Source organism: Dreissena polymorpha, chromosome 8 (genome assembly GCF_020536995.1).
Source record: "Dreissena polymorpha isolate Duluth1 chromosome 8, UMN_Dpol_1.0, whole genome shotgun sequence".
Classification (NCBI taxonomy): domain Eukaryota; kingdom Metazoa; phylum Mollusca; class Bivalvia; order Myida; family Dreissenidae; genus Dreissena; species Dreissena polymorpha.
The window spans coordinates 77,367,648-77,630,103 of record NC_068362.1 but is presented as its reverse complement, the minus strand read 5'-3'; the positions used below and the strand labels follow the sequence as shown (position 1 = coordinate 77,630,103).

The window sequence follows — 262,456 nt, the reverse complement described above, 5'->3', positions numbered from 1 at the left end:
GATTACATGTTTTAAACTTAACGAGCTTGCCCTTAAGTAAGAAGGTCAAAGTTTATAGCAAGACTGCAGCAGACGCAGTGCAAACAGGTCTCTATTACGTCTCGGGCGGTCCAGGAAGCATTTACGTAAAGTACCGCGAAGACGCGCCCGTGTACCTCAGACGTTCGTACCACATTGCGATGCTAATTTCTGGGATCGCATCACTTACCATATAACAAGACGGAACCACGGAGTTCACCTTTAAGTACTCATCAGTAAGTGACTAAATGCAATATTATTGCTCCCTTGGCGTATTACTGCATTCTCACCGCGACCCCACGGGCGTACATGGCGTTGCTCCCGGGTAACGAGTCGCCCTACCAGAACCCGAGAGCGTACATGGCATTGCTCCCGTGTAGCGAGTCGCCCTACCAGACCCCGATGGCGTACATGGCATTGCTCCCGAGTAACGAGTCGCCTTACCAGACCACGAGGGCGTACATGGCATTGCTGCCGCGTAACGAGTCGCCTTACCAGACCCCGAGGGCGTACATGGCATTGCTCCCGTGTAACGAGTCGCCCTACCAGACCAGGCGGGCGTACATGGCCTTGCTTCCGTTGAGCGAGTCGCCCTACCAGACACTGAGGGCTTACATGGCATTGCTCCCGTGTAACGAGTCGCCCTACCAGACCCAGAGGGCGTACATGGCATTGCTCCCGTGTAACGAGTCATCCTACCATACCATGAGGGCGTACATGGCATTGCTAACGTGTAACGAGTCGCCCAACCAGACCATGAGGGCTTACCGGTACATGGCATTGATCCCGTGTAGCGAGTCGCCCTACCAGAACCTGACGGCGTACATGGCATTGCTCCCGTGTAACGAGTCGCCCTACCATACCATGATGGCGTACATGGCATTGCTCACGTGTAGCGAGTCGCCCTACCAGACCCTGAGGGCGTACATGGCATTGATCCCGTGTAGCGAGTCGCCCTACCAGACCCTGAGGGCGTACATGGAATTGCTCCCGTGTAACGAGTCGCCCTACCAGACCCTGAGGGCGTACATGGCATTGCTCCCGAGAAGCGAGTCGCCCTACCAGACCATGAGGGCGTACATGGAATTGCTTCCGTGTAGCGAGTCGCCCTACCAGACCATGAGGGTTTACATGGCATTGATCCCGTGTAGTGAGTCGCCTTACCAGGCCATGAGGGCTTACATGGAATTGATCCCGTGTAGCGAGTCGCCCTACCAGACCATGAGGGCGTTCATGGCATTGCTCCCGTGTAGTGAGTCGCCCTACCAGACCCTGATGGCGTATATGCCATTGCTCCCGTGTAGCGAGTCGCCCTACCAGACCCCGATGGCGTACATGGCATTGCTCCCGTGTAACGAGTCGCCCTACCAGACCATGAGGGCGTACATGGCATTGCTCCCGTGTAACGAGTCCCCCTACCAGACCCTGAGGGCGTACATGGCATTGCTCCCGTGTAACGAGTCGCCCTACCAGACCACGAGGGCGTACATGGCATTGCTCCCGTGTAACGAGTTGCCCTACCAGACCATGAGGAGGTACATGGCATTGCTCCCGTGTAACGAGTCGCCCTACCAGACCATGAGGGCTTACCGGTACATGGCATTGATCCCGTGTAGCGAGTCGCCCTACCAGAACCTGACGGCGTGCATGGCATTGCTCCCGTGTAACGAGTCGCCCTACCATACCATGATGGCGTACATGGCATTGCTCACGTGTAGCGAGTCGCCCTACCAGACCATGAGGGCGTACATGGCATTGATCCCGTGTAGCGAGTCGCCCTACCAGACCCTGAGGGCGTACATGGAATTGCTCCCGTGTAACGAGTCGCCCTACCAGACCCTGAGGGCGTACATGGCATTGCTCCCGAGAAGCGAGTCGCCCTACCAGACCATGAGGGCGTACATGGAATTGCTTCCGTGTAGCGAGTCGCCCTACCAGACCATGAGGGTTTACATGGCATTGATCCCGTGTAGTGAGTCGCCTTACCAGACCATGAGGGCTTACATGGAATTGATCCCGTGTAACGAGTCGCCCAACCAGACCATGAGGGCGTTCATGGCATTGCTCCCGTGTAGTGAGTCGCCCTACCAGACCCCGATGGCGTACATGGCATTGCTCCCGTGTAGCGAGACGCCCTACCAGACCCCGATGGCGTACATGGCATTGCTCCCGTGTAACGAGTCGCCCTACCAGACCATGAGGGCGTACATGGCATTGCTCCCGTGTAACGAGTCCCCCTACCAGACCCTGAGGGCGTACATAGCATTGCTCCCGTGTAACGAGTCGCCCTATCAGACCATGATGGCGTACATTGCATTGCTCCCGTGTAGTGAAACGCCCAACCAGACCATGAGGGCGTACATGGCATTGCCCCCGTGTAGTGAGTCGCCCTACCAGACCCCGATGGCATACATGGCATTGCTCCCGTGTAGAGAGTCGCCCTACCAGACCCCGAGGGCGTACATGGCATTGCTCCCGTGTAAAGAGTCGCCCTACCAGACCATGAGGGCGTACATGGAATTGCTCCCGTGTAACGAGTCGCCCTACCAGACCCTGAGGGCGTACATGGCATTGCTCCCGAGAAGCGAGTCGCCCTACCAGACCATGAGGGCGTACATGGAATTGCTTCCGTGTAGCGAGTCGCCCTACCAGACCATGAGGGTTTACATGGCATTGATCCCGTGTAGTGAGTCGCCTTACCAGGCCATGAGGGCTTACATGGAATTGATCCCGTGTAACGAGTCGCCCAACCAGACCATGAGGGCGTTCATGGCATTGCTCCCGTGTAGTGAGTCGCCCTACCAGACCCCGATGGCGTACATGGCATTGCTCCCGTGTAGCGAGACGCCCTACCAGACCCCGATGGCGTACATGGCATTGCTCCCGTGTAACGAGTCGCCCTACCAGACCATGAGGGCGTACATGGCATTGCTCCCGTGTAACGAGTCCCCCTACCAGACCCTGAGGGCGTACATAGCATTGCTCCCGTGTAACGAGTCGCCCTATCAGACCATGATGGCGTACATTGCATTGCTCCCGTGTAGTGAAACGCCCAACCAGACCATGAGGGCGTACATGGCATTGCCCCCGTGTAGTGAGTCGCCCTACCAGACCCCGATGGCATACATGGCATTGCTCCCGTGTAGAGAGTCGCCCTACCAGACCCCGAGGGCGTACATGGCATTGCTCCCGTGTAAAGAGTCGCCCTACCAGACCATGAGGGCGTACATGGCATTGCTCCCGTGTAACGAGTCCCCCTACCAGACCCTGAGGGCGTACATGGCATTGCTCCCGTGTAACGAGTCGCCCTACCAGACCCTGAGGGCGTACATGGCATTGTTCACGTGTAGTGAGTCGCCCTACCAGACCCTGAGAGCGTATATGGCATTGCTTCCGTATAACAAGTCACCCTACCAGACCATGAGGGCGTACATGGCATTGCTCCCGTGTATCGAGTCGCCCTACCAGACCATGAGGGCTTACCGGTACATGGCATTGATCCCGTGTAGCGAGTCGCCCTACCAGAACCTGACGGCGTACATGGCATTGCTCCCGTGTAACGAGTCGCCCTACCATACCATGATGGCGTACATGGCATTGCTCACGTGTAGCGAGTCGCCCTACCAGACCCTGAGGGCGTACATGGCATTGCTCCCGTTAAACGAATCGCCCTACCAGACCCCGATGGCGTACATGGCATTGCTCCCGTGTAACGAGTCGCCCTACCAGACCCTGAGGGCGTACATGGCATTGTTCACGTGTAGTGAGTCGCCCTACCAGACCATGAGGGCGTACATGGCATTGCTTCCGCGTAACGAGTCGCCCTACCAGACCCCGATGGCGTACATGGCATTGCTCCCGTGTAGTGAGTCGCCCTACCAGACCATGAGGGCGTACATGGCATTGCTTCCGCGTAACGAATCGCCCTACCAGACCCCGATGGCGTACGTGGCATTACTCCCGTGTGGTGAGTCGCTCTACCAGACCATGAGGGCGTACATGGCATTGCTTCCGCGTAACGCGTCGCCCTACCAGACCCCGATTGCGTACATGGCATTGCTCCCGTGTAGTGAGTCGCCCTACCATACCCCGAGGGCGTATCTGGCATTGCTCCCGTGTAACGAGTCGCCCTACCAGACCCCGATGGCGTACATGGCATTGCTCCCGTGTAACGAGTCACCCTACCAGACCATGAGGAGGTACATGGCATTGCTCCCGTGTAACGAGTCGCCCTACCAGACCCTGAGGGCGTACATGGCATTGCTCCCGTGTAGCGAGTCGCCCTACCAGACCCTGAGGGCGTACATGGCATTGCTTCCGTGTAGCGAGTCACCCTACCTGACCCTGAGAGCGTACATGGCATTGCTTCCGTATAACAAGTCACCCTACCAGACCACGAGGGCGTACATGGAATTGCTCCCGTGTAACGAGTTGCCCTACCAGACCATGAGGGCGTACATGGCATTGCTCCCGTGTAACGAGTCGCCCTACCAGACCATAAGGGCGTACATGGCATTGCTCCCGTGTAACGAGTCACCCTACCATCCCTGAGGGCGTACATGGCATTGCTCCCGTGTAGCGAGTCGCTCTACCAGACCACGAGGGCGTACATGACCTTGCTCCCGTGTAACGAGTCGCCCTACAGACCATGAGGGTGCACATGGCATTGCTCCCGTGTAACGAGTCTACCTACCAGACACCGAGGGCGTACATGGCATTGCTCCCGTGTAGTGAGTCGCCCTACCAGACCATGCGGGCGTACATGGCATTGCTCCCGTGTAACGAGTCGCCCTACCAGACCATGAGGACGTACATGGCATGGCTCCCGTGTAGCGAGTCGTCCTACCAGACCCTAAGGGCGTACATGGCATTGGTCCCGTGTAGTGAGTCGCCCTACCAGACCATGAGGGTGTACATGGTATTGCTCCCGTGTAGCGAGACGCCCTACCAGACCCTGAGGGCGTACATGGCATTGCTCCCGTGTACCGAGTCGTCCTACCAGACCATGAGGGCGTACATGGCATTGCTCCGGTGTAACGAGTCGCCCTACCAGACCATGAGGACGTACATGGCATTGCTCCCGTGTAACGAGTCGTCCTACCAGACCCTGAGGGCGTACATGGCATTGATCCCGTGTAGTGAGTCGCCCTACCAGACCATGAGGGCGTACATGGTATTGCTCCCGCGTAACGAGTCGCCCTACCAGACCATGACGGCGTACATGGCATTGCTCTCGTGTAACGAGTCGCCCTACCAGACCCCGAGGGCGTACATTGCATTGCTCTCGTGTAGCGAGTCGCCCTACCAGACCATGAGGGCGTACATGGCATTGCTCCAGTGTAACGAGTCGCCCTACCAGACCCCGAGGGCGTACATGGCATTGCTCCCGTGTAGCGAGTCGCCCTACCAGACCCCGAGGGCGTACATGGCACTGCTGCTGTGTAGCAAGTTGCTCTACCAGACCATTAGGGCGTACATGGCATTGCTCCCGTGTAGCGAGTCGCCCTACCAGACCCTGAGAGCGTACATGGCATTGCTCCCGTGTAGCGAGTCGCCCTACCAGACCCTTAGTGCGTACATGGCATTGCTCCCGTGTAACGAGTCGCCCTACCAGACCATGAGGGCGTACATGGCATTGCTCCCGTGTAACGAGTCTCTATAACAGACCCCGAGAGCGTTTATGGCATAGCTCCCGTGTAGCGAGTCACCCTACCAGACCCCGAGGGCGTACATGGCATTGCTCCCGTGTAGCGAGTTGCCCTACCAGATCATTAGGGCGTACTTGGCATTGCTCCCGTGTAGCGAGTCGCCTTACCAGACCCCGAGGGCGTACATGGCATTTATCCGGTGTCGCGTGTTGCCCTACCAGACCCTGAGGGCGTACAAGGCATTGATCTCGTGTAACGAGTCGCTCTACCAGACCCCGGTGGCGTATATGGCATTGATCCCGTGTAGCAAGTCGCCCTACCAGACCCTGAGGGCGTACATGGCATTGCTCCCGAGTAGCGAGTCGCCCTACCAGACCATTAGGGCGTACATGGCATTGCTCCCGTGTAACGAGTCGCCCTACCAGACCATGAGGGTGTACATGGCATTGCTCCCGTGTAACGAGTCGCCCTACCAGACCATGAGGGCGTACATGACATTGCTCCCGTATAACGAGTCGCCTTACCAGACCATGATGGCGTACATGGCATTGCTCCCGTGTAACGAGTCGCCCTACCAGACCCTGAGGGCTTACATGGCATTGCTCCCGTGTAACGAGTCGCCCTACCAGACCATGAGGGCGTACATGGCATTGCTCCCGTGTAGCGAGTCGCCCTACCAGATCCTGAGGGCGAACATGGCATTGCTCTCGTGTAGCGAGTCGCCCTACCAGACCATGATGGCGTACATGGGCTTGCTCCGTTGTAACGAGTCGCCCTACCAGACCCTGAGGGCGTACATGGCATTGCTCTTGTGTAACGAGTCGCCCTACCAGACCATGAGGGCGTACATGGTCTTGCTCCCGTGTAACGAGTCGCCCTACCAGACCCCGAGGGCGTACATGGCATTGCTCCCGTGTAACGAGTCGCCCTACCAGACCCCCATGGGCGTACATGACATTGCTTCCGTGAAGCGAGTCGCCCTACCAGACCCCGATGGCGTACATGGTATTGCTCCCGTGTAGCGAGTCGCCCTACCAGACCATGAGGGCGTACATGGCATGTAACGAGTCGCCCTACCAGACCCCGATGGCGTACATGACATTGCTCCCGTGTAGCGAGTAGCCCTACCAGACCCTGGAGCGTATATTGCATTGCCCCCGTGTAGCGAGTCGCCCTACAAGACCATGAGGGCGTACATGGCATTGCTCCCGTGTAACTAGTCGCCCTACCAGACCATGAGGGCGTACATGGCATTGCTCCCGTGTAGCGAGTCGCCCTACCAGACCCCGCGGGCGTACATGGCATTGCTCCCGTGTAGCGAGTCGCCCTACCAGACCATGAGGGCATACATGGCATAGCTCCAGTGTAGCGAGTCACCCTTCCAGACCCCGAGGGCGTACATGGCATTGCTCCCGTGTAACGAGTCGCCCTACCAGACCCCGAGAGCGTACATGGCATTGCTCTCGTGTAACGAGTCGCCTTACCAGACCCAGAGGGCGTACATGGCATTGCTTCCGTGTAGCGAGTCGCCCTACCAGACCCCGAGGGCGTACATGACATTGCTCCCGTGTAGCGAGTCGCCTTACCAGACCATGAGGGCGTACATGGCATTGCTTCCGTGTAATGAGTCATCCTACCAGACTCTGCGGGCGTACATGGCATTGCTCACGCGTAACGAGTCGCCCTACCAGACCCTACGGGCGTACATGGCATTGATCCCGTGTAACGAGTCGCTCTACCAGACCCCGAGGGCGTACATGGCATTGATCCCGTGTAGCAAGTCGCCCTACCAGACCCTGAGGGCGTACATGGCATTGCTCCCGAGTAGCGAGTCGCCCTACCAGACCATTAGGGCGTACATGGCATTGCTTCCGTGAAGCGAGTCATACTACCAGACCCTGAGGGCGTACATGGCATTGCTCCCGTGTTACGAGTCGCCCTACCAGACCCTGAGGGCGTACATGGCATTGTTCCCGTGTAACGAGTCGCCCTACCAGACCATGAGGGCGTACATGACATTGCTCCCGTGTAACGAGTCGTCTTACCAGACCATGATGGCGTACATGGCATTGCTCCCGTGTAACGAGTCGCCCTACCAGACCCTGAGGGCTTACATGGCATTGCTCCCGTGTAACGAGTCGCCCTACCAGACCATGAGGGCGTACATGGCATTGCTCCCGTGTAGCGAGTCGCCCTACCAGATCCAGAGGGCGAACATGGCAATGCTCTCGTGTAGCGAGTCGCCCTACCAGACCATGAGGGCGTAAATGGGCTTGTTGCCGTGTAACGAGTCGCCCTACCAGACCCTGAGGGCGTACATGGCATTGCTCTTGTGTAACGAGTCGCCCTACCAGACCATGAGGGCGTACATGGTCTTGCTCCCGTGTAACGAGTCGCCCTACCAGACCCCGAGGGCGTACATGGCATTGCTCTCGTGTAACGTGTCGCCCTACCAGACCCCCATGGGCGTACATGGCATTGCTTCCGTGTAGCGAGTCGCCCTACCAGACCCCGATGGCGTACATGGTATTGCTCCCGTGTAGCGAGTCGCCCTACCAGACCATGAGGGCGTACATGGCGTGTAACGAGTCGCCCTACCAGACCCCGATGGCGTACATGACATAGCTCCCGTGTAGCGAGTAGCCCTACCAGACCCTGGAGCGTACATGGCATTGCTCCCGTGTAGCGAGTCGCCCTACAAGACCATGAGGGCGTACATGGCATTGCTTCCGTGTAACGAGTCGCCCTACCAGACCATGAGGGCGTACAAGGCATTGCTCCCGCGTAACGAGTCGCCCTACCAGACCCTGAGGGCGTTTTTGGCATTGCTGCCATGTAACGAGTCGCCCAACCAGACCATGAGGACGTACATGGCATTGCTCCCGTGTAACGAGTCGCCCTACCAGACCCTAATGGCGTACATAGCATTGCTCCCGCGTAACGGGTCGCCCTACCAGACCATGAGGGTTTACATGGCATTGCTTCCGTGTAACGAGTCGCCCTACCAAACCCCGAGGGCGTACATGTCATTGATCCCGTGAAACGAGTCGCCCTACCAGACCCCGAGGGCGTACATGGCATTGCTCCCGTGTAGCGAGTCGCCCTACCAAACCATGAGGGCGTACATGGCATTTCTCCCGTGTAGCGAGTCGCCCTACCAGACCCCGAGGGCGTACATGGCATTGCTCCCGTGTAACGAGTCGCCCTACCAGACCCCGAGGGCGTACATGGCATTGCTCCCGTGTAGCGAGTCGCCCTAATAGACCCCGAGGGCGTACATGGCATTGCTCCCGTGTAGCGAATCGCCCAACAAGACCCCGAGGGCGTACATGGCATTGCTCCCGTGTAGCGAGTCGCCCTACCAGACCATGAGGGCGTACATGGCATTGCTTCCGTGTAGCGAATCGCCCTACCAGACCCCGAGGGAGTACATGGCATTGCTCCCGTGAAACGAGTCGCCCTACCAAACCCCATGGGCGTACATGGCATTGCTCCCGTGTAGCGAGTCGCCCTACCAGACCATTAGGGCGTACATGGCATTGCTCCCGTGTATCGAGTCGCCCTACCAGACCCCCATGGGCGTACATGGCATTGCTGCCGTGTAACGAGTCGCCCTACCAGACCCTGAGGGCGTACGTGGCATTGCTCCCGTGTACTTAGTCGCCCTACCAGACCATGAGGGCGTACATGGCATTGCTCCCCGTGTAGCGAGTCGCCCTACCAGACCCCGCGGGCGTTCATGGCATTGCTCCCGTGTAGCGAGTCGCCCTACCAGACCATGAGGGCGTACATGGCATAGCTCCAGTGTAGCGAGTCACCCTTCCACACCCCGAGGGCGTACATGGCATTGCTCCCGTGTAACGAGTCGCCCTACCAGACCCCGAGAGCGTACATGGCATTGCTCACGCGTAACGAGTCGCCCTACCAGACCCAGAGGGCGTACATGGCATTGCTTCCGTGTAGCGAGTCGCCCTACCAGACCCCGAGGGCGTACATGACATTGCTCCCGTGTAGCGAGTCGCCTTACCAGACCATGAGGGCGTACATGGCATTGTTCCGTGTAATGAGTCATCCTACCAGACTCTGCGGGCGTACATGGCATTGCTCACGCGTAACGAGTCGCCCTACCAGACCATGAGGGCGTACATGGCATTGATCCCGTGTAACGAGTCGCCCTACCAGACCCCGAGGGCGTACAATGCATAGCTCCCGTGTAGCGAGTCGCCCTACCAGACCCCGAAGGCGTACATGGTATTGCTCCTGTGTAACGAGTCGCCCTACCAGACCACGAGGGCGTACATGGCATTGCTCCCGTGTAACGAGTCACTTTACCAGACCCCGAGCGCGTACATGGCATTGCTCACGTGTAACGAGTCGCCCTACCAGACCCCGAGGGCATACATGGCATTGCTCTCGGGTAACTAGTCGCCCTACCAGACCCCGAGGGCATACATGGCATTGCTCCCGTGTAACGAGTCGCCCTACCAGACCCCGAGGGCGTACATGGCATTGCTCCCGTGTAACGAGTCACTTTACCAGACCCCGAGCGCGTACATAACATTGCTCACGTGTAACGAGTCGCCCTACCAGACCCCGAGGGCATACATGGCATTGCTCACGGGTAACGGGTCGCCCTACCAGACCCCGAGGGCATACATGGCATTGCTCCCGTTTAACGAGTCGCCCTACCAGACCATGAGGGCGTACATGGCATTGCTTCCGTGTAACGAGTCGCCCTACCAGACAATGAGGGCGTACATGGCATTGCTCCCGTGTAGCGAGTCGCCCTACCAGACCCAGAGGGTGTACATGGCATTGCTCCCGTGTAACGAGTCGCCCTTCCAGACCCCGAGGGCGTACATGGCATTGCTCCCGTGTAGCGAGTCGTCCTACCAGATCATGAAGGTGTACATTGCATTGCTCCCGTGTAACGAGTCGCCCTACCAGACCCTACGGGCGTACATGGCATTGCCCCTGAGTAGCGAGTCGCCCTACCTGACCCTGAGGGCGTACATGGCATAGCTCCAGTGTAGCGAGTCACCCTTCCAGACCCCGAGGGCGTACATGGAATTGCTCCCGTGTAACGAGTCGCCCTACCAGACCCCGAGGGCGTACATGGCATTGCTCCCATGTAACGAGCCGCCCTACCAGACCATGAGGGCGTTCATGGCATTGCTCCCGTGTAACGAGTCGCCCTACCAGACCCTGAGGGCGTACATGGCATTGATCCCGTGTAGCGAGTCGCCCTACCAGACCACGAGGGCGTACATGGCATTGCTCCCGTGTAACGAGTCGCCCTACCAGACCCTGAGGGCGTACATGGCATTGCTCCCGTGTAACGAGTCGCCCTACCAGACCATGAGGGCGTACATGGCATTGCTCCCGTGTAACGAGTCGCCCTACCAGACCCCGAGGGCGTACATGGCATTGCTCCCGTGTAGCGAGTCGCCCTACCAGACCCCGAGGGCGTACATGGCACTTCTCCCGTGTAGCGAGTCGCCATACAAGACCCCGAGGGCGTACATGGCATTGCCCCCGTGTAGCGAGATGCCCTACCAGACCCCGAGGGCGTACATGGCATTGATCCCGTGTAACGAGTCGCCCTACCACCGCAATATGGACCACCGTCTGGTGTGAAGGGGAATTTGATAAATGTGTGCACATATATACATGTGGTGTAGCTTGCACTGGCCACGCCTACTTTCAGTACACGCCTCTGGCATGAACGCCTCTTTGATAGCACATACAACCACGGTCTGATTCGTATGCTTGACGACTACGGATATAAATACAACCAGTATAACGTTTAATGGTGTTTGTTCCTTAAATTGTGTTTCTTTAATGGTGATAAGTATTGTATTCTGTAGAAGAAACACTACAATACTAATATCCGGCAACGAATACATCGCAATCGTACATTCGAATTGCTCACCGCCGTTATATTGCGCTATATTAACAATTTGCAAAGGATAATTACAAAAACATGTGCACAGTTGAAATATTAAATCTTACAAATATTCGTACTCATAACCATAAGAAAAAAATTACAAAACTTATAAGAATACAATTGCGTTCTTTGTAGTTTAAATGTTTTGTAACTCAATACATTCGATCTGATCTGTGATATCTGTTGATGACATACTAATACTGCAGTGGAATGATCTTCCTCTTTCTGTGCAATATAGTGGAACATAGTTCAATGCCCAGAATTAAAGCTAGCACGATTATAGTATTTTATATGTATAAGATCTAATCCTGAAACGTCATAATTCAGTTACTTGAAATGCCCCCAAGCGACTGTTTCATCCATGTATCTCGTAAGCTTATATGTTTGTAGCATGTTATTTTCCAATACTACGTTCTCATCGAGTCCTGAGAAGTGAGACGAAACCGCGATTCGGATTTACAAGACCTCGTTTACTGCATTCACATCAAATGCATACAAGCAAAGTAACAATAACACATGATAACAAGGGCTGCTTGTAAAACAGACATGACCCCATATGGGCTGACAGTTGTTGTGGCAGCCATTTGTCACTGTAACCTTGACCTTTGATCTAGTGATCTGAAAATCAATAGGGGTCATCTGCCAGTCATGATCAATGTACCTATGAAGTTTCATGATCCTAGGCCTAATTATTCTTGAGTTATCATCAGGAAACCATTTTATTGTTTCGAGTCAATGTGACCTTGACCTTTGACATAGTGACCTGAACATTAATAGGGGTCATCTGCCAGTCATGATCTATGTACCTATGAAGTTTCATGATCCTAGGCGTAAGCATTCTTGAGTTATCATCCGGAAACCATTTTACTATTTCGAGTCACTGTGACGTTGACTTTTGACCTAGTGACCTGAAAGTCAATAGGGGTCATCTGCCAGTCATGATCAATATACCTATGAAGTTTCATGATCATAGGCCTAAGCATTCTTGAGTTATAATCTGGAAACCATTTTACTGTTTCGAGTCACTGTGACCTAGACCTTTGACCTAGTGACCTGAAAATCAATAGGGGCCATCTGCAAGTCATGATCAATGTTCCTATAAAGTTTCATGATCCTATGCGTAACCATTCTTGCGTTATCATCCGGAAACCATTTTACGGTTCGAAGTCACTGTGACCTTGACCTTTGACCTAGTGACCTGAAAATCAAAAGGGGTCATCTGCCAGTCATGATCAATGTACCTATGAAGTTCCATGTTCCTAGGCGTAAGCATTCTTGAGTTATCATCCGGAAACCATTTTACTATTTTGAGTCACTGTGACCTTGACCTTTGACCTAGTGACCTGAACACCAATAGGGGTCATCTGCCAGTCATAATCAATGTACCAATGAAGTTTCATGATCATAGGCCTAGGCATTCTTGCGTTATCATCCGGAAACCATTTTACTATTTCGAGTCACTGTGACCTTTACCTTTGACCTAGTGACCTGAAAATCAATAGGGGTCATCTGCCAGTCATGAGCAATGTACCTATGAAGTTTCATGATCCTAGGACTAAGCGTTCTTGAGTTATCATCCGGAAACCATCTGGTGGACGGGCCGACCGACAGACGGACCGACCGACGTACCGACCGACATGTGCAAAACAATATACCCCCTCTTCTTCGAAGGGGGGCATAATTAATTATTATTATTTTAAGTATTGCATAGGGTCGGGCAATTTAACCTTTACTGTTGCACATATAAACATGTTATATACATGTATTTGTCACTGGGCTTTGACTTTGAGGATTGCTCAGTCTATTCAACATCCGCCTTTATCTATTCATCATTCGTATTTGGACGAAAGAGTAGTTGAATGGACCATTATATAATTTTAAGTACTGTATTGGGACTTTTAAGTGAAATTCAATCAATTTCGATTGTTGTCGTGTCGCCATAATGTGCAATATTTGAAGAATATTCTAACTTTAATTAACGATGACGATTGCTTCGTCGATTAGACGTAATGTATTGACGTAGACTCAACAATGGAAAACCAATGTGTTCATAAGTTAATGGTTCGAGTAATGGTACATATTGCTTTTCGTGTTGTCACCTTAATATGCTTCAAATTCTGCCATTTTGTTCTGGTCTTTAAACAAAGCAAATATATCTATTACATGCATAAATAAAAAAAATACATTTTATAAATCTTTTTTCCTTGAAAATTCAACTAGTGTTTGGCGAATTTTGTTAGTAAATCATATTTTTGCAGAACAATTACTGTAAACGATGATTATGACGTGAATATTTCAGCGCCATCATGATGTGATGAATATGTGCAGTCTGTTAAAGTTCACATATACAAATAAAGTAGATACAATAATTATCAAAGTAAAACACAACATAAGTATTGATGCAAAGCATCAAAGGGCGTCGGGAAGTTCAGTGTAAGACACTCAATGAAGTTACATGGAACAATTTTTTTTCTACTGTAAATATTAATATATTGGCCGATTATTTTAAAAAGAATAGAAAAAGATACTGGTATAACCATTATCTATAATTTTTTGTTATAACCCCCAAAAAACCATTATCTATGATGTTGTGTTATTACCCCCAAATAACCATTATCTATGATTTTGTGTCGTAACCCCCAAATATTTCATAGTTCATTTTATTTACATTGGTTTCCTTTTTTTACTGGCATCCGTGTGCAGTTTTCATTAATGGAACAGACTTCGTAGGTTATAAAAAATCTGTTCATCTTGTAATCGTAATTTCATATTTTTCTCAACTTCAATGGGAGATGATTCTGAACTTATTCTTACGTTGCTCATTTACGATAGGGGTTGATTACTCATTGATATGAAAAAACTGTAAAAGTTTAAACGTGTTTACGACCCCCCCCCCCCCCCCACCCTCTCACATATATATTTCATGGGCATAATAAAAACAAAAAATGGTTACAATAAAACAGCATATTTATTTAAACTAAAATTACTACATCAAAACAAAAAGTTAACATAGAACACAAATAAAATAATTTAATTCTACTTGGATTCGAACCTTGGGTCTCTCACATGTGAAGCGAGCGTGTAACCACTACACTACGGAACCACTTGAAAAATAACCTTCTAACTAAGATATTAATAAGTGACTGTAGTGTAACGGGTATCAAAGCAATAAACCGTGTTAACGCTGTCGTCTTGTAAAATTGAAGAAAATACGCGTTAACCAAAACTCGAACAGCAAAAATCTGCGCTATTGTTAGAAAAACCACAAAATAAATATATTTTGATTATGTTTTGATTTTATACAAAACAAGAAAGTTTCACCGGTTCGCGTATTTACGGTGGCATAGAGGTGACATTCACTTCTCTTTTTAATAAAGGCAGAGTGCATTAAACAAAAGAGGAGAGAATTTTCGCTATCTCGAGAAATAGGAAATATTTGGGGTAGTACGCAAACTTTAACATAAAATTATCAATAATATGCATATTCTAACTATAATTGGGGCAATAATTCTGTCAAAATGCTTGATACAGTTGTCTGCTCTTGATTATAGGCTGGGGTCATGTTGGTAAACAAGTATGCAAAATATGAAAGCAATCTGTCAAGGGAAAACATTTGAGGCAGTACGCAAACTTAATCATTTGCACGCTAACGCCGGGGTGAGTAGGATAGCTCCACTATATATATTTCATATATAATAGTCGAGCAAAAAATGTATTACATACTAGTCGCCGCACTTCAGTGCGATGCCAATTACATACGAGTCGCCGCACTTCAGTGCGACGCCAATAATACCAAGCAATCTTTATCCGAGTGAATAACACCGTTCAGAGCCACGCTTAAATGCATGTTAAACATGTATCCGTATCTCTAATAATCGTTGCATTTCATTGTGTTTTAGTTTGAATAGACCGGTATGCATTATGTGATTGAGAATCGTCGTACTTGGAGAAATGCTGGCAATTAAACTTCATCAGACAAGCATTGATCCGCGCTTACTTGATCATGTTACACTTATTGTAATATGAGTATATGACAACTCGTTTTGTTACAAACAAAACACGTACTCGCGTTAATGTAACCATTTACGAATTAATCATATTCAAGTGCTTCATTTTAATTGCTTTACTCGAGTTGGGTTATATGAGACACGAACATATCGCTTTGTTAATTCACATATTCACCGTGTTTACAGACTGTGTCAACTATTAGTTATGGCTCATTGATAATCCAAACGCGTTTCACTAAGGACAAAGGACGAATATACTTGTATTCAATATTTTTTTTATGCGTCGTCGCATGAACGTTGTCCCGCACAGCAGGGACCCACAATGGCCTTCAAGTGCATCGAATCCATCAAAGGTTAATGTACAAAAACCGTTTGAGTACCTATTTAATTGCAAATTAAATGAACGCCTTACACTTTGTGTCCTTATTTTAAATCCCCCGAAGGATAGAAGATAGTCCCTGGTCAGTAGATGGATTGGTGGGTGGGTTGTTGGTTAGGTGGGTGGATCGGTGTGTGTGTGTCCGTACGTAAAGATTTATTTACTGCTCTGTAATTATAGATGCTTGGGGTATTTTACTACAACTTTGTATTAACTAGAGCTTTGTCACAGACGTGACGTATACCCCTTCATGCTGCATTGACACAGACTATTTTGCATGCTGTCCTCACAAAACAAGAGAAGCTAATGTATAGCGATTTTTAAGAATTATTATGCCATAATAATTTATGACCATTTAGACCTTGACCTTGGAGATATCGACGCAATTCTGTCATGCAACGCACCGTCCAATGATGGTGAACAAATGTGCCAAATGATTTTAAAATCTTACAATGAACGACATAGTTATGGCCCGGACAAGCCCATTTATGGCCATTTTTGACCTTTGAACTCAAAGTGTTACCTTGACCTTGGAGATATTGACGTAATTCTTTTGCGAGACACACCGTCCAATGGTGGTGAACAAATGGGTCAAATGATCGCAAAATCTCACAAAGAACGATATAGTTTTGGCCCGGACAAGCTCATTTATTGCCATTTTTGACCTTTGAACTCAAAGTGTGACCTTGACCTTAGAGATATCGACGTAATTCTTTTGCGCGACACACCGTCCAATGACTGTGAACAAATGTGCCAAATGAATTTAAAATCTCACAATGAACGACATAGTTATAGCGCGGACAAGCTCATTTATAGCCATTTTTGACCTTTTAACTCAAAGAGAGACCTTGACCTTAAAGATGTCGACGTAATTCTTTTGTGCGACACACCGTCCAATTATGGTGAACAAATGTGCCAAATGATTTTAAAATCTCACAATGAACAACATAGTTATGGCCAGGACAAGCTCATTTATGGCCATTTTTGACCTTTGAACTCAAAAGTGTGACCTTGACCTTGGAGATATCGACAAAATTCTTTCGCGTGACACACCGTGCAACGATGATGAACAAATGTGCCAAATGATTTTAAAATCTCATAATGAACCACATAGTTATGGCCCGGACAAGCTCATTTATGGCCATTTTCGACCTTTGAACTCTATGTGTGAACTTGACCTTTGAGATATTGATGTAATTCTTTCGCGCGACACACCATCCCACGATGGTGAACAAATGTGCCAAATGATTTCAAAATCCCACAATGAACAACAAAGTTATGGCCCGAACAAGCATTTTACTTTTGAACTCAAAGTGTGACCTTGACCTTGGAGATATCGACAAAATTCTTTCGTGCGACACACCATCCCATGATTGTGAACCAATGTACCAAGTCATTTTAAAATCTAACGTTAAATGACATAGTTATGGTCCGGACAAACTTTCGGTTTAAAATGCACTGTGACCCTGTGACCTAGTTTTTGACCCGGCATGACCCATATTTAAACTTGACCTTAACATCATCTAGATACAACTTCTGACCAAGTTTGGTGAAGATCGGATGAAATTTTTGGGACAGACAGACCGACAAAGTGACTCCTATATAGCCCCCATTACCAGTAATGGGGGTATAATAACTTGACATGACTAGACGATGTGTTTTGAATAACTATTATTCTTCTGTGAATTGCCAAGCTTGCAGTTTAAGGTAAAAGGCCATGAAGTATAATTTGGGTCTCTATATTATTTCTGCTCATTATTTCCCTCGACAAGAGGATAGTTAGAACAATTTGTTTGCTTCAAATTAAAAGTTTTCTTAGGTATGTAAGTATAATTGAAAGTTAAGTTTTAAGTACAATTACAGGTTCGACGTAAGATTATAACAAGAAATGTAAACATAATACATAATAGTTTGTAATTATAACATTCACATTATATTCTTGGCATCTAAATACACATGGAAGAGATATTTTTAACGTTCACAATTAACCAAATTAAACGAACACTGTTTTGAGATTTAGCATGGTTTATGCATTCAACACACTTATGATACATTCATTGATATTATGTTTTTTATTTGTACACTAATGTAATGGGAAATACAACATGTGCATTACTGGTACACATATCTGTATGGCATGCTATATTACTGGCACACATATCTGTATGGCATGCTACATGTATATTACTGGCACACATATCTGTATGGCATGCTATATTACTGGCACACATATCTGTATGGCATGCTATATTACTGGCACACATATCTGTATGGCATGCTATATTACTGGCACACATATCTGTATGTCATACTATATTACTGGCACACATATCTGTATGGCATGCTGTATTTGTGCCTTCAGTGCATACATTGATTAACATGTTCTTATTTATGGTTCAATTGGTCGGAGATGTTAACCCATTTATGACTAGTGGACTCTCCCATCCTTCTAAATTGGATCAATTTATTTCCTAAATTAGGGATGTCTAGTATATGTATTTCTATATTTAGAATATTTCTTAAAGAAATACCTTTAAGCAAACAGCGCAGACCCAGATGAGACGCCGCATCATGCGGCGTCTCATCTGGGTCTACGCTGTTTGCCAAGGCCTTTTTTCTAGACACTAGGCATAAATAAGTTAAATGTAAATCATCATATCCATGCAAAACAAATCACAAAAAGTATTGTTTACAGACATTAAAAACCAGTACAGCCACATAGAGATTCATCTTGTTTATTTAAAGCTTTTACACATGTGTAGTCACTACAAATTGAAAGTAGAAACAGTATGTCCTTATATACCATTTCACAACATTTGACTTTTCCCATGTTTACTGGTAATACAAACACCTCAAAAATAACCACAATGAATAGCAATCAGGACGTACAATGACTGTCAGTGCAGTCTCACATGGAAACAAAAATACTAACAAAAACAACATTAGTTTATTAGGCTTTAATATTGTCACATTCGATTGGAATATATCTTTTTGTATTAAAAACCAACTCAGTGCACTGTCAAAAATTAAAATGTTCTAACCAATATGTACAAGTACAAGATAGTAATGACTTCTTTTAAATATTTAACAGAATAAAATCACATATGTATGTGATATTAAGTGTAAATGGAATCCAAATAAGTCATGAACTGACATGAAATTGTCTGGACTAAAGAATAATTGAAACGATGACAAAATGAATAATCACCAGAAACAACAAAACAAGCAAACCCAAAATTACGAAATAACCTTAATGTGATGATGTGGCTTTAATTTTGATTTTTCATCACATTTAATCCTTTACCCCTTAGATACGTATTTTGATGCATTTGTGGTCCCTTAGAAAGTCAAATTATTTAAAGACCTTTTTTTACTAGATTCAAGCTTTTAACGCTTCATTTCCAATCCTTAAATACTGATGACCAGCAAACAGCATAAAACCTGAACAGACTGCGAGTTACTCCCAGGCTGATCTGGTTTTATGCTGTTTGCATATAGCTATTTTTACCTTGCTTCTTTGTGGGAAAGGCTTAAAAAACATATCCATGTGTTCTCAAGACTAAATCTCATTTAATGAAAGCCTATTACTCATTCAAATACTAGTCAATGAAGTCAATAAAATGGACATGCGCTTGTATACAATAACACCCAATTAAAAGTTCAACACACTTTCTTATCATTCAACCTCAAGATTTACCATGCATTCTATGACTTCATTTAATAACTGCAGGTAAACTATTTCTCGACCATAGATGCCCATTCATTTTCATGGAGTCCAGTTTCTACAGTCACACTATGCTATGAAGTCCAGTGGTCGATTGAAGCCACCCTTTCTGTTCATGTACTGTCTGAAATTTATTATTAATGATATGTTAATTTTTAAATGCATAATTATTTCAGAGCACTTCATTCCATATTCAAAATGAATCAAACATTGACTGACTTAATTACACACTGAACTTCAATATAAGATTTCAGGCATGATCATGTTTTGCAGACAGGCAGACGGACTGAAGGACAGACAGCAAATCGACTGTCCCCTCCAGGCTAGGGGAGTTAAAAATTTCATTCTATCATAGTCAGACATAAATCAGTCAATTAAATGTTCTTTAGTAATGCCCCTTCGCACGGACTCAATGCCCATGCAAGAATGATCTCTGTAAGTAAGTTAAAAGGTACTATGTTTAACCCTTTACCACATTGATATGTATTTTTACACATTTGCAGTCCCTTAGAAATTTAAATTTAATTAAAGACCTTTCTTGCTAAATTCAAGTTTTGAAGACTTCATTTCCAACCTTAGATACTGATGAGCAGTAAAAAACATGTAACCTGAATAGACTGTGAGTTACTCGAAGGCTGTTCTGGTTTTATGCTGTTTGCATCTAACCATTTTCACTTTTTTTCTGAGTGGGTAATGTTTAAAGCAAATGAACAACACTATTACCAGCTACTTACCTAGAAATGCATACTTTTGAATATGATAATGTTATGATAACAATATTTATAGGATTGAATTTTATCTTTTAAATACCTGTAATCTGAAATACAGTTTTTTCATAAACACGAATTGCACACCTGCAGTGCTTTATCTTTAAATGGCAAATAGGCGGCGAGCATAACTGGAGAAGGAAAAAAATTATTGTGCAATTACACTTCATGTTCATGATATATTTTTAATTTAAATGTAATCGCTTGAGAAATATTACAAGAATTTGTTCTTCAAACTTGTAATGCTGCTTGACCAATCATTTAACAACCTACATATTAACTCCAATATACTCTCCTCCAACTTTGTAAGCAGAGCAATTAAAATTTTGGACCAATATACAAACCTGTATCTTCGTTTCTTGGAAATATTGGCAGAATAATGATCATTTCCAACAACCTGCTTATTCTGAAAGTACAAACATATTGCCATTCATTATCATATCAAGAAGTATAACATGTTTTTAACTGTAAAGAATCAATCAAATGAAATTGTATGAACAATAAATATTATTATAAAATATGTTAGTATAAATATAACTGATGGTCAGCCAATTAATGTGACTCAATGAACTTTAGACACTTCTGTTTAATAGTTATCTTTGTACTCTGATTAATTGGGTACACCATGGAGAACTGATTAAAGTCAGTCTTGCCTAGTCCATCTGCGGCCCTTATACATGTATCTGACCAACAATTGCTTCATGCAGTCTTGCCTATTACATCCGCCACCTACAATCACCCCAACCATCGCTTCATTCAGCCTTGCCTAGTCCATCCCCCACCCTTATATCATCCGAACCATTGCTTAATTTAGCCTTGCCTATTACATCCCCCACCTAATACCACCCCAACCATTGCTTCATTCAGCCTTGCCTAGTCCATTCCACACCTAATATCACCCCTTCATTTAGCCTTGCCTAGTCCATCCCTCGCCCTATCGCTTCATTCAGCCTTGCCTAGTCCACCCCCCCCCACGGCACCCTTATATCATCTCATCCATTTCTTAATTCAGCCTTGCCTATTCCATACCCCACCTAATACCACCCCAACTATTGCTTCATTCAGCCTTGCCTAGTCCATTCCACACCTAATATCACCCCTTCATTCAGTCTTGCCAAGTCAATTCCACACCTAATATCACCCATTCATTCAGCCTTGCCTAGTCCATTCCACACATAATATCACCCCTTCATTCAGTCTTGCCTAGTCCATTCCACACCTTATATCACCCCTTCATTCAGTCTTGCCTAGTCCATTCCACACCTAATATCACCCCTTCATTCAGTCTCTCCAAGTCCATTCCACACATAATATCACCCCTTCATTCAGCCTTGCCTATTACATCCCCCACCTAATACCACCCCAACCATTGCTTCATTCAGCCTTGCCTTGTCCATTCCACACCTAATATCACCCCTTCATTCAGTCTTGCCTAGTCCATTCCACACCTAATATCACCCCTTCATTCAGTCTTGCCTAGTCCATTCCACACCTAATATCACCCCTTCATTCAGTCTTGCCTAGTCCATTCCAAACCTAATATCAACCCTTCATTCAGTCTTGCCTAGTCCATTCCACGCTGCATCACTTCATTCAGCCTGGCCTTATCCATTTCCCGCAATATGGATTCATTCAGCCTTGCCTAGTCCATCCCCGCCCTATCCCTTCCTTCAGCCTCGCCTAGTCCATTCCACTCCCTATTGCTTCATTCAGCCTTGCCTGGTCCATTTCCAGCAATATGGCTCCATAAGCCTTGCCCAGTCCATCCCCCCGCACTATTTCTTCATTCAGCATTGCCTAGTCCATCCTCAGCCCTATCACTTCATTCAGCCTTGCCCATTCCATCCCCCTACAAATTGCTTTATTCAGCTTTGCCTAGCCCATCCCCCGCCCTATATCATCCTAACCATTGCTCCATTCGGCCTTACCTAGCTCATCCCCCATCCTATTGCTTCATTCAGACTTGCCTAGCTCATCACCCATCTTATTGCTTCATTCAGTCTTACCCATTCCATTCCCCACCCAATTGCTTCATTCAGCCTTGCCTAGCCCATCCCCCGCCCTCTATCATCCCAACGATTGCTTCATTCACCCTGCTTAGCTTATTCCCCATCCTATTGCTTCATTCAGCCTTGCCTAGCCCTTCCCCCATTATATTGCTTCCTTCAGCCTTGCCTAGCCCATCTCTCGCCCTATATCATCCCAACCATTGCTTTACTCAGCCTTGCCTAGCCCATACCCTACCCTATCACTTACTTCAGCCTTGCCTAGTCGATCCCCCGCTCTATCGCTTTATTCAACCTTGCCTAGTCCATCCCGGCCCTATCGCTTCATTCAGCCTTGCCTAGTCCATCCCCCACCCTATCGTTTCATACATCCTTGCCTAGTCCATCCCCCGCCCTATCGCTTCATTCAGCATTGCCAAGCCCTTCCCCCACCCTATCGCTTCATTCAGCCTTGCCTAGTCCATCCCCCCCACCCTATTGCTTCATTCAGCCTTGCCTAGTCTACCTCCACCCTATTGCTTCATTCAGCCTTGCCTAGCCAATCCCACGCCCTATCGCTTCATTCAGCCTTGCCTAGTCCATCCCCCCCTATTGCTGCATTCAGCCTTACCTAGTCCATCCCCCGCCCTATCACTTCATACAGCCTTGCCTAGTCCATCCCCCGCCCTATCGCTTCATTCAGCATTGCCAAGCCCTTCCCCCACCCTATCGCTTCATTCAGCCTTGCCTAGTCCATCCCCCACCCTATCAATTCATTCAGCCTTGCCTAGTCCATCCCCCATCCTATTGCTTCATTCAGCCTTGCCTAGCCCATCCCCTGCCCTATTGCTTCATTCAGCCTGGCCTAGTCCATCACCCACCCTATTGCTTCATTCAGACTTGCCTAGTCCATCCTCAGCCCTATCGCTTCATTCAGCCTTGCCTAGTCCATCCTCTGCCCTATTGCTTCATTTAGCCTTGCCTAGCCCATCCCCCACCCTATCGCTTCATTCAGCCTTGCCTAGTCCATCCCCCGCCCTATTGCTTCATTCAGACTTGCCTTGTCCATCCCCCACCCTATCAATTCATTCAGCCTTGCCTAGCCCATCCCCCGCCCTATCGCTTCATTCAGCCTTGCCTAGTCCATCCCCCACCCTATCGCTTCATTCAGCCTTGCCTAGTCCATCCCCCGCCCTATTGCTTCATTCAGACTTGCCTTGTCCATCCTCAGCCCTATCGCTTCATTCAGCCTTGCCTAGTCCATCCTCTGCCCTATTGCTTCATTTAGCCTTGCCTAGCCCATTCCCTGCCCTATTGCTTCATTCAGTCTTGCCTAGTCAAACTCCACCCAATTGCTTCATTCAGCCTTGCCTTGCCCATCCCCAGGGCTTTATCATCTAAACCATTGCTTCATTCAGCCTAACTTAGCCCATCCCCCGCCCTATTGCTTCATTCAACCATTCCTAGTCCATCCTCCGCCCTATTGCTTCATTCAGCCTTGCCTAGCCCATCCTTTGCCTTATATCACCCCAAATATGGCTTCATTCAGCCTTGCCTAGTCAATCCCCAGTCCTTATATCACCCCAACCATTGCTTCATTCAGCCATGCTTAGTCCATCCTACTCCCTTATATCACCCCAGCAACTGCTTTATTCAGCCTTGCCTAGATCATCCCCACCATATCCCTTCATTCAGCTTTGCCTAGTCCATTGTCCACCCTAATTCTTCATTCAGCCTTGCCTACATGTAGTACATCCCAGGCCCTATGGCTTCATTCAGCCTTGCCTAGTCTAGTCTAACCCCCACCCAATTTCTGTATTCAGCCTTGCCTAGTCCAACTGCCGCCCCTACCTTGGTGGTGTCAAAGCCAGCAAAGCCCATGACCTTCATCATCTCCTGCTCATCTTCTGGCATGGCTTGCAGCTCCTCCTCTACAACACACATAATTACCTTGGCAACTGGGCATTCAAAATCTAAGGCAATGGTGGTCTAGTAAAACATCATAGTCAATAATCTTAAAATTTTAAACTTTTTCTATATAAATTTCACGATAATTTTGACACTTGATGTCCAAAAGAAGGCCTATGCAAAGGTAATAATAAGGTCAAAGTGACGTAATTATGTTGATAGCGTTCAACAAGACGACATGTAAGTATCAACGCCTTTAAGGAAGCATTATTGATGTAATACTTAAGTTGTCATATTGTCTTAACCTCATGTGGATGGGCAAACAAACTGCTAATCACTATTTACAAGGAGCATAAAAAAGTTAGAAAAAGATTGATTTGACATATTTTCTACGTAAACATCTTTTATTTTTACTTTGAAAACATAATCTTAATGCCTTTGTGTATCCCAAATACATTTATAAATCAGACTTAATAAAAACGATTTGAAATAATCATTAAATATTTATTTCACCTTGAAAACAAACAAATGTTGATATTAAAGATTTGCACAAAAATAAGGACCCACAAAAATAAAAAATAATCCCCGTGGCGTAGTGGATATGGTCTCCGCCTAGCTATCGGGAGGTCACGGGTTCGATCCCTTATGTGGGAGCTTTCTTAAGATCTCCCCCAAAGACACCCAGTACTGGTTTTATTAACAGGAAACAGACTTGAGTGTTTCAAATAAGCCATAGGCTTTTGATGCAATTGAACTAAAAATAAATAGGTTTGAAGTAACAATAAAAATTCCTTGAATGCAAACTTTGTTACATATTGACTACAGAGGAAATCATAACATCTGATCTTTAATTGACTAAATTTTTCATGTTAGAACTAAGACTGAGTCTAAGACTGTTCATATTAAAGGAAGCAGTACTAAGCACGCTATACCAACCTGTGACAGTTTTATTGACAGGTACAAATGTTAACTCCTCCACCATCTCCTCCTCTTCCTCCTGTCTCCTTCCTCCTCCTCCTCCTCCACCACCTCGAGAGTGATGCTCCCGACTCTGGTCTCGACTGTGACGCCTAAAACAGCCCATGCATTCTAAGAACATGTGACACAGCACTGCTGCAGCTGGGAGCACTTTCCCCACCCCCACCACCATCATCGTTAACAATGGAGTAATGTTTTCCCATTTAACACTTGCTGTATTGCTCATGGAAACAGGGCCTGCTCTGCCATTCGCCAAATTAGCAAATGGCTACAAATAACAAAATTGGCTCAATAAATTTCCATTTGGCTAAAACTTGTTTTTCATAAAACCCCATCAAACTGATAAATGTGAAGAAGTACAATGCAAATTGGGTAAGTAGAAACTAAGTTATGTCTATAGCTGGGCTAGAGGGAATTTCATCTGTTAAATTTGCTAGCATTATGATTGTGAATAAAGAATTTAAACAATGAAGATCTGTTAAATTTGCTAGCATTATTATTGTGAATAAAGAATTTAAACAATGAAGATCTGTTAAATTTGCTAGCATTAATATTGTGAATAAAGAATTTAAACAATGAAGATCTGTTAAATTTGCTAGCAGTATTACTGTGAATACAGAATTTTAACAAAGACGATCTGTAAAATTTGCAAGCATTATGAATTTAAACAATGAATATCTTTTAAATTTGCAAGCATTATGATTGCGAATAAAGAATTTAAACAATGAAGATCTGTTAAATTTGCTAGCATTATTATTGGGAAAAAAGAATTGAAACCATGAAGATCTGTAAAAGCTGGCATTATTATTGTGAATAAAGAATTTAAACAATGAAGATTTGTTAAATTTGCTAGCAGTATTACTGTGAATACAGAATTTTAACAAAGACGATCTGTAAAATTTCCTAGCATTATGAATTTAAACAATGAAGATCTTTTACATTTGCGAGCATTATGATTGCGAATAAAGAATTTAAACCATGAAGGTCTGTTAAATTTGCTAGCATTATGATAGTGATTAAAGAATTTAAACAATGAGGATTTTTTTAATTTGCTAGCGTAATTGTTGTGAAAAAAGAAATTAAACAATGAAGGTGAAGACAAGGGGCATTATTGTCTGCTAATTTTGGTATGTCATTGCCATATTTGTTTAAGTTCCTTTTCATCCCGAAGTAGTCAACAAAACTTCACCCAATTTTTTTGTAACTGAAATAAACTTTATCAACAAGTTGGTGTTAGCTTGGGTTTAAGAAGTTTAAATTTTAGTGTTGCAACTTAAAAGGACTTGGCCACAGATTGTAAAAAAAATAACTTTTTGTAACAGGCTCAACAAAATAAAATAAAAAACACCGTTCCGAACATCAGGGATTCGAATAACACCAATGACACACACACATACTGAAAATACATTATTTAAATGAATAATCATCATTTAAAATTGATAATATTATCAAGGGTTACAAATGCAAAAATTATTGAATTATTTGAATGTGTCAGTTGTTTTTGTTAAAGTTTGGGTTCAACATCTTGATTACTAATATACATTATTAAACATTTCAAATGGCTGATGGTTAATGCTATTGTCTTTCAATCTTTAGAAGACTTGTTCTAGTCCAGCTAGAGTCTTTCTCTTCTTTTTATTTCCTTTCTTTAATTATATTGCTCTTATTGTAATGAAGCCTAACTGTTCTGTTGTTAAAATCTAGCAATTAAAGGACATGTACTTATAACAAAATGCCCCCGAGTTCTTGTGATTCATATAAATAAAGATTTGATTCAATTACCAACAAACGTAAAACAAAGCATAAGCAAATACCATTTATACAATAAAAAAGCAATTAAGGGTGCCTAATCAATATATTTTTGCATTCATAACAGCCAAAAACAGTGTTATTTATAACACTGTACCTTACCTTTCATCTTTTTCATGCTTTCTCTCCCTTGATCTTCTGCGACCTTTGTCTCTGGACCTTGACCTACTTCTTTTATGACCTTCAATAAAAATTGTAATTGAAAAGTGTTTTTTTTTTAATACTTAACCTTACTGCTAAAATTTATACAGCTGATGATTGACCATGTACTTACAGAAGAAAACCTTGGTACTGAAAATTATATATTATATTATATCAACTTACGTCTGTGTCGATCACGTGACCTGGATCTTTCACGATCTCTGGATCGTTTTCTTTCTGAAATGCAATAAATATATTTAAGACCTTGCATAATTGTTGTAATAAATAATTATTAAAAATCCACATAAGCATACATGACTGCAGGTAAGGTATTATGTTAAAAGAGACTGTACCTTCTAACCTATTTTTAATGTTTATGACTATCAGGTTTATAGTCTTAAAGAATCAGAATGGAGCTTCATATAGGATTGGGCTTAAAACTAAGCATTTAGTAGCTCCATAAAAGGTGGGCTGGGTTTTTCAATTCAACTGGTGGACTTCTTATGGTTTAATACTAGTTCAAATTAAAAATACCGCATATTAAAGCATACATGTAGCTGAAAGTTACAGTGTAGGAGGAATCATTGGTATGTATTCTACACGACTTGTTTGACACCCCTATGTTTTGTCGTTTTGGGGTTCAGTTATCTAGTAGTTCCATAAACACCTGCAATAACATCCAATATGCTCCTGTTTACCTTGTATCCAGACGTTACACCGGAAAGGGAGATTGCTCAAATTGCAATAGGCATTTGGCAAACTACACTTAAAAATTATTAAAAAGGGCTTTTTCTAGCCATTTTAGGAAAAGGAGTCTGGTAAAATTCAGATTTTTTAAAGCGATAAAATGGCATTGGGAAATGTACCATATCGGGATTTTTTTCAGAAACAAAAATTGACAAATCAGGCCTTTTCCTGGCCATTTTGAAAAAAATCATATAAATTATAGTTACAATGTATATACTTTGTAAGGAGTTTATATAATAAAATTCAGATGTAATAATCATAAAGCACTTCTTTCTAAAAAAAAATATATATTTTTTTTTAATTGGGAATTTATAATTTTATTTTTAAATTTTGTTTCGGGGATTGGGTCTGTTTGCTTTGGAATCGGGTCTGATAAACAGCCATTTTTACATAGCAGAAAAAACCCTGTTAAATCAATTAATATAATAAACATCTGAGCAGAACAAGGGTATTCCCACAGACGCGATGTAAACGAAAAGATTAATACACAGATACAACTGTACATGAACGCTACAGTACAGGCACTGTGTACTTAAACAAAAACGCTTGTCCTCGGTGTTCATTTTTCCTGATGGGTGACATTTTGCAGGGGAAGGGACACGCTTCTGACCGCGGTGTTTGGCGAACACCCGAAATTGCCGTGATTGCGCGCTATCGGTAATGGGAACACCCGTGATCACCGCGATGACTTTCATCTGAAGTGTCTAGAACCCGTGTTTATTATCCCTAAATGTTAAATAAGCACGTGCACTATTAATTATTATGTTGGTCTATACAAAAGGCCTGTAGAAAACCGCCGACTGCGTCTGTTTTTTATTTCCCAATCAAGCACCCAAAATCCAATATCCTATTTATTACGAACCACAAACTTTAGATAAGCACATGTCGTCTGTCAAAACAATGATTGTACATGTCAGTAAACATATCGAAGTAATTCTCATATTTGATCTCGGAAACGGGACTCGCTTTAAACATTTACAATTACGATATTTATTTTCATAAGATTTGCTGAAAACAAATGAGAACAAAACAAACGTACATGGACAACACAAAATATAAATAATTGACAAATTAAATAAACAAGAGCTGTCAGAGGACAGGGCTTGACTATTCAAGTGCTCGACAGTATAAAGTAAGCCATCATGGGGAAATTGTTCATATTCAATAATTTATAAGTCGATTTTTCAAAAATAAAAAAGTTCGACGATCTTTCAAAAATAAAAAAGGAAAAAAAAAATTGTTGGGGGGTAGTGGGGGTAGGTGGGGTAAGAGGTGGGGTATAATGTGGGGTGTGGTAATTTATTAGATGATGTTTAAAAAAAATGTAGGGGGGAAGGGGGGTAGGGGGGTATAATGTGGGGTGGGGTCATTTATTAGATGATGTTTTAAAAAAAAATTGGGGGGGAGGTTTGGGGGGGGGGGAATTCTGGGTAGGGGCGTGGTGTATTGTTTGGGTGGAATCAATCCATTGTGGTATTCAGGGAAGTGTTGTTTTGTCAAAGTAATAATTTAATGTGATCATAAATAAAGAAGTTATGGCAATTTAATGTTCAATTATCTAAGTGTAAAAGGGGCAATAATTATGTCAAAATGCGTGATACAGTAGTCTGCTCTTGTTTATAGGTTGGGGTCATGTTGGTAAACAAGTATGCAAAATATAAAAGCAATATGTCAAAGGATATAGGAAATATTTGGGGAAGTACGCAAACTTTAACATAGATTTATCAATAATATGCATATTCTAAGTATAAAAGGGGCAATTATTCTGTCAAAATGCTTGATACAGTTGACTGCTCTTCTTTATAGGTTGGGGTCATGATGGTTAACAAGTATGCAAAATATGAAAGCAATATGTCAAGGGACATTGAAAATATTCAGGGTAGTACGCAAACTTTAACATTTGCTGCATATTCTAAGTGGAAAAGGGGCCATAATTATATAAAATGCTTGATAGAGCTGTCTGCTCTTGTTTATAGGTTGGGGTCATGTTGGTAAACAAGTATGCAAAATATGAAAGCAATATGTCAAGGGACAATGAAAATATTTGGGGTAGTATGAAAACTTTAACATTTGCACGCCAACGCTAACGGAAACGCCGACGCCTAGTGATTAGGATAGCTCCACTATATATATTTCATATATAATAGTCGAGCTAAAAAACGTTGGTTTATTTACAAAAAATCGCTTTAACTTTCTCCCGATTTCCAGAAAATGACTTATACATGTTGAATGAAATCTAAATATAGATGACGCTGTTCATTGGTCATTGAAAAAGAATATTCATGAACTGTACACAGCACTTTGTGTGCAATCAGATACAGTACAATATAATTGTTGCATTATTGAACGAACAAAAAGTTGATAATGACACGGCATTTTTGCCTTTTATTTTATTCAGAGGAAATGTCAATTCCAAATCATTTGCGAGATACCCAGATACTTAAATGGAAATTCACTACGAAACTTTTACAATGTTGTCTGCTCTTCGCAGTTTTTGTGTTTATAAATAAATTCACCCACGCCTATTTTCACGCGCTTTTTGTCAAGACAAAAACTGGACACGAAAATATCATGGGCATAATTATACATGTATTTATTTGTGGCTACAATTTGTAACAGAACATGAACTGTACACGATGCGCGCACACCACATTAAGTGATTTACGCATGCTGGAATACCCTTGTCCCGATTGGACGCTTATTTCATCAAATATTAAAATAGAAACATATGCTGAAATTCATTTGATAAATGTACTTTACTTTTGTCGTCAATATTAACACTTTTAAATGAAAGGGCTCAATACAATACGTTTGTGTTCAATTATTTTATTTTTAGCTAACAAGATAAACATCGTGGTAGATTTTATGGGTCCGCGGTGATTCGAGGTGTTTGCTTTATGGCAAACGGCCCCTGCGACATCTGATCTGAACACCCATCCCGGGGTTCATATTGGTAAGCGAACACAGTGAGGTGAACACTGCGGCAAGTGGTGTTTGTTCAAGTACACGGTGCCAGTACTGTACATAACACAAAATGTTTATTTCTGAGTGATTTTCATGCTACATAGTCTGTTGAAATTTTTTAAAAAAGATATTAAACTACTCTATAATGACGGTTTTAGGGCTATTGATGCAAATCTTGAATAAGGAAGAGTCAATCAGAAGCTGTAGCTCAAGAAAAATCATTAAAAAATCATTATTTACAAAAAAAAGTTTTTAACAGCAGTCTGCAAAACTCACTTTTTTGTCTTCATAGCCAATGTGGCTATGAAACTTCAAAAATGACATAGCCAGAGAAAAATTTTCATAGCCAGAAAAAAATGAATTAATTTACAATGACTTTATCATGAAAGGACGAACACAGTCGCTATATATAGATTGCATTTGGGGGGTAACCGTAAGATTGTAAACAAATCAGTATTCCAGGTTTCAAACTTTTATTCTGTCGTAGCTTTTAGTTTCAGTTTAAAAATTATTGGCTTTAGCAGTACAATAAAAGTGTAATTTTGAGCAGCAAGTAGTTACAAATGTACCAGTAAAAATACAAAACCGGGTATCGATCTTAATCATATGAATGATAAACACCAGGGCTCATGAGTTCAAGTGTTTTGATTTAATTGATCACTATATTTTGAAAAATATTTTTTATTTGTATGCATTTACTTACATAATACACTAAGAGGGATATAAAATAAAGTTGTCTACGTATGGATACATTTGCCTTTGCACGGGTGAGTTAGTTTACGTGTGTATGGTTATGAATTCAAAATAAATTGCCCATCGACTGGGGAATTATTTTTTAAGAGTTTTATAACACCCTAGAGTAAATCGTATTCATATTTACTGTTGGGAATGCGTTGCGCGTGTTAACTTTTTGTGCGTAAATACATGTCCATAACGACCTCATTCCATCGCTTAGGTAAACTAATGCATATGTATATACACTGCGCGCGTTCTCATTGGCTACTATCGATGTTAATGTACTGCTTAGGCGGTGTACTAATTGCTCTTCCAGAACAGAAAACTATCAAAACTGTCGGCAAAATGACACTCGCGTGCATCTTTTGATCTAAGCCTTAATTGTTTGAAGTGAATGTCCATGTACACTACGCGACCCTTGATTTTTGCCGCGATTCTCGCATCACTGCAATCGATGCAACATGACAAATCGCGGTGATTTCGAGCGACAAGAAAATTTTGGTGATGTCTCGGCGACCCCCGGTGACTGTCGCGCGATGAATCTTGCTGTTACGCAATCAGCGCGAATCACGGCAAATCACCGAGAACTGACGTGGCTCACCCTTTTAAGCGAGTGATGTTGAGGGTTACACTATCATGTACATGTAACATATATCAGGGATCATATTTTTTTCAGTTTTGTCGGTCCTAGACCGATTGGGGTCATGAAAGACCGATTGAAAATCCCAAACAGTCGGTCCTATTCTGTTTGCTAAAATTCGCATGTCATGAAATCGATTACACAGTGAACATGCTAACACACTCTATTTAAATTCTTATCTCGATTAGGTGTGATATACCATTCGCTGCAGTCTCTAAACCGGTCAGGACCAGTTTATTGCATGTCAGCCGACTAGTATGACCCCAAGCAGCGAAGATTCGCGCGGTTGTGTATTAGTCATGCGTGAATAACCCGTGTCAATATCAATCGATAATTTCAATGGCTTATACATAGCACACTAATTAATCGGTCCGTAATGTGTACTCGTCCACGATAAATTCGTTGACAGTTACCTCGGAGATGGAAATCTTGATGTTATTGTCGTGGAAATTGTGCATTTCATGCATGAAACAGTAAACTTTCATATAAACAAAGAAGAAAATCGGATATTCTGCAATAATTGTGGGCGGACCTTATACACTGAAAGCACGCGCTGTAACTTAACAAAACATGCCGATACATTTTCCACCAGCGTAATAATCCGGCAATAAATGAATGAAAGTCGCGGATCTGATCGACAGAACAGCCGAAAGTTATTTTATGGGCGGAACTTCACACAAGTACTCAAGAAAAATAATATACATTGTATAAAGCTTTAGTAAAAATCGTGTTAGAATCGAAATAATTCGTGTACTTTATTGTTTGTTGTTGAATAACCACGACCAGAAGTTTAGATGCGTGGTATTGAATCACACAGATTAATAATATTGACAACGATGAAAAAGAGTCAGATTAAACAGCACACGAAACACAGAGCGTATATTGACTCATCTAGAGTCCGTGCACGAAACAACAATGAAATAGCAAATGATAAAATCAATTGAGAAAACTCGTATTTACCGTTTAAAAAAATGCCTAAGGGAATTTAACTTGTACTTTTATTATACCACCTTCATGAATGGCAAAATCAATTGTATATATTTTAACGTAATTTGTCATGATTTCGGATATAAATTTTCGGACACATTTTCCCCAGTTAAATCCAGACCGATTGATGTTGCCGGAAAATATGATCCCTGACATATATGTATACACTTAATTATACATTGCAATAATAAAGCTTTTGTTGTTGTTGTATACAATGGGCGTATTAGCATAAATACTCCCGTTCCAACATGAACTTAATGTAATGTCGTAAGCTTTGAAAGCTCCAAATTAATATAACAGCGCAGAATGATCATGCAATAAATTATTGAACATAACATGTAAACATTATTTAACTAATTGCATTAGCAGAATGTTTATTAAAACTTACAAGCAATTATATTCCAGACCTGAATACACTACCACTGTTGAAATTCCATACTGTTGCCATATACATGTAGCACTGTGTAAATTGAAAGTTGCATAGTGTTTCGTCATTGGTCGGTTATGAATACCTTGTTTCTCTATACATGGTATTTGATTTAGACAAAACTAATAATTTGGTAATTTACGAGAAATATGATACGGATACGGCGTGTTTGATTTGAAATGACATAAAAGAAATATCAAATTGTTGGCGATATAATAGTTTTAAAAATACCAAAGAAACATTTAACCGAAATCAACAGAATTCAATGTTCTCTGCGCTACACAGTTTGTATAAAAAAATCAATACTTGCACGCTCGTATACCTTGACCTTGTACATTGCCGCATCATTTTCGCGCTCTTTTGTCGGGAAATATAAATGAGGACTATATTGGAAGCATTTGTAAACGTCGTGATAACATTAAAACATCGGAAGTGTGTTTGGGATTATAAATTATTATTCTCATTTGGGAATTTTACTGAACATTTATACTTATGGTATATTTGTTTTGAATTGAATATTAATTTGTTTCAACGCTTTTACGTGTCGAAAAAATGTTTTGATAATATTATGCATAAATAGAACAATTTCCAGGAGGAAAACGTTTTTTACATGAAGGCGTTTGACGCAATAAAACGTTTTTTTATAAGATCGTATTGCATTCAATCTAAATTTAAATATGCTCTTCCAATGAAAGCTGTGTCCTACATTATGCACTGTACTATTTACACTTCTGAAAAATGGCATAGTCATACATTTGTATGGTTGTGTTAATGAAATTCTCAAACATATTTACCGACATAAATGTTTAAGATTATTTTTTCGTACGTGATGTTGTAATAATGTTGGATTATTTGATAATTGTGAACATTAGAAAAGCGTTATGTATACAGTTATCGACACGATTCGGTTTATATGCATGATTTGGCGAATCATTGATGTCACCGATATCCACTGTGATCACGGCGAATCACCGCAAAATTGAGGGGAATCAGCCGGAAGATTATCTTGCTCTCGCGCGACGGCGGAGTGACGAATCACGTGAAATCGCGGTGATTTTCCACTTAAAAAGCAAAGTGTCTGCCTTGACTCCGCGAATTAGGCAACAATCACAGGTCGCGTAGTGTATGCTAGTTGACTGGAAAAGCTTTTACATCAGTCAATCATGATAATAAACCGATATATTTTAAAAGCGGCATTGGCGACTTTAAGACATGTGTAAATATTGAAGTGTTACACTGTTAAGGTTATTTAATAATTTCAAAGCTATTAATAACACACATTCAACCGTTTTACTTAATTCAAAAACAACAAAGGACAAAATTGTCACAAAACCAGGTTTTCATTGTGAAAAAAAAATCTGATAAAGGGAGAAAACTCAAACTGAACTTTTGAAATGAACAAACAAAATTAACCCCCTTTGTAAGTTTGTTTTAAAAAAAAATCTATTTTAAGTCGTGGCGACCTTGACATTGGAGCAGGGTCTCCCCAGGCCATTTAAGCGCCCCTTGCCGGGGCGCTTGAATATGAAATCAGAGTCCCCGGGGCGCTTGAAATTTTCCGATCAGTGTATTCTTCAGTAAAAGAAAGTGGAGATTGTCCAAAAAAATCAAGGTTTCCCTATCAGTGTATCAATATTCCCTGTTTTAAAAGAAACTCGGTACCTACTTTCACAAGTAATCGCCATAAACACCACATGGGGTAATGGATAATCCACTGATAAGAGAATAGCATGACGCGCGTATTGATTATTCTAGCCACATTACACGGTCATTTAAATGCTGACAAGGATGTATCTGGTAACTTTCCAGTCGTCAAACTGTGAAGTTCATCGTCCAATCGGTTACGTGAATGCTTATGAGGGCGGGGTTAACTATCGACCATTATTTTTGATTGACGTCGGGCATGAAGTAAGAGTTAATCGCAGCTTGATTAGCAAGAAGTTGTACCATTTGAGTAATATAAAACCGGTAATTAGTACAGTACAGAACATTAAAGACGGTTTCGGGCATCATCATCACACCTTTTTACTGTAAACAATTGTTACCTATGACTCATAATTAATACGAGAAATTAATTGCAAGTGGTCAACAATTAATTATTATAGCGAGTAAGTTGTGCGAATGACTCCCGGTTACAATTATGTGACAACAATTTATTTAATTCCAGTACATGTATATTTCAACATGTCCATTTATAGAACTGATTCACCTCGTTTTTCTGACATTTATTCGACACGTAATGCGCTTAAACAAATTTTCGTTGAATTAATTACGCACACTTGTAAATGTTTCGTCCGATTATCGATAGTTACAAGACTGATGATGGCAACCGGCCGTGATCCTCGTGGACAACGTGAATTTCATGCATAATTCCGTTAAAACAGTTATTCGACTCGTAAAGTGTTTAAACAAATTATCGTTGAATTTATAACGCAACGGTTAATATTTGTTGAAATCTCAAATGGAAATAAATAAATTTGTAATCCGAAACCCATTCCCGTAAGTCGATGTTAACGCGTTTTTAATCCGAAACACACTTCCGAATGTAAATGTTACCGCAACATTAAATATTTTTGCTTCAAATTAGCAGTGCAAATTTGTTTTGTGTCGAATCTTTTTCTCAATAAAAAAGAGCGCGAAAATTATGCAGCATGTACAACGTCGCGTCTATTGCATACAAATGGCGTGTATTGAGCGTTTTAACAAGCACACAACAGGTCAGGGGATTGACGCATATTCAGAGGCAATATTTCATCAAATCTATGAATAGTCACTTAAAAATGGCAAGGTTTGTGTTAAAGAAATAACTGAAAGCTTTTATCGTAAATATTTACCAGAAAGAGATTGATAAAAACGGAATAAACGGGATTATCGGGTAAGAAATAGAAACTTGAAAAATAGTAAGTATACAGTAATAGAGTCGGGTTGAAACGGATGTATTGGGGAATCGTTCGAGTCGGGATTTTACTATCTGTGCAGAAAAGTTTTAAAACAATTAAACAATATAAAAAAAATATATTTTTAAATGACTGGGGGATTTTTTTGAAGAGTCATAGCGCACCAAATGACGTCTTTTGACGCTGTTTTTCTTTGAGTTATAACGCACCACACAACGTGAATTGACACGTTAAATTTTTAAAAAATCAACGTCGGGAGGGCACACCCCTCCCGAACCCACCCCTGATCGGCCCCGGGGCGCCTGAAAAAAATCCTGGGAAAGGCACTGTGGAGATATTGACGTGATTCTTTCGTGCGACACACTGTCCCATGATGGAGAACAAATGTGCCAAATGATTTTAAAATCTCACAATGAATGACATAGTTATGGCCAGGACAAGCTCATTTATGGCCATTTTTGACCTTTGAACTCAAAGTGTGACCTTGACCTTGGAGATATCGACGTAATTATTTCGCGCGACACACCGTCCAATGATGGTGAACAAATGTGCCAAATGATTTTAAAATCTGACAATGAACGACATAGTTATGCCCCGGACAAGCTTGTTCCGCCCGCCCGCCAGCCAGCCAGCCCGCCCGCATTCGCCAATCTAATAACCAGTTTTTTCCTTCGGAAAACCTGGTAAAAAAATTTGCACCATTATTTCATTTATCGGCGTAGAATTCAAGTTCAGTTTACCAAAAGTATTACAAAATTTTTAATACCTGAGCCGGACTTTAAACTCTCAATTAAAGGGAGATCACTTATGATAGAAAACTAAGGGAAGTAACCAAGCGAGGGTCTCTGTAAGAATTTACACCTTAAATGCCTAAATTGATTATTTGTTTGTTTATTTTTCTGACTTTTTTTCATTGCAATTCAGGCGATCTGTATTCAATTTTTCTATTGCCAGAGCCGATATTTCATCGCATTGGCGATTAGGCGATAGGGGAATTTTGCAGACTGTAACAGTAACACGATTATTTTGATTGTGTGAGTAACCTGCTTCTCACATTTTTTGCTTGCTTGCTTGTCTTTGCTGTCCTACTTAGATTATTTATTTATCTGTCAGTTAACCCCTTGTTTATTTTCCTTGTAATAGTGTATATGAGTTTCTTGTGTGTTTAAAAAAAAAAAAAAAAAAAAAAAGATAAATAATAAACATGTATATATGTTTACATAGCCATATGTGCTATGTAGTTGTTTTTCATGTGCTTAAATATGCTTTTTTATACTCCCTTGTGTATGTGTATATATGTGCTATTTATTTGTTGTTCTATGTAGTTATTGTGCATGTGCTTGTATATGCTTTTAAACATGAAATGTTTGCTATACTTGTTTTAATATCTTAAATTTTAATATAGGTCTGCAATGCTTTGTTTGTAAAACTTAAAAGTGTATACCATATGTTTTAATTATGAACTATGCAAAAACATCCCTTTGTTGTATTTGTGTGTAACTTACAAAATATTATGCTTTTAATGAACATTTTTACTTAATGTTGTGTTTTATATGCTTAAAATATGTCCTTGTATTATATATGCTTATATAATATGCTTAATCTTTCTTTCTTTCAGCTCAATATACACTTGTTATATATATACAATTGTTTTGTTGGGAAATAGCTCATGAGCTAATGTTTATTGTTATTCACATCCGACGTTTTAAATAAATATTCTTGTATCTTGATGTCTGTAGAAGATTACCATTTGAAAAAAAGCAAAAAACGACCAAATGTTAAATAATTATGTTTATAATGATTCGTGCTTTATGTCATAGTTGCGATGTAAAATCTTTATGAAAATTACCCACGGCTCTTTCTCTAGCGGAAAGCGGAGCCCGAATTCGAAAAGCATATTGATACAAATAGTGCTGTCCGAAAACTATTTCAGTAAATAATAAAATGCAAACAATAAAGTGTTTATTAATATTTACCTCGTTTTGGAGATTTACTTCTGCTTCTGCTTCTTGGCATGATTTAATGAAGTTGAGACTTTGAGAATAACAGTGCTTTGCTCAAAACAAAAATAATATAAATTGTTTAACACCAGAATGTTTCGAAAAAACAAATGTATTGTAAAAGTTGCGATGTTTATGTGTAAAGCAAGGCAGTCTTCTTGATCTTGATCTTGATGTGTTTTGGTGAAACATTGAAAAACATTTACTCACCGCGCGTGCGTCAAGTAGCTGTGAAACATACTTAGTTTTCGAGCCCCCCCCCCCCCCCCTCTAATTTGGTTTATAAACACAGAAACACAATCATTTGTAGCTGTTTGATATTTGCGAATCAAGTCCGGAGGAATAGAGTTCTCCTCAGAATTTGTAATCAGTTGACTAATTTCAAATGATATTAGTGACGACTTCCATATAATATATGATGCTCATACATTAAGATAAATCAGATAGATTTAAATATATTGATAAGGTTTTGCTTCGGAAAGTCAGTTGCAAATTGATAACAAACAGTAAGATATCATCATATGATAAATGATGACGACAGACGACGCGGACAAGTTTTTACAAAACGTATATGTGGTGGCACGGTTGTTATTTTATTTACCGTAAATCGTAACCTCAACGGTGTTACTCGTAACTTAGTAACGCTCGATTGATCATTGTCGGCTCGGGTACTACTTAAATGTACCCTGGGTACTCTTAAGTATACGTAAATGTTCCCCGGGTACGGAAAATATATTAACAAGTACCCGGCTAATTGAGAATGGTAGACCGAGTTCTACTTAAATGTACCCCGAGCACTCTTAAGAATACTTAAATGTACCCAGGGTACGCAAAATATACTAACACGTACCCGATAATTAACGCTAAATTGGTCGTTGTCGGCTATTTATTCAAATTCATAATGTTCATAGTTATGTCAATATTTTGTAAAATGACCTCTATATTATCGAAACTCATACTCCAAAAAGGAAGTTGAGGCAGGTTTTGATAGAAAGGGGAATATTGTTACATATTCCTAAGCGCGTTTAAGACATCGGGCGGTAATAAAACGGTACAGTCTAAATTTACCGGGTACGTTTTAGTATGTTTTCCGTAACCGGGGTACATTCACGTATACTTAAGAGTATCCGGATTGCATTTAAGTAGTAACCGAGCCGACAATGACTAATCGAGCCTGAAGCTCTACTGATAAAGCTGATGGAAAGGCATAACTACAAATAATTTTTACTAAAATCGCATTTTTTTTTCAATTTTCCAATTTATTTTTAAATGGAGCGTTACAGTTAGATCATAGGGCAATAGTTTTAAACAGTATTTGAAAAAAGCACAATTTTCCTTTGTGTTTTCATCGATTAACATTTAATTTGGATCCCTACAAAGTCACGTTATCCTGCACCCTGATATCATATAGTCAATACTGGATGGTTTGATTTAAAGATTTCCGAATCTACACCGAAAGTACCCTTCATGGAAAAATGATTATAATTATAATGTACGTCGAGTAAAAAAAACTATGGAGGATCTGCATATAAAGTAATTCAATAACAGGGCCCACATTAAAACATACTTAATACTGTTCTAAATAGTATCAAAGGGCTTAGTTTTCGATAAAAAATATGTTTACAATTAACATCTAAAACAGTCATACCTTAGTGCTTGCACTCTTTCGGAGACTTAGCTTTAAATATATGTTTATGTATTTAACCCGAATAATGTAAAAAACGGAATTGCTATTGCTGGTTTGAGGTAAAAAGTTTAAGGGTTTTGTTCAATACTGTGATATATTTGTACTAGCACACAGCTGGCATGCCCACATATTGGACTCGTCTGTATGGTTGGTTGGCTGTTTTTTCGTCCAAATATTAGGTAATGTACAGAGTGCTGTAAAATAACCTAATTTTAACTTTGTGTTAAATGCTTATGTTAACAATAATGTACAATTAAATCCGACAATATTAAACATTTATTAGTAGTTAGAAAAAGTATGTATTTATATTCTCAGGTCATAATAGATATCGGGCTACATAGCAGTCCGGAAAATAATGTGCTCCGGCGAATGCACATCGTAACAAGCAAATATTTTCAACTTCCTTTTCCGGTATAAGTCCCAAACATCAGGTGCATTATTGTATAGTCGCTATTAAATTTATTTTAATCTCTTGATTGCAGCAAAGAAAATAACTTATATATTTGATTTATCTTTATCATTAATCAAATTAAGATATTTTGTCCGTTTTGACTACTGCGATTCCTGTTGCGTAAAGATAAAGTATTAATAATGAAGAGTCCTTCTGTTGTCAACAAATAATGTGTCGAATATTGTGTGCTGTAATGATGTATACATTTTAAACAGTAACATACTTGACATTTTCTTCTTGTCTGTCAAATGCATACCGTATATTCCTTATTATTTCATCATGTCCTACTTAATTCAATTGTAATGTGAAATGATCAGTATAAATGACTGGTAGTTGCAATAATACAACTCCCAGCTATTGACCCTCCAGCTCTGATTTGTACGTATGTACTTATAAAAGCTCAGAGCATTCAAGAAGAACTATAATGACTGGTACAAAACAATGACAATCGGCTAGTGCCTTTATAATTGGCTTATTGCTGTTCTTATTAAATGCTTGGATCTTGACATTTTTATCAATAAATACAGCTGCCATGCAAATTCTTATACTTGTTGTGGATATTATTACAACATGTGCATGTATTTTCATAAACATAGACTCCCAACCCTTTGATAACTTTTGCTATGAAGGCTCTGGGAGTCCATATACACCCCTCATAAACACAATCACAGTTCTTTACAGCTGATCAGTGCACATCACTAAACTGAGGTCATTTGTGTCATAAAGAGGAAAGCAATTAATAAACTTCAACATTAAATTTACTTTAATGGCATCTTACAGAAGTTATTCTTTGCATGCATCCTTAAAAAACACAACAATGTTTCGACACGCTATTCTTGTTGACATTTTTATGTTGAAATTTGGAACAGTGTAAATTACAGTGTGTTTTTTTCATTGAAAATCTGGTCCGGTAACCGGACCCATTCCCAATGGCAAAAAGTATATATTCAGGGTTTTTTTTGGCCCGATTTTATAGCCGAAATTCGGCTATGTTCCCAATCCCAAAAAGTATACTTTTTTCCCAAAATGTGGCAAAAAAATCCCAATTTCCAAACAAACAAAAAAAAATTTTTTTTTTTTTTTTTAGAAAGAAGTGTCTTATGCGTATTTTATCTCAAGTTTAATTCAATTACATCTAACAAAGTATTTTATGATTTTGTTATTTTAATTTTAATGATTATAAAGTGTTATATCAAATTTAGTATTTCCCTAATTAGTGGACTTTTCGTGTGGAAAAAAAAGGCTAATGAATTAATTTTCCCTATTTCATGAAAATGCCGATAAAATTCCCAATTCCAAAGCCATGGGCTATCTTCCCAAAAAGTGGAAAAAAACCCTGATATTTTTCCCAAAAGGGAGCTAAAAATACCCAATGGAAGATTTCCCCCCCAAAAAATGTTTCATCTCCATTCATATAAGACCAACCTTAGTAAATACAATACTTGACACACTTGAATCCTCAATTTTAAAGCATTTGTTAGCAAAACAACAACACTAATTTCCCAATTTTACTCAAAATGCCGCGAATTTTCCCAATTCAAAGGGACCCGGCCCCATTCCCAAAATAGTGAAAAAAACATTGAATTAGTGCTTCTGTTAATGGATGTCCAGGCATATAGAGAAGACTATAATTGCAGCTATTGTTTTAATGTGTTCATTATAGGGCTGCCAAAATGAAGTTGAACAAGATGGTGTCGTCTTCTCGGAGGAAGAACAGGAAGCGTCATTTTAATGCACCTTCACACATCCGCCGCAAGTTGATGAGCGCTCCACTTTCAAAGGAACTTAGGCAAAAACACAATGTTCGAAGCATACCCATTCGGAAAGATGATGAAGTTCAGGTTTGACTAAGCTTTAAATAAAATGTGTTCGTACTGTCAATGAGCAGCATAAAAATTACATGCTTGTTTCAAATGAAGTTCATTTGTTAACTTAGTATCTTCATTGATTTGTGTACGAACTATTAATGGCTTCAGACATTATTTTCTTAAGTCTAATTATGTGTACTTATAATATTTTTAGCATGCTCATCCTGGTGCACATAGTCATTGCTTTGTAAATCTGTCCAAATTCTACTTTTACTGTAACTTAGTTTGCTGGGATGTCTGATGAATTGATCTGATGATCATCATTCTCTAATATGCAGGGTATGTCCAGTACTTGGCCTATGCACAAGATCTTAAATAAAATGCAACATTTAGTTTATTTCATAGTCAACTCTAAACGTTGAACCTTAGATAATATTATATTGAATAAAAACATTTTGAAGTATTTGTAAACCAAAAACTTTTCAGAAGTTCCAAAAACTTTTTTAAGTATAGAAAACTTAACATTTTCAGTTGGGCTACGGTTTTGTTACTATTAAGATGTTCTTAAATAGTAACAAAACAGTAGCCCAACTTAAAGTGTTGGTATCCTCTGGACTGAATATTTGTCTGACACCGGCAGCTGTCCTTCTAAAGGATTATTTTCCAGGCCTCTCCTGTCCAATTATCTCAGGGTTTTTTTTTCCCACTTTTTGGGAAGATAGCCCATGGCTTTGGAATTGGGAATTTTATCGGCATTTTCATGAAATAGGGAAAATAAATTCATTAGCCTTTTTTTCCACATGAAAAGTCCACTGATTAGGGAAATACTAAATTTTATATAACTCTTTATAATCATTCAAATTAAAAGAACAAAATCATATAAAACTTTGTTAGATGTAATTGAATTGAAATTGAGATAAAATACGCATTAGACCTCTTTCTAAAAAAAAAATCTGTTTTTTTTTTTTTTTTTTTTTGGAAATTGGGAATTTTTTGTCACATTTTGGAAAAAAAGTATACTATTGGGATTGAAAACATAGCCGAATTTTGGCTATAAAATTGGGCCAAAAAAAACCTGTATCTTTAAAGGTAGTTATTAGTGTTGTTATTTTCATTTAATTTTTGGTCCCTACAGTACGGAAAGAAGTATATATTATCCCTCGCCAGAGGCGGAGGGATATTGTTTTGGCATTTTCCGTCCGTCTGGCACTTTTGTGTCTGGAGCCATATCTTGGAAGTGCTTTGGCGGATTTCATTGAAACTTTGTATAAGTATATATATATATATATGGATAAGAGGATGATGCACGCCAAATCGCATTGTACACCGTCTGTTTATAATGGATTTATGGTCCTTTGTATCTTTAAAAAATGCTTTTTTGTGTCCAGAGCCATTTCTTGGAAGTGCTTTGGCGGATTTCATTAAAACATGGTATGAGTATATATATGGATAAGAGGATGATGCACGCCAAATGGCATTGTACACCATTGGATAATAACGGAGTTATGGCCCTTTGTATCTTGAGAAAATTTTACAGTGCTTTGTTTGTGTGTCCGGAGCCATATCATGGAAGTAAGGCTGTAACGAATACACTAGGTGACGAATACGATACGTATCACGAATAAAGGGTGGCGAATACAAATATTTATTCGCGATTATGAATTTCAATGAACAAAAGTAATACTGACAACTTGACATGACATTATATAGTATGAAACTATGAGTATTTGTCAAAATTTTGATTGAGTATGATTGCATACTGAAAATATGAAATATAACACTTTGAAATCACAAAACACTGACTAGAACTGCTAAAACTTTGAACACAAAAGTGTTGTCAGGGCCATTACTATGTCGTTCATTGTGAGATTTTAAAATCATTTGGTACATTAGTTCACCATCATTGGACGGTGTGTCACGTGTATGAATTACATCGATATCTCCAAGGTCAAACTTTGAGTTCACAAATTAAAATGGCCATACATGATAATTACATAATAATTCTTAAAAATTGATACAAATTAGCTTCTCTTGTTTTGTGAAGACAGCATGCAAAATATTCTGTGTTGATGCAGATGTGGGGGTATACGTCAAGTGTGTGACAAAGCTCTAGTTATAAATATTTTTTATTGAAAACCTGGTTTTGTGACAATTTTGTTCCTTGTTGTTGATAATCTCACTGTGTACATGTAACATAGTGGGTGGGATAAACATGATGAAAAACGCCAAAATAAGAACATTTAAATATAGGGGTTTATTGTATGAACCTTCATTTGTAAGGTAAGATGAGATGATTAAACTTTCAATCTCGAAATCACCTTGTATGTATTCGTCAAATATTCGGTTCGGGAGGTGGCGAATAACGAATACGATTCGTCCACAGCCGTATTCGAGAAATTCGAATATTCGAATGTATCGTTACCGTCCTAAGTGCTTTGACGAATTTCATTGAAACTTTGTATGGGTATATAATAAATGGATAAGAGGATGATGTTGGCATTGTCCATCCGTCCAGAAATATTTGTGTCCAGAAGTATTTTTGCGCGATATCAATTCAATGAATTTGCTTGTTTTATACATAAATCTCTCCCCCCCCCCCCCCCCCCCCATTGAAGGTTTCCACACAAAAATAAGTCTCACATTTAACTTGTCTAAAATCCAGCTCCAAAAATCAAGAACACTTGTCTTATTTTCAAATTTTAGTCATACCAAATGAGATTTTTTTCCCCAATTCAAAGGACACAGGCCCATTCCCAAAATGATGAACAAAAAACTGGTTATTGTCACATTTTCATGTTTTCATGAATATAATTGGGAAGTTTTCAGGGTTTTTTTGGCCCGATTTTATAGCCCAAATTCGGCTATGTTCCCAATCCCAAAAAGTATACTTTTTTCCCAAAATGTGGCAAAAAATTCCCAATTTCCAACAAAATAAAAAAATAAAAATTTTTTTTTTTTTTTTTAGAAAGAAGTCTAATGCGTATTTTATCTCAATTTCAATTCAATTACATCTAACAAAGTATTATATGATTTTGTTCTTTTAATTTGAATGATTATAAAGAGTTATATCAAATTTTGTATTTCCCTAATCAGTGGACTTTTCATGTGGAAAAAAAGGCTAATGAATTTATTTTCCCAATTTCATGAAAATGCCGATAAATTTCCCAATTCCAAAGCCATGGGCTATCTTCCCAAAAAGTGGGAAAAAAACCTGGCTTTCATCAATTGCACTGATACTGTTTTTAAATTAGCTAGTTCTTGATATTTGTTTGGAAATTTTATGTTTTATATAAATTCATTAAATCCAGGTTGTTCGCGGACATTACAAAGGTCAGCAAGTTGGAAAAGTCGTCTCTTGCTACAGAAAGAAATTTGTAGTCTACATAGAGAGAATTCAGAGAGAAAAGGCCAACGGTGCCTCTGTAAATGTTGGCATTCACCCTTCAAAAGTAAGTTTTAACACAAATTTTTAATGGACTAGAATGTCTGTAGGGAATTGATTGATAAGAAAATATCCAGAATTCTGCTTTTAAGGAGAATCTGTGTCTAAAAGTCATTCAATTATTAGTTGAGAAATCTGAAAACTGATAAATTCTGAGGATGTCAAGCTGAGCATTTTGCTTATTATTTTTATTCAAAAGTTCCAAAAGTAGTCTGAGTACTTTGTGTAAAATTGCAATCGCCCAGAAGATGCCACTGACTTGTACGAGAATAGTGAGAATCTTGAGTTGGCCATATTATATGGCTGGAAGCTGGAGGACAGTCTGATCTTTGGCTGTCTTCTTTACCAACCAGTCTACACACAGACAAAACAGCAGTTGTTTGTTAAAATGGGAAATTCTTCATGTGTGAATCATGATATCTCAGTATCAGAATTTACAGTAGCTTCACTAATCAGAACATATGACTGAATGCAGCCATTGCCACTCTTTGACTGTGTATGAAAGCTTCTTTGATGTTTATGCACCCAGTAAATGTCAAGTTTGAGTAATGCACTTGTCCTTGGGTATGTCTTGTGATTTAGTAGAATTCTTACAAGTACGGATGAATTAGTCTACAAAGTTCATAGCTGACAGTAAAGGTCGGTGTGTTATCTTCAGCTTGTTTAAGCAGTCTTTAACAGGCCAGAAATAGACTGATCCTGGAATTCGCTTGAGTTTAGAAAACCCACTTATCCCTAAGTGCAAACAACGCTGGTCAATATATCAACCAATGATGGCTTGATTTAAATAATAATGGTTGGTACATGTATGGTGTGATTTTGAGAGGATTATAGATGGGTCAGCTTTATTTGTACCAGCAGATTTATAGTGTGTTTTTTCCAAAGTGTTGCTTTTCCGGGACACATATATTTACCATTTATATGCCCTAAAGACGCTACTGACTTGTTGAGTCAGTGACATGTCTTGTGTGGGCAATATTAACCAGTCTGGTAGCTGGAGGACTGTCTGATCTAAGGCTCTCTTCTTTACCAACCAGTCAACACAGAGACAAGTTACAGTTTATTCAAATTGTAAATTTAATTTCCCTACATTTAGAGCACCGGCTTGGATTTTAATTCATGATTTATACATGATTTTGAAAGGATTATAAATGGGTCATCTTTATTTGTACCAGCAGATAAGTGTTTTTAATGCTCCCCCAATTTTTTTTTGGGAGGGGAGCAAATAGTCGCCGCTTCATCTGTCCGTGTGTCCTTCCAGGGCCCTCACACTACTTTGGGGGAAGGGGTCCGCAGCCCTTAGGAGGGGAAATTTTCGCGGCGTTTCCCTTTTTGGGGGATTTTTTTACTTACTCTCTCATTATTTCATTTGTACATGTTTGCACTATATTCATTGCATTTTTCATAATTTAGTATGTTTGAAAAGATTAAATTGAAATAGAATTGAGATATAATAATCATGAAACACATCTTTCTATTAAAAAAAAAAAAAAATCTCCCCAAAAGGGAAAAAAGTTTACTTTTCAGGTGGGGGACTGCCGCTGAAATTCGGTGGCAGATTTGACAGATTGAGGGCCCTGCCTTCCGTCCGTGCACAATTTTTGTCCGGGCTATTTCTCAGCAACTAATGACCGAAATTCAATGAAACTTTATGGGAAGCTTCGCTAACAAGAGGAGATGTGCATATTATCAACAGGTTTTGGTCGGATGATTTTTCACAGAGTTATGGCCCTTTGAAATTTTCCATTAACTATACATATAGTGCAATTCTTGTCCCCCCAACTACTGACTGGAATTCAATGAAGCTTTATGGGAAGCTTAACTACCTTGAGGAGATGCGCATGTTATTTGTGGGTTCTGGTTAGATGATTTATTTAGAGAGTTATGGCCGTTTGAAATTTTTAAGTTGCTAAACCATCCCAGGGTTGTCATTATTAACTGATTGCCGATCGAATTCATCGGTTAAAATTGCCAGAAAATCGGTTGTTTTTCCCGAATCTTTAAAATTGTGATCAGAAGTTTTGATCACTCAAACCAACAATAATTGACGAGGAATAACCGTAGTATAGTAGAGTGACGCCCGGTCATTCAGTAAGTCCGTTAACTCCGCCGAAGAGCTACTGTTTTCAATGAATTTCTGAGCAAGTGGCCAATATTGATTTTTCCAGCTGTCAATTAAATTCTTCTTGGTAAGCATGTCAACCAATCAGCGCTCAGGCAGCCGAATACACGCCGACCCCTCGTGAAACTGTATCAAATAGCTGTACATTTCACAGATGACTGACTGATCTCAACTAATTTAGCACTGTAGAGGGTAATTAACTAGTGTTTTTTGTTAGAGAAAAAGTTTCCACATATTAAAATATGCTCTTCGATTTTCTACCAAAATAAAAGATATTAGCGACCTCTGCGCTACGAAGTTGTTATTCAGCATCTAAATATTAAAGTCCACGCTTTCCCCAAGGAAGAATGACGTGATGTTATACATGAAGTCTAATTTTGGCATGATTTTCATCTGTACATGAAAAATACGAGATATATGTGTGTCTGTTGCTAGAATTTTCTTAATTTTTCATGAATAATGAAATCTGAAAATGATTTCTGATAACACATTTAATTATACGCATTTGAAAATACTTCAATTAAATAATTCATTTTGTTATACAAATGGTCATAACACATAATGTAGTAAGTAGGTAAATAATGTGTTTTGGGATTGCCAAACTATGCATACATATAGGTCTACATGCATGAATGACCTGACAAGTTATATCACGATCTGGAATGAAAAGTAGATCTACATGTACTTGGTAAAATTTAAAGAAAGACGCGTTTTTATTCTCAGATGTTCACTTTCACTTCCGCAAACTTTTCTGAAAGGTGGTAGATGTAACAGCTAAGATTGAGTCGTTCATTTGTCGTAATTACTAAATATAAACAGTTCTCAATGCTCTCAAATCGCGTCACGTGACTCGCGCATGTTCAATGGGAATTCCCCAATCCCACAATTCAATTTGTATATGCACTTACGTTAAATGGCGAACGACAGTCATTGTCAATATTGGCTGTAATTTGGTTTAAAAAAAAAGAAATCGTAATCATACTGGATTATCGGGTAATGGATAGAATTGGAACATACAAAGATCTATCAATATAATATGTTTTTACATTGAACAGTATACTAAAAATGTGAAAATCTTAAAATTTTCTATTCTTTTTAGACCTCATTTGAACTTTTTTTGCTCTGAGAATAGCAGTATTTTTTCCCTAAAATGTCTAGAATTCGTTTTGGTCGGGGGACTTTGCACCCCTGAACCCCCTACCAGGGCCTTTCCCTGGACCTACAAGGGGGCCTAGGCGGCCCCCATGACCCCCGGCCGAATCGGTTACTATTCCAAAATGATCCTTTGTTTACAATCATAATGACAACCCTGCATCCATCGTATTATTTTGTACAAAGTTATGCCCCTCAAGACGTTTCCTTTTATCTGAATATATAGTGCAATATTGTGACAAATAAACCTTTGGGGAGCTTCACCCGTCTCCGACGGTTTCTTGTTTTCCAAAGTGTTGCTTTTCTGGGATACATATATTTACCATTTATATGCCCTAAAGACGCTGCTGACTTGTTGAGTCAGTGACATATCTTGTGTGGGCAATATTAACCAGTCTGGTAGCTGGAGGACTGTCTGATCTAAGGCTCTCTTCTTTACCAACCAGTCTACACAGGCACAAGTAGTAGTTTATTTAAATTGTAAATATATCATCCCTACATTTAGTGCACCAGCTTGGATTTAAAAATGGCCATGTGTCAAACAGACACTTAAAAGTGCGTGCAGTCATATTAACCCTGTGGAATAGGTTCAATATATTTTGTTATATTTGGATGATAATGAATATCATATAACTTGTTTTTATATTTATGCCCCCTTCGAAGAAGAGGGGGTATATTGTTTTGCACATGTCGGTTGGTCGGCCAGTCCGTCCACCAGATGGTTTCCCGATGATAGCTCAAGAACGCTTAGGCTGAAACTTCATAGGTACATTGATCATTTGGCAGATGACCCCTATTGATTTTCAGGTCAAAGGTAAAGGTCACAGTGACTCGAAATAGTAAAATGGTTTCCGGATCATAACTCAAGAATGCTTATGCCTAGAATCATGAAACTTGATAGGTACATTGATCATGACTGGCAGATGACCCCTATTGATTTTTAGGTCACTATGTCAAAGGTCAAGTTCACAGTGACTCAAAAAAGTAAAATGGTTTCTGGATGATAACTCAAGAATGCTTACGCCCTAGGATCATGAAACTTCATAGGTACATTGATCATGACTGGCAGGTGACCCCTATTGATTTTCAGGTCACTAGGACAAAGGTCAAGGTCACAGTGACTCGAAACAGTAAAATGGTTTCCTGATGATAACTCAAGAATGCTTATGCCTAGGATCATGAAACTTCATAAGAACATTGATCATAACTGGCAGATGACCCCTATTGATTTTTAGGTCACTAGGTCAAAGGTCGAGGTCACAGTGACTCGAAACATTAAAATGGTTTCCTGATGATAACTCAAGAAAAATTAAGCCTAGGATCATGAAACTTCATAGGTACATTGATCATGACTGGCAGATGACCCCTATTGATTTTCAGGTCAACGGTCAAGGTCACAGTGACAAAAAACATATTCACACAATGGCTGCCACTACAACTGACAGCCCATATGGGGGGCATGCATGTTTTACAAACAGCCCTTGTTGAAATATAGTTTCTATAAATAATATAGCTAGTTTTACTGAGAAAATTCAATAAATTGATTGAAACTTTAAATATAAGTTTCCTGTAAAAAGTCATCAGATAACAAGACTATTGCCAAGCAATATATGTCCCCTACCGGCTCCACCATTGTCAGAATTTTTTTTAAATTATTTTTTATTTGACGCAGGAACAAAATGAAATGACGCATAATGTCCATATTGCCATCTATCCATGTTTCAAGGTTCATGTAAAAATATGAAGAACTTTTAAAGTTATGGCAGGATACAGAAAAGTGTGACGGACTGACCGACAGACAAACAGAGCGCAAAAAATAAGTCCCCTCCGGTGAAACCAGTAGGGGACAAAAAGAGGACATGGTGGGCGAGGGGGTCCAAGTAGCAGGGATGTGACCTTAAGGAGACGGGGTGCTGTGCCCCTCCATCAAGCCTAGCTGGAGCACTGTTACATTGTTTGAGAATCTGTATCTGCATTACAGCACCTTAATCAGATAATGATTTTGATTGCAGCAATTGTCAATCTTTTTGAAAACACCTAAAAGTTTGATGGTATAAAGTTGTGCAATTATCCCTCTGTTCGTCCTGTAATTGTTTTGACTTCTCTTAAACTTTTTGTCTAATCCCAACTCGTCATTGATGATGGCTGATGCTGGGGTTTAATCTTGTATTAATTAAGAGTAGAAAATGTTTGTCACAAGGCAGAAATTTAATTTATATCTGCCCTAAAGAAGCTGCTGACTTGTTGAGTCAGTGACATATCTTGTGTGGGCAATATTAACCAGTCTGGTAGCTGGAGGACTGTCTGATCTAAGGCTCTCTTCTTTACCAACCAGTCAACACAGTAGGAAAACATTATTTCAATTGAAAGCTGCATCATCGGCTTGCTAAACTAGTACAATAATACAGGCCTTCCTACAGTAGTATTCCTACTTTTATTTGACAGGTTCTGTAGTTACTTTCAAAAACACATGCATATTAGATTTGTTTCATAACAAAATCATTATATTATACTTTAGGAGATGTAATTTTGTTGCATGTTCTCAAGCCACCATTTTCATTGCAGGTTGTCATAGTGAAACTTAAGATGGACAAGGACCGCAAGCGTATCCTGGACCGCAAGGCCAAGGCCCGCCAGACCACAGACAAGGGCAAACACACCGAGGAATCCATCATGGAGACCTCATAAGTCTGTCAATCTTAGGTGTGCAGTCTGTCAAAATAAAGAGAAAAACAAGCATATGTTGCTGAAGTTCTTGATATTACAATCCTGCACCATTCTTCATTTCTTGAACAACAATTTTGTGTCAATAATTTTTAGCTCTGCTGTTTTCGAAGAAAACGAGATATCGTCATAGCCAGCTCGTCGTCGTGTCGTCCGCTTCTTGCTAAAACCTTAACATTTTGTCAGGGTTTTGAACATTGGCTCGAAAATCAAAGTGCTTTAACCTACAACTTTGAAACTTCCTATGTAGTTGCACCTTGATTAGCTCTACATGCCACACCCATTTTGGGGTCAAAGGTCAAGGTCACTGTGACCTCATAAAAAAAATCAAAAAAAATATGACAAGCTTTCATTTATTATGATCCCCCCTTAAAAATTTAGGGGGAGCATATAGTCGCCACTTCGTCCGACCGGCTATTTCTCAGCAACTAATGACCGGAATTCAATGAAACTTTATGGGAAGCTTCTCTACCAAGAGGATATGTGCATATTATCAGCGGGTTCTGGTCGGATGATTTTTCACAGAGTTATGGCCCTTTGAAATTTTATATAAAAAAATTATTGTCCCCCAAACTACTGTGCCCTCAAGACGTTTCCTTTTATCTGAATATATAGTGCGATATTGTGACAAAAAAACTTTGGGGAGCATCACCTGTCTCCGACGGTTTCTTGTTCAAAACTGCACTTGCTGCCAAGCGTGGATCCTGTTATGCGGTGCTCTTGTTATACATAACATTAGCTTGAATACAAACTCCATTAGTAATAACACCTGGCACGCTATACACAAAACATCTTTTGTAATTTCTCTTAATAATTTGTTAAATTAATGTAAAAACAAATGTGTTTGGTAATTATCAGTGTAGCATAGTGATACAGTTTTCACTTGAAATTGTAAGGTCAAGGGAATTTAACTAAGGATGACATTAACATTAGGCTTTGTGAATATGATCCTTAGAGTGGCGTTCAAACAGACGGGTCAGTAAAAAAAGTACAGAAGCACCTATTATGGTACACATGCTAAATTATTATGCCCCCCTTCGAAGAAGACTGGGTATATTGCTTTGCACATGTCGGTCGGTCGGTCCACCAGGTGGTTTCCGGATGATAACTCAAGAACGCTTGGGCCTAAGATCATGAAACTTCATAGGTAGATTGATCATGATTCGCAGATGACCCCTATTGATTTTGAGGTCACTAGGTCAAGGTCACGGTGACCCGAAATAGGAAATGGTTTCCGGATGATAACTCAAGAACGCATACGCCTAGGATCATGAAACTTCATAGGTAGATTGATCATGACTCGCAGATGACCCCTATTGATTTTGAGGTGACTAGGTCAAAGGTCAAGGTCACGGTGACCTAAAATAGTAAAATGGTTTCCGGATGATAACTCAAGAACGCATACGCCTAGGATCATGAAACTTCATAGGTAGATTGATCATGACTCGCAGATGACCCCTATTGATTTTGAGGTCACTAGGTCAAGGTCACGGTGACCCGAAATAGTAAAATGGTTTTTGGATGATAACTCAAGAACGCATATGCCTAGGATCATGAAACTTCATAGGTAGATTGATCATGACTCGCAGATGACCCCTATAGATTTTGAGGTCACTAGTTTAAAAAAATAAAATAACTTGCACAGTCAATTTTAAAGATAGTTTACTGTGTTTACAGTTATTATTTGCTTATTATGTAAAACATGGGTGTTCAATGTTGTTGGTTCAGAATGACGAATTAGATTACTGTGAACTAACTGAAAAATCCTAACAGGATGCTTCAGGACAACGTTTACTCCAGGTCACATGTATTTGTTGGCCACTCATCATGAATGAACAAACTTCCTTCTGTTGTGAGTCTTTTAAGCTTCACTTATTTCCTAGCATAAGAAATCCAAATCGTTTGTTAAAAATAGAACATGGGCCAGGAATACAACTTGAAACTGTGATGTTAAAAATTTCCTTTAAGAGGCGACTGAACTACACAATAATGGTATATAAAATATGAAATTTGTATTTGTTGGCCACTCCTCATGAATGAACAAACTTCCTTCTGTTGTGAGTCTTTTAAGCTTTACTTATTTCCTAGCATAAGAAATCCAAATCGTTGTTTGTTAAAAAAAATAGTACATCGGCCAGGAATACAACTTGAAACTGTGATGTTAAGAATTTGCTTTAAGAGGCGACTGAACTACACAATAATGGTTTATAAAATATGAACAAAACACCATGGCCTGTGTTCACCATCCGATACTTAATCTGAAAATAGAATATTCTTTCAAACGTTTAATCTTCTTAAAATTCAAGTATAGCTTGGCCATGAACCGTTTACATTGTATTCTTCGTTAAGAACAATTTGTTAATGAATTAGCACTTTTTTAGCCAGCATAGATATAAAAACTTTTGGGAGTATTTTTTTTAAGTTTAAACTTTATGTCTTCGAACGGGTTGGTGCATACGGGTATAAGTTCGAGGGTGAAAGTCGCCTAACAGGAATAAGGATTGGATAACTCTTTAACTCTTCGATACATATTTTAACGCATTGGTATTCCTTTAGAAAGTTAACTTTAATAAAAAAAACTTTCTTAATGGATTCAAGTTTTAAAGGCATAATACCTGAACAGGCTGCGAGGTACTCGCAGGCTGTTTGGTTTTATCCTGTTTGCACATAGCCATCTTCACTTTGATTCTTAGTGGGAAAAGGGAAGGTGTTCATGAGGCGCATCACATGTCTAAATCTACCACTTAAATACCGGAATTCCTTGGGCGTTATGTGATCACCATTTACTGAATCATAATGCAATAACCACTGTTCAGATCACTCGAATGACATATTTTGGGAATCAATTATGTATACAAAGTATGTGAAATTTACATATTAGTCAAGTAAATGTATTTGCGATGTTCGTAGCCAGTCGTTTTTTGCATCATTAGTTCGGTTTGTGGCTCAATGGCAATTTATGATTGAAGAGACAATAACAACGCCATGTGAACATTTAGAATATACTTACTGATGTGATAGGTATATTGTCTAAGAATCGTTAACGAAGTGTTCAATGTTGTAGACTAGTTGTAGTTTAATATAGATACATGCAGCGTACAAAACTATAGATGTAATCCGGTATCAATGTTGTAATTTAAGGTAGCGCACCTCTAATGATTTCCCGCGATTTATTTTACGATCATTGCCGATCTTCAATGATCGCTTATTTCCGAGAGATGCATTTTATTTGTTTCAAACTTCGAATTTTGATATATGTTTAACTTATTCATTTAGAATACATTATTTTCACTATAAATATTGACTTAGATCCAATTATCATCTGAAAAATACGATTTCGCGATTTTTTTACCTGTTTACTTATGGATATCTAATTTAAGCTTGCACTGATGTGATGTAGTCGTGGCCGAGTGGTTAAGGCGATGGACTAGAAATCTTTTGGGATCTTCCCGCGCAGGTTCGATTCCTGCCGTCATCGCATACTTTTTTGCGACGCGTTTTATTTCTTTTCTAACGTAATTTGATTTAATATAGCACATAAGCTATGCTTATTGTTAAATATGTTGAAAATTGTATGCACATCCTTCAATTCTAAAATTAAAACAACGTTATGGCTAAATTGATTAATTTACTGCTGAAAATACGAATGATGCATGTTGCATTTTTATTTTTATTTCAAAAAGTTAACGGTAAATCTGTCTATTTTTTTTTGGTATTTTTGCTGTATATAGTGTTTCTATAAAAACTTAGTTTAAAATATAACTTAAATGATACTATTTTAAATTTTATGACACTTTGTTTTTAACCGACCCAATTTTTACTTGGCTGAAATCACTTACATTTCATGGCGCTATTCCATAGATTAAAATTTGTAAAAAAGAAATGTCTGTAAAATAATACTTATTTCATCTTGTTTAAACTTTAAACAACTTTACTGCATCTGTACACACCAACTGCATGCCCATATTTGGAAATGTGAATGAATTATGGAACTTTTATATACCCCAGGGGTGAAAATAAACTAGACAAAAGCCGAGCGTGAGGGTGGTTTTGAAAAAATCGGTATATTTTTTTAAAAAGCATGGAAAGCCTACCTACAAATTTGCATGTAGTTCAGTGAAATGATGCTGATTAGGAAAATAATTAATTAATTATATTTGGATATGTGCCCATTAGAGGTGCGCTACCTTAATATAGATACATGCAGCGTACAAAACTATATGTAATTCGGTAAATGTGAACTTTTCTTATAACTACAACGGATAAGTTAAATGCACAAATAGTATACTAAGACCGATCAAAGAAATCGTCCGCGCTAAATACATACAGTGCACAGTCATCCCGGTGTGACGTCAGGCGTTTCTCTGAATGCTCCAGCATGTGGGGCACGCTAGCGGCAACTCGTGACCAAGCTGCTTGACATTTGTCTCGTGTTGCCACGGTGCCGGGCACATGGAACTCGGGCACGTGGATAGGGCGCAAAACGTCAGCTCGCCGGAGTATTGGAATACGTGACCAGATTTCACGTGGAAGCCGTCAGTTGTACACACGAAGGGCTGGATGTCGGAATATGGCGTGCCGTTTCCGATAAGCGATTGACGTAATTTGCAGTTAATGATCCTGCACGAATGAGCCGGAAGTGATGTCAAACTCAGCTCGTGATCTGAGATGTGGTCTAATGACTTCCCCTTTGATTTCTTCATTGTCGAGTTTCGTTTCCTTAGAGACGCAGCACGCGGTTGCTCCAACTTTAATTCAGTTGCAGGCGATCTCGAAATTTCTGAATCGTTATTTTTGGCAGGCGTTGTCGGACCAATTTCTTCCATATTAAATATGAAAATGCACTATCGACAGAAATTTCTTTAACGATCACTCAACCATTAATGTCTGTTCCGTTCCTGTAATAGTTCACCAGCTAATTATTCAAACCATTTTCAACATAAAATGTTCCGTGTCATATCACCCTTTTTGTAGCTAACGTTTGCAACGTGTGACGTCAATAGCACGCGACGTTTCCTGTCTTCGCGGACACTATTGCTAAGCTTTTTGACTGACTAATAACTTGTGTTTTTCTTGCAGTCATGAATCGTGTAAAAGGATGTCTGTGTATTGAAGGGATCTTTTCACGGTTTGGTAAATTGACAAAATTGTTTCAGATTCGCAAATTTTCGTTTTAGTTATGATATTTGTGAGGAAACAGTATTACTGAACATTTACCTTAGTCCAATATAACCATTATATGTATCTTTTGACGATTTGAAAACCTAAAAATTATAAAGCGTTGCAACGCGAAACGATTGAATAATTTGGAGAGTTCTGTTGTTTAAATTTACGAAACTACGAAGATTGCTTATATAAGGTATAAAATACTTCGATTGTGTAAACTCGGCGGAATAGCCGTGAGGACTAATAGTTTTTTACTTCAGACTAACTCCGGGGGTCACTGGTTCGAGTCCTGGTACCGGCTACTTTTTTTCCTTTTTTAAATTTTATTCTTGATTTTTTACTGGAGCTTTTAAGATCCAATGTTTACATTTATCAATATAAAGCATTTGATGACAAACTTCAAAATATGCCAAAATCTGTGAAAAGGCCCCTTTAAAACAAATATCGAGTTTAATATTACTTTAATATAAAGGTCGCCGTGGTGTAATGGATATGGTGTCCGCCTAGCAACCGGGAGGTCACGGGTTCGATCCCCACCGTGGGAGCGTTCTTTAGATCTCCCCCAAAGACACCAAGTACTGGTTCTAGGCCCAGGAAACGGACTCGAGAGCATTTATATAAGCCTTAGGCTTTCGATGCAATCGAGCTAAAATAAATAGGTTTAAACTATTACTTTAATAATACACCTGGATACGTATCTAACGCAACAACTTTCTAACATATATCTCCGTTATAAGTTAAGATTTTGATGTAAAATTTTAGATGTGATCATTTGACGATCTTATGTGCAAGCTGACGATAAAATAAAATCATATCCGTGACGATAGGACGCTTTTGCACGAAGGTAAGTACGGTTTCATATTTGTGTAAGTGCAAACGATGAAACGCGATATAATTCAAAATTAAAATTAATTTAAATGTATTATTTTAGATGGGTTCTTACAACAGTATATATAAATGACATTAAAAATATACCAATCGGATTGATTGTTTGAATCGGCATCTGTGTGTAGAGCGTGTATGCAAATACAAACTACAGTTGCAGTATGAGTAATATTTTTTATAAATAGTCCTAAATATTAAGTTATCTCGCAAAATTTAGGCGTGGGAGTGCGCAATGCGCCCCAAGCGTTATACCCGCAATGCAAGGTTCCGCTTCTAATAGTGTGGTTGTTCTGACCGCGTCTTCTAACGATGACCTTAAAGGTCCAGTAGGTTAAGAGTGAATCAATAAAAAGAAAGAAGACTGACCTGCTTTGGATCTATTCATAAAGACACGAACATATATAGGCCAGGGCGGAAATACGTGAAAGTTTGGATATCGAGGGAGTCCTGTTCGTTATGAACCTGCACCAAGCACATGCAGTTAATTGGCCGTATAGGGATCAATTTATATATAAGACATATGCATCGATACACAGAGATCGATAATCGATATAGACAATGTTTGATGCATATCCACGGAAAACTGCACACTTCTGTTAATTCTTGCACTCTATTTTATTAACCGAGAAGGATATGGGAAATCCTTAGTATGAATAACATTATAACAAAAAATGTGATGGTAAACTTGAAATAAAGTTTAAAGGTTATTTCATTCAATGGCATTTTTGCATTAAGATAACAGCATAAAGATCTTTGATTTCTTTAGTACTTCCAAAAAGGATATATGTATCGATACACACGTACGTGCACATATCGACTACCTATACCAAGTTCCAAGATATAAGATTACCTCTATGGCGCACCAAATGGGTCGAAACTTTAACTTCTGCTGCAGCAGAAAAAAATGCTGCTCGAATTATTTAATTCGCATTCTTTTTTCGTAGTTGATCATAAAATAATAATTAAGCTTTAAAATCTATAAGTCATGTAGGAACATGCAAATTTGGTTGATCAATTGCTCTAACGTTACATGATTTATGCCTATGCGTGATCTGATTCTGATTGGCTGATGCCATAATCTAAAAATAAATGCTGGTCGAGCAGGATTTTTCTGCTGTAGCAGAAAAAAAAGCTACTCGAGCAGCAAATTGTTACCCGAGCAGCATCTAGATGCTGCTCGAGCAGTAATTTGCTGCTCGAGCAGCATTTAATTTTTTTCTGCTGCAGCAGAAGTTAAAGTTTCGACCTCTTTGGTGCGCCATAAAACACGGCACATAATAATACACATGTACCCGCCATCAGCAGGAGGTTGATGGGCATGTTCAACCACACTGCGCGTAGTACCCACACGATAATACCGGAAATATTAGTGCGTTACCGACTAATACAAGAAACAGGGCCGGAAATAAAACATATCGACTCTTCAGAGGTCTGTTGTTTTATTTTAAAATTCTGTACTTAATGTAAACATTTTTCCAAAAAAACTATATTACACGGAACAACTACGATATTCATTCAGTAGATACTATATTACACGGAACAACTACGATATTCATTCAGTAGATACTATATTACACGGAACAACTACGATATTCATTCAGTAGATACTATATTACACGGAACAACTACGATATTCATTCAGTAGATACTATATTACACGGAACAACTACGATATTCATTCAGTAGATACTATATTACACGGAACAACTACGATATTCATTCAGTAGATATTATATAACACGGAACAACTACGATATTCATTCAGTAGATATTATATTACACGGAACAACTACGATATTCATTCAGTAGATACTATATTACACGGAACAACTACGATATTCATTCAGTAGATTTCATGCTCAGTATAAAAACGTCGAGTCACAGTGGGAAACTACAACGTACATCAGTTTATTCACCAAATCTGTGGAAATGGCAGTGAAATGAATATTTTGGTATAGGAAACCGATTAAATTAACACTTCTGAGATGTTTTTTTGTTGAAAACGGTATAATAATTATTGTGAAGTTGTTGTTCTGATGTGCGAAGTTTACTTGGTTGACAAACGAGTATTTTATATGTCGAATGCTGGCGAGAGTACTTTGCTTGTACACAATACGGTAAGGTATATATTTTCGATGCCGCCACCTTTTAAAAATAAATAATTTGTGTGAGTGCATTACAACATATAGAGTGCCATTTCAACACCTATAACCACCGATACCGGTTTCACGTTCGCCCATGGCATTCAAAATGTTTGGGTGTTTTATTCCTGCCCCTCAGCCGTGAGCACGTACTCCGTCAAACATTTGAAAATGTTTTGATTCTACCTTAACAAGGCTTATTAAAATTTGGCTTTAAAAGTTTTATAATGTATTTGTTCTTTAAAAATCTGCTGTAAAAAGCATCTTTTTGAAGAATGACGTATTAATTATATTAAGTATTTAACAGTTAAAAGTTTTCCGCAAACGACCTCGTCGAGTCAGGTATCATCCAATCGGGCTACATGTATATGTTATTGTCCAATAGTGTGGTATTTCGATCTCAATTTCAACTCGTTGATTGAGTTTTATAGGTGACGAACCGTTTCCTAATGGTGGTCATCTGTAGTATGGTATTTTAAAGTTGCCTGATATATGACAAAGTCACAGCCCGGACAAGCTGTAACATCACCAAATTTGACTTTTGATCTCTAATTATTGCGCTGACTATTGAGGTCGGGAGACTGGTGTCACATGCGACGCGTCGTCGTACGACGGGACTTATTGTTTGTTGGCGTCGCTCTGGAAAGCGGCGACTAGTATGTAATGCATTTTTTTTCGCTTATGGGAGGAGCAGTTATGGTACGGATCAATGTATATATTTTTGTTTTGAGAATATCTTGCAAAGTGGTGATTTTTTGTGTAAATTAGTGTAAACAAGTACTGCATTTGTGCCCATTATATTTATTACAACATTTATTGCCAAACATGCAAAGTTAATTCTTTTAATTAATAGCTAAACACAGTGACTGGGCACTAATAAAAGATCACAGGGACTTTATATTATTTTAAATAGAATTTAAAAATACTGCGTTTAAATGCGACCTAAATACAACGTTGCACATTTTTATTAAAATTAATGGATGCCGCGTGGTGACAACGTTAATTAAAATTTCTTACATCTCTTAAATATCTTATAAAAAATACACTTGTTTTTATATTTACAAATAAATGCAAACAACACATCTATGTTGCATGCATTTGTGTTGTTGTTTATGGTTGTCATAGGCCCTAAGTACCTTCCTACCACATATAGAGCGCGAAGCGCGACACGTATTATTGATTGTAACGATGAGTTGTGATAAAGGAAGCAGCCGCTTAGCTGTTGTGTCCCAGCAACCCGTTTTCCTAGAGTCAAGCACTCCTCGAAGTTTTTTTTAAGAACCACATATAGAGCGCGAAGCGCGACACGTATTACTATCCTGGTGGTATGGACCCTTTGGTATGGACTTTTTAGGTGACACTATCAATGCGCATTTTGTGAGATGAAGCAGATTTTTTTAACCTACACAGTTCTTTTCCATTAATGAAAATTGCACACGGATGCCAGTAAAAAAAGGAAACCAATGTTAATAAAATGAACTATGGAATATTTTGGGGTAACAACACAAAATCATAGATAATGGTTATTTGGGGATTATAACACAGCATCATAGATAATGGTTATTTGGGGGTTATAACACAAAATCATAGATAATGGTTATACCAGTATATTTTGATATTTTGATTAAAATAAAAGGCCAATATATTAATATTTACAGTAGAAAAAAAATCGTTCCATGTAACTTCATTGAGTGCCTTTTACACTGAAATTCCCGACGCCCTTGGATGCTTTGCATCAATACTTATGTTGTACGCTATTTTAACGTTATTTGCGGAATAAGAATGTTTCAGTCCGTCAAAGCTCGGACTCACTCATTCACTCACGCACTCACACACTCGCTCAGTGTGTCTGTTAAATAGAGCCATTCGTTCAATACAAAATTGTAAACAAATTGTATTATTCTCTTTGTTGGCAATATAGTCCGTCAACAACAGTTTTGTGAATGCTTACCTGGTTTTGTTGACAATTTCACCATTAATACTCGGCACCTCTTGCATTTTGCAATCTCGGTGTACCCGTATCATCCGTCTCGCGTATTAGCCAGGAAAGGCACTCTTGTTCCCGGTATAAAGGCACTCTTGTTCCCAGTATAAAGGCCCTCTTGTTCCCGGTATAAAGGCACTCTTGTTCCCGGTATAAAGGCACTCTTGTTCCCGGTATAAAGACACTCATGTTCCCGGTATAAAGGCACTCTTGTTCCCGGTATTATCCGTTTTGGTTCGGCGCCGTCATGATGATCTCCCTAAGCTTTGGTATTGTCGGCTCGGGTACTGCGGGATAAAAACTCGGGTACAGTCTAAATTGACCGGGTACGTTTTATAATATTTTCCGTACCCGGGATACATTTAAGTATACTGAAGAATACCCGGAGTACATTTACGTAGTACCCGAGCCGACAATGACAAATCAAGCTTTACGCTCGACTAACACGTCGGCATGTATACTTTAGGACTGTATGAAAAGGGTTGTTTCTAGCATTAGATACTCGACGCTTGCGTGTAACTAAGTTTCTATTGTAAAACGCATCAATATCTTTCCTCCGCTATTTGACGCACTCCAGTACGTGTTCTTTAGTGGCTCACTCTTTGGCCTACACGGGTGCATAACAGACCACCGAACAATACGGCAAATATACTAAAACGAAACCGGGAAATTTAACGCTAAATCGGTCGTTGTCGGCTATTTATTTTTTTAATTAATTATATTCGCATTTATGTCAATTTTCAGTAAAATGACCTCTATTATCGAAACTCATACTCAAAAAGCATGTTGATGCATTTTTTTAAAGAGAACTTTGTTTTAGATCATCGGTAGCGCGTTTTACGACATCGCATTTTTGGGCGGGAATACAAATCTGGTACTGTCTATTATCGACTGGGTATGATTAAGTATATTTACCGTACCCGAGGTACATGTATTGTAAGTATACCTAAGAGTACCCGAGTTACATGTAAGTAGCACCCGAGCCGACAATGACCAATCGAACTTCAGACTCGAGTACGTGTTCTTTCGTGGCTCACTCTTTGGCATACAGGGTTACATAAAAGATCACTGTCCAACTCGTATGGTAACTTTTTAAGTTCCTGCAATAACCGTTATTTCAACGTTTGTTTGTTGTTCATTAATATGCTATACATGTATTTAACATGAAAAAGTAAGCGGGTTTGGTTTCTACATATGCAAATACCTGTCTCTAAATAGCTAGCTTTCTAAATGTACCGGAGATGCATGAACATAACATGTTCAAACGTTGTCGGTGCTGGAGTAATTGCTACTTATCCCACAACACGAGGGTTCAGCTACAAATAGTATAAATAATTAAACAGTTTTACAAGTAGTACACAATAAAGCAAAAAGTTTCATTACCAGATGGTGAATCAAAACAACAATGTAGTAGATTTGCTTTGCATTGTATTCTGCCACATTCCCAAACAAAATATGGATAAGTGTAACTCCTAAACATTTCAACACATACTTAAATATAGTCATTCATTTACAATCAAAATACATACATTTAAAACGTGTTTGTACCAACAGGAAATTACTCTTAAAAATATAGACAATATTGAATACAAAATACCTTAAAGTGTCTTTGTCCTGTTATTGCAGTCAATCAAAACCATGAAAACTATACAAGTATACCATTGGAACATAAACTTGGACCAATGAAAATACATGAATTTGTTTCAGCAATGCACTAACTTAACAAATTTTGCAAATATTTATTTATAAAAAAAGTTGGCATGCTTAGATCAATATTTTGGCTATACGATTTCAAGACTAAATAGTAAACATCCATGTAAAGCTTGAACAATTTAACGTTTTCATACAGGCTAACAACTTACAAGACATTCATGGCTCGTAGGAATGGTATGACCACGATCATTTTGTTAACCCTTTTATGCCCAGTGGACTCTCCCATCCTTCTAAATTGGATCAATTTATTTCCAAAATTAGGGGTGTCAAGTATATTAATTTCTATTTTTAGAATATTTCTAACAGAATTTTGTTTAAGCAAACAGTGTAGACCCAGATGAGACGCCGCATCATGCGGCGTCTCATCTGGGTCTACGCTGTTTGCAATGTCCTTTTTTCAGGACGCTAGGCATGAATGGGTTAAATGAGTACAATCTTATTGAACAAATCGCCTTAAATAAATAGTGGTAAAATGGGCTGAAAAAGTGGGATCATTGCCTAGTACATTATCATTAAAACATTGAGCAAGTGCAAATCCAATCTGGAATCCTGAGCCTGTTTTAATACAACCAGCAAACAAATATTGCATAAATAACAAGCAAAGACCATTTTAACAGTTCCAAACACAATTGCATGGTTTTACAAACACATACAAGAGCAATATACACCTGTACAAATTATGCTCCGTTTAATTGGAACTTCTAATTATTCTATTTGCAAAATAAATAAAGAATCATCAGAATGGATTTTTAAATATGTGCTTCTATACTACAAACTACCATACGTAAAGATGTACAATCCAGGAAAATATTAACAACTTCCCTGACTCAATATCTTATAATAGTCTATGTATGGCTACATAAAAATATTTTTATTAAAAAATGTATAACTCACCTTCACCATAAAAGAAACAGTTATACAAATGGCATTATCTAAAGAAGGTAAATTGCATTTATCTAAAGAAGGTGAAACAAAAATCCACCATATCACAGTTATCACAATATGCAAAGAATAGCATACACTAAAATGAATAGCTACTTGTGCAATCTAGATGACAATGGCATTAGAAACATATTTAATTGTGCTTAAAGCTACCGATAATGTACTTTACGGCATTGCTTATGTTAATACATAATAGTGGTGAGAAATTTTCAACTACCATAGTTACTCTTTGTTTTTGGACACTGTATTTTTGTACAACCCTATTTTAGCCACTATAATTATTTTCTGTGACTCTCAATTTGGCAGATGAATGCCAGAAGGCAATGGACCATTACATTTGCGTTATTGAGTAAATAACTACAGGTATGTTGATAATTATAATCAATGGTTTTACCCAACAGCTTTAAGTAAAGCATATCTACAAGTAATGTATACTATCCAGCCTGATATTTTATAAGAACATGCTATTATTTGTTGAAATAATTGACACTTTAACAATGCATACACTTAGCCGATCGTCAATGCAATATTTTACAGTTTCTCTAACTTTTGGAACACCTGTATGATTTGTCTCTAAATTTTCCGACACCTGTGAATGGTTTTTGAATAGTTTTTGTATCTAAATTTTTGGATATTAATTATTTTTAAGTGTAAGAAAACTTGAGTAATTATGGTAGTTGAACACTTAACTGAAAATTTCTTTCTATATGCCATTAAATCTTTACAACAATCACAAATGTGCAATTTATGTTACCAGACATATACACAATGAATCACTGGAATCACAACAGTTTTCCAATTGCGTGTGTACAAGTCAAAGCAACTGAATGTACAACAGGTTTTAAGATTCCATAAAATTATAGAAACTACATTGAAATATTTTCATGAAATATATATGACATTTCTGTGGATATGTTTAATAAAACAACAACACTTTTTAGTTAAAGAATACTCATTATGAGATAAGGAAGGCTGATAATTCTAGCATGACAAGCATGACAGCTTGTTTTTCATAAACATTTACATAAAACATGTTCGTGCTATCAGTTCATAACTGAGACATTATTTACCACTAATCTTAGTTTATAAGCTGTTCAACTACTTATTTGTTAACCATATATTGAAAACCATTAAGTCAAATGTAAAATACTGGAAATGTAAATTAACAAAGGTTTTATTAAAGAATAGTAGAAAAATATAGGAATAGGTGGACAGTATGTTACACATAAACTACATTCTTACTATACTATTCACACAACTAAACAAGATTAGTTGAAATTAGTGTTTTTTACTCATATTTACTTTATATTCATAACTGTTAATAAATACCAACAAATGCATCAACTTGCTAACAAACAACAACTCTATATATCAAATCTGCATGTTATAATGAATAAAATATCACAAATGATTCACTTTTTAGTAATTAACTGCTCTAGCTAGGATTTTTACCCTTTGCATGCTGGGAAATTTGTCGTCTGCAAAAATGTCGACTGCTGAATTTCTAAAATTAGCATTTTCTTCGATTTTTTTTCAAAGAATACTATCAGAATAGCAAACAGTTTGGATCCTGATGAGACGCCACGTTCTGTGGCGTCTCATCTGGATCCCAACTGTTTGCAAATTCCTTTAAAATTCGGTTCCCGCACTGAAAGGGTTAAAAGAGCAGGGTGCTTTTTGGCAAAAGTGCATTTTAGAGCTTAATCATTTTTATATTCCCTGTAACAGATTTTGGAAATTTCAAAATTGCTATGTGCAAACAGCATAAAACCAGAACAGACTGTGCGTAACTTGATCGAAGCCTGTTCAGGTTTATTGCTGTTTGCTGCTCATCAGTATCTTAGGGCTGGAAATGAAGCCTTAAAAACTTGAATCTAGTAAGAAAGTTCTTTTAGTTAAATGTCACTTTTAAAGGGACTACAAACAAACACGTCAAAATACATATCTAAGTGGTAAAGGGTTAATTAATTAATCGATTTTTCAGGTGAACATTTAGTAAATTTATTGAAACTTCAAACACAATTTTCAGAATAATAATGTGATTAAATAAAAAGGGTATGATGGGGGCCCAAAAGGCAGGAATGAGAGCTTGCTGCAACCTTTCTGTTATGGCCTAGCTGGAGCACTGGTAATAACATGATATTGGATTTCAACACTATTGACACCAGGCACTAAGAAAACAGAACATCGGTTGCAATAATTTCAATTTTAATAAAACATAATATTACTTTTGCACAAGTGTTATATAACACAAAATATTTATTGTTAACAAATAAAGATTATTGTTTTGCACATAACATAGGCATGATGGCATCCCTGATTGTGTTTATTTGAAGCATGCATACTGAACACAAACTTTGCATAGAAACTAGTAAAGTATTTTACACGTTTAGTGCATGTCATGACATAAAAAAAATGACCATGGCATGTTCAAAATTTTGAAGCCCAAATTTCATCAAATACAGGTGGGTATATGTTGGTGTTGGTGGTTGGAGCTGTAGTTGTACATGGTTACCATAGAGTCCAGGGAGGCTGAGAGACAATATGGGTGGCTGTCCCTGTGATGTTCACGGGTATGTTGACCACCGCAGTTGGGAGCCCTAATTGTTCTAGAGTGTCTTTTATCATGTGTCTACAACAAAATAACAGTTGATGATGTTAACAACAATAGCCTTTAATTATTTCTGTTATAGTTGATAAAGTTAGCTGAGTAAAAATGTTTGTTAATGTTGCCAATTAAAAACAATTGCTTATATTTCTGTCAGTGAAAATGACACTCTTTAAGTATTTAAAATTTAATAAACCACTTGTTTAAAATTACTTGTGTGGACAGCACAATATTACCTGTTGAAAAATTGTTACAATTATATTGTTATAAAGAGTGTCAGCTGGTTTGTTTGGTGCACTAAGGTGTCTAACAGCAGCATGAAATATTGACATTACATTATGTTGGATATGTATTAATATTGTGTACAAAAACCAACAAGATGCTAGCCTACATGTTTTTAGGCAATTTATTCTCCCTTCACATTAAAATAAATTGATTCTTTCCTTTAAACTAATTGATTTAAATTCAGTACACTTTAAAGGCATTTTATAGGCAGTTCATAACAAGAAATCAGGAATTGTTTCAAAGCACAGAAGTAAGTGCTGCTCATCTTATTTGCAATAGCAGACCTAAATTTGAACCTGGCCGAAATGGGGACCAGGACTCCAATGTACAAAGTTTCTCTGAGAAAACTTAATACATTTTCCTTAAAAGCTTTGCAAATACTTTGCAGTAAATATTTATATAACTGAATTGTAATCTATCAACATCTCTTCTCTAAAATAAAACACTTCTAAAGGTTGACTTTAAACATGAGAAACTGTGGTACAAATTACCCATCTTTTCCCAGCAAGAAAGTGGCAGGAATGTTCACCACCCTGTCTGTACCGTCGTCCACCATGTCAATGAAATGTTGGTCGTTTGTCACATCACTATCTGTGATAATGGCCGCTAGGGCACCTGCTGCCTCCGCATTTAATGACTTTGTTACAAAAGAACATTCACTGGAAATTCAAAGAAAAATTATGAAGGGTATTGACTATCGAGCCAAAAAAGTGACCACTGTCAACCACAATATGGAAAACAAAACAAAAACAAAGGATAAAGCATACTTATATTATACATTAAAGTATTGCTTAGAGAAATAATGCTGGTTTAATATTGTGTTACATTGTATGTATTTCACTTTTTTATGTTCAGAAGAGTTATTTGAACTTGTTTGATATACACATTAGTCATTTAAAAAACAAATGCATGTAAAAAAGCATAATGTAAACATGTTTTAGTTTGTTTTGAATAATGTTATAAGACTCATATACATGTAACCAAGGAGACCTACCCTCTCTGCAAAAGAACTATTTTCCCAGCTAAATAATGAGCATTTGTCAGTGGTGAACATCCATGGTAAGGCTGAGCCACTGTCATCTCCACACCATGGTATTTTTTAGTCTGCAAATTAGAAAACGTCATGGAAACATGAAAAAAAGGGTTATTTGGGATGGATAGAGATATCCTTATTTAATTTTTGCTAATGAAAAAAAATAACCTCATTTATTTCTATAAGCTTACTCAATTCTTCAAAAAAAGGTGTCTCTTTCCTTTTACAATTTGTGCGAACTATTCCAGTGTTAACAGTTCAGTGTAAAGTTGTAAGTAAATCTTACAAAGCTAACTCCAAAGTTTTTTGCTGGTCTGATTTTGAATGAATATCTGATAGCCTCTGGTTGGACAACCTCCATAAATAAAACATCATGAAGCAGAACATCAAGGTTTGGAACAGTTGCTAAAATGCTATCTGTAGCTGAAAACAAGCAAAAAATACACACTATAATTACAATTTGAATTTGAAAAATATAGTAATGCAAAATATCTTATTTTATAGTTTTTTATAAGCAATTTCAATGCATACACATTTTGACTTCAATGAAAACTCAAATTAAATGAAGACTTCCCTTATAAATGAATGCTCATCATAGAAAGTAATGTAGTGGGCAAAAAACAGATGTATTACAAAAGGTAAGTTAGCGATCTGAGTTGAACAAATGCTTGGTGATATTTACTTTTTATGAATTTCTTGAAAAGCAGTTTTGGCCTCAATCTTATTCATTTTCTTATATTTATTTTATGATTTTTGTATTGTAAGCAATCACATCCGACAATAAAAATGAATTATAAATAGTTTGAAAATAAAGTTAGACTTCAACACTTCTTCGTAATGTTAATTTTGATTTTCTTAACTCATCTTTCAGAAATATGTGTGTGGCTCTCTCAATTAACATCGTGCTAACTTTGTTATCCGAATATAGTTATCCGAAAATATATCAAAGGCGAATATCTGTCAATAACAATAGAATGATACGTTTTTGTACAAAAATAATTTGAAAATTGCATGCTTAACTTAATACATACCATACAACGGAAATAACAATAACATCACAGCAAAAATGGACAATAACTTTAATGGCGAATGCAACAACATTTTACACGACAGTTCATCAAGCTACTAAAACGCTTGGACGCAAACGATAACCATGGATAGTATTGTATCCTATTTTATGGTGTGAACTATTTAAGAAGGTAACACAGTCTCATGCAGAAATTGTTTAATTTTGGTTTATAAATTTTAAACAAAATTTGACATTATTCTCTTGACATATGTTATGTTAAGAAATATGTGTTTTTTCCTTTGACATGTTTTGATGATAACTATCCCTTGCAGTATCGTAGCAAAGCGTTTGCACAACCAGGATTATTTGATGCTGAGCCTTGGTTGCAGAGATATAAACAACGATTTAAAACACTTTAGAGGTAACGCACGGTTTTAATTTGATCATTCATGTTTACATAATTGATACATAATTTTGTTTATATTTGAACAACATTTATTTTGCACAGATGTAAGGAATATATGAAGCCGGCACGCATTTCATTCTCTATATTATATAATAGATTTACTTATAAAAGTTATTATTTAAACCTAAGCATGACGCTCATGGACATGGGTACAGTTAATATTTAGGGAGGGGGGGGGGGGGATATGGTTTTCTATTGAAGCTTTATCATTTGCACATTAGTCACCTATCAACCTGTGCTATGTAAAGGCACTTGTTCAAAGTATTGTAAAACGAAGATTTTCAAAATTATTGTCACATATTCAAAAAGGAATGTATGCATTATGTTTAAAGAAGCCAAATAACGCTCTTAACTAAAAATAATATTTAAAATATTGGTTAATTAACAGATAATAATCATTCAAAATCTGTAAAATAATTAAGTGTTTGTTACGCTTTACCTCTTTAATTTGGAAAATACATCGAGTATTAATATTAGTTATAATGGTTATGTTTCACCATTCAACATGAAAGGCTGTGCGGTGCAGTGGTAGCATGTTGGCTTTCGCTCTAAGAAGACCCAGGCTTGAATTCTGTGGATGGCAATATTTTGTATTCAATTATTTTTCTTGCTTTAATAATTACCTAATACTATTTAAACATTATAGATTTGTTAGTAAACATATTTAATGACATTTTTCTAAAATATGAAAATCTACAAGCAAGTCCCTTAAGGCCCAATTTCATATTTATGATATTCAGGGATCATATTTTCCAGCAACATCAATCGGTCTGGATTTAAATGGGGAAAAAGTGTCAGAAAATTTTTATCCGAAATTATGACAAATTACGTTAAAATATATACCATTGATTTTGCCATTCATGAAGAGGGTATAATAATGTACAAGTTAAATTGCCTTAAGCATTTTTTTAAACGGAACATACGAGTTTTCTCAATTGGTTTTATCATTAGCTATTTCATTATTGTTTCGGTAACTGTTTTATCTGACTTTTGATTGTTGTCAATATTATTAATCTGTGTAAGTCTATACCGATGTTTTAAATCATTGTCGACTCGATAATAGCTTACACACATGCATTGAATCTATCACATGTCTGTGCATAGGTTGGCTACTGGCAATAATAAAACCAAATAGTTGAAAAACAATTCGTATACGTTATAGTTTGTTGTCGAATAAACCACGGCCGATAGTTAAGATGCGTAGGGATTAAATCACGAGTGCGAAGCACGAGTGATTAAAAACCACGCATCTTAACTTCCGGTCGTGGGTTATTCAACAACAAACAATAAAGTACACGAATTATTTCGATTCTAACACGATTTTTACTAAAGATTTATACAATGTATATTATTTTTCTTGTGTACTATTTTATGTGAAGTTCCGCCCATAAAAATAACTTTCGGCTGTCAGGGGTTTTTCTGCACTGTCTGCGCCTCCGGACAACGGAGGCATTCCCAAAGCATACGGACCCGTTCCCAATTGAATTTTGATTACATTTTTCCCAATTCCAAAAAAAAAATTCGCTCAAAATCGTAAAAAGTAAACATAATTTATATCGAAAGAGTGACTTCCCTTCATCCACGACGTAATTAAGCCTTTAGCGACTCAGATTTTAGCAGGTGTATTTGCCTGATGCATCTGCCAACATTGACAGCGATAAGTTTCGAACTGTTCAGCATTATAACAAGTATATAGAGCCGCACAATACACATTCTAGTCCAAATCTGTAGACGCTTATTTTCAATCATGGCTTCGCACGTACACTAGTAAAAATTTCATTAAAAAAACACGAAAAATAAACGCTAAAGGACTCCTTTTCCCAAAGTAGGCAGAAAAACCCCTGGCTGTTCTGTCAATCAAAACCGCAACTTTCATTCATTTATTGCCGGATTAATACGCTGGTGGAAAATGTATCGGCATGTATTGTTTAGTTACAGCGCGTGCTTTTGTGTATAAGGTCCGCCCACAATTATTGCACAATATCCGATTTTCGTCTTTGTTTATATGAAAGTTAACTGAGTGTATCATGCATGAAATGCACAATTTCCACGAGGATAACATCAAGGTTTTAATCTCCGAAGTAACTGTCAACGATTTTATCGTGGACGAGCACACATTACGGACCGATTAGTGTGCAAGGTATAAGACAATGAAATTATTGATTGATATTGACACTGGGTTATTCACACTTGACTAATACACAACCGCGCGAATCTTCGTTGTTAGGGGTCATACGCTGATACTAGTCGGCTGACGTGCAATAGACTGGTCCTGACCGGTTTAGAGACTGCAGTTTATCACACCTAATCGAGATAAGAATGTAATAAGGGTATGCTAGCATGTGCACTGCGTAATCGATTTCATGACTTGGGAATTTTAGCGAACAGAATCGGACCGACTCTTTGGGATTTTCAATCGGTCTTTCATGACCCCAATCGGTCTAGGACCGACAAAACCGAAAAAAATATGATCCCTGATGATATTATCAAAAATTCAGAAATCAAATAAATTTAATTCTGAGAACCCAAAATATAACGAATAACACAAACAAACTTTTAAAACCTCATGAAAACATTTCTTGGTTGCAAAATACAACTTTTATTTTAGTGACTATAACTTTAATGACCATGACAACATATTACACTAAATTTTTTAAAACATTTTATTCGGGAAAAATGCAGATAATTTAAAGTTTCCATAAAGGTTTTCACTATTGCTTGAAACTATGAATTGTTTGGAGATAATTTTCGGAACTTATTAGAAAAACAAAACAGTTCTAGGAGGTTATTTGGGGTCTTCCCAATTCAGAATAGTCTGTCTTTTTTTCAGAATCAGCATAAACAGTTTCCCTATCAGTGTACTTGTACGCTGTCATGCAACAATTTAATGTATCAATTTTCATGTCCTATCTTAGTGTTCCTGCTGGGTTATTTTGCTTGGACATGAATATTTTAAAATGAGTTATTGTTCACAGCTCAGAAAAAATCCAAAATTGTAAAAAGATTGAATAATTCAAATTTGTGTTATTTATCATACCATTATCATACCATTACCAGCCTTTTTCTGTAGTTATCCTGGGCTACCCAGACATGCTCACATCATGGGCTGATTAGTCTAGTTTTTATGCTGAAGGACATTTTGTACATAAAAATAAACAGTATTTTTAACCAGGTTTTCGGAAGGAAAAAACTGGTTATTAGATTGGCGAATGCCGGCGGGCGGGCTGGAGGGCTGGCAGACGGACGGAACAAGCTTGTCCGGGCCATAACTTTGTCGTTCATTATGAGATTTTAAAATCATTTGGCACATTCGTTCACCATCATTAGAGGGTGTGTGGCGCGAAAGAATTACGTTGATATCTCAAAGGTCAAGGTCACACTTTGAGTTCAAAGGTCAAAAATGGCCGTAGATGAGCTTGTCCGGGACATAACTGTGTCATTCATTGTGAGATTTTAAAATTATTTGGCACATTTGTTCGCCATCATTGGACGGTGTATCGCACAAAAGAATTACGTCAATATCTACAAAGTCAAGGTCGCCACGACTAAAAATAGATTTATTTTGAAACAAAGGGGGTTACTTATAAACAATCAGTTCAGTTTGAGTTGTCTCCCTATATCAGTCTTTTTTGGTCCCTTGTTTCTTCCTTGGTTTCCACTTATAATATAGACTTGTTCATATGCTAGTCCTTGTTGAAGGTTTTACTTCTAACAAACTGGCTTAGTGTCAGCACATACCAAGGTACTATTCTGAATTTAGAAATGTTCATGAATATATGAAAACATTAAATATTGATAAGAAAAACAAACTTTATGACGGGACCGGAGATATGTTCAAAGCCAGGGCCAAAAAACCCTTCTTTGAAGAAGCCGAATATCGGCCGCTTCCCCAACCAAAGTAACCACTTTTTTCCCCCTAATTTGACCAAATTTTTCCCCAATACTGGAAAAATTCCCCATAAAAAATAATATCTAAACTTCGTAAAAAACTAGGCATTGTTTACTTGTCGAGCCTTCTCATTAGGCTGGAAAAACCCAGAGCCGTAAAAAGTCTTCTAGAGGGGTATTCGTATTGGTTGAATATGCCTTTCATTACCTCCCGTATTATTATCCTAGAGGGGTATGCGTATTGATCGATTTAATTGTGTTTACCTCGCAAAGCATAACGTAATATTGTCATTCGTGACCAATCGGGGAATGACGAAACGAGCCGAATTCAAAAGCTATAAACCAATTACATTAAAAAGCTATTGCGACTTAAAATATTTTCAGTAATGTGGATATTTTTGGAATATTATTGTATCAGTGATTTTTTTGCTTTTATTTGTTACAGCCTGTGCCATTCGAATTGGGAAAATGAGCGCGATAAACCATGAAATTGGGAAAAATAGCGCGATAAACCATGAAATTGGGAAAAATTAAGCATTATAAATATGATTATAAGAAACAGAATTAAAATTGTTTTTAAGTGCATGTTCAGGGTTTTTTCTAGCCATATAGGGAAAAGGAGTCTGGTCAAATTGGGATTGTTTTAATTGATAAGTGGCAAATTTGGGAATTATTTATCGACAAAAAGGACTTAATTAAAGTTATATATTTTGCAGGATGTTTAAATAAAAAGTTGATTAAATTGGGCTTTTTTGGGGAAATTTTGGTCAGCTTTTTGGGAAAAAACGTTAATTTTTGCGATTGGGAAGCAACCGAAAATCGGCGTTAGTTTTAGCAAAAAAAATCGCTGTGTATCAACTAAGAAATACCAGGTAAGTTATTCCTTTTAGTGCGTTTACGGCGTCTATTTTCACGCGTTTAATTTGCTCTTATTTTTACAGGTTGCTTTAATTTTGCGACATACATGTTTCATACAGACACTTTACAACCAAGTTCATGGAAGTAAACAAAAATGTCCCATAACTGGACTCATTACACCAAGAAACTTAACCCTTTCAGTGCGGGAACCGAATTTTAAAGGCCTTTGCAAACAGTTTGGATCCAGATGAGACGCCACAGAACGTGGCGTCTCATCTGGATCCAAACTGTTTGCTATTCTGATAGTATTCTTTAAAAAAAATCGAAGAAAATGCTAATTTTAGAAATTCAGCAAACGACATTTTAGCAGACGACAAATTTTCCAGCATGCAAAGGGTGAAAGTTTCCGACGCTCGGAATACTCAAAGAGTTTTCAAGACAGTCACTGTCACGAGTGTGAGTAGCCCCAAACTTACTAGTACTCATACATGCATAGTAGTACGTCGGATCATGCCAAGGTTTGCACAGAGACAGACTGCGTTGTCACTTCCCCGACCCCGGTTCAAACGATTGATGCCACTCAGACATGTCTGACTGACAATGGTACTGTAACCATGCAATCTAAATTTATAGTCGGTTTTGTTTCTTCCCCTATTATTTAACCTTCCTTTCCCCTATTATTTACCCTTCCTAACTTTGTGGCTACCCAAATATAATTTATTTCATGTATCAACTCCAAATGAAATACAAATTTCTTAGTTTCCCCAAATATGAAAAAATCACGCTATTTTTCCCCTAAAAAAAGGCTGAGGCCCCTTCCCCAAAAAGGGTGTTTTGGCCCTGAAAGCGAAATTGTATGGAAGTAAAATTATAGCATCAATTCTTACATGAGATGAAAATATAGGTTAACAGAGAAGTCCATTTGCCTTAAGTTAATGGAAGTATTATTTCCCTTTGTGCTGAATTAATACTGGTGAGCTTGTTAACCCTCATGTCATGAAGAACTCTTAAGAAGGCTTTATAAAGGAGGGCATATAGTGGGCGGACTGTCCGTCCGTCTGTCTGTCCGTCTGTCCTTCCGTCACACTTTGCGTTTAGGTTTCGAAAAATGCTCATAACTTCTATGTCCCTTGAGATATAATCTTCATATTTGATATGCATGTGTATATGGACAAGGCCTTTCCATGCGCACACAAATTTTGACCCCTGTGACCTTGACCTTTAACTTAGGGTCTGTGTTTAGGTTTCAAAATCTGCATTTAGGTTTCGAAAAATGCTCATAACTTCTATGTCCCTGGAGATATAACCTTCATATTTGGTATGCATGTGTATATGGACAAGACTTTTCCATACGCACACAAATTTTGACCCCTGTGACCTTGACCTTGAAATTAGGGTCCACATTTAGGTTTCGAAATCTGCGTTTAGGTTTCTCAAAATGCTCATAACTTCTATGTCCCTTGAGATATAACCTTCATATTTGGTATGCATGTGTATATGGACAATGCCTTTCCATACGCTCAAAAAGTTTGACCCCTGTGACCTTGACCTTGAACTTAGGGTCCGCGTTTAGGTTTCGAAATCTGCGTTTAGGTTTCGTAAAATGCTCATAACTTCTATCAAAGCGTTTGTAGGGGGCATATGTCATCCTATGGTGACAGCTCTTGTTTCTCTTTAATAACATTTTAATTCCTGTCTTAATTTTTATGTGACTGTCTACAGTACACATGCTTCTCACCTATGTAACCTGGGTTCAATCCTTGCTCCAGGCGCATGTGCTTTTGTGTGATGGTCACCATACTGGACAGGTGGGGTTTCCTCCGGGTACTCTGGCTTTCCCCCACAGCAAAATTGAATATATTTCATTAGAGAATTAATCGCTGGAAATTATAGCTAGAATCCAAATTCGTCCCAGCTTTGTGAGTCTGGTAAGTAAATTCTGTAGGAGTGCTGGGACACACTCCTGGTCCTCATGTAATGCAGTCTCATGGACGGAAGGACCACATTAACTTTGCAATACATGAACACTCTGTATGTGAGCTTTATTTGAAAAAACTGGACTAAATTCAGATGAAAAGGGACTATGTTAGAGACATTTTTGTAAAAAATCCCAGGAACTTGTACGGAACAATTTAGAGCATAATCTTATTTTGTAGCAAAGCATTTAATTAATGTTATATTTAAAAGTAGAATATAAGCATGCATATCCAGAAATACATGTATATTACCCGTTTGCCACAAAATACCCCATCTGAATGGCTCGCCAAAGTTCCTGCAAAGGTAAAAAAAATAATTAAGCAATCAAAACACATTTTGACAAACCCGAGAATACTTCCTATTTAATACAGGTGTAGCCATTTTGGGAAAAGGAGTCTGGTCAAATTAGGAATTTTTTTATCGATAAAATGGCACATTTGGGGATTTTTTATTGACAAATTGGACCAAATAGGGATATATTTTATCAACAAATATTGACACATCAGGTCATTTCCTAGCCATTTTTAGAAAAAAAAGTAAATCACACTAAAAGTCCACTGGTTTTAGGAAAAACTAATTAAATAGAAATCCTTATAATATTTCAAATTAGGAGAACAAAATCATATAAATGAAAGGCATGTTCTTTGTTTAATTTTTATCAAATAAAATTGAGAAATATTAATCATAAGACACTTTTTTAAACAAAAAAAATGTTGGAACAATTTCGGTTTGGTATCCAATCGGGTCCGTTTGCTTTGGGATCTGAGGCCAGTTTTATGGCCTTTTTTAAATAGCAGGAAAAATTGTGTATTGTTTGATGGTGATACTTGTATGTGTTGTATTTGCATACCCTGCAAACCATGAGCATCTTGAAAAGTATTGTTTCCTGTTGGTCCCAGATTGCAGTACCTGTGTTAAGATGGTTAAACGTCTAGTTGGTGTTGATTGTCTGATAGACAATTATAAATCAAAACTTATTTCTTAATTATTTTTCCTTCTCTGGTTCAATTCAAATAGGGATATAATTTTATCATTTTGTTCAGTAACTACCGCAATACAGTACAGCCAACGCGGAACAAACATAATCCTCGGTCACGCCACGGCAAGAATCGTTGGTACGCGGCGGCCGCGTCGTGTGTTCACGCGGCGTATCGCCGAGGCACGCGGCATTGATCCGCGCAAGGACGCCGAGTCTATATTAACCTCGCGTACTTTCACGGAGTAAAGCCGCCGTGTACGTTCGTGGTGGACCGTGTGAAAAGATATACACCTACATGTACATGCAGACATTCCCAAAAGTGCCGGACCGTCGGACCTGACAGACGTTTTTAAGACAGGTCCGATTGAAAATGCTATGTTGCCAGTCTGAATGTCCGGTATATAATAAAACAGCAGAATTTATTTATTTCATTTAATTAAAATTTGAAAATAAAAGAAAGCTTAAAAGAAATATGAGCAGTAAAAAATGCGTCTTATTTTTGTTAACATTTATGAAATGTTCCTGCGCATGCGCAAAAAACACTTCCGAGTAAACATGTCAATAGTGTTTACGGTTAAACGAAAATACGTTCTGCAACTCAGATCATTGTAATCCGGGCATAAGCAGTTTGTTCAGGTTAAAATTTGCGCTTTACAGTGCATTTTCATTGATTTGTTTATCTTTGTGGCCAGTTTATTGACTTTTGTAGTAAAATTCTGAGTTGTCATATAATTTCGCAACCGGGAAATATTTGTCAATGAAATTTTCGGTATACCGATAATTGCTTTTTGCTTTTAAAACTTAGTCTGTTTATGTATGTTTTTGATATTCCACATGTGTTCTGTTGTTTTAGGTACTTCATTGATTCCTAACAAATATTAATGTTTTTTTTTGTGTAAAAATAATTAATTTACACTCTTCACTGACTTTAGTCACTGACAGTCATTTAACTATCAGCAATGTTTTTTTTCTTAATGTTAGGAAAAAGCCTTGCCTTCAATTTTAGGGGGGAAATATCCACAAAACTAACAAAGTGGGAAAACAATCCAAGGTGAACTTGACATTTTGGGAAATATGCATGATTCTAAAGACATTAAGTTGGTGGAAGGGGCCTTTTTCTTGGGGAAGGGGCCTTTATAAGGAAAAAAGCCCTGATCAGTATCTGACAACTTTTGTTTAAACAGCAATTTGCATGCAGGTATACATGTACACTAATTGTATTTGAACTATTTTAATTTGAGAAATTGTTTTGTTTTTAACTACTTTTTGGTTTAAATATTTTACTTTAGAATACTGCAAGTGTTTTGCGATTTGTTAGTGTTCAGTGTTGTGTTGCTTATTTTCCATTACATTTGCCCAATTTTTCTTTGTCAATAAATTTGAGTCGGTGATGTGATGTTTCGGTCCTATGAATCCCAGTCCAGTCCTGCAAGTTTTTTAAGTCCACAGGACCAAATGTCCTGTGGACTCAAAATACTTTTGGGAATGTCTGTACATGTACATTTGTGTAGTGTAGAAACCTAGATTTACACTACTTTCATAGTTATTATTTTCACATTTTAATAAGCGATATGGCTGGTAATGCGCTTTAACAAATTATCGTTGAATTAATTATGCAATGTTAATGTTTGGTTCGATTCTCAAATGAGCTTTATTAAATTTGTAATCCGAAACACGCTTCCGAATTTTAATGCTAATGCGACATTAACAAATTCTAGCGTCAAATAAACAGTGCTAAAATATCCTTTGTCTCCATAAAAAGCCACGAAAATTATGCAGACATGTAGAACGTCGCATGGAAAGTGTGGGTGTATAAAAACATGTACATCACGTCAGGCGAAAATACGCGTGTTCAGTGGAAAAAAAACCTGCCCGGATTGGACGTTATTTCATCACATCTTTAAATAGTAACAAATGCCAAAAGGTATTTGATACTCAAGAATAATTGCGAATGTTTGTGTGTCTTGAGCACTTTTATCGTAAATATTTGCCGGAATTTGTTTTAAAACTGGAATATACGGGATTATCGGGTAATGATTAGCGATATCAACTGTATAATATAAACAAAATTAAACGACTTTATATACGCATAGTCAAACAATAGATATAATAAGCTGATAATTTACAAAACAACAATTAAGTGTTGATTATTTATGTGGCTTCAAACTGCTTACTGTCTCAGCTAAAATATTATAGCAAAAACAACAAGCAATTATAAAGCCACCATCTGCTGGAGCCTTGACCACTCGTAGGTGCGAAAACAGCTGCCTGGTCTCCTTGATGTTACGTGACCTTGTTTATGTGGAAATACATACACTACGGGCGGGAAACAAACTTACTTGGCCAGACACATTAAATATGCTTATATGCTAATACATGTTGTTGTAAAAATAAAACCCAAAACAAATATGTTTGTTGATCGTTTAATATAAGGACAATAATCATACGGCGCAATAAACACACACAAAGTAACCTAAAGTACTTTAGCCGATTCTAAAAATGACAATGGTAAATGATTATTGCAATTTTATTAATACATGCCCGTGGTAATCGTGTTTTGTTTTTATAAATTCGATTTTTTTTTAAATTTGCATTCTTTTAAATTAATAATTATTTCTATCCGGATTACAGCAAGTTCTTTAAAAACGGGAATGCAATCACTAAAAACAAAACAACAGCATACTTTTTTATTAACTATTTTATCTATTTTGAATCCGCGCACATTAAATTAATTACGATTTTAAATATTATTATAATTGTTCTTTTAATTTTTTTGACTAACTAATTATTTTAAAAAGATTTTGATTTGAAGATGCACATCGATTCGGCGTCATGTCGCGGATCGCGGCTTGCCTCGGCATGTCTCGGCAGACAGATGCGAAGCTGACTGCATACTGACGCTGCTTCAACGGCCGACTCGGCATCGGCATCGACTCGTTGCTCCTTGCCGCTGCGAATCGCGAAATATGTTTGTTCCGCATTGGCTGTACTGTAACTCCAAGTTTTGGGACATTTAAAAGAACAAGAAACCGTCGGGGACGGGTGATGCTCCCCAAAGTTTTTTTTTGTCACAATATTGCACTATATATTCAGATAAAAGGAAATGTCTTGAGGGGCATAACTTTGGACAAAATAATACGATGGATGGTTTAGCAACTTAAAAATTTCAAAGGGCCATAACTCTCTAAATAAATCATCTAACCAGAACCAAAAAATAACATGCGCATCTCCTCAAGGTAGTTAAGCTTCCCATAAAGCTTCATTATATTCCAGTCAGTAGTTGAGGAGAAATAGCCCGGACAAGAATTGCACTATATGTACAGTTTATAGAAAATTTCAAAGGGCCATAACTCTGTGAAAAATCATCCGACCAGAACCGGCTGATAATATGCACATCTCCTCTTGGTAGTGAAGCTTCCCATAAAGTTTCATTGAATTCCCGTAATAAGTTGCTGAGAAATAGCTCGGACAAGAATTGCACTATATGTACAATGGAAAATTTCAAAGGGCCATAACTCTGTGAAAAATCATCCGACGAGAACCGGCTGATAATATGCACATCTCCTCTTGGTAGTGAAGCTTCCCATAAAGTTTAATTGAATTCCGATCATTAGTTGCTGAGAAATAGCCCGGACAAGAATTGCACTATCTGTACAGTTAATGGAAAATTTCAAAGGGCCATAACTCTGTAAAATCATCCGACCAGAACCCGCTGATAATATGCACATCTCCTCTTGGTAGTGAAGCTTCCCATAAAGTTTCATTGAATTCCGTTCATTAGTTGCTGAGAATTAACCCGGACAAGAATTGCACTATATGTACAGTTAATGGAAAATTTCAAAGGGCCATAACTCTGTAAAAAATCATCCATCCAGAACCTGCTGATAATATACACATCTCCTCTTTGTAGTGAAGCTTCCCATAAAGTTTCATTGAATTCCGGTCATCAGTTGCTGAGAAATAGCCTGGACAAGAATTGCACTATATGTACAGTTAATGGAAAATTTCAAAGGGCCATAACTCTGTGAAAAATCATCTGACCAGAACCCGCTGATTATATGCACATCTCCACTTGGAAGTGAAGCTTCCCAAAAGTTTCATTGAATTCCGGTCATTAGTTGCTGAGAAATAGCCCGGACAAAAATTGTGCACGGACGGACACATGGACGGACGGACAGACGAAGCGGCGACTATATGCTTCCCCCCAAACAAATTTTTGGGGGAGCATAAAAAAAGAAAAATTGTGTCCAAAAAATTTGATACAAAAAATATTTAAAAATTACAGGTGTCCGAAAAAATTTAGTGACAAAAATTGAGTTGTCCGAAAATTATAATTATATTGAAATAAAAGCAATACATTAATGTACAATAATTGTATTGTATACACTGTTCTTTTTCTGCTTTGAAATAATACAATTTCACAGCTTTGCAACTCTTGTCTGCACCAAAGAGTAAAAACATCAAACATTTTGCTTCCTTAATAGGACAAAACTGTTTCGAATGCTGTTGGGGGAATCAATTTTTTCTACCGGTATACATGGTTATTTACCCTATTGCACGAATGTTATGGTCTATTGCCCTCGGGCATGCAACTGCCAGCTGGTTTTATTACCTTAATCCGGTTGTAAAAATCCATGCTTAAAGTGTCACAAGATAAGCGAAAACAGGGCTGAAGTCTGTAGAATAGCGCTGAAAATTATACTGTCCGAAAATTTAGAGACATTAATTATGGACGAAAACCCGTATGTCCAAAAATTAAGGGTCATGAAAAATTATTATTTTTGCTTTAAAAGAGGATGTTGAAAAACTGAGGTGTCCGAAAACTTATAGTAATTACCTTAAGTCACGTTTTCATAATATGAGTTAATAAGCAACCAGAGCTTTTTACTGATCAATAGAGACCCTAAATCCTTCTCATTTTGTAATGTAAAGGCATATCAAATGGTGAACTGTGAAAAATGAAACACGGTATTAGTTATAATGTAATTAAAATCTATAACAAGATGGCATTTAGAAATATTTGATGCTTTATTCATATATAATCCAGCTATGTCAGTCGCATGGGCTCATGATTCGGATTTTAAAACTTATAATGTAGGTAAGCTTTAAAAAAAGGTTCATCAAAAACAAAAAAATTATATGGGTGTAGCAGTAATTTTTTCCATTCAAATCTGGGTCCTCAAGGAGCACCCATTCCCAATGGAAAAAGTACATATTTTTCTCAAATGGAACATACAAATTCCCAATGGAAGTTTTCCAAAAAATAATATTAAAATTTATTAATATTGTTTTTGAATAACTCTAAACATGTCATTCATCTCCAAATCCAGCTCTATAAGTTGAACCTTAGAAAATATAATATTGAAATCACTTTTATTATCAATTGAAAAGTATTTGTAAGAATAAAATCAACAACATTAATTTCCCCATTTTAGGCAAATGATGCAATATTTCCCAATCAAAAGGGATCCGGCCCCATTCCAAAAATAATGAGAAAAAAAGCATAGTTTCTGCTTGCAAATTGTTTATTACCTGTCAATGTTGGTGCTGCTATGAAAGCCTTCTTTAAACTATATGAGCTGCTCTCTGTGAAAACCTGGCTTAATAAGGTGCAAACATGATGGTACCAAAATTGGCCTTTAAACAATTTGCCCGTATGTATAATTTAGTCCATTCTTACCTATGATTAACATATGCAGACCACACAGTATTTCTGGGACAATACTTCAAGCATTAAGCCTGGTTTTCCCAGAGACATGCTGATACTCATATAAACAGAAAAGCTTGTGGGAGAAGCTTTCCATTCAATCAATATAATGTAATTCCATTGATTGGGCCAATGCTAATGTGTTTGTTTTTCATTGTTGTGGAATGGGGCAAGGAAATTGATTATCATGTAAATAGGGCAGAACTTTTATTTCTGTTCTGGGGTCTGGTTATGGATCCGCATTACTTTCAAAAGCTGAAGAGGTGGTGTATATTCATTGAAATTAAATACAAATGCTTGTTTTCTGGTGGCAAATAAGTCTGGTATTACATATTATATGTTTTGACATAATGTCTAAAAGTCATATGCCTGAGGACAAATGTTTGGAAAAAAATGTCTGGTGTGGCTTGTATCTGATTGGACACATGTCTTGTAAGCCTTGTGTCTGAGTGGACACATTTCTGGTAAGCCTTGTATCTGAGTGCACAAATGTCTGGTAAGCCTTGTGTCTGAGTGGACACATGTCTGGTATGTCTTGTGTCTGAGTGGACAAATGTCTGGTAACCCTTGTGTCTGAATGGACACATGTCTGGTATGCCTTGTGTCTAAGTGGACAAATGTCTGGTAAGCCTTGTGTCTGAGTGCACAAATGTCTGGTAGCACTTGTGTCTGAGTGGACACATGTCTGGTATGCCTTGTGTCTGAGTGGACACATGTCTGGTATGCCTTGTGTCTGAGTGGACATATGTCTGTTATGCCTTGTGTCTGAGTGGACAAATGTCTGGTTAGCCTTGTGTCTGAGTGCACAAATGTCTGGTAAGCCTTGTGTCTGAGTGGACATATGTCTGGTATGCCTTGTGTCTGAGTGGACACATGTCTGGTATGCCTTGTGTCTGAGTGGACAAATGTCTGGTAAGCCTTGTGTCTGTGTGGACACATGTCTGGTATGCCTTGTGTCTGAGTGGACAAATGTCTGGTAAGCATTGTGTCTGAGTGGACACATGTCTGGTGTGCCTTGTGTCTGAGTGGACAAATGTCTGGTAAGCCTTGTGTCTGAGTGGAGGCATGTCTGGTATGCCTTGTGTCTGAGTGGATAAATGTCTGGTAAGCCTTGTGTCTGAGTGGACAAATGTCTGGTAGTCTTTGTGTCTGAGTGGACAAATGTCTGGTAAGCCTTGTGTCTGAGTGCACAAATGTCTGGTAGGCCTTGTGTCTGAGTCGACAAATGTCTGGTAAGCATTGTGTCTGAGTGGACAAATGTCTGGTAGGCCATGTGTCTGAGTGGACAAATGTCTGATAGTCCTTGTGTCTGAGTGGACAAATGTCTGGTAAGCCTTGTGTCTGAGTGGACAAATGTCTGGTAGGCCTTGTGTCTGAGTGAACAAATGTCTGGTAGGCATTGAGTCTGAGTGGACAAATGTCTGATAAGCCTTGTGTCTGAGTGCAAAAATGTCTGGTAAGGCACAACTGCTGTCTAAGAGTAGACGACTGTTTGGAAGGTCTTCGGACATATTGAACAAACTGTTTAAGACAATATCAGTTTCTGAAAGCAGACCTTTTGAGAATCCTTTGCCATTTTTCATGAAACAAAGACTGAAATTTAAGCAGATTACAAACACTTCTATAAAATAATAATACTTAATGGTAATGCAAATGAACTTTGTCTTCTTTTGTATTTGTCTTCATTCTCTATTTTATATACAATATTTTGTATACAATAGCTGAACTTTTTATGTAAACCAATTTGTCACTGTTTCTGCCTGCTGAATGAGAATTGGAGCCAATTAGCTTGCATTTGTCCTGCTAGCCTTGCTTGCTGGGAACACCGGTAGTAGACATGTCAATGGTTCAGAACCTTATTGAGATTAATTTTCAGTCTTGTGAAAATAACATTTATTTTCAGTCTCACAGCCTGGTGTCTTGTTTTTATAATTTAATATGTTTCTTGAGTTAACAATCAAGATCAGTTTTCTTTGGAATTACATGATCAAGCCACATTCAAGAAATACCGCAATAAAAAAGATGCTTAGGACACAAAGATAGTAGGGGGGAGGGGGTGGTAAGGTTTTAAAATAATATTTGTTTACTTTTGCATATTATTATGGTCTTTGTAAGATGTAGAGAAATTGCATGCACAAAATGACAGATGAGCTGCTTATCCGCATAAAAATACAATGAAAAAAATAAATGAAAAAAAAGGAGTTAAATACCAACCCAATGTGGGACAGGGTCTGCTAGCTCATTTGATAAAAAGCTTAAATACAAATTTGAGTTTGATCCCTATTCCGGCTTCTTCATTTTTGGGGATTCGTAAATAATGAAATTATTTATATGGCCATTTATCCCCAGCCTGTGATGTGATTGTGGCAGTTGTCAATTACTGACTTTCTTGTTAAGTATGGGCTTTTAGTTCTGGTAAACCAGTGTGACTTTGCTTTCTTTTCACTGTGAAGTGACTGAAATACTCTTGAAATCAGCAACAGCAAAACAAAGATCCAGTATGAAATTATGCTCTTTTCAAATGACCCTATATCTTTTCCAACAATTGATATGCAGCGCTAATGTAGCCAGTTAGACAGTTCAATTGCTTAAGTGAAGAAACTTGGCAACCAATTAAGCTAATGAAGTGCACTTTTCTGATCACAACTGTGGATAATCGAGACTGAGTTTGAGTTTATATGGGTAAAAAACAAACTTAGAATATCTTAAAAGCAATAATTATGATCAAGGATGCTTCTCATATGTACTAAAAGGGCATAAAATTGTGATCTTATTGTCACGGCAAATGATAGAGAAACCTGGGCACCATGTTAATAAGGCTCGATTGGTCATTGTTGGCTCGGGTACTACTTACATGTACCCCAGGTACATTTAAGTATACTTACATGAACTCCGGGTACGGTAAATATACTAAAACGTACCCGGCCGATATTAGACTGTACCCAAGTTTTTTTCCCGCCCCAAATCCGATGTCGTAAAACGCGCTACCGATTACCGTACTAACGAAACAAACTTCTATTTAAAAAATATCTGCATAAACATGCTTTTTGAGTATGAGTTTCGATAATTCACAGGCCATTTAACAAAAAATTGACATAAAAATGAACATTATTAATTTTAAAAAATATCTGACAGCGACCGATTTAGCGTTAAAATTCCCGGGTACGTTTAAGTATCATTACCGTACCCGGGGTACATGTAAGTATACTTAAGTGTACCCGTGGTACATGTTAGTAGTACCCGAGCCGACAATGACAATCTAGCGTTAATAAGTGCTATTTAATGAATGGAAAACTAATTATCCTTTACTAATTGTCAATTAAGAGGAGCCTGCAATATGATTTGCAAGGAAAAATGTGCCATGTATCTCTGAAAATGACTTGTTTAACTGTCCTTAGTAACTGTTTTTATTTGACTATAAATGTATATTACGGTGCATATTCAATGCGTTCAAAAAACATAATATTTGCTGATTTCACCAACAAACTATATTAAAATGTTGGAATGTTATGGGTAAATGTATATGTTTTTCCGATCTTGGCATGTGGAAGGTAAGACGAATCCATTTAAAATCGATCATCAGCAGGGCTCAACATTAACAGTTGTCCTATTGCCCCTGGCAAGTAAAAGTTGGGTCCGGGCAAGTTATTTTATAATCTAGTTGTCCGCCCAGGCAAGTGCAAAAAAGAACAAAGAGCATTAAATTTAGACTTTAATTGCTGTAATCATTTTGTTAAATGTGCAAAAATAAAAAAAGGTTTTGTGGTGTATCATTTTGATCTTTATTAAAAAATATGAGGTCTACAGTTAATGTGATATTTCATGTTTGGGCAAGTGGCTTCACGTTCAGGGCAAGTAGATTTTCTAAGTACTTGCCAGGCAGGGCAAGTTGGTTTTTAGGTTAATGTTGAGCCCTGCATCAGGTATGTTACACATTTTTATTATTCAAAGAAAGCTACAATAGGAAATAAAAGTGGTTACACTCAAGTTCATGTGCCTTCTTCATGTAGAGTTGATGACCGTGGAATGTAGATTTATATTATGACATAGGTTCGAAACCTCCAGCGGCATATTAAATTTTTATTTGGTTACATTTTTTACCACTAAATTATTTTTGCTTAAGTATTTATTACTTTATTCTATTTGTTGTTTATTATTTTTACTATATTTTATTTATTTTTATGCCCCCAGAACATAGGTTCTGGGGGCATATTAAAATCGCAATGTCTGTCAGTCAGTCAGTCAGTCAGTCAGTCAGTCAGTCAGTCAGTCAGTCAGTCAGTCAGTCAGTCAGTCAGTCAGTCAGTCAGTCAGTCAGTCAGTCAGTCAGTCAGTAAGTCAGTCAGTCAGTCAGTCAGTCAGTCAGTCAGTCAGTCAGTCAGTCAGTCAGTCAGTCAGTCAGTCAGTCAGTCAGTCAGTCAGTCAGTTAGTTAGTCCGTCCGGATTAGTTTCCGCTCAATAAGTCAAGCAATTGTCATCAGATCTTCACCAAACTTTATCAAAATGTGTAAGGCAATAACATCTAGGTCAAGTTCGATAATCGGCCAAATTGACCTACACACTCCTGAGTTATGGCCCTTGATTCATCATAAAATTTGTTTTTTTCTTGTTTCCGCTTAATAACTCGAGCAATTGTCATCAGATCTTCATCAAACTTCATAACAATGTGTAAGGCAATAACATCTAGGTCAAGTTTGATAATCAGCCAAGTTGACCCAGACACTCCTGAGTTACAACCCTTGAATCATCGAAAAAATTGGGCTTTTTCTCGTTTCCGCTCAATAACTCAAGCAAATGTCATAGGATCTTTGCCATACTTCATGATAATGTGTAAGGTCATATGATCTAGGTCAATTTTAATAATCCGCCAAATTGACCCAAACACTCCTGAGTTATGGCCCTTTAATCATAAAAAAATTGAGTTTTTTCTCGTTTCCTCTCAATAACTCCACCAATTGTCATCGGATCTTCACCTGACTTTATAAAAATGTGTAAGCAATAAAATCTTGGTTAAGTTCAATAATCAGTTAAATTTACCCGGGCACTTCTGAGTTACGGCCCTTAAATCATCTAAAAATTGCATTTCCGCTCGAAACATGCTCATAACTTCTATGTCGCTTCAAATTTAACCTTCAAATTTGGTATGTATGTGTATATGGACAAGGCCTTTCCATACGCAAATAAATTTGACCCCTTTGACCTTGACCTTGAACTAAGGTTCCGCGTTTAGTTTTCAAAATCTGTGTTTAGGTTTCAAAAAGCATTTTAGGGGCATATGTCTTCCGATGGCAACAGCTCTTGTTCTATTTAATAAATGAATTATTTAAATGAAGGCCATATTAATCAAAAGTGCAGTTATTCATTAAAGTAATTCTTGGAACATTCTTTGTAATTATTTTGTACAGTTCAGAATTACTAAAGTTTGTATAATGCAACAATAATTACTGATTTTGCAATATTTTCTTTAATGTTCTATTCAGCGTGTAGAAACATTTTTTTACATTACAAAAAACGTAATGTATATTAAACATATATGCATTATGATTATGTGTGGCTTAAAGCTTTACCAATAAAATTCCCTACTCCCTATTCAGCAGTCAAGGCTTATGTACACTATTATGCCAGGGTCAGAAAAACCACTATTATTAAACCATCAAAATCTTATCTCAGAATTTTCTATTGATCACTAATTTGACCCAGTTTCAATGACGTCTAATCTTGTCACTTTTGGGAGAACTGTGTCTAGAAAAAGGTTAAATGGCTTATAGTAAAGTTCAGTCCTAGAAAGACTGTAAAAGTCCTTTGAGTTGATGCCTTTACGTATGCCAGATTTAGTTCATCCTCCATTACTTTACTACTACTGTCAATTTATTCAGAGAGGTTCTATTGTTATAAGTAGTTCTGAGTTGTTATTTCATGCTCTTTGATATTTTGAGGGTTTTTTTGTTGCAAAGAACAAAATCTTGTTAAAATTATCTAAAAAAAATACACATCAAACTGGCTCTTAGACTTGTGTCTTTTACTTTGAATTTGTGCCAATAAATAACATCTATGGTAACAGGAAACTTTTACAAACAAAGTATATTGTAGTTTGCATTATAATTTGCATTCTTTGTAAAATCTTGTCAATAAAAATTTATTAATTGTTTGTATTCTAATAAACAACTCTTTGTAATTATGATTTAAAGGTATTAAACTTTTAAGGTTCAAACACCTTAACTAGAGTTTGGAGTATTAAATTGTTAACAGCTAAATATAAATAAATTGTATTAAGCATTATATACACAACCCTTTCCCTAAAAAAAAGCAAAGTGAAAATGGCTTTTGCAAACAGCATAAAACCAGAACAGTCTGCGAGTAACTCGCAGTCTGTTCAGGTTTTATGCTGTTTGCTGCTCATCAATATCCATTGGTTGGAAATGAAGCTTTTAAAACTTGAATCTAGCAAGAAAGGTCTTTTATTAAATATAACTTTCTAAGGGACTACACATGCATGAAAAAACATATCTAAGTGGTAAAGGATTCAATAAAATATAACCCTGTATCTGACTTGTATCTGCCAGGAGTCTCATTATTAACTTGACTTCTAAGTCCTATTTTCAGTTTCATTATTAACTTAACTTCTATGTCCTATTTTCAGTTTCATTATTAACTTAGCTTCTAAGTCCTATTTTCAGTTTCAGTATTTACTTAACTTCTAAGTCCTATTTTCAGTCTCAGTATTAAAACTTCTAAGTCCTATTTTCAGTCTCATTATTAACTTAACTTCTATGTCCAATGTTCAGTCTCATTATTAACTTAACTTCTATGTCCTATTTTCAGTCTCAGTATTAACTCAACTTCTAAGTCCTATTTTCAGTCTCATTATTAACTTAACTTCTATGTCCTATTTTCAGTCTCATTATAAACTTAACTTCTAAGTCCTATTTTCAGTCTCAGTATTAACTTAACTTCTAAGTCCTATTTTCAGTCTCATTATTATCTTAACTTCTAAGTCCTATTTTCAGTCTCATTATTAACTTAACTTCTAAGTCCTATTTTCAGCCTCATTATTAACTTAACTTCTAAGTCCTATTTTCAGTCTCATTATTAACTTAACTTCTAAGTCCTATTTTCAGTCTCATTATCAACTTAACTTCTAAGTCCTATTTTCAGTCTCATTATCAACTTAACTTCTAAGTCCTATTTTCAGTCTCATTATCAACTTAACTTCTGAGTCCTATTTTCAGTCTCATTATCAACTTAACTTCTAAGTCCTATTTTCAGTCTCATTATTAACTTAACTTTTAAGTCCTTTTTTCAGTCTCATTATTAACTTAACTTCTAAGTCCTATTTTCAGTCTCATTATAAAATTAACTTCTAAGTCCTATTTTCAGTCTCATTATTAAGTTAACTTCTAAGTCCTATTTTCAGTCTCATTATAAACTTAACTTCTAAGTCCTATTTTCAGTCACATTATTAACTTAACTTCTAAGTCCTATTTTCAGTCTCATTATTAACTTAACTTCTAAGTCCTATTTTCTGTCTCATTATTAACTTAACTTCTAAGTCCTATTTTCAGTCTCATTATTAAGTTAACTTCTAAGTCCTATTTTCAGTCTCATTATTAACTTAACTTCTAAGTCCTATTTTCAGTCTCATTATTAACTTAACTTCTAAGTCCTATTTTCAGTCTCATTATTAACTTAACTTCTAAGTCCTATTTTCAGTCTCATTATTAACTTAACTTCTATGTCCTATTTTCAGTCTCATTATTAACTTAACTTCTAAGTCCTATTTTCAGTCTCATTATTAACTTAACTTCTAAGTCCTATTTTCAGTCTCATTATTAACTTAACTTCTATGTCCTATTTTCAGTCTCATTATTAACTTAACTTCTAAGTCCTATTTTCAGTCTCATTATTAACTTAACTTCTAAGTCCTATTTTCAGTCTCATTATTAACTTAACTTCTAAGTCCTATTTTCAGTCTTATTATTAACTTAACTTCTAAGTCCTATTTTCAGCCTCATTATTAACTTAACTTCTAAGTCCTATTTTCAGACATAAAAGACCTTTGAAGTATTACAACTGCCTGAACGCTATATGATGGTAATTAATTGATTTCTTGTCATATGCTGTCTAAACATTTCTAAAGTCATTACAGACCTGTTATGTGCTATTAATTGGCTACACAGTAAATAAACTGTAAATGTTCCAGTTGTATCCAATTTCCCTGTCTCTGTTATACTTCTGATGATGGAATACATGGTTTTAATTAGTGGTTGTCACGTCTCCCTCTTCTTCTTACTAATCAATAGAGGCATCAATGCAACCTCATTCAGTCATTCAGTTATTGATTGCCCAATGGTTGGTTTGGTCAAGGTCAGGAGTGGCAGATAGGTCAACGAGGGGGGGGGGCAGCTTGTGAAGGCAGTGGATATTGCTTATAGTATTTCTTAGATGATTTGCACCATGTCGTGGAGCCTGCTTGCAGTAAGCTCAATAAATCAGTCACAATGGTTTACCCGTTTACCACTAAGATACGTATTTTTAAGCATTTGTAGTCCCTTAGAAAGTTAAATTTAATTAAACACCTTCATTACTCAATTCAAGTTTTTAAGGCTTCATTTTCTTCCCTTAGATACTGATGAGCAGCAAACAGCATAAAATCTGAACAGACTGCGAGTTACTCTTAGGCTTTTCTGGATTTATGCTGTTTGCACATAGCCTTTTTATGTCCCCCACTATAGTAGTGGGGGACATATTGTTTTTGCCCTGTCTGTTGGTCTGTTGGTTGGTCTGTTGGTTGGTTTGCGCCAACTTTAACATTTGCAATGACTTTTGCAATATTGAAGATAGCAACTTGATATTTGGCATGCATATGTATCTCATGGAGCTGCACATTTTGAGTGGTGAAAGGTCAAGGTCAAGGTCATCCTTCAAGGTCAAAGGTCAAATATATGGGTCAAAATCGCTCATTTAATGTACACTTTTGCAGTATTTCAATATTCAAGATAGCAACTTGATATTTGGCATGTATGTGTATCTCATGGAGCTGCACATTTTGAGTGCTGAAAGGTCAAGGTCAAGGTCATCCTTCAAGGTCAGATGTCAAATATATGTGGCCAAAATCGCTCATTGTATGAGTACTTTTGCAATATTGAAGATAGCAACTTGATATTTGGCATGCATGTGTATCTCATGGAGCTGCACATTTTGAGTGGTGAAAGGTCAAAGTCAAGGTCATCCTTCAAGGTCAGAGGTCAAATATATGTGGCCCAAATCACTAATTTTATGAATACTTTTGCAATATTCAAGATAGCAACTTGATATTTGGCATGCATGTGTATCTCATGGAGCTGCACATTTTTAGTGGTGAAAGGTCAAGGTCAAGGTCATCCTTCAAGGTCAAATATATGGGTCAAAATTGCTCATGTAATGTCACTTCTGCAATATTGAAGCTAGCAATTTTATATTTGAAATGCATGTGTATCTCATGGAGCTGCACATTTTGAGTGGTGAAGGGTCAAGGTCAAGGTCATCCTACAAGGTCAAACGTCATATAGGGGGACATTGTGTTTCACAAACACATCTTGTTCACTTTGCTTCTGAGTGGGAAATGGTTCAATTATCTGTACCATTTTGTGGAGCCTTCTTGAAGTCAGCTCAATAAATCAATCACAATGGTTGAATGTATGTGGGGTGTGTGCAAGTGCTGCTTGTGTCCCTCAGAGCTTGTTGGAACGGAAACTTTGTCATTCATCTTGCAATTTTAGAATAACTTACCACAAATGACCATCATATTTCACCTTTCATTTGCTTCCTAGCCCTGCGTTGACCTTCTGCCATTGCCGCCTTTACTCCCACCATGCCCTTTGTACCCTTTTCCCCATTAGAAGCAAAGTGAAAATGGCTTTTGCAACCAACATAAAACCAGAACAGTCTGCAAGTAAATCGCAGTATGTTCAGGTTTTATGCTGTTTGCTGCTCATCAGTAACTATAAGTTTGAGATGAATGCTTTTACACTTTAATTAATTATGCCCCCCCTTCGAAGAAGAGGGGGTATATTGTTTTGCTCATGTCGGTCCATCGGTATGTCGGTCGGTCGGTCCGTCCACCAGATGGTTTCCGGATGATAACTCAAGAAAGCTTAGGCCTAGGATCATGAAACTTCATAGGTACATTGATCATGACTGGTAGATGACCCCTATTGATTTTCAGGTCACTAGGTCAAAGATCAAGGTCACTGAGTGACTCGAAATAGTAAAATGGTTTCCGGATGATAACCCAAGAATGCTTACGCCTAGGATCATGAAACTTCATAAGAACATTGATCATGACTGACAGATGATCCCTATTGATTTTCAGGTCACTAGGTCAAAGGTCAAGGTCACAGTGACTCAAAACAGTAAAATAGTTTCCGGATTATAACTCAAGAACACTTAGGCCAAGGATCATGAAACTTCATAGGTACATTGATCATGACTTGTAGATGACCCCTATTGATTTTCAGGTCACTAGGTCAAAGGTCAAGGTCTCACAGTGACTCGAAATAGTAAAATGGTTTCTGGATGATAATTAACCTAAGAATGCTTACGCCTAGGATCATGAAACTTCATAGGAACATTGATCATGACTGGCAGATGACCCCTATATATTTTCAGGTCACTAGGTCAAAGGTCAAGGTCACAGTGACTCGAAACAGTAAAATAGTTTCCGGTTGATAACTGAAGAACGCTTAGGCCAAGGATCATGAAACTTCATAGGTACATTGATCATGACTGGTAGATGACCCCTATAGATTTTCAGGTCACTAGGTCAAAGGTCAAGGTCACAGTGACTCGAAATAGTAAAATGGTTTCCGGATGATGACTCAAAAATGCTTACGCCTAGGATCATGAAACTTCATAGGAACATTGATCATGACTGGCAGATGACCCCTATTGATTTTCAGGTCACTAGGTCAAAGGTCAAGGTCACAGTGACTCGAAACAGTAAAATAGTTTCCGGATGATAACTCAAGAATGCGTACGCCTAGGATCATGAAACTTCATAGGTACATTGATCATGACTGGCAGATGACCTCTATTGATTTTCAGGTCACTAGGTCAAAGGTCAAGGTCACAGTGACTCGAAACAGTAAAATGGTTTCCCGATGATAACTCGAGAATAATTAGGCCTTGGATCATGAAACTTCATAGGTACATTGATCATGACTAGCAGATAACCCCTATTGATTTTCACGTCACTAGGTCAAAGGTCAAGGTCACAGTGACAAAAAACGTATTCACACAATGGCTGCCACTACAATTGACAGCCCCTCTGGGGGGCATGCATGTTTTACAAACAACCTTTGTTAAGAAAGATATTAAATTAAATTTTACTTTCTAAGGGACTACAAATGTGTCAAAATATGTATCTAAATGGTAAAGGGTTAATGTGTCCTCGTCAAAATTTACAAGTTGCATAACAAATTTACATGTACTGAATAGCACCCACTGTTTATTTTAGTTACCGAACTGATGCATCTGATCCAGTTTCTGCCAGTTTAAATGTTTAGATGATTTTTTTAGCCTGCTGCCCTTTTTAGTGTTATGTTAACCCTTGCAGTACTGCAACACTATTTTTCACCCTCAAACTGAAATCTTTATGGCAAAAATTATGAAAATGTTCAAATATCTTATTACAGGAACTGAAATTGATTTATTCCTCACTTACATAATCAATAGTCAATTAAATCTTACAGCAATCCATGTGATATGAAAAAATAATGAAACAAAAATAAATATTGTCGTATAATTTGCAACAAGAAATATCTTGGATGATACAACCTCTGACTCATAAGTGCCTTTTTGACAGAATAGGCCCCATCTCCTTTCAATTCCTAGCTGGAGCACTGATGAAGATCCACCTGGTCGACACTGACTGAGAATTTCTCCAACCCAGAAATGCAATTATATCAACTCTTAGCTTTGTTTCTTTGTTCTTGCAGTGGTTGATGAGAGTCAATATGGAAGAACTGCAGTTTAGCAGCTGAAACATCAATATAAAAGGGGAAGAACTGCAGTTTAGCAGCTGAAACATCAATATAAAAGGGGAAGAACTGCAGTTTAGCAGCTGAAACATTAATATAAAAGGGGAACAACTGCAGTTTAGCAGCTGAAACATCAATATAAAAGGGAGAGAACTGCAGTTTAGCAGCTGAAACATCAATATAAAAGGGGAAGAACTGCAGTTTAGCAGCTGAAACATTAAAATAAAAGGCGAAGAACTGCAAGTTTAGTAGCTGAAACATCAATATAAAAGGGAGAGAACTGCAGTTTAGTAGCTGAAACATAAATATAAAAGGGGAAGAACTGCAGTTTAGCAGCTGAAACATCAATATAAAAGGTATGTAGGTTTAAATAAATAAACAATTTCTAAAAACAGACAAATGGAATTGAAATCATATTAAGATATGACCTAACATAACAAATGGCCAAATTATAAGTTACATGTGCATGTGACTCTTGGACCCAAGATTATTCTGTTGCCACTATAACAACATCTTTTACCATAAATTCGTCAAACTGATAGAAAAATGACCTGTACCAAAATGAATTTGACATTATCTATGACATAAAAATCTGGACTGGGAATTAACAACGGTATACTGTCTGATGTTTTCACCATATTAAACACAAATACAGTCAATCTTGGGGATGTGACCACTTGAATTAAGCGACCTCTGTCTTATGGGACCACTTTGAATTAACCCCGAGCATTTTCACTCTAGGCTGATATTGTATTAAGCAACTTTTGTTTTACGTGACCAGTGCCCGCTGATTTTTAAGTATTTTGATGCCCAAATAATGGATTAAGTGGTGGTAAAATGTGAAAATCTGTTGACATACTTGATCGCCAATTATCATAAGTTTGATGTAATCAAAGGAAAGCTGCTTCCTGTCAAGAAGCCATAAAATAACACTTTCTCGCCTATAAAAATGGCTTCCTTTGTCTTACTCAACATGCCTAACCAATCGTGTAATAGCCCGTTCATAGTTCCGCCTTTTGAATCTTTTACTGAGAAGGAAGGTGGAGTTAACGGTTAAATGCTCTACCCACAATTCTGATATTAGACACGTGATTCATGCATGTACATTCCCAACTTTTTGCAATAGTAATTACTTGGCATTAGCTTTGAAACAATTAATACATTTATCTTGGTTTTCCGCGAAAGGCCGAGTAGTTCCAATATATCAACTTCCCGTACATTTCCCAAAAAAATTTAAACAAGATAGTTATGTCACAGAATCGGTCTATGACTTTGATACTAACGATGATTTTACTTTTTGCAGAATGGTCTTTTATTTTAAGGCCATTTTATTAAGAGACCGCTTTAGGTTACTTCCTTTTGTGGTCTCGTAATACAAGATCGACTGTAAAATTAATTTGCTGAACTATAATTGAAAATTGTTATTGTTAGGGAAAAAAACAGTCCCTGTATTTATTTATTTGAAGTAATTACTATACATATAAGCAGTAATGCACTTGTATTCTTGTTACAGAGATCAATCTAATAATTAAGTTACATGGATAATATTTTGACTTATTTTATGGGAAGATGTTAAACATTAATATGATTACAAAAATCAATGCTTGTTTAACTTTATAAGATTATTTGAGGCATCCATACTATATTGCCAGTGTTCAGTAATATCCATACTATATTGCCAGTGTTCAGTAATATTGCTGTACTGATGTTTACCAATAAAAACTGAACAGTGTTATTCTTGTTGACAATACTTTAGAAGACATCCATTTTGTTATTGAAGTATTTTTGCATCGCAAGTTTTTATCTAGGTATTGTCAGAATTGTACCAGCAAGTGTCTTTTTGTGTGCCTCAGAATTTGTTACTATTTCCTGCTCAATTCTCCCTTGCATAATATCTTTGCTAATCTGCAACTGCAAGACTGATTTGGCTGCCACTAGAATGAGTCTTTTATTGACACATACCTCAGCATTTGAGGAAGTTATGCTTTCACCAATTCCCAGTGGCCCCATGATGGTCTGGGAAAACACATTTGATTTAAGACATAAATTTCTTTTTCTAATGATCTGTCAGGTTCATTAAAAGTTTGCTTTCCCAAGTTTTGTGATCTTCACAATGGATGAATCCAATATTAGTGAAGAGAAATTTAATTAAGAGATGGGTTCCAAATGGCTGTGTTTTGTTGTTGTTGTTCAGCAATTTATATTACTTTTACAAATAATCTAATTTTCAAGGAAAAGTTACAGTTGATAATTCTTATGAACCCACCATTTATTATAAGACACTGGCCTGGCAAATTGTGTACTGGTGTACATACTTTTCAACTCTTGAACTCATATCCCTCTGGAGTTCTAAAGACATTTCTAAGAATCAGGAAATGACAACAGGTCTGTGAAAGGCAGCTCATTTCACTCATTCTAAGAAATGTTTTGTAGTGGAGGTTAAAGGATCATCATCGCTGGGTGAATATTTTTTATTACATTATTCTGGTTATTTGTCTTGTCTGTGATTCCATATTGTTTGCGATCTCTTATAGAAAAGATTTTTACTCTATTTTAAACCATGTTTATTTGTCTAGTGTAATTTCTATAACACTTTCAAGATCCTGACAAAAACTGGCCACCAGTTAAAGCTATCATGCGGAATTTTACTTTGATAATTGTGTTCTTGTCATTAAAGTAAGTGGTGCTTTATTTCAAATAACTTTTTGAAACAATTTTTCTTAAGAATTTCAACTTGTTTATAAAAGACAGATTTTTATGCTGCTTATGGAAATGTAAAATACATAAGAATCACTTAATTTAATAAGCCTGTGTTCTTGTTCAATATTGAATTTGTACTACATGGTTAGGCTTCATGTACTACATGGTTAGGCTTCATGCACTACATGGTTAGGCTTCATGCACTACATGGTTAGGCTTCATGTACTACATGGTTAGGCTTCATGTTGTACTACATGGTTAGGCTTCATGTACTACATGGTTAGGCTTCATGCAACGTGAAATTTGTACTACATGGTTAGGCTTCATGTTTGTACTACATGGTTAGGCTTCATGTTGTACTACATGGTTAGGCTTCATGTTGTACTACATGGTTAGGCTTCATGTTGTACTACATGGTTAGGCTTCATGTTGTACTACATGGTTAGGCTTCATGTTGTACTACATGGTTAGGCTTCATGTTGTACTACATGGTTAGGCTTCATGTTGTACTACATGGTTAGGCTTCATGCAACGTGAAATTTGTACTACATGGTTAGGCTTCATGCAACGTGAAATTTGTACTACATGGTTAGGCTTCATGCAACGTGAAATTTGTACTACATGGTTAGGCTTCATGCAACATGAAATTTGTACTACATGGTTAGGCTTCATGCAACGTGAAATTTGGTTTAGTAATGGCACAAACTGCAAGAAAAACTGTCTTTTATGCACTGAAGATTTTTGCAAATGTATTTCAATAACTTGACATATTTGAAACAAGAAATATCTTTTAAAAAGATATACGGCGTTGATTGTGGATGGATTTGGTGAAAGGTAAAGAGTTCATTGAATGAGATCATTTTACATTATTACATATTGCTGGTCATAAACCTATAGATACAAAACAGAAAACCAAAAGAAGAATGGAAGTGAAATTTAAAAATTAAATCAACCGGCCACACGCGAAGTATCCGTACATATTTTAAATATTCATACGTGCGTTCTTCGAACAAACCTGTTTAAGTGGTTTGTCGATTAATAACAGTATGGAGAATCATTGGGCTCATGCTTAATACATTAGTCAATATGGTGGAATAATTCTTGTTACATTAATCAAAAATATTATTTATCATGGTACATTGTATTGTAGAAAACAAATTAAGAATCTAGTATTGGCATACCATAATTATATTGCTGAATATTTTCATTTAACATTTTTCTGGTCTAAAGAAAATTCCATAGTCCAGGGTATATGCCAGATTCTTGAGTCAGATAGACTTCAGCCCTTATGAGCAATACAACGAAATATGCCGATTAGAAAAATCGAGCTATCTCAATCGGACTGGCTCGGTCTTTTACATTGCTCGCCATTGTGAAGAATTTTTTCATGGTATGATAACTTAGACTCAATAATGGTCTGTAGCTGTTAATGAGATAACATGCTGAGATTGACCTTTTGAGAAGGTTAACCTGAGAAAGTGATTTATTGCTGCTGACCACAAGTCTTCCAGATAACCTAAACACTTCACCTAGTTCACGCGATATAGCGTCTATATTATATAAGGATTATTTCACTGGCCGCGAACTGACCCTGATACTGGCGCTGGCCATCCTCTGAAAATAAAAGGTGCACACACAAACTGCATTGATGTCGAGATTTGAGTGTAAAACTGTTCTATCTATCAAGCCTTTTCATTAGAGATAAAATTGCTTCATGCTGAACACGCTGTAAAACAGTGTTACTAAGACGCGTCCATGTTTCCAATGTTTTGGTGGTATGTTCAAATCAACCAATTGAATAAATGAAGTGTATTCATTTTTATATACTGGTCGTGTACGTAATTCCGGCCACTTTTGGGACTATTTTAACAAAATCTTTTGTTTTAGGCAACTGGTTGAAACTAAACTTCACATATATAATCCTGGGTTCAAAACTGATCTAGCATGAAAATTTCAATAGAATTAGATCAGTGTATGTTACTTTTATGAACAGAAATTAATGACATATAAACTATCAATTTTCATAGGGCAATTGTACCTAAAAAATCGGCCACTTTTTAGTTTAATATGCAGGTAAAATTACAAAGCAATATCTTTAGACAAATGTCCTCATTTTAGGAGTATTAATAAAGGTTTACACAAACAAAAAATTTTCACTTGAAACTTATATGCGACATTATATACCAGTTACTCCCCCTACCTATCTTAATAAATATAGTAAACAGCACTGTCAATTGGCAACTGCAAATTCCTAAAAACTATTTGTTTTTAATATGTTTTATAAAAAAAAATTAATATAGCTAAGAAATTAAACACATTTTGTATAAAAGGTTGACTTCATTGTCGATTTTTAGTAAACGCTTGTATTTAATTTTACAACAAATAACCTATTATTATTCTAATCAAGGGAGGTAATTCATATATTAAAAAAGTATATATTAGGTCCTAATTTTTATGTTTTAATATATGTTTTAATACAATTAATTGAAAATACCTTAGTTAAAGTTTATTAGATAAAAATAACAACAATTTTAACAAATATATTTTTTTCTTATATAAGTATAAGTAATACGAGTATTGATGATGTGTATGGCAGGTCGGGCTACTATAACCTCGTGAAGAGGCCAGTAGGACCTGTAAATAAACTCTGAAATACACACACACATATTGATGATGTCACTTTTCCCACATGACAAAATCGACGTCCTACAATTGTGACATTTTGATATAAAAGTTCACAGTGATATGCTTCTTTAATTTGCAAAATATTGAGAAAAGGGTTGGTTTTCAAGTTGATTTTAATAAAAATCAGCAAAATGTGTATGCTAAGATCATGAAAATGATTTAACACAGGTGGCCGATTTTTTACGTACAGGCCGGATATTTTACGTACAGGCCGGAATTACGTACACAACCAGTAGCCGTGGGAAATTTTATTTGAATTTTATTGGACACTTACAAAGGTCAGATAAGGTGAAAAGCTGGCTTATACAGCTACACTGAAAAATAAAGTTCCTAATGGTTTGTTTACATTCTCTCCAGCCCATGTGTAAACCCTTTGATTCTGCACTCTGTTATATCAGATTGTCAGAGTGATAGATAGGGAGCCTGCTGTAAACCCTTTGATTCTGCACTCTGTTATATCAGATTGTCAGAGTGATAGATAGGGAGCCTGCACTCCAGCCCATGTGTATACCCTTTGATTCTGCACTCTGTTATATCCGATTGTCAGAGTGATAGATAGGGAGCCTGCAGTGCTGGGCATTGACCAGTTTAAGCATCCAGTTTCCAGAAGTTTTATCAAAGAAGCATCACAAATGATTCAGGAATCAATATTTTCCTGTCAGGCTGTGGACAAATGCAGAATAAATAAAAAGTGGTGGATAACAATATTCATAAGTAACATGAGTTGTCATGCGTTTGGTTATGCAGATTTTGCATTTTACCAAACCGGCTCAATCAATTTTGCTTTTCTATTATGTTTCTCTTCAAAAATCATTAACTGGAAGTTATTTCTGCAAAATTGTATCACCTTCTTGTCAGTACTTGCTCTAGAAAAACATTGTAATTAAATGTCAGGTTGTTTCTGCCATTTCAATCATAAAAAAATGCACTTTTTCATTTTACGGTTTTATGTCTTTGTTTGTTCCATACTTGTATAGATCAAAGCTGTTCAAATATGCAAATCGATTTTGTACCATATTTCCATGTTTTGTATTTGTTTCTGATAAAGATACACTAACACTGTATTATGTGAATTGGGAATAAGACATCAATTTGGGAATAAATTGTGTTTTATCAAAAGTGCATAATATGCAGTTTTATATGTTGTATTTATCTAGTTTTACAAATTATAATTAAAACATATACTTTCATATATAATAGCATCATTTAAATTGATTTAACTTCAAAACTGGATTTTTTATTAATTAAAAAAAATCCTCATGAAATGAAACTGTGTCCATGCCGCGCATGGACACGGTTTAAAAATACACTTTAAATGATAAAAATTCAATAACTGTTAATGAAAAAGTCATGGAAAATTTCTTATTAAGCTTAAATTATAGATAATATACTACAAAAATATATGCAGATCATGCAATGAATAGTTTTGTTTGATAAAATCACCAAAATGATGTCCATTCCCAGTTTGATGTCTTATTCCCAATTCACATCATACAGTGTTAACTGAAGGTCACATTATAATCGTTAGTTTTGATTTATAATATTATTTGAATTATCAAATTGACTTCATTTTGTTTTTATAAAGTTGGGAAGATGTCTTAGACTGTTCATTTTGTCGAAAATGAGTAAAATTCTAAAGAATACACTGCAACGCCGATGTATCGCGGACCGTTATATCGCGCTGTCCAATATATCGCGCTTTGGCTATGGCTCCCAAAAATCCGACAAGCATAATCACTAAATGTCATGTTTTAATCTGAGAATTCGCTAACTGGAGCAAAAAAAACCGGTTCTTGCAAGTATTAACACCCTATATGTCACGGCTTACTATGGCACGCAGTGAAGCGTGAAAAACAGTCGATAAGTGACAGTGTTGTGTACACACGGCTGGGGTTGTTTTTAACACTTAACAAATAACCAATAAGTGTCATTTCAAAGGTAATTATGGCAGTTTACTGGTATATAAATCGTTTAATTTCGGTACTGGTCATGAATTTCTTTGTTCTAATAAAAAGCGCGCGAAAATTGGCGTGGATGTATTTATTTGTAAATAAAAGTTTCGTTACGGGTACAACATTGAGATAATTTAATTTCCATAAAAAGTTTCGTTGTAAATTTCAACTAAACTACCGCGGTATCTCGCGAATTATGTGGCATTGACATTTCCTCTTAATAAAATATCATTCAAACACGCTGTATCGTTACCGTTACGCTGTTTCAGTTCCTTCATTAGGACTATTTATAAGGGTAAATTCGAATCTATGCACAATTATATTTTAGACTTTTTTTTAAGGCAAGAATTTTTTTTTAACTGTTTCGCGAGCGATCGTTCAAGAAAATGAAAACAATAATTTACATTTTGGTTTTTATGATAAATACAGATACGTATGTAGTTATTAAAAATGTTTATTGTAGAATTGGTTTGCAATTATTACTATAAAAATATGTAGCATCGCCGTATATAAAATGAAAACATTGGGGAAATTTGACAAATTAACCGCAATACAATTTAGTTAGACATTTCTCGAATTATATCGCGCGCCGGATATATCGCGCTCGCGATCTTTGGATCCCAACAACCGCGATATATCGGCGTTGCAGTGTATACAGTGGAAACCTGATGGCTTGAACTTGCAGGACTGACAACAAAAGTGCGAGCCATCCGGAATTCAAGCCAATCGATTTCTAACACAATTATGTAAATGCTAACATGAATCTGCAAAAGATTAACATCTCCAGTATAAGCATACTGCCTGAACTTCTTTCTTATTTCTGCTTTTGAATTTATAATAACCACAGTGCTCCAGCTAGGATTTGAAAAGGGCAGGGGGGCTTTTTTGTCAAAAGGAATAAGAAATTTATAAATCATCATATGTAAAAAAAAAAAAAAAAAAAAAAAAAAATTTTTAAGGGCAGAGGGGCCCAGGGAAGGGCAGGGCACGGCGGAGGTTTGGGAGGGCAGGGCGGGCGCCCTTCAATTTAGGCCTAGCTGGAGCACTGCGGTTAATAAACACTTAATATTGTTATAAATCAATATTTTAAAACAGTTACACATACAATTCCTTTTTTAAGATTTTTTAAGATTAACATAATGTCAGTCTGTGTTTTGTTCATGAGTTTTTGTCACATAGATACAGCGTTTTCTATTCCATCAAGTTAACATTGTACATAGTGTGATGCAGCCATTCCAGACCTTATAATACTGCATTTAAAATGCAAAATTTTATACAAAATGTAAGCGTTTGCTCAAATCAATCAACAATTGAGTAAATATGGATGGCCTTAAATCAAGGGCTCCTTATAGATTAACAGCTTTATGCGATCCAAATCGAGTTCAAGCCAAATGAAAAAAGTAACGTGTGAAAGTTGTGACTAGGACTGAGAAAACAGTTCCAGCCATCTGATAATTTGATACTTGCGAATTCGAGCCATCCAACAGAAATGTATTATGAATATATAGCAACAAAAAATTGGTGCTTCAAGGAGATTTCAAGCGGACAGGAAATTTGATCCAATAGAGTTCAAGCCATCGGATTTCGACTGTACCTGATAAATGTTGAAATTGGGAAATAGGTTGTTGTAAAAACAAGCATTCAAAATACAACGTTATATGAAAGTATACATTGATGTTCTAAATACAATGTTCTATCCGTAAAGCCATTTCAATAGAGATACAATTGTTTCCTGCTGAATATGCAGCTAACATCAGTGCAAAACGCACTGGAGTATCCCTTTTCATACTCTTTACTTCACAAAAATAGGAGGTCAAGTGAATTACCTATTAATGTTAATGTGATAACTGTTTGTAGATTGCAGGTTTTCAATTTCAACAAGTTTCTAGCCTACTGGCGGGAAATATTTTATTTAAATTCATTGAGGCTTACAATTTAGGTCAGCTTAGTTGAAAAAAAAAATGGCAGCATTATATCAGGCAGATATCAATATGATGGTATGATAAAGAAACATTTTATCACGCGGAATCTAGAATGACAGCTATAGGCTGGTGATCACTATACTCAGGTGACCGCTAAGTCAGGTGACCACTATGTCAAGTGACCGCTAAGTCAGGTGATCACTATACTCCGGTGACCGATAAGTCAGGTGACCACTAAGTCAAGTGACTGCTTAGTCAGGTGATCACTATACTCAGGTGACTGCTAAGTCAGGTGATCACTATACTCAGGTGACTGCTAAGTCAGGTGATCACTATACTCAGGTGACTGCTAAGTCAGGTGACCACTTAGTCAAGTGACCGCTAAGTCAGGTGACCACTAAGTCAGGTGACCGCTAAGTCAGGTGACCACTATACTCGGGCGACTGCTAAGTCAGGTGACCGCTAAGTCAGGTGACCGCTAAGTCAGGTGACCACTATACTCGGGTGACTGCTAAGTCAGGTGATCACTATACTCAGGTGACTGCTAAGTCAGGTGACCACTGTTCTCAGGTGACTGCTAAGTCAAATGATCACTATACTCAGGTGACTGCTAAGTCAAATGATCACTATACTCAGGTGACTGCTAAGTCAAATGATCACTATACTCAGGTGACTGCTAAGTCAAATGATCACTATACTCAGGTTGACCTCTATGTCAGGTGACCACTGTTCTCAGGTGACTGCTAAGTCAGGCAGCGCCCTCACACTACTTAGGGGGAAGGGGTCCGCAGCCCTTAGGAGGGGGAATTTTCGCGGCGTTTCCCTTTTTGGGGGATTTTTTTACTTACTCTCTCATTATTACATTTGTACATGTTTGCACTATATTCATTGCATTTTTCATAATTTAGTATGTTTGAAAGATTAAATTGAAATAGAATTGAGATATAACAATCATGAGACACATGTTTCTATTTAAAAAAATTTTTTTTTTTTTTTAGGGGGAATTTTTCACCCAAAAAGGGGAAAAAAGTATACTTTTCAGGTGGGGGACTGCCTTCAGCGGCAGATTTGATAGATTGAGGGCCCTGTCAGGTGACCACTAAGTCAAGTGACAGCTAAGTCAGGTGATCACTATACTCAGGTGACTGCTAAGTCAGGTGATCACTATACTCAGGTGACTGCTAAGTCAGGTGATCACTATATTCAGGTTGACCTCTAAGTCAGGTGATCACTATACTCAGGTGACTGCTAAGTCAGGTGATCACTATACTCAGGTTGACCTCTAAGTCAGGTGATCACTATACTCAGGTGACTGCTAAGTCAGGCGACCACTATACTCAGGTGACTGCTAAGTCAGGTGACCGCTAAGTCAGGTGACCACTATACTCGGGTGACCACTATACTCGGGTGACTGCTAAGTCAGGTGATCACTATACTCAGGTGACTGCTAAGTCAGGTGATCACTATACTCAGGTGACTGCTAAGTCAGGTGATCACTATACTCAGGTGACTGCTAAGTCAGGTGATCACTATACTCAGGTGACTGCTAAGTCAGGTGACCACTATACTCAGGTGACTGCTAAGTCAGGTGATCACTATACTCAGGTGACTGCTAAGTCAGGTGATCACTATACTCAGGTTGACCGCTAAGTCAGGTGATCACTATACTAAGGTGACTGCTAAGTCAGGTGATCACTATACTCAGGTGACCGCTAAGTCAGATTAGAGTGTATTCTCTAGTGGTCTGTATATTTATATTGCTATGCCCTTTTGCTGCATGAATATTCATATATTGACTAATGAACTAAATTCACTTAAAAATATAATCGCCTTGCAAAAAATATTTTGGCAAACAAATTTAAATTTTGCATTAAGGTTAAGATATAATTTAAAGGCAATGAAAGGATCTTTGTTTTGTATGGGTGAGGACCGTTGAAAGGAAACATCAGAAATACTTAACACTGGATTCGGTATGTAAGTGCATTTTGAACACCCATTAATTGATTACATATTAGCTGTGCTTAGTAAAAAGAGTGTTTAATGCATGTGTATAAAGTGTCGTCTCAGATGAGCCTGTGCAGGCTGCACAGGCTTATCAGGGAAAACACTTTCCGCTTTTATGATATTTATTCTCCCCTTCGAAGAAGAGGGGGTCTATTGTTTTGCACATGTCGGTCGGTCAGACTCTGTCGCTCCGTCCACCAAATGGTTTCCGGATGATAACTCAAGAACTCTTAGGCCTAGGATCATGAAACTTCATAGGTTCATTCATCATGATTGGCATATGACCCCTATTGATTTTCAGGTCACGAGGTCAAAGGTCAATGTCACAGTGACTCAAAACAGTAAAATGGTTTCCGGATGATAACTCAAAAATGCTTAGACCTAAAATCATCATACTTCATTGGTACATTGATCATGACTGGCAGATGACCCCTATTGATTTTCAGGTCACTAGGTCAAAGGTCAAGTTCACAGTGACTCGAAACAGTAAAATGGTTTCCGGATGATAACTCAAGAATGCTTAGAGGCCTAGGATAATGAAACTTCATAGGTACATTGATCATGACTGCCAGATGACCCCTATCTAGGTTGGCGCTAAGGAAAATAAATTAGTAGCCAAATTTTAGCACTACGATAACGACCCACATTATAACCTTATTTGCTCAATGAACGAAATAATCATTATCATGAATCTAGTATAGGTATCAACAATGACTGTATTAAATTATCAATGAAGTCACATTTAAACAAATTATTTGTTACCTGAAATCAAATATTTTTTTATTTTTTTATTTTTCATTTATATTTATTTTCATGCACTGGCATAAACAGTATACAATGTTAGAACTTTCGATATGCCCCGGTCTTTGATTGGGTGGGTCTTGCGTAACTCTTATTCGCCACCCCTCTTCTCCCAATAATTTTTGCCGTAGTTTGGTGCTTCTTGATTCTTTAAAAATACATTTACTGCAATGTATTCTTAAATTGACATATTTTTCCATAGTTGCAATATATAATTTATTGAAACGTACCGGTAAATTTGTAAGTCTTAAATACTGCATGTACTGAGTGGCTAGGCTATGTTTAGTTACACATCGTCTGTTTTAAAAAAAGCATGCTTTGCATGCGTAGAACTTGGCATTGCAGATGACAGCAATAATTTTGCGCTCTTTCTTATAACACGGGTTTTACATGGCATACCGGTATTAATGCATGGTGAATAGTTATTATCACGTGGCTGAAGTAAAAGGGTGTAAATCAGTTCTACAAATAGACATGATAAAATATACATGCACTGGATTTAATTTGTTACCGCATCAAATTATTAACGTGTTTTGTTTTTCACAACTTACTCGCCGTAAGTAATTTTACTCTGCTCACCAATTGCAATTAACTTCCCATAATTAATAATTGTTTACAGTACAGTAAATAGGTGTGATGATGATGCCTGAAACCGCCTTTAATGTACTGCTTTATTTACCGGTTTTATATCATGTATTAATGCTACAACTGTGATTCATTGTTAATAAACCTGAAATAAACGCTTACTCTGTGACCGACGTCAATCAAAAATAATAATCGCTATATAACTCCGCCTCCATAAACAATCTCGTAACCGATTGGACGTTAAATATCACAGTTTGGCGACTGGAAAGTTACCCGAAAATTTCCCGTGATGCATCTGTCAGCATACATGACTGTGTTATATGGCTTGAATATACGATACGGGCATCCGGTTATCTCTTATCAATGGACAATCTATTACCACCTGGAGCTTTTATGGCATTACATGTGGAAATCGGTACCGAGTTCTCTTTAAAAGAAGGGAATATTATATACTTATAGAGAAATATCAGGTTTTTTTTGCAATCGCCATTTTCATTCACATTTTAAACTTTAATCGCCAGCTGAAAGATTCAATCGCCTATGGCGATTTTGGCGATCGGAAACGCTAACATAGCCTATCAATTTTCAGGTCACTAGGTCAAAGGTCAAGATCACAGTGACTAGAAACAGTAAAATGGTTTCCAGATGTTATCTCAAGAATGCTTAGGCCTAGGATCATGAAACTTCATAGGTACATTGATCATGACTGCCAGATGACCCCTATTTATTTTCAGGTCACTAGGTCAAAGTCAAGGTCACAGTGACCTGAAGCAGTATCATACACTTACGTATTCACACAATGGCTGCCACTACAACTGACAGCTCATTTGGGGGGCATGTGTGTTTTACAAACAGCCCCTGTTTTCATTTAAAGACAGTCTTTTCTTAGCAAAATCCAGTTTAGGCAGAAAGTATCTTTTCTAATCTGGGATGACACTTAACGCACCTGCATTAAACTCCCTTTTCACAGAGCATGTTCCATATCATTTACTTTCTTTTTCATACAGATAATGGGACTCTTCATGTCGACTCCATTTAAGTGACATCAAGAAAGTTCTTGAATAATACATGGATGTCTAAGCACTTTTGAGCAATTGCATCTTGGGACAATATCTTTAGCAGTAGTTACTTTTATCATTATTTGCATTATTTCTCTAAATGTTTCTAGCAGTTCTATGCATGGGCTTTCCACTGACTGTGCCAGAAACGAGAATGTGAGGATATAATATAAATTCAACTTAACTTTGGAGTTGTCTGGTTAGAAAAGCCATTGAGGTACATGTAGGGTTACATACCACTTATGTCTGGTATGGGTATATGTACGGTCACATACCACTTATGCCTGCTATGGGTATATGTAGGGTCACATAACACTTATGTCCTTTATGGGTACATGTTGGGTCACATATCACTTATGTCTGGTATGGATACATGTAGGGTAACATATCACTTATGTCTGGTAAAGGTACATGTTGGGTCACATAACACTTATGTCTGGTATGGATACATGTAGGGTCACATAACACTTATGTCTGGTATGGGCACATATAGGGGTAGGGTCACATAACACTTTTGTCTGGTATAGATACAAGAACAGCCTGTGAGTCACTAGCAGTTTGTGTAGGTTTTATTCTGTTTGCTACTCATCAGTATCATAGGGTTGGAAATGAAGCCTTTGAAACTTGAATATATTAAGAAAGTCTTAAATTTAATTTGATTTTCTAAAGGACTTAAAATGCGTCAAAGTGCGTTTCTGAGAGGGAAAGGGTTAAGGACCATCAAATTAATAAGGCTCCAGACAGTCAACTTAGAACTGATTATGATATTGAATGATATGGACATGATTATGATATTGAATGCTATGGACATGATTATGATATTGACTGATATGGACATGATTATGATATTGAATGATATGGACATGATTATAATATTGAATGATATGGACATGATTATGATATTGACTGATATGGACATGATTATGATATTGAATGATATGGGCATGATTATAATATTGAATGATATGGACAAGATTATGATATTGACTGATATGGACATGATTATGATATTGACTGATATGGACATGATTATAATATTGAATGATATGGACAAGATTATGATATTGAATGCTATGGACAAGATTATGATATTGAATGATATGGACATGATTATGATATTGAATGATATGGACAAGATTATGATATTGAATGATATGGACATGATTATCCCTACGCCTTTTTGAAAAGCGTGGGGATATTGTGGTTATCTCCGCCGTCCGTCTGTCTATCTGTCCGTCCCGGCCACCATCTCCTCCTACACTATAAGCACTAGAACCTTGAAACTTACAACCCTGCACTATTTGGAATTTTGATCTGACCCCTGGGTCAAAAGTTATGGGGGTTGGGGCGGGGCCGGGTCAGAGATTTTCACTCATTTTTTTATGTTATTTTACAGTAACTTCTTCATTTTTGCACCGATTTACTTCAAATTGATACTGAACCTCTCTTATGACAATGCGGTCAATCTCAACTATGCAGGGCCCCATTACCAACCCTGGGGCGCCCCGCCCACATAGACCACACCCACCCAAAATTGTCTTTTACTATAATTTCTTCATTTCTACACCAATTCACTTCAAATTGATACTGAAATTTTCTTATGACAATACGGTCAATCTCAACTATGCATGACGATACGGTCAATCTCAACTATGCATGGCACCATTACCAACCCTGGGGCGCCTTACCCACATAGGCCACACCCACCAAAAATTGCCTTTTACTATTACTTCTTCATTTCTACACTGATTCACTTCTTATTGATACTGAACTCCTCTTATGACAATACAGTCAATCTCAACTATGCATGGCCCCATTACCAACCCTGTGGCGCCCCGCCCAAATAGGCCACACCCACCTCAAATTGCCTTTTACTGTGATTTCTTCATTTCTACACTGATTCACTTCTAATTGATACTGAACTAATATAATGACAATATGGTCAATCTCAACTATGCATAGCCCCATTACCAACCCTGGGGCGCCCTGTCCACATAGGCCACACCCACCCAAAATTGCCTTTTACTTAACTTCTTCATTTCTACACCGATTCACTTCTAATTGATACTGATCTTCTCTTATGACAATACGGTCAGTCTCAACTATGCATGGCCCCATTACCAACCCTGGGGCGCCCCTAGGTCAAACATGTGGCGTGGGGATACGCGTCGGCCTCTGCTGCGCCATTTTTCTAGGTATGATATTGAATGATATGGACATGATTGTGATCTTTAATGATAAGGACATGATTATGATATTGAATGCTATGGACATGATAATGATATTGAATGCTATGGACATGATAATGATATTGAATGCTATGGACATGATAATGATATTGAATGATATGGACATGATTATGATATTGAATGATATGGACATGATTATGATATTGAATGATATGGACATGATTATGATATTGAATGATATGGACATGATTATGATATTGAATGATATGGACATGCTTATGATATTGAATGATATGGACATGATTGTGATCTTTAATGATATGGACATAATTATGATATTGAATGCTGTGGACATGATTATGATATTGAATGATATGGACATGATTATGATATTGAATGATATGGACATGATTATGATATTGAATGATATGGGCATGATTATGATATTGAATGCTATGGACATGATTGTGATCTTTAATGATATGGACATGATTATGATATTGAATGCTATGGACATGATTATGATATTGAATGATATGGATATGATAATGATATTGACTGATATGGACATGATTATGATATTGAATGCTATGGACATGATTATGATATTGAATGATATGGACATGATTATGATATTGAATGCTGTGGACATGATTATGATATTGAATGCTATGGACATGATTATGATATTGAATGCTATGGATATGATAATGATATTGAATGATATGGACATGATTATGATATTGAATGATATGGACATGATTATGATATTGACTGATATGGACATGATTATGATATTGACTGATATGGACATGATTATGATATTGAATGCTATTGACATGATTATGATATTGACTGTTATGGGCATGATTATGATATTTAATGATATGGATATGATTATGATATTGAATGATATGGACATGATTATGATATTTAATGATATGGACATGATTATGATATTGAATGCTATGGACATGATTATGATATTGAATGCTATGGACATGATTATGATATTGACTGATATGGACATGATTATGATATTGACTGATATGGACATGATTATGATATTGAATGATATGGACATGATTATGATATTGAATGATATGGACATGATTATGATATTGAATGATATGGACATGATTATGATATTGAATGATATGGACATGATTATGATATTGAATGATATCGACATGATTATGAGATTGAATGATATCGACATGATTATGATATTGAATCTGCTGGCATTATGTAAAGGTCATATAAGGTGAAAATCTGGTTTAAACAGCTACTCCGAAAAAACATGTTTCATATCTTGGATAGCCTTGGTTAAAACACTGTTACCACTTATATGGCTATAGTCATAAATGCAGGGTATAATGTGTCAACCCAATTAACAGATTTGAAAAAAGAACACATGCTTAAAATAAAGCAAGTTAGCATGACTTAATACCAATATCAGTAAGAAGTAACATTTTAATACTAGTAAGATCAGCTCTGAAATGTCTATTGCATTATGAAAGTGTTTACTTTGCACACAAATCATTACTAGGTTAACATGAAAAAGATATATTAAATTCACAGTGTTATTCTATGGGCAGCTTATTTGTATTTGATGTGTCAATCTGGTAAACTGTTTATTATCTAATGGAGCCTTGTTTTGGAGTGTTGCATGAGTTTGAATTACACTAATTCCCCATAGGGTTCCATTATAAAACCGCCAACTTTCAAAGCATTTTCTTGTATTTCCAATATATCAAATTTTGCAAGATTTGTATCATTTTAAAGATAAATCTCATTTTTCTGTCTTTTTTCTATAAATGCAGTCAAAAATATTTAGCTTTGCAACATCTAAGAAAGTAAAAAATTTCCAAAGGCAAGCACGCTCAGAAAATTGAGTTTCGGATGTAAAATTTAGACAAAATCCTCATACTTCAATAAACGTATCCCAAATGTTTTTTTTGGTAGTGATCCCCAATGAAATGAACCAATATGTTGCAGACACACATAGGATGTAGGATAAAATCACAAAAAGCATCGGTACGATCGCATAATGGCTTTTAAACCCGAAGAGAAAAGAAACTCTTTCGAAATAGGCACTACTTTCGTATGCACCACTGAGAAATACAAAATGATTTAGTGTGATATAACCTTGATTCGAATGTCACACAAATATACTGGTCGTGGATTATATTACTGCATCAATGATGCAAAATGCACAGTGATGTTTTAGTCATATGATCACACTTTATGCTACTGCAGTAAACATAATATTATGTTTGTGTATGGGAACATCCTAGAATTTATATTGTGTTTGTGTAGGTGTACAACCTAGACAAATTCAGCTCATCATGCAATTTGGCTGCTGTAAAGAAGGCTAGGCAATTTTTTTATTCATTGAACACTATAAAGCGTGTATTGTTCCAGCCATCCATGAAAAATTAGTTTCCTTTGAACCAACCATCCATGAAAAATGAATTTCATATGAACAAACCATCTATTAAAAATTAGTTTTCTATGAATATTTATGGTTTTAAAGTACATGTCTGCACCCACATTAATGTATGTAATGGGAATCCATATGATTGTGTGGGCTGTGAATAATTTACAAATCCATCCAGTTAATAGAAAACCTACACATGTTAAATATGATGGAATAGCGAAAGACAAGAGCAAGGTAAGGTTTTCATTTAAGTAAGGAAATATTGTTTCTCGAAACAGATCTACAACTTATAATAGACCTTTGCCCTAGGAAATGAGTGTACCTTTTGACCTAAGTGGCCTACATTTGATCTTCAAGGTGTTTTTGTGAAGAGGCCATTGAGGTTTTAATCCAAAATCTAGGAGCCCAGTAGACATTTTAGTTGCCAAAGGCATGTGGGGTCATCCATCCTTGTTACAACTATGAATATTGAATGGAAGGTTTGAACTTATCTTCAGGGTCATTATGTAAGTTCACTGCCAGAGAATGTACATTAGAGCCTTGTTCTGAGAAAACCGGGCATAATACATGTGCGTAAAGTGTCGTCCCAGATTAGCCTGTGCAGTCCGCACAGGCTAATCTGGGACGACACTTTCCGCTTTAATGGTATTTTTCGTTTAAAGGAAGTCCCTTTTTACCGAAAATCTAGTAAAAGCAGAAAGTGTCGTCCCTGATTAGCCTGTGCTGACTGCACAGGCTAATCTGGAACGACACTTTACGCACATGAATTATGCCCAGTTTTCTCAAAACGCGACTCATTAATCTTTTGAAGAATAGTTGAGCCCACTATCTTTGGACATCTCTTATTAATTTTGTATGACCATAATACTTGCATCTTTTTTTGGTCTGTCTGCTTCGTGATGTAATAAAAAAAAATATATAGACGGGTTTCGCATGATTCTTCACATGACAAAAGATGCTCCTGTCAAACCACATCTTAAAGTTAACATTTCTTGAAATTTGTCAGTAAATGGTTAAATTGCTTCAACTGTAGGGCTCCATTATAATGAAAAGAACAGAAATTACTGGACAGAAAACAGTCTGCCTCCAGCTGAGCTAAAACAAGTCACTTTAGGATTAAAAGAATATTACCAAATATTACCAAATATTACCAAAACCAGATGGTCATCAAGGCTTTGGTATATTTACAGTCATTGATACTTGATAATTTTAAGGGATACAGGTCAAAATATAACAAGAAAAAATACATTAATACAAATTATCTGATCATGTTAGCATTTGTAACGTTATATAATTTAATCAATTTAAAAAAATGTTCATTAACAAAGATTATTTTCAGTATAGAGAGACTGCATCATAAATGTTTCCCTCTCTGATTATACTGTTCATTTAATTAGTGATAGAATCTTTGATGAAAATGTTTTTAAAATGGCATTTCAACTACTTGTGAACAATTCCGTTAAATAGGCATGTGTCTAAAATAGTAACATTGCTGAATGATGATGTACAAGGAAGTCTGTGGAGTCTTGAGAACTAACCATTCAAATGTTAAATTGAAACTCACAAGATTTGTGTAATAATGAATGGTAACTAGGACAACCTTAAAATAACTGCAGTAATATAATAGTAATATTAATCATCATCATCATACAGGTAAAATAATAATATTAAAAATATATATTATTATAAATATAATAAATATCTTATTGTCCTGGTCATTAACATTATCATTAATCATATCATATGTCACCCAAGTTTTGAGTCCCATATTGGGTTGTAATCCATTCCTCAGACATAGCTGTGTCGTTTATAACTGATTGAGGGGCAATTATGAGTGATAACAGACTTGGGCTGATTGAATTGATGTGACAGTACTGGTGCCATTGGTCTTTCAAGTCCTATATTACTGTCAATATGGTGCCACTGTTGTTTTATCCTACACCATGTCCCTAGACAGTATAATTTTAAGATCATTATGAGATATAATCATTAAAGTTTTAATATTGGTTTGAAAGTTTGAAAGGACAATAAAACATGGAATATGTTCAAGTCACAGAGCAAACCATGCTTTAGGTCAAACATTTATTTTAGCTCAATTGCATAGAACGCCTAAGGCTTATTTGAAATGCTCTTGAGTCTGTTTCCTGGGACAAGAACCAGTGTGTGTGTGGGAGATCTACAGAGCGCTCCTACAGTAGGGATACAACCCATGACCTCCCTATCGCTAGGCTGACACCATATCCATTACGCCATGGCAACTAGATTTGTCATGTGTGGAGTCTTTTATGGGGTCTTAATGTGCACTGTAAGACTTTGTTTGTAAGTTTATGTTGTACTATTTTTTTTGTTTAGTGCTTTTATTTGTAAATTGTGTTAAAGAAATCCATGAAATTAAAAGCAAAATAAATACCATAATTTTTTTGGTAGACAAGAAGAGTTCAGAAACACATTATGAATTATGAACTTTTTTATTATCATAGGTATTTATGTTATACATCGTTTTCTTGATGTTCTTTACTTGGTAGAAGAAAACTTAACCAAGGAAAACTTGCTGGTAGTTCGTGCTGTACACTTATGCACCAGCGCCTATACAAATACCCTATTTGTAACAAGTCTAAAGTGTGCGTCACTGATAGATGGGCCTATACAAATACGGTATTTGTTACAAGTCTTAGATTGTCACTGATGGACGAGCCCTGTCTCCAATTTTTTATAATTACTACAAATGAGGTCCACTGGTAGGATTAGTTTTCCTTCTGTCTGAACCCCAACTGCTTTCTGGGCATTGGAGAATAGAGACTTTGTTGTAGCAAATTTTGTTTTAGAAGCACCATCCACCCACCTAACCCATTAGTCTTGACATGGTAGGCAATTTGTTGATTGAGATATACAAAAAGTATAACTTGCAAAAGCACAAAGAAGAGTGAGATTGTGCCGTGGATATAAAAGTTCTGAAGTTCTAATAAATCAAATTGTACAATTTTTCATGAAAACCACTCTGTCTTAAAGGGAAGACAGAGTGCATTCAAATAACCTTTTCAAAAGGCTGACCATTTTAGTAACTTTCACATGATGTGTTTTTCCTGAAATGTGTGAATTACTTCCCTTTATTGATGAGCATCCAAATAGATACTGCTACTTAAAAATGATAAAAAACCTGTAATAAGTCTCTACAGATTGCTTATTTTTATTAATGAAACCATTGCCTAATTTGTTTAAAACTTTCCCCTGATAATTTGTTAGGAGGAAAAATAATTTTGAATGAGATTATGACTGTATTACTCAGTTTCAATATACAACTTTACATACATGTAAGTTCAAAGTACATTATAAATTATAATTAAACATCCTGGTTGATATATGCCTAAAAAGTATTGGATCACACTTTTACTCTGTAAATACACATAAAGGTAGATCACACTTTTACTCTGTAAATACACATCAAGGTAGATCACACTTTTACTATGTAAATACACATCAAGGTAGATCACACTTTTTCTCTGTAAATACACATCAAGGTAGATCACACTTTTACTCTGTAAATACTCATCAAGGTAGATCACACTTTTACTCTGTAAATACACATCAAGGTAGATCACACTTTTACTCTGTAAATACACATCAAGGTAGATCACACTTTTACTCTGTAAATACACATCAAGGTAGATCACACTTTTACTCTGTAAATAAACAGCAAGGAAGATCACACTTTTACTCTGTAAATACACATCAAGGTAGATCCCACTTTTACTCTGTAAATACACATTAAGGTAAGATGTAAAATATTGCAGTTTCTTCAATCAAATTTAACTTTCTAAGAGAGTACAGTTTTTTAAATTAGCACACGCTGGATTGCCTGTGGCGAGTAAAACTATTGCTGGGCGCATAAAAATTAACGTTTGGCGCCTGCCAGGCATGTAAATTATTGAAGCCAACTGAAAGTCCCAAGTTGTTCTTGATATTTGCAAACAAACACCTTGCCGGAAGTTGTAAAACAATGAAATTCGATTTGTTTGACAACTCGCACCTGTATGCGCATGTCATCTTTATTTTTTTGGACGGATGCATTTCAGTCACATTCTGTTCTTATCGACGGTTTCTCTAGAAATTAATCAAGTGGATGCTTTTTGAATCGATTATTTCAATCAAGTAATAGGCTTCGATTTTCGTCAATGTCAACAATTGTCATAGAAGCTATGAAGTTTCTAAGGTATGTTGATGGGGCTATGCCCGGTAAAGCACTTCAAAAACGGAAAATTGACAATGATTTAGACAAGAAGGAAGCCAAGAAACAGTAAGAGGACACCAGAGAATGCTATTTCCAAGAGCACTGGTGTAACGATTGACCGTGGCTCCAGTACAAAAATGACTTTATATTACTTTCAGTTGGATATTAACGAGGATGGTCTGCTTGCTGATTGTAAGTACAGTGATGCTGAAGAAGCAAGTGATGAAGATGATGATGATGAGATTGATGAAGATCATGTTGACAAACTTATCCGTCTTTATTCTAGTGACTGATGATAGTACTATTGAAACAAATGTTCTGCTTTACTATGACGTATGTGTAGCATTTAAGTGCTAAAATGTTGTTATTTGTTACATTTTTGGTTAAAAAAAGTTTGGGCATGTAAAAAATATGTTGGGCATGTACAAATTTTTAAGTAACTGGCCTGACTGGCATGTAACTGGCCTGACTGGCATGTAACTGGCCTGACTGGCATGTAACTGGCCTGACTGGCATGTAACTGGCCTGACTGGCATGTTACTTTTCAAAGCTTATTTCGAAGACTGAGAGTACCAATGCGTCTAAATATCTTATTAAGTGGTAAAGGGTTAAAACTTGAATCTAGTTAGAAACGTTTTTAAAAACTTTAACTTTAAATGAGTGACAACAAATGCGTCAAAGTATCTAAGTGATTGGTAAATAACTACGCCAAGTTTGATTCTGGCTCCCAGACATCCCAATGGATGCAGGCTAAACGTTATACCACTTAGATAGTTGTTTTGACGCTTTGTAGTTCCTTAGAACTTTTAATTCAATTAAAGACCTTTATTATTAGCTTCAAGTTTTAAAGGCTTCATTCCCAACCCTTGCATACTGATGAGCAGTAAACAGCATAACACCTGAACAGGCTGTGAGAAACTGGCAGGCTTTTCTGGTTTTAAGCTTTTGTCACATTTTCACTTGGCTTCCAAATGGATGCAGTGTTACAAGCCACCATGGCTCTCTTGTTTCATAAAATGCATGTTTGATTTTTTCAAAACTTACAATTAATTGGGCAATATGTTTGGGTTAATAGTAGAACATTAATTTTTCAACATGCTGGTCAAATTCTATTATAAGTAAGACTTATATCTATTCCATGTATCTATTTGAGACACTAATGTTTGTGGTGCACTATACCTCATCGCCACTTTCTAAGAAGGCCAGACCTTTAAGTACACTGTCTGTGATAGAAAGATCTTGTACTAATTGACTCAAAATTGAAATTATTAAATGTTCCATCTAGCAGCCAGTTTGTTCTGCCTCGTCTCTCAAATTTCTGAAGACCTATCAGATGATATTTTGTATAATATTATGTTCTAGAGTTTCCCATTTGGGGAAGGCCAAGCTTCAGTATTTGAATAATGATGTATTGGAAATGGAGATTTCTTAGATTAGTCGTTTTCTAGCTGAAAAGGCAAAACCAGTTCTGATTTGCATACCTTAAATGCAAAACCTCAATTGATGAGTATAGGAATGTTGAGTCCTCCCCCCCCTCCCTCTTCCCCTCTCCCCCCTCCCCTCTCCCCCCTCCCCTCTCCCCCCTCCCCCCTCTTTCCCCCCAATGAAGGTTATCCTATTGCCAAGTACTTTCTATGCCTGAGTACAGAATAAAGAAAGATGTCCATCAAGATTAACACACCCTTGGGTGAAGCTTCAAGATGAAAGTTTGCAGATGTTTGCTGATATTGAAGGACAAATTAGCATTTATTGGGCCCAGTATTGAAATAAGGACATGCCATTATGTAGTATAGGACTAATTGCCAGAAAGTTATAGCCATGATTCTGTGCTTGTAAGAAAATCTACAATGTCTGTTTCAATTTGTTTGTTTGCAGTTTTTAGCTCACCTGATTGCTCAGGTGAGCTTTTGTGACCGGTCTTTGTCCGTCGTCTGTCCGTAGGTCATTAGGTAAAAAAAACAAGAAAAAAACTTGTAAACACTGTAAAAGTCACATTTCATGTCCAATCTTCATGTAACTTTGTCAAAATGTTTGTCTTAATGATATGTTGGTTGAGTTCAAAAGTGGTTCCGGTCCGTTGAAAAACATGGCCGCCATCAAAAAGAGTGCGAAAATTATGCAGCATGTACAACGTCGCATCATGTGTATTGTGTGTATATTGAGCGTTTTAACAAGCACACAACACGTCAGGGGATTGACGCATGTTCAGAGGCAATATTTCATCAAATCTATAAATAGTCACTTAAAATTTATTTGATACTATACAAAAATTGCAAGGTTTGTGTTAAAGAAATAATTGAGAGCTTTTATCGTAAATATTTACCAGAAAGTGATTTATAAAAACGAATAAACGGGATTATCGGGTAACAAATAGAAACTTGAAAAGTATACAGTAATAGAGTCGGGTTGAAACGGATGTATTGGGGAATCGTTCGAGTCAGGATTTTACTATAATTACCTATGTGCGGGAAAGTTTTAAAACAATTTAACAATATAACAAAAAATATATTTATTTTAAAATGACTGGGGGATTTTCTTGAAGAGTCATAGCGCACCAAATGACGTCTTTTGACGCTGTTTTTCTTTGAGTTAAAACGCACCACAGAACATGAATTGACACGTTAAATAATAAACAAAATATATAAAATTGCTAGCTTCAATATTGCAGAAGTGACATTACATGAGCAATTTTGACCCATGTATTTGACCTTGAAGAATGACCTTGACCTTTCACCACTCAAAATGTGCAGCTCCATGAGATACACGTGCATGCCAAATATCAAGTTGCTATCTTCAATATTGCAAAAGTATTCATAAAACAAGCGATTTGGACCACATATATTTGACCTCTGACCTTGAAGGATGACCTTGACCTTGACCTTTCACCACTCAAAATGTGCAGCTCCATGAGATACACATGCATGCCAAATATCAAGATGCTATCTTCAATATTGCAAAAGTACTCATAAAATGAGCAATTTTGTCCACATAATTTTGACCTCTGACCTTGAAGGATGACCTTGACATTGACATTGACCTTTCACCACTCAAAATGTGCAGCTCCATGAGTTACACATGCATGCCAAATATCAAGTTGCTATCTTGAATATGAAATACTGCAAAAGTGTACATTAAATGAGCGATTTTGACCCATATATTTGACCTTTGACCTTGAAGGATGACCTTGACCTTGACCTTTCACCACTCAAAATGTGCAGCTCCATGAGTTACACATGCATGCCAAATATCAAGTTGCTATCTTGAATATGAAATACTGCAAAAGTGTACATTAAATGAGCGATTTTGACCCATATATTTGACCTTAGACCTTGAAGGATGACCTTGACCTTGACCTTTCACCACTCAAAATGTGCAGCTCCATGAGATACATATGCATGCCAAATATCAAGTTGCTATCTTTAATATTGCAAAAGTTATTGCAAATGTTAAAGTTGGCGCAAACCAACCAACCAACAGACCAACCAACAGACCAACCAACAGACCAACAGACAGGGAAAAAACAATATGTCCCCCACTACTATAGTGGGGGACATAAAAATCAGCGTCGGGAGTAGACACCCCTCCCGAACCATCCCTATCAGCCCCGGGGCGCCTAACAAAAATCCTGTGGAAAGCACTGGGTTACCTATATTTTGAGTTGAGTCCCCTTACCAAACATCAAACTTTGCTTACAAAAATAAATATTATGACCAAGATTCATAAAATCTGAAACAAAATTGTGACCTCTAAAGTGTTTACAAGGATTTTGTATAATATAATGAAAATTTGGACAATCTAAGGGCAATAATTATGGCATTAATTATGTGATATATATTTAAAACCAATCTTTTCACCAAGTTTCATGATGATTGGGCAAAAAATGTGACTTCTAGAGTGTTCACAAGCTTTTTTTTACCCCCCCCCCCCCCTGGCAGCCATGTTATTCAACTAACCGGAACCATTTTTGAACTCAACTCTCATATCAAGGAAACAAATGTTCTGACCAAATTTCATGAAAATTGGGCCAAACATGTGACTTCTAGAGTGTTCACATGTTTTCACTATATACATATAGAGAAAAATGCCCCGTTTTTTCACCGATCTGGATCATTTTCGAACTCGTCCGAGATATCAATAAAACCAATGTTTTGACAAACTTTCATGATGATTGGGCAAAAATTGTGACTTCAAGAGTGTTTACAAGGTTTCTCTATAGCCAAATAAGGAAAACTGCCCCCCCCCCCCAGCAGCCATGTTATTCAACTGACCGGAACCATTTTCAAACTCAGAACAAGAATATTTTAACGTTGCGCTAACATTTACATTCGGAAGTGTGTTTCGGATTAAAAACGCCTTAACATCGACTTACACGAATGGGTTTCGGATTACAAATTTAATTATTCTCATTTGAGATTTCAACAAATATTAACAGTTGCGTTATGAATTCAACGATAATTTTTTTAAACACTTATGAGTCGAATAAATGTTTTGACAGAATTTTGCATGAAATTCACGTTGTCCACGAGGATTACAGCCGGTTGCCATCATCAGTCTTCTAAGTATCGATTATCGGACAAAACATTTACAAGTGTGCGTAATTAATTCAACGATTTTTTTTTTAAAGCGCATTACCTGTCCGATAAATGTCAGAAAAACGAGGTGAATCAGTTCTAAATGGACATGATGAAATATACATGTACCGGAATAAAATTGTTATCGCATAATTGTAACCGGGTGTTATTTGCACAACTTACTCGCTATAAGAAATTAATTGTTTACCACTTGCAATTAATTTCTCGTATTAATTATGAGTCATAGGTAACACTTGTTTACAGTAAAAAGGTGTGATGATGATGCCCGAAAACGTCTTTAATGTACTGTACTGTACTAGTTACCGGTTTTATATTACGTAAATGGTTTAACTTCTTGCTAATCAAGATGGGATAAACTCTTACTTCGTGCCCGACGTCAATCAAAAATAATGGTCGATAGTTAACCCCGCCCTCATAAGCATTCGCGTAAACGATTGGACGATGAACATCACAGTTTGACGACTGGAAAGTTACCTGATACATCCTTGTCAGCATTTAAATGACTGTGTAATGTGGCTAGAATAATCGATACGGGCGTCTTATCAGTGGATTATCCATTACCCCATGTTGTGTTTATGGCGATTACTTGTGAAAGTAGGTACCGAGTGCTCTTTTAAAACAGGGAATATTGATACACTGATAGAGAAACCTTGATTTTGTTTGACAATCTCCACTTTCTTTTACTGAAAAATACACTGATCGGAAAATTTCAAGCGCCCCGGGGACTCTGATTTCGAAATTCAAGCGCCCCGGCGAGGGATCGTTAAATGGCCTGTGGAAAGCCCTGGTCTCCAGGTCAAATCTTACAAAAACAAAATCACTCCATATGCCAGAGTTTTGGTTCAATAATGATGAAACTTGACCAGGATGTTTGTCTGGACAATATCTAGGTCAAGTTTGACGTTTGGTAAAGATTGAATGAACCGACTCCTTTCAGGTGAGCGAACTAGGTCCATCTTGGCCCTCTTGTTTTAAGCCATTGTGAACAATATTCAGTCGTAAGGACTGTTAGTTCACCAACTCAAACTTTTACTTGGAAACTTTGATGATCATGATGTTTATCAGGTTGCTGTAGCGCAGTGGATATGGTGTCCACCAAGTGAGGTCACTGGTTTGATCCCCACTGTTGCAGTGCTCTTTCGATCTACACCATTGACACCAAGTACTCACTGGTTTAAGGCCCAGGAAACAGAATTAAGAGCGTTTTAAATTAGACTAAGGCTTTCGATGCAATCAAGCTTAAATATATATGTTTTAACTAAGGTAATAAACTTGTTATCAGTGCATGTGTGTGACAGATGAAATGAAAGCCACAGTCACACAGTCTTGATTTTGGATAAAATAGCCCATAATTTTGATGAGACCATACCGTAAAACGCTGTGTATAACGCCCATTTATGTATAACGCGCATCTACTTTTTTAAGCTAAAAAATCGGGAAAAAAAGTTTTTGAAGCAAAAAAATCGGGGGAAAAATTCCGTTCCACAGGCTAACTGAAAATTGTTATATTTACATTGTCGATCTTCCGTGTTCTTATATTGCTTCAATTATTAATTATTTTAAAGACGATAACGATACAACTAGTTTGTGTGTTTTTTTTAATCATATTATGCGTAAAAATAAATGTTTGGATTTAAATGAATTATGCATGAAATGCACACTTTCCACGAGGATACCATCAAGGTTTTCATCATATGTCTCCGAAGTAACTGTCCACGATTTTATCATGGAGGAGTACACATAACGAATGGATAAGTTACAACTAAGAAACTGACATTATCGATTGGTATTGTCACGTGGTTATTCATGCATGACTTAGTCACAACCGCGTGTTTATTTACATTGCTGATATCATGCGTTCTTTTCGAGTGTCTATAATTGACAGGAGACTTTAACGACTCAAACTTCTCAACACCATTACGACATTACCGGCGATAAACAAACAATGGAGGTGTGAAGCCGTTTGCCGGTTGGCATGTTTTGATAATAGCCCAGCTACACAAAACTTGACAGGTGACGCAAATTGCTCGATAACCACATCCTCAATCTTGACAAGACGTATGAAAACGTGTAAACAAACACAACATGGATTTTATTAACACATTTGAAAAGCAAGAAAAATAATCATAAATATATCGGGAAAGACCTTGCCGACATACTATTGTAAATCGACAAGTGCCTCCAAATAAATTGTGTAACCCTAGTACAGTAGGGTATAATATTGTGGGAAAACAATAATATTTAAATAAAAATGGCTTCCTTGTTTTTCATTCTCTTCTTCAAATTTATTTGATTTCAATGCTCTGTACATACCTGAAAAAGATAGAAAATATTTATGTTAACTTTATGATGTTTGTCCATCTTATTCAGATCGTAAATAAAACACTATTATTAACATAGTTACAGTTTAAACACCGGGAAACAGAATGATACGAATTACCGCAACTGGGTAACTGACAGGGAAAAAATGTCTTGGCATGGCTGTAGTTGTGCATAACGCGCATCAAGTTTTTAAAATGAAATTTTGGGGTAAAAAAGTGCGCCTTATACACAACTTTTTACGGTATTCTATTTGGGTTGTACTCTGTGAAAAGGGGGTTTAATGCATGTGCGTAAAGTGTTGTCCCAGATAAGCTTGTGCAGTCTGCACAGGATAATCAGGAACGACAATTTCCGCTGGTATTGTATTTTTTCTTTTAAAGGAAGACCCTTCTTGACATATTCCAGCTAAGGCAAAAAGTGCAGTCTGCACATGCTTATCAGGGACAACACTTTGCGCATATGCATTAAACCCCCTTTTCACAGAGCACGGCCCATATATTTATTGTTTCCATTCTCACATAATCTTCTAATGTATACCTACAATTTTTGAAGGACAGGACTAGAAATAAACAAGACATTGGGAGCTTTTCTCATACAATTGACATCAGTTGCTACAAGACATGATACAAATTGAGTTACAAATGCAATTTGCTTGCATCAGGTATACCATAAGGTAGCAGACAATAGTAGACAATGGTGAAACATTTCTATAAAAAAAGATACGATTGTTTTGCTTCTTGGCTATTTCTGATTAAATATTTTTATGTCCCCCTTTGAAGAAGACAGGGTATATTGTTTTGCACATGTCGGTCCGTATGTCCGTCCACCAGATGGTTTCTGGATGATAAGTCAAGAACGCTTACGCCTAGGATCATGAAACTTCATAGGCACATTGATCATGACTGGCAGGTGACTACTATTGATTTTGAGGTCACTAGGTCAAAGGTCAAGGTCACAGTGACTCGTTCTTGGATGCAGTTTAGGACCACATTTGCAGATTATATTATGTACTGTTGTGGTGGGGTCTCTGTCCCTGAAAACCCTGTTAATTATGACTCTGAAATGACATTACCAGCATAACACTTCAATCATGAATTTGCAGGTTATTTGAACCACATTGAACACATTGATCTGCACTCACAACAAATCTAATGTATGTGTTTTCTTGAAGTGTTACTGTAACTTAACCCTTTGCATGCTGGAAATTTGTTGTATGCAAAAATGTCATCTGCTGAATTTCTAAAATTAGCATTTTCTTTGATTTTTTTCAAAGAACACTATCAGAATAGCAAACAGTTTGGATCCTGATGAGACGCCACGTTATGTGGCGTCTCATCTGGATCCAAACTGTTTGCAAAAGCCTTCAAAATTCGGTTCCAGCACTGAAAGAGTTAAGGTGAGAAAATGAAAATGAATCACAGTAAAGAGACTGGTGCAAGTACACACATTTTCAGTTGAAGTGTAAAACTGTCTTGTCAATACTCAAGAGTGTCAAATTAAAATTGCCACCTCCTATATACATATGCATTGTTCTGAGAAAGCATCAACAATTCTGGATCATGTAACTGTCAGACTAATGTTTAACCTTTGAAAAACCATCCTTAAAATGCAAAATAGGAAAGTCTTTGATTCCATTGTTTAAGAATTGGCACAATCATATTAATTAGTTGTTTTACTGTCTTACATAATAATATTGGTTATTTCAAAACTCACAAGCATCCAATAAAATATGCAAAGGTTCATTTCATACCGACAAGATTACCTGGTTAGCGATTCCAAATGCTAAGAACTTAAATCATAAGACAAATCTGTACGTAGATTGGACATATTATTACATATTATCATTATGAATAAACACTCAGTAAGTTGTCTCAGTAAGTTGTCTGTTGAGTCCAAGTCATAATTAATTGTTTGCCAAGTTGATGCGATAGATAATGCAATGTTTGCCCTATGGTTTAGTTAAGATTCCGGATGCATAAAGTAGCAACTTACAAGACTGTCAACAAATATCTGCATTTGTATTTAACAGTCAAATGAAGGGTGTGTTGCATAAATGGTCTATCAACATTTTACTTTGAACCATGGTTGAAGTATGCTGATGCTAACTTTTTTTAAAGACAAGGGCTGTTTGTAAAACATGCATGCCCCCCATATGGGCTGTCAGTTGTAGTGGCAGCCATTGTGTGAAAACGTTTTTTGTCACTGTGACCTTGACCTTTGACCTAGTGTAATAATGTCACGGGCTGGACAGAATGTAAACACACAGTTAAGAACTTTTGTTTTTAAATATCTCAAGTTATTGAAATACATTATCAAAAATCTTTCTTGCATTTTGTGCCGATATATTAAGGTATTAAAAAAAATAAGGTATTAAAACTCCTTGAATACGTCTGAAATTGGTGACAAAATTTCTTGTTGCATAAAGCATAACCATGCAGTACACAAGAAAATTTTTAACAAGAACACAGGCTTATTAAATAAAGTTATTCGGATGTATTTCACTTGCCATGTGCAGCATAAAAATCTGTCTTATATGCACTAGTTGAAATTCTTAACAAAAATTGTTTTTAAAAGTTATTTGAAAAAAAAAATTACCACTTACAGATGTGTTTACATCCATTAATGTTTAATTGGGAACCCCACAAAGTCCCAATTAATTGATGTGGGAGGCATTAAAGTGATAGCTCTGTCTGCCACTTTTGTTTGAGTGATTCTGTCTCTAAAAGGTTTACTAGATTTTACCATTTCTACAAGCCAACACTCCACCATATGCTTTAACCCTTTGCATGCTGGAAAATTTGTTGTCTGCTAAAATGTCGTCTGCTGAATTTATAAAATTAGCATTTTCTTCGATTTTTTTTCAAAGAATACTATAAGAATAGCAAACAGTTTGGATCCTGATGAGACGCCACGTTCTATGGCGTCTAATCTGGATCCAAACTGTTTTCAAAGGCCTTCAAAATTCGGTTCCAGCACTGAAAGAGTCAAGTATTTTACCTTGCTTTAACACTGCTTTATACTTTAAACTTTGGATAATTGCATAGCTGTTTTTATACGCCCGTATAAAATACGGGACGTATTATGTGAAACCCCTTGGCGGGCGGGCGGGCGGCGGGCGGGCGGCGGGCGGAAGGCATCACTTTGTCCGGACTCTAATTCAAATTGTATTCATCCGATCTTCACCAAACTTGGTCAGCAGTTGCATCTAGTTGATATCTAGGCCAAGTTCGAATATGGGTCATGCCGGGTCAAAAACTAGGTCATAGGGTCAATAAGTGCATTTTCAAAGGGGCCACTTTGTCCGGACTCTATTTCAAATTGTATTCATCCGATCTTCACCAAACTTGGTCAGCAGTTGCATCTAGTTGATATATAGGCCAAGTTCGAATATGGGTCATGCCGGGTCAAAAACTAGGTCATAGGGTCAATTAGTGCATTTTCAACGGCGCCACTTTGTCCGGACTCTAATTCAAATTGTATTCATCCGATCTTCACCAAACTTGGTCAGTAGTTGCATCTAGTTGATATCTAGGTCAAGTCCGAATATGGGTCATGCTGGGTCAAAAACTAGGTCAAAGGGTCAATTAGTGCATTTTACTTTGTCCGGACTCTAATTCAAATTGTATAAATCTTATCTTTTTCATCTGATCTTCACCAAATTTGGTCAGAAGTTATGTTTAGATGATATGTAGGTCAAGTTCAAATATGGGTCATGGTAAAGTAATCAAGTTGTCCAAAACCTTCAAACGGGCGTATCTTGTGACAGTTTGGCACTCTTGTTTAAAATGTCACCCAATTTTTCTTCAAACTTAGCATTAGGATTCTTTTGACATATGAAATACGCTACTTTTTCTTGTGCTAGATTGTAACTTTGGTTCTACCATAAAAATAGATTTCAACATACATTGACAAAGTAATTCTTAAAGCATTTTATAGTGGCTGTTTCTAATCTACCCACATCAAGCAAACTTACATTAAAACATTGTAACACTGAACAAGTAGTTCTTATGGCATATGGCTGTTTCTGTAACATAACGCACATTTGGGGCATTTTTGGATTAATATGATAGTCGAAATTTTACCAGATTTCATGCGGTCTTGGATAGGCAACATTTCATCCTGGATCAACATTTCAGTAGCCTCCGGTTATCAAAAGTCAATAAGTACTGGGCACGAATATTTGCTTACCTTACGTGCCAATCTTTGGCCCATTCCGTATGTATTTGTTATGTGTCCGTTGCATACATGTCATTTCTGTTGCAGACACATGACTTTACAAATGGCAAATCAGAATTGTACACGCTAAATCAACTCTACCTTGCAGACACGTAACTTTACATGGCCAATCAGAATTGCATACATAACAATTATCAAAGCTTTTGTTGTTTATATCTATATTAATAAGGCAGTCTTACTGGAGCAGCAGAAGATAGAAGGTGCATTATTGCTTGTTTTTGCGGGCTGGGTCCGTTGCGGGCTTCGCGTGTTGTCTTGTATATGACAAACATTTTAAAAACGTTGTGTTGTGTTAATAAGCAGAAATAAACGCAATGAAATCAGAAATTGACTTTGTCTACGTTTATGTATTTGTTATGGTACATTTCCAATGTACCCACATCAAATAAACTTACATTACAACATACACTGAACAAGTATTTTTTTTATAGCATATGGCTGTTTCCAATCTACCCACATCAAGCAAACTTACATTTCAACATACACTGAACAAGTAATTATTATAACATATGGCTGTTTCCAATCAACCCACATCAAGCAAACATAAATTCCAACATACACTGAACAAGTAATTCTTATAGCATATGGTTGTTTCAATCAACCCACATCAAGCAAACTTACATTACAACATACACTGAACAAGTAATTCTTATAACATATGGCTGTTTCCAATCTACCCAAATCAAGCAAACTTACATTGCAACATACACTGAACAAGTAATTCTTATAGCATATGGTTGTCTCAATCAAACCACATCAAGCAAACTTACATTACAACATACACTGAACAAGTAATTCTTATAACATATGGCTGTTTCCAATCTACTCAAATCAAGCAAACTTACATTGCAACATACACTGAACAAGTAATTCTTATAGCATATGGCTGTTTCCAATCTACCCACATCAAGCAAACTAACATTGCAACATACACTGAACAAGTAATTCTTATAGCATATGCCCGTTTCAAATCTACCCACATCAAGCAAACTTACATTACAACATACACTGAACAAGTAATTCTTATAACATATGGCTGTTTCCAATCTACTCAAATCCCCGCAAACTTACATTGCAACATACACTGAACAAGTAATTCTTATAGCATATGGCTGTTTCCAATCTACCCACATCAAGCAAACTAACATTGCAACATACACTGAACAAGTAATTCTTATAGCATATGCCTGTTTCAAATCTACCCACATCAAGCAAACTTACATTACAACATACACTTAACAAGTATTTCTTATAGCATATGGCAGTTTCCAATCTACCTACATCAAGCAAACTTACATTTCAACATACACTGAACAAGTAATTCTTATAACATATGGCTGTTTCCAATCTACCCACATCAAGCAAACTTACATTACAACATACACTGAACAAGTATTGCTTATAGCATATGGCAGTTTCCAATCTACCCACATCAAGCAAACTTACATTACAATATGCATTGAACAAGTAAAGCTTAAAGCATATGTCTGTTTCCAATCTATCCACATCAAACAAACTAACATTAAAACATAAACTGACAAAGTAATTCTTATAGCATATGGCTGTTTCCAATCTACCCACATCAAGCAAACTTACATTTATTATATACATACAACATACACTGAACAAGTATTTCTTATAGCATATGGCTGTTTCAATCAACCAACTTGACTTTATTTTGGACTATTATCACTCAATTGGCTGTCCAGGAACACACACAGCCATGTGTAGGTACTGTACACTGTAACTTGTTCAGTTTAATCAATAAATTAAAACCTGTCCTGTACCCATTAAAGTTTTTACCATTTGTATTATTAAAATGTTTTTGATAACATATTTACTGATTAATTTTGTTTTAAAATAAGTAAAGAGCTTAACTCCTTCATTTCAGATGAGGATTCCAAACAACAGATGAACACCTTTGTAAGTAATCCTACATGTTGTAATTGCTGTAAGGATTGAAAACTGAATCAACCCTTTATCACTTAGATACATATTTTCACGCCTTTATGGTCCCTCATAAAATTAATTTTAATTAAAGACCTTTACTAGATTCAAATTTTAAAAACTTCATTTCCAACCCTTTTACACTGATGGCAGCAAACAGCATAAAACCTGAACTTGCAGGCTGTTCTGGTTTTATGCTGTTTGCACATAGCCATTTTCACTTTGCTACTGAGTGGGAAAGGGTTAATCAAGGTAGACAATCTGCAGAGCTCTAGATAAGGGCCGTACAGCCGTAAATACGGCTTTTTAATAAAGGTTTACGCATTTATTTTTATAAACTGGCCGTACAATTACGACTTCAATATCCCTTTTACGCATTTACGAAAAACATCTGGCCGTATCGATACGTCCGCGTCAGCGCGGCGAGATTGGTTGGTCTGAAACCTAACGGCGCTTTTCGTTAATTAAAATTACCGAAAAGTTTGAGACTGGCCTTTAATATGTATGTCTATTTCGTCGCGTCATTTTCGATACCCGTAAACCCGTCAAAAACAATATGACTATCACGCCTTTATAATGTCTCCTTTTGATGTTTCTGTGCTAGTAATTAGTCAATCATCTGATCACACGTCTTCCGATCTAAGTGTGTTTGATAATTGTTAAATTGGTCCCGAAATTATTTTAATTGGCAAATCAATGCATCATACCTCTGCCAAACTAATTAATCGTAATACTTTACGTTTGTAACACAATGAATCATAACGTCTCCGTTAATTAATTCCAATTAAAATCAAACGGATAATTGAGCAAACATCAAATTTGTAATAATTGAATAATCTTAATTTCCCATATATGATAAACAAGTACTAAATTAAAATTGCAATTTATAATAAAATTTGTATTAAAAATCTTAATTTTCCATATATGTTAAACAAATACTATTCGGAGCGAAAGAATCATTTACAAAAGCCTAATATTACATAATAATTAAATAAGGGCGAAACAACCCACTTGTAAGGGCGAAACGACCCTGGGCGAAACGACCCGGGGTGACAGAGGGCGAACGGGATTAAGGGCGAAACGACCCGAGACCCTATGCGCAAAGGGGGGGGGCAGCTAAGCCGCTTTCTGTTCAAAAATACACTTTATTAGGCTACATAAGGTCGTCTAACCATCATGAAATCCAATGTGTTAGCGCAGAAAATGACATTGTCGCCCCGATATTGGACAATTTAATTGCATTGGTGGCGAAAAAAGGAAGAAAGCATGATGGGAACCGTATCCGAACCAAAACTGTTGAGGATTGGAAAACAAAATATGATTGGCTCGTAACAGAAAAAAATGAAGGCGTTTTACGGCTAAATTGTAAAATTTGCCGCAGTGCTGCTAAGCCTTGTAAATTGAGCACAGTGTGGGCCTATGAAGGTTTGTATTATACAGACTTTTCATAAACAAAAAGTAGTTTACTTTAAGTACAGATAAACTTGATGTTCTTCTTAAAATCAGTATGCTTGGACCACAGCTGCAGCCGTTTGATCCAGTGCCAGCAGTGAAAAAATGGTTAAGTGACAAGAAAAGGAGAAAGAAAAGACTTCGTGAAGCATATAAACCAAGGAAAAAGGCTAAATCATGTTAATATCAGATTGACTGTATTAGTATTACAGACAGTTGAAGTGTTTGCTTAAGCTTTTCTGACAGATATTAGTGTTCTATTACTTAGTTTACATGTTGGCTTGTGTTTTTGTCAATAAAAATGAAGAAATAGTATTTAGTTATGAGTATTAATGTGTTTTGTATTTGCATCATAATTAAAGAAGCTAAATATGTTTATTATAATTGTTGCAAATGTTTCTGAAAAGTCAGTTATACACCCTTCAATATCCAAGAACACAGGTAGTACAGTACTACCTGTATTTTTGGATATGGTAGTACAGGTACTAATTGATTTTCAGCGTTACTCCTTTTCTTTCTGTCACTGGCAGTACCGGTACTAATTTCACAAATCCTTATCTAGAGCTCTGCAATCTGCAACAATAATCAAACAAACTTGTATGCAAATATGATTTTTTTAGCTCACCTGAGCACAACGTGCTCATGGTGAGCTTTTGTGATCGCCTTTTGTCCGTCGTCCGTCGGCTACATTTTGCCTTGTGAACACTCTAGAGGCCACATTTATTGTCTGATCTTCATTAAATTTGGTCAGAACATTTGTCTCATTGATACCTCGACTGAGTTCGAAACTGGGTCAAAAACTAGGTCACTAGGTAAAAAAAAAACAAAAAAACTTTTGAACACTGTAGAAGTCACATTTGATGCCCAATCATCATGTAACTTTGTCAAAATGTTTGTCTAAATGATATGTTGGTTGAGTTCAAGAATGGTTCCGGTCTGTTGAAAAACATGGCCGCCAGGGGACGGGGCAATATTCCTTATATTGCTATAGAGAAACCTTGTGAACACTCTAGAAGTCACAATTTTTGCCCAATCAATCATGAAACTTGGTTAAAACATTGGTTTCATTGATATCTTGGACAAATTCGAAAATGGTCCAGATCGGTGAAAAAACATGGCTGCCAGGGGGTGTGGCAGTTTTCCTTATATGGCTATAGTAAAACCTTGTTAACACTCTAGAGGCCACATTTATTTTCCGATCTTCATGAAACTTGGTCAGAAGATTTGTCCCAATGATATCTTGGATGAGTTTGAATATGGTTACGTTTGCTTGAAAAACATGGCTGTCAAGGGGCGGGGCATTTTTCCTTATATGGCTATATATGGCTATAGTAAAATCTTGTTAACACTCTAGAGGCCACATTTATTGTCCAATCTTCATGAAACTTGGTCAGAAGATTCATCCCAATAATATCTTAGAAGAGTTCAAAAATGATGCCCTTTGGTTGAAAAACATGGCCGCCAGGGGGCCGGGCATTTTAACTTATATGGCTATAGTAAAACCTTGTTAACACTCTAGAGACCACATTTATTGTCCAATCTTTATGAAATATGTTTGCTTGAAAAACATGGCTTCCAAGGGGCGGTCTTCATGAAACTTGGTGAGAAGATTTGTCCCAATAATATCCTGTTATCTCAGGTGAGCGACTTTGTGCCTTTCAGGTCCTCTTGTTTATTATTGCGTCGATTTGTGTTTCCCGGAAAAAAAAATAAACACAAAATACTATAAAACTAGACATTTCCGAGATAGGACGCATATGCCAACACGCAGATCACGTTTTAGTTCACATACATGTCAAATTTCTGCAAAAGTTATGGTCCAATTGGGTTCATGAAAGAGTTTCAATTGACCCAAATCGCTGCTATAAGCAGCAAATTAATGAAACTTAGCCCCCATAAACATTCATTCAATTGAATGCCATCAATAGATGACGTCCAATAGATCACTTATTCTATAAAGTTTGAACAAAGAACAAAGTGCCCTTTTAGCTGAGAAAGTCAACCAGATGTCACGTGTATTGGCGTCACAGTTGTCATTTCTCATGGATCATAGAGTAGCTTGTAGACACTGTTATTTTTCCACTGGGAAATCATTTGATAGAATATTTTTTACTTGCATATCTAAACTACTATCTCACTTGATTGTTTTTTCTTTTCCATGATTTTAAGATTGTGGGCTGGAATTAATGACATTTATTTGCTTTGTGGGATGAACGTCATGTCATGTTGGTCACACATTATTTTCCTTTGTCTTTACTGTGGACAAAGTCATAGATGAAATGGAATAGTAAAACTTGATTCTTTTTTAAAATTGATGTTTAAAGTAGTTTGTCCATGAACACATATAAAGGCCAGTATTTAGTTTGGATTTTATTATTCATACCAGTACTGAAGTGTCTGACACCTTTTATTTTTTTGCTTCCTCAACTTTTGCAGTGTAACTTCTCTTAAACTGTATTCCCCCACCCATATATTTATGATATTCCTATGGTTAACTATATTTTACCATTATTTCTAGCGCCATTACTGCTTATTTCAGCACTTGGTTACAACATGATGCTAATGACAGAGCCCAGTAGACCCAAATTTTATTAGAACCGGCTTTTATTTGACCTTGACCTAATTTTGACATCACAAGAATATTTGAATGGTAAATCCACCATTACCAACATTTAAAACACTTGTACTAAATATATTTTGTATATTTTACTCATTACAACAGTAACACTTGTACTCAATATGTTTTGTATATTTTACTCAAATCACATTGACCCTGACTTTTTGTTTTATTTACCCTTTACCACTGAGATACGTATTTTGACGCATTTGTAGTCCCTTAAAAAGTAAATTTTATTAAAAGCCTTTTTTACTAGATTTAAGATTTAAAGGCTTCATTTCCAACCCTTAGATACTTATGAGCAGCAAACAGCATAAAACCTGAACAGACTGCGAGTTACTTGCAGGCTGTTCGGGTTTTATGCTGTTTGCACATAGACATTTTTACTTTGCTTCTGACTGGGAAAGGGTTAAGAATAATTCATATTGGCTTGCTACCACACAAACTTGGGATGTCTGCTTTTGTATATATATTGAACCTAGCATCTTCTTGATTAGTATATTGCAATAAATTCTGTTTTGGTCACAAATCTCATATTTCCCCTATAAAAATGTTCTACTCTATGGACTTTTACTATAATGATTAAAACTATAATAAGAAAGAGCATCTTCAGTCATAAAATACAGATATGGTTTTGCGGTCTGCAACATTTCCTGACAGCGCTTGTGTCTGTGGCCACATAAACACCTCATACAATTGTGATGGTTCAGGTTCCTTATCGTATCACATTTATTGATAGAATAGTGTAAGAGTTTATTACCACAAGAAGAATTTCTTAGAATACTTGTCTTCTTCTGAAATTGTATTGTATTCTTTAGTTTATGAGTTGATTTAAGGTAAACAATCCACAAAACTGGCTTAAAATATTTGTTCAGAGATCTTTTTTTTTTGGTATTAATTTTATGTTGAAAATTGTGTGAATCATTGATGTATTTGTGTAGTATAGTTAATGGAAACTATTTTATAGATTGGTTATGACGACAAAACTGTTATCAAGTTAAGCCTTGGGCAATCAATAATTAAATCATAATAAAATAAAGAGTATGATATTGCTTTATGGAGCTGTAATCAGACTGATAACACAGTTGATTCCTTTTCTTAAAATTCCAGGCAAAGCTTGGCAGTTTAACTCGTTCTATAGTTAATGACCAAAAAATTATTATGTTATCTTCCACAAATAAATAATTCATATCTGCCTAATAAAGTTATTTTCTTGACATAACCTGCACGGAATGATGCTATAATGATGTTAGATTTTCTGAAAATGAAAACATAATAAAGACAGATTGTGATCTAAATAAAATTCTTCCCGTATGATGCCATAATGTCTTTTTAAATTGGTTAACTGATGCTTGTTTGCCATTATTTGTCAACAGCTGCATATTTCTGTTCATTACTCCAGACAAGTTCTTCAGTATTTGCAGAAACTATGTTTATAAGTGATAGGTTTGAAGTTCTAGGATGCTCAATTTTAAGTTGATATTACTGTGGTATTTAATGCTGTTTGTAAGTAATCCTACATGTTGTAATTGGTGTAAGGATTGAAAAGTGAATCAACCCTTTACCAATTAGATACGTATTTTCACGCCTTTATAGTCCCTCATGTGCATTTGATGATGGTAACCATAATTCTCTAAGAGATTTTAATCCCAAAATATTCAAAAAAATAATATTTCGGAGTGTGTGCATATCATGCATAATTGTAAACTTCATGAAGAATACAATAAAATGTCGTGGTTTAACATTAGTTTCGATAAAAAATGTCATGGCCGTTCGATTAGCTACCTTAAAAAGTAGAACTTTTTTTCCCATGACTATAATATTAAATACATTCACTGAGCAAATACATCCCCGTTCTTAGCCACAACACTATTGACTAACATAAAACCTGTTTCGGTATATACACAACTCTGTGTTTTCTAATCGAAACATCCTCATACCTTTGCATAAGATGTTTTATTAATTTTGCAATGCCTTCAGCGCTTTGATTTTATATTACAAAATGTATTATGTAAATCCTGTGACGTCATTTCTGTGACGAAACACACAAGTTGGAGTTAAATTCTCTGGAATTTAAAGACATGTCGAACATGGTGTTTTTTAACAGTAAATTATTTGTGTAAAGCATCAAATGAATGCAAAATGTATTTTGGATTGCGTGTTTATCATGCATAATTGTAAACTTTGATAGGAATTCAATAAAATAGTGTGGTTTAAAATAAATTTTGATAAAGACATGGAATAAAAGAAAATGGAAGTGCATATTGTTTCAATTTTATTGTTATATACATTGGATTAAAGTTGTCATTGAGGTAAGTGTGTTGTTTATATTGATTTTTTTTTTTATAACTTTCACAGAACAAGACCCTAATGATCTCAATTGTGTACTACGTTGAATTGTAATTATTTAAAATTATTTTGTTGATTTGTTAATAACTTTTATGATGCTAATGATGTGTTCCTCACTGCAAGCCTTGCCAAATAAACCTTTCTTCAACTTGTCGGACAAAGTCAAGTACACGATGACCCTTTCATAGTATTATATCCTGTCTATTTGAACAGCCATTCACTGCACACACGACAGACATTTGTATTGTCAATATTCAGGGGTGTGATTTTTCTGCGGATCGGGTTGTCAGGGGTCATTTCCGCGATTCGCGTAAATACGAAAAAAAAATGGGTGAAAGTAAGACCAAATCTGCGGGTGTACATATAATTTCATAAGCGGCCCGAAAGATCCGCGGCCTGCGAAACCTCTCCGCATATTACACTGGTATGCTGTCTGAGCATTTTTTTAAATGAGCGATGTCATTGGCTGTGGTTTCCCAATCTTCTAATTAAAATTGTTCTTTTAAAATGTGTTTCATATTTCTTTGCGGATTCGATTGCAAATGGTGACGCATTAATGAAGACGAACGAACGAATCTCACAAAATCTTGGAGATTGAACAATTATTGAAAAACAAATTTAAATGGGAAAGGGTAGAAACAACAGTGGATATAAATCAGAAAGCGATACCACTTTCTGAATGGGAACTGCGGAAGATCGACTGTCTTGGTAAGGCTGAAGTCATATATATTCTATTCATGTGAAAAAATCTTGAACTAGGTAAACTGTGGTAAATTGTCATAAGTTGAACACTGTAACATTGTTGACCTTATGTAGAATGTAAAGGCATTGAGCTCAAACTAATGATTGCGTTCATCATTCACAGGTATCGGAACACTCTTTTATTTTTATCACAATTAATACTGGTGACTTATACATGTTAAGTCATTTAACCCTTTACCACATAGATACGTATTTTCACGCATTGGTAGTCCCTAAAATGTTATATTTCATTTAAGACCTTTCTTACTAGAATTAAGTTTTTAAGACTTCATTTCCAACCTAAGATATGATGAGCAGCAAACAGCATAAAACCTGAGCAAACTGCGAGTTACTCACAGGCTATTCTGGTTTTATGTTGTTTGCAAAAACCATTTTTACTTTGCATCGGGTTGGGAAAGGGTTAAAAAAGATTTTCATAATAAAATATTGTTGATAAGTTTAATATGATGTTTATTTAAATGTCTGTTTTAAGATTTGTCGCTTTATACACGCGATTCGGGTAGTCAAAATCACTCTACAGAATTTTGCTCCCCTCAGACTTCACCTCAATCACACCCCTGATATTTAAACAGAATAATTTCGTCTTTGTTTATTGAATTAATAACGTGTTACTGGGTTGCGTAACAAGATGTCGGCTAGTGCTGTTTGTAACATGACGTCACAATCTTTTTGATCTTGCAAGGTGTTTACCAGAAAAAATATTTAAACACATAATACTAAAACACTAGACTTTTCCCAGATATGACGCTGCTATAAGCGGCAACGTAACAAAACTTAGCCCATTTAAACATTTGTTCAATTGAACGTCATCAATAGGTGACGTCCAATATATCACTCAATCCAAAAAGTGTGAGCAAAGAATGAAGTGCACTTTAAGCTGAGAAAGTCAACCAGATGTCACATGTATAATGGCGTCACAGTTGTCATTTCTCATTGATCATAGAGTAGCTTGTATAGACACTGTTATTTTTCCACTGGGAAATCATTTGATAGAATATTTTTTACTTGCATATCTAAACTGCTATCTCACTTGATTGTTTTTTCTTTTCTATGATAATTAGATTGTGGGCTGGAATTAATGACATTTGCTTTGTGGGATGAACGGTTATGTCATGTTGGTCACACAATCCTTTTTCTTTGTCTTTTCTGTGTACAAAGTCAATGATGAAGTGGAATAGTACAACTTGATTCTTTTTGAAAATTGATGTTTTAAGTAGGTTTTCAATGAACACATATAAAGGCAAGTATTTATTTTGGATCTCAGTATTCATCCCAGTACTGAAGTGTCTGACACCTGTTATTTTTTACTTCCTTAACGTTTGCACCGTAACTGCTCTAGAACTTAGAGGCCACATTTATTTTCCGATCTTCATGAAACTTGGTCAGAAGATTTGTCCCAATGATATATTGGATGAGTTCGAAAACGGTTTTGGTTTCTTTAAAAACATGGCCACCAGGGGGCAGGGCATTTTTTCCTTATATGGCTATTGGCTTTTGTAAAACCTTGTTAACACTCTAGAGGCCACATTTATTGTCCAATCTTCATGAAATATGGTCAGAAGATTTGTCTTATTGATATCTTGGATGAGTTCGAAAATGGTTACGTTTGCTTGAAAAACATGGCTGCCAAGGGGCCAGGCATTTTTAGCTCCACTGGCCAGAGGCCAGCGGGGCTTATGTCATGGTCCTGTGTCCGTCGTGTATGCGTGTGTGCGTCAGTGCGTTAACTTTTCTTTAAACATCTTCTCCTAAAGTACTGGTCAAATTCTGATGAAATTTCTCAGGAATGTTCCTTGGGTGAACCTCTTTCAAATTTGTTCAAATTAGGCCCCTGGGGTCAAATTTGACCCCGCCCTGGGGGTCACAAAATTGAAAATTTGCTTATATAAGGCCTATTTTGTGAAAACTTTCAAAATCTTTTTGTCCATAACCATTGGGCCTAGGGTTATCAAATTGGGTATGTAGAGACATCTAATAGTCCTCTACCAAATTTCTTCAAATTATAAATATACCTACGTTATAAGCAAAGGACCTGTGCGACAATTCCAGGACTTTTTAGTCTGTTAAGTTAACACCAAAGTAACGTTTTCCATATATAAAAAATGCTTATCCTTCCAACTTTAAGCCCCCAGTGGGACGAGGGATAGAAAGAGAAAGTCACATGCTTGAGTACATTTCAACCCATGCGCATTGCACGCTTTTTTCGCATAAAAAATCAGTGGAGCGATACAGGGCCACCATGGCCCTCTTGTTCCTTACATGGCTATATATGGCTATGGTTAAATCTTGTAAACACTCTAGAGACCACATTTATAGTCCCATCTTCATGAAACTTGGTCAGAAGATTCATCCCAATAATATCTTGGACGAGTTCAAAAACAATGCCGGTTGGTTGAAAAACATGGCCACCACGGAGGCGGGGCATTTTTCCTTATATGGCTATAGTAAAACCTTGTTAACACTCTAGAGGTCACATTTATTTCCCGATCATCATGAAAGTTGGTCAGAAGATTTGTCCCAATTATATCTTGGATGAGTTTGAAAATGGATTTGGTTGCTTTGAAAACATGGCCACCAGGGGCGGGGCATTTTTCCTTATTTGGCTATAGTAAAACCTTGTTAACACTCTAGAGGCCACATTAAATGTCCAATCTTCATGAAACTTGGTCAGAAGATTTGTCCTAATAATATCTTGTTATCTCAGGTTAGGGACTTTGGGCTTTTCAGGCCCTCTTGTTCTTACTTACCCTTTACCACTGAGATACCTATTTTGGCACATTTGTAGTCCCTTAGAAATTTAAATTCAATTAAAGGCTTTTCTTACTAGATTTTAGTTTTAAAGGCTTCATTTTTAACCCTTAGATGCTGATGAGCAGCAAACAGCATATAAACTGAACAGGCATGCGGTAACTCCCAGTCTGTTGATGTTTTATGCTGTTTGCTGCTCATCAGTATGTAAGGGTTGGAAATGAAGCGTTTTAACTTGAATCTAGTAAGAAAGGTCTTAAATTAAATATAACTGTTTAAGGGACTACAGATGCATGAAAATATGTATCTAAGATGTAAAGGGATAACAAAGAGCATCTCCAGTCATAAAATACAGATATGGTTTTGTGGTCTGCAACATTTCCTTACAACGCTCTTGTCTGTGGTCACATAATCACCTCATACAATTGTGATGGTTCAGGTTCCATATTTCATCACATTTATTGATAGAATAGTTTAAGAGTTCAACCACCAGGTGAATTTCTTAGAATACTTCTTCTGATATTATATGTATTTTTAAATTTATGAGTTAATTTAAGGTGAAATATTCACAAAAGTGTCTTGATATACTTATACAGGGATCATATTAGTTGTATTAATTTAAGTTAAGTCAAGTTACAGTGTTTTTATGCCCCGGGATCCAAAGATCGGGGGTATATTGTTTTTGGCCTGTCTGTCTGTCATTCATTCATTCATTGCATTTGTCCCAAAACTTTAACCTAAACTTTCACCTTCCATAAAGTTTGGTCACAACTTTTTGAATATTGAAGATAGCAACTTGATATTTTGCATGCATGTGTTTCTCATAAAGCTGCACATTTTGAGTGGTGAAAAGTCAAGGTCATCCTTCAAGGTCAAAAGTAAAAAAATACAATCCAAGGGAAGTAATAAGCTTTAAAAGGGAGATAATTTGTAAACCTGTCAATTGATTTATTAAAATTTTATTTCAAAGCGGCGCAATAGGGCAATTGTGTTTCTGACAAACACATCTCTTGTTTTTCATTCTAAATCGGGTCCAGTAATCGGCCCCATTCCCAATAAAAAAAGTATGTATATTTCCCAAATGGTTGCTAAAGATTCCCAACCAATTTTTTTTTATTTATTTTTTTTTTTTTTAGACCTCAATTTTGTTCTCCCATCCATGTAAGTTCAAACTTAGTAATTATTAATACTGAAAACAATTGTATTATCAATGCCCTTATCAATTGGCTCAATTCCCAAAATGGTTGGAAAAAAACACTGAGTTAATTTATATTAAGTTAAGCCTTGGAATCAATCATAATAAAGAGTATATTGCTTTATGGAGCTGTAATCAGACTGATAACACAGTTGATTCCTTTTCTTGAAATTCCAGACAGAGCTTGGCAGTTCAACTTGTTTTATAGTTAATGACCAAATTATATTATGTTGTCTTCCACAAATAAATAATGCACATGATATTTATCTGCCTAATGTAGTTATTTTCTTGACATAACTTGCACGGAATGATGCTATAATAATGTAAGATTTTCTGAAAATGAAAACATCTAAATAAAATCTTCCGGTATGAGGCCATAATGTCTTTTTAAATGGTTATATGATGCTTGTTTGCCATTATTTGTCAACAGCTGCATATTTCTGTCCATAACTTTAGCCCTTTCCGTGCGGGAACCGAATTTTAAAGGCCTTTGCAAACAGTTTGGATCCCGATGAGACGCCACAGAACGTGGCGTCTCATCAGGATCCAAACTGTTTGCTATTATGATAGTATTCTTTGAAAAAAATTGAAGAAAATGCTATTTTTAGAAATTCAGCAGACGACATTTTAGCAGAAGACAAATTACCCAGCATGCAAAGGGTTAGACAAGTTCATCAGTATTTGCAGAAACAGCAATAGGTTTGAAGTACTAGGATACTCAATATGAAGTTGATATTACTGTGGTAATTATGGTGGTTGAATGCTGTTTGATAATATAATATATACATCTCAACTTGCAGCAAAATTACATTGTTACACTTACATGTTTTTTATGCCCCCAGATCGAATGATCGAGGGTATATTGTTTTTGGCCTGTCTGTCTGTCTGTCATTGTATGTGTGCCTGTGTGTTATTGTATGTGTGTTTCTGTCCCAAAACTTTAACAGTGGCCATAACTTTTGCAACTTGATATTTGGCATGTGTATGTATCTCATGGAGCTGCACATTTGGAGTGGTGAAAGGTCAAGGTCAAAGGTCAAATATTGAAGATAGCAATTTGTTATTTGGCTTTCATGTGTATCTCATGGAGCTGCACATTTCGAGTGGTGAAAAGTCAAGGCCATCCTTCAAGGTCAAGGTCAAAGGTCAAAACATGGGTGGGGGCATTGTTTCACAAACACAGCTCTTGTTTAAACCATTTTTGCAGTATTTTAGTCATATGATGGTGGTCAGTTAACCCTTTACTACTTAGATTGGTCAGTTAACCCTTTACCAATTAGATTGGTCAGTTAACCCTTTACCACTTAGATTGGTCAGTTAACTCTTTACCGCTTAGATTGGTCAGTTAAACCTTTACCACTTAGATTGGGGGAGTAAACCCTTTACCACTTAGATTGGTCAGTTAACCCTTTACCACGTAGACCCTTGACAATGTAGATTGGTAAGTTAACCCTTTACCGCTTAGATTGGTCAGTAAACCGTTTACCACTTAGATTGGTCAGTTAACCCTTTACCACGTAGACCCTTGACAACGTAGATTAGTCAGTTAACCCTTTACCACTTAGATTGGTCAGTTAACCCTTTACCACTTAGATTGGTCAGTTAACCCTTTACCAATTAGATTGGTCAGTTAACCCTTTACAACTTAGATTGGTCAGTTAACCCTTCACAACTTAGATTGGTCAGTTAACCCATTACCACTTGGATTGGGGGAGTAAACCCTTTACCACTTAGATTGGTCAGTTAACCCTTTACAACTTAGATTGGTCAGTTAACCCTTTACCACTTAGATTGGTCAGTTAACCCTTTACCACTTAGATTGGTCAGTTAACCCTTTATCACTTAGATACATATTTAACCCTTTACCACTTAGATACGTATTTAACATAAATTACTTGAAGGCTGTTCTGGTTTTATGCTGTTTGCAGATAGCAATTTTCATTTTGCTTCTAAGTGGGAAAGGGTTAATCCACTCACTTTTCCTGGGCAAGCTGTTTTACCAGTACAAATAGCACATACTTATGCCAGTAGCTAACAACTGGCTTCAATGAATTTGAGTTATAGGGACAATGGCCGTAGCGGAATTTCATGACTAATGACCACACAAGTGACATGGCAGGGGATCAAACCCCCATCCTCAGATTTGTAGTCGAAGTTTTTGGGTTTATGTAGGCATTGAACAAAATTGCTGCAGTGAGGTCCATACTTGGCACATTGCTTTAATAATTCAAAGCAAGTTAATGTTTCATAGGTTTGGTATATCATATATAAGCAGTGTTTGACGCTTACAGAGTCTGGCAGTCCTAGAATACTGAAAATGAGACTTGGACAATGTTTCAATGAAGTCTGATTCTTGCATTCCTTCGAAATCATTGTTGAATTATAAAAATTTGTTTCACTAGATCTGAACGACGGACCGTCTGTGCATCTGAAAAATATTTCAATCATCATTCTTTTTAAACACATTGATAAAACAAAACAATTACAAATGATTTATTAAGGTTCCTTGTCCCAGTCTGTGCATGAAGGCTAAACTATAGATCTGGGAATCAACCAGATCATGGTCGTCTTTTTCTCTGATATTTTTGCTAAAATAAATTAGCTTTTGCCTCTGATATTTTCGCTACAGTAAATTAGCTTTCGCCAAACAGTCTCTGATCACTCTAACAAATCAAAGCGCTGAAGGCACTGAAGTTGTTCGCTGTTGTCTTTCTTGATTAGCTTGTGCACATTGCACAGGCTAATCAGTGTGCACAGGCTAATCTTATTTAACATGTATTAAGCCAGTTTTCCCTGAAAGCAGCCAATATGTACAGATTTCAATGATAAACACTAGACTGGCCAATGTTGTCTTACAAGCTGGTAAATACACACACTGCAGTAGTAGAGCAGACGCTCCTATGCATTCGTCGTCTGCAGTGCAGACAGGATGTGGTAATCTTTCCTAGTGTAGTGAGTTACCGTCCTTAGCATAGCTAAACACATGCTGATTTGCAAAACATGCTTTGTAAATTTAGTCGGCCGCTAGCGCGACCAACTTATCATCACAATACCCTTAATTGTTTACACCATTCATGTTTTACGGTCTTAAGTTCCTGAAAAAGGGAATCAGTTGTACATGAATAACCCTTTGTCGCTATCAATCGATAATGTCAGTGATTTAATACAGTTTTTTTGGCTTTGTTATACCTACAACACTAATTGGTCCATTTGGAGTACTCTGTAGCAATGCAATCGCGGCCAATTACTTAAGGAACTATCAGATACTTACAACCGGTCATACTACTCTTAGACATCCCGTTAACAAATAAAATCCCTATATACAACATACAATATTGTATCACTGTAATATAAAATGCACAGTAATAAATAGTCAATTAATGTGTCAAGAAGTTAAAGAGTTACTATACCTCCATTACCATTGGTAATGGGGGCAATATAGAAGTCGCTTTTTCGGTCTGTCTGTTTGTCTGTCTGTCCCGAAAATTTCATTCGATCTTCACCAAACTTGGTCAGAAAGTTGTATCTTGATGATGTCTAGGTCAAGTTTGAATATGGGTCATGCCAGGTCAAAAACTAGGTCACAGGGTCACTTAGTGCGTTTGAAATCGAAAGTTTGTCCAGATCGTAACTATGTCATTTATTGTTAGCTCATCTATTTTTTGAAAAAAAAAATGAGCTATTGTCATCACCTTGGCGTCGGCGTCAGTGTCGACGTCGGCGTACGGTTAAGTTTTGCGTTCAGGTCCACTTTTCTCATAAAGTATCAATGCTATTGCATTCAAACTTGGTACATTTACTAACTATCATGAGGGGACTGGGCAGGCAAAGTTAGATAACTCTGGCTTGCATTTTGACAGAATTATGTGCCTTTTTTATACTGAGAAAATTGAAAATTTTGGTTAAGTTTTGTGTTTAGGTCCATTTTATTCCTTAAGTATCAAAGCTATTGCTTTCATACTTGCAACACTTACTAACTATCATAAGGGGACTGTGCAGGCAAAGTTATGTAACTCTGATTGGCATTTTGACAGAATTATGTGCCCTTTTTATACTTAGAAAATTGAAAATTTGGTTAAGTTTTGTGTTTAGGTCCACTTTTTTACTAAAGTATCAAAGCTATTGCTTTCATACTTGCAACACTTACTAACTATCATAAGGGGACTGTGCAGGCAAAGTTATGTAACTCTGACTGGTATTTTGACGTGACTGGTCAGCGATTTTCCTTGTCCAATTGGGAAAAGTACCCGTACCGGTCCGATTGGGAAAAATTGAGTCGTGAAAACCTCAAAATTGGGAAAAATCGAGTCGTGAAATCCTGAAATTGGGAAAATCGCGTCGTGAAGTTTTGGTCTTATTGAATACATCATACAGTTCATACTTAATTGAACATACCCATTTAAATAATCATTTGCAGGCATGCCTTAATGACCATTAAGTTATAAAGTTTATATAAATAACAAAATATTATAAAGAACACACCAAATCAATTACTAGTTGTTTTAATCTCTTTTAAAGCAATGTCTCTCTCTTTCATTTTTGTGAAATTTCAACAATCTTTGATGTTTAATCATCACTCAGTTGCTTGCATCCCTCCCTGCACAGCATCATTATTGCTGTCAATGTGTCCTGTGATTGATGGTTCCGATTGGTTTTTTGGCATAATATTTGCTATTATGACTCATTTCAAACTACGATAAGGTTACAAACCGACGTAAAACAGTACGCTGGCTGCCTGGCAAAAGAACCGGAAACAGTAACAACTCTATTGATTGAATGCGCTGAATAATAAAACCCGAAATTAATCGAGCGCGTGGTTACACCCAACTATACGATTTTCTTTGTTCGCTCGCCGAAAGTTGGTTTTTTTACGAAACTTTCTATCGTTTTGAGAAAAAATTCGGACGCTGATTGGGATTTTTCCAGATGCCGATTGGGAATTTGGGAATTTTCGCTCGATTGGGAAAGTACCGTTTTGGGAATTTGGGAATTTTCGTTCGATTGGGAAAGTACCGTTTACCGGTACTTTATAAAGAAGGAGGAAAATCGCTGCTGGTATTTTGACGGAATTATGGGCCCTTTATTCTTGAAAATTTGGTTAAGTTTTGTGTTTTGGTCCACTTTACCCCTAAAGTATCATAGATATTGCTTTCATACTTGGAACACTCGCAAACTATCATAAGGGGACAGTAAAGGACAAGTTGCATAACTCTGGTTGTCATTTTTACGGAATTATGGCCCTTTTTTGACTTAGTAACTTTGAATATATGGTTTCATTTTGCGTTTAGATCCACTTTACTTCTAAAGTATCAAGGCTATTGCTTTCAAACTTCAAATACTTTCATGCTATCATGATGGTACTGTACCTGGTAAGTTGAATTTTACCTTGACCTTTGAATGACCTTGACTCTCAAGGTCAAATTATAAAAATTTTCTTAAATTGCCATTACTTCTTTATTTATGATTAGATTTGATTGATACTTTGACAAAACAACTCTTACCTGACATACCACAATAGACTCCACCCAAACCATCCCCAACGCCCCCCCCCCCCAATTTTTTTTTTTAAAGATCATCTTATAAATGACCACCACACCCTCACACTATACCCCCCAACCCCCACCTGAAAAAAAAAAAAATATTCCCCCGGTAGGGTGGCATATAGCAGTTGAACTGTCCGTCAGTATGTCAGTCAGTCTGTCAGTCCGTCCGAAAAAAACTTTAACATTGGCCATAATTTTTTCACTATTGAAGATAGCAACTTGATATTTGGCATGCATGTGTATCTCATGGAGCTGCACATTTTGAGTGATGAAAGGTCAAGGTCATCCTTCGAGGTCAAATGTCAAATTTATGGCGTCTGTCCGTCCGTAAACTTTAACATTGGCCATAACTTTTTCAATATTGAAGATAGCATTTTGATATTTGGCATGCATGTGTATCTCATGGAGCTGAACATTTTGAGTTGTGAAAGGTGAAGGTCAAGGTAATCCTTCAAGGTCAAATATTAAATATATGGTGTCTGTCCGTCCGAAAACTTTAACATTGGCCATGACTTTTTTAATATTGAAGATAGCAACTTGATATTTGGCATGCATGTGTATCTCATGAAGCTGCACATTTTGAGTGGTGGAAGTTCAAGGTCAAGGTCATCCTTCAAGGTAAAAAATAAATAAATTTCAAAGCAGCATTCTCATGAAGCTGCACATTTTGAGTGGTGGAAGTTCAAGGTCAAGGTCATCCTTCAAGGTAAAAAAAAAATACAAAAAAAATCAAAGTGGCATTTTCATGAAGCTGCACATTTTGAGTGGTGGAAGTTCAAGGTGAAGATCATCCTTCAAGGTCAAAGGTAAAAAAATAAATACAAAATTTCAAAGCGGCGTTCTCATGAAGCTGCACATTTTGAGTGGTGGAAGTTAAAGGTCAAGGTCATTCTTCAAGGTCAAGGTCATCCTTCAAGATCAAAGGTAAAAAATAATAATTTCAAAGTGGCGTTATCATGAAGCTGCACATTTTGAGTGGTGGAAGGTCAAGGTCATCCTTCAAGGTCAAGGTCATCCTTCAAGGTCAAGGTCATCCTTCAAGGTCAAAGGTCAAAAAAAATATTTCAAAGCGGCGTTCTCATAAAGCTGCGCATATTGAGTGGTGGAAGTTCAAGGTCAAGGTCATCCTTCAAGGTCAAAGGTAAAAAAAAGAAAATAATTCAAAGCAGCGCAATAGGGGGCATTGTGTTTCTGACGAACACATCTCTTGTTTTTTTTTCAAACATGGTTTAAAAACACAAATATTTTTTTTTATTATTTTATTTTTGAAATACCATCCAACCATCCCACCCAAGAATCCCCCCCCCAAATTATTTTTTTTGCGTTTTTTTTTGCATTTTTGGAAGACAATGTAATAAATGACCACACCCCCACACTATACACCCCTCTCCACTCCACCCCTCCCTCCTTTGTGCAGGGGTCTTAATATTCAGGATTGATACGGAAAACAGGATTTCAAGGCACCAGAGTCACTTTTGAGATCAATAAAAATTCAAAGAGTTTTGTGTGGGGGGGGGGGGGGGGGGGGTAAGGAGCGAATCTTGGTTAATTTCTGTTCTACAGAAGGCAATTCCTGCGTCAATATCATAAAATTAATTAGTATTTATCCTGTGAATTCTCCAATCGAATGTGCCAAGTATCAACAAAGCTTTTATCAACATGGAGTTACGACGAAAAAAATCCCAACTTTAAAGGTAAATTTTGACCACGTGACCTATGTTTAGAAGCTTATAAACGTAATTATTTTTTATATTTTTATTGTTTCTTTTCATAAACGATTAATATGATAAACTGTGACATTGGAACAAAGAAAAACGACCGTGAATCTTACTTTGCATAAAAGGGTGGATGTGTGGGGTGGTAAATTTAGCCACTCGATGAATAAATTATGATAAGGTTTTTTTGTAAAAGCATCAGTTTTTAGATGGAAATCGTTCATATTATGTATATTTATGTAATATTCTTTAGTGCTGTTTATATTATGGGCTAAGGTCGTACTTTTTTCGTGATTTTTTTTTTACAAAATATTTGGTTAATGTAATATATGTTGAAAATTATATAAGTAAATTCTTGGAAAAAAATCTTTCTTTTGCTATAACAAAATGCATTTAAAACTGCTTGCAAATGCAATATAGAATGGTCTGAAAATTATTAAAATCGTCCGGGGCTTTGCCCCCCCTGGTCCCCCTAAAAGGGCGCTGCCCCATTACCCTGCTGGTGGCCTGCGCACCCCCAGACTCCCGGCTTGTTTTCAGGATTGGCAATCTGGTCCTGTTATGACACCTATTTGTGATTGAAATTGAGATAGGTCCCTACACCTTTAAAAAGAAAAATAGATGAGCGGTCTGCACCCGCAAGGCGGTGCTCTTGTTAGATTTTAAAATGACTTGGTACATTTGTTCACCATCATGGGACAGTGTGTCATGCAAAAGAAGGATGTTGATATCTCCAAGGTCAAGGTCACACTTGGAGTTGCCCATAAATGAGCTTGTCCAGGCCATAACTGTGTCACTTATTGTGCGACTTAAAAATCATGTGGCATATTTGTTCACCATCATTGGACGGTGTGTCATGCGAAAGAATTACGTCAATATCTCCAAGGTCAAGGTCACATTTCGAGTTCAAAGGTCAAAAATGACCATAAATGAGCTTTTCCAGGCCATTACTATGTAGTTCATTGTGAGATTTTAAAATCAGTTGGCACATTTGTTCACCATCATTGGACAGGGTGTCATGCGAAAGAATTACATCGATATCTGCAAGGTCAAGGTTACACTTTGAGTTCAAAGGTCAAAAATGGCCATAAATGAGCTTGTCCGGGCCATTACTATGTCGTCTTAGTGAGATATTTAAATTACTCCATACATTTGTTCACAATCATTGGACGGTGTGTCATGCGAAAGAATAACGTCAATATCCCCAAGGTCAAGGTCACACTTGGAGTTCAAAAGTAAAAAATGGCCATAAATGAGCTTGTCTGGGCCTTGACTGTCATTCATTGTGAGATTTTAAAATGACTCTGTACATTAATTTTGTTCACAGTCATTGGACGTAGTGTCATGCGAAAGAATTCAAGAGTTCAAAGGTCAAAATGGCCATAAGTGATTATAATAATTCTTAATCAAAGCGCTGAAGGCACTGAAGATGTTCGCTATTGCATAATTTAACACGCAATTCATTTTTGAAAATCAATCGCAAGTTTGAAATGAACACACGCCATTCAACTTTATAAAGTGTGTGTCATAGCGCACGGGTCGAGTTTTGTGTGCACTTTTTATCAGCCTTATTATTTCATAGAAATAACTCAGACAAAATAAAAACAGCATGCTTTTTGGAAGTTCTGAAAGCATAGAAAGTATGATGAAAATGGTAATGATAACTTAAAATAAAGAAAATTTGCAGTCACCATCATATTAAAGGAATATTTTTTTCTAATATCAAATGACTATCACACCAAGAATATAAATTCATAATGAAAGTTCCGTGTACAAAACTTTTGATTTTTGACACCATATACAAATTCAAAATATACAACAATCTTCGTATCTTGTATATGGAGGAATAAAAGTATATAAACATTGCTGTTTATGCTTTACTTATTACCCGAGCAGTTCACACGGTGTCAACAACGCTAACATAAACATAGGTATAGAGCACTAATGCGCTTTTAGGCGTAGCTGTTTCAGTTTTCATCTTAGTGACTTTTACATAACGCCAACAGACACGCATGAATATTTTCGAATATTTAATAAGCTGATTCGAGATACAACCTCTGAATTTTTGCTACATCACTGCGTATGTGCTCAATTCAAAGGATGTAGCACTGTTCAGTGTAAGGAATTCCGGACTACACACTGTATGCTCAAACGACACAAATTGTGGCCCTGTTACAATTACGCGTTACAATCCATCTCGCAGAATTTCACTTTCGCCTCCAAGATGAGAAAACAATCATTAGCGAAATAGTATAGTGTCACGACAAGAGAAAATCGTTTAATTATCATACCACAATGTTTGCCGTACTTGGTCAGCACGTCTGGAAATCATTCCTTAATGTGTGGATAGGCTGCCATTATTAACAAGTTTGTTATTTTCAATTCAATTTTGTATCAAAAAGCATTGTTCTTAAATGTGGCATTTTCAATTCGCAATGAGATTTGTAATGACCCTCGTCATGCGAAAATGGGTCTTATTCCATATGCGCCCATCATATAAATAGCCCACTCAGCTATCTCTCCTTCTGGTAAGGAGAAACATAACATATTGAGTGATTTTAAAGCGAACAGCATCGCCTATGGCCTGACTGCGCAAAAGCACATGTTGGGTTTAACAAACGCTTGCCGAAACGCATAAGACCCATTTTCGCATGACGGCGCTATTGACGTGTGATTTAAATGTGTCGAAAGAAAACTGCGTTTAAATAAAATATAAACATACGATATATTTCGATAGTGAAGAAAGATACTCATAACAAGGCATATGAGGACACATATGAAGTGCTCTACCGTAGTATATATTTTATTTACTCACACTAATGTGTGGTTTGACAATGCTAACACACATTTCATGCGGTGAATATGCAGCTTACAAGTGAAAAACACAACACAATAGTTTAACTTTTGTTTAATTGTATTTAATTATTTAGAAAAGTAAATTGCTAATTTTATTTCAAAGTCAGCGTATACGCAGACTACATTTTTAAAAGACATTTATTGTTATAAATATATTTAATATAATATATTAAGTTGTTTTCGGTTTTAGCGATTAAAAAGCATTTTCGAGGTTGCCTATAGTATGCCTGTAGTAATTGATGAATTCATATCCAACTGTCTATGTATTGAGAACTGTGAATATAAACAAGCTTAACCTTCTACTAACCTTCTACTATTGCATTCGTATTATTATTATAAATTGTTTGTTATATTCGGGTATAGCAATAATGAAACTTTTTTTTGTCTATCGTATCGTTGAAGTCATTGTTGAACTTATGTTCAACGTTTTATTAATTGAGAATATAAATAAGCGTCAACTTTTTCCCGAATCTCTCAATTTACGACCTGCACTACGTCATTGAGTTGTATGCGAGAGCGTAACCTATTGCGTTGTTATAACCCGTAAACTTTCCTTTGTTTATCGACAGGCGCATCTATTAATAGCCTCATATCATGAATGCCAAAACAACCGGGAAAAAGAACCACGTGACCAAAAAGGACGCAAAACGCAAATACCATGCGACTACGACTTTTATTATGTAAGAACGCTCCGCAAATCCTTTGAAGTCGGAGCCTTGTGATTGCTATTACGTAAATAATTGACCTCTAACTGAAGTAAGCAAAGGAAACGCAGCACCTAATTGACCAATTCCTTCTATGTGCGAAGGCAGATTGAATTTTACTAATGTATGGTTTGCCTATTATAACACACATTATAATGCGGTAAATATGCGAATAACAAGTAAAAAACACTACAGTCCAACCTGCCCGAGCGACCGCCTGTTAATAGCGACCAACAGTCAATAACGACCACACCGATTTCCTCCCGAACGATTTCACTATATATTGAACCTGCGAATAAAGCCCACCTGTGAACAAAGACCAACGACCACCCTTTTACATTCCCAAATCTCCGTTTTGATAGCTTACAACGACCACTGCAATCATAAAAATCAACGATTTCGCAACTTTCAAAAAACAAAATGGCCGCCAGGACGCTGCGTAGTCACGTGATACACATCTTACCAGTGGACTCGTCGGTCGCTATGGAGATATTGGCAAGTGACAGTTTATTGCACTCGATAGCAGTTGTTTGTTTATTTAACATGCATTGCTAATTGGTAGTCGCCTGCTTCTTTTATGCATTTGACAGTTTGTCAAAAGTGTAAACATTTGCCTTTGTATTTAAGTGACTCGCGATTAATGTACTAATTGCCGAAAATATCAAAGACAAATTGGGGCTTTCATAAACTCATTAAGGAAATTAACGGTTTCATATCATTTACGATGCCTATTAAAGACAAACATTTTGATCGACATTCTCTTCTTAAATTTCTCCGTAATAAGACGTTCATAGATTATAGAAAAGTAAATTGTCAGTTCATGTTAACCATCATGGCTTTCAAGCGTAAGTTCTTGACGTTGGAAGAACGCGATAAGGTCATTAGTTTGTTAGGTAAAGGACACAGTTGTAGACGAGTGGCTAGTGGTCTTGGTGTAGGAAAAACTCAAATTCAGAGCATTTCAAAGCGTAAACATGAGATTATGGACGAATTCGAGGAGAACGTAAACTGTGAAAGTTAACGCCCTAAGCATGAGTCGGAATTCGCGTCAGTGAATGACTTAGTGCATAAGTGGTTTGTTGACGCAAGTGCAAGGCTCTAGCCTGTGTCTGGACCTATGATCCAGGAGAAAGCCTTGAAGTTTGCGTGTGAGATAGGATATTTGGACTTTAAGGCTAGCAATGGCTGACTCGAGTCTTTTGTAAAAAGAAACAGCATTGTATTTAAGATTCTCAGTCTTATATAAATATCAGATGTCATTTATTGTCCATAATTGTCAACTTTACTGGTTGTGTAGTAGTGGTTCATGTATTTCATGTATACATGTTTGCTATGTTATGTGTATTTTGTACTTTGTTCTTTGTAGAATTACATGTACATGTACGTATACATGTACATGTATGTAAATAGTTATTTATACAGTATATGATAAATTAAATAAATAATAAAAACATAAGGGAATAGAAAAACAACATGTAATAAATATACAAATGTAAATCAAAACTGTGTTTTCAATCCTTTATTTCTTCATACATGCATACGTATTCAAACATTTAAACAATAGAGCGCATACATAGATAAGGTACCTGTTAAAAAACTACTAGCATATTTTGCAAAGTTTCGATCGACCCTGCGAATAAAGACCACCTGTGAACAAAGACCACAACAACCAAATCCCTTGAGTGGTCTTTATTGACAGGTTGGACTGTATAATTAAACTTTTGTTTTGAATTAAGTTATTTAGAAAACATTATTCCAAACCTTATTTCAAAACAGCAAGACTACATTTTTTAGAGAATATTATTGTTATATTTAAATGTTTTTTAACAATTTAAGCAATAATGAAACATTGTTGTATGTTGTCTATCGTATCCCAGTAATAATTGTTGAACTCGTGGTCAACGTATTATTATTTGAGACCTGTGAATATAAACAAGCGTAACCTTATACTACTGCGTTATTCTCACACGGACTCCCCTTTGTTTATCGCCAGCCTCAGATTTATGAATGAGCTGAGCGAAAATACTACGTCACGCACACGCAGCAGAAAGTGAACTATTTTAATCATTCATAAATAATCTCCTCCGCGACACGTACAATACGATCATTGTTTATTGATTCTTTTCTATAAAACACCGTTCGAAAATATTGAATGTAACACGATATTAATATAATGTTTCCATTTGTGAATACACATAATTGAAGAACTCAAACCTCTTGCATAAATTATACAACTCTTTCTTGCGCGGATACGCAACGGGTATTGGGTTAATCATACCTAGGCCGTATCGACCTGAATTTCACACTAAGCACTTTAGACGGGCGCTAAAGCGCCCATCTAAAAATCACCATAAATTAGATTCTCTTGTTTTGTGAAGACAGCATGCAAAATATTCTATGTATATTCATGTATCATGTGGGAGTATATGTCTAGTCTGTGACTAAGCTCCTAGTTATTTTGGGCCATGCTCTGTGAAAAGGGGGTTTAATGCATGTGCGTATATAGAATAATTTTGAAATTTAATCTAAATTCATTTTAAAATCAAACACGCTGTATCTTTATCGTTACGAGCTTTAAGATAAGTAATTATTTAAATAGTAATTATATTTTACACTAATAAAACAGAACATCCGGCCAGATCTGGAATAAGTGAAGGCCGGGCATTGTGAAAACACGCTATTACTGTGTGTAGCTTCAATGTTTAGACAAAAGTTATTAAAATGTGTGAATGCAAGTCTATGCCAATATGGTCAATAATTAGCGGTAATACTTTGATCTGAATCTCATCATTGTTTAACTGATACGTTTGTTGAAATAATGTGGATAAAATATAAAAAGCAATGAAAAATATAGGGCTGTTACACTCTTAGGATATGATTAATTAACCATGACAATAACAAAACGGAATGCTCGTTAATGGTTTTTTACCCCTTATCCCGAGGTTAAACAAGCAAGCATATATCTAAATGCATAATAGAAAACAGTATTTTTTGCAATTAACTTACATTTTACTGGAATTTATTAAATAATTTTGCAATATGAGATAACAAATTACACCATATATTGAACAGCTGTCAGTCTGAAGTACGTTCTGAAACCAATCATAATGACAACAAATATTGAACAGCTGTCACTTTAACTTTCGATCTGAATCCCAACATGAAAGAGAATGTAACATTTCATGGATTAACATGTGTTATAATCCTGAAATACGGTATATGAGAGTGTCTTTATTTTTGGACTCCCTGAAGTCTGTTTGGGCTCCTTTATTTCAAAAGTAGGGAGTCCAAGGGACTCCTTACTCAGATAAGTTAGTTTAAAACACTGATAAGGTCTTCCAGATGTGAAATTATGGATTTGACTAGATTTTAATGTTGAGAGATTTGACTGAATAATTGAGCTCTATTTGAAAGTTTATTGTCCTCTACCGGTTTCACCTAAGGGGACTTATGGTTTGCGCTCTGTGTGTCCATGAGTCCGTCAGTCTGTCACACTTTTCTGGATCCTGCGATAATTTTAGAAGGTCTTCATATTTGTTCATGAAACTTGAAACATGGACATAAAATTATGGCAATATGGAGATTATGCATGTCATTTCATTTTGTTCCTATGTCAGGAATTCTGGTTGCTATGGAAACAAATAGACTAGAAATACTGCTGAAAATGGTGAATCCTGCACACTTTTTAGCTCACCTGTTGTGCTCATGGTGAGCTTTTGTGTTTGCTTTTTGTCAGTTGTGCGGCGTGCGTTGTGCGTTGTTCAGCGTCAACATTTGCCTTGTTAACTCTCTAGAGGCCACATTTATTGTCCAATCTTCATGAAATTTGGTCAGAAGATTGGTTTTAATGATATCTTGGATGAGTTCGAAAATGGTTACGTTTGCTTGAAAAACATGGCTGCCAAGGGGCGGGGCATTTTTCCTTATATGGCTATATATGGCTATAGTAAAATCTTGTTAACACTCTAGAGGCCACATTTATTGTTTGATCTTCATAAAACTTGGTCAGAAGATTCATCCCAATAATATCTTGGATGAGTTTGAAAATGATGCCGGTTGGATGAAAAACATGCCTGCCAGGGGGCGGGGCATTTTTCCTTTTATGGCTATAGTAAAACCTTGTTAACACTCTAGAGGCCACATTTATTTTCCAATCTTCATGAAACTTGCTCAGAAGATTTGTCCCACTGATATCTTGGATGAGTTCAAAAATGGTAACCTTTGCTTGAAAAACATGTCTGCAAAGGGGTGGGGCATTTTTCCTTATATGGCTATAGTAAAATCTTGTTAACACTCTAGAGGCCACATTTATTGTCCAATCTTCATGAAACTTGGTCAGAAGATTCATCCCAATAATATCTTGGATGAGTTCGAAAATGATGCCAGTTGGTTTAAAAACATGGCCACCAGGGGGCGGGGGATTTTTCCTTATATGGCTATACATAGTAAAACCTTGTTAACACTCTAGAGGCCACATTTATTGTCTAATCTTGATGAAATTTGGTCAGAAGATTTGTCTTAAGGATATCTTGGATGAGTTTGAAAATGGTTAGGTTTGCTTGAAAAACATGGCCGCCAAGGGGCGGGGCATTTTTCCTTATATGGCTTTATAAGGCTATAGTAAAATCTTGTTAACATTCTAGAGGCCACATTTATAGTCTGATCTTCATGAAACTCCATCAGAAGATTCATCCCAATAATATCTTGGAGGAGTTCAAAAATGATGCCGGTTGGTTGAAAAACATGGCTGCCAGGGGGCGGGGCATTTTTCCTTATATGGCTATAGTAAAACCTTGTTAACACTCTAGAGGCCACATTTATTTTCCGATCTTCGTGAAACTTGGTCAGAAAATTTGTCCCAATATTATCTTGTTATCTCAGGTGATTGAGTTTGGGCCTTTCAGGCCCTGTTGTCTGAATCCTGCAATAACTTTAACAGTTCTTCATAATTTTTTCATGAAACTTGAAACATGTATAGATGGCAATATGGACATTATGCACGTCATTTCATTTTCTTGCTACGTCAAAAATTCTGGTTGCTATGGCAACAAATATATTTTTAAAAATCTGACAATGGTGGAGCCAGTAGGGGACATATATTGCTTGGCAATAGTCTTGTTTTATAAGAAATGGATTCCTATTTGAAGAGTTCTAGTTGAATTGAAGGTTGGTCAGATTAATTTCACCTCTCAAAAATATCAGCTTTTGAAGGGGAGGTATTTATATAATATTTGCTGAACAATATTACTAGATTTTCCTTTACTTCATATATTCCAATTACTTTTGCTAAATATCGTGGATGGCGTTTTTGGCAACATTATTACCAGCCGTTTTGCCACAATGTAGCATTCTGATGTATCACTTCTTTCTGAGTTAATAATTCTAAAATGGATTGGCAGAGATTGTAGGTCCAGACTGATAGATGATAAATATTCTTGTTGGATGATCAGCCATTTTTTCCTTCTTAATAAAATACCGGAAAATGGCACTTTCCCAATTAGGAAAAAGCTACCAATTAACCAATTGCTGTCAAAAAAAATCCAAATTGAAGGTTTCTAAAAAAATAAAATATTTTTTTAATTAATTAAATGCAACATTTAGTTAGGTTCCCTATGCACCTCTATGGCTTGAACCTAAGTTAATATAATATATTGACAACTTGACAACATTTAGTTATCAATTTTAAAGTATTTGGGAGGGAAAAATCAAATACAAAAATTTCTCAATATGAAAACTTCACAATGGGAATTTAACCGATGTCAGGTTTTCGCGCAGAATTTTCCCAATTAGGCTGCTACCAGTACTTTTCCCAAATGGGCGAAAAACTCAAGATATCCCTGTTCAAGAGTTTGTGGTTGCTTCTGTATGAACTGTCACACCAAACCAATGGTATTGTGCAGATTGTTATAGGCAAGTGATTATTACCTAAAATAAACCACTACAGGATATTTTAGCAAGAATTGTTAGCCTCAGAAGCCATGAGAACTACCGCTGGCTTCCAATGCTTTAATATTGATGTGCAACTGTCAAAGAGGGTAACATTTACAAGGTTCATGATTCACTATTTACTATTCATTTTGACCTTCAAATGGATGCTGAACTATGTAAAAACTAAAGGGGTGTTGCACCAGTTTATTAAAACAAGAAAATGTTTAAAGTAACACAAATTATTTGCTAATATGATAACTTTTATAGTTGCTACATATTCAAATATTTGTGTGTGTTTTTTACCAGGACAATCAACAATATTTATTTGTTGGTGTCTTTTTCATAGAGCTCACAAAAAGGCACATTTGTAAAACTCACGACTCTTAAGCTGGGTAACCAAAATACTTAACCCTTTGCATGCTGGGAAATCTGTCATCTGGTAAAATGTCGTCTGCTGAATTTCTAAAATTAGCATTTTCTTCATTTTTTTTCAAAAACCACTATCAGAATAGCAACAGTTTGGATCAAGATCAGACGCCACGTTTTGTGGCTTCTGATCTTGATCCAAACTGTTTGCAAAGGCCTTTAAAATTTGGTTCCAGCGCTATAAGGGTTAAGAGGATTGCCAATGTGGGCAACCATTTGTAAAAAGTAAGTTTCACTCCCTGTCCTATGAGTACAATATAAATATAATGATCAATGCATAATATAATACTTCTGAGGTTACCGCAGAAGTAAGCATGACAGGCCCTTTGGATGCCTTGACGGGCTATACAAGCCCATGCTATTGTGTGGCAGACAGTGGGTCCCTTGGCAATATTGGGACAGAATGTTAGATTCCGCCAGACAGGGATGCTTATTTTAATACCCTTCCATGTCTTGCAGCTGGATGTGGCTTAGGGAAGTCTGCTGTCAAACAAATTGTATATAAAGCAGCAAATCATTTAACATTGTGTTGTGATGGGCTATTCACAAATAGTTTAAGCAAGGCCCCATTTTCCCCACACATTATGAGGTTAAAAATCATGAAAGCAGAGCACATATTTAGCAGTTCACAGTTCAATTTCCACAAGTGGGCAAATTGGATGGCAAATACAATTGCTTACAGAGGCTTGTGTGGTGTGAGCTAAAATCCCTCCTTTCTGAAATATCTCTCAGCTGAAAACAGTAACAAAAATAACAAGAAATATCTTTTAAAAAGATAAACGGCGTTGATAGTTCAATGAATGAGATCAATTATAGCGAATGTCTTTTTCTGTGCAGTTCATAGCTGCATCACACGCAGTAAGGGATGTTACGCGGAGTTTTCGTGGCTTATTTTACATTATTACATATTGCTGGTCATAAACCTTTAGATACAAAACAGAAAACCAAAAGAAGAATGGAAGTTAAATTAAAACATACGAGTGAACCGGCCACACGCGAAGTATCTGTATTTATAGGTGCGTTCTTCGAACAAACCTGTTTTAGTGGGTTGTCGGACATTGCTATATGATTCGATTATTAACAGTTTCGAGAATCATCGCGCTCATGCTTAATACAATAGTCAATATGGTGGAATAACTATTGTTAAATTAATCTAAAATAATATTTATCATTGTATTGTTGAAAACACATTAATAATCTATTATTGACATATCATAATTATATTGCTGAATATCTTCATTTAACATATTTCTGGTCTAAAGAAAATTCCAGGTCACCTAGTTCACGGATAGTGTCTTTATTATATAACGATTATTTTACTGGCTGCGAACTCCGGTGATGAACTGTATATAAACTCTGACTTTCACACACTGGCCGCGAATTGACCCGAAACCTCACTGGTTGAAATGCAATGCATTAAAGTGAGGCCTCGCTTCCACTGCTCGTTATACTTTTACATGTTAACATGTTGACATGAATATGGAAGTAAGTACTAAATATGAGAACATAGCCTTTAGTATAAACGCTTTTGCGCTGGTAATTCTCTGAAAATAAAAGGTGCACGCACAAACTGTATTTATGTCGAGAATTGATTGTAAAACTGTTCTATCTATTGAGCCTTTTCATTAGAGATAAAATTGTTTTTTCATGCAGTAAAACAGTGTTACAATAACGCGGATATGTTTCCAATGATCTGGTGTTATACTCAAATCTGCCAATGGAAAAAAATGAAGTGTATTCATTCGTACCTAGCCGCGGGAAATTTTATTTGAATATTATTGGACACTTACAAAGGTCAGGTCAGGTGAAAAGTTGGCTTAATACAGCTTATGCCGAAAAAATAAAATCTCTTTGACTTCAAGAGGGGAAAACTTGCTTTGTCCTAAATAAAGACTCTAGATCGATGGTAGCTTAGATGGATGGTAGCTGTAACTAACATGTCTGATAAGTCTGGGTTTGAAGTTTTTCTTTGTCATCAACATCAGTTATAATAGTACATTTCAACTGTAAATGCTTTCTGCAGCTTATAATCTTATTTATTTTCTGTAAGTTCTCTTTTTTCTGTGATATCATTTAAAATTATAATGTTTGATTTACTTTTTTTTTTTTTTAATTAACTATCATTACAAAAAATTATGCTTAATTCTATCTGAAATGAAGTTCTAATTATTATTTATTAAGTTGGATGTTATTATAAATACAAATTAAAGGGACAGGTTTTTAATGTAGATTATAATTCAGATGGCAGTTATAAAAGTTAATAAATGGGATTTATAGCTATTTTTGGTGGAAAAAAAATGTGGTACTTTTTTGCACTTTTTTGCACTTACGATTCAATCAGCCATGTTATGTCCTAATATTTAATTGTTAATGAAATGACTTTGTTTATGAACACATAATCATTTAAGAAGTTTGACACATGAGTTTAAAATGACAACATTGAAATTTATAAAGTCATGTATATCATTTAAAATGTAAAATGTAAGCACAATTATTTGGCTTTTTAAGGACGCATGCGGCAGTTTAGTTTCATGCAAATATTTTTTACTGAAACACCGGTTTCGAAATAAGTGCAATATATTTCGGATATTCGGAAGAACGAAAGAACAACAAAACATGCTTAAAATGAACGCAAGGTACAAAAAATGGACAGTTTTTGCCCATGAAAATGAAATACCTTTGATATCTGTCCAACAGATAAAGACGCGAAACGATATTTTGGGAAACTATGAGGATTACTTATATAGGTAAAAAATACATCCGCTCTCAATATGAGCGTGGATGGTCGAGTGGTATAGGCGGTAGGCTTTTTACTCCAGGAATCCAGGGGTCAGTGGTTCGAATCCTGTTTAGGGTTACTTTTTTTTCCCTTTTTTTAAATTGTATTCTTGATGTTGTTTTTTTATTGGAGATTTTTAGTTCAAATGTTTAAATTTATCAATTTAGAGTATTCTATTTTAAGTTCATTTTAAGTATTTAATCACAAGCTTCAATACATGCCTAAATCTGTTGGACGGCCCCTTTAATATATTGTATACATCTTGTTTTCAGTTATTATGCCCCCCTTCTAAGAAGAGGGGGTATATTGCTTTGCTCATGTCTGTCGGTTGGTCGGTCTGTCGGTCGGTCCGTCCACCAGATGGTTTCCGGATGATAACTCAAGAACGCTTAGGCCTAGGATCATGAAACTTTATAGGAACATTAATCATGACTCGCAGATTACCACTATCGATTTTGAGATCACTAGGTCAAAGGTCACAGGTCAAGGTCACAGTTACTGGAAATAGGAAAATGGTTTTCAGATGATAACTCAAGAACCCTTACGCCTGGGATCATGAAATTTCATAGGGACATTGGTCATGACCGGCAGATGACCCCTATTGATATTCAGGTCACTAGGTCAAAGGTCAAGGTCGCAGTGACCTTAAGCAGTAAAATGGTTGACTGGAAATAGGAAAATGATATCCGGATGATAACTCAAGAATGCTTATGCCTGGGAGCATGAAACTTCATAGAGACATTGGTCATGACTGGCAGATGACACCTATTGATCTTGAGGTCACTAGGTCAAAGGTCAAGGTCACAGTGACTGGAAATAGGAAAATGGTTTCCGGATGATAACTCAAGATTGCTAAGACCTGGGATCACAAAACTTCATAGGGACATTGGTCATGACTGGAAGATAATCCCTATTGATTTTCAGGTCACTAGGTCAGAGGTCAAGGTCACAGTGACCTGAAGCAGTAAAATAGTTGACTGGAAATAGGAAAATAGTTTCCGGATGATAACTCAAGAACGCTTACGCCTGGGATCATGAAACTTCATAGGGACATTGGTCATGACCAGCAGATGACCCCTATTGATATTCAGGTCACTAGGTCAAAGGTCAAGGTCGCAGTGACCTTAAGCAGTAAAATGGTTGACTGGAAATAGGAAAATGATTTCCGGATGATAACTCAAGAACCCTTGCGCCTGGGATCATGAAACTTCACAGGGACATTGGTCATGACATGTAGATGACCCCTATTGATTTTGAGGTCACTAGGTCAAAGGTCAAGGCCACAGGTCAAGGTCACAGTGACTGGAAAAAGGAAAATGGTTTCCGGATGATAACTTAAGAACGCTTATGCCTGGGATCATGAAACTTCATAGGGACATTGCTCATGACCGGCAGATGTTCCCTTTCGATTTCCAGGTCACAAGGTCAAAGGTCAAGGTCACAGTAACTTAAAGCAGTAAAATGGTTGACCTGAAATAGGAAAATGGTTTCCGGATGATAAATCAAGAACGCTTACGCCAGGGATCATGAAACTTCATAGTGACATTGGTCATGACTGGCAGATGACCCCTATTGATCAATAGGAAAATGGTTTCCGGATGATAACTCAAGATCGCTAAGGCTTGGGATCACGAAACTTAAGGGACATTGGTCATGACTGGCAGATGACCCCTATTGATTTTCAGGTCACTAGGTCAAAGGTCAAGGTCACAGTTACCTGAAGCAGTAAAATAGTTGACTGGAAATAGGAAAATGGTTTCCGAGGATAACTCTAAAACGCTTATGCCTGGGATCATGAAACTTCATAGGGACATTGGTTATGACCGGCAGATGACCCCTATTGATTTTTAGGTCACTAGGTCAAAGGTCAAGGTCACAGTGACCTGAAGCAGTAAAATGGTTTCCGGATGATAACTCAAGAACGCTTAGGCCTGGGATCACGAAACTTAATAGAGACATTGGTCATGGTTGGCGAGTAACCCCTATTGATTTTCAGGTCACTAGGTCAAAGGTCAAGGTCACGGTGTTTTGTTCTGTTCTGTTCAGTTAAATAGTTTCCCACCACCACCACCGCCGCCGCTGCCGCCGCCGCCACCACCACCACCACCACCACCACCACCACCACCACCACCACCCACCACCACCACCACCCACCACCACCACCACCACCACCCACACACCCACACACACAACAACTGATAGCCCGAATGGGGGGGGGGGGGCATGCATGTTTTACAAACAGCCCTTGTTTACTGTATTATTAGTCTTTTACTCTTCTTGCTACACATAATTTGTGTTTTCATTTACATTTAAATCTACATTTTCATTGGCATACAGTAATACATGAACTAGTATGTTTTTTTACCTGCACCATGTACATGGTTTTCACTGTGTTTTAAATTGCATTTTAATACCTTCCGTATAACTGCATTTGTGAACAAACGACAACGGTGACCTATTGTTTCCTTTTCATATTTGTATTAAGTTATAACTCATTTAACATTTAGGTAAATTTAGAAAAAATCTAGTTACAGGAAAGCATTTAAAAATAAAAAATGACTGATGAATTTTATTTATTTTCTTATGTGAAATTCTGTTGTTTTTGTTTATGTTCTAAAATTGATAAAAAACATAAATCAATCAATTCATGTTATTATTTTTTTAATTTACAGTCTAATTAAATCAGTATTACATATTTTGTGATAAATAGAGGTTGTTTTCAACACTTTTCTCATAAATTTACTCTAGTTTTTATGTTATTACCTTATTGGTAAATTGTTCTTGTGCTAAAATATGCTTGTTGTTCAAGTTCGAATAAAAAATGAACAACAACGGTGACCCATGATTTTTATTTTATTTTTCTATCCACAACAGATGGTTCTACCTAAAGACCAAAACTTATCAAATTCTAGGTGTAGCAAAATTTGCATTAAAACTGCCGCATACGTCCTTCAATCAACACATACTCACAAGGTGTCATTTAGGTTGAGTGTTGATACTCTTTGGTCTTACAGTTTGTGATTAAATATATATGGGCCGTGCTCTGTGAAAAGGGGGTTTAATGCATGTGCGTAAAGTGTCGTCCTAGATTAGCCTGTGCACCATTGGCATGCAAAATAACGCAGAGTGACTATTGTCCGTGTGCTGTTTCTCCGAATACCTCTTTATTCCTGTGACACTATAAGAAATGTATCAGTTTTAATGAGAAAGTACATGTTATGCAATCGTGAATAAAATCAAAACAATAACAGTGTGTTTATATCATTCTTCTTGAATACAAACTTGGGGGAAAAAATCTATTGATTGGAAAAAAATCACCCCCAAACAGCAGCAACACCCCTTTAGCATAAATACATATCAAAGTGAAGTGTTAAATACATATCAAAGTGAAGTGTTAAATACATATCAAAGTGAAGTGTTAAATACATATCTAAGTGGTAAAGGGTTAAATACATATCTATGTGGTCAAGGGTTAAATACATATCTAAGTGGTAAAGGGTTCAATACATATCTAAGTGGTAAAGGGTTAAATACATATCTAAGTGGTAAAGTTTAAATACATATCTTAGTGGTAAAGGGTTAAATATGTATCTTAGTGGTAAAAGGTTAAATACATATCTAAGTGGTAAAGGGTTAAATATGTATCTAAGCGGTAAAGGGTTAAATACATATCTAAGTGGTAAAGTTTAGGTGCATATCTTAGTGGTAAAAGGTTCAATACATATCTTAGTGGTAAAGGGCTTAATACAAAGGGTTAAATACGTATCTTAGTGGTAAATGGTAAAATATGTATCTAAGTGGTAAAGGGTAAAATACATATCTATGTTGTAAAGGGTTAAATATGTATTTAAGTGGTAAAGGGTTAAAAACGTATCTTAGTGGTAAAGGGTTAAATATGTATATAAGTGGTAAAGGGTTAAATACATATCTAAGTGGTAAAGGGTTAAATACATATCTAAGTGGTAAAGGGTTAAATACATATCTAAGTGGTAAAGGGTTAAATACATATCTAAGTGGTGAAGGGTAAAGGCCTTATTGGCCACATGATTGAGCCTCCAGGTTCCATGATTCTGTGTCAGGTCTACATGGAAGATGTGCACTGTTCAAGTGTTGACTTGACATCCATTTGTTTGAGGGCCTTAAATGGAGCTTAGCTATTGGCCAGACCTGGTATACATTAAGTTTTGGTTTGCTGTGTTTGCAGTTCAAACTGCTTTTGTTTGTGTTTCTCAAACATTGTAAAAGAATATTATAATTTTAATGCTTGTTTGAATTTCAGTTTTGCACATTTTGTTTGTTAAATAAAAAAAGATTTGTATTGGCCATACCATATTTTCTTGTTAAATATTTTTTGTCAAATAAGGGCTGTGATAAGGAATTTGTGAATGTTCACTTTAATAACAGACATTTGAGATGTGCTCTTGGAAAAAGGGGGTTTAATGCATGTGCGCAAAGCATCATCCCGGATTAGCCTGTGCAGTCCACACAGGCTAATCAGGTACAATACTTTTCGCTTGTATGGTATTTTTCGTTTAATGTTAGTCTCTTCTTAGCAAAAATCAAGTTTAAGCACAAAGTGTTAACCCTGATTAGCCTGTGCGAACTGCACAGGCCAATCTGGAATGACACTTTAAGCACATGCATTAAACCCCTTTTTTACAGAGCACGGCAAAATTGTTTTACATTCTGTAGTTCTAACTTGAAATAGGGTGTTTTTTTTAAATTATAATCTTCGAAGACAACTATTGGTACATAATAGTAGTTATTATCACTGGGGACATTAAAAGCAATCAACAAATCAAAGTTTAATTGTAATTTATACATTCTTTTACAAGAATACAGGAAAATTACAATCATTACTAAGTCATTGAGGTGGAAGAGTTTGAATGTTCCATATTTAAACTATTATATAATTGATCATGGAGGAAGCTAGCTGATGTCTTCTTGATAGTGTCAAATCACATGCTCTAAAGTGCAGGTTTCCCTGGAAGATTGCATGTGCAGATTTAAGTGTGTTGTTAATGTGTGTTTGATGTCTTATAAAGTTCTCATTGAGATGGGTTTTCTCTGATAATGTTCTGGTACATGGCCTATATTGATTTGTACCACAGTCTCCTCATTAAACCAGATTGATTATTTTTTAAATGGTTAAGACAGATAAAAAATAGGGAATGAACAATTAAATATGAAGCTCGCTCTGTGAAAAGGGAGTTTAATACATGTCAGCACAAGCTGATCTGAGGGATGACACTTTTGTGGGATGACACTTTCCGTTTATAGTGTATTTTCGTTTAAAGGAAGGCCTTTCTTGTCCAAACTACAGTTTATGCAGAAATGCCATCCCTGATTAGTAGAGCTGTAACGATTCACCCATCAATCAATTTCGATACCAAACGGTCCGATTCGAATATTTTTGATTAGATTCAAATTAAACAATTTGCTGCTTATTTTGCAAACTATTTCATGTTTGGTTTGTCAATAGCATGAATTAATATGTTTGGTATTAATTTATTATGGTGTACATTTAAAGTGTTTAATTTTTTAAATAAAATGTAAAAAGCAAGATTGTTTTATAAGTAACAAATTTAGTGAACATAAAATGCACAATGTATCACATGTATTTAACAGAAAAACAAAACAAAAAACATGTAAATATATAAACAACTTCCGGTTGACTTTTTAACAAAATGCACACAGTTTAGTAAACAAACAATATGGGTAACTTACGTCAACAAAACACGTTTTGCAAGTTGCCTTTGTATCAGAACCTTCGCGAAACCCGAAATGTTCCCATACTTTTGATTTTAATTTTGACGGTGCGTCTTTCGGCGTGGATGAAGAAGCCATTTACCGGAAGGTTTAAAATGCGGATCAATCGGCATTGCAGTGAATCGAATCTAAATTGGCCGTATTGGTATCGAAATCGAATCAATGACGTTGGACCGGTTTTTCGATGCATCGAACCGAATCGTTACAGCTCTACTGATTAGCCTGTGTAGACTGCACAGTCTAATCTGAGACAACTTTTTTGCACATGCATTAAACCCCCCCTTTCACAGAGAGCGACTCAAATATATTGATGGTTATGAAAGGTCACATGATAAAAGAGACAGGGTCAAGTATTTATTATTTATATTTTTAACCGTATGAATAGGTAACTCTGAAAAAGAAAAATGTTTTGTCTCTTTTAAGTGCTGTTGATCTTTTCAATGGGACAGCCTGAATGAGGACAAACCAAATGAAATCAGTGTTCTTGAGTGTTGAGAATGAGCATAATAGAGTGGAAAATGTATCCAAGTTGTGTTTTTCAAAAACCGCTAATACCACTTCCCACCCAAAGCAATTAACCCACCCTTAACTTCTGTCAAGCAGTGTGAGCTCTGGTTACTGTAACTATTTAAGTGTTCAAATGCTTTTGATATTAAATATGTTGTGGAAATATGCAACAACACATGAATAGATCATCTGGGCCGGTATTCACCAAACAATTCTTAGACTTAAGTCTAAGAATAAAGAACATTCTTTTAATTAGAATATTCAATAATTCCTTTACTTTTGAATCAAACTCTGCAGTAAACATCTCTATCTATATTATTCTTCATATAGAACATTTTGTTAATGACATTATCACCAGTCGAGGCCTGTATATATTCAAACAATGAACACATTTTTCTAAGTTCTAAGTCTATTCTTTATTCTTAAGTCTAAGAATCGGTTGGTGAATACAGGCCCTGAAATATATTCAAAGCAATAATTGGATTTGCATTTTAGTATTTTTTTGTTTGCAAAGGTCGAGGGCATCCCACTTCACAATGTACAGAGTTTACATTTAATATTGGCTTTTGATTACTCAGTCAAATCTGTGTATCACTAAATTCCTCTAATTGAATGATTGATTTTATTGAATGTGCTAATTATTGTATTGTTTATTGATCTTGCTGGTAGGCTATAGCTACTGAGAGTTGATTGGTGAAAGGAAATTGGTTGTTGCTTGCTTGATTGACCTGTTTGCTATAATTTCCTGGCTGTGTATAACACGCTTGGTGTTGCTGTTATTGGTCTTTTGATACAATATACATGTAACACAAAAGGCACAGCATCACTGCCTTGGGCTCTTTGATGTATTGATACATCAATGTAAGAAAAAATATTGCTATTCATAAGTTACAAAGTTTTTAAATATATTGTATATGTTTGCACAAGGAGAATGAACAAAGTGTCTGATTGTCAGGATAAATATTTACCACTGTATATTAAAAGTAGGGATGCAAGAGGTTAACCGGTTAACCTACCGGAATGACCAATTAACCGGTTACATTTTCGGGTAAAGGTTAACCTGAAAAAAACAACATAATTATGCATTTTCATTGAATAATTCGTAGGATTTTATGTTTTGCATGCGACTTTATACTGCCCACTTGTGCTGGCGACTAGTTAGAACAACATGCCGCACCATTGACGGTAATAAATAATGTGTCAACAACCAAAGTAATAAAGCAATAAATCAGTACCTTTGTGGTTACAACAGGGAGAATGTTTTGATAATTGGCGCTGTTGTGTTTTTTTTACTCGCAAAAATTTTACTAGCGAACTACGGGGTGTGTGGGCAATTGACATGACGCCTTATCAGTGATCGCTCCGCCCACTTTATCACGTGGCTCAGCGGGAAGAAAACATAGACAAGCTAACACCAAAATGGCTTCTTTGCCTATAGACTGCAAATAGATTTACCGATATTTCAGATGATTTTATGGACTTGTTTAACACCATATTACACTTGTAAAGGGGTTGATGCCATTTAGTTATTCTGCAAATGCAAAAAATATACGATTAAAGAGAACATCAGCTATTTATAACGGGTAAATCGGTACATTAAACATGCTCTCAAACCCTTGCGCGCTTACCGAAATCGAACCCGTTTTTACGTGTAATGGTGGTATTTGCAATAAATTAACACTTCACCGGTATTTACCTGTGTTATTTACAAAAATATTACCGAAACATTCCCCCCTATCCGTGTATTTGACACGAAATAGCGCTTTATAACTGGGAATTCGGTGAAGTTTTATGCGCTTTCTGACGCCGGGTGGGTACCTCAATCCCACATGTTATTGCGTATAAAAGTGATATTAATCATATTAAACATTGCTTAAGGGACATTTATCAATCACTATAATTTAAAGTGCAAAAACAACACAGTAAGTTTGGACATTGTCTGATATAAAATTAGCGTTGTACGAAATGGAATACTGTCAGGCTATTATAAATTAATAAGGCTACCAATATCAGACGCTCGCGCAGGTACCGAATTCCCCGAAGTTACCGCATTTATTGGTTAACTCATATCAGTAATAATAACCCTTTTACAATAGCATTTATCGATACGTCTTTATTAAAATAATAACACAATGGTTTTCACACACACAGGAACGCGATTTTTAACGGGGATTTCGTAAAGTTACACGAATTGGGTACCAAAATTCTCAATTATTTTACATGCACATGTGACATAATACATACTGAATAATGCTTAGTTATTGCTTATATGACATTTCAAGTTTGTGAAATAAATTAATGTTCTGTAAAGGGGATCTCGGTAATTCTTGAAGCTTCCACTCGCTCTTGTCAAGACCGCATTGCCGCATTGGAAATGGTATAAATTCATCTAACTTATCTTTCTGGATACCAAATGTCAGAGTTGCATTAACCCTTTATACACCGTTTTTGCCATATTTCATTTCCGTTTTTTAATCTGAACAAAATAAACGAAACGCGTTTAAAAAAATGAGATCTAGGCATTCGAGAGCCGAGTGTGGATTAAAAGCGTTTATTGGTGACACCACATGAGTGCAAATGTGTAGATACCATTAATAAGATAATATATCACATGTCACCTTCAAATAACATGTATGATGTCAATTAAGTGCATTACTATCAGAGTAATAAAACACAGCATGAATTAGGCTTCATGCTGGGTTTTATTTCTCTTTAAGTAATGCAGATGAACCTCGCTTCTGACCTAATAACTGATAAAACTATTTAAAAAAAGTGAAATATTATGTGATAATCAGATCGATAACATAAACTATATAAATCTGCTAGTATATCCGATAAAAATGTATTATAATTGTCTTTGACAGTGTTGACGTTCGTGGTGACGACCGCATGTATTTATACATCTCTTACACTTCTCAAGATCTCTTTTCGGCTTTGGAAACGATATAAATTAAATGTCACCAACTAATCTTTCAGGATATCGATTGTCTGAGTTACATAATCCCCATTGACACCGTTTAACCATTTTTAATCTTTTTTTTAAAGAGGAAAACAAAAGAACCTCGTTGGAATAAAAGTGAACCTAAACATGTAGCTTGTCTAGAAAATGGCGGACAGGTCGTTGCTAACGAGTGCGCCCGATTAATCTTTCGCTGATTGGTGGATCAATTCTAGTGGGCGGAGCGATCATAGATAAGGCGTCATGTCAATTAGCGAAGGCGTTATTGACACGTTTATCTAACTCGCGATAAAAAAAGGTTAAAACATTGGACGACTTATATTGATATTTTTTTAACAAAAATCCAACACTGATTGCTCGAAAAAATAAAATGTTTATGAGTAACAATTTAAACAAGAAAACTTGTCAAGTTGACATCGCATTTGTTTTATCCGAAATTAATATTATAATCAGTAATTTACGTCACCACTGATGCAACTTCTAATATTTGAGACAAGTTTTGTCTGACAAAGAAATTTTAAAAACTCATTTAATTTATGAATATCAATTAAAAGTTATTTTTATGTCCCCCACTATAGTAGTGGGGGACATATTGTTTTTGCCCTGTCTGTCTGTTGGTCTGTTGGTCTGTTGGTCTGTCTGTCTGTTTGCCCCAACTTTAACATTTTGCAATAACTTTTGCTATATTGAAGATAGCAACTTCATATTTGGCATGCATGTGTATCTCATGAAGCTGCACATTTTGAGTGGTGAAAGGTCAAGGTCAAGGTCATCCTTCAAGGTCAGAGGTCAAATATATGTGGCCAAAATCGCTCATTTTATGAATACTTTTGCAATATTGAAGATAGCAACTTGATATTTGGCATGCATGTGTATCTCATGTAGCTGCACATTTTGAGTGGTGAAAGGTCAAGGTCAAGGTCATCCTTCAAGGTCAGAGGACAAATATATGTGGCCCAAATCGCTTATTTTATGAATACTTTTGCAATATTGAAGATAGCAACTTGATATTTGGCATGCATGTGTATCTCATGGAGCTGCACATTTTGAGTGGTGAAAGGTCAAGGTTATCCTTCACAAGGTCAAGGTCATCCTACAATGTCAAACTTCATATAGGGGGACATTGTGTTTCACAAACACATCTTGTTAGAAAATAAAATCATCGGAGCGAGTGTTTTCGAAAACTTGTTACCAATTCTTGCAACCGAATCAGCCACAAGCTATTGGATGAAGTCATTTTCTTGACCAAATGAACACTGTTCTTTTGAATTTTAGAATAAGAAATTAAAACACAATGAACAAAGCACAATATTGTGAGCGATTCGATCCGAACGTAATTTAAGCAGCCCCACAAAAAATATATTAATGACACGTAAACATGAACATTGTGTAGTTCTTATTACTTTTAACTTATATGCTTTAACACAGGAAAAATAAATACACAATAAAGCATACATTTACAAAATTATTTAAATACATTTGATAATAAATTGCTATTAAGAAAATGATATGCTATCAACGCAAGCGATTACTTTCTTTTCTATTGAGTACATGTAGGAGCGGTATGATATGTTTAACGTATACTTAAACATTTTTTCTACTAAAGGTTTTTCGTTTAACCGGTTAATAACCAGTTACGGCAAACAGTTAACCAGTTAAATGTTTTTTGTAACCTCTTGCATTACTAATTAAATGCGATGGTCAATATTTTTTACCTTTGAATGTATTATGTTTTGTACATTTTTATGCCCTCGGATGGAATGATCAGGGGTATATTGTTTTTGGCCTGTATGTCTGTCATTGTATGTGTCTGTTATTGTATGTGTGTGTCTGTCCAAAACTTTAACCTTTGTCATAACTTTTGCAATATTGAAGATAGCAACTTGATGTTTGGCATGCATGTGAATCTCATGGAACTGCACATTTTGAGTGGTGAAAGGTCAAGGTCATCCTTCAAGGTCAGACGTCAAGTATATGGCTTCAAAGCGCGCAGTAAGGGGCATTGTGTTTCACAAACACAGCTCTTGTTTGTTATGTAATGTAAATTTATTTGATATGAATATGCCACTGACTCTGGTTTTAAATGTTTGAAACATGTATTATTTATTTGTATTTATTTATTTGTGTGTGCTACATTGCATTGTTTATTTATGGGGAAAAGTTCACCATATTAACACCTTTTGCATCACCATCTGTTAGTTAAGCTACCATTAAGAATCTTTCTGGCAGTCCTAATGTCCAGTCAATAATTATGTTATTATATATCCCTCTGGTATACCAGTTTAGTTGCTTCCCAAGGTATTTTCTTGTGTGCATAATTAGTGACATTACAGGGTTTTTTTTACCGAATATCGGCGTCTTCCCCCACCAAATTAAGCTGGTTTTTTCCCCTTTCCGGTCCCAAAAATTCCCCCTAAAAAAAAAAAAGAAAAAAGATGTGTCTCATAATTATAATATCTCAATTCTATTTTAATTTAAACTTATCAAACGTACTAAATTATGAAAAAAGCAATGAATAAACTGCAAACATGTACGTTAATGTTATAATGAGAGAGTAAGTATTTTTCCCCCAAAGTAGAAAATCGCGCGTAAAATTTCACCCACATACAGTACAGCCAAAGCGGAACAAACGTATTTCGTGATCCGCGGCGGCAAGGCGAAACGAGTCGATGCCGCGTCAGTCGTTGAAGCCGCGTCAGTATGCGGCGGCAAGTCGCATTTCGCCGCGAAACTTCGCATCTGTCCGCCGAGGCATGCCGCTATCCGCGACATGATGCCGAGTCGATGCGCATCATGAAATAAAAAATCTTTTTAAAATTATTAGTTACATGTAGTTAACAAATTTTGAAAGAACAATTATAATAATAATTAAAATCATAATAAATTTATTGTGCGCGGATTGTATTAGCATATACATGTAAGCATAGTTAATGTGTCTGGCCAATTAAGTTTGTTTCCCGCCCGTAGTGTATGTATTTCACACATAAACAAGGTCACGTAATTATGTTTTCGCACATACAAGTGATCAAGGCTCCAGCATATGGTGGATTTATAAATTAATTGCATGTTGATTTTGCTATTACATTTAAGCTGAGAAAATTAGCAGTTTGAAGCCACATCAATAATCAAGACGGTGACGACGTATTTGTTGTTTTGTTAATTATCAGCTTATTATAACTATTGTTTAAATATGCGTATATAAACACGTTTTATTTTGTTCATATTATACAATTAAAATCGCTACTAATTACCCGATAATCCCGTATATTCCAGTTTTAAAGCAAATACTGGTAAATATTAACGATACACAAACATTCTCGATATTTCCTTAAGTATCAAATACATTTTGGCATTTGTTACTATTTATAGAGATGATGAAATAACGTCTAATCGGGGCGGTTTTTTCCCACTGAACACGCGATTTACGCCTGACGTGATGTTCATGTATTTATACAACACAAAATACACCCAAACTTTCCAAACCACGTTCTACATGTCTGCATAATTTTCGCGCGCTTTTTATGAAACAAAGGATATTTTAGCACTGTTTATTTGACGCTAGAATTTGCCAAAGGTCGCGTTAGCATTAAAATTCGATAGTGTGTTTCGGATTACAAATTTAATAATGATAATCAAACGAAACATTAACAGTTGCGCGTAATTATACGCTACACATACATGTATGTACATGTAGGTGGATATCTTTTCACTCGATCCGCCACGTACGTATGCGGCGGATTTACTCCGCGAAAGTACGCGAGGTTAACACAGACTCGGCGTCGTAGCGCGGATCGATGCCGAGTGCCACGGCGATATGCCGCGTGAACACACGATTCGGCCGCCGCGTACTAATAATCTGGCCGTGGCGTAGCCGCGGATTATGTTTGTGCCGCGTTAGCTGTACTGTAAGGGCTAAAGGCCCCATCCCCCATAACCCCCCCCCCCCCAAAAATCTGCCTGAAATCAGAGTAGATGAGTTATAGACATTGATTAAAACAGTTTTTATTTTTTCCCTAAATATGTCTCTTTTGCACTCTATTTTCCCCTTTCACCCAGAGTCCAGCGTCTTCCCCTTTCCCTAAAAAAAAAACCTGCATTAAAGGCTCTATAAAGGTGAAGATACGTAAATATTTACATGTCGCGTAATCGTTCATAGTTCATGGACGACACATAGTTACTAACAATGTTCAATCTCTTAAATTACCAGTGTGTAGCCTATCATTCGATATCTCGTCATGCGCATAATGCCAAGATGACGAGTTTTGCATTAACTACCATTTTCTCGTGCCGCGCATGGGACAAGTCGGTCCCTCTCTATTTATGTTAATTTCTCTGCATAATATAGGATAAAATATTCAACAACACCACATATCAGTTTCTAGTCCAATTTAATGTCTAACATACTTAATATTTTCAGTTATACAAATACGTTGTGATTGCTACATGATTGTGTCTTTCTCGATCCGTACGTCTCCAAGTCTAAACGCTAACTATCTTGTTTCCCTCTAACATCTGGCCCGTGAAACTCAGTTATGAATCCCATTGGTCAGTGTTCTAAACGTGCTTGTTCCTGATTGGTTGAATTTCAACCTACTGGAGAAGTCACTATTTAAGTATGCACACGTTAAACAACATTGTGATATCAATAAATAATGCAAATACAGCCTAAGGCTTGTGTCAACAGCATTGTAACCCCTTTGTTGTTAAACATACACCAGATCCAAATATTTAATCTTTTGACCGTCATGCATACTCGCCACAGATATACTCAATATTTCGTACATAAAGAAAACCCAAATATTTCACCCAATTTCTCATCATTATTTGACATACTCATTTTTAATTTTTTTTTTCATATTTTATTTATAAAGGTTATCAAAAAACAATAAATATATGCTATTGGACATAATTATTAAAAAAATGAGCAATACCACTTGTTTTGAGCTCAAAATAAAGTGTCCTCCAAGTCAATTTTGTTTACAAAGAAAAGAGGAAGAGAAAGTGAAAGTGACTCAGGTCACTAAAAATATAACGATGACTTTTAACGTTTTCCGGTATCACTCACAAAGTAGGTCTTTTCTAAATGGTTAAAACGTTTGTAGTGATCTAATAAGTTACTTTCTGCTGGTAGAAAGTTGTTAAAATAGAATTAAAATTGAATTTTCTTTCGGCTATTTTGAGCATATGTCAACGCTCTGAGGCTACACTTCACATTAGTTGCAAAAATGTAAACATTTCTTCCAATTATGAAACGGGTTTATCTTCCATAATTCTTGACAACGTTGTACCTAAGCTGTGTTATTAGCAGTTTTTATGCAAGAGTTACTGAAATCCGGTTAAAATTAAACCAGTTGATATGCATAATAATTGGATTTGTGACCTTTATAGAGCCTTTAATTATGGTGCTAACTCAGTACCAGATTGTGTCTACAAACTCAATGTCCATTCATAATTGATGTGTTGCGCAATATATTATTTCAAAGTCATCACAAGGGTGTTTAGGTGTTGTCGAGACAGGCTCCAGTGTATTGGTGATTCGAGTAATTTATCAGTTTTCATTTGCGAAACTGTAATCAATAAGATAAATATTGGCCTTTTTAGGAAGGGAATAGTATAGAATGAGAACTTGCTAGCTTGGTTTCCCCTCCCAGTCAATGAGCTGAGAGCCTGAGGCTGGTACTATAGGGAACCGTGGCAGCTATTCAAGACCATTGATTCATTAGAGGGTTGTCTCATTACAGTCTGTATATTCAGATGTAGCCCAGAGAGTGTACGCTAAACTGTTCTGTGGACTTTGCATCAAACTTGGATTACACTGCAACCTTGGTAATATTGTATTGCCTTAATTATTGTTTGCCAATTTAATCAAGAATGAGATCTCATTGTTTCTAATTTAATTTGTTGTTGATGTGTTCACATGTGTTTTTTGTTGTGGCAATTACTCAGTTTAGTAGAATAATATTATTTTATTGAATCATACAAATATTAGCATACCAATATCTTTAAGCAAGTGTATCAATTACAAAAGCTTTAGTTTATGTGAACTATTTGTTTGCAGAAAGTAATAAAAGAAATAATTACCAAAAAATAAACAATTACAAGTTGTGAAATGTTGGTAAAGTATGTTTAATAAATTTATTTATTAGTTTTATATCTGAATATTATTTTGAGGTATTTGATAATACATAATCATTTCATTTATTCTTGTTTTATATGTTTTTATTGGATCAGTTTCTTGTAAGTATGCAATCTCGTTTAAATACGTATCTAAGTGGGAAATGGTTAAATACATATCTAAGTGGTAAAGGTTTAACTACATCTAAGTGGGAAAAGGTTAACTAAAATGGCCCTATTGAAAGAGATTGTCTCATCAAGATATCTGCATGGAAAAAAGAGAGGAGAAAATCACTATCATTATATTGACACATTGGCATTAAACAATAATTGGACCAACAATAGGAAAACTTTTGAGGAATGTTAAATCCTATAATTTTCCCACTCAGAAGCAAAGAGAAAATGGCTATGTGCAAACTGCATAAAACCAGAACAGGCTGCGAGTAACACAGGCTGCGAGTAACTCACAGTCTGTTCAGGTTTTATGCTGTTTGCTGCTTATAAGAATTTAAGGGTTGGAACTGATGAAATACATGCAATACAGCAGCATTTAGTATTGTTGCTTTAAAAGGGCCTTTTTTTCGTTTTGGTTAATGTACAAAAGTAAAGAAAATTGTTTGCAAATTTCCAACGTAGTTATGATATTTCTGAGGAAACAGTAATACTGAATATTTACCATGCTCTAAAATATCCACTATATGCATCTTTTGATGATTTAAAAACATGAAAATTATATAAAGAGTTGCAACAGGAAACGATTGAATAATTTGGAGAGTTATTTTGTTGTTATTGTTATATTTTGTGACTAGACTACAAGAATTGCTTATATAAAGTATAAAATACTCACTCATTGTATGAGCACGGATGGCCTAGTGGTCTTAGTGTTAGACTTTTACTCCAGGGGTCAGTGGTTTGAGTCCAGTTGAGGGCTACTTTTTTTACTTTCTTTAATTTTATTTTTAATTGTATTCTTTTTTTACTAGAGCTTTTAAGATCCAATGTTTATATTTATCAATATAAAGCATTTAATGACAAACTTCAATATCTGTCAAACATCTGTGAAAAAGTCAAAGAAATTTCCTAATGTACTTACTTTTACTTAAAACTGTTAGATATAAATTGCTGGACACATTTATTTCCACTTGCATGGACAAGCGATTTTATTGAACAAGTTGTACCTTGGATTAAATATTAGTGCTGCAACAATACGCCAAAAACTGTATTGCAATATATTGTCAGTACAAAAATCCGTATTGCAATATATTGCAATTTATTGCTAACTTGTACCAGAATTATAACTCGCCAGCTAATCACCCAAACCATTTAATTACATGAACATAACCTTTTCGTCTGTCATTTAGAGAACTATTATAAAGGCTGACAAGAAGAATAATAACCGGAAAAAGGTCGTGTAACTCATCAGAATGTTGTTACTTAAAATTTGTTATGATCATTATTATTCTGTTTATAATAACATCAATTTACATTTTGATTATGTAATTAATTGTGTTGTTATGTTTTGTATTTCCATAAGCTTCATCTTAAATTTTACAGTATGACATTCAAAAGCAGATCTTGCGGACTCCCATGTTACAACGCTACTCCGTATAATAAACTTTTTAGAATGCTATTTGTACGCAACAATTTATTTTTACTCAACAGTAAACACCGATTTGTTTTGTTTACCTTGATATCATTATTTCGGATGGCTTTTCTGGACGAAATGTGGATGAATTTTTGTAGAATTTTCGTACCGGTATGATAAAAATTGTATCGCAATTCAATATGCGGATTGCGTATTGCGATATATACCGATATACTGGTATATTGTTGCAGCACTATTAAATATCACACAAAAAAGAGCGAAATCAGTCTATCATAAATACATCTGATTGTTCCAAGATGCAGCTATATGTCAGCTCAATGGCCATTCATCTGTCTTTTATACAATCTAAGCAGAATTAAGATGAAAAGACATGATGTTGGGATTTATTACATAGACCATTAAAGGAGTTTTCATGATGTGGCTGAATGGCCTATCTGTCTTCTACTGCTCTTTTCACCTTGCAAGCTGTGGTCATGTAAGGAATAATCTGTGGTATATGTGACAATCTAGTTATTATGGAATCCAGTTATCTTGCCTGAATGGAGGCTTAGGCCAAACACAGAAACACTTTGGGTGATCAGCATCATAGGCAAGCAACGCTACAGGCAAGTAACATCATAAACAAGCAACACTATAGGCAAGTAACACTATAGACAAGTAACACTATGGACAAGTAACGCTATAGACAAGTAACACTATAGACAAGTAACACTATGGACAAGCAACACTATAGACAAGTAACACTATAGACAAGTAACACTATGGACAAGCAACACTATAGACAAGCAACACTATGGACAAGCAACAATATAGACAAGTAACACTATAGACAAGTAACACTAAAGACAAGCAACACTATAGACAAGCAACACTATGGACAAGCAACACTATAGACAAGTAACACTATAGACAAGTAACACTAAAGACAAGTAACACTATAGACAAGCAACACTATAGACAAGTAACACTATAGACAAGCAACACTATAGGCAAGTAACACTATGGACAAGCAACACTATAGACAAGCAACACTATAGGCAAGTAACACTATAGACAAGTAACACTATGGACAAGCAACACTATAGACAAGCAACACTATGGACAAGCAACACTATAGACAAGTAACACTATAGACAAGTAACACTAAAGACAAGCAACACAATAGACAAGCAACATTATGGACAAGCAACACTATAGACAAGTAACACTATAGACAAGTAACACTAAAGACAAGTAACACTATAGACAAGCAACACTATAGACAAGTAACACTATAGACAAGCAACACTATAGGCAAGTAACACTATGGACAAGCAACACTATAGACAAGCAACACTATAGGCAAGTAACACTATAGACAAGTAACACTATGGACAAGCAACACTATAGACAAGTAACGCTATAGACAAGCAACACTAAAGACAAGTAACACTATAGACAAGCAACACTATAGACAAGTAACACTATAGACAAGCAACACTATAGACAAGCAACACTATAGGCAAGTAACACTATAGACAAGTAACACTATAGACAAGTAACACTATAGACAAGTAACACTATAGACAAGCAGCACTATAGACAAGTAATACTATAGACAAGTAACGCTATAGACAAGCAGCACTATAGACAAGTAACACTATAGACAAGCAACACTATAGACAAGTAACACTATAGACAAGCAACACTATAGACAAGTAACACTATAGACAAGCAACACTATAGACAAGCAACACTATAGACAAGTAACATTATAGGCAAGCAACACTATAGACAAGTAACACTTATGATAGGCAAGCAACATCTATAATCAAGCAACTCTATAGGCAAGCAACGCTATAGGCAAGCAATGCTACAGGAAAGCAACCATTAATAAAGCAAGTTTCAATGATATCTTGGATGAGTTTGAAAATGGTAACGTTTGCTTGAAAAACATGGCTGCCAAGGGGCGGGGCATTTTTCCTTATATGGTTATAGTAAAATCTTGTTAACACTCTAGAGACCACATTTATTGTCTGATCTTTATAAAACTTGGTCAGAAGATTCACCCCAATAATATCTTGGATGCGTTTAAAAATTATGCTGGTTGGTTGAAAAACATGGCTGCCAGGGGGCGGGGCATTTTTCCTTATATGGCAATAGTACAGTACAGCCAAAGCGGCACAAACATAATCCGCGGCTATGCCACGGCCAGATTATTAGTACGCGGTGGCCGAATCGTGTGTTGACTCGGCGTATCGCCGTGGCACTCGGCATCGATCCGCGCATCGACGCCGAGTCTGTATTAACCTCGCGTACTTTGGCGGAATAAATCCGCCGCATATGTACGCGGCGGATCGAGTGAAAAGATATCCACCTACATGTACATACATGTATGTGTAGCGTAGAATTAATTACGCACAACTGTTAATGTTTCGGTCGATTATCATTATTAAATTTGTAATCCGAAACACACTTCCGAATTTTAATGCTAACGCGACCTTTGGCAAATTCTAGCGTCAAATAAACAGTGCTAAAATATCCTTTGTTTTAGAAAAGCGCGCGAAAATTATGAAGACATGAAGAACGTCGTTTGGAAAGTTTGGGTGTATTTTGTGTTGTATAAATACATGAACATCACGTCAGGCGTAAATTGCGTGTTCAATGGAAAAAAAAACGCCCCGATTAGATGTATTTCATCATCTCTATAAATAGAAACAAATGCCAAAATGTATTTGATACTAAGGGAAATATCGAGAATGTTTGTGTATCGTAAATATTTACCAGCACTTGCTTCAAATTTGGAATATACGGGATTATCAGTTAATTAGTAGGAATATTAAATGTATAATATGAACAAAATAAAACGTGTTTATATACGCATATTCAAACAATAGTTATAATAAGCTGATAATTTACAAAACAACAAATATGTCGTCACCGTCTTGATTATCGATGTGGCTTCAAACTGCTAATTTTCTCAGCTTAAATATAATAGCAAAATCAACATGAAATTTATTTATAAATCAACCATATGCTGAGCCTTGACCACTTGTATGTGCGAAAACATAATTACGTGACCTTGTTTATGTGTGAAATACATACACTACGGGCGGGAAACAAACTTAATTGGCCAGACACATTAACTATGCTTACATGTATATGCTAATACAATCCGCGCACAATAAATTTATTATGATTTTAATTATTACTATAATTGTTCTTTAAAAATTTGTTAACTACATGTAACTAATAATTTTTTTAAGATTTTTTATTTCATGATGCGCATCGACTCGGCATCATGTCGCGGATTGCGGCATGCCTTGGCGGACAGATGCGAAGTTTTGCGGCGAAATGCGACTTGCCGCCGCATACTGACGCGGCTTCAACGACTGACGCTGCATTGACTCGTTTCACCTTGCCGCCGCGGATCGCAAAATACATTTGTTCCGCTTTGGCTGTACTGTAAAACCTTGTTAACACTCTAGAGGCCACATTTATTTTCCGATCTTCGTGAAACTTGGTCAGAAGATTTGTCCCAATAATATCTTGTTATCTCAGGTGAGCGACTTTGAGCCTTCCAGGCCCTCTTGCCCTATTTAAGCAGTAATCTTTTCTTCTTTTTAAAAAACTACTAGTAGACCTTTAGATTTTTGGCCACAAGAGCTAAATTCTATTATTTTTAGGGACGGTGACGCGTAAATTAGCTTAAGAAGCGTATGACTAAAGATTGTTCCCAAAAATGCTTGTAGCTTAAATTGCTCGTGAATTAACAGAGCACTTCAATCCTTGAAACTGACATGTAAGTGAAAATTAATTAGCAAATTCTGTTTCCAAGAATGATAGTTGTGCATGTGAAAAATCAATTTGAATAACATTTGAATTGCAAATATATGGGTTAATAAAAACTGAACATGTATATTTGTATTTAAATATTATAATGCAACTGTCATATTAGTACAATTAATTTGTATTTGTGTGCATTTTCATATTGATTTACTATTGTATATGTTATATCTGTGTTTACTATTGACATCATATACTCGAATCATAACAGTACATGTATTATCATTATTTATTATAAATATATAAGTATTTATTGTTTGTTTTAAAGCTTTAATTCTTAAGTGGATCATGTTTTAGAACATAGTTGTCAGTATCCAATATTTTCATGTAGATACCCCTGTTATGCTGGTACTCAGACATAGCAACTTATGAATGAACTCAACATTAATTATTGATAATGCCCTCCCAGCATCAATGCTTCCTGTGTTCAGAGATTTCTGCTTTCTGGTTGTAAGGGTGTTATACTACAGGATAAACAGCTTTTTGTTGCTGTTTCTGTAGATGTGATTCTATAGATAACTTATAATGTACTGTACAGTTTGTGGAGTGTTATCATATAACACAGTTTGAAAGTAGTGGCACATGAGTGGTGCGGTGGTCTAGTGGTAACACACTGGTCTACCATTCCAGAGGTCCCCGGTTCAATTCCTGGCCGGGGCACTGGAAATGTCAGAAATGCTTAAAGTGTTTCCCACCCAGGTAATTATCGCGTGTATCCGTGCTATACACTTAGCACGTTAAAGCACCAAGGGATCTATTCGCAGAGAGCTAGGGTATTGCACCTGGATTCCTTGTATCTCAATACTGTCTCTTCTGCTTGCTGTCTCTTCAGCAGAACCAAAGGACCCCATTGGAAATAAGTGCTTGCACTTAATGGGTTATCCTTGACCGCAAGGTCAAAAGAAATACATACAAAAAAAAAATATTTCTCTTATTACTTTTTTGCATGATAACTATTATGATTAGAAGTTTTAATTTATCTATGTAAATTGGTTTTATAAGAAAAACAACAACAGATATTTGAATAATGACATAATGATAATAAACACAATTAAAATAAAATTAGAAAAAGGGCATCTAATTGTTTGAATGGTGTACTATAAAAGCAATCTTGTGGTTACCTAACTTACTTAAATGTGATATTATTGGCATTTATGTAACAAAAGTATCGTTTTTGTTTCACAATACATTCATTGTCTTTTGTGGCATTTGTAATAAACAGTCACATATAGAATCTCATGTTCTCACCACTGTCTCAAGTTTCAAGCCTATCATGTTCCAAACATGCCATCTGTCATAGGTCTGCATGGTTTACCATATTGTCATGTTTATTTGTGAGAGTTAGCTCACAAATGCAGACGCAATTTTGCAAATCAGTCTGCCTTAGCTACGGTAGGAACCGTAACCCGTGACTGCCTGTGTGGATAACTCCATTAAATTTAAGCAGACGACAAATCTGCCTGTTCTCACTGGTACACTACATAGTGTGTATTTAACAGCTTGTAAGACAAAGTTGGCCAGTCTAGAGTTTATCATTGAAATCTAAACATATTGGCTGCTTTCAGGGAAAACAGGGCTTAATGCATGTCAAATAAGATTAGCATGTGCACACTGATTAGCTGTATCAATGATTTGAAAAAAACAACAACACACCTCTTGACCTTTGTTTTAAGACACACTCTTTATAAATTTGAATGGGTTGTTGTCATTTCAAACTTGCGATATGAAAAGCTTTAACACAATTTTGAAAACTGAGTTGCTTCTAAAATTATACAACAGCGAACAAATTCAGTGCCTTCAGAGCTTTGATTGATAACACTGTGTGACGATATTTGCTGTAATTTCAAACTGTTTGATGTCTTCCCATTACCTTCATGTCTTATTCAAAAGAGGCAGCTATCAAACAGAGGCAAGAAAGACAGTGCATCATAATCAAAATATTATTTAAAACAAATATCATTTTATGTCCACAACATGTGGTCAAGTCAATTTTGTATTTTGCAAGGTTTTCATCAGTTCCTTTTTAGAAGTTTTCAAAACTATGCATATTAAACTGAGAAAAAAATATGTAAACATATACTACTTTACATGACAATTATGAAGTCACAAAAATGTCCACATAATACTAATCTTTAATTGATTTAGCACATAGTGAGATTTGCATATTATATAAAATACACCAATAAACACTTTATATTTTATGTTGAGATAGCATTTATACAAAATTATAATTAAGGGACTTGTTTGCAATTGTAAAAACAACAATTTTTCAACTTTTTGTAATAGAATCAATCATAGACCACTGTACATCAAAATAATAATAAAATTATGGATGAAGACTCATTCTGGGCATTCATTTTCATTTATAATTCATCATAAGAGACTAATAAAATTATCATTAGAAAATTAATACAATTATGAAGAGTTATAATTGTGAAGCAGTTGCATGATTTTTGTTGTTTTTGTGACATTTTGTGACATTTTGTGACGATGCATTCAATGAAGAACTTGGACAAGTCATGAGACTGGATGGTTGGTGTTCAGGTGTTTTTGGATTATTGACGCAAAGCGGCAATAATACACAGTAGCCAATCTTCAGCCTAATTTGCATATTACTGCAAACTTCGGAGCACTTCTGTCTACGCCGCAGAACTAACTCTCTGTTAACGCAACACAATTTGATTGGGTGTTGTGAAAATGTTAGTACATGCGCATTGCTAGTATTCTCTATATAACGATAAAAGCCGTTACCGAGAAAAAGTATCCGAATGTACAATACTCGATTCACACAGGCGATATTTTAGATTGTATGTTTCTATGGCACGCCTGAACCACAAAAATGAGAAAAACTAAGTTTAAGTTACTTAAACTAGGTTTTTCTCTACTTAAATTCAATTTAAGTTACTTAATTCGAATTAACGCTGCTTAAAATGAATTTAAGTAGTTTTTGTGGTTCCCGCGGCGTTAACGCTAATTAAAACACCGAAAATGCATTAACGGTGCTTAATGGTAATTTTCTTACTTAAGTTGAATTAATTCAACTTAACAAGGATTTTCTCTATCAATTGTACTATTTTCAATTAAGTTGCGTTAAAATAGGTTTTTCTACTTAAAATATGTTTTTAGTTACACGAATTCAACTTTAGTAAGGAATTTTACTTAAGTTGTAAAGTCGAATTGTTTTGATTGGTCAGTTAATGATCCGGAAGACCTAAGCCAATCAGAAACGTCGTAACAAACGTAAACAGGAAAGGATTTTCTTCTACCGCCATTTACAATTTTGCAATGGATCGGTTACAACGCACGCATTTACCTACAGCTTAAAATTATTTTAAAAGACAATAGTGCACTCAGACTTAAAATATCACCTGGGTAATTTCTGATATGTGTACTTTTTGGGATTGTTTACTTATAAGTTCACTGCCAATACTGAGATACTGGAGACTGTTTTTTTTCCATTTAAATACTAAAATCAAAGCCAAAATTTACATGTATAGAATATAATTAAGTTGGATTCGGTGACACGATATAATCTTTAATTTCTACCTGGGACATATAATATAGTCCCAGTTTCTACATACAAGCTGGTATGACTACTCGTATACAAGACAAGTTATTACTACAGGTAAATGCGATATGACCCGGAAATATATAGACGGGCGGATCGTTTTTGATGTTTATTGCATAGTTACTGACTGTCAGCAAAATTTGATGATGAAAGGGTGTTTTGAATGTTATTCCAGACTAAAACAAATTTTAGCTGACTTAAGATTCTAATCCAAATTTATAATATCTGTATTTTTTGCTCGTACCACATGGCAATCTTTTTCTTCCGACCTCGGGCATGAATTTATTAACAAACCTGACAACCAATCACAACGCTTGTTTCATATGCTTATTTTCGGACGCGAGTTTTGACTTAACGATAATTAATAATTCAACTTAAGTAAAAAATTTATTACTTAAGTAATAATTAAATACAATTAACGATGCGAAAGCACTTAAATTAATTTTAAGCAGCGTTAAATGCAATTTAAGTAACTTAACGGTAATAAAAATCAATTTTTGTTGTTCGGGCGCACTTAACGAGTTAAACTAAGTTTTTCTCTGCTTAATTCATTTTTCTCACATAAATAGAAAATAACTCTTCTTAACTACTTAATGCATTTAGTAGCGTTAATTCGAATTAAGTTACTTAAATTGAGTTTAAGTAGTGAAAAACTAAGTTTAAGTTACTTAAACTTAGTTTTTCTCTTTTTTGTGGTTCAGGCGTGCCATATGTTTCCCTTTAACTCTTTCCTATTGAAGCTGGTCCGAGACTAGTAACACACTAAACATCGCAGTGGCGAAGACAGGGTTCAGAAACTTGAATGTTTTTCTAAATGAACTTAGTTTCCTTTTGAATCAGGGCCACGTTGTGAGATTTCATGTCAATAATCCACCAGTACTTTCAGTGCTTTGATTTTCCTTCTTTATGACCCGCCGAAAACGGCCCTTTCCCCTCGGATTTTTTTTCCCCTCAGCAGGTGAATTTTCCCCCAGATTTCAATTTCATTCCCCCCCCATTTTTTTATATTTCTTTTAACCTTTAAATATATAAGTTAACCTGATCCAGTGTAGAAAATAGAAAAATATTGCATAATTAAATTATCTGTTGCCTTGAATTTGTTTTAAAAACAGTAAAATATGTTAAATTGATTATTTAAGACTTTCCTTACATACATATATGTTTCACAAATATACATCAATACTATTCAATAAAATCCAAATAAACTGATTTGTCTCTTCATTTCATCTTCTATCTGCTGGAATTATTGACAGGGTTTCAGCTGTTCCAATTTGTCAAATGAGGTGTATAAAATATTCATCAATACGTTTAACTGTTTAACTATTCAATAAAATTCAAATAAACTGATTTGTCTGTTTCTTCCGCTGTCTGCTGGTATCATTGCAGGGTTTCAGCCATTCCAATTTGTCAAAAATACGTTTAACTGTTTAACTATTCGATAAAATCTAAATAAACTGATTTGTATGTTTCTTCCACTGTCTGCTGGTGTTATTGACAGGGTTTCAGCCATTCCAATTTGTCAAATCAGGTGTATGAAATATTCATCCACTAGAAAGATTGGCAAATGGATTCAGGACAGAACTGCTTTATTGATTGTGTTTTTAGTGATGAATGAATTAATAATCATGTCACTTCATTTCCTATCTAATACTGGCTGCCCCTGCTTAAATTTAGGAATAATTAATGCACTGCTTGTACTATTGAATATGCAATCAGGGCTTTTCATCTGGAAATTGGGAAGAAGCCCTAGCCTTGCAAATTGGGAAATTTAAGCGCGATAAATGGCCATTTTGGGAAAAAAACTTTTAAAGCATTTCATCACAGGTAAATCATTTAATCAATTTTAAACAGTCACAATAATGGTTTGAACTTTATTTTTGTTATGAATTAATGACCTGGAAATGTTCTTTTCAAAGATTGGCCAGCTATATTTTCAAACAGATAAACTTTTCAACAGGTAACAGCAGTTTTTGAACAGTAAACTAAAAGTTCTTAACTGATTTTAGGTAATATTTACCATTATGTGACATTTTCAAACTGAAAATTCAGCGATGACACTGGTGACCTCCCTTGCAGCCCTCGTGCAAAAACCGACAATAAAACCCGTACTACGCAATATTCTGTTCTAGACTGGTACACAAATACAATTAAAATTCGGCTTAGCGGTAGTGGGGAAATACCTGAACTGAACTGGTAGCGAAAAAATCGATACCAGACAACAATTACGCAAAATAAACCTTCATCTTTGTTTATCGCTCGTGGAAGCTTTCAATGAAATTACAATCATCTACAAGACCAGTAAAACTATACCGAATAGTAGCTTGGCTACAAAACACTATCCGCTGTGTTTATTTTTTTGATTTTCAGGGGAATTTCAATCGTTTTTTTTGGGAAGTCTTTCAGCCAGAGTTGGGAAAAAATAAGGCTTTTTAGAATTGGGAAGGAGCCGAATATCGGCCTCTGTTATATAAGGATGAAAAGCCCTGGCAATGAGGATGCACAGGGTGTCTGGGTTGTTGATAGCTGTTTCAGTAGTGGTGTTAACCCCGGGTACAGTGGATGTGATTTATTATCAGGTAGAAGTTAAACCTAATGGGTTTTCATGAATTCATAAAGTGTATATTTTGATGGATTATTAATCCTCTCTCAGCTGCATGATTTTATCCTGCATAATATGTTTTTAAACAATTGGTGTGTGATTTAAAATAAACTTTGCTTGCAGTTTGAATGTTCAATACATGTACATGTACAGGTATATTGTATAATTAATGAAAAAATGTCTTTTAACCCTTTCCCACTCAGAGGCAAAGTGGAAATGGCTATGTGCAAACAGCATAAAACCAGAACAGTCTGTTCATGTTTTATGCTGTTTGCTGCTCATCAGTATCTAAGGTTTGGAGATGAAGCCTTAAAAACTTAAATCTCATAAGAAAGGGCTTAAATTAAATATGACTTTCTAAGGGACTACAAATGCATGAAAATGGGTATCTAAGTGGTAAAGGGTTGAGCTCGCATTAACATGACGTACTGAAGGTGATCTATTGTGGTGGGACTATGTCTGGTGACATGTTGAAGGATCACATGACGTACTGAAGGTTATCTATTGTGATGGGACTATGTCTGGTGACATGTTGAAGTACTGAAGGTGATCTATTGTGATGGGACTATGTCTGGTGACATGTTGACGCACCCCCTGCGAAATGTTGTTCTGCAGTTCACGAATAATTCGTGAACTGTTCATGAACTGTTCGTGAACTGAGTTCTTGAATTGTTCACGAATAGTCAGTGAAAAGAAAATGAGCCACGTCTGTGAAATGTTCTTGAAATTTTAGTTCATGAACTGTTCATGAACACTAATGGCATGAAGTGTTCATGAAATATTCTTGAAACCTAATGGCATGAAGTGTTCATGAACTATTCTTGAACCCTTATAGCATGAAGTGTTCATGAACTATTCTTGAACCATTATGACATGAAATGTTCATGAACTATTCATGAACACTAATGGCATGGAATGTTCTTGAACAGTTCATGAAAAACACAATTCTTGAAAAATTCTTCAGGGTTTTGCTGTTCATGAACAGTTCATGAACATTTTTCTTCTATTTTTCAATGGCTCATTTTTTGTTCACGGACTGTCAGTGAATAGTTCATGAACCATAGTTATTCAAGAGTTCATGAACTGAGGTGGCATGAAGTGTTCATGAACTATTCATGAACAAGAAATTGTCAATTTATGCAAAGGTTATCATAAGTGTTACCAAAGCTCAACAAACAGGTCAGGGTAAGAAGAAACAAGTCTTGTTTTAGCACTTAACATATTGATAGCAACATATAACAATAATTTAAATATAACACTAATAACTGAGATACAAGTGGTTTGATAATACTCTTTAAATTTCATAATACAACTTTGCACTATATGTTCATGAATAATTCATGTATTGAAAAGATTATGAATAGTCTCATTTTCAGTTCAAGAATCATTTACTAATCAATGGTTTCCCTGAAATGGTTACACTTACAGTGCCAAAGAACTTGAAATGGAACCAATGGCTGATCAGCTCAGCCGGTAATTAATTAAAGACTTACATTTTCAAATATAACATAAACCATGTGCCTTCCGTTTCAACTTCCTGTGCACACAATATTCTTCCTTTGTAAAAACAGCAATGAAATGTACATGTTTGAGTTCTTGATATCATCTTAAACTGTTCTTGAAATAAGATGTCCTTAAAATGTCCTTAAAATGTTCTTAAACTTGTCTTTTAAGTCTTCCAAGAACAATGACAGATCCTTTTAAGAACATATTGGATTCTTAAAAAGTCCATCATATGTTCAAAAACATTGTGTAGACCTGTTTAAGAACATCAGAAGGAAACATGTTGTTCAAAAAAGTTCTTAAAGTGTTCAAGAATAGTTTAAGAATAATTCAAGAACAGGAAAGGTCCTTAAAAAGTTATTGAACTGTTCCTGAAGGCAGTTCTTGAACAGTTCTTGTACAAAATTAATGTTCTTAAAATTCTCTAGAACAGGTCAAGAACTCTTACTTACAGTGGTGAAAGTACTATGCATATTCATACTAACTTCACAGGTTTCACAAAACTACAAGATTAGTATGCTAGACATTTCAATATTACGTTCAAAAATATTTATGAAACATCTAGCACAAAGGAATTCATGAATTTTTCATGATGGATCCTCAAAGTCTGTCTCAGAAAAGTCATCAGAAATAATTGTTCATGAAATGTTCATTACTAAGTATTTATGGTTAGATGAAGAACTGCTCATGAACTTTGAAGTGTTCAACAAAAATTTATAAACTGTTCATGAACATGTCTTAAGAACAGTTCATGTCCAAAAGTTCATGAACCAAGATCAGGAACTTTTTGAGAATGGTTCATGAACTATTCCTGATTGGCTTGAAGTGTTCATGAAATCGTGAACAACATTTCGCCAAGGAGTCTGAAGGTGATCTATTGTGATGAGACTATGGCTGGTGACATGTTGAAGTGATCTATTGTGATGGGACTATGTCTGGTGAGGTGATCTATTGTGATGGGACTATGTCTGGTGACATGTTGAAGTGATCTATTGTGATGGGACTATGTCTGGTGAGGTGATCTATTGTAATGGGACTATGTCTGACATGACGTACTGAAGGTGATCTATTGTGATGGGACTATGTCTGGTATTGTGATGGGACTATGTCTGGTGACATGTTGAAGGATCATCTGACTACCTGGTTACCTTGGCAAAAATAATGTTCAATAAGCAAAATCATGATGTAAACCCATTATGCGGAGTTTCTAGGGAATAAATGTAAAATTATACTATAATCAATTCTATAAGTATGTGACAAGTTAAAACTGACACAGTAACCAATCTTTTATTATTATGCCCCCCTTCGAAGAAGATGGGGGCGGATGGAGGCTTGATACTTTACATGTGCATTTGCGCTGGACAGAAGATGATTCTTATTGAAATTGGGGTCACTAGGTCAAGGTTGCTGTCACAATAAGTATGAAAATCGATCAATAACTCATCAACGAATTGACCAATTGGCTTTATACTTCCCATGCGCATTGGCCTTGGACAGAAGATGGCCTATTGAAATTGGGGTCACAAGGTCAAAGGTCACTGTCACACTAAGTGTGAAATTGTTTTAGATTCTAACTTGTCTACTGTTTCACCGATTGGCTTGATACTTCACATGTGCATTGGCCTTGGACAGTATATGAGCTCTATTGAAATTGGGGTCACTAATTCAAAGCACTGTTTGGGGGGGGGGCATATGTCTCCGCTCCGATTGCGGAAGTCTTGTTTAATTGAACATTAATTTTTATCCACTGAACATTATAATGCCTTCCCACCTTCCAATTACTTGCAAAACTTAGTATTCAAGTTTTTCAGATCCTTTTTTATTTAATTTGCTAATTGCCATTTGACTGATGGATAATTATACCCCCACAAACGAAGTTTACGGGGGTATATAGGAGTGAGCTTGTCTGTCTGTCGGTCAGTCCGTATTAAGTGTCCGCTCTCTATTTCAAGTAGTTTTCATCCGATCTTCACCAAACTTGGTCAGAAGTTGTATCTACATGATGTCTAGGCCAAGTTCGAACATGGGCCTTGTCGGGTCAAAAACTAGGTCACGGGGTCACTTAGTGCGTTTTAAACATTCAGCATGTTGTCCGCTCTCTATTTCAAGTAGTTTTCATCCGATCTTCACCAAACTTGGTCAGAAATTGTATCTAGATGATCTTAAGGCCAAGTTCGAACATGGGCCTTGCCAGGTCAAAAACTAGGTCCCTGGGTCACTTATTGCGTTTTAAACATTCAGCATGTTGTCCGCTCTCTAATTCAAGTAGTTTTTATCCGATCTTCACCAAACTTGGTCAGAAGTTGTATCTAGATGATGTCTAGGCCAAGTTCAAACATGGGCCTTGCCGGATTAAAATCTAGGTCACAGGGTCACTTAGTACATTTTACACATTGAGCTAGTGTCCGCTCTCTATTTCAAGTAGTTTAAATCCGATCTTCACCACACTGGGTCAAAAGTTGTAACTAGATGATGTGTAGGTCAAGTTCGAACATGGGCCATGCCGGGTCAAAAACAAGGTCACGGGGTCACTTAGTGTGTTTTAAACCTCACCATGTTGTCCGCTCTCTAATTCAAGTTGTTTTTATCCAATCTTTTCCAAACTTTGTCAGAAGTTGTATCTTGATAATGTCTAGAGCAAGTTTGAAAATGGGTCATGCCGGGTCAAAAACAAGGTCACGGGGTCACTTAGGGCATTTTAAACATCACAATGTTGTCCGCTCTCTAATTATACCCCCACAAAACGAAGTTTAGGGGGGTATGTAGGAGTGAGCTTGTCTGTCTGTCGGTATGTCAGTCTGTCGGTCGGTCCGTATTCAGTGTCCGCTCTCTAATTCAAGTTGTTTTCATCAGATCTTCACCAAACTTGGTCAGATGTTGTATCTAGATGATGTCTAGGTAAAGATCGAATGTGGGTCATGCGGGATCAAAAACTAGGTCACGGGGTTACTTAGTGCGTTTTAAATTTTTGAGCATGGTGTCCGCTCTCTTATTCAATTTGTATTCATCCCAGCTTCACCAAACTTGGTCAGAAGTTGTATCTAGATGATGGCTAGGTCAAGTTCGAATATGGGTCATGCCGGATCAAAAACTAGGTCACGGGGTCACTTAGTGCATTTTAAACATTGAGCATGGTGTCCGCTCTCTTATTCAATTAGTTTTCATCCGAGCTTCACCAAACTTGGTCAGAAGTTGTATCTAGATGATGGCTAGGTCAAGTTTGAATATGGGTCATGCCGGATCAAAAACTAGGTCACGGGGTCACTTTGTGCTTTTGAAACATTGAGCATGGTGTCCGCTCTCTATTTCAAGTAGTTTTCATCCGAGCTTCACCAAACTTGGTCAGAAGTTGTATCTAGATGATGGCTAGGCCAAGTTCTAAAATGGGTCATGGCAGGTCAAAAACTAGGTCACGGGGTCACTTAGTGCGTTTTAAACATTGAGCATGGTGTCCGCTATTTTTTTGTGAAGACAACATGCAAAATATTCTGTATCAATGCGGTGGTGGGGGTATTCGTCACCTCAGTGACAAAGCTCTAGTTTAACCAAGTTTGAATATATTGTTGATTATATTTTGGATTATTTGGTGCTGAAATCTTAATGATTTTTGTATAGGAAGTTCTGCTATGATAACTACAAATGCTGTCAAATTAGTTTTGCTGAATCATTCCCGCAGAGTTGTGTTAAGTACCTCCCTTCAGGAGAGTGTCCTGAATACCTCTTTTTGGAAGAGTATTCACGTCACATTCACAGCTTGGGAAGTAATCTTTGGGAGGCCCTCATCTGTGTATTGATTTAAGCAAATTGTGAGGGAGATTTATTGTGAAAACTTACTTACCATGCTCAAATGCGCCTAATGAAACTTTCAGAGAAGACAAAATATCTTGGCAAAAGATTTTATCTGAAAGGGAACCTACAGGAATTTGGGGGATGATACTAAAAAGTCTGCTTACAGCCAATGGTAACTTTCCGAATGTTGTATTACCATAAAACACTTCACTGAAGAATTTGTTTATGCCTCCATCATAAAAAGCTCATTTATTTTGCATTTATTGACAGTTTATGTGCACTCTACATATATCATGTCTGCACGTTTCATATTATTTTGTTTCCAATAAATTACATGCTGTGTAGTCTTATCCAATCACATTTTAAATGATATTACTGTTATTCACAGTTCATTAACAGTTTGTGAACCTGAGTTTATATAAAGTCATAAACTTCAGTTGGTGAATAATAAACCCTCTCCTCCCCTGATGGGTTATAAAGTCATTGCCTTTGACTTTTGTCTGTTCATACATCTATTGGTCTGTTAGTAGACCACAACTTGTCTGGAGGCGTTTTTCTACAATTTTCAAACTTTCAGGAATTGTTCCTTTTGATATGATGTGGATGTGCCATTTTTTATGCTTTGTTACCTATCATGAATAACCAAAAATATGCCTCCTTTTTAACTTAGAACTTAGAGTTTCAATAGATAAGCCCCTTTATTTATTTTTTGAAATTTTATTGTATTAAAGACTAAAACAGAGAATACTTAAGTGAATACTTAATAGGAATTCAATGTAGATCTTGTGTGAGAGTGCAGTGCAAAAGAATTGTACATATAATTTGAGTTATATCCCTTTGTTTATTTTCCCTTTGTTAATTTGTTTTTACTGAAATTGCATTCAGAATATATATTTTTTTTAACTTAAAAAGGTTTCAACTTCAATCTTAATAAGTTGGTACATTGTTGTAAATCTCATTTAGGGGGTATTCAAGTTCACAAAAGCCATAACTCTTGCTTCCATATTTTTAGAGTTACTTCCCTTCATGAGTTTTTATATTTAAATTTTGTTCAATTAAAATGAAGAGAGGTATTAATTTCAAACTTAAGTAGATAGTTTTTCTAGGTCTGCCTGAGGGAAATGAAGCTCATAAGAACAATGACTCTTGATTTCATAATGTTAAAAAAACAAAATAACGAGAAAGCAACAGCGTTGTATTAATTAGTCAAGTTATAATATCAACGTTGCTCTAATTAGTCAAGATATAACGACAACATTGCATTAATTAGTCAAGTTATAACAATATAAGTAGTAAATGTTTTTGTATGTCATCTTGAAATGCTTCAACAGTGTGGTATGTTTTTTTAATGGCCTTAAGTAAATTAGGCTCATTTGAAAAGGTACAAAGACAATGACCTGAAGCGATTTTAACCTTTTAGGAAATGATACCAGTGACTTGAGAACATTAGCCTCGTTTTCTGCATAATTAGGTATTTTTTACTTTGTGCTCGAAAATTTAGAGACACTTCAAATAAATCATTGACGATCGGATAGGTGTATTTTATGTGTATAGCGTCAATTGTTTTAGCGAATAATAGCACATGCTTGTAAAATACTATGCCATATTATGTAAAATACTATGCCCTATTATTATTACTTGTTACATTTATATATTTTTTACTTTAAGCTTTTGGATAAAACCATTGTCTTTTACTGGTATACATAGTTATTCTCCTTATAACGCAAATGTAATGGTCCATTTCTCTGAGGCATTCGTCTGCCAGGTTTTATGACCTAAATCCAGTTGTAAAAACGCCTGATCAACAGATAGGCGCAATAGGGCAGAATTCTGGTCAAATAGCATTGTAAAATAAACTGTCAGTCATGAAATATAGACGAAAACCTGTATATATTCGAAAATTAAGAGTCATAAAATTTTATTATTTTGGCCAAAATTGGGATTTACTGAAAATTTAGAATGTCTAAAAACTTACAGTAATCACGAAACCTTAAATAACTCGCAGTCTCTTCAGGTTTTGTGCTGTTTGCTGCTCATAAGTAACTAAGGGATGGAAATAAAGCCTTTAAAACTTGAATTTAGTAAGAAAGGTATTTAAATACATGTAACTTTCTAAGGGACTTTAAGTGCGTCAAAATACGTATCTAAGTGGTAACAGGTTAAATTATGTTGGGTAAAATCGAGCCTAAATTCTGAGCATCAAAATATCTTATTTGGGAAGTTTTTACGAAAGAAAAGGATCAAAGATATGTAGATGGAGCTGTTTTCCAGTACTGACTTAATAAAGAAGAACAATGCTAACGCAGTTGGCACATCACAATTAATTAAACAAATAAGAGCCCAAGTGCTCATGTCAGGCACCCTTGTATTCTAAACTGGCAGGATCCCAGAGATGTTGTAATTTGTATCAGTATGGAAGAATTCTTGGTGACAGCAGCACATACAAGTAATTACAGAACTGTTGTTTTGTAATTTCAGATTTCCATTTTACATTAAATCATTGTCTGTGACAGCTCTGCAACAAAGAAGACTTTTTTGATTAGATGTAGAGGTATTCCAATTTAAATGTCAGTAACATCTGATACTCTCAGCTGAATCTAAAAAATGTCAGACCCATGAAATTCTCAAGAAACAGCTCAATGTGTAATCTACATGTAAAGTATATTTTGAAGACATATTGTTGACTGTGTTCCCATAATCCCATATTATCTAAACTTATTGCACTTGCACATCAGCAGCAGAAGCATTGTATTCTTATGTGATAATCTTATCATGTGACCTGTTGTTTTTTTTCCCCCCAATGCACCCACATTGTTTTCAAAAAATAAACACTCATAACCATTTAACTTGTTCATAAATATGTTAATATTCATAACCATTTAACTTGTTCATACATGTAAAAATTCATAATCATTTTATTGTAAATATTCATGACCATTTTACTTGTTCATATATATATATATTTGGAATTTTGTTGTTAATTGTCACTAACAAAATGACATCAAAGTTCTGTGCAAATGTGGGCAATATGCTGTTTGATGATAATGAAATTATATTATTCATAAATGTAAATATTCATAACCATTTTACTTGTTTATAAATATAAATATTCATAACAATTTTACTTGTTCATGAATGTAAATATTCATAACCATTTTACTTGTTCATAAATGTAAATAATCATACATGCCATAAATTTTCAGACCGATTCCGGGACATTGTGCTAAATTTTCCAGGACATTTGCCAATTTTCCGGGACATGTATACAAATAGCGATATATGAAGTCATACATGTATTTTTGGTACGCATTTTTTGCGATATCCAATTAGTTAAATTACTTATGTAACTTACCTGGAATAAACAAATTTAACATCCATTTAAGATCAATGCACAAAAAAACGTTATTTAAACAAGAAGAATAAATTCTAATTAACATCGTAAATTGCTTAAACAATTGACAAATTAAACATTTCTACATCCGTTACTAGATACAAGCCACGTGTTTTGCGTTTTTGAAAAGAGCACATGTATATAAACATGAGATAGTTCAGTGCTGATTTAATTTTCAGTCACTGTATACACTTAAAACGTGGACTGCGTGTAACACGGGTGATGAATTCAGACGTTGTCATGGGTGGCGCGCGGTGTAAGCTATGATGTCAAGCTGTTACAACTTACATTGTATGCGCTGAGCGTAAAGACGTGTTGTTTGTCGCAATATGAGTGTGAATGAATCTGACACCGCGAAAATCCGGGTGAAACTGGATTTATTCATGAATGTGCATCGCTTTATCCGTTAAAACTACACAGCCATCAAATTTGAGCAAGCCAATTCACAACGAATTAACCGCTTTTGTTTGACTGTGATTACGAGACAATCGACAAGATAATAGGACCCCCCGTTTATTGATCGATTTTGACATGTAGCGTTTTTGCCTAATCGGACAGGCATTGCTCTGGAGATGACGCAATATCAGTGGCAAGTACAGATTTGCATGCTAAGATAAGGAACATACAGGTTTTACTGAAATCCGGGACATTTGACAAATTTCCGGGACTGCGGGACAGGGTATGCATTTCTGGGACTGTCCCGGACAATCCAGGACGTATGGCATGTATGAAATAATTCATTACCATTTGACTTGTTCATAAATGTAATTATTCATAACCATTTTACGTGTTCATAAAGGTAAATATTAAAAACAATTTTACTTGTTCATGAATGTAAGTATTCATTTACTTGTTCATAAACAAGTGTAAAAATGATTTCAAGATTTTGTGGGGAATTTTGTTGCTAATTGTCACTAACAAAATGACATCAAAGTTTTGTGCAAATGTGGGCAATATGCTGTTTGATGATAATGAAATTAAAACTTCATTCACATTCCAGCGTCAAGAAGTTCATTGTGACCTTAAGTTTGTTAATATAACAGGTATAAATATCATAATTGACTTGTAATTATAGTTGTTATGATGGCACTTTTCTACATTTCAGCAAAGACATAGACACTATTGAAATTTTGTTGTTGTTACTAAAGCAAAAGTTTGTGTAAATTTTGTTGGTCTAAATATGGTGAGTACTGTGCTCAAGGAAAAAATCATTTCCGATACTGTTCCTGCACATAAATAAAACATTTCATGAACTTTTTTAACAGTGCTGAACTGGTATCAGACTTTTGGTACAATTTGAAGAATTTAATTACCACTTGATGTGAACAACAATGTGTTGAACCATTCAGAGGAGCTAGTATGCTATTTTTATGGACCCGTCTTGTAAACATATCATTTACACAGTCAGCCATTTACTGAAATGTCCAAATTCACAACTTGGGTTAGTGTTCATGTGGTGAACATGTGCATGTCTGTCCCAATTAGAGCTGTTTAAAATTCATACACCTGTCTGTAAGTGTGTTTAGTTTGGTTTCTGTCTAGTCATTTAACCTTTTCCGACTCAGAGGCAAAGTGAAAATGGCTACATGCCTTGCAGTCTGTTCAGGTTTATTGCTGTTTGCTTCTCATCAGTATCTTAGGGTTGGAAATGAAACCTTTCAAGCTTGAATATATTAAGAAAGGATTTATATTTAATTTGATTTTCTTAAGGACTTCAACTGCGTCAAAGTGTGTTTCTGAGTGGTAAGCGTTTGAACAAATAGCTGGCTTGTGCACACAGCCCATGTTAGAATCTCACAATCCTAATTATCTGTCATATTTATACATTTTCATAAAATTGATCCAATAATTTAATTTGTCAAGTGATTAACTGTTGTTTTAATTTACCAGTAACTTGAAGATGGCAGTTGATATACATGCCTTTCAACAGCAAAGACTTGATATCTAACTCTATTAGTATTTCATGGTTTTTTTTTCGAAATGGCCTAGGCTCGCCACAGTGTCAGGGATTAAGTGACTTGTAAATAGCTTTTCTTTTTTATGCTCCCCTTCGAAGAAGAGGGGGTATATTGTTTTGCACATGTCTGTCGGTCCGTTGGTCGGTCCGTCCGTCCACCAGATGGTTTCCAGATGATAACTCAATAATGCTTACGCCTAGGATCATGAAACTTCATAGGTACATTGATAATGACTGGCAGATGACCCCTATTGATTTTCTGGTCACTAGGTCAAAGGTCAAGGTCACAGTGACTCGAAATAATAAAATGGTTTCCGGATGATAACTCAATAATGCTTACGCCTAGGATCATGAAACTTCATAGGTACATTGATAATGACTGGCAGATGACCCCTATTGATTTTCAGGTTACTAGGTCAAAGGTCAAGGTCACAGTGACTCGAAACAGTAAAATGGTTTCCGGATGATAACTCAAGAATGCTTACGCCTAGGATCATGAAACTTCATAGGTACATTGATAATGACTGGCAGATGACCCCTATTGATTTTCTGGTCACTAGGTCAAAGGTCAAGGTCACAGTGACTCGAAATAGTAAAATGGTTTCCGGATGATAACTCAATAATGCTTACGCCTAGGATCATTAAACTTCATAGTTACATTGATCATGACTAGCAGATGACCCCTATTAATTTTCAGGTCACTAGGTCAAAGGTCAAAGTCACAGTGACTTGAAACAGTAAAATTGTTGCCTGATGATAACTCAAGAATAATTAGGCCTAGGATCATGAAACTTCATAGGTACATTGATCATGACTGGCAGATGACCCCTATTGATTTTTAGGTCGCTAGGTCAAAGGTCAAGGTCACAGTGACAACAAACGTATTCACACAATTGCTGCCACTACAACTGACAGCCCATATGGGGGGCATGCATGTTTTACAAACAGCCCTTGTTTTTCTGAAAAATGTAATAAAAATAACTTACTAACAACTCTGTAATATTCAGAATAAATTTAAATGACTATTATAAGAAAGCAAAAACATGAATTTGATTGCATTGGGGATCAAACCCATAACTACTGGAAGCAATGCTACAGTACAGGCACTGTATACTTAAACAAAAACACCTGTCCACAGTGTTCACTTTTCCCGATGGATGACATTTCGCGGGGGACGGACACGCTACTGACGGCGGTGTTCACACCCGAAATCACTGCGATTGCACACTATCGTTAACGGGAACACCCGTGATCACCGCGATGCTGGGCAGCCACCATAAAAACCTGTCTGCGAGGGTCATTCATGCGTTTTAAATGTAAATGTACAAAAGAAAATCATATACTACATATTAAAATGAGAAAAAAAAACAACTAAGACAAAAGAAATATATGTTTATTTACTGATTATCATCAATCACATTGTAAAAATTACAATAGGGCCACCATGGCCCTTAAATTCTCACATAGGTTGTGGGAAAACAAATAGTGAAACTTTATCTGGTGTCCTACTTTTTGAACCCATCTGATCCACGAATTTAACCTTCACACTGTCAAAAGTAACATTCTTACCAAATTTGGTCAAGTTTTAATCTCAAATGTGGCTCCTAGAGTGGTTACATGGTTTTCCTCAGTTTTGACCTCATGATAACCTTGTATTTTGTCACACATTACATATTAGTAACTAGGTAAAATCTTAGAAAACTTTGTTATCACTCAACATAGCGTCCACATTTATGACTCAAGGTTGATGTCATTGGCAGTGATGTTTATCTTGAGTATATTTAGCCAGGTTCAAATCTGGGTCACTTTTTTGCAAAACTAGGTCACCAGGTTAATCTTAGAAAAACATTGTAAAAACTTCAGAGGCCTCATGAAAGAATCAATTTCATGGAAAATTTGTCAGAATGTTAATCTTGCCAATATGTCTTCCAATTTGAATATTTGTAAATAAATGCTTTTTGAATCAATTACAAACAGTTTAATTGTCATTTTTGAGCACTGTGAACTCTTCAGTCCCTTAAAAAAGACACTCCAACATTCGTTGAAATAAAATTAAAGTACAGTGAAAAATATGAGAATAGTAAAGGTTGCTCAGTTAACAGGATTGTTATGTTCTTAGCAACAGTTAGATATGTCCTTTTGACTTCATTTCCTAGAATTTAATAATAGATGAATTACTAATGTTGTGTTATTGAACAAGATGCTGTTGACAAGTTGTCTGCGATATCCAAGTCAGAGCAGTTTTGTCAAAAGCAATTCTAGTTTTATTGTTTGCAATTACTACAGGAGACTCAGTGTGCAATTTGTTTGAAACGATACACATGTATATGTCTTTAGGGAGATAGATTCCTTTTATATGTATAACGTCATTGTTACAGATCATCTTCTAGTACATGTTTTGTCTGATAGGGGGGGGGGGGGGGGGGGGGGCTTGCCAGATCAGTCTGTTAGTATCTTGAAGCAATATATGGCACACAGAAGGCTTTGCCTTAAGGGTATTTGTTCCATTATATATTGTGTTCAATATTTTCTTGTATGTATGAATATAAATATGTAATTCATAATGGTGTGCTTCTAGAAGGATTTCATTAACTAATGTTTTGTCTTTTTTTATTATTATTATTAAAAATATCACCCTTTGTGCCATGTTAAGGGACTGCCAATAATATCTGTGTTATATACTTGATTGAAAAGTGTGCAGATGGATTTTATAAACAACTCCGCAGAAGTGATAGACATGAGAAGGCAGAATATCCTGCACAGTGATAGACATGAGGAGGCAGAATATCCTGCACAGTGATAGACATGAGGAGGCAGAATATCCTGCACAGTGATAGACATGAGGAGGCAGAATATCCTGCACAGTGATAGTCATGAGGAGGCAGAATATCCTGCACAGTGATAGACATGAGGAGGCAGAATATCCTGCACAGTGATAGTCATGAGGAGGCAGAATATCCTGCACAGTGATAGACATGAGGAGGCAGAATATCCTGCACAGTGATAGTCATGAGGAGGCAGAATATCCTGCACAGTGATAGTCATGAGGAGGCAGAATATCCTGCACAGTGATAGTCATGAGGAGGCAGAATATCCTGCACAGTGATAGACATGAGGAGGCAGAATATCCTGCACAGTGATAGACATGAGGAGGCAGAATATCCTGCACAGTGATAGACATGAGGAGGCAGAATATCCTGCACAGTGATAGTCATGAGGAGGCAGAATATCCTGCACAGTGATAGTCATGAGGAGGCAGAATATCCTGCACAGTGATAGTCATGAGGAGGCAGAATATCCTGCACAGTGATAGTCATGAGGAGGCAGAATATCCTGCACAGTGATAGACATGAGGAGGCAGAATATCCTGCACAGTGATAGTCATGAGGAGGCAGAATATCCTGCACAGTGATAGTCATGAGGAGGCAGAATATCCTGCACAGTGATAGTCATGAGGAGGCAGAATATCCTGCACAGTGATAGTCATGAGGAGGCAGAATATCCTGCACAGTGATAGTCATGAGGAGGCAGAATATCCTGCACAGTGATAGACATGAGGAGGCAGAATATCCTGCACAGTGATAGTCATGAGGAGGCAGAATATCCTGCACAGTGATAGACATGAGGAGGCAGAATATCCTGCACAGTGATAGACATGAGGAGGCAGAATATCCTGCACAGTGATAGACATGAGGAGGCAGAATATCCTGCACAGTGATAGACATGAGGAGGCAGAATATCCTGCATAAGAACTAGGCCTCTTAAGGACCAAGGTGAAGATAACTATGCAAGGTCAAGGTCAAAGCGGAGAAATACACTAAATCAGGCACAACACTTTCCACTTTTATGGTATTTTTCGTTTAAAGATAGTCTCTTCTTAGCAAAAATCCAGTTTAAGCATGCCATCCCTGATTAGCCGGTGCTGACTGCACAGGCTAATCTAGGATGATACTTTACACACATGCTTTAAACCCCTTTTTCCACAGAGCATGGCCCAATTGTAATCATATCCCTTTTTATGAAGTCAAGAGGTATATACTGGAAACACCACAGACTTCTGTCTTTCTCTTGAACTTGTCTTGAGGTGTTCTCTTGCACTTTTAAATTTACAACATTCAAACTTGAAGACATAATAGACCTAACGACAATAAGTTATGCATGTGAGATTTTTATTGTTCGATATTAAAAATTACGCATGTTATGTATGCAAATTATTTAGACATGTGGTGCTGAGAGGTGGGTCATTCTTCATTACTATTTTGACCAAAATAAGTTCATTAAAAAAGCATATTATGCAGTAAGATACCCAAATTATGTGTTGAATTATAAATTCCAGAAGATTAAATCAGTGTTATTTCATAGCAACAATCGGGATAACTAAAGCCTATATTCAGACAGCCTGGTGTTAATGGAGTACAGGATAGAACAATTTGGTTATATTGACAAAAAGCCTTTGCCGCAGCATGCAATTGTTGGCTATACAAGCAGGGTTATAGACCAATAAATTATGACAATTATTTGCAAAGAAAATGACAACAAAACAGGCTATACTGTTTGAATGTATCTTAAGGTACAACAATAACAGGCTATACTGTTTCAATGTATCTTAAGGTACAACAATAACAGGCTATACTGTTTCAATGTATCTTAAGGTACAACAATAACAGGCTATACTGTTTGAATGTATCTTAAGGTACAACAATAACAGGCTATACTGTTTCAATGTATCTTAAGGTACAACAATAACAGGCTATACTGTTTCAATGTATCTTAAGGTACAACAATAACAGGCTATACTGTTTCAATGTATCTTAAGGTAGTTTTGAAGTGGTTTTCAGAGACTTGTTTTATAAATAGACAACAAAAGAACAGTGAAATACTGAACAGATACATTATGTTTGATTTGCATCTTACACGTGTTCTTCAGAAAAGTCAACTAATTCCACGAAAATATTTTTTAACATGTTCACTGTTTGGAAGATATTGTCTAAAGTTCTAGGTTTAAATGTTTGATTGAACTAAACAAGGGAATTAGTGTTTGATTCTTTAATATGGATGGCAATTGTATTTAAAACCTCAAACATGTTGCTGTGATATAATAAACCATTAAAGAAACAAACACAACAGCAGAAGATTACACCACAAAGTTCTGACAGTGGTGTTAAATAATAATTTTTAAATAATACTTGTGGCACATAATGCATTTTTATGCCCCCAGTAGGGTGGCATATAGCATTTGAACTGTCCGTCCATCAGTCTGTCCGAAAACTTTAACATTGGCCATAACTTTTGCAATATTGAAGATAACAACTTAATATTTGGCATGCATGTGTATCTCATGGAGCTGCACATTTTGAGTGGTGAAGGGTCAAGGTCATCCTTCAAGGTCAAAGTAAAAAAATACAATCCAAGGGAAGTAATAAGCTTTAATGAGCGAACATTTTGACTCCTTATGTTAGAGTATACTGATTCAAATGCATATCTGGAGCTTAATCAGAGCTTCACTGGAGCTTAATCAGAGCTATACTGGAGCTCAATCAGAGCTTCACTGGAGCTTAATCAGAGCTTTACTGGAGCTCTATCAGAGCTTCACTGGAGCGTAATCAGAGCTTTACTTGAGCTCCATCAGAGCTTCACTGGAGCTTAATCAGAGCTTTACTGGAGCTCCATCAGAGCTTCACTGGAGCTTAATCAGAGCTTCACTGGAGCTTAATCAAAGCTTTACTGGAGCTCCATCAGAGCTTCACTGGAGCTTAATCAGAGCTTTACTGGAGCTCCATCAGAGCTTCACTGGAGCTTAATCAGAGCTTTACTGGAGCTCCATCAGAGCTTCACTGGAGCTTAATCAGAGCGTTACTGGAGCTCCATCAGAGCTTCACTGGAGCGTAATCAGAGCTTTACTGGAGCTCCATCAGAGCTTCACTGGAGCTCAATCAGAGCTTTACTGGAGCTTCACCGGAGCTTAATCAGAGCTTCACTGGAGCTTAATCAGAGCTTCACTGGAGCATAATCAGAGCTTTACTGGAGCTTAATCAGAGCTTTACTGGAGCTTAATCAGAGCTTTACTGGAGCTTAATCAGAGCTTTACTGGAGCTCCATCAGAGCTTCACTGGAGCTTAATTAGAGCTTTACTGGAGCTTCATCAGAGCTTCACTGGAGCTTAATCAGAGCTTTACTGGAGCTCCATCAGAGCTTCACTGGAGCTTTATCAGAGTGTTACTGGAGCTCCATCAGAGCTTCACTGGAGCGTAATCAGAGCTTTACTGGAGCTCCATCAGAGCTTCACTGGAGCTTAATCAGAGCTTTACTGGAGCTCCATCAGAGCTTCACTGGAGCTTAATCAGAGCTTTACTGGAGCTCCATCGGAGCTTCACTGGTGCTCCATCAGAACTTCACTGGAGCTTAATCAGAGCTTTACAAGAGCTTCACCGGAGCTTCACTGTTCTGATAGGCCCATTATTGTACCACGGTGCTGGTATTGTGACCCCATTTCCGTGTAGTTTATTTGTTGCATGTTTTTTTCGTTCAAAGTAAAAGGTGAATGTCCTCTTTTTTTCTGTGGTGTTACTGTAGAACTTATATTAGCACTAAGCAATGGCTGATCTGAGTGATAATTAAACTTGTCTCTTACCTAATGTACATATAATATGTAACAGTTATAAGCCAGATGCCAACTAGACAACATACAATTATATGTTACTACTTATACAGATATTGAGTGACTTAATTTTTGGATTTGAAGACTGTACCTTGTTGTGGGGAAATAAGGTATGTACATTGTGCACTTAAATATACTCAGGGTTTGTTGTAAGTTTGTTTGGGTTTTTAATTGTATAAAACAGTATTCAATTATATAATGCTCCTTATTTACCTGCATTTCGTACACAAATGCTTAGAAACTGCCTTACATCAATCAGAATTGTGGAAAATATACCAGCCATGCTCCGTGAAAAGGTTGTTTTATGAATGTGCATAAAGTGTTGCCCCATATTAGCCTGTGCAGTCAGCACAGGCTGCGTGAAGTGTTGTCCTATATTTGCCTGTGCAGTCAGCACAGGCTGCATGAAGTGTTGTCCCATATTTGCCTGTGCAGTCAGCACAGGCTGCGAGAAGTGTTGTCCCATATTAGCCTGTGCAGTCGCTGCGTAAAGTGTTGTCCCATATTAGTCTGCGCAGTCAGCACAGGCTAATCTGAGGCGACTCTTTCCGCCTAAACTAGATTTTAGCTAAAAAGAGACCCCTTTAAACAGAAAATATCATAAAAGTGGAAAGTGCACCCATGCTATTCTGGGACTGCACTTTACTCACATACATGAAACTCCTTTTTCACAGAGCACTGTCCATATGGGAATTTTTTGGAAAGTATGGCTCTAACTTATTTGAACTAGAGAAATAAAGTGGCAACAACTTTTTTATCCAATGAAACACATGATACAAATTTACTTATATGTTTTTACACTGACATTTGGATGTAAGCGGACTTACTTTATGAACAGCACATGTGTATATTTGTTCTGACACATTAAGCAACCAAGTTCTCAAAACAAATATCTATGTTTAATAAATACAATGAAATATTATTATATTTAAATATTTATAGTTGAATTTTAGAAATGATTAATAAATTTACTGGTCATTATTATGTTTAAAAAATAATTGAAATTATTAATACATCTTTTTGTATAAATTTTTGAAATTATTAATACATCTTTTTGTATAAATAAAATTATCAAATTTTAAAAATGATCAATAAATCTTTTATCAAAACATCCATAATAATAGAAATGGTAAACTCAGAATTTGAAAAATATTAATAGATGTTTAATTAGGAAGAATATAACAGCATAAATAAAATAAAATAGAAGCCATCTATAACTTCTGTCAAACAGGTCAAATGTGATAATTTTGTCTAGCATGTTATCTGCCGCGTCATAAGTCAATACATTAGCAAGTTGGCCAATCAACAATAAGCAAGTATGAAGGCAAAGGTATAAAGACCAATCACAGCGATTTTTGGGAAAAGTACTGGTCTGAGTCCAATGGGGAAAAAAGTGCGTGAAAACAGGCTGAAATTGGGAAAATTAGTGTCGCAAAGTCTCATATTGGGACATTGGTGTATTTGATTTTTTGCTACCGAATACTTAACAATTGATAACTAAGTGTTGTAAAGTTGTCAGTATTATATTTACTTAGGTTCAAGCCATAGAGCTGCATAAGAGAACTAACTTAATGTTGCATTTCTTTTTATACGCCCGTATAAAATACGGGACGTATTATGTGAAACCCCTTGGCGGGCGGGCGGGCGGCGGGCGGGCGGCGGGCGGAAGGCATCACTTTGTCCGGACTCTAATTCAAATTGTATTCATCTGATCTTCACCAAACTTGGTCAGCAGTTGCATCTAGTTGATATCTAGGCCAAGTTCGAATATGGGTCATGCCGGGTCAAAAACTAGGTCATAGGGTCAATAAGTGCATTTTCAAAGGGGCCACTTTGTCCGGACTCTATTTCAAATTGTATTCATCCGATCTTCACCAAACTTGGTCAGCAGTTGCATCTAGTTGATATATAGGCCAAGTTCGAATATGGGTCATGCCGGGTCAAAAACTAGGTCATAGGGTCAATTAGTGCATTTTCAACGGCGCCACTTTGTCCGGACTCTAATTCAAATTGTATTCATCCGATCTTCACCAAACTTGGTCAGTAGTTGCATCTAGTTGATATCTAGGTCAAGTCCGAATATGGGTCATGCTGGGTTAAAAACTAGGTTACTGGGTCACTTAGTGCATTTCAAGGATTTAGCATGGTGTCCGCTCTCTAATTGAAGTATTTTTCATCCGATCTTCACCGAATTCGGTCAGAAGTTGTGTCTAAATGATATCTAGGTCAAGAACAAATATGTGTCTTGGCGGGTCAAAAAATAGGTCACAAGGTCACTTAATGAATTTCAAGCGTTTAGCATGGTGTCCGCTCTCTACTTGAAGTAGTTTTCATCTGATCTTCACTGAATTTGGTCAGAAGTTGAGTCTAAATGATATCTAGGTCAAGAACAAATATGGGTCTTGCTGGGTCAAAAACTAGGTCACTTAATGCATTTCAAGCATTTAGCATGGTGTCCGCTCTCTAATTGAAGTAGTTTTCATCCTGTCTTTACCAAATTTGGTCAGAAGTTGTGTCTAATTGATATCTAGGTCAAGTTCAAATATGTGCTGCTTAATTTTCAAAAATATATTATTTTGCCACTCAAATGGTAAAGCTATCAAGTTGTCCAAAACCTTCAAACGGGCGTATCTTGTGACAGTTTGGCACTCTTGTTATTCTTTGGAGGAAACCTTCAATAGGGAATTTTTTCAACAGGAATTGGTAATGTAGTAGTTTTATCTAAAAAGTGCGTTTTTCGGTTTCTTTATTAAGAAGGAAAAAAATCGCTGAATGAAGAATTGAATTAGAGCTATATGTTTCTGTACCTGTCGATATAAATGTGCATGTTTTGTCAGAAAGAACGCACACTCTGCGCATAGATTTTGACGTGGAAGGACGGAGAGGGGCGTCCAATCATGTAGTCAATTATGAAATGTATTTATCTTACTTAATCACAGATGGATTTGTGAATGTAGGATTGTTCTATATTTTAAGAAATGAACTATATGTAAAGAAATTGAAACACTATTTTTAAATTTGACTTGAATTCGTCATTGACTTTGTGGTTATATATTTCATCTCAGGTTATTATATGGATGAATTGACAATAGGAGAATGGGCGGATATTTCCCCTCTCACTGTTTTTATTGGGCGGGAGAACTGCCCTCCTGCTGAAAAATAGGGGGCAGAAAAGTGCCCTCTTGTCAGAATTGATGACCCGGAGAAGTGCCCCCTTAAAATAAAGAAATTTCGCGGCGAGTAAAGTCGATATATAGAGCGAGTATTACAATGACAGAAACGCCAGTAACTTTCTTGATAATATTACTGGAAAGTGAGCGAAATTTCAAAAATAACATACAAGTAATAAAGGGTATAAAACAGCAAAAAATCCCAGCCTCAGCATGGACATCCCTTTTTGCTAATGAAAAGTTTTTGCAGCTGAATTATTTGATATATTCCCCGTAGTTAAAACAAACAAACCATTTGCATTGAACTTCTCATAGAAACCATTGTTGTTTGAGTAACTGTTAATGGTAAAAATGTGTGATGATGATGCCTGACGTTTCATGGTAATTGAAGTTGACACAGGAAGGGGAACTTATCCGCCCCTTGAATTATTGTGAGGGGGCAGATATCTGCTTACTTAATTCAGACGAGGGGGAGGGGGGGGGGGGGGCAGTTCTCCGCCTTTTAAAATTTGATGGGAGGGCACCTCGCCGCTCTCTTTAAAATAAGGGGGGGCGCCTCTCCGGATACCAAAAACTAGATCACCAGGTCAAGTCTGCAACAACAATGTCCGTGAACGAAGGCGAAAGCTTAAGGGCCATCATAGCCCTTTTCTTCTTAGTGTGGTACATGTAGCAGAGTTTGTTAATGTTCATATTAATGGTATTGTATGATCAAAAATACTCAGTTATGTCTTAATTATTTTATTCAAATTCAGGACATTTATTTTTATAATTGCTTGAACATTTGATCTCCTGGCGTTACAACTTAAACCAGAATTCACAACCCAACATCAACACTAACTTTGGATTTTTTAAAGCAATTCTTGCCAATATTGATGATAAGTGTTTTTAAGAATGCTATATAAACAAACACAAACATTTACCATTTTTACAAGTTAACCAGTATACAAACAGGTGTACCATGCAGGTGAAATCATAAAGTGCATTGTGGGATATGCATCTAGGTGACATCATAAAATGCACTGAGGGATATGCCTCAAGGTGACATCATTAAGTGCATTGTGGGATATGCCTCTATGTGACATCATAAAATGCACTGAGGGATATGCCTCTATGTGACATCATAAAGTGCATTGTGGGATATGCCTCTATGTGACATCATAAAATGCACTGAGGGATATGCCTCTATGTGACATCATAAAGTGCATTGTGGGAAATGCCTCTATGTGACATCATAAAATGCACTGAGGGATATGCCTCTATGTGACATCATAAAGTGCATTGTGGGAAATGCCTCTATGTGACATCCTTAAGTGCATTGTGGGATATGCCTTTATGTGACATCATGAAGGGCTTTGTGGCATATGCCTCTATGTGACATCATAAAGTGCTTTGTGGGATATGCCTCAAGGTGACATCATAAAGTGCATAGTGGAATATGCCTCTATGTGACATTAAATCAAGATGGGTTTTTCCATGGAAAATTTGTAATTGTTTATTGTGATGCAATATGTGCCTATGGGGCTCTGCTGTTATTCAATCAATGACCAATTGCCAAGTTAATTCAGATTTGAACTAATGCAACATGTTCAAACCATTTTCTGAAAATTGGGCAAGGGTGACAGCGAATTCCTTTGAGATATCAATGTGTATTTCCCTGATTTTATTTGTTTGCGCACATTCAAAATAACTGTTTTGACAGAATATTCTTGCGATATGTAAAACTCTGGTGTGATTATACAAAGGCTATTAGTTCCTTTTTGCTTGATTGGGCCATAAAACTCAGTAGGCCTTTTTTGCAGATATTTTAATTTTCCAAATTCATTTCAAACTTTGATAAGATTTATGAAGTGATCATTTATATATCTGCTTTTACTGTACATAAAATGCAATCAGGAAAACCTGTATTAAGCATGTATTTCCAGGAAGTGCTCTTCTTTCACATTTATATTTTCTATAAAATGGCTCTCAGTTATTGTTAATGTCTCAACAACCATGACAATGATAGAGTCACTAGATCAAACAAGTCTAACAAGTTTATTAGACAATACATCCAGAATGCCAAAAGCCCAAGGCAAGTAGACATAGTAAGCATTAAGTGTTTACAAAGTAAAATAGTTCATGATTAAACAAAGTTATAATACATTTCATTGCAACAATAGATACATGTATTATTAAATAATAGGTTCTTGTATTAACAACCATCGATAGTATATAATTATGTAATAAGATATGTTTAATAACTTCAAGTTCTAATGGAGCTTATTAATTGCAACCATATATGAAATATATTATTATGTACACATGTTATAGCTGTAATACAATGAAATACAATTCCTATAAAACAGCCATAATGTCGTAGAAGTAATCAGGAACAGGCACAATCCTGTAACAATACCTTTATTGAAAAGATAATGCTGACAATTGATGAAAACAACAACAAAAACAAACAAAAATTCAAATACATATCAAATCAAATGGTTACTTTTAATCTACAAGTTATACTGGTATGAATATCTCCATATCTAGTGGTTTTAAAAAAATCGGAAGAAGTAAATTGTAGGAATGCAGATATTATGTAGATCAACTGTGTCTTTTGTATTGTTAACAGTCATAGAAGACGTAGGCACTTTAATTGGAGTCTTTCTAGTCATGGATTTCTAAGAAAAAACACACAAAGTGCCGCCTAATTAGCAGTTGTAAGAAATAGCTTTTTTCCACACTAGGTCTGTGTACCTACAATACCGTTAGAAGCCTGTAATCAGAGTCGCCTAACAGTTTGTTTCCGTCAATCAATAGAGGCCATGGATTTTTGATAAATTGTTAAAACTTTATAATATGAGAATTTTTATCATAACTGTATCTTTATTAATTTAATCCAGTGTTTTTGTGTAAGAAAATATGTTTAAGAAAACAAGTAAAACATGTTATTAACTCTAATGACTTGGATGGTGTTTCTCAAACGTTGGTTCATCATATTGACCTTTTGAGTAAATGTGACTTCAAAGTCAACCGCCTTAATTACTGCGTGGCATTTTCTTGTTTCCATCAATTCATGGGGATGTAATATCTGTCTTTTCTATGAAGTTGTTTTTTTCCTGTTAGATTGTGAGATCAAGAGATATTTCTTTCTTATTTAAATGTCAGCTGGTATCTTTGAGTAAATGAACAGTAGCTTCATGATTAGTTGCAAAATTGTATCTGCTAATATTTTAACATCCACAAAGAACACTTACTAGATATTAAAAGTGAATATAAAATTATTGTTTCTCATAATTTTTTTTGGCAGGAACAATAATTATCCTATTCTCAAATTGTGAATGTTTTTTTGTGCATATTGTCATATGTCCTTAAGTGGATTCTCATGGAAATAATGTTTTTGTTTTTTTCTTTGTTTCATTTCATTAAAAAAAGTTTAAAAGTATGAAATGGTTGACTTCTTGTAGAATCTTGTGTTATATGTTTTACTCAGTTTTTAGCTCGGCTGTTTTTGGAGAAAACCAGAACTATTGTTATAGCCAGCGTGGCGTCTGCCGTCCGATGTCCGCCATCCGCCGTCCGCCGTAGGCGTCGTGCTAAAACCTTAGCAATGGCCATAACTTTTTAAATATTGAAGATAGCAAATTGATATTTGGCATGCATGTGTATCTCATTTTGAGTGGTAAAATTTCAAGGTGAACATCACCCGTCAAGGTATAGGGTTGAAAAAACAAATTCACAGGAAGTAATAAGCTTTAAAAGGACATTGTTATCTCACCTGCCCACGTATATATTTTTGTTAAATAAATCAAAGCGGCGCAGTAGGCGGCATTGTGTTTCTGACAAACACATTGCGGTAAAAGGTCAACGTCAAGGTCATCCTTTAAGGTCTACGGTAAAAAATACACATTTAAGGGAGGTATGAAGCTTAAAAGGGAGATAATTATTCAATATTAAACATAGCCACTTAATATATTTGGCATGCATGTGTATCTCATGGGGCTGCACATTTTGAGTGGTGAATCTACAGTCACGGTAGTTGCTTTTAATTGAGATTTGTTAGAGACAATTATTTTTTAAGGGAAGTAATTTATATCATTATAAATCTCATATTATATATTTCCTCACCAAGAATTGAAGTTCTTTTCACAGTTATTGTACAAATTTATTATTTTGATTATTTAGGTATATCTCAAATTATCGATTTGTCAAAGGTTTTTTAGCTCATCTATTTATTTTTTTTAAATTATGAGATATTGTCATCACCTTGGCGTCGGTGTCCAGCTAAGTTTTGCCTTTAGGTCCACTTTTCTCATAAAGTATCAATGCTTTTGCATTCAAACTTGGTACACTTACTTACTATCATGAAGGGACTGGGCAGGCAAAGTTTTTATCTGGCTTCCATATTGACAGAATTATGTGACCTTTTCATACTTAGAAAATTGAAAATTTTGGTTAAGTTTTGTGTTTAGGTCCATTTTATTCCTTAAATATCAAAGCTATTGCTTTCATACTTGCAACACTTACTTACTATCATAAAGGGACTGTGCAGGCAAAGTTATGTAACTCTGACTGACATTTTGACAGAATTATGTGCCCTTTTTATACTTAGAAAATTGAAAATTTGGTTAAGTTTTGTGGTTAGGTCCTCTTTTTTCCTAAAGTATCAAAGCTATTGCTTTCATACTTGCAACACTTACTAACTATCGTAAGGGGACTGTGCAGGCAAAGTAATGTAACTCAGACTGGCATTTGACGGAATTATGGGCCCTTTATACTTGAAAATTTGGTTAAGTTTTGTGTTTTGGTCCACTTTACCCCTAAAGTATCATAGATATTGCTTTCGTACTTGGAACATTCGCAAACTATCATAAGGGGACAGTAAAGGACAAGTTGCTTAACTCTGGTTGTCATTTTTTCTGAATTATGGCCCTTTTTAGAAACTTTGAATATATGGTTACATTTTGCGTTTAGATCCACTTTACTTCTAAAGTATCAAGGCTATTGCTTTCAAACTTCAAATACCTTCATGCTATCATGAGGGTACTGTACCTGGCAAGTTGAATTTTACCTTAACCTTTGAATGTCCTTGACTCTCAAGGTCAAATTATTAAATTTTGCTAAAATTGCCATAACTGCTTTATTTATGATTAGATTTGATTGATACTTTGACAAAAAAACTCTCTTTTTTTTTAAAGGTCATCTAATAAATGACCACCACACACTCACACTATACCCCCACCCCCAAAAAATAATTTTTATTCCCCCGGTAGGGTGGCATATAGGAGTTGAACTTTGCATCAGTTTGTCAGTATGTCAGTCAGTCTGTCTGTCTGTCCGAAAAAACTTAAACATTGGCCATAACTTTTTCACTATTGAAGAAAGCAACTTGATATTTGGCATGCATGTGTATCTCATGGCGCTGCACATTTTCAGTGGTGAAAGGTCAAGGTCATTTTTTAAGGTCAAATGTCAAATTTATGGCATTTGTCCGTCCGAAAACCTTAACATTGGCCATAACTTTTTCAATATTGAAGATAGCAACTTGATGTTTAGCATGCATGTGTATCTCATGGAGCTTAACATTTTGAGTGGTGAAAGCTGAAGGTCAAGGTCATCCTTCAAGGTCAAATGTCAAATATATAGTGTCTGTCCGTCCGAAAACTTTAACATTGGCCATAACTTTTTCAATATTGAAGATAGCAACTTGATGTTTAGCATGCATGTGTATCTCATGGAGCTGAACATTTTGAGTGGTGAAAGGTGAAGGTCAAGGTCATCCTTCAAGGTCAAATGTCAAATATATGGTGTCTGTCCGTCCGAAAACTTTATCATTGACCATAACTTTTTTAATATTGAAAATAGCAACTTGATATTTGGCATGCGAATGGTCTTGGGTATATTGTTTTTGGCCTGTCTGTCATTCTGTCCCAAAACTTTAACCTTGGTCATAACTTTTGCAATATTGAAGATAGCAACTTGATATTTGGCATTCATGTGTATCTCATGGAGCTGCACATTTTGAGTGGTGAAAGGTCAAGGTCATGCTTCAAGGTCAAATGTCAAATATATGGCTTCAAAGAGGCGCAGTAGTGGGCATTGTGTTTCTGACAAGCACATCTCTTGTTTATTAATATAATTTATTCTAAGTCTGAAGGATGTCAAAAATCTACAATGCTAAGTGAATAAATATATATTCTATTTCTTATCTCTTTTCAGTATGTCGGAAATCAATAGCGCTAAGTGAATACTTAAAGCTATCCACAACTTTGCAGACAGTGAATAGTGAAAGATACCAAGGGAGGTAATAAATGTAGGGAGGAGCAAGGGAGAGCACTGCAAGTGATTTCATTGGATTTGGACTGCTGTTAGAAAGGGCGCGGGATGGCATTCATAGCAAAGCAGATGGTTGGCAACCAACTGAAGTCTGTAAAAGGTAACATTTTTATTTGAAAAATTCTTAAAATATTCTTAAGATGTAACTAAGTAAGTGAAATAATGAATTATTAATTCAAAACAAAATGAACAAGAATTTCCAAAATCCTTTATTAAAGTTAAATCGAAATGAGTTGCGTCTAACGTATGCACTTATATTTAGTTAAACTTACTGAGCACACTGTTAGGACTGAAATTCTGTAGAAAACTGTGAACAATCCAAAGGAAGAAGTTTAGTGAACAATCCAAAGCAAGTAGTTTAGTGAACAATCCAAAGCAAGTAGTTTAGTGAACAATCCAAAGCAAGTAGTTTATTTGATTTCTGGTTGGGTATGAATAAAATATAAATGATCTTTTAAATTGCTCATATAAAAATACGAGCCACAGATTTCAATTAAGGGTTAAAGTTACAAAAGTTCATGATAAAGTTACAAAAGTTCATGATAAAGTTACAAAAGTTCATGATAAAGTTACAAAAGTTCATGATAAAGTTACAAAAGTTCATGATAAAGTTACAAAAGTTCATGATAAAAATGTTGTCTGATTAGTATGTGAAGCTACATGTTTGTTGATTATTTTTAGCTCACCTTAGCACATCTTGCTCATGGTTTACCTTGTTAACGCTCTAGAAGGCTCTCATTTTTTGTCCAATATTCATGAAACTCAGTCAGAACATTTGTCCCAATGATATCTTGTACAAGTTAGAAAATGGTTCTGTATGGTTGAAAAACATAGCTGCCATCTAGCGGGGCAGTTTTCCTTATAGGGCTATATATGACTATAGTAAAACCTTTTAAGCACTCTTGATGTCACATTTATTGTCCAATCTTCATGAAACTTGATCAAAACATTTTTAATAATGATATCTGTCCTGATTTCGAAAAAATTTCCAGTTGTTTTAAAAACATTGCTGCCAATGAAATTCTTGTTAAGGTTGAAACTGTGTGATGTAAGCTCAAAAACAAGGTCACTAGGTCAAATAAAAAACACAACATGCAACAACTACAAGTGCATCAAAGTGCGTTTTTAAGGGGTAAAGGGTTAAGTCTATATAAGTTTTTGTCTAAAAAATATTGAAAATATCCAAGTTTGTATGAGATGCATGAGATTTCACTTTTTATTATACCTCACAAGAATAATGAAGGTTTGATGATGCTGCAAGACAGGGTGGGGTGTTGACATAAACTCTAGTTTCATTTTGTGAAATTCTCAATAATCTTAGTACATGTACCTTCTTGCATTTGTGTATAATATATTTGAAAAGTATTATTATTACTGCAAAAAACATTTGAAATATTATAAAACGACTAAATCAATTCATTTGTAATATAATTTTACAAAGCTTTACAATTGAATAATGTAATCAATACTAAATGAATATCAATTATGTTTGCCACACCTATTCAATTGGCAAATACGTATGACAAGAGTAAATAACGTGATATTGAGCTATATATAGACCTGAAATTATTTGTATTATCCCAACGCTTCGAATTCGAGCGGGGGGTTATGTGGTTATCTCTGCTGTCTGTCTGTCCGTCCGTCCGTCCATCCTGGCCACTAGGGCTGCAACGGGTACCCAAAATATCCGATGATATCGGATCCTACTTCAGATTCGCGGGTACGGATCCACCCCTGGAAATTTAGGTTCCGAATATTTATTTTTATAGTTGTATGCAACCTTGCGCTGTTTTCACGAAAGTAATCGATATTTATTGACGTGTGACACTCAAATAGGTTACAGTACACCAAATAACCGTTTCATGAAGGCTGTACTCTCTAAAAAAATACCATAGTTGACAGGAAGACATGTTTTACACTTTTATCTAGTATTCGGGTGTTATCTTTCGGAGATAATGGTAGGGCATGAATAGGTGTTCAAGACTGAATCCCTGAAATATGATAAACTTGAAGACTATAGTAAACCATCGCACTGTAGCGGATCCGTGGTCTAGTGGTAACACACTGGCTTCACAATCCAGAGATCGCTGGTTCGATCCCCCGCTGCACCTAATCTACTAACTCGTCTTTCGCATGAGACGTTAAACCGAGGTGCAGTGTACTAGGTGCTATACACCGGGCACTAAAAGACCCAGGGTCACCTCTGGAACAGGGTGTCTCCTGTATCTTGCACTATCCCCCGTAACCAACTAACAAGTCTTTCTAGGGGCGATGGCCATATGGGAGACAATCCCGGTGCACTCGATAAAAAACAAAAACAACAACATCGCACTGAAAAAGGTAACACTCCACTAAGAAACGGCCGGAAAAAAAGTTGCAAAAACAGTCGATTTTGATTTGTGTCAAGTTCTTTCTTGCATTGAAAATGACATATCTTTTTTATTGCATAAATCGATTCCGCTTAGAATGGCATTTAAAAAAAGGTATTGTTATCAGGGTCTCTATGTGCAAAATGTTGCATTTATTTTGGCCTAAAGTTGTCGCTTTCACATTGAATTATATAGGGAAACTATTTAGTGTATTCTGACCAATAGCAGATCATTCGAGATCCTTCGGCTTTTATTGTATAAGAGTGTCATTTGCGACAAAGCAAAACTAATTCGAAATCATGGAGGATTTACACATTACAAATGCAATTCATAATGGCAATAAGTAAGTTTTCAATCCTTATTGTCTTTCTAAGTTGTATTAAAAACAACGGTAGTGGATCCAGTGTGTCTGGAATGTTATTCAGGTAAATTTTGCATAATTTCGCGACATGTCCAATTGAGTTCCTGCATCATGTAAATTGTAATGTCTTGAAAGCATCATCTACTAAGTTTAAATGCTATCTTGTGATGCAAGGAACCTCAGTGCCCAGTGAGAGAATCTTCTGCACAGCAGAAGATATCGCCAGTGCTCATAGGGCTTGCCTGGACCCGGACAATGTTGAAATGCTAATTTTTGTGAAAACAAACATCAAAGTGTATGAACAGTGAAAAGCATATGTTAACAAACAAACTATTTAATGAATAATTGTTAAGGTTTCGTTTTATTTTGACATTGCTACAATGTTAAACGAGAACTTTGTTACGTTTTTTGTTTGTTAATAAATGTTTAATGTTTTTTAGTCAAATTATACTTCTAAAACCATTGATTTCTTTAATTTAGACAGAAACATTTAATTTTCTCGTATACGAGGGATCCGGATCCGAAAAACTGTAAGAAACCATATTTGGATTCGGATTCGGATCCGAACAAATTCTTTGGATTCGTTGCAGCCCTACTGGCCACTATCTCCTCCTACTCTATGAACACTAGATCGTGAAACTTAAACACAAGGTAGCTATGAGCATTATGTACAACAGTGCACTACTTTCAATTTTGATCTGACCCCTGGATTAAAAGCTGCGGCGTGGGGATACGCGTCGGCAGCGCCATTTCTAGTAATACTTTGCAGTTCATGAATGCAGCCGTATTCATGTTGTTTTCTGTATATGTTGTGTTTGTGTTTCAGACAGTATAGCAGGTAGGATGTGCCGCATGTTCAATGATTATAAATGACATTAACATGTATATATACATACTAACAGATAGTGTTGAAACGGTTAAATTTTGCATATTTTTTAAGACATAAGGTGAAGTTTAATTTCTTGGCGCTGAACTATAAATTTCCGGACTGCAGGTTACATTTCTAGCATAGTGGATATGGCTCTGTCTAGCAAACGCAAGGTTATGAGATCAATCCCCACTGTGGGAGCATTGTTAAGATCCTCCCCAATGGCATGAAGTATTGGTTCTACCCAGGAAACCGACTTGAGAGCATTTTATTGAGCCTTTCGCTTTCTATGCAATTAAGCTTAAATATATCGGTTTAAACTAAACTAATATCTTGCCAGACCTCATAAAGTATTTGGTGATAGATCATACGTTAATTTCAAAGACTGTAGTACTCTTCAAATCAGTAAAAAAAAACAAAAAAAAACAAATGACAATTGTAAAGCGTGTTTCAACTGAACTGTGTTTCATGATATTTCTTGAATTTAAATCATTGTATGAAAATGCAAATTACTAACAAAAGAACTAAATTCTCTTATCATTGTATAAACATGTAAACATATTTTGTACTTTACCTTCACTGTATAACATTTGGTAATGGCATTGGGTTAGCACAGTGTGACATTTAACAACATAATATAACATAGCACTATGTTTTTAATAAGATTATATGAGATTGAATAAAGATTGTATGATTAAGCAAACTTAAATATACAGCAATTGAGTTTGTTGACTTAGATGTACTTAGATATGACAAATGTTTGGTCCATTGTTAACAATATACCAATGTGGATATAAATCAATGAAACAATTTTTTATATATCAGGACAACAATCCTAAAAAAGACCATTAACCCTTTGCATGCTGGGAAATTTGTCTTCTGCTAAAATGTCGTCTGCTGAATTTCTAAAATTAGCATTTTCTTTGATTTTTTTTCAAAGAATACTATCAGAATAGCAAACAGTTTGGATCCTGATGAGACGCCATGTTCTGTGGCGTCTCATCTGGATCCAAACTGTTTTCAAAGGCCTTTAAAATTCGGTTCCCGCACTGAAAGGGTTAAGGAATATGTTCACAGATTATGGAATAGACATTTTCCCAACTAGTATTGTCACAGATTCAAAACAAACAGAACATTTAAACATCAGGGAGAAAAAAAAGAAAAAATTAGAGATACTGAAAATATATTTTTGTTTATTTATAATCATCATAAGAAACAATTACAGAGCATTACAGAACTAAACGACTTAATAATTAGAGTGTTACTGGTTTTTTCGTTACATTTTGTTATGATACATGAATTGAAAAGATCACAAACTTACAGATTTCACTTAGAAAATAAGTACCTAGTTAAGTCGAGATATATAGTGAATATTAATACAAAATAAAAGCTTATCACTTTCATACTGAGATGGCTGGAAAGTCAGTGGCATTTAACAATTAAACAAAAGTGGTATATGGTAAAAAACGGCTAATAATACCTGTTTCCTCACGGACATCCCCATCTTATCGTCATGTGATTGCCCCCTCTGTAAATGCCTTTAGGATATAGTGATGTCAGTTGCCATCAGTGGGTTTGTGAATCCATTGACTTTTCTACTAACAACTTCTCCTTAACCTCTTGGCACCTTTTAACCCTTACCCACCCTTTCCCACTCAGAAGTGAAGTGAAAATGGCTATGTGCAAACAGCATAAAACCAGAACAGCCTGGGAGTAACTCGCAGTCTGTTCAGGTTTTATGCTGTTTGCTACTCATCAATATCTAAGGGTTTGAAATGAAGCCTTTAAACCTTGAATCTAGTAAAAAAGGTCCTTAATTAATTTTAACTTTCTACAAATGCCTCAAAATATGTTTCTAAGTGGTACAGGATTTAATATGTTTCTAAGTGGTAAAGGGTTAAATGCGTATCTAAGTGGTAAAGGGTTAAATACATATCTAAGTGGTAAAGGGTTAAATACGTATCTAAGTGGTAAAGGGTTAAATACGTATCTAAGTGGTAAAGGGTTAAATACGTATCTAAGTGGTAAAGGGTTAAATACATATCTAAGTGGTAAAGGGTTAAATACGTATCTAAGTGGTAAAGGGTTAAATGCGTATCTAAGTGGTAAAGGGTTAAATACCTATCTAAGTGGTAAAGGGTTAACAAATTTTCACATAAACCGTCCTCGGACCTTTTTCTTTCAAAGTTGTTCAAATCAAGCTAAAAAATGATTTTGAAATAAAAACACTAAAAATAGTCTCTGAACACATGATTTATATTAACTTATGTATCAAATAACTTAAGAAGTATTATACAATATGCTTTAATTGTATGTTTGTTATATACTGGATCTCTTAAGTTATGATGTTTACATATATCAATTTTAAATCACTAAATGAAAAACTAAAGAAATGCCAATCTCTGTGAACAAGCCCTTGAAAAGGCATTCTTGTAACTTCATGAATAAATGCGACTGACATTCCTCCCTAACTAACACTATTCTTGTTGAAGCTCACTTGCGATGTGATGTGCTTGATTATTGAACAAGTTTAGCTTTAGTGATTGCCTCTTGTCTGTCATGCGTCATATGGCGTCAACATTTGCTTTGTTAACATTTGTGCTAATGATAACTTGGGCTAGACGATACAGGTTAGTTCCTTTGTATCTCAGTCGAGCAACTTTGGGCCTTTCAGGCCGTCTTGTTTCTGTTTGCATTAAGGCATCATTTTTTCTACTACTCCTTCAGATTTAATTGTCAAAATGTCTAGAATGCAAATGTATGCAACGCGCCTTGATTGGCAACTCTGGCTTACTAGGTTAGGTTAGTCATCAACGTGCCTTGATTGGCAACTCTGGCTTACTAGGTTAGGTTAGTCATCAACGTGCCTTGATTGGCAACTCTGGCTTACTAGGTTAGGTTAGTCATCAACGCGCCTTGATTGGCAACTCTGGCTTACTAGGTTAGGTTAGTCATCAACGCGCCTTGATTGGCAACTCTGGCTTACTAGGTTAGGTTAGTCATCAACGTGCCTTGATTGGCAACTCTGGCTTACTAGGTTAGGTTAGTCATCAACGCGCCTTGATTGGCAACTCTGGCTTACTAGGTTAGGTTAGTCATCAACTCGCCTTGATTGGCAACTCTGGCTTACTAGGTTAGGTTAGTCATCAACGTGCCTTGATTGGCAACTCTGGCTTATTAGGTAAGGTTAGTCATCAACTCGCCTTGATTGGCAACTCTGGCTTACTAGGTTAGGTTAGTCATCAACTCGCCTTGATTGGCAACTCTGGCTTACTAGGTTAGGTTATTCATCAACTCGCCTTGTTTGGCAACTCTGGCTTACTAGGTTAGGTTAGTCATCAACTCGCCTTGATTGGCAACTCTGGCTTACTAGGTTAGGTTAGTCATCAACGTGCCTTGATTGGCAACTCTGGCTTACTAGGTTAGGTTAGTCATCAACTCGCCTTGATTGGCAACTCTGGCTTACTAGGTTAGGTTAGTCATCAACTCGCCTTGATTGGCAACTCTGGCTTACTAGGTTAGGTTAGTCCTCAACGTGCCTTGATTGGCAACTCTGGCTTACTAGGTTAGGTTAGTCATCAACTCGCCTTGATTGGCAACTCTGGCTTACTAGGTTAGGTTAGTCATCAACGTGCCTTGATTGGCAACTCTGGCTTACTAGGTTAGGTTAGTCATCAACGTGCCTTGATTGGCAACTCTGGCTTACTAGGTAAGGTTAGTCATCAACTCGCCTTGATTGGCAACTCTGGCTTACTAGGTTAGGTTAGTCATCAACGCGCCTTGATTGGCAACTCTGGCTTACTAGGTTAGGTAAGTCATCAACGTGCCTTGATTGGCAACTCTGGCTTACTAGGTTAGGTTAGTCATCAACTCGCCTTGATTGGCAACTCTGCCTTACTAGGTTAGGTTAGTCATCAACGTGCCTTGATTGGCAACTCTGGCTTACTAGGTTAGGTTAGTCATCAACTCGCCTTGATTGGCAACTCTGGCTTACTAGGTTAGGTTAGTCATCAACTCGCCTTGATTGGCAACTCTGCCTTACTAGGTTAGGTTAGTCATCAACGTGCCTTGATTGGCAACTCTGGCTTACTAGGTTAGGTTAGTCATCAACTCGCCTTGATTGGCAACTCTGGCTTACTAGGTTAGGTTAGTCATCAACTCCCCTTGATTGGCAACTCTGGCTTACTAGGTAAGGTTAGTCATCAACGTGCCTTGATTGGCAACTCTGGCTTACTAGGTTAGGTTAGTCATCAACTCGCCTTGATTGGCAACTCTGGCTTTCTAGGTTAGGTTAGTCATCAACGTGCCTTGATTGGCAACTCTGGCTTACTAGGTTAGGTTAGTCATCAATGTGCCTTGATTGGCAACTCTGGCTTACTAGGTTAGGTTAGTCATCAACGCGCCTTGATTGGCAACTCTGGCTTACTAGGTTAGGTTAGTCATCAACGCGCCATGATTGGCAACTCTGGCTTACTAGGTTAGGTTAGTCATCAACGCGCCTTGATTGGCAACTCTGGCTTACTAGGTTAGGTTAGTCATCAACGCGCCTTGATTGGCAACTCTGGCTTACTAGGTTAGGTTAGTCATCAACGTGCCTTGATTGGCAACTCTGGCTTACTAGGTTAGGTTAGTCATCAACGCGCCTTGATTGGCAACTCTGGCTTACTAGGTTAGGTTAGTCATCAACGCGCTTTGATTGGCAACTCTGGCTAACTAGGTTAGGTTAGTCATCAACTCGCCTTGATTGGCAACTCTGGCTTACTAGGTTAGGTTAGTCATCAACGTGCCTTGATTGGCAACTCTGGCTTACTAGGTTAGGTTAGTCATCAACTCGCCTTGATTGGCAACTCTGGCTTACTAGGTTTGGTTAGTCCTCAACGTGCCTTGATTGGCAACTCTGGCTTACTAGGTTAGGTTAGTCATCGGATTGTAAACTTGATTAATTTTGTTAACCCTTTGCATGCTGGGAAATTTGTCGTCTGCTAAAATGTAGTCTGCTGAATTTCTAAAATAAGCATTTTCTTCGATTTTTTTCAAAGAATACTATCAGAATAGCAAACAGTTTGGATCATGATGAGACGCCACGTTTTGTGGCGTCTCATCTGGATCCAAACTGTTTGCAAAGGCCTTCAAAATTCAGGCCCAGCTCTGAAAGGGTTAAATAAAAGGCAAGCAATTCTACTTGCATGGCATCTGAGTTGGTGTCCATGCCCAAGCTAGATAATAAAAGCTAGTTTCTCAGGAATGTCTTGAGGGATTTCATTTCAAGGTTTTCTATAAATAAAAGTAATTCTCAACATTGAGCTCAACACCCATCCAGCACTATATGTTTAACCTTAGTTAACCCATTAATGCCTAATGGACTCTCCCATCCTTCTAAGTTGGATTAATTTATTAAAAAAATTAGGGATGTCTAGTATATTTATTGCTATATTTAGAACATGATGCGGCGTCTCATCAGGGTCTGCGCTGTTTGCTTAAAGGAATTTATGTAAGAAATATTCCAAATATAGAAATCAATATACTAGACATCCCTAATTTTGGAAAAAAATTGATCCAATTTAGAAGGATGGGAGAGTCCATTAGGCATAAATGGGTTAATCTGGACATTGCCCTATTCCCAAAAGAGAGAAGAAAACACTGTCAGGTGTTACACAATGATTCATATGCTTTTTTATGATAGGTCAGAGGCTACACAGTTTTTAAAATGTAATGTTCTGATTGGTCAGCAGCTACACAAATTTCAAAATGTTATGTTCTGATTGGTCAGCAGCTACACAGTTTTCAAAATGTTATGTTCTGATTGGTCAACTACTACACATTGTTTGCTAATGTTATGCTCTGCTCTCATTGGTCAGGTGCTATCGGGGGTGATGATGAAAAGAAGGACGAGGGTGGGGCCGATGAAGATGAGGATCCCGAGGTGGCCGAGGCAAGACGAGAGGCGGAGGAGAAGAGGAAAGATAAGCACCGCAAAATGGAGGCAGAGCGGGAAGAAATGAGGCAGTCCATCAGAGACAAGGTGCGCAACTGTTGACATGTAACATGATTGTGATAATATTTACTTAAATATACATGCCAGACGTCCCAATCTCAGCGAAACAGTCGGGATGTTTGTCCCGGTGTCCTGATATGAGATGATATGTCCAGACATTCATAGAAAACTACATACATTCTATAAGTTCAGACTTAAGTTTTCTATTCAAGCTGTGTCTGGCTTAAATTGGGTAATCCCTTTGTTGTCCCTATTAACAAACCATTTTCTATCAGTGATTAATCAGCAAATTATTGATTTATCAGGCATTTTCACCATGGTGTCTTTATGCCCCCTTTCGAAGAAGAGGAGGTATATATTGTTTTGCACATGTCGGTCTGTCCGTTGGTTGGTCGGTCTGTCCACCAAATGGTTTCTGGATGATAACTCAAGAATGCTTAGGCCTAGGATCATGAAACTTCATAGGTACATTGATCATGACAGGTCAGTAGGTCAAAGGTCACGGTCAAGGCCAGGTTTGGCGGGGGGCATATGTCTCTGACCGCGGAACACTTGTTATGATAGGGGGTCGCTAATTGCTATCACTAGATGCATCGTAGTGAAATAAAAGCCAAATCTTTTGTACATGTCATGGCCTAATCAAGTCGAAAGATACAAAAACAGTATTCTGTGTTTTATACCACATGATGCTAAAAACTGTGTAAAAAAGTGTCACACTTGATGAGCTGACTGAGCGGGTCAATCTGTGATGTCACTTTACGCACATGCATTCAGCCCAGTTTTTATGCTCCCCGAAAAAAAATCAGGGAGCATAATAGTTGCCAGTTTGTCCTTCCTTCCTTACTTACTTACTTACTTACTTCCGTCACACTTTTGTTCCAGTTCTTCATAGCGCCTTCAATATTTTACAGATCTCTTACATATTTGGCATCTAGGTTCCTTGCATGGACCTCAACCTTTTGATGAGGTTTGAGGTCAATAGGGTCAAGGTCACGGAGGCAAATAATAGATTTTCTGTCACACTTTTGTTACAGTTTTTCATAGCGCATTCAATATTTTACCGATCTCTTACATATTTGGCATGTAGGTACCTTGCATGGACCTCAACCTTTTGATGAGGTTTGAGGTCACTGGGGTCAAGGTTAAGGTCACCAAGGCTAATAATAGATTTTCTCATGGTCAAACAAGGGGAGCATCCATCGTTTTCAACGATACGTGTTTCTTTCAGAGAGAAGGCTTAATTATAGGTTATCTATTATTAATATAAAACATGATCACCCCTGACTACCAGCCTCTATGTTCCTGCTGTGTATTTCAGTATGGACTGAAGAAGAAGGTTCCTGAGGAAGAGGGGATCATGCAGCAGCAGGACGAGGCCGGGCGTATCGGCCGCAAAAAGAAGACGCCGGCTGAGCTCGCAGCGGAGGCAAGCAAAGAGGAGGAGGAGGAGGACAGCTTTGCAAGTAAATTCTCTTCATTATGTTGCTGCATGAACTTCGTATAGGCAAGGTTTCCTTTGAGTGCTTAAATTGTACTACACATCTATTTATTTGTTAGTGACTAGTGACTATGTAAGTTTATGATTGTGTTCAGCTCTGTGCAAGAAGAGATCATGTGACTTGAAATTGTCATGTGACTTGTGGAAATTGAGAAAAGGTTAGTTTTTTGTGCAGGGTTGAAAGACTTTTGTGTGTACTTCGTGGAAGCAAGATGTGATTGTGCCAGGTCATTATAGTTTGACAAGTAGTCTACCCAGTAGAAGTCATGTGTACAAATGAAATATAAAAACATTATTTATATTTCTTTACGACTATTGCAATGAAATGGTTGGCCTGTATTGAAGACTTAAATACTCTTTCAAGTTTTGTATCACCATCTGTGTGTCCCCTGAAAATGTGGACTTAACTGAATTATCCAGCTGGGATGACATCATCTGTTCAGAGGTTGTTGCATGTGGCATTGTATCGCTATTTGATATATTTTTCTTTAAAACTTTTGTTGTTTTGAGAATCTCAGAGTAATATTCTTTATTATATATAATGTGTGTGATGTAAAAATATCAAAAAGACTTTGTTGTTGTATATACAAATTGCATGGCAACTCCATTTGATCAAATGTTAGCTATTTATGAACATAGAAGAGAAATGTTGTATTATATAAGATTATGTGTACAATATATGGTGATATATTTTGACGACCGTTAAGCTGACATATTGTTGGACAAGCCGCTAGGTGTGTCTAATGTAAGCATGCCAGCTGTGTACGTGTATAAACAGTGGTCCTGCTAGGATATTAAAAGGGCAGGCGGGGGCTATTTTGTCAAAAGGGCACTTTTAAGCAGGCAGTATTTTGTCAAAAGGGCACTTTTGAGCGCTCGGTCATATCTGGAATGCTTGCTGTTGGATATTCGTTTTTATATTATTAATAATTGTTAGAATTAATAGAATATAATATTTCCATTATTATTAATCCATGAAAATAAAATGTCTACTATGAGTAATAAAAACATATCAATGTAATAAGAAATAAATAAGTTATAATATATCTATAAAAAAAAGATGAAAAAAAGTTATTGTTGTGGTTTTTTTGGTTTAAAATAAAAGGGCAGGGCGGGGCCTTGGAAGGGCAGGACAGGGCGCCCTTGCATTTAGGCCTAGCTGGAGCACTGAACAAGTTTATCACAGTATTTTGCAAAACGCTGTTAAATAGCTTATTTATTATACTTGTATCTCATTGATTTAGGAAATTGCTATACTCATGTTAAATATATAGATGACATTTTCAAGTCTGCACTCTGCAAGTGTGCGTCATTTAATGACAATGTATCAAGCTAGGTATAAATGTAGTGTTTCTCTGGAAAACATCCTCAGAGAATATAAAGTATGCTATATTAAGCATCTTTGATATTTTGTGAATATAATTTATCAACCTTGTATGCAGATCAGGGGTCGTATTCCAGAAGCATCTTAAGTTAAATTTTATTCTTATCCTTAAATTGGGAAATTTTCTTATGTGTTTCATTTCATATTGCAATAGATTGGCATCAATATATACATTTGAATAACATCATTATGCCAATGTTATTTTAGGAATACCAAAAAAACATGTGTTTCCTTATTTAGTAAAGAAATACAAAACATTGTAATTTTTAACTTAAGTGAAAATATTTAAAAAAATGACTTAAGATGTTTCGGGAATACGACCCTGATCAATGTCATGTAGATTTTATCACACTGTATTACATGGATTGAGAGATTATATATAAGGAGATCATTTTTGTGATTTTCTCACACAAGACTGTTTATTTCATCTTCTGTATGTATGTTTGTTACTTTCTGTATATTCTGTTAGTAAAATATGTATCTTCCGTGAATTTTTCCATGAAAGTGATAATTTCTTTATTTTCACTTTATCTTTTTAATGTATTCAACCGTGTCCATGCATGGTTAGATTGTTTTATTATTTTGTCAATATTGATGTATCCAACAGATCAAATTCTTATAAGCATGGTTGAAAAAACACTGTTTATTTCAAGATTGATTGCTGATTTTTAGGTCACATTATGTGTCAACATTTATGGCTTATTTTAAGGTCACATTATGTGTTGAGATTGATGGCTTATTTCAAGTTCTCATTATGTGTTGAGATTGATGGCTTATTTCAAGTTCTCATTATGTGTCGAGATTGATGGCTTATTTCAAGGTCACATTATGTGTTTAGATTGATGGCTTATTTCAAGTTCTCATTATGTGTCGAGATTGATGGCTTATTTCAAGGTCACATTACGTGTCAGGATTGATGGCTTATTTTAAAGTCACATTATGTGTCAAGATTGATGGCTTATTTCAAGGTCACATTATGTGTTAAGATTGATGGCTTATTTTATGGTCACATTATGTGTCAAGATTGATGGCTTATTTCAAGGTCACACCATGTGTCAAGGTTGATGGCTTATTTCAAGGTCACATTATGTGTCAAGGTTGATGGCTTATTTCAAGGTCACACTATGTGTCAAGATTGATTGTTTACTTCAAGGTCACATTATGTGTCAAGATTGATGGCTTATTTCAAGGTCACATTACGTGTTGAGATTGATGGCTTATTTCAAGGTCACATAACGTGTGTTCTGTTGATCTTTTGTGAAGGATTTGTCCAGTATTGGAAATATTTGGTTAAACTCAGACCGTCCAATACAAAATATAATGGATGCAGGCTCATTCAATATGGTAAAATATTGAACTGTCACATGTTTCAAATGACACAGAAGATTGGATGATATAAATAGGTATATAAAGAAATATGTACCGTATTTTACCATGTATAGCGTGCTCCCATGTATAACGCGCATGGGATTTTTTAAAGCCAAAATTGAGAGAAAAAAAATTCAACACCCAAAACCTGAAATTTGGGCCAAAAATGGCCGCCATTCTTATATTGTGCAATCATTTAATCAGAGTTTTTCGGGCGCTTAATTTTTTGTTTTAAAGTAGGGAGTGTTAATACGATCAGGAGCATGGGTTGCATAGCACTATAGTTTCGACAATTTTTTAAGATTATTCTCTAGAGAATACTGTATATGTCCTTATTGCCGCGCAATGCGCGTGTTTTTTCAAGACCCCTGCGCGTTAAATTCGAACCATTACCTTTCCTCACATTTTAACAGTGTAACATTTTCATTACCTGCCGCTCACAACATCATATGACATAGTCTTTTGCAGACCCGCAGCATCGCAATGTCCAATTTTACACAAATCGTCTGTGTATCCCATTTTATTTTCTCATTGACTTAAATATTTCCCCATTAAGAGAGGCTCACCATTAAATCCAGTTTGACCTGATATTTCGCGCCTTCACTGCGTCTAGTTGATAAGTATTTATAGTGAGACAAACAATACACCCAAATGCTCAGTACCATACTGTCGGCGTAAAGCCATAAGACAAATATCATTTGTTTGTCTCTAGTGAAAGAAAATAAAACAAGTCTATATCTCTATTGATGGTTTGTAACCTAGGTAGTATACTCCCATTGTAGCATATTAACGCAGAGATAGGAAATGCATTGATAAATGTATTTGTCGTTTCAATGCTTAGGGCCGAGTAATTTCGGCAAATCGGAACTCAACTTACATAAAACACTTGCTCAATCAACTGTTAAACTCCATCTCTGTTCTCTGCAAAAGGCTTGAAGGCGGAGCTTTGCACGTGCAATTATTTAATTGGGCGATTGCCATTGGGGAACAAACACACGATTGGTTCAGCATGTTGACTGCTAGACGAAGGAAGCCAATTTTGTCAGCGATAAACTTGTCGCTTTATTGCTTCAGACAGGTTGTGGCTTTCCTTTGATGAGGTCAAACTGTCAATTCACATAGAGTGCAAACTTTCGGAAGACTTACTGACTCTTTGTTTACACTTCCAGTAAATTATTAACACTTGCTAACATTAAACTTTGGATTAAATTATCAAAATAAAGCAAAAGTGAAGTTGAGAAATATGATTAAAATAATTAGTGTCAGTTCAAATAAGACGTTTTGCGTTGTAAATCAACCAGTTTTCATGACAACAAAAACTTTAACAAACAATACCGCGATGACGCGGGGATCGATATACCTCGTTTTTTTTCACAAACAATCTATGAAGAAGTGTGAAAACACCAACAAAGACATTTTTTCATCTTTTAATTTTTGTAAAAACTGTTACTACCCTGTTCATTCCTACCCTTTCCCGCTATTTGTTGATTCAACAAAGGCCCCTTCAGTCTATAACATTATAGGGTGTAGTTTTCTGCAATAAAAAAATGGCGGCAATTGTGAAGATTTACGATTACGAAATGGATAGTTTGGCAATTTAGCAACCAGGAAAGCGTTGTGTCAATGTAATACACAAACCGAATTTCTATTTTGAAATTTGAAGGTAAAAAATGCGCGCTATATAAGGGAAAATACGGTATAAAAGATGTAATAACTATTATATAAGTTTGTTATTTTTGAGGGTTTAATTTAATTTGTGTGGGATAATCAAAGCAAATGTTAAGTATATTAATGCTATAATTATATTGACATATATTTTTAAAATGGTACATGCAATTACAATCATTCATGAATGTGTTCATAAATTGATTAATCACACACACATGCATGTTAAAATCTGAGGAAAAAGATATGTTTGCTGTTTGTCAAATGATTTTTCATCTCTTATAACTGCCAGAAGACATGATTAACCCTTTCCCACTCAGAAGCAAATAAATTGGCTATGTGCAATCTCCCTTTCCCACTCAGAAGTGGCTATGTGCAATCAGCATAAAACCAGAACAGCCTGCGAGTAACTGTTTGCTGCTCATCAGTATCTAAGGGTTGGAAATGAAGTCTTAAATCCTTAAATTTACCGTAGTAAGAAAGGTCTTAATTAAATTAAACTTTTGTAATAGACTGCAAATAGCGTCAAATAGGTATTGAAGTGGGAAAGGGTTAATTAAATGCAAGAAAAGTCATAAGTACTCATTTAAGAGGACCCAATCTCAAGGCAACTCATGAAATGAAATGCTTGGTCTAGTATCTCATATTTGTGTAAATGTATAATGAATACATAATTGTGCTCATGTACTGCTGTGGTTATCTCATATTTGTGTATATATAATGTATACATTATTGTTTACATTTACTGCAACGGCTCCTCTGCAAGTCATTGAAGGTTTGTTAGATGAAAGTATAAATTAAATGGTGTGCATCTGGTAATAATTATATCATGTTAAATATATTTATTAATGCCAAAATTAATAGAAAAACATAGTTTTAATTTATGTTCCAATGTAAATATTTAAATACAGTTTAATTGAAAGCTAGGGTATATTATTGTCAGATATATATAAAATGTTTGATTCTATATTTGAATGCTATAATTATATTTAGTCTAACTTGTGTTTGTGCTTGAAAATATTATTTAAAAATCCATATAATTTAATTTGAATTTATTATTATGCTCCCTTTAAAGAAGAGGGGGTATATTGTTTTGCACATGTTGGTCGGTTTATCGGTCGGTTGTCCGTCTGTCCACCAGATGGTTTCCTGATGATGACTCAAGAACGCTTAAGCCTAGAATCACAAAACTTCATAGGTACATTGATCATGACTGGCAGATGACCCCTATTGATTTTCAGGTCACTAGGTCAAAGGTCAAAGTCACAGTGACTCTAAACAGTAAAATGGTTTCCGGATGATAACTAAAGAATGCTTAGGCCGAGGATCATGAAACTTCATAGGTACATTGATCATGACTGGCAGATGACCCCTGTTGATTTTCTGGTCACTAACTCAAAGGTCCAGGTCACAGTGACTCAAAATAGAAAAAGAGTTTCCGGATGATAACTAAAAAATGCTGACGCCTAGGATCATGAAACTTCATAGATACATTGGTCATGACTGGCAAATAACCCCAATTGATTTTCAGGTCACTAGGTCGAAGGTCAAGGTCACAGTGACTCTAAACAGTAAAATGGTTTCCGGATGATAACTAAAGAAAGCTTACGCCTAGAATCATGAAACTTCATAGGTACATTGATCATGACTGGCAAATGACCCCTATTGATTTTCAGGTCACTAGATCAAAGGTCAAGGTCACAGTGACTCAAAACAGTAAAATGATTTCTGGATGATAACTCAAGAATGCTTATGCCTAGGATCATGATCTTCATAGGAAGATAGATCATGACTGGCAAATGACCCCTATTGATTTTCAGGTCACTAGGTCAAAGATCAAGGTCACAGTGACTTGAAATAATAAAATGGTTTCCGGATTAAAACTCAAGAATGCTTACGCCTAGGATCATGAAATTTCATAGGCACATTGATCATGACTGGCAGATGACCCCTATAAATTTTCAGGTCACTAGGTCAAAGGTCAAGGTCACAGTGACTTGAAACAGTAAAAAGGTTTCCTGATGATAACTCAAGAATAATAAGGCGATCATGAAACTTCATAGACACATTTATCATGACTGGCAGATCACTAGGTCAAAGGTCAAGGTCACAGTGACAAAAATATATTCACACAATGGCTGCCACATATGGGGCGCATGCATGTTTTACAAAAACCTTTGTTTATGATAGAATTTCAACTTTTCTTGAATCAATATTACAGATGTTTATCTTAAAGGGATTGTTCCTACCAGAACGTGATCTCCCTTTTAGCTGTATAATTGCATGAACTTATCAAACAGTTGAATATTTCATATAAAATAGGAAATACCGAGAATTTAAATAACAAATACAGGTTATCAAAAATGCTGAGAAAATAAGACACAAGGCACTGGGTATTGACCTGTGTAAAGAGCCAACATCTTTAACTGTTATTTCCCTATCACAAAAATATTGGTAGATTTTTAGCAATTTGTATAGGTAAGAACATATATTAAAACTTGTTTTTAATCCATACATATTGATGGTAATGTCCTGAACCCTCTTTTAGGCCATTGAACAAACAAAACAGAGCTCCTTTGATTTAAGATCATTTGGGCAAATGACGTCAAAAAACAACAACAACATTGTTCTAAACATTACTAATATTTGCGTTTTTCGTTGTTGTGCAAAAAAATACTGTTATTGCCAGTTTGTTTTCAGGAATTGGAATTTCTGTGTGGATTGTACTTTCCAATGATGTGTCGTGCAAACTACTTTCTTTCAATGCCAATGCAAAATACTGACAACTGCCTTTGAGTACTCTTCTTTCATTACAATCCATAATGCCATGTAAATGGAGAGTAGTTATTATGGCTGATGTTATCTTGGCATGCAACCTTTTAATATCCAGACATACAGCTTTGAAATTACCATGTTATAACCTTTCTTCATGTTCTTGCATAAACTTTTTGGCCTGTTGCAGATTTTTTTCTTGAAAGATGATTCAGTTAGATAGAAAAAAAATTTGGGGTCATGCTCTGTGAAAAGTGGGTATAATGCATGCATGTTGTGTGTTGTCAGAGATTAGCATGTGCAGTCAGCACAGGCTAATCAGGGACGCCGCTTTCCGCTTTATGATAATTTTATAATAAAGAAAGTCTCTTCTTAGCAAAAATCCAGTTGCGGCGGAAAGTGTTGTCCCTGATTAGCCTGTGCGGACTCATTTAATGTTGAAATGAAATCAATTTATAATTTGTAATACGTGCTCATAAACAGACTGGGTAAAAATGATATTGTTTGCCACAACAAAATAAATTTAGGGAAATAGGTATTTGTTTGCCACAACAAAATAAATTACGGGAAACAGGTATTTGTTTGCCACAACAAAATAAATTAAGGGAAATAGGTATGACAATAGTTGTAATTTATTGTTTTACATGATAGTATATTTTATTTTAAACTTTTCATATGTTCATTTGTTGTTCTGTTATTGGTTTTATTAAAATTTATAAAGATTAATGACTGTTGTTGATATTACTTGGATGTATTCCATGATGTTACAGTTTGTAAAAACTATTATTTTAATTGTAAATATAGTTATATTATTTGTTGCATGGGGATATAATGTGTATACACTTAACACAATACATGTAGGCATGGATTGGAAAATAATTCCTTGTTGTTATTGAGTTGACTCAATTATTTTCATTTTAAATATTTTTTCGTATGTAAGAACTGACTTATTTTATTGAAACATTATAATTGTATTATGCATATGATATGATACAGAGAAAGTACAGAAGCCCCAAAATTAAGGATGGGTCAGCCCCTTAATCCACTATCTAATTTCCCCTAAAATTGTGGTGGGTTCCAAGGTTTTCTGAGGAAATGCTTATTTCGGTTATCCCTTTCCAACTAAGAGGCAATGTGAAAATGGCTATGTGCAAACAGCATAAAACCAGAACAGCCTGCGAGTAACTTGCAGTTTGTTCTGGTTTTATTTTGTTTGCTGCTGATCAGTATCTAAGGGTTTGGAAATGTAGCCTTTAAAACTTGAATCTAGTAATTTTTATTTAGAAAGGTCTATGATTAAATTTCACTTTCTAAGGGACTACTGACGTGTCAAAATACGTATCTGAGTGGTAAAGGGTTATACAAGAAGTCTTGAAAGAACTGCCTTGATCTAATACAGGCCTTGCTCTGGGAAAACTGGGCTTAATGCATGTGCGTAAAGTGTTGTCCCAGATTAGCCTGTGCATTCTGCACAGGCTAATCGGGGACGACACTTTCCGCTTTTATGGTATTTTTAGTTTCAAGGAAGTCCCTCCTTACCGAAAATCAAAAATTTAGGCGGAAAGTGTCGTCCCTGAATAGCCTGTGTGGACTGCACAGGCTAATCTGGGATAACACTTTATGTGCATGCATTAAGTCCAGTTTTCTCAGAACGCGACTCATGTATATTATTGTGTTACAGCTATTAATTAAACCATCCTGGTGATTCTTAATTACAGACCATATTAAAGCACTCTCTGCAATTAATACCGAATTAATATCATGGTTAACATTTGTTTCCATAGCAACTTTGAGATTTGCCATTTGATAAAGCAGATAATAGAAAATTACATGTATGTATTTATTTGATGTTGATTATTAATAAGTAGATCAAATATGAAATTATCATAATATTTTATCTTGTTTGTTTTATTAAAGGATGTAATACTTAGATAATGATCTACTTGTGCCTGCCTTTTATAACAATTTAAATTGATCACAGTGTTAAGGCATGCTTTAAGAAAACAGCTTTTTAACAAGATTCCTGATGGCCTATTTTCTGCAAAATGTTTAACAGTTATATTCTATAAACAAATGTTTCCTATTAATGTTTGAAATTAAGTTACCTAAAGCTATAAGCAATTTTCTGAATAGAACCCGTTATCTTTATAAGCAAAAAATACTCTTAAAAAAAATACTTTTTTTGCTTAAATGACAAGTATCAAACTTGTGACGTTTCCTTGTCAATAGAACCTGTCATTTTTGCGAAGATGAAAGCATACAAATGCTTGCAGTTGGTTGGCTCCTTTGTGATGGTTAACTTGTCTTGAAAAGCATAGAAAGAGCTTCATATGATTGACAACCTGGCTCCAAATTAGAAATACCATTAATTGAAAACATAGAAGATGTGTGTGAAACGAAATTGATGACACTGGATGATTGATTCATTTGGCAGAGTCTTTCCTTTAAAAAAAACAACAATTCATGAGTACAGACAAATGTAGGTGACATGGCATAAACCAAGTATAATGGGACCAACATTAAATGGTATGGCAGGTCCTTGTTGAGTCGTGGGTATTTTCGAGTATTGGGTATTGAGAACGCCATGAAATCCTTTGAAAGAACGTTTTCATATGAAAAAATGCGACAAAAATTGGTAGCTTTTTTAATTCATCATAACTTTATAGTTTCTTATGAAATATTTCCTCCTTTAATGAATTGTTCATATAGCGTTTCTAAGTGTTTCATGCAAATCTTTAAATTAGCAAATCAGAATCCAAGGCTTGCGAAGAGCATATTTTCAAGATTGCATCAACAATATTGATTATATATTATTATTACAGACGTTAATGATTAAAAAATATAAAAAAATAACAAATGTTAATTATTTTGTTTATAATGATTTATAGTAATATATTTATACAATATTTCGCCCTATTTGTGCAAAAAAGTGCCATGTGCCTTCTACTTTCAGTTTCACATGGTACTTCTTTATGAAAATTACCCATGACTCAACAAGTTTATAGCATACTTTTACCCAAGAAAGAAAACTCAGAAGTGTACTTAAGGTCTTAAATCTGAACCCTAGCATGACTGCACACCTTTCTTGAATTGTGACTGCAGCCTTAGAGCATCCTGGCAAGTCTTTATATGATTTCTACGTTGACGTTATCATGTTTTCTGCAATAACTTAGAACTGCGGCCCTTTTTTTTGTCTCCCCTCCTACGTATTTGCCACTTGAACAGTCATACCATGTTGACTAGTGTGCTATGACTCTTGCACAATCAAACCATGTTAACTAGTGTGCTTTGACTCTTGCACAGTCAAACCATGTTGACTTGTGTGCTTTGACTCTTGCACAGTCAAACCATGTTGACGAGCGTGCTTTGACTCTTGCACAGTCAAACCATGTTGACTAGTGTGCTTTGACACTTGTACAGTCATACCATGTTGACTTGTGTGCTTTGACTCTTGCACAGTCAAACCATGTTGACTAGAGTGCTTTGACACTTGTTCAGTCATACCATGTTGACTAGTGTGCTTTGACTCTTGTTCAGTCATACCATGTTGACTTGTGTGCTTTGACTCTTGTACAGTCAAACCATGTTGACTTGTGTGCTTTGACACTTGTACAGTCAAACCATGTTGACTTGTGTGCTTTGACACTTGTACAGTCAAGCTATTTTGACTAGTGTGCTTTGACTATTGTACAGTCAAACCATTTTAACTAGTGTGCTTTGACTCTTGTACAGTCAAACCATGTTGACCAGTGTGCTTTGTTACCCTTGTGTACTTTCTCATGTGACTTCTTCTGGTAGATAACGTGCTCATATCTAATAACACAAATATATTGAAGATTTCTCTTTGAGTCTAAGTTATTGTGGCTGTGCTTTGTATTTCTTTGTTTATATTTTACCATGTGATTATTACCCTTTGGAAAATTGCATTTTCTATTAAATTGCACAATGAAAACATCCGATAATTGGTCATGTTCCAAAGTAGAATTTCCTTTACTCTTGGAAAGGATATTACAGATCTATTGAAGGGTTTCTATCAAAACAAGTCACACAATGTTGCATGTGATATCTCCAGTTTTGACCTGTTTAACCCAGTATTGTTTCGTGTGTTTCAGAGCTGCCTGGCAATCTAGGCGAGATTACTAGTAAAGTAAGCGAGCTTCCGTCTAAATTTGCCCAGGGAGTGGGTGGGGTGACGGAGAAATGTTCTCTGCAGTAATGGTCCTTCGTAATGTATGTGAGATACAACATTCCATCCATTGCTGTAAGTTTTCAAAGTGTGAAGATTGCTTTTAGTGTGTGCGCACTTAACCTTTACATTGCCTGAATTATCCATATACAATATCCACTTCAACTGATCCTGTGGCCATGCCTTTGTCATTGTAGCATGTTTTATGTATTGTTTCAGTGTAATGATTTTTCCCAGGGATTGCAGATTTGTGTGGATGTTTTAATGCATCTCCCAACTATTATTCATGACAATCAGATATAATGTGCACAGCATCCTGTCACCAAAATGCATTTTGTCATAGATGTTGTCATAGTAACCCTGCATGCGATGTAGGCTGTCCCATCACAACCGGTATCAGATTATCAAGGAAAAACGCGAAACTATTTGTATTATGTCCTCATTCTGTGCTTAAACTATATAATGTGGGTGGAGACATTTTGAGCTATCAAATCTTCATCAAATGAGATTGCTTTTGCTGGAAATTTTATTAAGTCATTGAACTCATTGCTTGAAAGCAAACTTTGTCCAGAAGAAATGTTCTGCTGAAACTGTAAACCCTTTAGATATTATCGCCCCATTAGTGCAAAAAGTGCCATGTGCCTTCTTAACCCTTTGCATGCTGGGAAATTTGTCGTCTGCTAAAATGTCGTCTGTTGAATTTCTAAAATTAGCATTTTCTTCGAATTTTTTTCAAAGAATACTATCAGAATAGCAAACAGTTTGGATCCAGATGAGACGCCACGTTCTGTGGCGTCTCATCTGGATCCAAACTGTTTGCAAAGGCCTTTAAAATTCAGCTCCAGCGCTTTAAGGGTTAAATTTCAATGTGTGATGGTACCTTTTTGCACATAGGGGGGCATTATGCTCATTCCAATAGTGAGTGGTAAATGATGAGCTTGGCCAAGTGGTCTTTGAAAACCACAGGGCTTCTGTGTTTTAATTATTTATAAACTAAACATATGGTGAATAAAACTGATTATTTTTTTCGGCGTAAGCTGTATTAAGCCAGCTTTTCACCCTGACTTGACCTTTGTAAGTGTCCAATAATACTCAAATAAAATTTCCCGCGGCTAGGTACGAATGAATACACTTCATTTATTCCATTGGCTGATTTGAGTATAACACCAGAACATTGGAAACATATCCGCGTCTTTGTAACAATGTTTTACTGCATGAAACAATTTTATCTCTAATGAAAAGGCTCAATAGATAGAACAGTTTTACAATCAATGTTCGACATAAATACAGTTTGTGCGTTCACCTTTTATTTTCAGAGAATTACCCAGCGCAAAAGCGTTTATACTAAAGGCTATGTTGTCATATTTAGTACTTACTTGCATTGCATTTCAACTCGCGAGGTTTCGGGTCAATTCGCGGCCATTTGTGAAAGTCAGAGTTTATATACAGTTCATCACCGGAGCTCGCAGAAGGGGTTGCGATAATTGTGTTACACCGGTCCTAATAACGTAGTGACTGTAATGCATTGCATTCCAATCCGCAAGGTATCAAGGTCAGTTTGCGGTCAGTTGCAGAAATCTTTATATAAACGCCGTCTCGTAAACTTTGTGCACTTGAAGTCTGTTTTGATCAGAAAGATACTAAATAAAGATATTCTGCGATATTATTGTGGTATGTCAATCATCGATTTTTAATATGGTTTCAACATTTGCATGATAAGGACCAATTTTGATAAAATTAATTAGAAATATTTATCCATTTAGACCAGTTTATTAAGCATGAGCACAATAATTCACTATACTATAATTATGCAATTAAATAAGATTCGAGTATTGCCGGCTGACCTATATGCACTCGTTTATTTTCATGTTTCTTGTGTTTTTCTATTCTGTAAATATAGATATCTGAGTAATAATATCACATAAAGCAAAATAAGCCACGAAATCTGGCGCAACACCCCGTAATTGATTTGCTTATGATGTAGCTAAGAACTGCGCAGAAAAAAGGCATCCGCTACTTTTTATCTCATAGAGATAACTTTTGATCGTTCATAAACATCGACCACAATCAACGCCGTATATCTTTTTTAAAGATATTTCTTGTTTATTTTCACCTTGTTTTATGTACTATTGAGATGTGCTCCAATGATTTACTCTTCAAAGTCCAGCGATAATCTTGTAATCAGTATGAAAAAGAAAAAAGAAAAAAATAATCTTGTAATCAGCTACGCTTGGCATTCACGTTGGATTGACATTTTCTGCACACATTCAGATTATGAACCAGTTTGGGAAACGATATTTGAAAACATGAATATAAATCACAATTGGTAACTTTTCTCTGTGGATTGGATTAAGTTAATAATATTGTGACAATCGGTTTATATCTGATTAGATAATAAAGTTTAAATTAAGTAATAATTGATCTTAAATAATATTCTGGAAAGATTAGGGGCAGTACAACCTAAATGTTATTGCATGTTCAAACTGGAGCATGTGGGAGGTATAATACATATGAGCCGTGCTCTGAGGAAAAGGGATTGAATGCATGTGCATAAAATGTCATCCCAGATTAGCCAGTGCAGTCAGCACAGGCTAATCAGCCAGGGATGACACTTTCCGCTTTTATGATATTTTCTGTTTAAAGAAAGTCTCTTCTTAGCAAAAATCCAGTTTAGGCAAAAAGTGTTGTCCCTGATTAGCCTGTGCAGACTGCACAGGCTAATCTGGGATGACACTTTACGCACATGCATTAAACCCCCTTTTCACAGAGCATGGCTCATATATTGTCATGCTTGCTACAGTTGTACTGTTTGACAGGGTTTTATTAGAACCAGACTATTGCATGTACACACATCTCACTCAACCCTTAGATACTTAATTGTTCCTTAGAATGGATGTTGTGTCACACAGTTTTGTGTTGTTGTTGTGGTTTTTTAATTAAATTTAACACTGCATTTGTTTCAATCTTGAAAAATGGTATAAAAAGCCTAATAAAAAATATATTTACTATTATTATATACCAGATAACAACACTATGATCTTATTGGTCCCGGTGTAAAATTAACCAATGATACTATTTTGGCTGAATAAAATGTGCTTGTAAAACTATTGTTGTCTTAATGCCATTTTAATATTAAACAAACTGTCTGCTTTCAGGTCTTAAACACAATATAATCAAAAGCCAGAGTTAAATGACCTTGTAAACATTACTCAGGCACTGGATCAGATATGTACTTCCCAGACCTGCTACAGGATGTTCGCATGTGGAACATTAAAAGATAAACTGTGCTATTTTGATTGAGAGCAGTGTTCATAAACAATTCTTCAGGATATGGTCTGGATTTCAGAAAGCCATTTGATAGCCTTTCAAAGCTCTGGAACTTTTGACTCAAATATGCAAGCTTACTTTCCCCATATTCCCTGTATCAGTTATACCAGAAACCCTACCCTGCAAATTTTAGTACAGTGTACGAATATATAGAAGATAAACATGTACATGTTATGTAATAGTGAAATTGGTAGTTCATACTATGTTGTGTTTAGGGTGTCCCAGTGTGTTGAAAAAACGGAACCATAATTGTCATGCACTGCCAAGAATATGTCCACCAACAGTTCTGACACATAATTATGCCCCCCTTCTTGCTCATGTCGGTCTGTCGGTCGGTCCGTCCACCAGGTGGTTGTCAGACGATAACTCAAGAACGCTTGGGCCTAGGATCATGAAACTTCATAGGTACATTGATCATGACTTGCAGATGACCCCTATTGATTTTGAGGTCACTAGGTCAAAGGTCAAGGTCACGGTGACCCGAAATAGTAAAATGGTTTCCGGATGATAACTCAAGAACGCATACGCCTAGGATCATGAAACTTCATGGGTAGATTGATCATGACTCGCAGATGACCCCTATTGATTTTGAGGTCACTAGGTCAAAGGTCAAGGTCACGGTGACCCGAAATAGTAAAATGGTTTCCGGATGATAACTCAAGAACGCATACGCCTAGGATCATGAAACTTCATGGGTAGATTGATCATGACTCGCAGATGACCCCTATTAATTTTGAGGTCACTAGGTCAAAGGTCAAGGTCACGGTGACCCGAAATAGTAAAATGGTTTCCGGATGATAATTCAAGAACGCATACGCCTAGGATCATGAAACTTCATGGGTAGATTGATCATGACTCGCAGATGACCCCTATTGATTTTGAGGTCACTAGGTCAAAGGTCAAGGTCACGGTGACCCGAAATTGTAAAATGGTTTTCGGATGATAACTCAAGAACGCATACGCCTAGGATCATGAAACTTCATAGGTAGATTGATCATGACTTGCAGATGACCCCTATTGATTTTGAGGTCACATGGTCAAAGGTCAAGGTCACGGTGACCCGAAATAGTAAAATGATTTTTGGATGATAACTCAAGAAGGCTTTTGCCTAGGATCATGACACTTCATAGGTACATTGATCGTGACTCGCAGATGACCCCTATTGATTTTCAGGTCACTAGGTCAAAGGTCAAGGTCACAGTGACAAAAATCGTATTCACACAATGGCTGCCACTACAACGGACAGCCCATATGGGGGGCATGCATGTTTTACAAACAGCCCTTGTTTGACAGTTTACTGATGAACAAATCATTCAGATCTAATGATGGTGTCAATAAATCCTCAAATACTTACATGGGCTCCATTAGACTCCAAGTACTGGTACAATATCTGTAAGATAAGATTATCAATAAACATCACATATGTTATTTATAAAGTAAAGGATTTGTAAAGTAAAGTATTTGTAAACTAAAGTATTCATTTAAATATAGCTTTGATTGTTCACTATGTAAAGTCCAACTTTATAGGGAAGTTGCAAAACAGACCATAAACATGTAAAGGTAGGTATTGATAGTGCTTTGAATAGTTGGAAATCCAGATGAGCCTATTTTCTACAGATTTAGAGTGTTGCAAATCTTGTAATTTTTTGTCATCTACATCTTTCATGTATTTATAGGGGCTAGAAAATCTGATACAATTGCCCTGTTTTATTTACATCAATGATTTATTAAATAATAATAATGATAAAATAATGATATATTTTAAGAAAATCATGATTTAAATGATCTGTCTATAAGTCACACTCTTTTCCATTTTTATGACGTGTCATTCATTTCCTTCATTGCTAGAATGGTGACAGCGATGTTCTTGCTAACTCTTGATATGCAAAGTGTTATAAAGGGTCAAAGTAGTGTACTGAATATGAAACCGTGTCAGGAACGGCAAATCCCTACTAAGTATGTGTTTGAATTGTATCATATCAAGACAAGAATCAGTGTTGATTATAAAACAGACTCACATGTATGGCATTCTAAGATAAATACTTGTTTGTATTTCCGTAACACAGCAAGTCTCTGTGAAAGCAATATTATCACTGCCCCTTTATTACCAGTATATAAATTCTCCCCTTCAAGTTTTCTTTAAACATTCCCGTAGTAATCTTTTTGTTGATCTCTACACACATGCTGAATAGAATGGTTTGTCAATCTCCTCACGTATTCTGAACATAGTTGTCTGACTGTTTGTAAATCTGCTACATATTCTAACCAAACAGGCTGTCAATTTCTTAATGCATTCTTAATATTCTGGTTGTGATTGTTCTCACACATTTTTAAGCAAATGGCTGTCAGCCTGCTTACATATTCTTAACTCACTGGCTGTCAATCTATCCATGCATTCTAAACAAATGGTTGTCAATATTCTCCTGTCATCCTAACCAGACTGGTTGTCATTCTCCGTACAACTTCTTTACAGACTGGTTGGTAGTCTTCCTCCAAATTCTTAATAGACCGGTTTTGGTAATATCCTGTTTTGCTGGAAACTACTTCTATTCCAGTTGACTTAACTGCTCAATATGTAGAGACCTGTCTCAGAGGCATACTTTTCAAGATGGAAAGGCATTTGAATACTAGATGTGTTCGGTCATATTAAGTAGTTCCTTCCTCCATTAGTATTGGATTGAACAGTGGTATGTAACCCATCGGAGCCCATGCTATTTCTTCTTTCAAGACCAGGAAATCAAGTGAGGAAGGAAACTGTTGTATCTGAACAAGAAATATATGTGTCGTGTTCTGAGGAAACTGGGCTTAATGCATTTGCGTAAAGTGTTGTCCCGGATAAGCCGGTGCATTTCGCACAGGCTAATCAGGGACGACACTTTCCGCTTTTATGGTATTTTTAGTTTCAAGGAAGTCCCTCCTTTCCGAAAATCAAGTTCATGGGGGAAAGTGTTGTTCCTGATTAGCCTGTGCAGACTGCACAGGCTAATCAGGGATGACACTACGCACATGCATTAAGCCCAGTTTTCTCAGAACGCGACTCTTATAGCTTCCCTCAGAACTGTCTTTGCCAGCAGCAGTTGTCCCAGTTAAATGCGTTTTGTTCCGTGGCCATTAAATAAAAACGTCAATGTTTGGCTCTGAAATGCTGCAACACTGAGTTTTATTGTTTATTTATGGCTATCAGAAAACAAATTGAATGAATAATAATAAATACAAGTTTGTCAATACTCTTTTTTGTAAACAAAAGTTTGCATTATTTTGTGTTATTTCATGCATTGACAGCATTATGTAGGGATCTCTTTTTTTCATTGTTTCTTTCTGTACGTGTATGGTTTATTACATTGCCAACCAAACTATTAGCTAGGCTTATATGAAGTCAACTGATTCCTACGTTACTCACCCGTGTTGGTAAAATTTGTCAATCCATAACTGACTGACAGGGCTTGTCAATTTTCAAAATTTGTATTGGCTAATCAATTAAAAGTGTTAACTGAAAAATGTCTTCAGCAGCAACGGCCAGTCCAGGATTGTGGATTTTTTCCTGGACCTTGTACAGTTTTACTGCCCACAGACTTCAGTATCTCATTGTACAGTTAATTTACAGTTCAAAATTATGTATGTTTAATTATTGTTTGCAAAGAAACTATTGCGTTATATTGTTTGATGCATATTTTCAGAATCTCTTACTTTATGGAGATGTACCATTGTTTCTGTTTTTAATATGTTAAAGAACTTTATTGTATTTTGCAATACAATTTCATTAAATATTTTTATTTATTTAGTGAATAATGTAACATTTGCGTATGTTTAAAAATGATTGTTTCTATGGAAACAAGTTTACTTTTTGTATTTAGTCATAGTTTAATACATTTAGGTGTTTTTAATAATGGTCATACTTTTGGTTGTGTATATTATCAAATACAAAAATGTGAAGAAAAATATTGCAACTGTATTTTATTGACTTGGTTTGAAGCAAAAATAATTTAAAATAACTATTAATTGCACCCAGTGTCATGTTTTTTTTTCTATTCTCATTAATTTACAATTGTTAATGTACAATATCAGCGTGTGAAAAAATCACACACTTAATTTCAAGGGAGGCAAATCAATAAATACATGCTATGTTTCAGATGAGTTACTATTCTTGTGGATGCTTTGTACTTTATATACTGAGTATTCCAAACTTGATCTTACACTTGATTTCATTAATTTTTAATATTGATTACCTTTTAGATTACATAGTGTATTTATGTTCCCAAAGGGAGGTAATCATCTGCCCTTCCACCTGACCTTATGTCCCTCTGTGTGTCCTGGTTCTTGAGCGGAGTACATGATATGAGTCGTGTTCTGAGAAAACTGGGCATAATGCATGTGCGTTAAGTGTCATCCCAGATTAATCAGGGACGACACTTTCCGCCAGAATTGGATTTTTGTCCCATACCGGTGAAACCGGAGGGGACTTAGAGTTTGCACTCCGTCTGTCAGTCCGTCACACTTTTCTGGATCCTGCGATAACTTTAAAAGTTCTTAATATTTGTTCATGAAACTTGAAACATGGATAGATGGCAATATGGAGATTATGCACGCCATTTCATTTTGTGCCTACGTCAAAAATTCTGGTTGCTATGGCAACAAATAAAATTAAAAAAATTGTTTACTGACAATGGTGGAGTTTCACCGGTAGGGGACCATATTGCTTGGCAATCTCTTGTTACTAAGAAGAGACTTCATTTTAACGAAAAATGTCATTTAAAGCGGAAAGTGTGGTCCCTGATTAGCCTGTGCAGAACATGACTCACATATTAAAGGGATTAAAATGAAACTTCAGGTAATGATAGAGGGCTGTGAGGGGAAATGCAGATACAAATACTGTAGCACTAATTTCAGGTTTTACAGAGTTATGGCACTTTATTCAATTTTCTTGTACAGAGTATAACTCTTAGTATTAAAGTTCAGGTTTAAATTAAATATTCCTTAATATATCAGGGCCTGTATTCATCTCTCGCAGTCTGTTCAGGTTTAAATTAAACATTCCTTAATATATGAGGGCCCGTATTCATCTCTTGCAGTCTGTTCAGGTTTAAATTAAACATTCCTTAATATATGAGGGCCTGTATTCATCTCTCGCAGTCTGTTCAGGTTTAAATTAAACATTCCTTAATATATGAGGGCCTGTATTCATCTCTCGCAGTCTGTTCAGGTTTAAATTAAACATTCCTTAATATATGAGGGCCTGTATTCATCTCTCGCAGTCTGTTCAGGTTTAAATTAAACATTCCTTAATAAATGAGGGCCCGTATTCATCTCTCGCAGTCTGTTCAGGTTTAAATTAAACATTTCTTAATATATCAGGCCCGTATTCATCTCTCGCAGTCTGTTCAGGTTTAAATTAAACATTTCTTAATATATCAGGCCCGTATTCATCTCTCGCAGTCTGTTCAGGTTTTATTCTGTTTACTGCCCATCAGTATCTAAGGCTTGGAAATGAAGCCTTTAAAACTTGAATTAAGTAAAAAAGGTCTATAATTTAATGTAACTTTATAAGGGACTACAAACGCGTCAAAATACGTATCTAAAATGTAAAGGGTTAAATTGGCAGTGCAAAGTATCTTTAAAGATCATATATCTCCTTTCTGGACTTACAGAGTAATTAACCTTGAGTTTATAATTGTCTTGATCAGACCATTACCCTCTTAGTGGCGTAGATATTTAAATAAAAGCTTTGTACTTTTTAACTTTTATGGACAGTAAATGCAGAGGACAGGAATCACAACTCTCTGATCAGTGTTGGAATTTATTGCCCTTGGCTGTTTTTTTATGTAAAGTTTGTTGCTTTTGTGGAGCATAAATCATCAAGTATTGAAGGTGTTACAAAAAAAAGTCTTGAATGACAGATGACTTTAAGAAAAATTGCCCTGTTTAAGCTACATATCTCTACTTTCAGTATTTACAGAGAAATAGCCTTTTATTAATTGTTCATGTGTGGCGAATAAAATCTCTTGAAGATATTAAGAACCAAATTTTTATATCAGACCATTACTTAATGGGAATAAAAGTTCATATATTGATAAAAAACACTAAAAAGCAGTATAGAGTTCAAATATTATAACTCTTTCTTCTGTATTACAGAGTAATTGTTCTGTGTAAATTTTCTTTTTTTTCAGTAAATAAATAAAAACTTTTTTTCCCCATACTTTGAAGGTCAGGTTTGCACTTGTGGGTGAAAATAATTGTGTGGAGGGCATTTGAGGCTTAACCCATTTATGCGTAGTGGACTCTCCCATCCTTCTAAATTGGATCAAGTTTATTGCCAAAATTAGTGATGTCTAGTATATTTATTTCTATATTTAGAATATTTCTTACAGAAATTCCTTTAAGCAAACAGCGCAGACCCTGACGAGACGCTGCATCATGCGGTGTCTCATCTGGGTTTATTCTGTTTGCCAAGGCCTTTTTTCTAGACGCTAAGCATAAGTGGGCTAAAGTAACAGATTGTTGATGATTAAAATCAAATTAACTGTATGTGTTAGTAATATGGTAATGAACTTCTTAATGGTATTATGTAAGAAACCTGACAATTATGCTTGTAACCTGCTTTGAAAATACATGAGCTGTGCTCTGTGAAAAAGGGGTTTAATGCATGTGTGTAAAGTTTCGTCCTAGATTAGCCTGTGCAGTCTTATCAGGGACAAACCTTTCCGCCTAAACTGGGTTTTTGCAAGAAGAGACTTTCTGTACACAAAAAAACCCATAAAAGCGAAAAGTGTTGTTCCCAATCAGCCTGTGTGGACTGCACAGGCTAATCTGGGACAACACTTAATGCACATTTATTGAACCCCCTTTTCACAGAGCATGGCCCATATATGAAATATTGGCTCAGTTTTGATGCTTATTGACTTTGACTGATATTGTTCCTTTTTGCAGCCATGTTGGGAATAATTGTATAATTTTTGTCATGTGACTTCTAGTCTTATACCTCATACATTGTTATCAAAAGCTTCAAATAAAAACAACTACTTTTCATGTACATGGATTAAGTATTTCTTTTCATCATCAATTCTACAGTTTGACTTTATTGTACTTTTAAATTTCTTGCACTAAGAATTAATTATTTGAAACAACAAGGATGTTTTATTAGATAGTTAGTTTCTTGTGTCAAGCATTCTGATTCGACAAATTGCCAGTTTTGTAAAATCTAAATCTAGACTTCATGCGTCCCCATTCAAAATCAAATGCAATATATAATTGTTCATGATTACATTGTATTGTTTTGTCAACTATGTTATGATTAAATATTCATGTTTATTTATTTGTTTCAATCTGTATATTATAAGTTCAAGGTTCATGAAAAATATTGATACCGGTACTTTCAATTTGTATTTGTGACATTTACAGTTATTGATCACAGGTATGTGTATGTTACTTTCCAACAAAGTTCAGATCAGTTCCTGCACAGAGAGAGACCTTTAAGTCGGAAGTCACTCTTTAAATGGGCCGTGATCTGTGAAAAGGGGTTTTAATGCATGTATGTAAAGTATTGTCCCAGATTAGCCTGTGCAGTCCACACAGACTAATCAGGGACAACATTTTCTGCCTAAACTGAATTTTTGCTTAGAAGAGAGTTTTTTAAACGAAAAATTTACAAGCGGAAAATGTCATCCCTGATTATCCTGTGTAGACAGCACAGGCTAATCTTGAACAACACTTTACGCACATGCATTAAGCCCCCTTTTCACAGAGAACAGCTCAAATACTGTCTGGGATCATACCAATTAGGAATAGAACCACAATGTCAGTGTACTTGCCTTAAGATGCACTCTTGTTTGTGTCTTGTTCTGATAAAACTGGGCATACTGCATGTGGGTAAAGTGTTGTCCCAGATTAGCTTGTGCAGTCCACACAGGCTAATCAGGGACAACACTTTCTGCTGAAACTAGATTTTCGGTAAAAAAAGGACTTCCTTTAAACGAAAAATACCATTAAAGCGGAAAGTGTCGTCCCTGATTAGCCTGTGTGGACTGCACAGGCTTATCTGGGACGACACTTTATGCACATGCATTTTGCCCAGTTTTCACAGAACAAGACACATTTATGCACCATATTTTGAGCGTGTACATTGATTCCTATCCTAACATTCCTTTGGACTTTTATTTGTATTTGCTTGCACAGATACCTTTACAATCAACCGATTCAATAAATTCTTGTTTCATCAAGCACGTTTTAAACTGTTAAATGTTTTAATTGAATGTGTATTCATAGCAATTTAGCAATTTAATTTAAGCAATGTTTATACATTGGTGGATTGTACATTATTGCCATGAAAGTGTAGTAGCAGTTATACTGTTTCTGCATCAGTGGATGGTACATTATTGTCAGCTGTTGTATATGGCAGAGTTCTCACCCTGTACATTCTGTATACAGAATTGTTAGTTTGAATGTTAGATGTTATATTGTGACTTGTTTACATTGTTTATGATATTAATTTTGTTGTTTTCTTTTTTATTTCCAAAATAAAGTGTTCAAAGTAATTGTTGTCCTTCTTAAATTACTAACATCAACGACAACATAATCGTATGAGCTCAGGTTACTATATAAGATATACAAGTAGTTGTATCGTAATGTATGTTGCATCCATCATTATCATAAATATTTCAGTTAAATCGTCAATTTCAATCTGAAGTTTTAGCATTTATAATTTAAGCTCATGCTGTCAATAAAGAATGAAACTAAGATTGAATTTGAGAAGCTTGTATGTGACTAGATATCATTGGGACCTGTATCACTAGACCTCATTGGGACCTGTCACACTAGACATCATGGCGACCTGTTACACTATACATCATGGGACCAGTCACACTATACATCATGGGACCAGTCACACTATACATCATGGGACCTGTCACACTATACATCATGGGACCAGTCACACTATACATCATGGGACTGGTCACACTATACATCATGGGACCGGTCACATAATACATCATGGGACCTGTCACACTATACATCATGGGACCTGTCACACTATACATCATGGGACCTGTCACACTATACATCATGGGACATGTCACATTATACATCATGGAACCTGTCTCACTATACATCATGGGACCGGTCACATAATACATCATGGGACCTGTCACACTATACATCATGGGACTTGTCACACTATACATCATGGGACTGGTCACACTATACATCATGGGACTGGTCACATAATACATCATGGGACCTGTCACACTATACATCATGGGACTGGTCACACTATACATCATGGGACTGGTCACATAATACATCATGGGACTGGTCACACTATACATTATGGGACTGGTCACACTAGACATCATGGGACTGGTCACACTATACATCATGGGACCGGTCACACTATACATCATGGGACCGGTCACATAATACATCATGGGACTGGTCACACTATACATTATGGGACTGGTCACACTATACATCATGGGACTGGTCACACTATACATCATGGGACTGGTCACACTATACATCATGGGACTGGTCACACTATACATCATGAGACCTGTCATACTATACATCATGGGACTGGTCACACTATACATTATGGGACTGTTCACACTATACATCATGGGACCTGTCACATAATACATCATGGGACTGGTCACATAATACATCATGGGACTGGTCACATAATACATCATGGGACCTATCACTATACATCATGGGACTGGTCACACTATACATCATGGGACAGGTCACATAATACATCATGGGACTGTTCACACTATACATCATGGGACCTGTCACACTATACATCATGGGACCGGTCACACTATACATTATGGGACCGGTCACACTATACATCATGTGACCGTTCACATAATACATCATGGGACCTGTCATACTATACATCATGGGACCTGTCATACTATACATCATGGGACCGGCACATAATATATCATGGGACCAGTCACACTATACATCATGGGTCTAGTCACACTACATCATGGGACCTGTCACATAATACATCATGGGACTGGTCACACTATACATCATGGGACCTGTCACACTATACATCATCGGACCGGTCACATAATACATCATTGAACCTGTCACATAATACATCATGGGACTGGTCACACTATACATCATGGGACCAGTCACACTATACATCATGGGACCGGTCACACTATACATCATGGGACCAGTCACACTATACATCATGGGACCGGTCACACTATACATCATGGGATCAGTCACATAATACATCATGGGACCTGTCACATAATACATTATGGGACTGGTCACACTATACATCATGGGACCGGTCACATATACATCATGGGACAAGTCACACTATACATCATGGGACCGGTCACACTATACATCATGGGACCAGTCACACTATACATCATGGGACAAGTGACACTATACATCATGGGACCAGTCACACTATACATCATGGGACCGGTCACACTATACATCATGGGACAAGTCACACTATACATCATGGGACCAGTCACACTATACATCATGGGACCTGTCACACTATACATCATGGGACAAGTCACACTATACATCATGGGATCGGTCACACTATACATCATGGGACAAGTCACACTATACATTATGGGACCTGTCACACTATACATCATGGGACAAGTCACACTGTACATCATGGGACCAGTCACACTATACATCATGGAACTGGTCACACTATACATCATGGGACCGGTCACACTATACATCATGGGACCGGTCACACTATACATCATGGGACTGGTCACACTATACATCATGGGACCGGTCACATAATACATTATGGGACCTGTCACATAATACATTATGGGACTGGTCACACTATACATCATGGGACTGGTCACATAATACATTATGGGACCGGTCACATAATACATCATGGGACTGGTCACACTATACATCATGGGATCAGTCACATAATACATCATGGGACCTGTCACATAATACATTATGGGACTGGTCACACTATACATCATGGGACTAGTCACATAATACATAATGGGACCGGTCACATAATACATAATGGGACTGGTCACACTATACATCATGGGACCAGTCACATAATACATCATGGGACAAGTCACACTATACATCATGGGACTGGTCACTATACATCATGGGACCGGTCACACTATACATCATGGGACCGGTCACACTATACATCATGGGACCGGTCACACTATACATCATGGGACCTGTCACACTAAACATCATGGGACAAGTTTCACTAGACATCATGGGGACCTTTCACACTAGATTTCATGGGGACCTGTTACACTAGACATCATGGGACCTGTCACACTATACATCATGGGACCTGTCACACCAGACATCATGGAACCTGTCTCACTATACATCATGGGACCTGTCACACCAGACATCATGGAACCTGTCTCACTAGACATCATGGAACCTGTCACACTATACATCATGGCAACCTGTTACACTAGACATCATGGGGACCTATTACACTATACATCATGGCGAACTGTTACACTAGACATCATGGGGACCTATTACACTATACATCATGGCGAACTGTTACACTAGACATCATGGGGTCTTGTTACACTAGACATCATGGGGACCTGTTACACTATACATCATGGCGACCTGTTACACTAGACATCATTGGGACCTGTTACACTAGACATCATGGGGACCTGTTACACTATACATCATGGCAACCTGTTACACTAGACATCATGGGGACCTGTTACACTAGACATCATGGGGACCTGTTACACTAGACATCAATGGGACCTGTTACACTAGACATCAATAGGACCTGTTACACTAGACATTATGGAAACCTGTTACACTAGACATCATGGTGACCTGTTACACTAGACATGGCGACCAGTTACACTAGACATCATGGAGACCTGTTATACTATACATCATGGGGATCTGTTACACTATACATGATGGTGACCTGTTACACTAGACATCATGGCGACCTGTTACACTATACATCATGGTGACCTGTTATACTAGACATCATCATGGGGACCTGTTACACTAGACATCATGGGGACCTGTTACACTTTACATCATGGTGACCTGTTACACAAGACATGGGGACCTGTCACAATAAACATAATGGGACCTGTTACACTATACATCATGGCGACCTGTTACACTAGATATCATGGGGACCTGTTACACTATACATTATGGGACCTGTTACACTATACATCATGGTGACCTGTTACACTAGACATCATGGCGACCTGTTACACTAGACATCATTGTGACTTGTAACACAAGACATCATGGGGACCTGTTACATTATACATCATGGCGACCTGTTACACTAAACATCATGGGGACCTGTTACACTATACATCATGGCGACCTGTTACACTTGACATCATGGGGACCTGTTACACTAGACATCATGGGGACCTGTTACACTAGACATCACTGGGACCTGTAACACTAGACATCATGGGGACCTGTTACACTATACATCATGGTGACCTGTTACACTGGACATCATGGGGACCTGTAACACTATGCACCATGGTGACCTGTTACACTAGACATCAATGGGACCTGTTAGACTATACATCATGGGAACCTGTTACACTAAACATCATGGCGACATGTTATACTAGACATCATGGGGATCTGTTACACTAAACATGATGGTGACCTGTTACACTATACATCATGGTGACCTGTTACACTAGACATCATGGCGACCTGTTACACTAGACATCATTTTGACTTGTAACACAAGACATCATGGGGACCTGTTACATTATACATCATGGCGACCTGTTACACTAAACATCATGGGGACCTGTTACACTATACATCGTGGCGACCTGTTACACTTGACATCATGGGGACCTGTTACACTAGACATCATGGGGACCTGTTACACTAGACATCACTGGGACCCTGTAACACTAGACATCATGGGGACCTGTTACACTATACATCATGGTGACCTGTTACACTGGACATCATGGGGACCTGTAACACTATACACCATGGTGACCTGTTACACTAGACATCAATGGGACCTGTTAGACTATACATCATGGGAACCTGTTACACTAAACATCATGGCGACATGTTATACTAGACATCATGGGGATCTGTTACACTAAACATGATGGTGACCTGTTACACTAGACATCATGGCGACCTGTTACACTATACATCATGGCGACCTGTTATACCAGACATCATGGCGACCTGTTACACTATACATCATGGGGACCTGTTACACTAGAAATCATGGGGACCTGTTACACGAGACATCATGGCCACCTGTTACACTAGGCATCATGGGGACCTGTCACACTAGACATAATGGGACCTGTTACACTTTACATCATGGCGACCTGTTACACTAGACATCATGGGGACCTGTTACACTATACATCATGGGGACCTGTTACACTATACATCATGGCGACCTGTTACGCTAGACATCATGGTGACCTGTTACACTAGACATCATGGCGACCTGTTACACTATACATCATGGCGACCTGTTATACTAGACATCATAGGGACCTGTAACACTATACACCATGGGGACCTGTTACACTAGACATCATGGGGACCTGTTACACTAGACATCATTGTGACCTGTTACACTAGACATCGGGACCTGTCACAATAGACATAATGAGACCTGTTACACTATACATCATGGCGACCGGTCACACTATACATCATGGGACCGGTCACATAATACATCATGGGACCGGTCACACAATACAACATGGGACTGGTCACACTATACATCATGGGACCGGTCACACTATACATCATGGGACCGGTCACATAATACATCATGGGACTGGTCATACTATACATCATGGGACCGGTCACACTATACATCATGGGACCGGTCACACTATACATCATGGGACCGGTCACACTATACATCATGGGACCGGTCAAACTATACATCATGGGACCGGTCACACTATACATCATGGGACCGGTCACACTATACATCATGGGACCGGTCACACTATACATCATGGGACCTGTCATACTATACATCATGGGACCTGTCATACTATACATCATGGGACCGGTCACATAATGAATCATGGGATAGGTCACACTATACATCATGGGACAAGTCACACTATACATCATGGGACTGGTCACATAATAAATCATGGGACCGGTCACATAATAAATCATGGGACCGGTCACATAATTAATCAAGGGACCGGTCACATAATACATCATGGGACCGGTCACATAATACATCATGGGACCGGTCACACTATACATCATGGGACCGGTCACACTATACATCATGGGACCTGTCACACTAGACATCATGGGACAAGTCTCACTAGACATCATGGGGACCTTTCACACTAGATATCATGGGGACCTGTTACACTAGACATCATGGGACCTGTCACACTATACATCATGGGACCTGTCACACCAAATCTCATGGAACCTGTCTCACTAGACATCATGGAACCTGTCACACTATACATCATGGCAACCTGTTACACTAGACATCATGGGGACCTATTACACTATACATCATCTCGACCTGTTACACTAGACATCATGGGGACTTGTTACACTAGACATCATGGGGACCTGTTACATTATACATCATGGCAACCTGTTACACTAGACATCATGGGGACCTGTGACACTAGACATCATGGGGACCTGTTACACTAGACATCAATGGGACCTGTTACACTAGACATCAATAGGACCTGTTACACTAGACATCATGGAAACCTGTTACACTAGACATCATGGTGACCTGTTACACTAGACATGGCGACCAGTTACACTAGACATCATGGCGTGCTGTTATACTATACATCATGGGGATCTGTTACACTATACATCATGGTGACCTGTTACATTAGACATCATGGCGACCTGTTACACTATACATCATGGTGACCTGTTATACTAGACATCATCATGGGGACCTGTTACACTAGACATCATGGGGACCTGTTACACTAGACATCATGGGGACCTGTTACACTATACATCATGGTGACCTGTTACACTAGACATAATGGGGACCTGTTACACTAGACATCATGGGGACCTGTTACACTAGACATCATGGGGACCTGTTACACTAGACATCATGGGGACCTGTTACACTAGACATCATGGGGACCTGTTAAACAAGAAATCATGGGGACCTGTTACACTAGACATCAATGGGACCTGTTACACTATACATCATGGACCTGTTACACTAGACATCATGGGAACCTGTCACACTAGACATCATGGTGACCTGTTACACTAGACATCATGGGGACCTGTTACACTAGACATCATGGGGACCTGTTACACTATACATCATGGCGACCTGTTACTCAAGACATCATGGCGACCTGTTACACTATACATTATGGCGACCTGTTATACTAGACATCATGGTGACCTGTTACACTAGACATCATGGGGACCTGTTACACTAGACATCATGGGGACCTGTTACACTAGACATCATGGCGATCTGTTATACTATACATCATGGCGACCTGTTACACTTTACATCATGGCGACCTGTTACACTAGACATCATAGGGACCTGTTACACTAGACATCATGGGGACCTGTTACACTATACATCATGGCGACCTGTTACTCAAGACATCATGGCGACCTGTTACACTATACATTATGGCGACCTGTTATACTAGACATCATGGGGACCTGTTACACTAGACATCATGGCGATCTGTTATACTATACATCATGGCGACCTGTTACACTATACATCATGGTGACCTGTTATACTAGACATCATCATGGGGACCTGTTACACTAGACATCATGGGGACCTGTTACACTAGACATCATGGGGACCTGTTACACTATACATCATGGTGACCTGTTACACTAGACATCATGGGGACCTGTTACACTAGACATCATGGGGACCTGTTACACTAGACATCATGGGGACCTGTTACACTAGACATCATGGGGACCTGTTACACTAGACATCATGGGGACCTGTTAAACAAGAAATCATGGGGACCTGTTACACTAGACATCAATGGGACCTGTTACACTATACATCATGGACCTGTTACACTAGACATCATGGGAACCTGTCACACTAGACATCATGGTGACCTGTTACACTAGACATCATGGGGACCTATTACACTAGACATCATGGGGACCTGTTACACTATACATCATGGCGACCTGTTACTCAAGACATCATGGCGACCTGTTACACTATACATTATGGCGACCTGTTATACTAGATATCATGGGGACCTGTTACACTAGACATCATGGCGATCTGTTATACTATACATCATGGCGACCTGTTACACTTTACATCATGGCGACCTGTTATACTAGACATCATGGGGACCTGTTACACTAGACATCATGGGGACCTGTTACACTATACATCATGGCGACCTGTTACTCAAGACATCATGGCGACCTGTTACACTATACATTATGGCGACCTGTTATACTAGACATCATGGTGACCTGTTACACTAGACATCATGGGGACCTGTTACACTAGACATCATGGGGACCTGTTACACTAGACATCATGGCGATCTGTTATACTATACATCATGGCGACCTGTTACACTTTACATCATGGCGACCTGTTACACTAGACATCATGGGGACCTGTTACACTAGACATCATGGGGACCTGTTACACTATACATCATGGCGACCTGTTACTCAAGACATCATGGCGACCTGTTACACTATACATTATGGCGACCTGTTATACTAGACATCATGGTGACCTGTTACACTAGACATCATGGCGATCTGTTATACTAAACATCATGGCGACCTGTTACACTTTACATCATGGCGACCTGTTATACTAGACATCATGGGGATCTGTTACACTATACATCATGGCGACCTGTTACACTATACATCATGGTGACCTGTTATACTAGACATCATCATGGGGACCTGTTACACTAGACATCATGGGGACCTGTTACACTAGAAATCATGGGGACCTGTTACACTATACATCATGGTGACCTGTTACACTAGACATCATGGGGACCTGTTACACTAGACATCATGGGGACCTGTTACACTAGACATCATGGGGACCTGTTACACTAGACATCATGGCGACCTGTTACACTAGACATCATGGGGACCTGTTACACTAGACATCATGGGGACCATGTTACACTATACATCATGGCGACCTGTTACTCAAGACATCATGGCGACCTGTTACACTATACATTATGGCGACCTGTTATACTAGACATCATGGTGACCTGTTACACTAGACATCATGGCGATCTGTTATACTATACATCATGGCGACCTGTTACACTTTACATCATGGCGACCTGTTATACTAGACATCATGGGGATCTGTTACACTATACATCATGGCGACCTGTTACACTAGACATCATGGGGACCTGTTACACTAGACATCATGGCGATCTGTTATACTATACATCATGGCGACCTGTTACACTTTACATCATGGCGACCTGTTATACTAGACATCATGGGGACCTGTTACACTAGACATCATGGGGACCTGTTACACTATACATCATGGCGACCTGTTACTCAAGACATCATGGCGACCTGTTACACTATACATTATGGCGACCTGTTATACTAGACATCATGGTGACCTGTTACACTAGACATCATGGGGACCTGTTACACTAGACATCATGGGGACCTGTTACACTAGACATCATGGCGATCTGTTATACTATACATCATGGCGACCTGTTACACTTTACATCATGGCGACCTGTTACACTAGACATCATGGAGACCTGTTACACTAGACATCATGGGGACCTGTTACACTATACATCATGGCGACCTGTTACTCAAGACATCATGGCGACCTGTTACACTATACATTATGGCGACCTGTTATACTAGACATCATGGTGACCTGTTACACTAGACATCATGGCGATCTGTTATACTATACATCATGGCGACCTGTTACACTTAACATCATGGCGACCTGTTATACTAGACATCATGGGGATCTGTTACACTATACATCATGGCGACCTGTTACACTAGACATCATGGGGACCTGTTACACTAGACATCATGGGGACCTGTTACACAAGACATCATGGGGACCTGTTACACTAGACATCAATGGGACCTGTTACACTATACATCATGGACCTGTTACACTAGACATCATGGGAACCTGTCACACTAGACATCATGGTGTCATGTTACACTAGACATCATGGGGACCTGTTACACTACACATCATGGGGACCTGTTACACTATACATCATGGCGACCTGTTACACAAGACATCATGGCCACCTGTTACACTATACATCATGGCGACCTGTTATACTAGACATCATGGGGACCTGTAACACTATACATCATGGTGACCTGTTACACTAGACATCATGGCGATCTGTTATACTATACATCATGGCGACCTGTTACACTTTACATCATAGCGACCTGTTATACTAGACATCATGGGGATCTGTTACACTATACATCGTGGCGACCTGTTACACTAGACATCATGGCGACCTGTTACACTAGACATCATGGGGACCTGTCACACTAGACATAATGGGACCTGTTATACTAGACATCATGGGGACCTGTTACACTATACATCATGGAACCTGTCACATGAGAAATCATGGAACCTGTCACACTAGACATTATGGGACCTGTTACACTAGATATCATTAGGACCTGTCAAACTAGACATCATGGGACCTGTCACACTAGACATCATGGAACCTGTTACATGAGACATCTTGGGACCTGTTACACTAGACATCATATGACCTGTCACACTATACATCATGGGACCGGTCACACTAGACATCGTGGGACTTGTCACTCTATACATCATTGCGGTCTGTCACACTAGACATCATGGGACTTGTCACTCTATACATCATTGGGGTCTGTTTCACTAGACATCATAGGACCTGTCACACTAGAAATTGTTGGCAGTAGACATCATTGCTAAACTGCTTGTTAAAAACTGTTGCTGTGTGACTTCTGCGCAATATGAAAAAAGAAATTGGTATTCTAAGACGATATTTAACTCTACAGCGATGCCAGGGGTTCGTATGGAACAGCGCAGCAAGCATCTCGGCAGTTTCAATACTTTTTCAAACCGAAATCCACGAGTGACTTTTGTTTTATTTAGTAATTAGCAATGCTAAAATGTGTTATCTGCTTTAAGACAATAGTGATAAAAGTTGCCCATACAATAAAATATTTTTAACCAATAATTCAACTCCACACAAGCAATAGTTATGGTATTCTAAAACAAATGTGTCTTCAAAGGTAGTGTAATGAAAATAATTTATATGTATGAAGAACACCAAAATAGAAAATTACAACAACTTGAGTAAAACCATAAAGTAAGAGAGTAAAAATTTGAACTGCATTTGAATTCTTTCAGGCTGTTTATATATGAGAGAGAAATCATAACCGTTGAATGGTTGAAAGGAATATAATGAACATTATTGTTCTCTTTTATCAGTCTTTTACGGTCAGTTGCAATTAATTGTTTAATGTGTTATTAAGTTAAGTGTAGTGAATAGTATTAAATTTCATTTTTACCAAACAACAATTACCACAAATGAATGACTGAGGACAGTTTTTGTGGAATTTAAAATTGTGTCAATCCAATATGTAAGTATGGTATTTTCTTATTAAACTTTCATTAATATTTTATATCAAAATTTATTAAATCTCTGTACGTACATTATGAGATATATAAATTCATTCTTAAGTTGGATCAAAGCAGTATTATTTGTCGTTGTGCTCTTTGATTATTATTAAGAATAAACAAAAATATTGTTTATCAGTACATAAAATCTTAGCCTACTGGAACTTTGGTTTGCTTATGACAGTCTTTCTGTATGTCAGTCAACAATAACATCTGGTTTTGTGTTACAGTTTTTATTAAATTTTACACACAACCTTATTGAAATGATGGTGGGTACACTATTTCAGCCATATTGATGGTGGGCACACTATATCAGCCATATTGATGGTGGGTACACTATTTCAGCCATAATGATGGTGGGCACACTATATCAGCCATATTGATGGTGGTTACACTATTTCAGCCATAATGATGGTGGGCACACTATATCAGCCATATTGATGGTGGGTACACTGTTTCAGCCATAATGATGGTGGGCACGCTATTTCAGCCATATTTTATTTAACTTTCTATGGGATCACACATGCCTCAAAATACGTATCAAAGTGTTAAAGTGTTAAAGGTTTCTAAGTGGTAAAGGGTTAAATAGTATCTAAGTGGTAAAGGGTTAAATAGTATCTAAGTGGTAAAGGGTTAAATAGTACCTAAGTGGTACAGGGTTAAATAGTATCTAAGTGGTAAAGGGTTAAATATTATCTAAGTGGTAAAGTG

General features: G+C 36.9%; 4 protein-coding genes across 4 annotated transcripts; 2 read left to right on the top strand and 2 right to left on the bottom strand.

Annotated features, from left to right (window-relative positions):
• Positions 1–18,718: 18,718 nt before the first annotated feature.
• LOC127841839 (U4/U6.U5 small nuclear ribonucleoprotein 27 kDa protein-like) lies at positions 18,719–38,840 on the bottom strand. Its single transcript, XM_052370963.1, has 7 exons — positions 38,685–38,840; positions 27,495–27,548; positions 27,273–27,351; positions 25,320–25,453; positions 24,327–24,406; positions 20,835–20,896; positions 18,719–19,847 (listed from the first exon to the last, which is right to left on the bottom strand). Exons 1-7 carry the CDS (start codon positions 38,722–38,724, stop codon positions 19,793–19,795), a joined length of 504 nt encoding a protein of 167 aa, XP_052226923.1. The 5' UTR covers positions 38,725–38,840; the 3' UTR covers positions 18,719–19,792.
• A 1,869-nt stretch (positions 38,841–40,709) lies between these two features.
• On the top strand, positions 40,710–52,109 carry LOC127843254 (60S ribosomal protein L26-like). The gene is made up of 4 exons (XM_052373119.1): positions 40,710–40,826; positions 42,510–42,687; positions 45,963–46,103; positions 51,936–52,109. The coding sequence occupies exons 2-4, from the start codon at positions 42,520–42,522 to the stop codon at positions 52,056–52,058; spliced, it is 432 nt and encodes a 143-aa protein (XP_052229079.1). The 5' UTR covers positions 40,710–40,826; positions 42,510–42,519; the 3' UTR covers positions 52,059–52,109.
• An 11,572-nt stretch (positions 52,110–63,681) lies between these two features.
• LOC127843252 (protease-associated domain-containing protein 1-like) lies at positions 63,682–70,034 on the bottom strand. Its single transcript, XM_052373117.1, has 5 exons — positions 69,883–70,034; positions 69,138–69,274; positions 68,813–68,922; positions 68,310–68,477; positions 63,682–67,557 (listed from the first exon to the last, which is right to left on the bottom strand). The coding sequence occupies exons 1-5, from the start codon at positions 69,950–69,952 to the stop codon at positions 67,437–67,439; spliced, it is 606 nt and encodes a 201-aa protein (XP_052229077.1). The 5' UTR covers positions 69,953–70,034; the 3' UTR covers positions 63,682–67,436.
• Positions 70,035–70,187: 153 nt separating this feature from the next.
• Positions 70,188–250,538, top strand: LOC127843253 (complexin-like). The gene is made up of 8 exons (XM_052373118.1): positions 70,188–70,281; positions 95,711–96,108; positions 131,358–131,389; positions 216,101–216,317; positions 225,674–225,837; positions 227,129–227,273; positions 238,610–238,758; positions 241,839–250,538. Exons 4-7 carry the CDS (start codon positions 216,266–216,268, stop codon positions 238,711–238,713), a joined length of 465 nt encoding a protein of 154 aa, XP_052229078.1. The 5' UTR covers positions 70,188–70,281; positions 95,711–96,108; positions 131,358–131,389; positions 216,101–216,265; the 3' UTR covers positions 238,714–238,758; positions 241,839–250,538.
• The last annotated feature ends 11,918 nt before the right edge of the window (positions 250,539–262,456 follow it).

What these genes read in the sequence shown, in the direction of transcription:
- LOC127841839 (XM_052370963.1), bottom strand. Translation starts at nt 38,724, where the DNA reads ATGCCAAGAAGCAGAAGCAGAAGTAAATCTCCAAAACGAG. An exon ending in AAGTAAATCTCCAAAACGAG is followed by an intron (nt 27,549 to 38,684) that starts GTAAATATTAAT and finishes ATTGCATTTCAG; the next exon opens with AAAGAAAACGATCCAGAGAT. An exon ending in AAGCATGAAAAAGATGAAAG is followed by an intron (nt 25,454 to 27,272) that starts GTAAGGTACAGT and finishes GGGCTGTTTTAG; the next exon opens with GCGTCACAGTCGAGACCAGA.
- LOC127843252 (XM_052373117.1), bottom strand. Translation starts at nt 69,952, where the DNA reads ATGTTGTTGCATTCGCCATTAAAGTTATTGTCCATTTTTGCTGTGATG. An exon ending in ATTGTTATTTCCGTTGTATG is followed by an intron (nt 69,275 to 69,882) that starts GTATGTATTAAG and finishes GCTTGTTTTCAG; the next exon opens with CTACAGATAGCATTTTAGCA. An exon ending in ATAGTTCTTTTGCAGAGAGG is followed by an intron (nt 68,478 to 68,812) that starts GTAGGTCTCCTT and finishes TTGAATTTCCAG; the next exon opens with TGAATGTTCTTTTGTAACAA.
- LOC127843253 (XM_052373118.1), top strand. Translation starts at nt 216,266, where the DNA reads ATGGCATTCATAGCAAAGCAGATGGTTGGCAACCAACTGAAGTCTGTA. An exon ending in CCAACTGAAGTCTGTAAAAG is followed by an intron (nt 216,318 to 225,673) that starts GTAACATTTTTA and finishes CTCATTGGTCAG; the next exon opens with GTGCTATCGGGGGTGATGAT. An exon ending in GGAGGAGGACAGCTTTGCAA is followed by an intron (nt 227,274 to 238,609) that starts GTAAATTCTCTT and finishes CGTGTGTTTCAG; the next exon opens with AGCTGCCTGGCAATCTAGGC.
- LOC127843254 (XM_052373119.1), top strand. Translation starts at nt 42,520, where the DNA reads ATGAAGTTGAACAAGATGGTGTCGTCTTCTCGGAGGAAGAACAGGAAG. An exon ending in GGAAAGATGATGAAGTTCAG is followed by an intron (nt 42,688 to 45,962) that starts GTTTGACTAAGC and finishes CATTAAATCCAG; the next exon opens with GTTGTTCGCGGACATTACAA. An exon ending in TTGGCATTCACCCTTCAAAA is followed by an intron (nt 46,104 to 51,935) that starts GTAAGTTTTAAC and finishes TTTTCATTGCAG; the next exon opens with GTTGTCATAGTGAAACTTAA.